General features: G+C 40.9%; 3 protein-coding genes and 1 long non-coding RNA gene across 11 annotated transcripts; 3 read left to right on the top strand and 1 right to left on the bottom strand.

The window, feature by feature from the left end:
• Positions 1-76059: 76059 nt before the first annotated feature.
• LOC117777349 lies at positions 76060-76533 on the top strand. Its single transcript, XR_004616583.1, has 3 exons — positions 76060-76137; positions 76249-76312; positions 76423-76533. It is a non-coding gene; the product is annotated as an uncharacterized LOC117777349 (long non-coding RNA).
• Positions 76534-76822: 289 nt separating this feature from the next.
• LOC117776452 (serine/threonine-protein kinase 36-like) lies at positions 76823-78188 on the top strand (the record flags this gene model as incomplete). The annotated part of the gene is made up of 4 exons (XM_034610377.1): positions 76823-76877; positions 76981-77107; positions 77199-77382; positions 77589-78188. Coding segments are annotated over 4 exons (966 nt in total), but the record flags the coding sequence as incomplete, so codon positions are not given.
• Positions 78189-109401: 31213 nt separating this feature from the next.
• adgrb1a (adhesion G protein-coupled receptor B1a) lies at positions 109402-266934 on the bottom strand. 8 transcript variants are annotated; one of them, XM_034610911.1, is made up of 32 exons: positions 266363-266934; positions 217068-218016; positions 186047-186205; positions 185211-185315; positions 182422-182589; positions 181820-181999; positions 181029-181193; positions 180124-180288; positions 179903-180004; positions 179668-179774; positions 178421-178615; positions 178033-178101; positions 175685-175793; positions 170202-170345; positions 163366-163441; positions 156255-156357; positions 156083-156126; positions 147182-147308; positions 135633-135736; positions 134319-134421; positions 133653-133803; positions 133493-133562; positions 133136-133202; positions 130843-130928; positions 128815-128874; positions 119044-119215; positions 117437-117532; positions 117268-117307; positions 115809-116464; positions 114067-114102; positions 113686-113844; positions 109402-111470 (listed from the first exon to the last, which is right to left on the bottom strand). In XM_034610911.1, exons 2-32 carry the CDS (start codon positions 217801-217803, stop codon positions 111276-111278), a joined length of 4749 nt encoding a protein of 1582 aa, XP_034466802.1. In that variant the 5' UTR covers positions 217804-218016; positions 266363-266934; the 3' UTR covers positions 109402-111275. The 8 variants fall into 8 exon arrangements, with proteins under 8 accessions (XP_034466802.1, XP_034466799.1, XP_034466801.1 ...); XM_034610908.1 differs by lacking the exon at positions 128815-128874 and adding an exon at positions 122818-122916; XM_034610910.1 differs by lacking the exon at positions 128815-128874 and adding an exon at positions 122818-122916 and having other exon boundaries at positions 181820-181984.
• LOC117776451 (dynein regulatory complex subunit 2-like) lies at positions 263222-264637 on the top strand. The gene has a single exon (XM_034610376.1). It carries the CDS (start codon positions 263222-263224, stop codon positions 264611-264613), a length of 1392 nt encoding a protein of 463 aa, XP_034466267.1. The 3' UTR covers positions 264614-264637.
• Positions 266935-288358: the final 21424 nt, after the last annotated feature.

Genomic DNA, 288358 nt, shown 5'->3' with positions numbered 1-288358 from the left:
CACCACAAGCAACACTGGAATGAAAGAAGGATTCATTTTTAAGGTCAGTTTATGAATCTTTTTGGCCTTTACACCTTTCACTTTGCTTTAAATTGCAGCAACACTCACGTGTATTAGGATGCCGGTACACTGTTCAATATTTGTAGACATGTTATAAATTGATGGCTTGAGTAGCGAGATTATAGATTTTCATGTTTTCGCCTTAACTAAAAGTGTAAATGTTGGCTAATGTTTTGAGGTGCTGAGCAGAAGGAGATAGGATCTTCTGTTGTGGGACTGAAAATATTATGTGACAGGCTCAGGATAAAGAGCGAGGCAGCAGTGGAGGAGGGAATTGTGTGAAGACAGATGAGGATGGAGCAGGTGGAGTGGGGGTGTGTGGAGATGAGGGTTTGGGCGGTGTGTGGGGGGGGTGGAGATGAGGTGGCGACACCATTTATGACACACACCATTAAGCTGCCAATGAGGCAGCAGATCTCAGGCTTTTGGGATTCTCTCCCCAGACTCATCTCTTCTTGTTTCACACACCCTCTCTCTTTTCACGGCGGTCTGTTTCTCTGGTTTTCCCTCACAGTGTTCCCATCGGAGCAGGTTTTCAGCGTGTGCTAGCTGGCAACACATTCCTCTGTGTCTGTTGTGGGCTAATGAATCGAACACAAGAATTCACAGTGCTGGGGTTTCATGATATCAGCTGAGAGCTCATGATAAAAACATGTTGCTCTGATACAGACTTTTACATTTTTTCACTTTTTGTGTTGAGATGATCATTGTGCATTTCTGTGTATGATACCACACCGAGTCTCAAACTGTGATCTCACTGATGGGTTTGAGATGAAGTGCAGTACCAAAATAATATTGTGGTGTAATATATCAGTGATTGCTTGAACTTGCTGAGGAGGCCAAGAATGCTCATAGCTGCAATCTAAGCATCTCCCTATCTCTGGATAATGGGATGAGTAGATGCAGGAAGCAGTAATTGAAAACATTTTGTTTTGATAATGAGGCAATTGACCCATTGTCACAAGAAAACCTCTTTGTTATCCCAGGATACTTTGATAATTAACTTGTGATCGCGAGACAATAGGGTTATTGCCTACCACATTAACATACATTAATTACTGCAAAACTTCGCACAAAGCGTTGGATTGGAAAGCGATGTCATTTCGGTCAATAATGTTTCGATATCAAAGCATGGTTAATTTGAAAATGAAAGCTTTGACATTCTTAATTCCTTATCACTGATTGGTCAAAAGTTGCGAATGAGGATTGCTAATCAATGACAAATTGTTCCCATCAGTGATCATGTTGTCTCAATTTAGGGGCTACATGCTCAGAAGGATGAGGTCTACGTGGCCCACAACGACCGCTCTCTGCATGTGGTGCGCAGAAGGCTGAATCAAAATTAGACGGCCTGGTCTACGGCGGCTTTCCGTGATCACCAGCGTGTCCCACCCTTATATCTGTTGTTTAGAAACAGAGGTTAAGTTGGACTCCACAAGAAAGTTTGAATGCCCCTAATGTTAAAAAAGCTTTGGACGTGTTGTTGCTTGCAGTGACCATCACCTCTTTGTGCTTCAGTGACAAACTGTTTTTCAATGAATCCTGGGATAGGTTGGGCCGGCAAAGATCCACCTGTTGGAGCCTTTGTTTCATAGGGACAGAAGGACCCATTTGTCGGGCCCTTATGAGGCCTCGAAATGTGTCTGCTTTGTCAGGCCGCTGTGAAGCAATTGGTCTCCACATAAAGGCTGCAGCCCCTGAATTGATACACAGCTATTGTAAACAAACTTAAAAGGTTTATTCACTGTACGGCAGCCATTGTAAACACCCACGGTTGTGGTTGTGTTAGCGCATTGGCAATCAGGTAAGCACAAACAGTTTATACCTCTCACTCTGCTTTAATTTCTGCTGTATTTTGTTATTTCATCGCCAGCCACAGCTGGATCTATGCTAATCTAAGCTTGTTGTTTGTCAATGTGTGCTCAAACATAAACAAGAAGGTTATAGTGGCAAAGCTCTGTAGGTATGCTAATGTTGCACTGTTAAACTAACACAGTTCAGCCATAGTGTTGGAATAACTGACCAATTAGGGAAGGACCAAGTTCAGACTACATAGTTTGCTGTTGTGTAATCAGTCTTGAAGTTGTTTGTTCACCATATGACTGACTGACAACATGGGGTCACACACTCAATGATCTTCCACCAGGTGAAAAAACCCAGACTAGTGTGTCTGGTCTCCAAACTGCGTTCGATCAGAAAAACACTGCATGAGACCGGACGTGTGTCCTGAATACACATGATATCTTATTGAGATAATGAACCCTTTTAGAGCGATACACATTTCATATGTCAGGATCTTCGACTCACACAAAGGGATTCAAAACTCTACACCCCAGCCATTGTTTACATTATCATCAAAAATACAAAAAGGAGATCAGATTTGTTGTGTAAAAAGTTTGAACTTTACTCTTCACTACTTCCATCAGGCCAATGTGTGATTTTTTTAATGCCACAATCCAGACAAAAACTAATTCCCCAGGTTTCATCTCCAGTGTCATCTGTGGTGTCACATTTGGCATTTAAATTATGCCCTTTAAATATTCTGTAGTTCTTTCATCAGCGCAAAATTTCAAAGTTGAAACAGTGAGAAACATCTCACTAACAAATCATTTAAATGCTGCTATGTGATGTATCACCTGCAGTATCACAGTTGACAGACAGATAACAGACATACTGAGCATTTATTTTGATGAAACCCTCACATCCACGAGGCTTTTTTTTTACAGCAAAATTCATTGTGGATGTTACACTCGCAGATTGACGATCTCAACAAAGATGGGAAATGGGGACAAAAGAGAGGTGGGGAGAAAACTAACTTCAGAAAGGCTTACTAAGGAATGTACAGTATATTATGCTTGACTGGTTGATGGTGAAGATAAGTGGAAGTGAAGAAACAGGGTAGTTTATGTTCTGGTATTTAGATTAAGCTCCTATTAAGTGTATTCGAGGAAGGAAAAATGTAGTTTCAGGACCCTGAGCACCATTCACTTCCACACCGCACAAGCACAGGGCTAGGAGAATAACAGTGGACATTTAGGCTAAAAACATTGAGTAAATGATGCCGTTTCGAGTCGAATTAGAATGTCGGGGCTTACGGACACTTGGATGATACCACATGAGCAGTCTGGAGGCCAATACAACCAAGTCGATGGCTTTCTGAAATATACAAGCAACATTAACCTAATGTCACCATTTTTCTTAACCTTTAAGTCATGTGACTTCTGTGTGTCATCATTGCTCATTGCTTCAACCCAGTTGAATATTTTTACATCAGCAATTAATAATATGCAGATTGTATTAACAGGTTTATACCATATATCGCTAATAAACGGTTGTTAAAGGAATGGTACAAAGGTCTACTTTAAATCTACTACACACATGCAAAGTTTAAAGTTGATTGGATGGGCGGTTGTTGGACACATTTAAGGACAGACAGAACAATAGAGATTCCAGCATTTATAGTTGAGACGTGAGACTACATCTGTTTTTTTGTTAAGATCATTATGCAATGTTTTCTGTATTTCTAATGTGGCTTCCATGCATCAATAATAGAGGTAATACAAATTATTCATGAAATGCATTTGTAAAAGGAGCCAGTAGAACCAAAGTGCAGTTGGAAGTATTGCCCTTACAATTCTCTTGCCCCCCCATGGTGACAGCAGCATATGGGATTCTGTCAACAAAACAATATGTCAGTATGGAATCAGGGTGAGAACTGTACTTTAGTCATCAAGGAAAATACACTGACGGCACAGTCGTCACTCATGATATAACAGGACTTACTGTGCTGTTGGTTGAAAACTGCATTTCAACTTTTTGCCTGAACATTGTAGAGCCTGTCTGAATCTGGTCCAAAGCCTCTGACAAAGCCAATCAAGGACACTATACAAATATTATGTGAAACGATCTGGAAAATTTAAATATATTGCAGGTGACAGGAGCTGAGAGCAGTAGGTTGTGATAAGATAGGAAAAACTGTACACTATATACAGTACCTCACCCACCTGTCAGTGGGAGATGCTGCAGCGCCCTCAACATTACTCCTTCCTGTGGCTGTTTTTAAAGAGTGATGTCTCGGTGTGGAGTCCCCCTCTAGTCCACCTTGCCTTAAATGCATGGTGCATCATTCAGTGGTCAGTGAACATCTCCTCAGTTCTTTCTATGTATTTTCATACACTGCAGTGAATGCACCAATTGCTATTCAGTGGCATATACAGTATATATAGTCATAGGGATTGTTTGTCCATAATGTCCACAACACTGACTCCTTAGTTCTCTGCAATGTCGTGTCCTGCAGCAGCAAAAGTCTTTACCAATTCTGCTGATGTTTAGTGACTTCTGCAGATGAACTACTGCGCCGCCTCAGGGAGGAGAGAGCGCATCAGTCAGCCTTTGGCGTTAAGAAACACAGATGTAAACAGCAAGGTGACTTATCAGAGTTAACTCCCAGATTAATTTGCATTTGAAAAACATAATGTTGGGGTCAAAGTGTGTTTGCATGAACCAGGTTCAAATGCTGAGGAAACGCAGAACGTTGCTGTGTGGTGTAACAGGGGGCTTAAAATAACTCCCATCAAAAGAGACCAATGGCGATAAGAATAGGCGGTGGACTACAGCATCATGTATTTTATCAAAACACTTTCCTGTGAAAAATGCTTATATACAGTATATTACAGATGGAAAAGCCTCCACACTCCTGACAATTTAATGGAAAAATTATGAAGCTATAGTACCAATAGGTGATAAGCTTAGTTAACAGGGATAGTTCACTGAAAAATTTTAATTCACTCATTATCTACTCACCACTACGCCGATGGAGGGGAGGGTGAAGTGTTTGAGTCCATAAAACACTTCTGGAGTCCCAGGGGTAAACTTTGTTGAAGCAGATCCCGATACAATTAAAGTCAATGGTGACCTCCACTTCCGACGTAATAAAACTGAAAAAACCTTACATGCCTCCATACCTAGTCAACTGTTGCAAACCAAGAAATAGATACATCATGCGTATTTCCATTTGTGTATAGATTGAACAAACGAGGTACACTGGAGAAGTCAGTGTGTATTTTCTTTTCACTTTGATGAACAAAGCTGCTTCCTCCTGTTTCCAGTCTTTGTGCTGATAGAGACAAATTACCTCCTGGCTCTTGTTCTGTACTAAATGCTGCTTTAATCAATATTTAATATAAACACTGGCTCAAATCTACAGTAAGATGTATAACCACAGAAAATTTGCACCTGTATCAGTGCTTCCTATTAAAGTTTTGCAGTATCTTTTTTTAAGCAAACGTTCCAGTTTTGAGCAAGACTACACCAATAAGCATTGTTTTCAGCAGCAGACAGCATCTGATTAACCCACAGTACTTTCAACCATACAGACAGATGGACAAAGGCCTAGTCCACACTATTCTAAAGGCTCAAAAAAGCATGCCAGGCCAGAAGACAGTTGTTGTGAGTAGGGTTGAGCTCGGATGAAACGAGTATCCGGTATGGATTATGTACTTTTTCGGAGCACAAGTAGCATCCGAGTAAAAAGTGTCAATATCCGTACTCGTGATGAATGATGATCCTCACTGGATAGCTGTGTCCACATCATACCTTGATAGGCCAGCCACACACCGAGCTCTTCCCCTACACTGAGCCTATAAAAAGTTTACTGCTGCTGCGCCAGCAGTGCCACACAACAAATTGAAATCTGTTTCGTCACACATCTGATGTATACAAGGCAACAGTTGGCTGTAACCTCATTGTTTCCCTAACACTCTGTTTTACATGTACATGCAGATACAGTTTTTGAAAATCTGCACTTTGGAAGGTATTTGTAAAAATCGTAATTTTAGTGATTTATAATATTGTTTGTGTATAGATGAGAGGCTAAAAGATGAGGGAAAACACAGTTTTGCAAACATCTGCATTACTGTCGTTCTGGATATTTATATGGGCAACTGATCAAATGTTGTAAACAGATTGTTGCACTGCCACCCCATTTTTTCTCATTTAACTCTTAGTCAAAGATATACTTCTGCTGGGCCATTGTATTATTATATGTATATGTGCAAAAGATATGTGAGGAATTCATTTACTTGTTTTTACCGTGGCAAACTTCATCACTATGTCTCCTTCCTCGTCATTGAATGACATCATTGTTGCTTCTCTGTCTCATTCCAGACCAACCTCTCTGTTAATCAAGCCTCCCTGCCTCTTGAACTCTGTCATCCTCGCACCACTGACAATCTGTCACCATGCTCTGTGCTCGCTGCCCCCTCCTTAATTCATGTGTGATACACCACTTCCAATGGCTTGTTTAAAATTGTAGGGCTCTCTTCCGCCTGACGTTACCCAACCCAGCTTTACCATCAAGTCACACAAATGTCCGTGTTTGCACTCGAAACACAATGCTTGTTTTCTTGACCGAGCATGGACACACAGAATTATATCAGATGGGACATGTTTTGTTTTTTTGTGCCCATATTCTTGTTTGTGTGGCATACTGATGTGGTTGTAAGAGCGGAAGACATTTCTTTCTTCCTGTCATTTTCTGCTCCTTCATTTCCTTCCACAGCCGCTCATTTAATGCTCCCAAATCTGCAAAGAATTGTGTTTTGTGGGTAAAACCTTTTGTTGAAAGACACAGTGGCAGTGGATACAGGGGACATCTCTGCCATATCCTCACACACTGTCAAAAATGTAACTAAGCATGACCTCTATTTACCTCTGGTCTATGAATGTGACCTATCTCTGCTGTTGGGGCCATTACTATTCTCATTTACATAGAAAAGCAAGAATGATACTGCTTTTAATTTGAGGTTAAAACCGGCCCAAGGACAATTTATGCCAAGGAGTCCTGAGGATGTCTTTAGTCTGCTGGTTTTAGACTTTGTTCCATATTAGTATTCATATCCTCAAAGGACCATTTCCATCAAGTTAAAACACCTTAATGCAAAACTCTTTATTAAAATATTGGGCTTATTTTTGTAGTTATTGAATTTACCAATTTAACTGCTGAGAGATGAATAAGAAGATGGCGACATTGTTACAAAAACAGTTAGATGATGAGACAGGTTTTGAACAAACGTCTGGTATAAGCAAACAGCAAAATTATTATCCAGGCAGTTGACAATTGAAATACACAACGTTCCCACAGGTTTACCTCCAAATAAAGTGACTTAGATAATCTTATCACAATCCTCTTTCATCATTGTTTGTCTCCCTGTGAACTTGACCGTGATCTTCCCGCATGTGAATAAAGTTATCAAGACTGATAGAAATGTTGGACCAAAAGAAATAAAAGAGTAGTCCAGGAGTACTCACTGACCCTGGCTCCCTTCCGTGGTGGCAGGTTGGCCCGTACTTTGGAAGGTGCAGAGGATAGGGAGGTGAAAACACCACCTGTAATAGTGGTCAGATTTGCTGTAACCACCGGAGACAGACATGAGCGCATGTGTGAACTTTTCCAACTACAGATATATATATATATATATATATGTTTTTTTATGAGCCACATGCTTTTCCTCTGGCTCCAGCCTCAGCACACATTTAACAGTCCTCGCCCCACCAATGATAAAACTGTGAGAAAAGCAAAATCATCAGTAAGCTGCTCTTTTCCTCGAAACACATTTGTATGAGAGAGACAATGAGCATTATCTTAATGGAGCCATCTCATGGAGATTTAACAGTTGTTATCAGTATGAATTATTCACAGTTATTCACTGTTATTCACAGTACGGTATTCAGACCCCGGCGTGTCAGAGGCTGTCGAAGATAATGAAGAGCGAAAGGTGAATATGCAGCATAATGCAGAAAAGATACAATGCAATACATCACTTCCTTGATGAGATTTTGGCTCGGCTTGTTTGGCAATGCAAAGTGTTTTTATTGACTCATCAAAGACGTATCCCAGGCTCTGTGAGAAAGCTATTAGGCTGGTCAACAATGGCAGCCTGTACTGAAAGCTGAGGGCTGAATAAGAATGAGAGCGAGGCTGTATGAATGCCAGCTGAACGTCTGAGTCGCAGCAACCTCATTCACAGTGTGAACCCCTGAACGGCCCACTCCTGCCAGTATTCAATACTTGTGTGAGGCAACGTGTGCTAGCGCCTCACAGCCACCAGCCCTTCAGCCCCGAAGGCACGGACCCAGTTCCAACAGAGATGATGACTTTGGCCCTCTCGAGCAAACACACACGAACAGAATGGAAAGTCAAAGTACACCACTAACCTAAGTGAAGAGCTACGGAGAGGCTGAGGTTGATGAACAGAAAGAAAACGGGGAAATGAGCACAATGAGAAAAGCATCAGACCCTGTGTGCCGTATAATAAGTATAATAATGCAATTTCTTGACTACATGGTGATGTCATTCAGTCCATATGATATTGAATGTTTAGTTAATCTAAATAAGCTTCAAATCATATCTGAAATCGTAATTAGTTGCAAGATTTTATGCATTACTATACTATATGACATAACTTTAGGACTTTCATCGTGATGTCATGATAATGATCGTTGAACTCGTAGTTCCGACAAAGCAAGGGTGACCACACAGAGACTGACCGTGGAACACAAACTATATTTATTAACTAATAGCACAGATTTACATATTTTATTTTTGTGTATAGTTTTCAGTAGTGTATGGAAGGTGTGTGGATGTGTGTAACCTAAAATAATAACTTTATTTGTATAGTACTTATCTAAACAAGGTTACAAAGTCCTTCAAAAAAGAATTCATGGCACAAAGAACTATAATAAAAGGTGTTCAGTTCAGTTAAATTTTAAGAGCCAAATCATAACATAATACTGTGAAAAATGTGCTTTCTCCCCCTTCTTCACTAGGCCCTGTCTCCCTATATTAAAACATTTTGTCATTTGATTATTATTTGAATTTGGATTATCAATTAGATTATGTAGATAATCTGGTTTTGAGTTGTGTTTTGTATTATTTTACAGCAAGTACAGTATGTGTTGACAGTTTATTCTGTTATGTCTGTGATGTTGCTCTGTTTGTTGTTTTTCCAGATATGTGCATGGGGTCAGATCAGCAGGTCGATCAGGGAGAGTGAGAGCAGGTATATAGGATCAGGTCTCTGAGACAGGAGGGGCTGGGCAGACTCAAGGTGACAGACAATGGGTGCAGTGTGCTGCATTAGATCACATGTTAGTCAACCTATTGCATTTATCTGCTGCATTTGTGCAGATAGATTGCACAGGTGGTAGGTTCCAAGCAGGTGAGGCTATAAAGCAAAATGCCAAACAGTAGTGAGGGGGGGGAGTTGGCAGCTTGTGGTGAGGCTGCAGAGTTTTCTAGTTTTGTGCTCTTTTTCGTTCTCTAGTATGATTTCGGTTTTTTTTGCATTTCACAGGGATATTTTTGTCTTTCTGTTCTAGTACCTTTTGCGACTCTTGCTTCTTCAGTATTGCTCTTTTTTCAAGTTTTCAGTGCCAGATAGCCCCCTCCACCCCTATCTGGGGGTTACGGCGCTACAAATACATTCAAGACCTTAAAATGTATAGAGAAACCCAACAGTTTCCAGGAACAAAGATAAAGACGAAGCAACCAAAACACAATCAAACCAAACCCCTGTTAGCTGGAATGAGAGCGAGACAGAACTTTGAGCTCTCTTAGAGGCCGTCAGGAAGAGCAACAGGGATGTTGGGCGTCTGGTGTGGTTCATCATTTGGTCCCACCTCTGATTGCCTCCTGAACAGGAACAAACACAGGTCAACCTCACGTGCCACAGGGTCACATAATAAATTATTTTTTAGAACTTAGAGCTTAAAGTTGAGTCCACTGTCCCATATAATGCAGAGGTAGGTCTTTCTTTTTTTTTTTACTATGCATAACATAATCTTTTGAATTTCCTGATCAATAAAAGCTTTGTCTATCATTTGCAAAGATCTCTTGTTAAATGTATTTTTCGGGCCATTGTTGTTCCATTGTTGATCTTGACCTTTTGACCGAGCTCCAAAAGTCAATCGTCCTCATCTGGAGATACCCTCCCCAGTAATAATCCAACATTTGGAATTAGAAACATCCCCAAACTTAGCCCAGCGCTAATCAAACCCTTTTTGATTATCCCCATGAACACAGGAATACAAGGTTTTACCAGGAGGTAAGAAGGATTTGCACAAAAATTGTCAAAATGTAAAACTCTGCAATGAATAAAATGAATATTAGTCCACAGTGTGGGCCCAGCTGTTACGAACACTGGAATGTGACACAGAGTTAGAGGTGGAAGGTTTTGAAGGGTTTATTAACAATATGCTACTGAATACGGATGGAGGGACCTGGAGCAGACTGGGTGAGGCGATAAAGTGAAGTAGACGGCGGAGAGTCGTGGCGTGGGCAGGTGGAAGAGCGGTGGAGTGAGCAGATTGGATCAGCAGGAGGGCAACAGTCCAGAGGCATGAGGAAGAAACAGTGATAAGTCAAGGAGCAAAAAAAGGCACAAGGAATGATTAAAAACCAGTAAGAATGAAATCACAAGGAGCCGATACAGCCAAGGTTTTACACTGGAGTTAATGAGTAATGGAAGGTAGGTGTGCAGACTGGAGGTGGAGCGACGAGCCAATGACCAACAGGTGAGTGAGAGTGCAGCTGCAGGGGAGAGACCACACACACAAACACAGAGGGTGCATTCGCAAAGACCAAATAATCTCCTTTCCTGACCACTATTGATGTAAAGGAGAGGCTGTTAGGAGTTAGGAACCACGGTGCAGAGACAATCCCACTCAATCTATCAAATTGTATTTGTATAGCCCATATTTACAATCACAACTGGTCTCATAGGGCTTAACAAGGTGTGACATCCTCTGTTTATAATGTGAGAAAAAAACTACAGAAAACAATGTAGAGATCTCAGAGAGAGCCACATGTGAGGGATCCTCTCCCAGGACGGCCAGAAGTGCAATAGATGCTGCGTGTAACTGAACGCATCAACAAAATTACAATGTTAACAACATTGTACATACATAAGAAAAAGTCTGATAGAGATGAAGGGAGCAGCAATGACAGATGAACTAAGAAGTTATTGTCAGTAACAGTAGAATACATGTGTCGTAGGTGTGTTGTATATTAAGCAGTCTTGTTTTAATCATAGTCTACAATGAGATACCGTCAAGATCTGTGATCCACCACCACCACTATCAGGATCCACCATTATAATCCATGATCCGCCATCACGGTCTCTGATTCTCGATCCACCATCCCACTCTATGGTCCATGATAACAATCTGCAGCCACTATCCTGGAGGTGCAAACGATAAAGCACGAGGTGTTTGTCGTAGCTTCGTCTGTAAAAAGTTGAAACTCTTTAAATAAGTGAAAGGCAACATAGACTCTCATGAAGTGTGTGGGGAGGAACGCTTTGCTGTGAGCATTAAACACAGGTTAGCTCAGTGATTGAGTCAGTGCTGTTGAAGGACACATAGAAGTCGGGGTCCAGGTTGCCCACTGCATTTCACCTCCCACTTGCTTTCCTGATGGGACTTAAGAAGTCATTTCAGTGTGCAATTCATGTTTGATGACTTTATTGATTTTCCTTTCTCCTGTCCTCTCTGCCTCTCTTTCCATCCCTCACTTTTCATCTCTCTCTCCTCCTTTTCTCCTCTCCAGTGTGCCGTTCCCTATAAGTGCACCTAAAGTTGCACAACCCCCCCCCCCCTACTTTCTGCCATTCCTCCAACCCTTCCCCTCTCCTCGTTGCTACTGGCTACCGTTTTTCAACGCTGCAAATGAAATTGTCGAGAATTGGAGACCTTCTCTTTTCATTACTATTTATCAAAGCACTCATTGTGTAAAATGTGCTGCTTGTATTTGACCATGCAGCAAAAAATGGACCTCCACAATCTAAAGGGCAAGATCACAATGTACCAATGTACCTCTGCTTATTAGATCACTTGATTTTCTCTTCTATGTGTGGCGATGTTTTTCTTTATTCTGAGAGGTTTGTGGTATATAACATTATATGACTCACTACTAAGTCAAGGTAAAAAAGGGACACTCATAAACTACCTCATCTAGTCAACTTAAGCGTGTGTGTGTGTGTTAGAGAGCGATCATGTGGATTCAAATTATTTAATTGACAAAAGCTTTTTATGAAGCCTTGATTCATTTTGTTACCTTGTGTGTAATAAAGGATACAAAGGAAAGTGTCTTGTTTGTGGAAAATCGAATATGAGCCATTCATGAATCAATGACACATGAGTAATACTTTCATAACTGTATAAGTCAGAGTATAAATCTGTCTATAACAGCAGTAAAAATACATATGTAATGATTCCATATTTTGCAACATAATAATAGATGAAAGTTTGTCCCTCCAGTATCACACACTCACATCACACTCTGTAGAGTAATTTAATAGGCAGCCAAATCCTTAGTAAACAACCCATGGCCATTAAAATGTTGTGGTTTATTGTTAGAAAGGATGAAACTAGACAGAGAAGATAGAAATCAAATCCCAAACCCTTCCTTACTTCTCCAGTTTTCACATTTTACACAATGTGGAGCCATCATATAAAAAATGCATGGAAACAGTCTTTTTAGAGGCACAGAATTAAAGTTTCTCTAATGGAGAAGAAGCTGGGCTCAGCTCCTGATGTTTAACAGTCCACCCAACGTCCTTGGTAACAAAGTGTTACCACAGAGCAGCAAAATAAAAAGATAAATCAATTACCGGGGATGTTAGACAGAAGGAACATGAATTAAAACTCAATAAAAAAAGTAAAATCTCAAATAATATAAGGATAGGCTCTCTGATAAAATTGTCTGAAGAAGGGATTTAAAAGATACACTGACTGTGAAATGGACGGTGATGTTCTCGGGAAGATGATTCCAGAGCCTTGAGGCTCCTGACTGTCCACCTCAGGTTTTATTCCCCTCTCAGATGTAAGACCTCTGTCTAAGGATTTCAAACTGTGGACTGACCAGCCTATGGTGCTCAACTATCATATATGTAACTGGAAGAAAGGCCACAAAGATAAAATATTTTAAAACAAGTTCTACAACACATGTGGTTTGGCCAAAAAATGGGGTGGAGGGATATGGTTATTCTCTTGGTTGTAGAAGTATTGCGGCCTGGCCAATAATAATAAAAAAAAAAATATATATATATATATATTAAAGTTTTAAACCAGTGACATAAAGTTATAATCTGTCTGCACTATGTTCGTGTAATAAACTTTTGCCTTTGTACATGTAGCATTTGTGGTTGCAGAGCAGTTGCACTGAAAACAACTGCTGCTGCTTACCCAACTAGTGGTTGGTGGGCCCTCATGTAACAGTTGGTATCTAGTCTATGGACACAGCCGTTGTGTCTCTGATGTCCTAGGAATTTAGCTTCAAACATAGCACTTCACCCGCATGAAGGTTCATAAATGTGAATAAGAGATGGTGTGCTAAGGTTTGTACTTGATAAGTTTGAATTCTAATTTGACTTTGTAATAGCGAGATCACAAAGTTGTGGGTAGGATTAGAGTGGGTGATTCCATGGTTATTATATAGCATACAGTGAAGTCACAATGCTGGCTATATACATACTCAGGAGAAAAAGTGAACATAGCCTTTCTGATAACCTTTATAATGTGAAACACTGTACTAACATGATGAACTATAAGTGATAGGCAGACATGTGTTATGATAAACAGGCTCCTGTGGGAGACTGTGTACTCTGCCCCCTGGTGTATTAAGCCACATTCTCTGAATGTAATTGGAGCGTGATACTGTAGTTGAAATATTCTTCAAACAAATCATCTATTTGGATAGAGGACACTGAAAGCTCTGCGTGCCAAAGGTGTGAGTCTTGTTTTGAGAGGGACAGAAAAAAATCCCCGGCGCTGATGACGGTGAATGTGTTTTAGTGTGAGTCATACCACCCACCTCGAGTTGGAGATGAAGAGACAAAGGAGCAGAGGAGTGCCCTGACCCTGGAAAGCCATCAAAACACTGAAACACACTGAGCTCACTTGGTCTGAATTGAAGTTGAGGACACTTTGAACTGCAGCCAGAGGCAACTGATACCCACTGGGCTGATGGACAAAATCTCATTTTTCGGGGGACAGAGTGTCAGTAAGTAGGTGTGAATAGCAGCTAAATTGTACAAAGAGCACACGTATGATGCTGCAAAAATGAAGAAAGCTGTGCTTGAGAACCAACAGTTCAAATTGCGTGGTGTATATCAAAAAGAGAGAAGACACCGGGCTGCACTGGTTTCATCACATTTTGACACGGCTGGGAACTGAGGGTGTTTGGCTAATGGTTTGTTTCAGGGTAAGTTGTAGGTCTGGAGCATAGACTGTATATAAAGATGGACGACATGATATCTTCCCAAACAAGCACGGCAGAGCGAGGGTGGGCTATAGCCATGTCACAAATCAATGCAGCCCCACTCAAGCCCCTTTTAGTAGGTTATATTTTATTTAATAATAAATATATAAATAATAAAGACTACTTAAAGTTATTATTTTATGATTATACCAAATGACGTGTGTGTTTAATGCCCTTCTAATGCACTGTTAAAAGCGTGCACGCACAGTTGTGGCTGCACATTGGATATTCTTGATTCAATTTCTGCTTTTGTGATAGCCTTTTTTCCCTTAATCATTTTTGCAATTGCAATTGTTTGTAATGTGAATTGTGACTGCATCGGTGCTGTCAAGTGCTGAAAGGTCTTTTTGTCATTTCCTTATTGTCACTAATAGTTTGTTGAATATTCTTTGGCCAAATTTAATTGAAAACTATCTATATAGAATGTCCTGTGAGCCATTTGTGATTTTATAGTAAAAAAAAGAACTTCCTTTTAAAGTAACTCTGAAAATGATTATTTTCTTATGCCCTGCATATAGCTACCCCATAGCACAGGTAGAGAAAAAACCCTGGCACCAGCAATGTTCCCAAATGTTAATCCAAGTCATCAGGATTTCCCCCTGGTGGCTGGCTACAGACCAGGTCATATATCCTGCCTCCTCCATGTAAACAGATCGGACATGGACGAATTTAAAAAGTCACACTGAAATAACATCTTTCTGTCATTTTAGGTAGTTCTTACAACACTGATGTTTGTTTAAGTGTGTGGTACGTTTGGTTTTGATTTGTTATTTGATGCTATAGAAACAAGGAAACATGTGATAGTTGACAGTTGAGACTAACTTGAGATTGGCAGAGCGGGTGTATCACCTGGACCTGCGGACCCACAAATCGGACTGAGTGGAAACACTTAAAAATATCCTGTAGTGGGTGATGCAACAATATTTTCAAATTTTGAGGTGTGTGCGTGTTTACGAGAATAGAGAAGAATATCTGTTTAGATTCCCACTGTGTTTGTGATGTAACCCAATTTCAAATCTGGCTTGGGTTTTGAAAACCCCTGTAGTGTGAGCCCAGCTATGTGCTTTATTAGCTTCTCTGGTGGTCTTTCTTAAAGTTCAGTTAGACCAGCATTTTAAGCCCAAAAATGTCAGCATGTTCAACACACTCCAATGGAATGGCTGAAACTTGTGGGTTACTTGCAGTAAATGTTTGCATCGAGTGATATTTGACCAAGAGCAAGTCATCTTGATTGCCTTGACCTTTGAGAATGAGAAACCCAACATGGTGGAAGCCATCGTTCCTCATTAGCTGTGTTCTACCAGTGTTATTTTTAACTGAAACTCATGGTTGCTGTGTGTTCTCAATTGACAAGGTGGGTGGTGATAGTGAGTCACTCCTTAGTTTGCAAGCCACCAAGAAACATACGACGAACAAAAATTAATGTGACAACAATGAGCGTATCAGAGTGGAATGGAAAATACAGCACCAACCATAGAGTTGGGTCACCAATACTAAGAAATAAGTAAGAGAAAAGGAGTCACGAATAAATGGTTGTTTTCAGGCCAAAACAATCCTGTTAATTCTAATCCAACTAGTTTGGCTCTTTGAATGGAGGCTGATGTCTCATTTGTTAATCCTGGAGTAAATTATCTTGAATAATCATCCACTCATATTTTGAAATCAATACAAAATTCCCAATGGTGGGACTGATAAAGGATTATCTTTTTTATCTTGAATAATTAACGGGAATCATCGGACTATGATCATTACTATAAAATATTATAGTAAGTAGTATTAGTAATTAGGGCTCTATAATATGTCATAATAATGATCATGTGATGGCAATTTAATGACATAGGTGCGTTGCAAACCTTCCCAACATGCACTGGAGCAATACATTCATTGGCACAAGTCTCATTATGTGCGTATCGAAGCAATATTACTAACATCATAGTCTAAAAGTGTTTGCACCATTTCCACCTTCATCGCTGTTAAACATTATAAATTAATATTATTCGACTGTGTGTGTAATGTTGGTCCATGATTGGTGAGGTCCTCCCCAATGGAAATTCAAAAGACCTCTGTGATTATCACAAGCCTGCCGTTCAAATAAAATGTTACTAGTGCCAAACAGACTTTTTTTTCTCCATTTTCGCTGCCCTGATGTATATTTTAACAGCCGCAGCAGCCAGAAAAAAATGTCTTTCCCATAATGTAGCAGTTAGAGGTATTATTATAATATGACTTACCATAAGGGCCTATATTCTTAAACTTACTATGAAAAGGCATTTTAGACATTCTCTTGTAAGACATTTGGAAAATATTTACATATTCAGAGAGGACAGTACAGTACATTGTAGGGATGCCATTATTATTATGATTGTTGTTATTATCCATTTTAATCTTATGCAAACAACATCTTCAGTTGTAAGGAAGTCCACAGTTTTGGCAAAGATGCGAAAAATGACTGAAACGCACCCTTCCGGGCAGGTCGGCAGCACCGTCATCTGATGCCAGTCACAGTCCGTGGAAGTCAAACTGCTTGATTGGACTTCTGTCTGTGTTGTTTGAATAAAACTTAACACTGCGAAACATCATCCCTCATTTTGTCTCTATTTGGCAAACGTATGCAAGAAACTGCTCAATGATTGTCATCTTCATTGAGCAGGAGAAAGAGTAAAGTCTGTGCTGGGAACAAAAATAAAAAACATTGATTACAACATTGATGCTTTTGGTTTTCTTTCCGCACAAACTGGCAGAGGGTATTATTGTACAGTCTCTTATGTTATCTTGTTATAAAGCAGTGAAAGCCTGTAATGGTCTCATCAGTTATTCCATCAGTATATTCGTCCTGCAATGAATTCCAGGTTAATTTGAATCATAAAACAGTTTTTCCTGTGTGTTTTGAAAGATCAGATCCACTGTAGCAAAACGTAGCCGTCACCTGCCTCGGCGGGAGCGTAAAGGTTTAACTTTTAGCGTCGCTCCTCACTCATCCTGTTTTCTCTCTTCCTCTGTGTTCTTTGAGAAATGTTCTTTTTTCATCCTCAGCTTATAGAAACAAACAAGCTGTCGAGGGTTGAATCTTCAGCTCTAATACGTGTGATCAAAGCAGTGTGTGCTTCAGGGAGCTGGGATCTGCCAGTCGGAGCTTTAGGCAGACCGACAGGTATGTCACGCACACAGACAGTGAGCAGTGTCATGAAGGAGAGCAGGGAACAGATTACACTGACATGCGACACACTCAGAAGTAGGCTATACTTAATATACTTTTCACTTCTACATCCAGTGGGTTATAGCTAAATAAATATACTCTTTACACAGTACTGTGTGTCGTTTATGTCACACTGAACAAATAGGAATATTTGGCCATTATTGCCACTGTCATAACATTTTAATATTTTTTCTGTTACATTATCTGCAATTAGTGCCACTGTCGTATTACAAAAACAAAAGAGATGGAGACAGAAAGGCAACATAAAATCTAATACACACATAGACATTTGCAATGAAACACATTATAATGGACACAAATGTCATTTCATTTGGGTTTTACAACATACTTTTTGGCAATGTCAATCGGTGGTTGGTAGACAAAAATAGGATTTCCATGAAATTTGCATGTTTTGAATGTTGGTTGTCCGCATAAATTGAAAAACAATCCCATTATATACTTATGCTGCTGCACCACTAGCTTGCCAATGTTTTCACATCTTTTGTGAAATATATTAACATCTAGGTGATGGGTAATTATGTTCCTATTCCCTTACGTGATCTCTCCTCTAGTGCCGTCGGCAAACATTTTTTGCTTGTTGAAATATCTCCATGAGAACTTGACAGAATTACATGAAATTCTGTATAGCCATATTAATGGATGGGGCGGCATGGTCGACCAGTGGATAACACTTTTGCCCTCCAGCAAGAAGGTTCTCCAGCTTCCTTTCATTGTTTTGTGTTAACTTGAGACTTGAGAAATTTGACCGAAGGTGGGAATGTGAGTGTGGATGGTTGTTTGTCTTTGCATGTTGGCCCTGCGATACACTGGTGACCTGTTCAGCATTTACCCAATGTCTGCAGGGATTGTCTCCAGCCCCCCCCCCCCCGGCGACCCTTCAAAGGATAAGCCTTGTATAAAATGGATGGATGAATGGATAATTGTCAATTTCTATCAAATGAATAACAGACAATTAGGGTCCCGGAAGAAGAATTTAGGATTATCTCACATCCTCGAGTGTCATCACTTAAATTTGTCCAATACCTGCAAATCTAATGCCATTTTAATCTGCCTCAATTGTGCTAACTGCTAATTAGTGATGAGCTAAGATGCTAACAAGCTTAACTAAAATGCTGAACAAATGTTCATTCTATGCCTGCTTAGCCTTAGCATGTTAGCATTGTCATCGTGAGCATGTTGTGATGCATTTGGTACAAAGTCCTGCTGTCTATAACCTGACTGAGCTGCTAGCATGATGGCAGACTCTTTTTTCTTTGAATAGCGTGAGCGCCACAACTCAAATTATATTACTTGTACAGAAAGTGCAGTGACAGATATGTCAAGGTTACAGAATATAATACATAGCGTTGGACGGATCTTTTAATTTAATTTAAGTATATTGTAATGTTTAATTTGTATTTTTACATTTGACATTAATGTTCACACAATTAACCTGCGTTTATCTTATAAGATGACCCAGGATGGTTAGAGCCAGTCTTGTTTTTTTCACAGTAAGTAAACTGACAAAATACATTTATTTTAATCAGCTGAGCGACAGAGGTGGCCACCTCATGCTTTATTGCAATATTATTAGATTTGGATTCAGTTCTCTTTGACTGGCTTTTACTTTTGTCCATAAGAATTTGTCTGTTTTATTTACATATATCATTTTAACATCACTCAGATGAGACAGAAAATAACAGTCTCTCTGTAATGTTCTGCTGTGAACGTAAGTCACAGCCAAACTGCAGCACATGTCAAATTTATCCCGCTTCAACATACACTCACCGAGCTCTTTCTTAGAAACACCATACCGATAATGGGTAGCACCTCCCTTTGCAAGGATCCTACAAGATGTTTTAGCATCCCTTTGAGATTCGGCTCCATGTTGACGTGACTGCATCACATTATTTCTGCAGATCAGTCAGCTGCACATTCATGCTGCCGTTCTGCCAGATCACAAAGATTCTACTGGATTCACATCTGGTGACTGGGAAGGTCAATGAAGTTCATGTTGATGAAACCAGTTTGCGATTTTTACTTTCTGACATGGAGTATTATTCCCCTTTAGAAGATGGTAAACTGTGGCAATAAAGGAATGAACATGGTCATCAACTATAGTCACATAAAGTGCCATTTAAATCATGATTGATTGGTGATGAGGGGCCAAAAATGTGTCAAGGAAATATTCCCCAAACCATCACACCACCAGCAGCCTGGACTGTTGGCCCAAAGCAGGTTGGGTTCAGGGATTCATGCTGTTGACTCCAGATTGTGACTCCACCATCTGCAGCCTCAGCAGAAACCCACATTCATCAGACCCGGTTATGTTGTCCAGTGTTCAACTGTCCAGTGTTGGTGAGTCTGTGTCACTGCAGCATCACGTTTCTGTTCCTGACTGACAGGAGTGAAACCTGATGTTCTCTATTGTTCTACAACCATCCACTTCAAGGTTGGATGTGTTGTTCATGCTGAGATTCTTATCAGCTAACCACAATTGTAGAGTGGGTATCCGTGGTTAAACAAAATGACAAGAATAATATTAATTAAAAATAAAAAAAATTCAATTATAAAAACGGACCTTACCTTATTTTATCCCAAGATTATTCATAGTTTGGGTTGTTGGCCTTGGAAACTGCTGATTTACGAGAAAGAAGTGAATTTAGCCTTAGCCTTCCATGGCAATTTGAACTTCATCTATTGAGGACGACCGTGTGATGTGGCTGGAAGAAAGAGAAACCTAGTTAGTTAACCTTGAATCTTGTCAAACCATATATCTGCTGTAATATTGATCCATAATGTACACTAGTATGATTCAGCACTAGAATATTGTTTCACAGTTCATTCCATGCTGGGCTGCTCAGGTGGTCTGGCCGTTTGAAGTGCCGACTATGAACCACAGCTTCCCAGTCCCAGTCTGGAATTCAAGTCAGTTTAAACAGTGGTGGTCATGTGATTACAACAAACACAATGTCTCTGTGGAGGTTTCCGATCAGAGGACTCAGCCCTGTGTGAGGCGTGTGCAGGATGAGCTCAGTGAGTCCTCTCTCTGCAGTAGCACTTCACTGACTACTGGTGGCAGTCATGTGCTTCTGGAGCTTCATAGGGAGGCTGTCATATGGATATACAGCAACGACACAGCCCCCCCCCCCCCCTCACACACACACACACACATACTCCTACACACACGTATATGCATACATACACATGCATGTACAATTACGCACACTAACGTGCACTCTCGTGCAGATCATCACACTGTGCGGTTGTACACCACGCTCTATGTTTCCTTTTAACCCAATCCCCGGTCTTTTCCAAAGCCCCGGCCTCTCCAGCTGGCTGTATCCAAGCAGCCGTGACACTGCAGAGATTTAGGGGATTGTGGGCAAAGAGATGGACACAAGGCTCATTGAACGAGGAAGATTGGTTCCAATTGGGAGGAGGTGGTCCGAGGTATCCCTGCAAACACTTGGAGGGACTGTTTACCCGAAGAATCCCCAGGCCATGATAAAGCAGCGACTAACAATGTGCTTTTATATCCACTCTACTCCTACAGAGAGAGGATACGTTTATGTGTTGCACACACAACCACAGAAACTGTAATGTCAATACGCAGGTTAATGAACGTGTGAAGAGCAGAGGAAGGTTTTTATCGCCACAAAAAAGGAGTCAACCACCTTTTAGCTTAAGATAAATCCTATCTGGATGCGAAATAGTTCTCAGTTTCATTGAAAACACACACCAAAAAAACACCGAACACCATTATACGGCAGCATTTGCTTAGTTATGTTTAGGTAACAGGTAGACTAGCATAAATGTAAATTATATTAAATTAAATTAGTTCAGTCAGACAACTCACGTTCAAACGTTTATTGCAACAGTAGAACAGGTCAGTGTTTGGCGTCTAGGCTCCGACTTAATCACTCCCCCATATGATTACATAGATATGATGGGAGTGATGAGCAAAAACTTGTAACCCCCCCCCCGTCAGAGCCTAGAGGTGGATGCTGGGGTGGTGGAGGGGCTGAAGCAACTGGCAGCAGTACTGACGCAACAGCGGGGCAAGCAAATGGAGGGATGGGAAATTTTGTCTGCTTAAATAGACGGCCTAATAAGGTGGGTGTGTATTATAGATGATTGTGGAGAGTGACGTATGTCATGTGATGTATGTCACATGATTGGAGCAGCGCAGCTCGAGTTGGCTGCCTGGACTAGCTCGCATGCGTCGCTCCATTAGTCGGTGATGGACATGATGAAATGTATTAACATATTAATCAGTATCGTACATAAAGGGGAATCCCACTGTGTTCAGTTTTGATTTGTTAAAATACATTTGCACTAATGATTAGACATGTTTTGTGCTCCTGCTGCAGAAAGTACTGAGTGCTAAATAAGCCTAGTCGAAGAATGAGTCGTATTCATATAAATAAATGTATTTTCAGTGTTTCACCATTAGACCTTTAGATGTAATCCACGCAATGTTAAAAACATCTGTTTATGACTGAATCACATATGTTGACCGCTGATATACTCTACTGAAAAATATTGAGTTAGGGTTGTCCTTCCTTCCTTTATCGTGGACCCAAAGACACAGATATCCACAGTACTATGAAACTGAAGGGCCCTTTAGCAGTTTAAAATCTTTAAACCCAGTGAAGCTTTGTGCTCATTGATTTGTGTTAATCTTGAACAATGTGGGCCCCTAATGTATAAGCAGAAATACATGATGCGAATTAGGGATCGGATCAAGAGACACTGTGTCATCTCTATTTTGTCCAGAGAAAAAGTTCCCTTTTTTTACCAATAAAAAACAGAACTTAAAATAGAAAAAAGAAAAATATTGAATTGTTAGTATGCACACAAACCTTTGGGGTCATTTTACATCAATTTCTATATAATTCACATACTCATAATTCACGGAAGCAGAAATCAATGTAGTTTGTAACTACTGACATCATTTTTTAAAGTAACAATTGGGTTGTGAATTTACTATCTAATAATACTATCTAATCTAATACTAATTCAATATCTGTAATTTTACAGAGTTCTGAATAAAAGTAATATTATTTCAAAATTTCTTTTACATCAAACAATGGACCTATTTTGTATTCATCTTTTATCTCTAAGATGAAGAGACTGAGTGAAAAAGACAGAGAGCAGGTGATGAGAGAGGAAGAGCAGATAGGACAGGATACTGTTTGAGACACGTGAAACATTTCCAGACTGTGCTGAGGATCATTCATTTCAACATCTCACCCGTATCTGTGTTTCTTCTTGACATCTTCAAAGTTATTGTTAAATAGTTTTCATCTTCTGAATGTCTTTAAATACACAAATGCAGATCAGAAAAAAAAAAAACCCTGCTAACTCAGGTCGAGGACTGAGGTGTTTCTAAAATCCTGAAGCTGTTAAGAGCTGTCATGTGGTGCTTAATGTGGTTTAAGGTAAACGTACCGCAAATCACACTCTGGTTGAACAGGACTGTTAGTTTGAGATCCCTGGCTACGTGAGGTAGAGTTGCTAAGTGGAAGGAGTTATTTATGGCATCCAGGGTAATTCACGTTCTTTCTCCATATGCACAATGCTGGTGACAGATCGAGCTCGTCAAGACCTGGATAGACCTCTCCCAGTTGAATCGTCAATACGAAAGATGAGCAACTGTGTTTGAAAATATCCAGTTCTCTATCGAAGGTCCACGCTCGCCTGAGGCAGATGAAATCACTGGCACAATCAATTCTGGGGGTGTCGTGTTGGTGTTATTGACAAAAGTCAGTGAGACGTGTAAAAGCTGAAGGACTCGGCTGGATTGCAGCCACTGTCCATGTATCATGTACACTGGTGTTAGAATCACAGGATTTAGTCTTATTTATCTCCTCGGTGAGATCTTTCAGTGGCTCATTTCACACTGTGACCGAGTGTGACCGAGTGACATGGCAAGAATATTCCTAACTGATCACATGTGTGTAACGTTTAAAGTGAGACATTTTGTTAATTGGTGTGTGTGCTTGCAATTAGCTGCACTTTTTGACATGTTACACGAAGACACTACATTGATCACATATATTTACTTGTCAAAGACAGTAACAGTACTCACAACAAACTTGTTCTTTTCACTTTTTGTAGTTTGATAGTGATGACAGGTAATGAGGAGGATGTGTCAGCACCTTGTCCCCATTGACTACCAGGGAGCACCAGCATAGGAAGAGCTAGCCTTCACATGGAATCATGTTGTGTAGTTGCTGTTCATCAAGTTCACAATAAGTCTAATAAACTACAGTTTAGTGTGATGAATGGATATATTCAGTGTTGGTTCTGATCTTTTCAGTTAACTTGATCACACAAAGAAAACTCAGCCCAATAGTCCCCTGAAATTATATCAAGCGGCACCAAAGTGCACATTTATCAGTCCCATAAATATCCCTTAAAAACCTGCAATGTTAAAGAAAGTCATGACAAATTCCCTGAACTGCCCCCTGACCACACCCCATCCTTCCACCAAGTTTCCTGGTCATCCGTCCAGTACTTATTACATAATCTTGCTAACAAACAAAAACATGACCTGCTTTGCGGACGTACAGACAGAATTTCATCAATCATATATTTCACATTTTTGTTGCTTGCTCCCCTCCGCCTGTGCGGCTGTGTAAAAAGTGTGTTACTCACTGTTTGCATTCTAATGTGACCCAAATGCAGCACCTGTAATTTCATGGTGCCCATGTTAATTTCATGTGTTGAAGGATGTCAGCATGCGGTTGAATTAGGTGGTGCTGCCACAGGGCTTGCGACAGTGTATGCATTCATCGTCAAACCGCAGAAGCTGCATGTGCACCACCCTTCAAACAAACTGCTTACCTTTGAACAAACAGGCCCCCACCTGCACCCCCAACCCTGGCCTTAAATCCCATTACGTTTCAGGAAGGACAGGGAGAGGAGGACATTGAATATAGGAGGATTTTAAGGTTAGGAGCAGCTGTGTGCTTCCCTCTTCATGGAGACTCGGAGACAGAGAGGGAGAGAGACAGACAACACAGGGACATGGTGGGGGAGGAAGGCGAGAAGGTTACTGCAGACGATTAGCATATTGCTACAGGGACTAAGTTGCTCGTTCTCACCCTGTGTTCTGGTTTCACTCTACAAAGAGCCTGTGTGCTTTGTTATTCATACATTGGGTTCAGGGAAACACACTCGTTATGAAGATTTAAAAATAACTACTTGCAGTGACATTGTATGGTTATGGAAATGAGCTCCGGGTTATCATCTGTATGAGAAGGGCTTCTAAAAAACACCAGCAGGCCAGGACCCACAGTTGAAAACAGTTAAACAAACTCGGCTCCAATACAGCGTTTTACTGATGCAAATCAATATTACATTTCTTGCCACCTCTTTATTGCCGTATAAATTAAACCTAATGTGGTTTAGAGCACCGCACTATGAATTAACAGAGTATTTACATAAACACAGGACCGGCAGAGTGTAAATAGTTTATCGAAGCAAACATGTTTATGACACAATTTGTACTGCAGTATACAAAGTGGAGGCCTCAGGGGAATGAGGCATTTTCAGATCTTTTGCCAGAACAACTGGTGGACTTAGGTCAACATTTAAATTGCATAATGTTTTTTAGTTTGACAACAACTCTAGATGAAACCTTTGGGGATTGAAGAAAATTAACCATGAATGTGTCTTTAACAGTAACAGTTGTTTCATTAAAAGGGACGATGAAGAAATCACGACTCAAACAAAGTCATTAGAATACATCTTCTGGGAATCACCAACATTCATGCAAAGCATCAATGAGGTATTTTACTGGATAAGTTCAATCTTGGTCCTTCTGGTGGTGCCAGTCAGTTAATTAGTTAGTTAGTTAGTTTGGATTTATAGTAAAGCAACCATGCATATGTAATTATATATTCAATAGTTAACGTCACAGGATCATTACAGCCACTAGGAGTCATTTTCTGGAGACTATGACAAACCATGGTATGGTTATTAATATTTCTCAGTCTAAATCACACTGCCATTGACATTGACCCATACTTCCAGCGTATTTGGCCAGTATATGAAATCTACTGACACATTCTGTGAACGTTTTACTACATAAATTATGGATGTAGCAAATTCGCATGGGATTAACAAAGCAAACAATAACTTAAGAATGCCTCTGCCGTTATTAAAACTCAGAGGAGCAGCAGTTAATATTAGTCTTGAGTGGGAAAGGATATATTCTCCAAAGACAGAATAATGGCGAGCGGCTTCCTATCTCTAGTATCTGTATTCATGGCCCTCGGGGAAACTTTGTCTACGTCTCCTCTCTTGATAAAAGGCAGAACAATTCAGAGCAGAGTCCTGTTTTTTATCATGTTAGTGATAGAAAACACAGAGCAATGACAGACTGAAGCCGGAGAAAAAACCTCCATGCTTCCGACACAGCAAGAAGTCACTCATTTTCGTTGAGTAATAGAGCGATCGAGCTGATTTAATTCCAGCAAAAGCAGATCACATTTGGGCGAGGAAATGAATATTCCCTGTTGCCTGGTGCTCTCGCATATTCTTCTCCTCGCCTCGTACAGCGTGCCCCGCTGAGACAGGGCCTTTGGAAAAACATTGTTCCTGAACGAGCCACTGGAGAACATTCCCCCAGCTAATACCAGCGCTGATCTATCACGTTTTTGTCCACACATGACCAACTGCATTTGTCAATATGTGCAGTGAAAGCAGTTTTGTAGAATGACATTTTGATAGACTGATGTTATTTGCTAGCCGGGTTTCACTCATCATTTTTCTTTTATCAGCATTGATTTCCTTCCTGGCTGAGTCCCTCAGCTCCTGCGGGGGTCAAAGGTCAAAGAGGAATACACTCTTTCTTATCAGTCCGAATAATGCCGTTGTACGCAGATGATATAAAGGACAACTATTAGGGTGCAAATGAAAAGGGTAATGAAAGTAAAGCAGGTTTAACTGGCTTCAGTCATGAGAGTGGAAATGGAGGATTCTGCTTTTTCCCATGTGAATTCCACATTTCTATCATCACACGTACTGTGAAAGGTTGTTGCTCTCACTTCTGAGGCTGATTTCACTGATGCTGTTATAGAAATACCTACATGAGATCCACATATCCCCATAGAAACCTGAACAACATGCGATATATAAAAGTCTGAGCTCACCCCCCCCCCCCAAAAAAAAAAAAAAATATATATATATATATATATATATATATATAGAGAGAGATAAATATATATGGTTTCTGAGTAAATAGAACTAATGACACACTGCAGATTGCTTGCCCCTACCACCACCCCACCGCTCCTCTGGCTGTCATGGTCCTCCCTGGGATTGGCAGTTTAATTAACTTCATATCTCTGTGTGCTGCAGGAGCAGCTACTTCTCTCCGCACAAGAGGATGTATGTGTGGGTGTTGTGAGCGTCACGTCTGTTACATGAAGACTTCCTGGGCCTGTGTAGATTTAATGTGGCCTCATAGAGTTGGTTTAAGATGGAGAAGATCGGGAGCTGTAAACACGGATTGGTCACAAACCTCAGTGCTGAGCATTCATGCCCAAGCAGGTGTGGTTTGCAGACGATTGTAAAGGAGTGCGGTATTAAAATGAACAATGAATTATGTGGGATATTTCAAATTTATGTTAAAGTGGTTTGTCTTTAGTTAGGTTGGACTTGAAATATGAAAATGTATGGTAAGCAAAATGATGTATTTCTGGAGATCAATACCCAGGTTACATGGAAGACCTTGGTGTCTGGTGCCCGTGTTAACAGGTTAGAGAATCCTCACTGTCGGGTCGCTGCTGCAGAGCATCTTTAGAGTTCCAGTGTTGCAGAGCAAGAATAGACATGGAAAAGATCGAGTGTCACGTTGACATCATAAGATAACATAAAAGTGACAACTTTCAAGGGCAGCATGGTGTTGCACAGGTTGCCGGTTTGAAGGTTCGTGATGGGTTCATTCTGCCTGGAGTTACATGTTCTCCCTGTGTCTCCGTGGGTTTTCCCCGGGTACTCCTCCCACAGTCCAAAGACTTTGCAGATTGCGGTTGAGGTTAATTGCCGTATAGGTGTGAATTTGAACTTGAATGGTTTGTTTGTCTCTGTATTGTGTCCCTGCGATGCACTGGTGACCCTGCCGCTCGCCCAATGAAAGGGGGATATTTATGATGGATGGATGGATGACACCTTTCAGTATACTTTCAATGTGTAGGCTGAAGAGCAGTAGTTGTGCTCACTTTCTCTGATTGCTTTTTAGTTCAAACTCTACACTCAGACTGCTCATCAAAAACAGATAATTAGCATGATTGACAGCCATTATCAACACACAACGCAGGCTGTGTGTCCTGGTGTGTGACTCATACTGAGGTTTAAAAGTCAGGTTATCTCAATCTCTGTTGCTTTAATTTGACATTTTTGAAAACGTGTCTCATAACATTGTAGATGTGAAACACACTCGTCCCTTAATATTCAACAGATGGATAGAAAGGCAACTGCAGCTGAATCCTGATGTTGCTTTGTGTCTCCTATAAAGCTTTTACCATAATAACTTGATGAGATCAGATGGTGTGCTTTCAGTACGTGGTTTAAAGTTTGTTCTGACATTTTAGCCATCACACAGAATGAAATTCAATAGGAAGATGTAATTCTTCCCAGATGATAAAACTTCATCTTTTGACACTTTATATTATTTTTTTCCTTGCACCACCATCTGGTAATGTTTCTTCAACTTTGTATAAAAACGACTTAATAATCATAACAATTAAAGTGATGAAGAAATGTAAAGGTTTAAGTGTTGTTTAACCAAACAGACAGCAGCTCCCCTATTTACTGATATGTATTTGCAGGCCAGTCTTGCCGGTTCCAATGGGACAATGTTAATCACCATCCAGCAGCCATTGCAGAATTTATGTAATTTTACTGTCACCACAATTAAGCCTTTCCAATGGAATAGAAAAATGTATCTCTGGTCGACATTGTTGAAATATAGCTATCATATACCTCGGCTTGATTTCTGTGTTTTGATTGATTTTAACGTGTCAGTGAAAATTGGACTGAACAACTATTCAATTAGTTATTTAATGGTCATTTTTAACAAATTTTCCTCACAATGTGTTAAGTATTTCACTTTATTTCTGTACATTTTAAATCTAAAATATATATATACCTTTTTTTGGAAATTGTATTCATAAGAAAATGTATATACTTTTTTTGAATAGCATTTTTCATAATAGAGAGATCAGAACTGACCTGTGAAAATATTTATTCAACATTCAGAGGCATTCCTCTATTTTAGCAGGTACATTTTTTCTGGGCAGCAAGACTGAAGGGAGGGAGAGAGAGAGACAGAGTGTGCGTGTGTGTGTTTGTGTGTGCGCATGTGAGAGAGAGCGAGAGGGAGAGAGAGAGGGAAGGCAGAGGCACAAAGAAAAATCTCCGTAATTAAACTACACTGGCTCTTAATTAAATATTGTGTGGTTTAATTAGGGAAAATTATCACTGAAGCTAAATCCATCTTTACAGATGTTCCATCAGAGGCTTTGTGGAGGGTGGGTGGTGGTGGGAGGGTGTAGGGGTTTGCAGGGGAGGAGGGGCCGGGCTAAAAAGCCAGCCATCCATTGCTCAAATGTAATTTCCCCCCATTGTCCAGCACAGCCATTTTCATTAAGGTGAATTGAAAATATGAGGCAATTAGACGACACGTTTTTTCTTCAGCTGACCGTCTGACAGGAGAGGTGAGAGACTGAAGAGGAGATGGAAGCTAGGAGGGAGTGAGGGATGGACACGGACAAGTTGAGCTCACCACTATCGCATATAGCAACTGGAAAAGGACCTTAGGTCAATAATACCTGTAAGTCAATCTGTTGGTTTGACATCCAGAGTAAAATGTGAAATATACACTTAAGATGAGCCAGATGTCTCTGGAACTTGCTGAGGACATAGGTTAAGATTTGAGGGGCCCTCACAGACAGACAAAATGTTTGTGCGGAAGAGAAAGCCTCTCTATAGCCCCTTCTCCTAATCACTATGACCAGCTAACATCTGGCTTGTGTCCATCTCAATGGGGATGGATATAATCTGGATTCTCTCCCGGGTCAAATGCCTCTGCAGTAGACACAGGTTTTAATCGGCTCCGACTCAAACCGGCAGTCGTGGAAACAAGACACCCGGGTAGATGCATTCATTTGGCAAGACAGTATGGTGAGAGACATTGAACATGATGCACCAGGGAAAGCAAACAGAAAGGCAAGGTTTTAGTGTGTTTACAATACCTGCAATTACCTGCTAGTTTGGTGTAGAAGAGGTATATTTTAGACACACTCAGGTCAACTTTGCAGTACTTTTTTCATAGTTAATTGATAATTGAAATCAGTCAATAATAATGAGAAATAAGTTCAGACGGAACTTAAAGATTGCAATGTGTATTTTATAGAATTGTCCACTATCAATGATGATAGTTCTTAATATTAATTACTACCATTTTATAAATAGTTTTTTCTACGATATATATTTACATTGTAGCTACAGGACACAACATTTATGTTGAAGGCTTGTTGCTTTTGTGCACAGTTACAGAACACCCCTGCAACCCTCAAAGGATGTGTTACAGTTAATGGATAGACTGAGGGAAAAATACATTGTATACTGTGTATACAATCTGTACAGGAATAACGTACGTCTTTTTGAATGAAAGATAAACAATGAAAAACCTTTTACGATTACTGTCGTATAATCATTTGACGTATTCTTATTGTAGAACTACTCTTGCCATGGTAAAGTCGAGGTAAGATTGGTCTGTGTTGGCCGAGGAACCAACCTTATACAACGGACCTCTGTAACACATAATTCTATATAATGTCTCTTCAGTCATTTCCTGTTGTTTCTACACAGTGAACTCTCGAATAAAAGCATAAAATGTCCAACATTAACACAAACAGAAGGATATTCAAGGTGCAGATGCTGAAATGTTCCAATCCTGTGAGTGAATGGGATAAAATTGCTGGTAGCTGCATCAACCTATAGTGATTTTGTGTTTAGGAAAACATAGAAAACCACTGGTGTTGCTGTTTTGACACCAGTCATATGCTGCTGGTGCAGGTTGCCCTTTACTTTTTAGCTTGCTACAGAAATGTTACTTTAATTCATGTTAGGCCCTGAATACTAACTATGGATATAATACATACAGAATTGTAGAATGGGTTAAAAAATATGGACATCCAGATGTGGAGCACAGATTTTAAAAGGATGTGACACGAGGACCACAACCCCAAACCTTTGGCGTCTATTCCAGTGTCCGCACAACATGTCAAATGCATTTCTACAGTTTCTTCACCGCATGCTGGGTGTGAAATACGGGGGATCACGGGGGTCACAGACTCCTTGATTGACACGTGAGACCCCCTGAAAGCCTCAACAGCAAGATTCTGGTGGGGCTCTGGAAATAATATTAAAACAAATATTTGACACTGATAACTGTCATCATAATGTCTTTTAAAAGCGCACTTTGTCCAGTTTTAGGTAGGCAAAGTTTCTGCTATCTTTATTTTGCAGCAGAGGTTTGTTGCTGCTTCAGGATTGGGGCAGACACACATTAAAGGTCCAGTATCTGAAATACCCTGCAGCATGTCCTTCCTCCTCACTCCCCCACTGACCTGCCCTAACTTTACACTTTAACAATAAACACAAACACCAACACTAACCAGAAGTTATTAAGACCTGAACAGTACTTAAGTTTACTTTGGGTTTGATTTGCTCAAGAGTTTATGAGTCACATATTTAAACATATTTAAACACGTATTTAAACACATAGAAAAAGTCCAACATTTTGCAGTGAAACTGCTACACAACACGAGACATGACGGGCACAGATAGGACATCAGGGTTCAAGTGACCGGAACCATCTGGATTCTGGATCCAACATCATCGATTAATAACTAAATAGATGTAATGGTCAGTTTGTGTGAAGAGCGACTGAGAAGAGCACACACACACACACACACACACACACACACACACACACACACACACACACACACACACACACGTACTCCTGCAGAGAGTAGAGAAGTTCTTCCTACCATTATGACCCAACGCAGTGTTTTAACTTTGTTGTTGCTGAAGAAGCGACACCCTGTTTATCCAGGAACATAAATATGAGTTTAGCAGGTTTTTATAAACATCAGTTCTAAGTGTGAGGGATTAGAAAAGAGGGGAGGAGCAGAGTCACTTGTTAACCAGCGGGGGCCACCCAGTTACTGTAAAAGCTATAATCAGAGTCTCTCACCACACAAGCCTAAGTGCATTCATGTGGAGATTGTCACAATATATTCATCACTATTGATTATATTATTTTGTTCATTTATTTATTTAATGCGGGGGGGTGTTCAGATTATGATCAGGGAGGTGTACTTCAGAGTAACATTGGAGCACTAGGTAGGGGGGGGGGGCCCGATTGCCACTGGGTATTTAAAATACTGACCACATGTTAATATTCAGGTCAAAACGTACATTGTAGCACCACATCCTCCACTATAATATATGTAGTTAACCAGCATTCACTTACTGTTTTGTAAAACAATGACTTGACAAGATGAGATAAAGACAAATATTGCCTCAAAATTGATCCTAAACTCATTGATATTGCGAGAGCACATAAGGAAATACGATCCCAGGAGACCCAGGATCAATAGTGCTGGAGCTCCTCCAATTCAAGGACAGATAGGGACATCTTTTATCAATACAGACCTCTGATACTGTCAGATGAAAAAGAAAGGATCTGTGACCCCGTAGAGCTGAACATTCTAGAACAAAACTGATAATTGCACTCTGTGTATTTTGGACTTCTTTCAGGTTCCTGGGCTTGAATGTGGGAGTTTGCTGTGTCCCAATTTGGTCACTTATGCCACGCCCCCATAGCAAAATTGTTTTGGTCCAGATTTGCCTACACCCACGTCTGGCCTACATGGCGAGTGGAATGACGGCCGCTCTGCCTCTGTTTGCCAGATCCATGCCACAAGTAAGCCATAGCAATTTAGCATGTCAACCAAAGGTGGCCCAAATTTGTTTTGGGATATTTGGGCCATATTTGCTATTGTACAAGTGGGCCACTTTAGGCTCACATCCACTTTGTCCAGGCCACAAGAATGCCAGAAGTGCCTCATCATTGCAGGAGATGGCCCACATCTGAATGCTATCTGGGACACAATGTGTGCAGCTGGCAGGACATGGTCTCCCGCTCCTTCTCCCCCTGCACAGCTGAATCAACCTGTCTCAGTATATACGCATCTTCTTGAACACCATTGCATTACATTACATTTCATTTAGCTGACGCTTTTATCCAAAGTGACTTACAATAAGTGCATTCAACCATGAGGGTACAAACCCAGAACAACAAGAATCAAGTAAGAATAATTTGCTTCAAGAAAGCATATAGTATAGTATTATATATATATATATATATATATATATGATATATATTTTTTTTTTTTACACTGGCAAGAGCATCGTCTTGCTTTGTGTTACTCATGCTTTGGCCAAACCCTGCCTCATTTGATACCTTTATTTGTTAATTTGTGTTAATATTCACTACATCTGTGTGGCGCCTTTGAGTCCTGAATTTAAACCATAACAGGGAACATTTGAAGTTGGTTGTTCGCCCACTTCACCATATGCTCTGCATCTTATGCATCCATTTTTAATTTGTGTAGTTGGTCAATTTAGACATTGAACATTTTTTTAATTAATGGATTCTCCCAACATGAATAAAAATACTGGTGAGTCTGAGCCTTGTGAGACATATTAACTTTTACCTCTAAGACATGTGTCACCTGTTGGGTTGAAATAGAAATCCTGTGACAGCTGTTACAGATGTTATCATGGCAACAGATACTGTGGTGGGAAGAAATGTGAAGTATGAAGTAATCATGACTGTCCATGAAAGGAATGATGTGTATTACCTGTAATAATAGTTCAGTGCAGAATGTTAAGTTAAAGGAAAAGTTTGTGTAATGAAGCCTTCAGAAATAATGAGTTGCTGAGTGTGATAACTAATGTGAGGAGTATGTCTTTGAGGGGGAGATGTAATAATTGGAATTTCCTACAGCAATTGTACATTAAAGGCACCGGCACACATGTGGTGATGTTTGTCACGACAATATATAGTGCAGCGAAAGACAGGAGGCAGTAGGGGCTTATTTCTGGCTATTACCTAATTTATGTGTTTTAAAAAAAAACTGATATGGCAACATTTGAATGACAACAAACTAAAAAAAAACTAATAATAATATTACAGTCATACTGCTGGGTTCTGTGGGCTCAGAGTCTTGTGCAAATGGTTTAACTTAAATGCTGCAAGCTGCTGGTACCAGTGATTTAACAAGTCATGATGTAGTAATAGTCGCCAATTTGTGTGTTTCTCTGAGGGAAGTCTGTCTCTTCTATACTTACATAACAGTTCACTTAACCCACGCACTAACAACAAAGCCGGACAAAGAGCTTAGTGCATCCTGCAATTCGTCACGGTCTGCAAAGCATAAGTTAACTTTTGCTTTGAATCAACTGAACTAATTATCAAAGTTTAACCGAGTGTATTTGGAAACTTATTATACTGTCGCTGTTACCGCACACACACACACACACATTATACAAGTAGATGCTTCACTTGAAATTTAAATAATTTTTAAAACTTATATAAAAGTGCCTTCCTGCGCTTATTTCATCCAATCGATTTTCCACATATTTTTAGTTCAGCTTTCAAATCTGCCCAGTTGTAATTTATTTCAGAGTCCACCTTTGCCCTTGTGTTCTCTCAAAACAGTCTGTTCATTTCTCTCAGCAGTCATGAAAAGAAGTCTCCCCTCCTCTGGTGTCTCCAAACACAATCAGTTTTACAACACAGTGTTAATTCAGGGCCCTGATGTTTTTCTTTTGATTAAAATATGTAGTTTAAGTCATGATTTGGTTCATTTGTATGTTTTTCTTTCAAAGTATTAACTAGTTTGTGGTGGTTGATGAAAGATTGAGTACATTTCATTATAGTTAGATTTGATTTTTTTAAATGTTTGCCTCATTTGGTTTTAAGGAATTGTTTATTGTATCATTGTATGTATCATTTTAATGTCCCCTGACTGAATCAACACTGTCAAAACAAACACAATGATCACCACACGTCCAGACAACCGAAGGGAACAAATTCTGAATCTACCACCAGTAGAGTTTTTACAGGTCTGTGGGCACGAGACTGTAAACCAACTATAGTGACTCTTGACCGCGACTCGCAGTTGGTAAATACACATATATGAAGGAGAAAGCAATTATTTCTAATGATTTCATCTCTTATCATTCTCTATTTGTATCCACTGGGGAAAACGTATCCTGTTCACTCCAAACATGTGCAACAGAAGGTCACACACAGGGTGACTCACTTCCATAAATTATAAATCACCCCAGCATTATATAGCACAGTTAATAGGCTACAGTAGAAGTTTGCTCTTCCTCTACCATCTCATATATAAATATCTTCTTTCCCCATTTGCAATTAATATAAAGTATAAAAATGTGATTCCCCCCAGAGGTGAGACCTTGAGTAGTGCATGTAATCCCTGGCTGTTTATGGCCGTGCTCCTATTAAAACAGCTAAAGTGCAATGCTGTAGAATATTCTAGGGAAATAGAAGAATGCAAAAAGTGAACTGTAGGACAGTCACTCAAACGGAAAGAGATGTGAATTAAGACTTTCCAAAAGTAATTACAAAGTAAGTATTAACATTATAGATAGGTGATTTGGGCTTATTCAAGAAAATGAAACAAAAACATACAGTACATATGGTCAGCATATAAACGGTAAATTACTTTTTTTGATTGTCCTAGACAAATCCCAGAGTGAATAATGTCCTTTCTATGCTTCCTAAATTCTGATACCGTTCTGCTTAAGACGCTAATTTAAATTCTGATTGGGGGAAAGTTTGCTGCCTGTCCTGCACCAGATGAGCAGAGTGAAGCAAATTGCAGTGGATTCAATCCATCTATTTTTATAAGCTGCAAATGGATGCAAACAAGATAATTATGGTCCACAAATCAAGTCTCTTTAAAATGCTGCAAAACTGCGGAGCAGCCTGATGAAGTCGTTAATGCAGACACACCTGAATCAGTGTGTTGGTTCCTTGGAAATGTAGGTATGTGTATTCTCTTTCCTCCATCCCTTCATGTACCCTGCCTGGCATGCTGCTGCAGCAGTACTGATCTTTTGAACAATGTTGTCTAAACAATGCGCTATTCATCGTCATGAAAGCCTTATCCTCACTGCGGCGCATCTGAAATCCCAATAGGTTACCTCTGAAAAGCTGACCCACCATGGATTTTTCTCAGTCCCCTGTTTGTTACTTAAAAGCAGCCTTTCTTTTACACCTCACCATCAAAGGTGAATGAGATGGGAGAGGACAAAAATTAAAGCCAGCACAGCCGAACTGTCTCACCTACATCTATGGGTCAGACCTTGTAAAGTTGCCGATTCGTTGTCCTGATGACCGACAGGACTCTGCCTGAGCTTGTTGGACTCTGTCCTCAAAGCAACAGATGAGAACCAACGGCAGTGTGTCTGCATGAAGACAGAGCAGTTAATCACAACTTCTACACATGAAGCTTTAATCAGTAATTTCTGTAATTGCTTTTAATGACATCTTTGTCTGAATTTAAATAGACTATTTAGTATTAAGACAATACACGTCACCAAATAATAAGCTGCAGTTATCCTCACAGTTAAATGTGCATCCATCAAAAGGAACTGCCCGTGTTGGGGGTTGCCACTGTGGATCACCATATGCATACTTGATTTGGCATAGACAGGGGCAGACCTACAGGGGGGCGTGGGGTGGCAGCTACCCCCGCTGAAAAATACCTTTTGGACAATCTAATTCAAAAACACATAAGTTAGAAGTTTTGGCTTGTTAGAAATTTACAGAAACAAAACTTGGATATCTGAGAGGAAGTGGATGAGCAAAGAGAAGATGGTCCCCACAGTCTCATGAATTCTACCCCTCTGCAAACAGTGTCAATTCTACGGGAGTCAACAACGGACAGTTTCTCAGGGTTTCTGTTCAGCCCCTCCTGCTCCCAGCTCCACAACGACTATGAATGTATGTGCTACAAATTTTAGTTTGACCAGTACAAAGGGTGGTGTCAATTCAGACAAGCTGCTATCCTACTACACCATATCAACACAATGGAGTATTTTTGTGATCTGAATGGAAATAAAGCAGAACTGATATAAAGCTGCAGTGGAAGGAAGACTCTTTCTAGAGAAGTTAGGTCCATTATAATGAGGTTTGTTCTGGTCAACCTGCACAACACACAGCCAAAGTATGTATGTTGTTTTTTTTTGTACACAGATTAATAGATATAATTGAAGTCATATCTACTCTATTAACATTGTTGAATTCCACAGTGCTGATGCCATTTGTGTGGACGAGCGAAGGATCTGAACGAAGATAAAGTTTTATCAGATTATTTTTGATGTCATTATCAAAACAGTGGGTGAAGCTCTGTGCTTGATTAAAAAACAGCCGATACAACAGACACATTAAGTTGCTTGTGATAAGTAAAATTGTTCAAAACCCCCCAATAAGGATACTGTTTGGAAGCCATTGGTTTTAAGAAAATGTTACGATATGTTATTATTATTGTTATTAAGTTATTGTCTTTTCTTTAACTAAAGCTAATATATGTTGTTTACAATGAGACTCCCACTGTTCACTTTCTACAGGCGTTTATAGAGTTTGGAAATATTCAACACATCCAAGAGGAGAAAAGCCACAGAAGGGTCAATGCATTATTTTTAATGTATCCCAATATCTAACTTGAAAACCTTTTTAATATGTTTGTGGCAATTTTTACCATCAGTGTGCCTTTGTTGTGCTGCTGTGGGAGTCGTGTAAGTTCTTAATGCAAGGATTTAACCTTTATAAAAGGTAGCCATGTCCAATGTTGAATATAACCTAACCTTTAAGAGTCGTTTCACCATCGGCTTTCTTCCCTTGCAAGTTTCTTCTATACTCACTGTGACATTTTCAAAAAAGTAACAACAGTGATAATATGCTCTCGTATCTATTCCAAACTTGCACCTCCTACTCAACACATTTCTCATTTTAGTTCAGTGGCTTCAGTTCCAAAGTCAACAGTTCTTTCAATATATTCCATTAAAATGAGTTGTGATTGCCAGCGGGGAAATGTCCCTGTCCCTGGGAGTTGCTTACTGCATCCACATCTCATTATTTCTCCAGACGTTTTTTTTTTTACATATGATATACATGCCTGATAAGAGTTATAATGTGTTATAGGATGATATTTTTTATTAGAAATGTAATTGGTGTGTACAGGCAATGGCAGGTTTCTTTGACCAGGGTTTACATTGGGTAAAAGGTTCAAACTGGATCTGCTGGAGTTCCGAGCTGGATTCCAGGCAGAGCATGGAGCAAGGCAGGGTTCTGTTTGATGGTTCATTGGAGTGCAGGTCGGGTACATGGTTTAGCAGGTGAAGAATTCAAACAAGCAAACCAAGACCTGGCTAGATATGGACAGAGGCAGGAAAATGAGCTGCAGGTACACAAGGATTACAATGAGACAACCACTAACTGGCACAGCGACCAGTTAGTTTCAGGGTAGCGTTACCACACTGAATGTCTGAATGATTTGATGGAGACAGGAGAGAGGGACCCAGATGGAACAGAATTTCTGTTCCAAGTTTTGGAATAAAGTAAACCCACCTGAAAGCTGTTGGATCAATTCTATTTATACCTGGGAAATGTGTATTTATTTCATATTGTGTTATTGCTAACCGTTTTTTTTTCAAGTCACAGTAAGACTTTGCTTCCATTGCACCAGGGAGGATTTCATACAATTATTATAGCGGCCTCACTAGATGCTCATAACCCAGCAATACTGTAAACTAAACCCATGAACTAACAACGAGCCATGCAGATCGGCTGCCACTTTATTGCTTTGTAAGATAGTAAAATGAGAACTTTATAACCTTATACAATTTTATTTTTAAGAGAACTTTAGAATGACATGTAATTCTTTATACACATTCAACTGCCTCCATTAAACATGGAAGCAGGCAAGACATTTAGTTCCAAAGACACTAATGAACATTAATCTTTTAGCACTGCTTGCACACCACGGCTATTCGTTTTATTCATTTGTTGGTTTGTGTTTTTTGTAACAGGAAAGAGAACTGCAATACTGCTTCATCTCATCATCCACTCTGTCACTATTTCCCAAATTAAGTCTTGTCCAAAAGTAACACAAATGTTAATAATATGATGCTATTACTAATATCACTGTAGATTATAATGTACAGTATTTATGTATTCATGAACAGTTTTCAAACCAGTAAACGGAAGCTCAAAGTATCCTTTGATTTGACTAGTGCTTCTCAGAAAAAACTAGGACTGATGGACATCTCTTCATTGCTTCATTTGCCAGAGCCTGAACACTCTTTATCATAAAGTATGTTGTGCCAACTCTTTGTCAGTGGAAGTCTGTGTTTCTGTACTTCATTACTTTCTGTCAAATGACTTAAAGTGCCACTCTTATCCACCTATCTGGGAAGGCTCCTTTTTTTTCTTCATTTATGTATATTTCTTTGCTCCCATTGGCTTCTTTATCAGCAAATGATTATCAGACTGACTCATCTAAAATGAATTTTAAGAATGAGTGGCACATTCAAGAGTTGTAATGGGATTTCCACTGTGAGACACTCTGCAATCTTAAATATGGGTGAATTAATTAAACTAACTGCATTCATGTACATAAAAGAATTCAAATCTTCCCAATGTCATAAGGGGCAGTGCAAAATATAGTCACATTGCATGAGCAGAAATATAATGAGCACATTGTTGTAGAGGCTGCATCACTGAGCACCAAGTCTGTGTCCTTATCACAGTGCTGACTCATCGTCATAGGGCGTTTTTTAAACAAACATCTTAAAATATGTTAAATTATGTTGTATCACCTGGGACTGCAGATGGAAATTAGTCAAAGAGACTAACTCTGGTACATTTATTATGAACCATTGTGCTCATAATAATTAACCTACACTGTTCCTTTGAAATAAATCAAAGCTAAAAAAAAAGCCCTCTACAAAGTTGGGGAGAGTCAGTTAGACTGTAGAGTGTGATATTGTGGTGTATCAAAACGTATCAGTGCTCCTATTAGACCTGGTGGTCAAAATACTATCAAATAAGATTTGTAGCAGTTTTTTCACGACAGGAATTGATTCTGCTAATTTAATTGAGCTCAAGGTGTTGTTCTACCACTAAGTATAGGTCCCTGCCTCATGTAGTCCTTGTTTACTTGCAGATCATTGGCTGATGAACCTAAATGATGGAACTTATGATGGAACTAGCACCATGCTACTCTGGCTACTCTGATGAATTGACTGACTAATGCAAGTACAGGATCTGGTAGTGCCTGTTGAAAAGTGAAGTAACACAAGCTGTCTTTGGCTTGTTGAAGACGAAGACTGACTAATGCAAGTACAGGATCTGGTAGTGCCTGTTGAAAAGTGAAGTAACACAAGCTGTCTTTGGCTTGTTGAAGACGAAGTACTCCTCCCAAAGGCACAACCTAACATGGTGAATGGGTTTGTATGTCTCTGTGATCCTGGGAGCTGTGTTGTTGGGGGCATTAGCCTCTGGTAGGGTCTTTCGAAACAAATTGGGCCCAGGAGAGAAACCAGACTAAGAGTGATTCACAACAACAGGATTAAGGGCACTTTTGGAGACTGTCTCACCTCGCCTGTATTGGGGATACAGGGGCACCCTCTCGGAGCCAGACCTGGGAGGGAAGCTTGCCCAAATGGGGCTAGCAACAGGTCCTTGGTCAATGGCGTCTAGTCAGGCACAGTCGGAAAAATGATATTGAGCCATCATCCTGTGGGCCCACCATCTGCTGGAAAGGATATTGGGTAAAAGTGTGCTCATCAAATGCTTTATGAATAATCCTTTGGGGACCATGAATATTGATAATAAATTTGAATTGTTATTCTTGCTTGTAGTTGCTAAGACATCTTCTCAGGATAAACTTTGGATAAGCTGACAGATCATCCAACAGGCCCTGCAGTGTTTGACACAGATATTGTTAATGTACTTATGTTTACTTATCTTGCCAGCGCTGTTGTATCAGTGTGTTTTGAAAACACATATTCTGCAGCATCTAACTTTGAAGTCAAGAACAGTTCAACTGTGAAGCCATGACAAATCTGTGAAATTAAATGAATGCCTGGTTTTCTTTTGTCGGGAGAAATGACGCTGCGTGCAGCAACATTTCTCAAAGCCACTGAGGAGGAATAAGTGCTGTATGGAGCCTGATTACAGCCTGCCATGCTTAAACAGGAGGTGAAATGTTTTCCAAATTGCTCTTCATTGCTGTTTTTTGGCAGTTCATTTGGCTTCATCTGACTCTCCTTGACTCATGCAGATGTTCCTCGCAATATTTTAATTTGTGGTAATGAGTCAGGAAGAGGGACTGTGCTTGGTAAAGTGACTGCTGGAAACCTCAATATTATTTTATCCTTTGTTCAAGCCTTCATGTGGAGAAAAGGCGAGAGAAGAGAAGACATGAGAATAGGGATCCCTCACATATAATCTTCTCATGATCACATTTAAAGATTAGTTTTTTAAGAATTATTGTAATCACAAGAAAATAAACCGTGTAATATTATAATGTTTTAATGCTGTTTTAACAGGTGCACCAGCTGTTGAGTTCAAGCATGATTCTCAAGCATCGCTGTTTGCTGGCGTCATTACCTCTTTGAAAAAACAAGTTTGTCACTGAAGCGCAATGAATCCTGGGATAAGTCATAGCAGCATGACGAGGCGGCCCCATTTCAATCGGTCTTCAAATGTAGACTCCTCAGGATGCAGCCCCTGAATTGAGACAAAGCTGGCATGTTAGTGGTCGATGAACATAAAAATAAAACACCAATGTATATGAAGCTAATGCATATAGATTTACTCTTGTTAATTATTCTGCTCAAAAAATATTTAGATTAAAGTTGTGTGAACAGTATTGATCTAGATTCAGAAACTTAATTTAATACATATGATTGTTCCTTTAGCTAATACCTAAGTGAACTGTCCAATGAGGCTGAGCATTGCAAAGCTGAAAAACTCTGCAAGCTGCAGTAATGTGATGCTGTATCACCAGCTTGTAATAACAGACATCACTTGTGCTTTCAAGGTTTTCTGTCAGTCCTTCAAATCTCTACTGTAACATTATGAGTTTTTATTACCCTCACTGACTTGCATAAAAAAAAAAGAAAAGTTAACCTTATGGCCAATGCCATGCATATTTTGTTTAGTTCACATGAATCCAGACACCTTAAAGTTTAATTGGGAATTTTATGTCACTTGCAGGTGACAGGAGACTTATTATTCTTCTTCCAACACCTGTCGTCCACCAAGGTCACCCTCAATAAGGCCCTGCACACAGGATAAGAGGGCTACCTGATTTGCATGCATAATATGACATTTCTATGTTAAATGCCTTGTCAAAGGGGAACACTTTCTTCAGAAGACAAAAAATGCCTTCAGCGTCAATGACACAGTAATGTTGCATATATGCTGTAAGCTTTTCCACAGGGTGGCACCTCCTGGTTTGTTTTTATGTCAGCACGAGCAGCGACAGCCTTTTCCATGGCAGTAAGGGATGGCTAGAAGCTGGCATCTGAATATTAATAAAGCACTAAACTTTGAACAATATACTTGAAATATTAAAAGACCGCTGTTCCAAATATTAAAATGAAAGCACTGTTTGCTCCAGGCAGTATATGGGCAACACAGTCTGGTCACTGTGGTGGAGGAGTGCAGGGAATGAAATGCCATTTTAGCCCATTGAACGTGACACTTTTTCTTCCATCTACCTCCCCGCACTTCTCAGAGAGGAAGTCAGAGGCCTGACCTTTTCTAGTTTCCTTGAGGCTTTGCTGGAGCAAAATGCCCTTCGATATTTTGCTGCGTATCTGAGCTAATTGAATCTAAAAGATTGCGTGCGAACCCAGGGCTGTGGTAATGAGAGCAGAGCTGCCTGAACACAAAAGGTCTGTAAATTGATAGAAAAGGTGGGCGATCCCTCTGACAATATGCCTCAGACAGAGCCTCCAAAGGGCAATCTCCCACTCTGCCTGATCCTCAGCGGAGCCAAAAGGGCACAGAGGGACGAGTGTTGAGTTACAGCCTCTAACCTGCCAATCCACCCGTCTACTTCATGAGTCTGACGTCATTTTGATCATTCCTAGCTCGCTCACTCACTCACTGGAGTCAGGACACTAACCCTGGCACATGCGTGCTTATAATCAAGTTCACACTTTACAAGTTAAAACAATGGTTTTAAAAAAAATTGGGGTTGCTAGACTCATTCCCCCGGCAAAAGGGATGAAAAATGATGAACCTACTTTCATTTGGCTTTTCACCTGTATTGTTTTAGAGACAGTGAAGGGAGACAGGGAACGTAAGTGACAGTGTGAGCAAATGCAATAAATGGATTGACCTGCTGGGACTGGAGCAGGAGACCTGCTGCTCAGGGCATGTGTGTCTTAACCAATCGGGTTGCAGTGGCCTCCTTTTTCCTTGCAGCTAACGTTACTGAAATTTACATCCAGGTAAACTGTGTGGCAAAAGCATTTGTCCATCGGTCTTTCACGTTACTGTATGTCAAAGAATATTTTATATATATTTTCTTATTTTTCATCATGGGTCAACAATAATTTTGTCCATTTTTTTTGCTGCTGAGACAATGAATGGGCAATCTGCAAACCACCGGGCACACACACACACACACTCACTATATCAGTAATACTCGCTTTTAGAGAGTAGAATTTCATGTTGCATATTGTTATTTGCAGAAAACTGTCATTATAAATGCATTAAACACTCACAGATAAATACTGATGTCTTCACACAAAACGCACACACACATGGAGGGGTGGAGAGAGTACATGGAGGCTTAATTATACCAGACTGCAGCAGGCAGGTAGTCCATTCATATTTTAACAGTAATAACAGTAGCAATTACTGCAACTCTCTCTCTCTCTCTCTCTCTCTCTCTCTCTCTCAACCTGTAAAACTGACAGCACCACTGATACTTTCCCTACGTTAATAAACTTTGGTTTGACACTGACACCACATTCAGTTTGAAACACAAACTACAACCACTTTCCACAAACTGTTTTAGTGGCAGAGAGGACAAGGTTATGATACAGTATGGAGGAACATCTGTCCCCGTGGTGTAGTAGATGAGTCATGAACTGACTTTGGAGAAGCACAACACACTCTTGAATAGAGGCATAAAACTCCCATTAAAAGCTGAATGCACTAACATACAATAAGGCCTGAAATCATTGAGCTCCATCCACACCCCCAACCTCCTTCGCCGTCAGCAGAGCTCTGAATGCTGAACCTTTGGCCTTTATTGCACACGGATAGAAAAAAAAAACTCTAGATCTGGATAATGCATTGGGCAGGATCTTTTCATTTCCGTTGAGTTTGGCAGCAGTTATATCAGTCACCTGTTGTAAAACCTCGGTCCAGACAGCATGTGCATTAGTTTGGGAAGTAGTGAAAAAAAGACACACATGTAGTGAGTTCAGGACACACACCAAGAAAACACCACAACACTTCAGCTCTCTTTGGATTGTTTTTAATGATATAACATGAAACAAGGACTGCAACAATACCAAGTCACTCAATATATAGGCGCTTAAAGTTGGTTTGAATATGAAACCACACCATTACATTCAGCTGTTTGCAGGATGTAAAGTGATGAGGTGGAGCGCTGGTTAGCCTTTAGCCTAGCGCGTAGCTCGGCTCGCTCCCCCCACTTCTGTTTCCTCTCCCTACACGTAAACATAGGCTTTTCCAGTCTGACTGCCATCAAATGTTACTCTGACCTCTCGGGTAATCCTTCCTTGTGATAGACATTGAGAATAGTTTATAGAAAAAGACAATTTTCTCCCTGATTGTCTCATTTGCTGTTGTATGCCATAAAGAGGCAACGATATTAAAACAAGACCGTTTCATAACCAGTTAAAAACTATTTGTAGGGGCTTTGAACTTTGATGTCAACATTTTTGACAGGCAGCCTGGAATGGCAGGAAAGTTCTGGCTCTGAAAACAATCTGGTAGAGATTTGACCCGTGGTTTGTGTGGTTAGTGTCAATTAGGTGAACAATTTGCAAGATATGAGTTCTACACCCACATAGCAAAATTATTTTGGTCCTGATTTGGCCAACTTCCCTCATCCCATATTCAGCCCACATGCCACATGGAATGCTGGCACATGGACGGTCTGCTCCTGTCTGCCTTATCTGGGCCACAAGTAAGCCATAGCAATACTGCATATTAAGCAAAGGTGTCAAAGGTGGCCCAAAGTTGTTTTGGGCCATATTCACCATTTACCCCTTTAGGTTCACATCCAGATTTCACTTTGTTGTGAGCACCACATGTTTGCCAAAAGTGGGCCATATTTACTATTTTACAACTTTAGGTTCATATGCATTTTTTCCAGGCCACAAGAAAGGCCGGGAGTGTTGCATCATTGCCTGAAGTGGCCCAACTATGTGTGTCATCTAGGAAAGACAGACAGACAGACATGTGTGGAATTAGTAGGTAGATAAATCCTAATCTAGTTGTAATATATACAGCTGATACATTTTGTTTGCTACAAATTGCAGCTACTTCACCAAATTGGTTTTCATACCACAATAGGATAAATGGAAGCTAATAGTTGCCAGGTAAAAGGGCTAAAAAAAAGCAAAGCCATTATAAAGATCTTTTAATCGTCCGCCCTCTGAGTTCATACCTGCAGCTGGCTCAAACAAGGGGAGCACTTCCTCACCTCACCCACCCACATGCAGCCATACACTCAGGGACAATAAAAGCAAACTGCCTTGGCCCTGCTGCTGTGTGGACCAGCCCAGAGAAAGACATTTCAGAGCAGCTCAGTGCTTGTAACCTGCAGCTATGTGAGCAGGCAGCAGTGATTAAAATGACATCAGCACCATGGAAACTGTGCATCGTGCCATTCCCTCAAGGAAAATCACAGGCCTGTTTCCAGCTTTATTTCACTCCAGATAATTCAGGGAGAATTTTAGTGCCACAATTAAGAGCTGAAATGTGTCCTGCCGAGGAGCAAAGGAGAGCTTTTATAGAAAAATTACGACAAAACAGAAGAAAGGGGACCACAGGTGGAGCTTCTGGGCAGCATTTTCTGTTGCAGTCATTGCAATCAGCTCCGACCATCACCGACTGACCGGAAAATTGAACCTAACGAACCATTCAGAGTTAGGTCTGTAACATAGAAGCTCATAGCTGGGTGTAATGTTTGAAATGTGTACGGATCTATTGGAATTAATATTTGCCTAACTTTAGCATTTCGATTGTGTTGAAATTAGCTAGTAGCTAAATCTGGTAGAATACATCTTTGTCTTTGTATAAGATAAATGTTTTTTTTCTATACATTGCGATTTATTACTACAAACAAGTAAATTGAACAATGTAGAATATTTTGGTCAAAGCATAAACCTCCAATTTACTGCTTCCTGTAAAAGTCTGTAAACCTGCGACTATTGTTGGGGGATTTTCTCCCATTGCTTCCACTATTTAGACTTGCTATACCAGCTTATTGGATTACATTTCATTATTTTATCATTATTTTGCTGTGACATGAAGCTTTTATTCTGCTTAAAAGCTGTATTGTCTGAAGCAGGTTGTTGTGTTATTTTGACTCCAGAGCTGCAGAATTTTTTTTTTTCATGTAGACATGTCAGACATGTAGCCAAAAACACGGTACAATTTAATTTCTTTAACAGGAGGAAAACAATACATTACTGCTTCAACTAAATGTTACATCTTTGAATGTGACTCTCACCAAATAAAACCCACTGGTTTTAATGCTGTGGCTGTGGTGTAGTATAAAAGTGTGAAACATTATCACTGGGAGCAGTTACACAGTGTTTTGATCATATAGAGACTTTACAGGCCTAGAAGGAGCCACAGTGTCAGCCTCACTGCACTTTACTAGTGGACGTTCTACTGAAGCAGTCACACTGGGTAGGTAACATGTAAATCTTTTAAAGATTTATAGTCAACTGAGTAATGGAGCTTCAGAGATGTGACCCAAATCACATTATATTACTATTGTATGTAATGCATCTCTTAATAATATAAAGAACAGTGATGCCGCAGTAATTTAAGAAGACAGTTCAATATGCCGCAAACTCAAATTAAGCACAGTAATAAACTGGTGTTGAATCTGTTGTGTAGCTGTATGCCTTTTATTATAGATGACTGAAAGATGAGCTGTATGCATGGATGAATCTGTGGTTGGCTACACCACTGCATCGGTCCCTCCACCTCCATTGTGACAGATGGTGTATGAATCTGATGTTTTCTACACATCTACTGTCTTTGTATACTTTAGTTGAACATTTTGTATTTAGTCGAGCATCAGTTTACCAATAGTTGCTCACATCAACGACAAAATATTCTTGTCTGTAAACGCTCTCACTAAAAATTAAATCAACATTTCAATATTACATGAAATCACAAAATGCAACAGTTATCGAAAAAGAAAGGCATTCAATTCCATTAAGTCTTGCTTCTGACGGAAAATGTGATTGTGATCAGACTGAGCACAAAACTAATTTCACATTAAATGTGCAAACGTGTGTCTGTGAGCATATTTCTGCAACATTTTGCAATGGAAATGATCTTAGAACTCGATGGGAAATTCAGTTTTTATTGTTGTTTTTATTCCTATTTTCAGTGTAAAGCTTATCAGAATTTAAACAGTCTCATCTCAGGAACCGTTTATACCTGGCATTACCATGGGTCTTGGATGATCTGATCACAGGTGGATGGCTCCACATGTGATGGGATGTTAATGGCAGGTATGAGCAACGCGTTTGTGACCCACACAGAATAAAGCCGGGGGGGGGGGGTTGTTGTCCGCACCAGCGTTGGCTCCAATGGCACCAATGCTGATGAACCAACAGCTGCTGATCCAGTGACACTTGAACCTTGGTACTGCATGTGGCTTGAGTGAAGGGCTCACGAATAAAGAGGCGAGGTGAGGGTGGGGCTCACAAACCTAAAGGATAAACCCAGAGTGACAAACAGCAACAAACACAATGTCATCCAGAAGATGTAATTGATCCACACTTTTGAGAGGAAGCTCCATCAGCAGACAGGTGGTGATGCTTTTGAATAAACATATCTTTACTTAGGAATCGACATCATGCGGAATGGCCCTTTTATACACGTATAGTGCTGGGCTCTAGTGCTGGGCCTTAGCTTTGATTACAGGTGTGAATGTCTTGCCCTCTCCTGTTTCTTTGGACAAATCCAACCTGAACGCTCCAGTCTTGACAGAGCAGGAAGTGGTTTGGATTCAGCTCAGTTATGTCACTGAACAATTCACATCGTCCCTGCTGACCTGTCATCGTATTTCCCATCCCTGTCACTTCTATTCAGACTGTTAGAAAGCATCTTGTCCCTGCTGTCAGCTACACCTTACTGTGATTTCTAAAAGCTCTGCTTAGCATTGTGACTGTTACTTTATGTTTAATGTTTGGAGCCAAGCAATGAGGAACTGTCCTCAGGGGAAATTATAGTCTTCGATATTGATACAGTGCAAGTCATTGATCTCTGCGTCGGTGTGCGGTCGTGGCTGTGACTTTATCTCTCCTCTGAGGCCCGCAGTGATGCACCGACACAGACTGACCAGGAGGCAGAAAGACTCATTACTTCACTTTACAGCTCGTCACAACACTAACTGCCCCAGGGATCATCCCTGACATGGTTGTACAAAGAGGGGAGCATGTAAGTAGTTTCATAAAAACAAGATTATACCTGTCAGATTTAGTTTTGGGTGACAGTTCAAAGTTTATAGCAGAAACAGACATTACATTCACGGTTTGGCACCTTATCACATGGCAATTACAGACGATTTCAAAAATGACATTGCCCAGGAAAGAAAGAGTGTTAGTTGTGATACTGGCTGGATAGCTTTATGATCTTGCTGTGCCTGTGTGAAAAGCGGAGTGATTATTCTGGAGGAGAGAAGCATGAAAGTCAGTGAAATACCAATCTGAAGGTCACAACCTTTTGCTGATCTGAGCAGATGGACTGGTTTATGATGTGAACCTTTCAAATGGAGGGTCGATGAGGCTGAGTGATGCCGCGCCGCTGGTCCAGACGGGGGCAATTCAAAGACGGGAAATGTTCCTCATATGAAAACAACTGAGCAACAAATGAGTCTCATTATCCCATGATACAGCTGAACCTATTAGGAGACCAGTTGACCGATGCTGCCAAGTCAGACTGCAGTGAAACCTTTCAAACACGCACTTTTGTTTCAAATAGCAGAACAAGTTTCGTGAGGTTTAAATATCTGCGACTGAGTTGTTTAACTTCTCGTGCTGCTCCGGTGAAGCTTCACATATGGTACAGTGTCTTCACAATGAAGATAAGATCATTAGTCACATAATGGGGACATTTGCTGTGTTACAACAGCATAAGGGACAGTAAAAATAAGAAACAATTAAAAAAAGGGAAAATGAAATATAAGGAAATATTAATATTGTAATAATACACACAATATGAACAGGATTCATATGAATTAAATAGGACTACACATGGGAAGATATTGAGATTGCACAGAAAATACTATTCAAATTTCACTCACGATGGAAGGACAAAATTAAATTGGAACCAAATTATTAAAACAAGGTGTATAGAAAATCTTGAGCAGGAGTTTAGTACGTATATGTATAGGATTAAATTGATGGAAGCAATATGTAATGAAGATTACCCAGGTAATCCTCCTAATAAATCCAGAAATCTCTCTCTGTCTGTTCATCCTTAGATTTTCTCCACAGCGGCTCGACCAATAGACTTCAAACCGGGGGGGGTATTACTGAGGAGCCAGTGTCGTAGTGAGGTGGTTTGAATGAGTGTTTGTCCGGACAAACCCAGGAGCACAGATAAGGATTACTGAATCATGGGACTGAAAATGTTAGTATATGGAAATTTGTTTTTGTTTAGTTTTTTGGTATAAATATACAACAATTAGAAAATTAAATCTGAAAAGTTCCTAATAGTGAAGCTGTCCGAATTTATTCCTATATAACAATTACAATTATAACAAAGAAATCAATAGTGGGGTGGCATAAGGGCGCAGCGTGGCTCAGTAAGTGGCTGTGTAGGAATCACAGCGTCCCTATCTGGTTCAGTCCCCTGCTCCTCCAAAGAGAGTTGAAGTGTCCTCATCTGCTCCTGATGCTGCGTCATCATGTGTGTATGAATGTGTGCGTTAACGGCTGAATGAGACCTACATTAAGTGGTCGATAGACTATTAAAGTGCTCTATAAATGCAGGCCATTTACAATTTACCATCTATTCTGTTCTATTCATGAATAGATTTAGAGTGTCTAGTGGTGCGCTGCCTGTTATATTTATTACACTGCAGTTTTTTTCTACTGGCATCCTTATTTGTTTATTCGATCATCCTGGGGAGGGGATTATCAACTGTGATGGTTACTGTGCAGCTCTGCAGAGACTCAGTCAGTCAGAAACAAGATGAAAAACATATTACTCAGTTTGACTGACATTATGCACATTTTATGGTGAAATTGGCTAAATGCTTGTCATTGGAAGTAAAATAAATAAATGGATCAGTCTCCAAAAACAACAGATTAAATTGTGTTGGAAAGAATTTAAAAAAATGAAAAACATATACATGTACGTATTCATTTAAGTAAATAGGTATTGGTTGATTTAGATGTATAGCCTAGTTATAAATTTAACTGATACGAAGAGCTATTGTTATTCTCATTTAATATACTGGTTATCTTCTAATGAAAGTATTTGATCACTTACAGCTCTGATTGTAAAGTGCAATCAAAGCTGAATGCATTAAATCATCATAAAACGCGTGAGCATTTGTCTGATCCAAAGCATCCAAACATGATCTATAGGTGCCATGTCTCAAATTACCACCAATACAAAGCCCTCTGTTCCTTGAGTGTATATAACTGTCTACCAATATCATTATGAATCATTTAGTCTTCAATAAACCATCAATCGTTAAGGCCTCAGTTATTACTGGAGCGTTATACTAAAGTTGTCAATTTTACTTTTTGTACTTGGATCTGACTTCCAATTTGAAAATTGATAAAAAACACTGTAACCACAGTTAAAAATGCCTCCTAGACGCTCTTAGACAGCACCTTTGTTTGACCCACCACATGTTATGTTGCTCTACAATGTGGTGTACAGGAGTTCGGGCTACATGTGCTGCTTGCAGTAAATTCGATACCTATAACAAGTCTCATTTGTACATTTTTTCTTTTAAGTGACAGCGCTAAATAAACATATTATAGATATTCCTAAAAGTCGGATTTTCAGATCAAATCAGCAGCTTCTTAAATGTGAGGATTTTCTGCAGGAAGGAAAATAATATTTCTTTGGATGAATCCTGTAGTGTGGCAACCAGGCTGAATAAGCTTCCTTTTCTTCTTTTTTCCACCTCACTGTTTAGAGTCGCTGGTAAAGTCGATTCAAGGTTGCAGTAAATAGTGGTGATGTGTTGTGTTGCATTACAGTAAACAGGCCAACAAACTGAAGCCAACAAAATCTCTGAACTACCCTTCTCCACTGATGGAGTCAACCCAGTGGATCTCATTTCAGCCCGTACCATTACATGCTGTCACAGCTTTGATAAAACTTTTAATTGCATTCCCCCGAGCTTTTCTCTGATGCCTGAGACAAATTGACTTTGGGCTAAAAGTCAGATGGTATCAGAGATTTTTACTGCAGTCTCCAGCAAATAATCCTTTGTAAATTTGATCTGCGCCCCACAAATAGCAAGTGGCACACACAGATGAGCAGATCCAGTCCGCCTGCAGCTCTTTATTTATACCTATTTATGTGGTAGAGAGAGGACTCCGGGCACTGCAGCTGAAAAACAGGCACTGCATTCAGTGAAAAGCTGCAGATAACTGAAATGCAAGCACATGGAGAAATGCATGTACCGAGCTGAAAGCGCATGCATGGCAAACAGAGCAGTGGTGTTTCAAGGGCAGCATTGCAAGTGATAAACCTGCACAGATGTGTGTAATTTAAGAAGTCAACTGGTCATAAATGAACACGAGCTTAACATGTTTAATTTGTTTGAGCAGTTGGATTGCACAGATTTCATATTACGATGTATGGTTGTACACAAAGAAAGTGAGAGCACTGTAATTTCTTTATCAGTTTTAAGCACCAGAAGTGGGGAGATGTTGTGTGAAATAGCAGCCTGAACAACACTATCAGTAACTTCTCTGTCAGTGCTTTTAGATTAAAACACTGTAAAAACTAATATCTACTATTTCATCATAAAACATGTAACAATTTGTAATTGTTGACATTGAATAATCTTTTTCAACTTCTTGTCACTTCTTTTTTGCGGGAAGATCCTGCTTTCGTTATCTCATCTTATAGCAACTACAATATTTAACACTCCTCTTATTATTAAAGCTGCAGGCAGTAATGATCAGGCCCCCACACGTTTCAGTATAAAACATGTTATTCCCTGTGTCCACTAGGTGGTGCTTTAATTCCGACTGAATATTGTTACTTCTTAAGGCGAGGACTCTTATCAAACAGGTGAAGGCTGTGGCAGATCTTCCCCTGTCATCAAAATTACAGGCTCAATCCAAACACATCACATTTGAGGCAACGCCACAGCCACTGACGTAAAACTATGTGTTTTAATAAGTCATCATCACAGAGGTCTCTTGAGTGGACACACCCTATTGAAGTTTTAATTCTGTAGGAGGAGTTTGTTCAAGTCAAATGTCTTTAAATTCCCAAAAGTGACCACAAAATTCAAAATGGTATTTCAGTTTGATGCAATTCACACAATTGATGCAATGCAATAATAAACATCTCTTCCGACTACACGTTGGTTAAGAAGATGATGGCCAATAACCATTGTCAACTGACTATGTTGATATTTATAAAAAAAAAAGGAAAAAAAAGAAGTTTAGTTGCACTTATACATGGCATTACATGTAGCACTTGTAGTTTGGCTTTTTTGAAGAATAATTGTCCTTACATGATTCTTGCTGTTTTGCACCCAATGGTTAAAAGCACTTATGGGAAGTAGCTTTGGATAAAAGCATCAGCTAAATGATATGTAATGTAATTTCCTGCATTTCAGTTGGTCCTTCGCACTTGTTGCTTTACTTATACAGTAACTTTTAAATCAAAAATAAAAAGTGTTTTACATGACAAAATCAACGTTAAATTTATTCAGCTTTTAATTGTCATAATCTTCTTTTAAACTACAGAGAATAAAAAAAAAAGATTCTAATACAAAATGATGAAAATAATAAGATGAAAATTCAGACAAAAACGAAATTGAGATTTGAAAACCAAATTGCCCTTGATTTGACTAAGGCCCCAGATCAAGTTTGTAGGTTTTATTTCAACATCAATTTGATTTAACCACAGGAGAAAAAACATTTTCTTTGATGCTGGATCAGGAGTTGACTTGGTGTTAGCTGACAATGTGAAGGAGTGGGCAGTGATTACCTGTAAGGATTTAGCCTAATTTGCCTCATCTAAACACACAATAAACATTTTATACCACTTTAATATTCCACATCCTTGTTGTAGAGTCTTGTTGCCAAAACCAAAGTCTGTCCACTGCAGGTAGTTTCACCTCCTGTAATATGAACCTGTCCATTAGGGCAGCAGATTTATCAGACCAACTGACATCAGACCGTTTGCAATTTCGTTTTGATTCTAAATTTAGATTTTTCTAGATCATTAAGTGCCACACAGCTGCTGAATTGAGAAAATGAAATGAAATGAAACTCAAGATATTATTGGGCTGATGTTCTCAGTAGACTTCCAGATTGTGTATCATGACAGGTTTGTGGGTGTGAAAGACACTTTTCTCTTTTCAGCGGGAACAGGATTTAATTGCAGGAGCATGATTAATCTTGCAGTAGTGACGGCTCACCACCTTGCCACCGTGAAATTCAGATTTAAGTATCACATCCTCGGGGACCTCTGGATTAAAACTAGGGTGGCATTAGCAAGTCTTCCACACCTGACCACATAACAATAAACACCTAGGGGATACATTACAAAAACACATCACAGTTTTTTTCCCTTCGCATTGGACTAATTATCTCTTCTGAGCATAAAAATATCTGAAATTTCTATTCACAATCTACAATCCCAAAGAAAACTCGAGAAGTATTGGTTTGAATGGAAGAGCAGGATGTAGAATTTATATTTAAGCAATTAAAGTCAATGGCTCACATAATGCCTGGAAACGTCCTCCTACCATCCAGTTAAACACAGAGAAATGTTCTCATTTACAAGTGTCTGAGAAGCTGTTGTGACAGTTAATGTCAAATTGTCCTCTCAAATTACCACGCAGCATCTAAAAAGCTGTTCAATTAATCAGTGAGCTGACTGACTGTCATTGAACGCGCCTAAAACAGAAAGTCTGCTGCAGTTTTAAGATCCACACTGTATAACTGAATGTACAATCTTTACAGCAGAAAACAGGTGAAACATCACTCAGCCATCTGTAAAGATTGTTTTTTTTTTACAGTATACTTTATACTTTAATCATGCTTGAATCTTGATATTAATAAAATTCCTAACATAATACTGCAAATCAGGCAGTTTGCACAAACATGAGATGAGCAAGCTGTAGCATTGGTTGCCAGTTAAAGGATGGTTGTGAAGCAAAGTGGTGTAAATCTGGGCCGTTAAAAAAAATATATATATATATTTCATTTGCTGAGCATGTTTTTAAACACACGGGGAGCTGACCTCTGGATTTAAACCATCTGTGAGCAGCAAACACAAACACGAAAATTAAAAAAGAAATCTCCCTCTGAGGGCTGAACCATCCACTGGATATTCACTAGATCAGTGACCAGTCATCAACTGGTAGCCCGCAGGACATATTCAACCTGTCAAAGCTTCCCATCGCAAGAAGGCTTGACGCTCTCTTTTTTCCCCCAAGGAGAACATGTCTAAGTTGGAAAATATAAGGTTGCATAAATAACGCAATTAATACTTATAAAATGATTCATGATGGAATGAAAATTGTAATAAATTGACACATGGAGACATTTATTCGAGTTAATCTGAAACACCTTATTTTCTATGATCTCCTTAAAGTGTGAACTACTGATATGAGATGAAGGAAAGTTCATGAACATTGTTGTTACAGAGTGGCACTTTTTCTCTGACAAGAAGTGACAATGTTGTACAGCGAGCGTATAAGCTGACAGCAGCCAAAGTTAATTTGTCATGGTTGATGTGACGACGCACTGCCACAAAAATGTTTGTTAAATGAATCTGCGGCGTTCAGAAACAGATATAAATGAGAATATTTGCTGCTTTAATGTTTTTACTCTTAATCGATAATACTTAATTGCATTGGAGGTAAGAGAACCTGCAAATCTTTCCAACTCCAGTATCTGAACTCAGTCAAATACTGCTGAGATCAGAACATATTTCACATTTATACTGAGTTTATACTGCGCGACATTCTGCTGTAGAGTATAAATGGAATGAACCTCTATAATAAAGTGGTTCTTGGTTGTTAATACCCTCAAATGTCTGCTCAGCATGTTTAGACACCGAGGGCGTCACTGGTCCAGCAGCTTGTGTAAACAGGTCAGAAGAGCTCAGCCAGTGGTCACTGTGAAATCATGTTATGTTTTATTAAAAGTCATTTGCATTTGTTTTAGTGAATACATTTTTCAGTTCATACACAAATATTTCTAGTCATAAATATGAGTAAAACGCTCTTAATGGTGATTCCTGCTCTTCTTTCACAGACTTTCAATGAATTCAGAAAATGTTAGCAGGTAAATTATGAGTTCTGGTATTTAGGAGAGCTAGCACTGTTTTTCCTAGTGTTTCCCATACATTGATTTATTTGACTGCACTGACCCGCACAAGAGGGTTTTCCTTTTTTCTTTTGTAGTTCAACTGAGAACAATCATATTTCGCCATAGATTGGGCCAAAGGTTACGGCCCTGAGTCGGTGCAAAGAGCAGAGGTGTCAGCAGAATAGAAAGTTGCACGGTTGAGGGAAAGCTGACAAAAAGAATATATTTTTAGAAAAGAATGATCCATTTAATATCCCCATTCGTATGATTCAATTCCATTAACTTCTAAAGTCGCCAGCTGAGTGAGAAATAGTAAGGCAAAGGATAACAATTATGAAACTGAGAAGTTTAAATTTCCACGGTTTTAGTTTAAACAGGGAAGGCATTAATTGAAATAATTACATTTTCCTCCTCATTTTTCAAGCCAGTGCAGCAGTATGACAGAAACGGTGAGGATACCCAATGTTCTACAGTATATATTATTATCCATATTATATTTGAAAGTGCGCAGCTGTGTTCAACATTCAAAGGTCAATCGCCTCACTTCACTAGTTTCCTGTGTTATATTTAAGTCAACATGGACGTATTAAGATCGCATCACATTGAGTACATACAGAGAAAGTCATGGCGAGTGCAACATGTGACTCCCGACTCGAAAGAACAACGATATTGCAGACAAAACTGCACACCTTTCTAGTAGGACGTCCGTAACGGACTTGAACGCAGCCTGCCTTTTGGCCTGAGCTGTACTCGGATCAGGGTCGACTCCCCGGTTCATCATCCTTCGTTGTCCGGCTCATCTTCATACCAGCTCCAGGTCATGGTATTAATGATAACGCAGGACAAAAAGCCCTGTCATCATATTGCAGGAGGCTGCAGGTCAGAGAGTGCTCTGTCCGGCTGGGGTGGAGATGAGAAGGTGTCCAGCTGCAAACTTCTCTCAGTAGCTAGGATATAAAGCTGGTGGTGTCTTTACCGTTTTCTCATCCTTCCCATATATGTATTATCTATAATCTTGGTCCTCCAGTTTTGATGCTGCAAGATTTTAATCGTACAACAAGATGATCAACGTTTCTGCTGATGTTGAGTGGCTGTGGAAAGTTAAATATTTTTGATGTAGTGTGTCTACTCAGGAGCGGAGGGGTTTAATATGAGTGAATGAGTTTGGCTTCATCCTCCTTAAGATGAACTCTTTGGTCAGCTCTGACATTAGCAGGGTCATGTAGAGGTTTACAGGGATGGTGATTTCAGGAGACTTGTGGAAACAACTTAGTCATGAGCTCACTTCTAACCCTTAAATTTGCTATGAACTGGTGTATTCAAGCTTTATTGACTATATGGGCTTCTTCGCTCAAAATCATTTGTTCAAGAAGAACCTTGCGCTTTTCTTTTCCTCTGTGGCAGCGAGAACTGTGTCTTCATTGGGGACATGCATTGTGATCCTGATGGTATTTATTTTTCATTTCCTTTGATTTATAAGTTTATCATAAGTAAGTAAAAAGACTTAATTTTTTAACAACTTTAGTGATCAGAGGCCATTTTGTGTCCAGGTCTCAGCACAGATGACAAACCCTTTTTTCCCCAAATTTCAATCAATCAAGCATCTACATTCAAAAAGGGATGTGATCAGGTCATTGTTGGTGCATTTCTATTCTAAGTGGAAATCGATTGTGACTTTGACCAACAAAGAGTCAGTGGTCCACTATTACAATGTTATTTTTAAGGATGCAGTGCCAGGATTGCAACCTTAGCAGGATAGCAGCTTTCATGCATGCACTGAACTCCGGATAATCTCATGAAATTATCCAGACAGGCTGTATGTGAGAACCTAATGTCGGAGACAGTTGTGGCGGACATCCTCCATCGGTTCTTCTGCCAGCCCCCCCAGTAAAAACCTCAGATAATGTCAGAGTCATTCCATGTAAGAATACAGCAGTAGATTATCTGGAGGATTCACCCAAGAGCAAATGGGCGAGTTGATGACTGTTCAAAACACAGAACGGACGCAAAACTGAAAATTCTAAAACAAAACTGTCTGAACTGAAGTCTCCTGCTGCGTTCTTCATATATTAAAGGCAAACTCCAAACAAAGTCTGGACCCCATTGTGCAGTAATTATCTGTAACTCAGGCCTGAAAACTGCTTAATATACACATACATAGGTCAGTGCACAATGTCTGTTACACACACACACACATAGATGATTTGCTCTTGAGTGAGGCAACAATATTTCCTCTGTAGAAAAGCACTCTGTCTGGGAATGGGAGATAGAACTACAACTGGTTATGTTAATGGTATGCTCAAAACACACCTATGAATAATTAAGAGTTCAACCCTTCTGAATCAGGTGTCTGATGCAGTGACCCCATTTTTTGGCTGCTAAACTGGCAAAGGTGCAATTGGGCACGTGCTAAAAGCAGCTAAATGTGCCACGTGCTTTAGACCACAAGCTCAGATTGTTGCAGCCTGGCGGAGTGGCGCCTTTTAATTTTGCAGCTACTTGCAATTCCAGTTGAAGGTGATTTTTGTGGAAGAGACTTGAGCGATATGCAAACTGACAGGCTGAGGTTTTTAGACTTTTAAAGATGCAACAAACGGCCACACGTGTGTGATTCATTGTCGTTGCTCTCCCAAGTAGAGATGCTTCGCTTTGTACTCCACATACTGCCGATGTATTATTCAGCACTTCATGGCGAGTGGTTGCTCTCTGAATGGCACTGGGAGGTCAATGGCTCATGGAGCACCATTAGCATCTCAACCCAGTGCTGACTGTGTGTGCATATGTCTGACAGAGAGAGAGAGAGAGAGAGAGAAATGTAAACATGTTCCAGCTTTCCTCTGGGAGGCTTATTCCATTTCTTCAATTCCACCTGTATCTACAGTGGGACTTACTGAAGGACCACTCTATTTCCCATATGTGAAAACAAATACACAAGGTGAAATCAACATTCTCTGGGGCACACAAACAAAACCAAGGCTCTCAAACCACAACATCAGCCCCTAGAGTATGCAAGGTTCACTGCATCAGTGTTGGACAAAACTGACAACAAAACGACAATATTAGCTTTACATGTATAAATCTTTCATTTTTGTGGAGAATGGATATGGTCACCATATTCTGTAGCAAACTGCCAGTGATAGAATTAGATATATTGTGTAGAATGTTAAAATCTTAGATCAAAGGGTGGCACTAAAAAAAGGTCATGGTAAATTAAAAATACAAAGGATTTGAATGTGCTCACTATATCTCATGGTGATTGCTTTTGATATTAATTTCCTACAGTGCTTTATCTCATTGGAACCCAAAACCTATTTGAAACTGGAGAATTGTTATGTAACAAAGTTAGCCAGCTGAGATTCTGCACTGAGGCTTTCTGGATTTATTATTTTGGTTCCACTTGAAGCAATTTGGGCAATTCTGAATTTTGAAATACATATTTTATTTCTGGCACTGGACAGAATTGCTAGGATATGTAGCTCAAACAGTGTCAGAAACACGGTCAGCGACTGACACGTCCACGTTTTATGTTGTGAGCTCAGAGTGAAGGATTGAAGCCCTTAATCTTGATGAATTAAAAACCCTTGCTGATTAGTCTCCATTGACTTGCATTAATGTATTTCTTCTGGTCCAAGGAAACAGACTCTGCAAATGATTGTCATATAATCTCCACTCCTCCAGAGTAATGATGAAGAATAGTTTACCATACACTTGTGATATACTGCAATATCCACGGCAGGTTAGTCTGGCATTAAAGGTTACAATAAGCCTTCTGAAGACAATGATTTAACAATCACTTGTATAGACTTCAGTGAACTCTACCACACACTTTCAACGAGAGTTTTATAAATGAATCGGAGTCATCCAGTTTGAAAGCTGGCCCTGAGAATGGGTAGATAATAGGTATCAAAGGAATCGTTTGTTAGACTAATCCCAACATTTGACCCAGCATGACATTGAAGAAGAGTTACAAAGTGGCAGGTGGAGAAGGGATTTGTTTCCCAATAGCTCCAATGGGAGTTGTGTCTGGTCGAGCCAAAATTAATACCCAATAATTTTTTTGTGACAAAGATAGCAAGACATTTTCTTCTCCTTGAATTAATCCAATTTATGCCATTTGGTCGTTATGAAGCCACAGTCAAGATAATTAATGGGAAACACTGGACCTGAATCAATGACAATAAAATAAAATGTATTTTTTGTTCCTTATTGTTATTATCAAATGCTGCTTTAGCCTTCAAGCAACGTATGCCATCACAACTAATGCTCAATCTTTAAAAAAACAACCCATGAAAGCAACACAGTGTAGTTTTTATCTTAAAATATCAGCTTCAAGATGATTTTGATGGTACACAAACTTATAACAGGGAAAAAGGCATGTCTGTTATTGCAACAGCGCCCCCTGTAGGCCTGGAACAGCACTGTTTTAGTCTGGGGTCACGTGTTGGAACATTAAGGTACCTGCTTTAAGGTATGCATCATACACCAACAACCAAAGCCCGGTATAGCAGCTAGCTATAAGAGACAACTATAGCTTGCCATTCTCAGTGTGGACATCATGACATAGCCACCGAAGAAACCCAAGAGGATCTTGTTGAAGGAAAAGAGAAAGTGACCGAGTAAGAAACTGAGCAAGAGTGAATATACAAGCTTATCTTACTCGTTGTTGAGAGCTAAATGGGCCAAAGGATGCAGGACAGATGCTGACCTATGTCTTGTAATGTTCTGTTTGCTTGACATACAACATGTGCCAAAGCCAAAACTCCAGCAACATTGTATTTTATTCCACACATACTACACATTCAACCACGTTGCAACCAAACAGTGAATGGTGCATGAGGTACCTCAGCTAAAACATTGTCGTTCTTATCTCATTCTATTTATTATGTTAGTTTAATTTCCAATATCACAACAAATAAAATGAGCCCCGTCATTTTTGTGTAGAATCTCTACCTGGTCAGTCGATATGGTTCTTTGGCTTCTGAGGTTGTTGGTTTCTTTGCTGTGAGCTGGTCAACAATGTGTGGCACTGTGTCTCAGTGGCTTCAGTGGATATACATTGATTTACATACATTTAGAGACTTATTTTTACCTTAATCATAACGACTACTTCCTTTATACTAACCTCAACACATTACTTCACCTTAAAATTGTATGATTTAAATTATGGAAGAGAATCATGGGACTGTGTTTCCGATCTGTCCTCCCAACATGAGTAATGGCTAGACCACACAGACACACACACACACACACACACCCCATGGGGGGAACTGAAAGATTATCTCCTCTACCAACCACCCACATCAGTACTGACCTCTACAGAGTCCCTGAGGGACTTGTCATTGATCTTCCAACACACACACAATGGGTTTGATTGCAGGTTAGGGGAGGGGACTCAAAATCAATACACTACAGTTATCTGCAGCACACTGATACCAGAGCTAACCGCGTGTTGGGAATCACAATGTTTGGTCTAATTGTTTCAAGAAAGTTGCTGCAAAATTAAGTCTGACCTGCTTTTCCTCCAATAATCTATTCAAGTTACTGTAGTCTGGAACATCTATAAAGGGCGCTTTGCACTACACTTCACATTTACCCATTCACACACACACACACACACATATTCATACAGCCTTTCTTTATGCAGAGGCCACAGACATGACAGACATCTAATCTCAAATGTCAGACTTCCTAGTTGTTTGATTACCAGAATGTCTAACATCCCTGACTGTTGTGTCATGGAGCCAATTAAGTTTTCTTTTCTCTCACTGTTTTTCTTACATATGCACAGTTGTTAACAGTGATGGAGAAAGAAGTAAGAGGTGGTATTACCCCTACTTCTTGCTCACAATATGACCACTTCCATACGAAGGCAAACCAGCACAGGCACAGTTGCCCGCACGATTAACTTGTTAGCCTGTGCAGCACCCGATGTCCACTGCTTCAGCCCGGCTTGTACAGGAAGAGGGGGTTTGACCCTAACACTGACCTCTCAATAGTACAGACACAAAACTACAGACATTTAACTTTTAACAAACATTAGGGACTACAGTACCTGTTCTGAACCTGCCTGTTTGAAATGGTCCCTTGGTCTGTGGTGTTGCTTGAGAAAAGCACTGAAATGATTGACAGACTGTAACAACAGTTTGAACTGTTTTCTTGCCATACAGGACCATTAAAGAAACAGAAAATATGAAATGCTCCAATGACAATGTTAGGTGATGTGTGGTATAATGGTGCATTACCATAACAGCATGAGTGCGGCAATATAAATGGGGCCTATAGGGAATCATTTAAAAGATCAGTTATTAACAGAAGCATGTTTGCATGGTAAAATGATTTAGCAGAACTCATGGTGCTGCTTGACAAAGCGCTTCGCTGCTTTAACTTCAAGTGCTTGTGCAGAGCAGTTGTTCAGCTGTGATAAGGAATTCTCAAAGTGCAGAGCTAACAGAGCAACACATTAGTGGGCACTTTAAATGATGGAGGGTGATTTTTTAATTTTTTTATCTGGACCCATGGATGTAGCGTTCTGGACTGGGCACAGACATTTTTGAGTCCCATGATGTCGTGAACATGGCATTGTTGTGATTTAACACGTGATTTAGCATCAACGAGTCCCAGCCATCGCTGCTACAGAGTTCTGCTTCCATGTTTATTTCAAATGTATTAATGTCGAATGTGTTGCGTATCCAAATGGCACATAATCTGCCACTGCCCCCCCCCCAAAACCCTGGCAAGTTTGAAGTGCATGAAATGAACAGGTCTTGAAATAGGCAAAGTAAACACAGATTCCTCGTATTAGAGTAAGACATATGCCTGGTTAAAAATAATAAATACACATCTGAAATACCAATGTGAGCATGTAGCTAGTGATGCAGTAAAGTCTCCATCCTAAATTAATCATCAGCAAGTAAACAGCTACTGCCTACATTCATAATACAGATACAAATACAAAGAGCTATTCATTAACATCACGTGACTGTGGATAGCACTCTCACACACAAACACACACACACACACACACACACACAGTTTGCCTTTAGTGTCTCCATTAAGACTAATGACGGTCCGGGCTGTGATCATTTGTAACTTCTACAGCCGGTTGCCTGCAATTAAAAATTATGGCATGCTGCAGGAGTTAATAGACATTAAATATCTAATGTGTGTGACTTTAATGTATTATGGCTCAGTTTAGGCCATATTACTCAGTAAGACCTCTGTGTTCTCAGAATCTATTACCTGTCGTATTTCTTATTGCGGGTAACTACAAGCAATTAATAAAGATGGCATGTCTGATGGTGATTAATTCATATCAATGATGGGAATTATATTTTGTGGGGGGGAAACAATCTATCAGAAGTCCCTGAGACACTTCGACTCATAAGGGAACATGAGAGGAGAGGAGAACACAAGAAAAAGAGCAAACTAACATTTCCATTTTCTACCATTTCCAAAATAAACATTCTTTCGGACTTTGAATTTATCACAGTTGAGCCTCAGCACAAGTAAATGGCAGTCTAATATTAGGCTGTCTTAGCCAGAAGAAACAAATATTAGGTTGTCCATCCAAAACAACGATGCAAACCTTTCAGCTGCAAGGTTTGCATCAATGTTTTTCAAATGGCAAAGACACAACTGAACACGAACCCAAACAGCACAGAAGGTATATTGCATGATACAGCATATATCAGACAGAAATTGCACATATGCCGTATCGATGCTGCATTAATTACTGCCATTGTTGCTTCAATACTATGATTTCAAAAGTTTAATTTTAATCAGAAGTTTATATCACTTTCAACAGAATCTTCACACATACAACAGACAATAGCATGGCCACAACTGTCAATAACAGAAACATGAACTTCTCACACCAACCTTGTCATTTTCTTGTTTAGCCTGTTGACTGTCTACCAATCTTTCCCTTTAAAGGGGACATAGCATGCAAATTCCACTTTGTTAGTGCTTCTACAGGTTAATGTGGGTATCTGGCATGTCTACCAACCCAAAAACTCTGGGAAAAAAAACACTTGCGCGTTTTGTTATGGTTCCTCTAAGTCAGAAACGTCATGCTTGAGCGACTCGATTGAGCTTCCTGTGTTTTGTGTCGTAACAAGGAACTGGAAGTCTCCCTACATGGCCTTGGCCCACCCCCGCCCCCCCACACTCATTACGCCGGGTTTACACCGGAGCAGCGCAGCGCCGTTCCCAAGCGCGCAGCCGCCTGGCTGTTCACACGGGACGAGCATTTCTCCGCTGGTCAGCCCGCGATTCACTCACATGTGGCATTTGTCTGGATCATTGGGACTGGGAGGCTGCTGCAGCTGCTCGGGCGCGACCGCTCGCTCTCCCATGCGTGAGCTGGAATTTGTGTCACACAGCCAGCAGTGTGGAAGACTTCCGCAGTGTTCAGCACTACTGTAACACTGGCACAAACACACAGAGCCCCCCCACTCGTTACGCCGCGTTTACACCGGACACGGAAGCGCCGCTGCGAGGCAGCGCAGCGCCGTTCTCCAGCACGCAGCCGCCTGGCTGTTCACACGGGACGAGCATTTCTCCGCGCTGGTCAGCCCCATAGACTGTATATATAAGGTCAGCCCGCGATTCTGCTTTCTCCGCTTGTTGTTGTACCCGTTGAATGTCGGGGTTCGGGTAAATGATGGTCTTCATAGCCCCCCCCCACCCCTCTTTCTCTCTCTGTCTATCTGCTTGTGTGCTTGCAGTGGATGGGCAGAGGGGGACATTTAATTATGTGATTGGGAAAATTAAAACTCCAGGACAACAGAAGGGGAATACAAAGTATGGGATGCATATTTGATAATTTATATCATATAAAATATGTAATTTATATCGTTTAAAATCATGGGGGGAGAGGGGGAGCTGGCTCATTAGCATTTAAAGGAACAGGCACTCAAAACAGGTCACTCTGTGGAGGGCTGTTTTATACAGGGTAAAAAGGGTGCTGTTTTAAATGATCCTTGTGGTATTTTGACCAAAGTATGTTACAGACATTTCATTAAGACCCCAAGGAACCATATCAACTTGTGGTAAAATGGGCATGCTATGTCCCCTTTAACTTGTGAGGCTAAGCTCTCTGGTTAGTGGTGGTTATTTTTATTAACTTCCTTTTTGTTCCTCTTTGTGTTTTATGTTCATTCACTTTTGCCATCAATTTCTAGAGTGTTTGGAGGTAGGTCTTTGCTTTCATAAACTGTCTCAGCCAGCACACCCACTAAATTGTCTTATCTGGCCATTTTAGAAAAGATAGAATTTAGCAGCCAAAATAAAAGGAATAGTAGATTTTTTACAATATTGTTATTGTTGGGAATATTAACTTTGTTCTTCATTGGAAAAAATGCAATTTTTTGCATTTAATTGTTACAGAGTGTGAAAGTCAAATAATAGTTTCTAGATTTTGTTGTGCAGCTTTACAAAACAGACTCCAAGATTTACTGTACGATTCCTTATGCATCAGATGTATGATTAATGACTCTGTACTAAAGGATTCAGCTGGCTCAGGGGTTCTCTCCCACTATGTTGTGATGTGTCAGGACAAAAAGACTGGACTTGGATTTATTGATCCTTACTGAAGGGTTTTCAATGTAGGCACAAAACTCTGTCTGCCACCGGGTGTGTGTTCTAAATAATACCCATTATTAAATCAGAAATACACAAGACATATAAACCCATATCCTAATAAGTGAATAACATTAGATGTGCAACTTGAAGGCTAAACCATTTCCATTTAGCTTATGTATTATATTCCTGAGCTGAACACCAAATTCAGATATTCCTGAGGTGTGATGCACCGGCATCTCCCCCTGAATTGAAACGGCTGAGACTATTTTCCACAACCATAAATTTGTTGTGAGGCTATTTGCCGCTCTGACCAGAAACCAAACAGCTGGGGTGTACATTTAAAGACAATAAAAGACCTCTTGGAGGAGGCTGAAGATAAGACTGACTGCTAATGGCCTGAATGGCCTTGAGATATATGCAGGCCCCTGTAGCAGCAGGGAGGCTGCTGCCTTGTTGTGGTCTAAAACTTTCTGTGGAGCTACATATAGAATATCATCAAGATACGATTAAAGGGAAAGGAACTGATCACTGCTCCACTGGCAGAACCAAGAGGGGAACTGACTTAGTTTACATGAACACATAACAGCCAGTTCAGACCTCACATTAACACCTGTCTCGGATAATCTGATCACATGTGGACATTTTGGAGACATAGGAAATTAGTCTTCAGATCTCACCTCCCAAATGACAAATTATGTTTTATAGCCAGTCTCCTATGTCAGACAGGTCTGTTGTCAATGTGTTGTGTATGTGTCAGTATGTTTGAGAGAGAGAGAGGGCAGGGCAGGAGGTGCTGAGTGAATCAATTCACTATGTACAGCTCTATTATAAAATAAATAAATCAGTATATAGAAGACAAATGCTTCATTATGAAACTGTAGCGAGTCAGAGGACGTCAGCTGAGTTGGTGGTCCTTCAATGTGGCCCAGGATGAATTTGTGTCCACACAACATATAGAATGAGGCCACATATGTCCCACCTCCTAATGTGGTCTAGGTGATTGTATCTTAAATGTGTCCTCAATGGGTCTTGGGTGTGTTCACACCTTTACTTAGGTGTCCATCTATGATCAGATCACTAGAGATTGATGTTAGCTCCAGGTGTGAAAAGCACCAACTGCTCATTCGCGGATTCTCCCCTGGACATTGTGATATCTCCGCTTCCACATTGTCTCTCTCCTCTTCTCCAAACAAAGAAACTCTCTTCAAAAGACACATCTCTGCTCCTAAAATGCTGCTATTGCTGACTTTAGGTATGAATTGGGACAGCATTTGACATCACACGAGTCTTGATGGTGAGCAGGGTTGTAGTGTCACTTATCTGTCTTTGTTTCTCACTTTTACAAAAACAGGAAATTTCCTCCCTCTGCTGTTGGATCTTATTTTCCAAAAAAATTGTTTCAAAATCACATTAGCATGTATTAAAAAGTCAAATATTCATTCTCTCCCTAGTTCTAACCCCTTCTAAAGTGACCCTGTCACGTTTTGCACTTTATGTCTCAGGTAAAATTTCAGAAAAAAGTAAGTACTATTTTTGTGACTCAGACTCAATCTCTGTCATTTACAAAATGACTCAGATACATAATTAAATTCTTTGTATAAAGCCCCTTAAGTAGCAATTATAACTTCTCTTCTTGGTTTAGTTCATTATTTTCTTCCTGGCTGATCCTTTCGAGGTCCATCAGACTGGATGGGAAGTCTCTGTGATCAGGTCTCCCCCCAGATGTTCTATGGGGATTGAGGGATGGTATTTCCCTACCCAGGTGTTGAGCAGTGCTTTGTGTTTGCCAGCCAGTGTTAAGAATTCTGTCCAGATGGTTTAATTTTTGTCTCATCAGACCCGAGAGAGTTTTTCCTAACGGTCTCGGAGTCAAATGCCGTTTGAGAAACGACATATGGCAGCTTGCCGGGAGTTTGCCAAACCATACAGCTGTGGTTGATGCTGAGATGGATGTTCTCCCATCTCTGCAGAGGATTGCTGAAGCTCTATTAAAAGTGACTGTTGTGTTCTTGGTCACCTCCATGAACAAAGGCTTTCTTTCCCAGTTACTCATTTTGGTTGGACGGCCAACTCTGCAAAGAGTCCTGATGGTTTCAAACTACTTCACAGATACTGAGGCAGCTCCTGGACAAAATGAAAGCTTGGAAAAAAATGTTTTATAACATGTGCCCTTTATCTCAGTTGTCTGCAGAGAATTCCTTGGAGTCAATAGATTGGTTTAAGCCCTGGCAAACAATGTGAACTGTGGAACCTTGTATACTCATGTACAGGGGTGCACAACAGGGTAGGCATAGCAGGCATTGTATATGTCCACAGCAACAACAATTTATCTATTGTATGCACAGTATGTACTTTGTTTATAATTTTGATAATAAAAGAATTGTGTGAAGATTGGGATGATGGTATCATGTGTGTTTCTTTGGATTGGCAGGGGAATCGGTTTTGTTCAGTCAAGGGCCCCAGCCCCCTTTCCTTGGGGCCACTAAATCCACTTGAAATGCTCTCGCTGGACTCCTAGTGTAGACACATCAAGGATAATTAAAGCAAACAGTCCACGGCAAAGAGTCTGATCCTTAAGTCAATGAGAGATTTATGTTTTATTTGATATGTAATTTATTGAGATATGAATAAATAAAATTAACTTTTGGTTTTATCCTGGGGTTCCATCCTGTCAGGTAGACAGTATCACAGCAGTTAGACACCTGGTCAGGGGGATTTCCAATACCTTAGACACTGGTCAGTTGAATTTTCCACTACAATTCGACTCCTGCTCTTGGACCCATTGTGTTTTTCTAAACATGATGAAAAATGAAAGCTTTACTGTATGGGAGCACTCATGTTCATGGGTTTGAGACCTCAGCCTGAGAAAACCACTGATCACTGGAAATAGCCAGGGGTCGTTTGGATCTCATTATAAAGAAACAAGAGTCATCTTCACTCAGCCAGCACGGAAGCCCACTGAATCATATCATTTCTGTGATTTCTAATCAGCATTATTACTATGAAAGCTTTTCTGGCACAGATTATTCTCCAAGGCTGAACCCTCCTTTAAACCCTCCAGTGAAGACATACATCAGTATTGGCGGCAAAATGCTCCATGTGGAGCCAGGACAGGTAATTAGTGGCTTTGCTCTTTTTGTAACACAGGCCACTTGGAAGCGGAGCATTCGGCCTCTGTATAAGTAATGACCAAAAAGCGAGTTTGTATGAATTGTAATTAATCTTTGATGGAATCAATTGCAAACCATTTATGAAGGTTAAAAAAACCCATGGACTGATGTTTATGAGTGGGACATTTGGTGCAGATCCCAATAAAAATGTGCATCTATTGAGTTGTAAATGTGGTTTCATCAGGGGCCTGTTGGGGAGGTATTTGCTCTACTGAGAGACATTCTAGTTGGGCCTACATCCGTCCCTACATGCTTACGAGAAGTGTAAATTAACTTTTGGATGGAAAAGAAAATGATAGCATGCTGATTCAAACAATAGTTTTATTGTCTGCTCAACATTCTGATGTCTAATGGTATTTTGTGAGTAGATGTCAGTTGCAGTGGAGCTGGAGACTCAAACAGGATGATAGCATCAAGTTAGACAATTATACTTATTATTATATTAATGAATGTTTCATCTAGTTTTCAGGTTGTTTTGAACAAAGCGTATTTTATTGACTGAACGAAGTCAGCCGCATGCTTTGTTTTCAGTTGCCAGGGAAGCACGCAGCGGTTGCTAGGGCTAGTGACCCTTGCTTTGGGCTGTCCACAGAAAAGCCAGCCTCCGAATTTAGTTTTTCGTTGTAAATAAATATGTAAAAAAATAAAATAAAATAAAAAAGCGATTGAACTTCTACGCATACAAAGTTTGACTATATACCTGCGTTTAGTCAAACTCTGAAGAGTGTTTTATTTTTATTTTTTTAAATTGTGGCAGCGACAGCTCGTAGAGGCAACTTCCGGTCGCAACAAAACTGCCACTGATTTGTAAAGGCAGCTGCCGCGATTTGAGGCAGCTGTCAGTTGCCCACAGCAGATCCCGTCCTAAGAGAAACATTTGGGCCAAATGCAACTTATGATAGTAAATAAAACTGTAAATGGTTTATATACAATTGTAAACTCAAATTTTGTGAGTCTCTCTTTGCCGTCTTGTAACACAAAAACACTGAATACATTTATTCAGCCTAGAGAGAATAAATATAAATTGAGAGTGTGCGTTACTTTACTACAAACTTTGTCCCTTTGTAGTACTTCCATCTTCTTTGGTACAGTTGTAGTCAATAAATTCCTACATGAGCAGTGGCATCTCTGTGCATTTCTGTGCATCATTGCCATCATGGGGATATTCACCGTCTTATGTAGAATTTAAGGTGTCAGTCACACTGTAGCTCATGTTTCAACAGTAGCTGATACTGGGAATACAGTCTTTCGATTCTTATCTATCCATAGACACCAAGATCATATCATTCTTTTTTAATCTTATGTAAAGTGTCTGAGCATTGTTAAAATCGCTATACAAATAAAATTAGTAGTAGCATTATTATTTTTTGTTAATATTATTATTATTACTAGACTTAACATAGTTTCCACATTAACCTTTTGTTCCCCCTTCCTTCCTTCTCAGGTGCGTGAGATCGCCTGCCAGCTGGTCTCAGCCCTGTATTATTTACACTCCCATCGCATTCTTCATCGTGACATGAAACCACAAAACATACTCTTGGGGAAAGGTGGGGTGGTGAAACTGTGTGACTTTGGGTAGGTACAGTACATTTATTATTTTTTGAGGCAAAGGTAGCTGTATTAACTCTTTCCACACAGGATAACAATATGTGTTGCAATCTTCCTGTAGGTTTGCCAGGTTGCCATGATGGCGCTTAAACTTCAGCAAGCGGCAGCGAAGACTGTACCGACTTCTGGACGTAATGGATTACTGCGGAATTACTGGGAGCAGAGGGACAACAGTGGCCGAGAGAAACCAGTAGATTGTGCTAAAGCTGAAGTGAGAAGGCAGTTCATTTTCCTTCATTGAATTAGTCCCATTGAAATCCATGGAGGAGCTATAAACTGTTCTGTGTACATTATTAGGTTAAAAAGCATGGACTGGGAAATAAAAGGGTCGACTCCGCAAAAGCAACAAAGCTCCGCAGAGCCACGCCCCACCCCAGTGATGATTCTGTAACCTCAGGTGATTCTGTCAGAGCTAAATCCGAAGCTGCCAATCAAGTCCTCAACCAAAAGACTCAAGCCTGCGTGAGGTCAAAACCCAGGTATTTATGGAAGTTAGAAATAAAGATACAATATATAACCAGAGCAGGCTTAAGTGTGTGTTCACCGTTATGGGTATTTCCTCTGCAGGGGTCAGATCAGCATAGACTACGAAAAGGAATTTCTGTCTGTGAAGGTCGGCCCACGACTGCTGAGTAGACGCAATGACAACAAACAGACCAGTCATAACCCGCAGGTCAGTGTTGGTGTTTTTTTTCCTGGTGATATAAAGACATTTCGTATTTAGTGTCTTGTTCCATTATATATGTATATATTCTCTTGCACTAGCAAATGTCCCCTTGTAACAAATAAAGTGTTTGCTGTCTTGTCTCGCCCTTTCAGAATGTTGACAGTGTGGAGTACTGGGAAAAACTGGCCCAAGAATCAGATCAGAGCAAACAGCAGGGAGAGCAGTTTAACTACAATACCATTATACCTCAACTTAAAGCCAAGATTCTTTTTTTTTTTTTCTGGTAATTAGGTAAAATTTTCAACTGTGCATAAATCAACACTTCCTCAGGGAGGATTTTAAATGTAATCTCTTCTTTATTATTGTTTGGTTAGTTAACAGGTGGCGCTGTTGAAGAAGCATGGCAGATTCACCAACTGCTGAAGGTCTTGTGCAACCTGCTACAGACCCCTGACCTTAAGAAGTCCAACTACATTGGCCAGGAACTGGGACTACCCCATGTCCTCTTGGACGTTGTCCACGTTACTGTAGAAAACTCAGACTACGTCCCGGTTAAATATATATCACTTACTCATTAATGCATGGTCAGGTATCAGTCAACAATATTCCTGACCTTTCTGGTATGTGTCTTTCCTGCTCAGCGACCGTGGAGTGTGTCAGTGTAGCATCCCCGGCTGAATGATGGTCTGATTCTTTGACTGATGGTTCACATCCTTTTATTTCCATTTCCATACATGTTGTGATATATGAACACACCGTAAGAACTAGGAGGAAAACAAAACAAATATGACTTCCTTATAAACTCCATATCATATTATCATAAGCATAACGACAAATTACTAGTTTGAATGATTCAGTTTCAGTTTGAGCATACTTTGCCCCACATTGTAAATTTAACACACACACACACACGTGTCCTTACACTTCTTACAAAGACGTTTAGATTTAAACCTATATAATAACAATAAACGAAATAATTACAAACCTTGTGCCTTTCTCAGCCAGGTGCTTAACAAATAATGGGAATACTTTTTCATGAAAGAACGAGGCACACCTGCCATTTAGCGATCTTTTCCGTTTTTCCAGGAACTACCTTTTCAAAATAAAGTATAATATTTCTCCTTCCGTCTAAACCATTTCAAAATAAATGTATCCAAACCAATAGGGCATTAATAGGTCATTTACACTCCCACCAAATCACGAGTGAATTTCAGAACAATATGGGATGCAAACACGAATGATTTACTAAATAATGACTTCAATACTATGAAGGATACGGGTGTGGCGTGAAGAGGATGGTTAAACAGTCTCTAGTAGCAGGATCAGCTTCTGAACTGGGCGTTCGACGATAGAGGGCTTGCCAGAACGCTGTCCTTCCCTTTCCCCTTTCTGCTCTCCAAGACGAATCTTCACTCTTCTTACCAGTCCATCTGTATCAGTCACTGTCTCTACAACTTTGGCCAATCTCCACTCGTTGCGTGGCATACCATCTGCCTTCTCCATGACTATGTCGCCAACCAACAGGTTTCTTCTCGGAGCATGCCAGCGTTGTCTTGTGGCAATGTTAGAGAGGTACTCTCTTTTCCAACGGCTCCAGAATTGCTCTGCAAGATACTGAACGTGACGCCACCTCTTGCGAGCATACATGTCCTCTCTGATAAAGCTGCCAGGAGGTGGTAAGGCTACAACAGATTTTAAGGTGAGCAGGTGATTGGGCGTTAATGGTTCGGGACTGTTTGGATCACTCAGATTGTCCACTGTGAGCGGACGACTGTTTACAATAGCCATTGCCTCATAGAAGAACGTGCGCAGAGAGGCATCATCCAGCCTACCTGATGAGGATGAGAGAGTTGGATTATTTGTCAGATCTGGGCCCGATAGTAGGTGGTCATTAAGGCTACTTCCCCTGAACCTTGCTGAACAGTCAAAAACGACACAGAGCTTTTCTGGCCTTTTGGAGTGATATACTCCGTGGTGAGGGATGTACCATTTTTCTCCTTCCTTCCCCTCATGCTGAACAACCTCTGCATCACCCTTTTCAATGACCTCGTTCATGAACTTCATGTAATGCCCCTTATATTTCTCATCCTTCAAAAGCTTTTTCTTAAGATGACCAAGCCGGACAATGGCTAGTTGCTTATTGTTAGGAAGGTGTGGTCTCTCCTTAAAAGGGAGTGGCCTCTCACAATGGTCATGAGCATTTCTTTGAATTCCATCCTTTAACATATTCAGGAAGAGAATGTCATCTTGAGACACAGCCTTGGCCTCCTTACTCACGTCCTTGAAGTCAGACTCTAAGACCCGGATACCGTCTGATGGAGTAACTGGAGGAAGTTCTCTGATGACAACTCTGTGACACATGTTAGCGATAAGTGGTAACTCAAGATTAGGTGATGAACATCCCACGATACTCCAACCTAGATCTGTGCGCACTGCATAAGGTTCATTATCTCCTCCCAAGATTACTTGCTTTGGTGCCAGTGCCCTTGAGCAGTTGTAGCCTATTAAGAGACCAACTTCACACTCCAGTTGTGGTGGAATTTCATCTGCTATAGTGCTGAGATGATTCCAGTGCCTTGCCGTTTCACAGGTAGGAATGTGTTTTCGATTCACTGGTATGCAATCCTTGGTGTAGGCCGGAGGAAGATCAATGAGGATTGTCGAGTCATAGCCACGCACTCTGAGGCCTGAAACTCTTTCACTGTGCATTAAGGCATCCTTTCCAATCATGGTTGTTAGTTTCAGCCTCACAGGTTGTGCTTTGGTTTGTAAGCCTTGGCTAACGTCCTGGTCAACGAAGACTGTGTCACTCTGTGTATCCAGCAGGGCATAAACAAGCTTCTCCAAACCTGGATTGCTGATAGAGGAGACCCAGACTGGCACAATCATGGAGGTGTTGGCAGACGGGTCCTTGGTATCCACACTGAGAGACAATGTAGTTGCTGACTCATCTATGTTGACGTGTTTGGCTTTAGTGTGGTTGTCATCATGGAGACAGGTTGGATGTCTTCCCTTACAAGTGTCACATAGGTGTCTGTGACGGCAGTCTTTGGCACTATGGCCTGGCTTTAAGCAGCCATAGCAGAGTCTCTTTTCCATCACAAATTTCCGTTTATCATCCAGTGACCTCCCTATGAACTGAGGACAGCCGTGCAGACGGTGGTTACTGTCTTTACAGAGCATACATGGTGGTTTTAAACTTGGCCTTGATTGCACTTCGTTTTCGGTCTCTGTAACTGTTTGAGTATGGAGAACACTAGATTTAGTGTTCAGCTTTTCATTGACGTAACGCTTCTCTCTAGGTGATTCTGTAGAGTGAAGAGCGTAAAATGACGTTATAGGATTACAGGCGACCTCTGCTTCCATCACCATGAAGGCAACAAATTCTTTAAAGTTTGGGAATTCCTGCCTGTCTCTCATAACTTGGGTGACTTGACGGTTCCACCGTGATGCTGCCCAGTCTGGCAGCTTTAGAACCAATTTCTGATTTTCCTCACAGTCATTCAAAATGTCAAGGCCTTTAACGTGAGATATGGCTTCTTGACATGCATGCAGGAAATCAGCAAATGTCCTGAATCCCTCAGCATCTTTTGGCTGGATCCTTGGCCAGTTTGTCAACCTTTCTCTGAAGGCTCTCTGTATAACAAAGGGCTGACCGTACCTGTGGTTGAGACGGTTCCATGCATCCATATAGGCTTCATCATCATTTCTATAAAATATGCCATCAAGTATTTTCCGAGCTGGACCTCCGATGTACTTTCTCAAATAATGCAGCTTGTCTGCTGAAGAGATGTTCCTTCTGTCTATCAGTGATATGAATGAAGCTTTCCACTCAATGAACTGGATGGGGTCACCAGTGAATACAGATGGCTCTGGCATTGGGAGCCTGTTCAGGGATATAGAATCTTGGACTGCTTGAGCAAGACATGACACATCTGTTTGTGAAGGTAATGCAGTTTGTGGGACATCAGCGGACTGCTGAATGGGAGTTGAAGACACAGTTTGCTGTGGAGACGCATGCTGCTGTCTCTTAGTGTTGTGATCAGAATACACACTGGCCTCCTGCATCACTTCCTGATTGTAAATCACTAATCTGGCTCGTGCAGCTCTAATATCCTTCTCTGCCTTCAGTCTTTCCAGCTCACGTTTCTGAGCTTCCAGATCTTTCCTCTGCTGTTCCTCTAGGAGCTGAATCCTTTCCTTTTGTCTTTCCTCTTTCAATAACATCTCATACTCTGCTTCCTTAGCTGCTAACTCTGCTGCAGCATCAGCTCTTTTAGCTGCTACGATGGAGCTCACAGAGTGGTGGCTGGATTTGCTACTAAAGTGTTGACTTGAAGGTGAGGCTGTGGATCCATAGATGGAGCGAGCATAGTCTCTGTTAAGCAGCTCACGGAGACGCTGTGTTACTGCATCACTGTCAAATTCTCCATCTATGCCTGATATCCGTTCATATGCAATTCTTACAATGTCCTTTGTGACTGCATCACAGGCATCAACACGACGCCTTGTCTCTCTGGATGGAGTGATGTGATCTCTAATTTCCACATATATGCTGGTAACATCATCCCTTCCTTTCTCCAGGGTGTCTATAAGAGTTGCGATTTGGCTCTCAGGAATGTCCAACTTTAACTGTTCTCTTACTTCGCGTGCCTGAGTTTTCCATTGTTCATAAAGGTGGACAAGCCTTTTCTCCTTTCTGTGAGCCTCCTCTCCCTGAAATGCAAGCATCCTTTCCGTGGGATTCCGTAATCGACCAGAGCGGCGGAGTTTCTCCTCTTCACTAGGCTGACAAACATCCGTTGTCTGGTCTGAGTCTATGTTGTCCAAAAGTGATTCCTCAGATGCTTCCATTTTGTGAGAGAGTGTCACAACCTTAGACCATCACATCAAGTCCCTCTGCTGTAATCACGGGTGTTGATCAGGAGCTTGGGGGGACTGATGAGGTGAAGTTCTTACTGTAGCATCCCCGGCTGAATGATGGTCTGATTCTTTGACTGATGGTTCACATCCTTTTATTTCCATTTCCATACATGTTGTGATATATGAACACACCGTAAGAACTAGGAGGAAAACAAAACAAATATGACTTCCTTATAAACTCCATATCATATTATCATAAGCATAACGACAAATTACTAGTTTGAATGATTCAGTTTCAGTTTGAGCATACTTTGCCCCACATTGTAAATTTAACACACACACACACACACACACACACACGTGTCCTTACACTTCTTACAAAGACGTTTAGATTTAAACCTATATAATAACAATAAACGAAATAATTACAAACCTTGTGCCTTTCTCAGCCAGGTGCTTAACAAATAATGGGAATACTTTTTCATGAAAGAACGAGGCACACCTGCCATTTAGCGATCTTTTCCGTTTTTCCAGGAACTACCTTTTCAAAATAAAGTATAATATTTCTCCTTCCGTCTAAACCATTTCAAAATAAATGTATCCAAACCAATAGGGCATTAATAGGTCATTTACAGTCAGCACTTGGAGAAATTATCGCAGTCGTCATGATCTACTGGGATAAACATCCCGACTGGATAGAAGAAGATCACAGGTTTGTTTTGGTCTTCACTGAAGCTATTTCTGTTCATGTGTTGAATACTGTTTGTATCATACATCACAGTCCCTCATCTAATGCAGCTCATCAACTGTTCTCTTACTCTAGACTGGAAGAGTTCACCAAGCCCTTTCTCGCAATTCTTAGTCAACCAGACTTCTTTCCTTTGTCAGTAAGTACCCACTCAAGTTAGTCCAAAGCAGCTGTCAACCATGTTCACATATCATTTACTATGACTCTCGCCAGTTTTTCTGATAAACTGTAACCGTTTCTCTTTTTTAGCCTTTGGCTGCGTCTGTTTTGTGTCTGTTTACACAACATAACGTCGATGTCAAAGCTGATGTGAACAGTCTAACCTCCCTGCTGCAAAACCTGCTTTTGGACTCATATGAGGTCAGTGTTGGGATGTAGCAAAGTACATTTACATTACTTCAGTACATTTTACATGTGTCTGTACTTGGGTAGATTTGATTTCAGGGACTATTTTAATCCACCACATATATCAGCAAACATCTGTACTCTACTGCATTTTCACAATATGATGTGTTACATGTTCATATTGTTTTATATACTTTTAAGAGTAATAAATAGCAAGAGGGGATTTGTTGCACTGATCCAGTCAAAGCAGACAATTAGACCCCGCCTCCAGCAGCAGCATCACTGGTGAAGAAGAAACCCCTGAAATGGCACTTCACTAGCAAAGACAACAGCAGTCACAGACTTCTGTTCGGCAAATGGTAAATATATTCTTCATATGAGGTCCAACCAATTAGAACAACAGACTGTACATTAAGATGGTTACATACATGATACATTTTTGTTGTTTTCTCTTTCCCTCAGGGCTGTTTTCCTTTCTGTCCACTGCTTTCTTCCTCTTCACTGAGGATCCACACTTGTGCATCCCTCTGTTTTCTGAGAGTGGATCGAAATGCGTATACACTCTTGGTCGGCTGCTGGGCACTGACTGGTAAATTAGTTAGTCTACTGTTTCATGTAAATGTTCGAGCTGCACAGCCACTCCACTTGGAGCTAGCAACAACCCTTTTTAGACCCTACAGTCTTCATTTGTTTGCTGAAGATTGCAATCCCAGGAGATTGGAAGTGGATCTGAGTCACCACAGCATGACCACATTGAGCTGCCACTTGCTGTGTTTTCCATTTGCCCTGGACCTGCCTTCGCACACTATGTCCAACATATTCCAGCTGTATGACAGTTGTGGTATTGTCGAAAGCCTCGCCCAGGTTCGAGCCTTCCCATTCCTCTAATAAAGACCTAGCTGACAAACTGATTCTCTGATGCAACACAGCACAAATCTTGCTCACATCAGACACACACTACTGTACATCTAAATGCCTCTGTACTTTTGTGAGAGGATTGTCTTGTTTGTTGTCGGCTGTTTGATGTGACAACTTGTCAGGGTGTTTATTTTTTTTTCATGCTTTGGCAGGTTATTCAAACTCTTCCTCCTCTGCTGTTGGAGCTGCCTCTCTCCCTGCTGAGCCGTTTGCTCCTGTGTGACCCCGAACGCTCCGTCCCCCGCCTCAGAAAAGCTGCCTGTGGTCTGTTCTCACCACCCAGGGACCAACAGCTGACTGCCTCCAAACACCAAACTCTGCTAACCAGAACTGCCAGCTCTCTGCTCTTTGACTTGTTGCAGCAGGATGAGCTGTGGGACTCTGCAGTGGAGCTCTTAACTCTATTGTCCCAAGTAGCCCGTTGTTCCGCTCGGCCTGCCAGCCTTCAGCTTCATCTGGACGCCTCGGTGCTGCACCAGGCGCTGGCTCACCCTCATGACGGCGTCAGGGCCACCACCTGCATACTTTTGGGCAATCTGGATCCGTTCAGGCCTCATACCCTGCCGCCTGACATTTTCAAAAGCATGATAGGCTGTCTTGATGATTCCTGCTTGCCTGTGCAACGAATGGCTTGCAGGACAGTTAGCAACTGGTTGGGATATATTGCAGCAAGGCCAGGGTTTAAAATGGACATGGACAACAAGGTGGAGCAACGAAAGGAAACAAAACAGACACAAATATTCAGACAGTGAGCCAGCAGGCCGCGAGACAAGACGAGCGAGACGCTCCAGACAAATTGGCGCCCGTGCGAGAGGTCTGGGACGCATGGGTGGCGCGGCTGCCGCGCCTCTACAACCCAGGGCCCGAAGTGACCGTGGACGAGCAACTGGTTCCGTTCAGAGGTTATTCGTTTTTTTCATATTATTATTATGTTATGTTATGATGTTATGTAGCTATAGCTAGCTAGCGGCTGCTAGTCCTCGTCCTCATCTCCTCTCCTCTCATCTCTTCTACTGTCAACATTCGCATCTCCTCTCCTCTCCTCCTCTTCTTCTTCTTCTCCCCAGGCCAGTGTCCTTTCCGACAGTACATGCCCAGCAAGCCGGCAAAATACGGGATCAAGTTGTGGGTGGCCTGCGACGCCAAATCCAGCTACGCTTGGAAGATGCAAGTCTACACCGGAAAGCAAGTCTACACCGGACACCCGGAGAGGAACCAGGGACTGCGTGGTCGCAACGTCACGTGCGACAATTATTTCACCTCCTACGAACTCGCGAGGAAGATCACCGTGGTCGGCACGGTTCGGAAGAACAAGCCCAAGCTCCCGACCGGGCTGCTCGCGGTCAAGGGAAGAGAGGTGTTCTCCTCCAGGTTCGCCTTCATGCCCACCGCCACTCTGGTGTCCTACATCCCAAAGAAAAACAAGAACGTGGTGCTCCTGAGCACGCGGCACGCGGAGGCCGACGTCAGCGACCACGAGGATGGCAAACCGTCATCGTTCTGGACTACAACCGCAACAAAGGAGGCGTGGACAACCTAGACAAGGTGATCGGAACGTACAGCTGCAGGAGGATGACCGCGCGCTGGCCCCTGGTCGTCTTTCACAACATTCTCGACGTCTCTTCCTACAACGCCTTCGTGATATGGAGAGAGATCAACCCAGACTGGATGCCGGGCAAGCGAAACAATTGGAGGGTGTTCCTCGAGCAGCTGGGAAAGGCTCTCGTGACTCCGTTCATCGCACGAAGGGAGCGCATCCCCCGCACGGAAGCGTCCGCTGCGGTTGTGATGACGACGACGTCCCTCTAGCCCTAGCCCTACAGCAACCTGTGCGTCCGGCCGGCCCTCTAGCCCTAGCCCTACAACAACCCGAGCGTCCGGCCTCCTCCCTAGCCCTAGTCGCCGCCGCAGCAGCCCCACTCAGGGCGAGTAAGAGGAAGAGGTGTCAGATATGCCCCACGAAAAAGGACTGTAAAACTCACACCGTGTGCAGCGGGTGTAACAAATACATCTGCAAGGGCTGCTCACTTGTCTATTGCCCTACGTGTGCGTGCTAATATGTGGTGGGCTATGTGAGGGGGGAGGGGGGGGGGGGGGGTTAGGGTCCACAGTCCAAGCAGGAGGAGGAGGAGGAGGAGTGGGGACAACACAACAAGGGTTAGTTAAATCAGTACCCAAACGCTCACAGCCAACAGCCGGGGGAAGCAGGGACAACACAAGGGTTAAGGCTTGAAGAACTTCTCAGGACTGGTAGTACAGTGTGGTCTGACTGCAATCAATTTAATGTAATTTCTTAAAAGTGACCCACATAGAGGAATCTAAATTCGTGATGACTGTAACATGCTTTTTTGTTTGGTAAACTTAGCGATTTCTCTGCAGCCATCGTGTCTCGAATGAACACGCAGCTGATGGCTGAGTTATTATGATTGTAGAGCTGAGCAGTATTGTTCATTTATTTTTAATGAGTTTTTCAATTATGCAAACAATAATACCCATTAGAAGTTATTTAGGAGAACCGGCTGTGGAGCGGGCCTGCGCTGTACAACTTCAGCCCTCAGCTGCAACACCCACTCTTGGGCTGCACTGTCAGACAAGGAGTCTTAACTCAAAGAAAAGAAAGGGTTCATGTGTGGATAAAGCAAAGATCTGCTATTAGCATAACATTTTCTTTGTTGTTATTAAAAGAAAAAAAATTCAATTTTTTTTTGCAGGAATGCAACCAAAGCAAAGCTGTGGGTTTGTGGATGTGTATGTGTGCTTGTGTCACTTGATTCCTGACAGGCACATTAATCACTGACTGTGGGCAGACACAGATCAATGTGGAAGGTTTGCGTCCAGCGCCTGCTGGGAACATTCCTCAGTCAGAGTGTTGGAGTGACAGGCTGTGAATCAGGGTTTGTTTGTCAGATCAGTGGCAGCTTTAGCGGCTGTTGATGGCGGCTCATGTCATAAACATGTGAAAGCTGTGGGGGGGGGGGGGGGGGGGGGGGTTGACTTTTAATGTTGCTGCTGCAATGGCGGCTGCAGCGATGGTACCCAGGCTGGTAAATTCAACAGCACATCAATGATATTCTTTACACTGCTCTGTGGGCTAAGATGATTAATATAAATACACACACATCCAGCTGAATGTTGCAGCCTTTCAACTACACAGGTGAGGAAAGAAATAGCAATGAAAGGCATCGAAGGGGCAATGTGATTTATACCATATGATGACAAATGATTGGCTAATCTAAATAAACTGTAGATTGTGTCTCTAATCTTGATGGTTGCAAACGTTAATGCATTATTCTACAATATGACCTTAATTGTCTGTACAATTATAAATTATTTTTTCAATCTATATAAGCCTAAGGTTGTGTCTATAGTGCTAAAAGATGGTGCGATGGCTGGCAAAAAAGATCTTTGAACCATGAAGTCTTAATAGTCACTTCTTCATTTAATAAATTACATGATGGGGACTTTTTTTTTTACTGCTGCAAGCTGTAGATTGTCTCTATTATTCGTTGTGATATCTTGGAAAATGTGTTTTTGTTGACCTTTGAACTTTGATAAATCCACTCGAAAATCATCTGGAGGTAATATTCCCACCAAGTTGGGTGAGAATATGTCCCTGCATTGTTAAATTATTGTGTTCACACACACACACACACACAGGTGAAATACAAATATCAAGAGAATTTCACGATATCTCATATAAAACAGGGACTGCGCTGGATACATGATGATCATCTTTTTTGGACACTGCATTTCAGTGATTTGGTTGAAGTTTGTCATGGTGTGGTGAGAAGGTTGACCCAAATGCAAGAGTGAGGCAGATCCCAGCAGAAAAATAAAAAAATTATTGAAAAAATAAAAACAAAATGAGGGGCAGACACTGCACAAACAGACAAACATGTGAAAATCAAACAGTTCAGGGAAAACCAAAGCAGGATCAGGCAGAGACAATGATGCCGCTGACGACTTGTCAACAACTGAACTGAGGAGTTGACTTAAATACAAACTTAACCAACAACAAACAGGTGACACAGGACAAGCAGGTCAAACACATAGAGGGGGGAAAACAATCAAAACTGGAGGGAGACACACAAAGGCAGGAAGTAAAGTGAACTGAGACACATGAGGAAGAACAGAACTGCAAAATAAAAAAAACCAATGAGTTCTATTGAACATGATTAACACAGTATCAAAATTCACAAAAATATTAAAAACAACACGCTACAGTTAACATGTTAAATGTTTCATATAAGGCCGCTGCTGTCATACAGTAAACATGTATTTGTGTTGAATTTCTTTAAAAAAAAAGCTGCAGTCTTAAAATAGACTTAAGATTTGATCCACAACCTGGTTAACTGATCTGTATTTTTTATCCACCATGTCTGATAACCAAAACAAAAAGTCATGTAAATTAGATAAACTATATCGTCTATTAAAACACAGTATAGCTGATCACAGAGAGGGGAAAAGCTGAGGGTTAACAGCTGGGTACCACCACAGCAAAGCATCTTGGGAATGACATTTAGAGCCACAATTAAATCACGATGCTATTTCTTCCTCGTTCAGCAGTCTGACAACAGACAGAAATGCAAATGAGAACAACTATATTGTGAATTCTCTTCAGACATGCTCTTGATGACCAGAGAAGCCACGAGGCATGGAGGGATTAAAAGGCTGATGCTTGTTAGAGAACTTTCAGCCAGGAAGTCTTTATGCAAATGAATGACACAGAGGACTGAGTTTGTGCGCACCACATAAAGGTGCGTCGAAACAGAAATTAAATGGTATCTCTCCACACTGCGCTGCATTTTGATTCAAGTTCAACATTCTGCCAATGTGTGATTGAAATGAAACACACTGATGGTATAGTTTCAAATGTTAAAATGTGTTCTTTTTAATAACGCATGTCATGATTCTGCCGTCGTTGCTCTGAACGTTTTATGTATGAAAAACTATTTTGGTTCTGTTTCATGGACTCTTTGCTTTATTGAATTTTACCTGGGTTTCCTTGTGTTTAGGTTAGTTTTCAGTTGTTTGCGCTGAATTCTCCGCTTCCTGTTTTATTTTGAAATTGTGCTCCTTGTGTGTCTGCAGGATAACTTCCTGTCCTTGTCCTGTTTCCCTCCCTTGTGATAGTCTGCACCTGTTCCTCATGTGTTTCACCTGTGTTCAATCATCCTGCCTCCCTGTGTATATAAGTCTCTGTGCTTCCCTTTGTCTGTTTGTTGTCTTTCACTGTCATGTTTCCTGTGTCATCTTGTTCCCAGTGTTTCTATATTTTTTCAGTCTTATTTTGTTTCTTTTAACCTATAGTTTGTGGACCGTGCTTGCTTTTGCATCCTGTTCTTGTTTGAGTGTTATTTTTGCCTTATTAAAAGGACACCTTCTGTTATTTTACTGGCTCCTGTGTTTGGGTCCTGCTTTCCCAAATTCCTTACAATGCCAGCAGGAGGGACCGAGAACTTAGCTCCTCCAGACTGTTCAAAAACTGATATAATGCTAATGTCAACTGATGATTATGTCCAGTCATTGTCATCTGTTAAATATATAAACTGGTGAAAATCAGGAGTGATGGCTGAAGTCTCTCTAAACACTGTCCGTGATGCCAACAGGTTTTTAAGACGGATGAATATTTAGCCTTTGAAACATGTAGGAATAATCCTTCACTCCTTTACCCCCCAATACTAAAACAGACTGACAATAAAAACTATACATACACTAATACACTTAATCTCTGTTTTAATCCTCTACTGCATGTTTAAAAAATCTACCAAAAATAGTCTTTCTCCAGTAATCTGTAAAATATCTCCTCGGTTTAAATGTGTTAATTCACTTTCAATTTGTATGAAGTGATTACTCTGTCAACATTTGATACTGATGATGAATGATTTTCACCGGAACAGAATCAGGCTGTAATTCTGAGATGCCGGATAAAGTCCATCTGGGTGGAAGTTTTCATTGTGAGAGGTTTTTATTTTTAGCTGTAGCGTGGGGTATTTTGGTGCTGGGTGTCTTCTCTGCCTGGGAGGTTCGCACTGATGAGCCATTTAGTAGAACAATGGGATACTTTCTCTCAGTTTGATGGGTCGGACACAAACGGGTCACTTACACTCTCGTCACTCATTTAAATGTCAATTACGCCAATTTGACAGCATGGCTGCTGTCACTTACTGCTGCTCTAATCACATACATGAAGAAGTAATTCTGCATGTGTTCACAATGCTCACACATGACTCGGATGGAGACACACACACAACCTGTGAAACCAAGCATTAGGCATGTGGAGGGTGAACATACAGGGCTTTGTCAGAGTCCACAGCTCACTCTGCAGGATTGGCAGATGGAAAAGGTGGCACAAAAAGGTTTATTTGCATAAATTAAGGAGCAGAGTCACTCAGGCTGCTCATAGGCATTTGTTTCTTCAAATGTAGATAATGAATCTAATCACTGGTCGGCACTTTGCTGTGTACAGCACATGCACTTTAGTCAATCCTTTGATACATCTCATTTTGCCCGGATTACATTTCCCATTAACGTAGTGAGGATATGTTAATATTTTTTTTTGTATGTGGCAAGTTGCAAGTATGAACATATCAGAAAGATGTTCAGAGACAACGATGCATTTGCTTTCTACCAAAATATCTTGCAGAACAATATTTATTTTTAGTAGGACAGCATAGCTCTTATAAATCATACTTTGATATTACATTATGTGAGGAATGCTTGAATGTGGAGCTAATGTACTATATGGTGGTTCATCTATGACTATAAATCATATTTAATGAGCTGATCATATATTTTTATGTGTAAATTCTTCCTCTGGAATAAGAGCCTTGGTTTTGGAAGTGGCACTTGTGGATAGGAAGATGCATTTGTCCGTATTCTCAGATCGTGTTATATATTTTACAATCTTGATTTATTGACCTATTGAGAATTCACATTTCTCACCAGTTCTCTTTATGCAGACAAACACTTAATATGTCCACAGTTTTAACAAACTGCTCATTTAAAAAATTTCTGGTTAAATTATGTACTTACACAAAAAACATGGCAGGATATTTATATTAGGTATAAGTGTATTTTGTACATGTTGATCAGTTAGAGTTGGATGATGAAACGGACACCTACAGGAAATATAAGTGGCATACCATAAGGCATGATGAAACAATGATGTGAGCTTCTTTGTAGTCAGTGTATCTCTAAATTTTATTCAATGTATGTGTTTTTTATTTGCACACTGAGTCTAAATACATAGATAAATAATAATAAAATGGGCCTAGTAAAAAAGAAAATTATCCAACCATTATCCAAAGGCTAGACAACTGAGACCTACTTAGCAGAAGGAAAAACAAAAGCACAAAAAACCAAGGCAGTTCTATGGTCTTTCAAAACTTATCTGACAGCTCAGCACTGAATAAAGTCTTAAACCAAGAAGCTGAGAGGACAACTAAACTGTATTGGGGGATTACTCTGGGTTTTGCTGAAAGTGGAGCTCTAGTGCTATCACTCAGTGGTCCATATGGTCACAGTTAAAGCAAACACTGTATCCACACTAACACAGCATTTCACTATTCTCAAAAACCTATAGGTTTTCCTCCAACCTTTCCAGATTGGATTAATTAGAACAAAACAATGAGTGCTGTTTTTGTTATGCTGTAGTAATGTTGATTTAGTTAAATTAACTGATTTACAGGAACATTTATTTCAGTTCATTGTGGAAGTTAAGATTTGATTCCTTTTTTATTCTGTTGTGTGTCTGGCACTAACAGTTTAGTCTGCACACACATCCTGGACATATACTTGCCTCTGTACCTAGGCCAGGTTGTGTTTGATGGGCTACATGTATGGTATGTGAGTCTTGTGTTTTTAATTTCTGTTGAAACACTGCAATGTCCCTCCCGGGATAAATAAAGTATCCTTCCAACGCTATCAAATGTGCTCCCTGTACATTTTCTCTGCCCCCAAATGTGGTTTCCTGATGGTAGCAGGTCATGGTCAAGCATTTACAACATGCCGTCTCAGCAGCATGACTTTTGTTATGGCACACTGTTCATTTTAGACCGCTAGGTAAACAGCTGACAACATTAATGTTGGTGATGCAACAATAGCAACACATATAGATAACACCTAATGCGCTACCATATATAAGACCAGAGCAAACAGGTCACCTATACGTGGGCTCTTTGGAGGATATAAGTGACATTTTTACAGAACTTGTCAATGAAAAGCTTGGACTTGCAATTAAATGACTAAACGCCAATTCTGTAATTTTGAATGCAAACTGCAATTTGGTGTGTGTGTGTGTGTGTGGTATTTTATTGGAAATTGTTCTAAAAGCCATATGCTACATGCACTGACTTGTTCCTTGGTGGTAGCGTTCCTGCAAACCTTTTAAACCCTGTTTTTAGGACATCCTCTAATCTAAAGCACAGACGGGATAAAAAAACAACCTCCTCAGCAGAGAGGACATCATAATATACCAGGTCTCTCTCTACCTGATGAAGAATTTCTTTCAATGTGTTCCTTTTTTTCATGCAACACCATTTTGAACAGTCCGATTCTTGAGCATAGATCGGCTGGATGTTAAGGATGAAATCGATGTTCACATAATACTGGAAATGTGCAATCCTTTTTTGCCGACAAAACACAGACCATCGCTCTCTCAGGCTCTGACACTTTGCACATTTGCAGGTTGGGAGACCCGTTGGGACTGGCTAGTGCAAATATGTGGCTTGCTGGTAAATTGTACAGTATTGGTGGTTCGGTTGTAAGCTAAGTAGTTCACCAACCATCCCTGAGAGCAGTCACCACCTCAGCCCTCTTTTTTGCTGTGTCAATTTGTGGAGGGCTTTGCAAGAGGGGGGAAGGTTCAGGAACTTTTCTGCAACTTTATTTTATTTCTTGACTGTAAAAGTCATCTGAAACCTTTTTTATAAGAAAATACAAGTTGTCTGACTTCGATGCATCTCTTTACCTCTTATAGCCCAGATGTGTCGTGAAATTTATAGGCGATGCTAATCGGTTACGGCATATGGAGGTCGCACAGAGCCTACCCATGCTGCCTCCAATAAACAAATATAAACCTTTTTTGTAAAGGGCAAAGAAACAGATATAATGAATAAAAAGGTTCTTGCTGACGTTATCTGGTTTTCCCTGAGTTCTCAATGTCCACTTTTACCAGAGACCCTTCACATCACCAACACTTGTGGAGATATCAGTTTAATGAGTTTAACTATGAATGTTGTTCTACACATCCAAGATACAGATGCTGCATTGTTGTAATAAAGGTAGATCATACAGGACTGTTTCCTCTCTGTCTTTATAGCAGCTCAACCTGGGGCTAATCTCTCTGCCTCTCTTCATCCCTCCACAACAAATATTTTTTGATTTCTCATTATTTTCTTTGTTTGAATCTAGATGATGGTCGAGGACCGTCACCAAGATCTACACACACAGACATTGCTATTTTCAGCTTATTGATTCTGTTTGTTTAACATGCATGTGAGTCCTGCACATGATTACGCCTGGGGAGAAATGCACACAGATATATGGGGAGAAACAGAGCGAGAGACTATAGCACATATGTCCATTCATTTACAATCAGACGTGTAGCACAGAAGAAACACGCTGAGCCTTTATTTATGTCTAATTGGTGATATAGGCGTCTCCTGCAGATTAGATTTACAGTAATTAGCCTTCGCATGTGGAGTGAACGCAGCCAGCATCTCCAAATTGCATTATTAAGCCTCCCTCATATCAACACTGGTAAACCACAACAAAAACACCAACATGCTCTCCTCACCAGCAACACTGCTCAGCATTATTAGGAGGCAGTGAAATCTCAAGCTACAGGTATACGGTGTGTTTGGGGATTGGAGTAGCTGGTGTAGAGGAAATAAAAGCTAGACAATGGCAGCAGGTCTACTACTAGTTTGAGCTGTTCTGTCATTGGAAGTGTAGTTGTAGAGATAAGCTCATGGCTATTGCAGCACAGGCCAGTAGCTCCCTGTCTGACTGCCTTATCTGCTACTGCTATAATAACCCAGCAACACCATCAGCCTGGACGTGTGTGTGTGTGTGTGTGTGTGTGTGTGTGTGTGTGTGTGTGTGTGTGTGTGTGTGTGTGTGTGTGTGTGTGTGTGTGTGTGTGTGTGTGTGTGTGTGTGTGTGTGTGTGTGTGTGTGTGTGTGTGAACTCCTAGAGAACAGTAGAAAATCTAACACACAGTCATCTTACATAGGTCTTGGAAACATTGCTTTTAAGTCTTGACAAATGCAGGGAACACGGAATGTGTGTGTCACATCTAGTGAAAATGGAATGGCCTTAATTACAATCAAGCTGCACATAGTTTATCAACAAATGTTGGATAATATCTTGTCTCATGATGTTAAAGAAAGTGAAATAACTATTCCTGGATCCAGAGAAAAATATTATCGGTTCCCTGATACAATATCCTACGAGTTTCGTGAAAAACTGTCCTGTAGCTTTTCCGGACAGGGCTGAGAACATAACCTTCTTGGTGGAGGTATATAAATTATTTATTCCATTATCCTTCCAAAATCCAAAGCTGCAACTAGCATAAATGATAAAATAGCATATCAAAATGTTTTATCATATCTTACTGTGCTAAAAAAACAGCCAGACCTGCTGTCCAAACTGGAGGCTATAGGTGTGTTGTGCATATGATACCTTAGGTGTGAAACCATTAAATGGTGTGCCTTTGGGCATTCAATAAATTTGGTTATCTGAAACTATTGAATAATATTAAATAAGTTTAATTGATTAAAGTTACCTCGGGGCACCACCCTTCAAAAGGAAGGGAAAATATAGCCAATTTATTGATTAAGTCTCATGAAAGTACTGTCTACAAATTTGGAACTCTGATTAGTAATTAAATTAATAACTATAACCAAAATTACCACATACACTACCGTTCAAAAGTTTGGGGTCACTTAGAAATGTCCTTATTTTTCAAAGAAAAGCACTGTTTTTTTCAATGAAGATAACATTAAATTAATCAGAAATACACTCTATACATTGTTAATGTGGTAAATGACTATTCTAGGTGGAAACGTCTGGTTTTTAATGAAATATCTACATAGGTGTATAGAAGCCCATTTCCAGCAACTATCACTCCAGTGTTCTAATGGTACATTGTGTTTGCTAATCGCCTTAGAAGACTAATGGATGATTAGAAAACCCTTGAAAACCCTTGTGCAATTATGTTAGCACAGCTGAAAACTGTTTTGCTGGTGAGAGAAGCTATAAAACTGGCCTTCCTTTGAGCTAGTTGAGTATCTGGAGCATCACATGTGTGGGTTCGATTATACTCTCAAAATGGCCAGAAAAAGAGAACTTTCATGTGAAACTCGCCAGTCTATTCTTGTTCTTAGAAATGAAGGCTATTCCATGCGAGAAATTGCGAAGAAACTGAAAATTTCCTACAACGGTGTGTACTACTCTCTTCAGAGAACAGCACAAACGGGCTCTAACCAGAGTAGAAAGAGAAGTGGGAGGCCCCGGTGCACAACTCAGCAAGAAGACAAGTATATTAGAGTCTCTAGTTTGAGAAATAGACGCCTCACAGGTCCTCAATTGGCAGCTTCTTTAAATGGTACCCGCAAAACGCCAGTGTCAACGTCTACAGTGAAGAGGCGACTCCGGGATGCTGGCCTTCTAGGCAGAGTGGCAAAGAAAAAGCCATATCTGAGACTGGCCAATAAAAAGAAAAGATTGATATGGGCAAAAGAACACAGACATTGGACAGAGGAAGATTGGAAAAAAGTGTTATGGACAGACGAATCAAAGTTTGAGGTGTTTGGATCACACAGAAGAACATTTGTGAGACGCAGAACAGGTGAAAAGATGCTGGAAGAGTGCCTGACGCCATCTGTCAAGCATGGTGGAGGTAATGTGATGGTCTGGGGCTGCTTTGGTGCTGGTAAAGTGGGAGATTTGTACAAGGTAAAAGGGATTTTAAATAAGGAAGGCTATCACTCCATTTTGCAACGCCATGCCATACCCTGTGGACAGCGCTTGATTGGAGCCAATTTCCTCCTACAACAGGACAACGACCCAAAGCACACCTCCAAATTATGCAAGAACTATTTAGAGAAGAAGCAGGCAGCTGGTATGCTGTCTGTAATGGAGTGGCCAGCGCAGTCACCAGATCTCAACCCCATTGAGCTGTTGTGGGAGCAGCTTGGCCGTATGGTACGCAAGAAGTGCCCATCAAGCCAATCCAACTTGTGGGAGGTGCTTCAGGAAGCGTGGGGTGAAATTTCTACAGATTACCTCAACAAATTAACAGCTAGAATGCCAAAGGTCTGCAATGCTGTGATTGCTGCAAATGGAGCATTCTTTGACGAAAGCAAAGTTTGAAGAACAAGATTAATATTTCAAATAAAAATCATTATTTGTAACCTTGTCAATGTCTTGACAATATATTTTCTATTCATTTTGCAACTCATTTGATAAATGTGAGTTTTCATGGAAAACACAATTGTCTGGGTGACCCCAAACTTTTGAACGGTAGTGTAGGTAGTTAGCAAAGTTGAAGGATATGAAGTTTTTGACAGTGTAGAGGTTGGCAAAATTCACACATTAATGAAGACATTTGTTAAGATAGTATTAAAAGTTTAAAAACACAAACTACTAAAGGTGTACTTACTATATAAAGATGAGTGTGTCTGTGAGTAAGTGTGCTTTCAAAATGGCGGCTTGCCACTATGAAGACGAAAGATCCCCTGGAGTGTTTACACCATGTGGTTGAGGTCATATGTATGTGTTAAGTTTGGGGAGGTGTGTGTGTTGGTGTCAGGATGAACAAAGGGGCAAATTCTCATCTGTGGCATGAAATTAGGGAGGCCCAAGAGGAGGTCTCCCAAACCCAGGAGGAGATTGACCAAAGGCTGCAGGAGTGTGAAGCTTCAAGTTGATCAACCGAAAATGGAGGATACAGGGGACAGTCAGGGAAGTTTGGTCTCACCCGCGCTGAAGTCCCTGGGTACAGGACCAGGAGCTGACTTCATCACTGGGGTAAGCGGTGAAACTCCGAACCTGGTAGACCCGAATGACCGGCTGCGATCACAGCTGTGTGCATCTCAGGGTGAGAGGTAGCCCTGCTCCAGAAACTTCAAGATGCATAGCAGACTGTCACTCCGACCAATTCAGGCACAGTGACCCTGGACCACTATCGGGCGGCTTTGGAGTCATTGATGATCAAAATAACATTGTTCCAGATTATGTTGGCAGTTATTGTTTTTGAGTAGGCATCAAAATCAACAAGAGTACTCTCATAAAGCACGTTAAGGAATGGCGTCGTACTAGTATTGGATTTGTTGTTTGATTGTAGTTACTGTGCTAGTTCAAGTACAACTTTGGCATTTATTTAATCCCATAAACAATCTAATCACCTGGGCATTACAGTTCTAGCTGGACAAAAATTTGTTTTTCTCCTCCGTAATGAAAGTTATATTGTGTAAATGTAGTTTTGCAGCAAAGCATAAGTTGTCAGGATGGGGGAAGCAGTTGGACCCAGGATGCAGAGTTTTAAACAAAAGGTGTCCTTTTAATAGGTGAAAGTCTTTAACAGAAAAAACAACTAAAAGCACACAGGGGAAAACACTGGAGGCTTACACGAAGAGATGCAGAAAAAACTTCTGTCCTGTAAACTTGTTTTCTTTCTCTCCTTGTTCTTGAAGTGAAGCCGCAGGACTCCTCTGCACCTGAATGGCCCTGCTGTGAAAGCAGACATTCTGAAATCAGCAAGTTTCCAAAATCCACCCTGAAACACATTCATAGACCCAGGACAGATATAATACAGAGTTTGATGACATCAAATAACCCTGAGGGAGTTGAGTGAATACAAAGAACTCCTGCCAGAGAGGATTTACAATGCAAAGCAGCCAGAACACTGGAAAGAAGAGTTATCATGTTGACTCCTTTGAATTATTTTCTGATGTCGAATATTTCTTCCAGGCATTGCTGCTGTTTTTGGTTGAGATCAGGAAACACACAACATGCTGGGGCTGAGTTGGTGCTCGGGCCTAGAAGAACTGGATCTGAGACATGTGGTGCAAATTGTGTCTCCATGAACACATCCATGTTGTAAAGATGAACACTGGATACCTGAAGGCAGGCTTCAATATCCAGTGGGGTTACATTGTCAGAATGGTTGTTATAATGAAAATAATTAATAGATAATAGCAGTATAATAATAATGATAATACTATTTTTAATAATACTCATTTATTGTTGTTCTCTTTTCATATGATCTACATATTGGATGGAATTAGATGTTGTTTGCATCTTTGCCTTTTTGCATAAAGAAACAGAACACAGTATTGTCAGTAGAAGAGGAGGAGCTGGTGTTTGCACGAGAACTGGTTCACAACTTGTGTGTGAGTATTTGTCTACACAACTGATTCAGCTGCATGTTTCCTAATGTAATGATGCTGGGATTGATATAATCATAAAATAATCTGGGATTTCAGTTTAAACACCGCAAAAAAAACTAAGAAAACATGGTATTTTAATTTTTTCGTTTTAAACTAAAACCTAATTGGAAAAATAATCGTCTTTCGGTTTTTGTGGTCAAGAAGGACTGGATCTGAGGGATGTGGTGCAAATTGTGTCTCCATGAACACATCCATGTTGTAAAGATGAACACTGGATACCTGAAGGCAGGCTTCAATATCCAGGGGGGTTACAGCCTGAGGATGTGCAATGAGTTAATTAAATTAAATTTGTTTAGCACCAAATCATGAAATAGATTATCTCAAGGCACTTTACTATGTAAAGTTGAGACCTTGTAAAATTATAGAGAAACCCAACAGTTCCCACAACGAGCAGCACTGACGACTGTGGAGAGAAAAAAATATATATTTTATAATAATATTAATAATACTCTTCTTTTTCATCCTTATTTTCATCTGATCTACATATTGGATGGAATTAGAAGTGATCACAACATTAATAGATAAACATTTTAAACATCCCTGTCACAGAGGTATCATTGGATCCACGGTGTGAGCAAGACAAACAGACATTCATTCACTCACCACCTTCACAGGGGTGGAGGCAGAGACGATCAGAACTATCTGCATAGTGAGATGCCTCCAGAGATAAACGAGAACAATTTTTGCATAAAGAATTCAACAGAACACTGACTGTCAGTAGAAGAGGAGGAGCTGGTGTTACATTTCCATAAAGCTGCACTACAACTAGTTCAGTTTGGTGTTAGTGGTGAACACTGGCACAGACAGTCCACAGAGCAGCATCGTGATGGAAGGGATCTTCATTGGTGTCTTGTGTCTCTCAGGTCAGTGAATTTCACTGTTTGTATGATGTCTAACAGGAAATCTGAATATAGAGATTAATTTGAGTCCTCATACATAACAAAAATAACTGGTTTCATCCTCAGGGTGCCTCACCTTCTCCACCTACCACTTTGTGCCTGATGCAATGAATTGGACTGAAGCTCAGAGCTACTGCAGAGAGACGTACACAGACCTGGCCACTATTGAAAACACTGAAAAAATGAAGAAATTTAACGACACAGTTTCTGCCGCTGGTAACAGCTCTGAGGTTTGGATTGGCCTGTACAGTCATATTGACTGGAAGTGGTCAGATGGGTTCAACGAGAGAGGAGCTGAATATAGGAGGTGGGGTCCTCTTGACCCAAACAATTTTAAAGCTAATGAGCTTTGTGTGGTCCAGACAATGTATGCAACATTGTTTGATGTTGAATGCCATGAACAGCGTCCATTTGTCTGCTACAGAGGTAATGATGTGCTTTACATTGATCTTTACTATAAAACATAATGTATAAGATATGATTTTACAAAACATTGTGTGATCTCAACAATCCCGCTTTTGTTCTCAAACTTAACTGCAGGAACATTAGACGATTCTGACTTTGTGCTCATGAATACATTCAAGAATTGGTCTGAGGCTCAGAGGCACTGCAGAGAACACTTCACAGATCTGGTCACTGTGAGGAATGACGCTGACAGAGACGAGTTAAAGAAGTGGATAAAATACCCTCTCGAATTGGCATGGATCGGTTTGTACAGAGATCCTCAGATTTACTGGTCCGACGGGTGTAACTACTCATTCAGCTCCTGGGATGAGGCTGTAAACGAACTTTGCTCGAGGAAAGTCCTATGTGGTGTTGCAGATTTGAAGAAGGGAGGAAAATGGAGGTTATTTTTCTGTGAAGAAAGAAAACCATTTGTCTGCTACAGCGTCCCAAGTGAGAATCTTTTTTGTATTTCTGAGTTACTTGCTTTTATATTTGAGAGTTTTCTGACAGGCCTGATCAAACTGTCTTGTAGGCAACATGCAGCCCAGAGACCAGAGGTTCCTCACTCTGTGTTTTAAACCAAAGATCTGAGTAGTTCTATCACCACGTGTGTTTTGTTTCGCTCCTCGTTATTTGTCTAAGCTGCAGTAAAGACGTTGGTGAAGGTGAGGTTGGAGCTACAGGACTCCTCTGTGGACCTGAATGACCCTGCTGTAAAAGAACAGATTCTGAAAGAGGCAAGTCTCCAAAATCCACCCTGAAACATTAACTCATTCATAGACCCTGGACAGATGTATTACAGAGTTTGACATCATCAAATAACCATGAAGGAGACGAGTGCATGTAAAAAACTCCAGTCACAGATGTTCTACAATGCAAAGCAGCCACACCAATGGAAAGAAGAGTTATAATCATGTGATTGTTTTTGACAGATTATTCGTCCAGGTATTGCTAATGTAGATCTGCAGTTTTTTATTTGAGACCAGGAAACATAAATCCTGATTTTGGCATGATTGCTATGTGACGATCACAAAATACAAATATCTTGGTAGCTGAGCAGTTACAGCTCCTGCCACGAAAGAGCAGTGTCCATGTAAATATCATCTTTCCAATAAAGACCAAAAATGCCTCAAAAGAAAATGTTACTTTGGGACCTGATGCTGTTTGTGTCCAGAGCTGCAGGATTCAGACAAACAACATTTTTTATTCTAAATCTTCTCCTTTTAATTATTATATGAATTATTAGTGCTGTCATTAATAACATCTTTATATAAATAATTATCACTCTTATTGTTTTTATTATAACAACTAATGTGTCTTATCTGAAACCTGATGGTGCACAACTGTTCCTGGTCTCTCTCTCTCCTCTCTATCCCCCACTCCTCCAATCTCTCTCTCTTCTCTTCCCTCTTTTACACTCCCCTCTCCTTCTTGCCCACATTGAGTCTGGTTCTAGAGGTTTCTTCATGTTGATGAGGGAGTTTTTCTCCAGAGTGCTGCTCATTGTGGGAACTGTTGGGTTTCTCTATACATTTTAAAGTCTTGACTTTCTATGTAAAGTTCCTTGAGATGTATATTATGATATATATGCAATATAAAGAGAATTGAATTGACTAAAAACACATAACTCTGTCTTAGAGAGCAAAGGAATCTGTTAAAAGTATTTCAAATAGCTGCCATTTCTGTTTTTCAGCTCCAGGAAAGATTGGAGAAAGGACTGAGTGGCGTCACCTTGAAGTGGAAAGAAAAGGCTGATGGGAAAGTTTTCCACAAGGAGGAAAAAGGTTCCGACAAGAAAAAAGACTGAGCTTTAATATTTGAATTCAACTTTTATTGTATGCTCTAATGTTTCCGGTCTGCACACCACTATCACTGTACGCAGTTAAACCATACCAATGAATGCTGTTGTAGAAAAACTTGCTTATATGCTTAAACTGTGCATCTGTATATAAAGAGCATCAGGAACTTAATGCTGCCCGGGAAGAATGTCTAATTAACAACAGACACAGTGAGTCTCCATCTGAAGGAAAATGTAATTAGTTGCTAGGCAGGTTAATAATGTTACAGCTGATTATGTCTTATACTAAGGGAATGACAAAGACCCAAAGCACAGGTCAAGCTCATGCAAAACAGATTACTGGCTACAACTGTACGCTTTCACCAGACAGCACCATATATCCAGCATAAAGAAATGTAATGTATGCGCCCTTACTAGAATGATTGTTTTTTTTGAACCTATATTAAGTGTGAAAATGTAATTATTTAAAAAAATGGAGATAAACATCGCCCGGATCTAATGGAGTCTGGAGACAGGAACTTCTAAATCGAGTAAGGCCTGAAACAGGCCTCCAAAATTCCAAGATTTATAATGGTGTCAAAGTTGGACCAACAACCACTACTTTAATACACCATTAGAATCGACCCCTGGCGTAACTGTAGGGGGAGACAAAGTCAACTTGGGAAAGTATGACACCATTCGGTTCGGGTCAAATCAGAAGTTTTGAACCAATCAGGAGGTGGAGAGATTCACCTCCTGATTGGTTGAACGGGCAACAGCAGAGACGAGGATGAGCATATAAGCAGAGGGTTTGAAGCTCAGTCTTCAGTTGGGTTCACATCTTGTAGAAAAAGAAAAAAAAACTCTACTGCATTGAACTCTGACCATCTCCAGTGAATTCTTTTGACCAACTATTGAGACTCCAGTAATAGCAAAGTATACGTGTGGGAAAAGAAGTCTAGACTCAGCATCTGGTCCAGTATTAGACTTTTTATCTCCAACAATGCATCCTGTAGAAGAGTCTGACCCTCATCATTAAAACTGTTATTTACACTTTACAAACAATTCCTTTGTTTTCTTACTCACAGGTTTGCAAAGGGGCAACAAATAACCACAGGTTTTTAAATGATTTCTGAATCATGTCTAAAGAATTAGACTCACATTTAAACCCAGAAATCCAACCAGGCAGGTAAGATTAGACCACGCCTCCTGCAGCAGTAGCACTTGTGGGGGAAGACGCATGTAAAATGGATTTGGAAGAGGCCACCACTAAGACTCAGTCGTGAAATAAACCCCGTCCATGACTGCATTTCAAAGAGATGACAGTGTGGACTAGCATTGTGTTAAACAATATACAGTAGACAGAGCAGAGAATGGGCTGCACTTTACCTTTAATACTTTAAGTAGATTTACTTAGTTTTACTGTCACCATAGTGCTTGTTCATTTTGGAAATTGTTGGGTTTCTCTGTTATATTCCAGGTCTGGACCTTAATACGTAAAGTGCCTTGAGATAATGTATGTTGTGATTTGGCGCCATACAAAACACATAATAGAATTGAATGATGTACTGGACTGTATTAGACTGAAGAGATGTTTGTATTCTGCTCCCACATGTGTTGAAGAAACGATCAAACAGCTTCCAATAGTGTAGTGTGCTACAACACAGCAGCAGCCACAACAGCAGTAATGAACTCAGCTCCAACAGTGTCAACACAAACTGAATTCATGAAAGAGCTTAAACACAAAAATAACATGTTACTTTTTACTGCTATGGTGAAATAACGCATTGGATTTGTGATGTATACTGTATATAAATGACACAAACAGCAGCATGTACTGTACATGTAGTTCTCATAGTTTGTAAAAGTGTTGGCAGTGTTCAGGTTGCTGTGCCTTTCTACTGCAGTGATGGGACGTGACGTGGGTCGATCCACCTCCACCACACACTGAGATGCAGTAGCTGACAAAGCAATTAAGTTGAATTATATCCACGTTTAACAGACAGAGACAGTGCGCAGGGCAGAGGTGATACTGATGACGATTGGTTGCACAGTACTCTGCTGGTGGGGTTGTTTTCATTTCCATTAGTTGGCACTGTAGACCAGATTATTACAATGGCTTGTGAATAATAATGAACTAGAACAATGCAAACTAAAGTGTGTTAAAATACAGAACTAGTTAAAGGACTTAAGTGGAAATGGTTGGGTCAGTCCCTTTGGACCCTGGGGCCTCCACACCCCCCATATCGCTCTCCTTGTGTTACGTGCCAGGCAGTGGACATAGTGCTGTGTGTGTGTTGGTCTTTCCCTTCCTGCTGTCTCTGCTTCTCCCCCTGTTTTCTCTACAGATGGGAGTGGTTCCTTCCTCCACTTTTAACAGCTTGTCCAACCAGCAGTGAGGGGGATCTACAAAAGGAGCACACCTCAGTCTCGTTCTCTTTTGTTCTCTCTGACGTCAGCCTGTGTGCAGCACCCTGAGCATCTTTGTATTGGTATTAGAGCAAACTTGTTAAAATACAATGATAGATGTGGTGGGAAGGAAGGAAGGACTAGGTAAGTTGAGTATCCTATACACTCACTCACATAGGACACTTGTCAGTTTGGTTGTTGACACCTTTTGTATTTACTTCAGTGAAGCCCTTTTTTTTAGATAATCAGCTTTGGCCTTTTGTTTCTGGTTTTGTTTAAGAAGTAGTGAATAGTCAGGCCTAGTTTTGTTATATTTATTTCATTTCTTTGGCCACTTCCTTTGTTCCCTCTTCCCCCACATTATGTGAGTATGTTAGCAATTGACTTTAATTTAAAATAAGACACCTTTATTTGTCACATCCGCTCTGACTGCATCAATTTATTGGTTGTTGTGTGTTACCGTCCATCTTTACTCCTAGTTCCTCCCAGGGGACATAGTGTTGTACATTTGTATGATGTGTCACCATGTTTTATATTTCATTCTAAAACACAAATTGATGTGAATATGCCAACAAGGGAAATGATCAATCCACAGCCGAGGTTAAAACTAAACTGTACAATTTGTTTAAAAAAAAAAATCGGTCCTCTTGGACCCTGGGACTTCCACACCCCCATATCGATCATCTTTTTCCTTGTGTTCATGTTGGTGTTGTACATTTTTAGGCAGTTGTGTCACCATTTTGTTATACAGTATATTTCATTCTTAAGCTAAACTAGTGTTCTGACCACCTGGCTTTCCCCAACTCCTGAGAGACCCCAAAAAACTACCATTACACCCAACATTCTGATTTGTCCATATTCCGAGTTACTTATCTATGTTTTCATTTCCAACATGAAGAGCCATAAACTATCTCATAACCTTCAAACTGCCTGGGTGTGGTGGCCTTTTATTAGAATTTCTTCTGTGCCACTGTAACAGGGCTCCCCTTCTTGACTCACATTAAGACAGTCCAAATCGTCGATTCTGTTGGCTTTGGGTAAATGTATTCTTGTGTAAAGCAAAACGAACAAACATGTCTAATTCCAGAGTGAGGTCAAAGACTGTCCTGATGCCCCGTTGTACAAACATTTCCTCCAGCTATTCTGAGAGGAAAACGAGTCTCGGTCCCCTCCCTCTGACGGTTCTGTACAAAGCTGGGACTCAGTTGCAAAAGGAAGCACGGGAGACAAAAAATAAAGTACGAAATAAAACTTTACTTTAGCGATTCAGAGGTCATACACGGGTAGGCAGTCAGAAGCAAACAAGTCCATTCAGGGAAAAGGTGCAGAGTCCAAAACCAGGTAAGCAAACACACGGAACTTAATGCTGGAGAGCATGTACACACGAAGGAGACAATGACAATCTGGCAGGGGGTGAGGGGAAACACAAGGTATAAATAGGGAAAGCTTAATGACAAACAAGGTACAGGTGTGTGGGGAAACCAACAGGAAGTAGAACTACACACAAGAACCCAGACAACAAAATTAAAACAGGAAGTGAATACAAACAGACAGACTGAACAGTTTATTACAGGGACGGCTCCAGAAGTCCCTGGTTGGTCTGGGTGACGCCGGTGGAAATCCTTAATCAAGGTTTTAGCATAAATGTTCCTAGAAGGCTCCCAGGACCTCTCCTCGGGCCCATAACCCTCCCAGTCCACGAGGTACTGAAGCCCACGGCCCCTGCGGCGGACTGCCAGAAGGCGCCTAACTGAGTATGTTGGTCCCCCATCAATGACCTGGGGGGGTGGAGGGGGTCTGGAGGACGGAGCCAGCGGACTCGTCCTGACGGGCTTGACCTTGGAAACATGGAATGTCGGATGGATGGGGCTGGAGGGTTGAGGAAGTTCTTCAGCCTGTCCTGCACCGCCACAAGGTGCGGGACAAAATGGCTCACCCTAGGACGGTCCTTCAGCCATGCCTGAAGAACTGAGATCTCTTTCAGGGTCTCAGCTTGGTGCTGGTTGCCCAGTGAACAAAGCTGATAAACCAGGGCATCCAAAGAAAAAACCTGTTTACAAAAAAAATGAATCTCTGCTGGGTCCATATTCTTGGTCGGATTGTTCTGTCAGGATTAGGTGACCCAGATGCAGAGTTTAAACTTAAAGAGTATTTTTTTAATGAAAGAATAACACAGGAATCTCAAAGTAAAACTGAACAAAAAAAACACAGGAGGCTTACACAGGTGAACAGGACTGGAGCTCAGGAGACACGGGATACAGGACATTTAGACAACGACGATAGACATCAATCCGACAAGGACAAAGGAAAGCACAGAGGCTTAAATACAGACACAGGGAAGGCAGGGGCAATGGGACACAGGTGTAACACATGAGGACTGGTGCAGACAATCACAGACAGGAAGTAAAACTAGACACGAGACACAAGAACCCAGACTACAAAATAAAACCGGAAACAGAACCCGGAGTGTGAAACATGAAACACCTCTTCAAAAAGAGGTGGAACCCAAACCCTTACACCCTCCTTCCTTCTATCACAGATGATCATCATCTGATTCATTACAAGAAACAATTAATCTTGTAAAAGTACATTTCATAATAAACACATTGAATTGGCTCCAACATTCAAGCCCCTAATTGCTTAGAATATATCAATTATTAGAAACAAAACTAATAAATAGAGCCAATCATATTCCATTTTTACAGTAAACATCAGAGTCCATACACTAAGGAAAACTGGTTGTTCACAAGTGCTCTGGAGAACCTTTGAGTGCTCTGGGGAAACTGCTGTTTATGGTTCTTTGGGGAACTGAATTCAAAAGAAGAGTTCTTCAAAACACACTGAACTCCACTTTTGGTTCTCTGAAGAACCTTTTCATGTTAAATCTTTTTTGGAGAGAAGAATTATTTAACGTCGCCATTTTGTGTGTTTCCCGCCCTCTGGTCTGGAGTCTTGGTTAACTGTGATAAAATTTCACACAGAAACACACTTTTACTTGATTGTAATGTTTTTTGTCTCACATCGTTCGATTAAAGAGCGAACTATGCATGAGCTTGCTATTTAGCAATAGCCACGTTAGTGTAGCCGGAGGCGCGCTCCCTCCCTGGAGCTGCGGGGCGCTTAACCTGCTTTCATGGTGCGCTGGTTGCTAGGCGACATCATGCGCCCCCGTATTTAAGGAAGTGGCCGTGCATAGCTCGTCTCTTGTGGCAGAGTCTTTGGTAAATACTGCAACTGCTGAACTTTGTGACCTTCCTCGTTTCTTGTTGCACAACATGAGCCAATGTGTAACACATGTTTTCTGTATCCTGTTTTATTTTGTAGTCTCTGTTCCTAGTGTTTTCTTTTCTGTCTGGAGGGGGGAAGCAGATGGACCCAGGATGCAGAGTTTAAAACAAGTGTCCTTTTAATAGGAAAAAAAACAACTAAAAGCACACAGGGGAAAACACTGGAGGCTTACACGAGGAGATGCAGAGGACGGGAGCTCAGGAGACAAAAAACACAGGGGATCACGACAAACATTGACAGGCATTTAGACAACGAACCGACAAGTGGAAGCACAGAGACTTATATACACACACACACACAGGGAAGGCAGGGGCAATTGGACACAGGTGGAACACATGAGGACTGGTGCAGACAATCACAGAGACAGGAAGTGAAGAAAGAAAACACAACAGGAAACATGCAACACTGAAACAACACACATACAAACAAACACGAGGTAATAATAAAACAGAAAACACTCTTAATAAAGACGCAAAAAAACACAAAACCATGACAAAGAGGCCACTTGCACGAGCCAGTGTGGTATCTAAAGTCCTGGAGATTTTTTTAAAGTTTATGTAAACAGGCGAGAATCAGTTTCGCGTCAAGACAAAGCAAAATACTGACTTATCTATGTCTCAAAAGAAGCAGTCGGAATTTTTAGAAAGCAAAAAACCTTTTCTTCTAATCGGTTTTATTGATGCCTCTAAAACTACAGGGTTGATCAAAGTTGTTTCTGAAATAAAATCATTTATTATAATGCAATTTCTCATAATACGATTTGTTTGTAATGTCTGATTGCATTATCAGAATCCTGGCATATCTATGCTCCCTGTGGTGTTGATAATGGATCATGACAGTGGTTGCTACTTTACATTCCAACTTCCCTGATCTTCATCTATCAGGACAAGTACTTTGTGCTTGCATTAAAACAACATATCTGGGGCACTTCATTACAGATCAAATGTCCGATGATGATGACAAGTATAGGCAAGAAAGTTATACATGGGTGCAGACCATGTAAAGATAAGTGCAGCTGTGGTGGACCCAAAAGTGCAGAAGCAAAGTAAATAACAAAGTGTCCTTTTAAACAAAGGGTACTTACAAAAAAAAAAAAAAGTCCTAAAATTCACAAACAGAAAGACACTGGAACCAGATAAGATTGCAAAAGGCTAAGCTGAAAAAAAATTGCAAACACTAGGAACTGAGACACTGGAAATATTGAAATATACACTAAAAACATGAAAGCGAAGACCATGAAGAACCAAGGACGATGACGGGTGAAAGACGACCAACATCAAACCAACTACGACAAGGGAAGCACTGATATACACAAGGGAAGCAGTGATGATTGAACACAGGTGAAACACATGAGGAACAGGGGTGGGAAACAGGACAAAGACAGGAAGTTAAGCTACAGACACACGATGAGTAAAAACTTCTAAATAAAACAGGAAGCTGAAATGTCAGGGAGAAACAACTAAACACAAGTAAAAGTCCATAAACCAACGATTCCATAAAAAAAAGAACCGAAATACTCTTCATCTCAGAGTTTAGAGTCATGACAGTAAGTCTCTTAGGAGCATGTTGATCTTGTTTCCTATACTACCCCCTTCTAGTCAAATTTAAACAGTCAAGCATGAATAAGCTTCAGGTTTACCATGACTGTATTTGGTCAGTGCATACAAGCTTACACCCTGCCCCTACATACAGAGCCTGGTTAATGACATGGAAATCATCAAGCGAAAGTTAATAATTGAATAACTGGCCACGCGCCTGTGTCGACGACATACTGACTTAGCTGTACAACCTGTGACTGCAACACAAAATACTTTGGGTTCTGACAGTCAGAAACCATGATAAGAGCTTTTAATTCTTAAATTTCATTCAAAACATCTTAGTATGTGTTAGTAGCAGGGATTTGCACTCACTCACCTCAAAGTTACCTGAACACTTTCAGTGTAGCCAGCTAAAGGTGAAACAATTCATTTGAGCAAAATACTAAATCAACATGCTCACATTGGCAATGCTAATATTCCGATGTTAAGTCGGAGTGTTAGCATAGCAGAACAAAACAAAGTACAGTGGCGGCTGATGAGAGTAATATTAGTTTTGTATGTATTTAGTCATACACCAAAGCTTGGCACAAAAGAAACCTGTTAGATAAATCTTCACAGGATCATCATAATTAATCCTCAGGGGAATGTGGATGTTTGAACAAGATTTCATTACAACCCGTCCAATAACTTTAGATATTTTACTAAAAACCACAATACCTCATGGTTTATTAAAACCCCCTCTGTGGAATCAGGTATGTTTGCAAAAAAAAACAAATTCATCCAGGCTAATGTCGTGGAAGGAGAGACTTTGACATCCATTCGACCCAAAAACAACAACACTATTGCAAACTATTCAGATTCTACATTTCAACTGCACTGAGTGTAAATATTACTTTGTTTTTGTCAATCATTAAGTGGTCATACAGATATGTACAAAAAAAGGTATAACCTGATTATGAATCATGGCTATCTATGTATTCACAGTCCATAGATCCTTTCTTATAGCGCCACTGCTCTTATCGTACAATGTGCATTTCATCAGGCAGTTGAATGCTGAAGCACTAGCTGGCTGTAAACCTTTGGTTTTGCAGTTAATAGCGAAAGGCCAACATACGACAGCATGTGTCCCTGCTGTGTTCGTACTTCCTCATCTTGAGTTTCAGAAGTCCTGTCTAATCAGTTTGCAGCAGGAGATGCTCATAACTGCCGAACATGGGACTCATAAAATGGAAGCTGCAAAAACAGATGTCCTCATGAATTAGTGAGGCACCCATGAAAAATTAACGGATGACCTAGGACATAAAGCCAGGGGGCATATGCTCATTTAATTCTTCCTTCGACATGCATAATAATGCCTCCAGTCATTGTTTTCAGTGTCTGCCCCTGTCCAGCTGCAGCAGGGCTGTTTTTAAATGTGGCAAATTTATAGTGACAGAAAAATGTGTCCATCAAATAAACAACAGGCTCTTGGACAAGTGGCTCCATCAGATTTACAGCTAGATGTCTGAAAATTGGTTTAAAATGTTTTGGAAAATGATACGTTTGAAATCCATGGCCACTGTGAGCTCCAGATATGTCTCAACAGTTTACCTGAAGCAGACGTTCCCTGTTGAGCACCAGTGACAGATTTGAGTATGGGCGCAGGGGCGGCTGCTGTGGGCGCAGCATGAGAATGGTGATATTTGAGTAAAGTTTTTTTTTATAATTTCATTCATACAACACTTGAATGATATCATGTCACCATGTTATGTTAATTAAGAGAGCAGCTTTAAATTTGGTGACACATTTACCTCTGCCCTTGATGTTGATCTGAGGGGAGGTTTGCTTTGTTGCATTGCCACAATTTAGGAAAGATAAGGAGACTTAAAAGACAGGCTTGCATTCACAGGTGCTGATTTCTGTCATGGCAACAACATTTATGGAATCACTTCTAATTTGGCAAGTTGTCATCAAAGTAAAAGCCCAATGTTGGTTTTATTGCTTCAGATCGAGCTGAATTACGGAGCTTTTACTTTCAAAAGTTGTGAACTTAGTTCAGAAGATTGTCGATTACTTAACAGACCTTGGAAGAGGACAACATGCAATAACTAAATCACTGCATATATATATATAAAATTCTGTTTCATTTAATGAAAAACCGGGGAGGATAATCACAAAGTTTTCCAACTTCACTCTGCACCATAGACTGTTGATAAAAAGCTCTGCACAAACCGTCCAGCACACAAACAATAAAAAGTGACGGTATATTGTAGAACTGTTTGAGGAGGAATCATTCATGACAAGGAATAATTCAGAAGTAGCTCCAAAGCATTAACACATGCAGGCCAACAGGCAAATTACAAAGGGCAGTGCACTCATGCATTGCATTCTCCAGAGTGAACCTAAAGTTGAAATAGTGGTGGTTCCTGCTACATGAGGTGTTGCCAGGACCACATTTCGCCATGATGACACACACAGAAACACACACACACACACACAGAGACTCAGAAGGTGAAAACAATGCCAACCCTGCTGTCATGGCTGGTAAACAACATCTCTCTGAAACACATTCAACTGGGGATGATGTGTCCACATGCTGCACTCATTAGCCCAGAGCTCAAACAGGGCTAATTCTAACGATGCTCCAGCTGTGTGGCTTTGAAGAGAGTGATATAAAATAAGAAAGTTCACCCTCACCTTTAGAAAACAAAACCCCAAAAAACCTATGCCCTGGGTACACAGTGAGACTCCTGACTACAAATGCAACTTAATGATTTGCACAAATTCATGTTTTATAATGTGTGTGTGTGTAAATGGACTGTCGGCACAGTGGTACGGAGCAATTTGGGGTTCACTAACTTGACCAAGGGCACTTCGGAAAGCAGAGAAATTGGGGATTTAACCACTTTCTGACTTTCTGCTGTGGACGACCCTCCCTACCTCCTGAACCACAGCGGCCCTGTGTATGAGTATGTGTGTCAGTGTCTATATAAATTGAATAAGAAACAAAAGCGGCGTAAACTGACAACTTTGAGCATCAACTTCAGACATGTTTGGACCCATGCAGCTCTCAACCAAATAAAATAAACAATGGCATGAAAATAGCTGGGACTAAACACATCTCAGATTTTTTTTTTACGTCATACTTCATCATCATGTCATCATGCATCTGTGACTCTGCTGGAAAAGAAGCCAGAGACCTTTACAGATTTTGCAGCACTTTGTTTGGAATAGTAATGCCCGTCATGACGGCTGTGTCAAACACCCCCGTATTCTCTTACCACTCATGAACTCCTGACTCATGGTGTAATCACTGCATGAACTGCAGTGACTTCACTTGAGTTTCCTCACCTCAGAGGCTCATTCTGGGCAGCGGTGCCGTCACTGCTGTGGTGATGTAGCGTGATGAGAGATTGGCCTGTAACATTATTACTTTCCATCCAAACACATTAACCTCATGTCGTTAATTAGACCATTAACAGGCATTAGCCTCACTGGTGCCATGTCGTACCAAGGCCTGACAATAGCCATTAATGGACTGCTACTGCGATTACATTCGCTGACACTTGTCTCTGATCTTTTCAGCTGCTCATCGGACTCGGGTGTGTTTCGGCAGCTGCAGGCGATGGAGGAGGACGAGCTGGATGCTGATGACCAGCAGCTGCTGTGCAGTCCTCCGACCTGAACCTCCACACAGGCTGCCACCATCCAAATGCCAAATGAGCTCTTAAAGGGACATAAAGTGCCCTGTGTCTTCATCAGGACAGGAACAGTCTTTATGTAGTGTATTATATATATGTATTTTATATATATATATGCTTTGGTAATTTAATGTACATTTATAGCTACATTTAAACAGTGTATACATGAATTTCTATTGCCCGCCACTTCCTTCTGCTCCTCCATAATTCACAGAAAATACTTTTTTAGTATTTATTCAAAAACAAACTGCCCAATTTTTCCTCAGCTGGGAAATTATTCTGCTCCAATTGCACTGCTCCAAAAACATAAACCAAGAAAACAATTTTACAATATACTTTTTATGTGTATAGTCTACAGCAGCCTAGTTCCTCCAACTCTATGCCACAAGCACTTTGTTTGTTTTAAAAAATGGGCTAGAGTTTGTACAATGCACCACGTTATTGGCAAAGCAAGTTGTGTTCACTGCAACTTTAAAATAACACAATGGCTCATGAGATTGTTTCATAATTCAAACCTGCTCAAAACTGTGAGAACCAATTTGGTAACTGAGTCACTCAATCACTCAACAGCCAATGGTGCACTAATTGCAATGGCTGATCATGGTGGTGGATCATGCTCATGGTGGCAGCTGATCATGGACTATGATTACCACAACACTGCTTATAAACAATACACCTACTCACATATTCTCTCATTACTGTCAATAACTCCTTGAATCGTTTGTCATTGCTGCTCCCGTCATCTCTATCAAACATGTTCTCATGTATAACTACTTTAAATATTGACACACATCTCCATTATGTTAAAAACTGTTTCTTCTTATCAATGTTGTAAATAGTGTAATGTTGTTCATGCGCTAAGCTACACACAGCATCTATGATGACTTAATGTAACAGTTTATATCAACACATTATCCAGGAAAATGACATCCAAGAACTCACTGACTTCATACAACTTAGTTATATCAAATAATTTCAGACGTATTGCATTGCAGTGTATTACATTACTTGAATCAAATATAATTGTTAAAAAAATTAGCAACACATTAACAAATATCTCCTGTGGTAATAGTAACATGATCTTTATGTGTATTGGTCTGTGATTATGTTCCTATATTGTGGTGAATGGTGCTGCGTGGCGTTGAGTTATAATTAACTGGTGCCAGGACCCAAGATGCGGAACTGAACCGGTAAATTTTATGGTAAAAAAAGTGAGTAACAAAAACTGAAGGTGGATTTAAACAGGCAAACAAAAACTGCAGATGACCAAAAAGCCGAGTCCTCTAAGACTGGAATGAAGCACTGTGGTTTATAAGCAGAAGGAATCAGGTTTGGTAAAAATCCAGATCATCTCAGCTCTGCTTGATAATGAGGAGGGAAGACCCAGGATGGGGGATGGGGGAGGGTGACCGGACAGCCGCGCCCTGGAAAACAACTCAGAATAAACAGGGAAGGGGGAAACAAACAGCCAGGAGAAGGGAGAGAGACAAACGTCCAGATCCTAACACATTGTTGTCTTTCAGTTGTCTGACTGTATGAGACACAATACATTTCTGGAAGGACAAAATACACATCTGTCTATCAGTGCCACCATCAGTGCCACCACTCTGGCAGGACCACCTTATTTGCCAGATATTATATTTTTGTCAACAGCTCCTTGCTGAGCTACCAAATCTTACCAGAATAAGACAATCACAAGTTTTTTTTTTGATTAAATAAATTTATTAATGATTGTCATTGTAGTGTTGCTTGTGAAAACTAAAGCTCTTTGTGATCCATTATTAAAATCTGGCGTTATTCCCTGAACAATGCTGCTGACTCTCACCACCTTTTTTTCCAGGGCGTGAGACCAAATAGATTTTCAATTAAGGGGTGTGTGTAGTTTGGCTATTCACACTTACAGACACTCATTTCTAATTATACAGTCGTCATGTAAGTTTTACTCCTATTTGTATTTCAGCTGCAGTCTTGCAACAGAGGAAAAGCTCGGACCTGGGACATCACAGCCCTGCTGCTAAGCCTCCGGCGTCCATGTCGCGACTAATGACTACTGGCTCAACATGCGTTGTCATAAGAGAGACAGACAATTTAAAAAAAGACCCACTGTGTTGATCTCTTGCCAGACTTCCTCCTGTGTAATGGCAGAATCAGTGTGTAGGAGTTGTGCATGTGTACATAACTGGACCTTTACCAGTTACCATGGCCTGGAGGACTTAGAATCTTCACACATCACACGGTTTAGTATTTTGGGTGTTTTGCTCACCTTTGCTCTGCTTATTTTATCAATAATGAATAAAATGCAACAAACAGATGTCATTACAAACATAGTTAAATTGTAAGAATTAAACAAGTGAATGTTATTCTAGTTTTAATCTCACCAGTTTTCCCTTTTCAAAATTTAATGGTGTGTTAACTAATTCAGAATTTAGTTAAATCATCACCTAATGAATAATTAATGCCAAAAGAGAACTCCAGTGAAGTTAAAGAAGATAAATATACAATCCTGTTCTACATCTATAATGCATACACCCTCAGCAGAGCAGTGTCAGACCTACAATAAAACCACAGAATTAGCTGTATTACGAACCAGTGCTGCTGACCACCAGGTTAATTCTCGATGAGGCTCATTTGTCATCAGTAGAATTCAAAACAATGCCTGTCACACAGTTACTGACTTCATTTGTTATTATTTGGACAATATGGCTGAGCGGCTTTCAACAAATTTGCCGTTTATATCCATGGCTGTCTCAACAGGCCATTTCAGTGATGTTGTTGTATTTCCCTACAATGAACCTTCGATAAAAGCTGAACCTGAAGCTCTTAACTTAAAGTGCAGGATGATAAGACTCAGCACTGGTTTAAAAGTCTCAGTATGGCCTCAAGTTAAGGTCTTTTCACTGAATAGATGTAACACAAACATAAATGTTGAAGAAACAGTTATTTTAGAGTAATAAACTTGTTTTTTGAGAGATGGGAGAACTGATTGATATCAGCAGACACAGTCATTCTGCTTCTCATGTTGGAGTTATGTGTTAGAATCACGTCATGGCAACCAGTGAGCTGCAGTGACGTCTAGAGCTTGTGATGTTGGGCTGGCAAAGCTCACAGGTCCAGTGCACAAGTTTCCGAGCACTCACCCACGTTTTCTGCTGGCACGATCGTCATAACCAAAACCAATCCCAGTTTGGGGACACACAACATAGCTGGCTTTCGTGCTCGTGCCACGCTATAAGGAAATAATATGCTTAACCAGTTTGATGTCAAACATGACTTGAATTTGCATTAACGTGACCTTCACTTGTCTATTTGATTGAAATGCAGTTTGATTGGCTGGTGCCTGAGCTGCCAGTAGAGAGGTTGAGGTTTTCTCAACTTTTCTACCACAACTGAACCGAAAAGCAGTGGGTGTGAGTAAAACCAGAGTTGATCATGTTTGTATTTCACTTGAGAAAACAAGAGGACGGATGCTTTATTATATAGATATGTTTTTTTATTAGAAATAAGACACATTCATTTTGTGCTCTGAAAACTGTACATTAACAAAGAGTCAACCCCAGGAAAATAAAAAGGGGAGTGAGGGGAGGTGGGGCTATGTGTGGCAAGGTGGGTCACACATCAGGGGGTCTGAGGTTGGCGGTCGGGGGTCGGTGGTCAGGGTTTTTTTCCGACAAATACAGATCTGAGGGAGTGACTGGCGGTGATATCAAAACACACAGTTACATTGCGATACAGAACACTCCTATAGTCCAGTAACCTGAAGGGACGGGGGGGATGAGAGGATCAGTATCAGAATAATTATGTTCATATTTATAATAATGATAACAACTATCCCCAAGCACAGTAAGAAAGATATTTATAGGCTAAAATCCATTCTGTAGAACTCTGAAATAATTACAATGCTGTACATCAGGACTCCAAATGAGCCTTGTGCTTTCTCTGTGTGCAACCACCATCCCTCTCATAAACTCTGCCTTGTATTAAGCATCACTTTTAATCATCAAACCATAAATATTTATAGATCTATGGATCATTTACAGACGGGTGACAAATTTAAGGAAGAAATCTGAAAAATGAGTTGACGACAATTGCCCCGACCTCAGGGTGGGCGGGGTCAATATGGCCTTGACAATGACCAGATCTCAGGGTGTTAGAGAGCACCCTCCACCACCATCCACACCAAATGAGGGACTATTCTTTGGAAGAGTGGTGTTCCATCCCTGCAATGCAGTTTGAGAAACTTCCAGAGACAGAATCTACGTCGACTTATCCTTTAATTTGGCCCCGTCTGTACCTTCTATTACTCAACATACATATACACACTCGCACGCAAGCACCTTTTTCCTTAGCATCTTGGAAACACTGTCCTATTTTGCACTACTGTACCAAGCCTGCTTATACATCAAGAAACAGGATGCACTGATGTCCATGTTGTCCCTCCGTGTGTGGCTGAGGTTGAGGTTGACGTTGAGGGCCGCTTAGAGCGCAGGGCCCAGCGGCCCGCTCACTGGCGTCTCTGAGGTCTCTGTTGATGAGGAGGAAACCTGCCAATTCTACTCAAGTCGATGTCTTCGATTTTTTTTTTTTTCTCCATCCTCCCCTCTGCCTGTTGCTGCAGGGCCAACCTTGCCCCGCAGGGATCGGGGGGGGGGGGATAAAGTCTTGGAGCCAAAAGAATTGGCGAGAGCTGTAGGAGGGGAGGCGACAGCATTGAGGGGCACATGGATGTATGTTTGGCAGTCTGCCTCCTCAAACCCCTGTTCAATTTTCCCTTTTGAGATCGATGACAAAGAAATAGATCCAGAGGCATCTCGAGCCAAGTACAACTTAAGCGTTCATCAGGAGAAAGAGAGAGCGGAAACAGCAATACTCTCAACAGTGGAAAAAAAGAGACATAATCATGATTATTACACTGTAACCATTTAATGCAGGGGTAAACATTGCATGATTACCTTTGCTGTGCTGTTTATTACATGATGCAGATACAGCAGCTGAATCAGCGGCTTTGGCAACCTGTCTCCCATGTAAGCCAGCATGGTATCTGAGACCATATACAAGAAGATGACGAGTATTGTTTTGACAGAAACACAGTCCAAACGTCAAATGAAACGATAGAGAAAGACACTGTGTTCCCATTCTCTCTTTTTAATTGGTTGAATTGATTTTTCGGATATTGTGATGCTTCTCTCTCCTCCTCACCCTTCTTCCCCCTCACGCTCCTCGCAGTGGGCTTCATCCAGCCTTTGAGTATAAGTACAGAGCAGGGCAGTGTATGTGGTGTGTCTGCTTGTTTGTCGGAGAGCCGTGGAAAAAAAAAAAGAGTCGTACGTATGAGGCCATTATCAGGGTCACACCTCTGTCTGCAGGTCCATGATCTCCTGACCCACCAGAGGAATGGTGGCGCTGGTCTTCTCCCACTCCACCGTCTGCAGCTCCAGAGGAGAGGCTGCCACTGTCTCCAGGTCCTTCCTCACCCAGGATGGGGGGGAGTGGGTCTTCCTGATGCCCTCCCACGCCCTCTTACTTGGGGTCTGCTGCTTGTCCTGATGAGAGGAGGATATAGTGAAAAGGCTTGTTTGTCTTAGATCAAATCTGTGATGTATTTCAGTTGTTTTGGTGGAACTACTTTACCTCATGCTGCCTTAAGAGGAAACAAATTTCAGTTTCTTGCCAAGAACGATAAAATCGCTGCCACTCTCTGTGTTGAGCACGGATCTGTAGCCTAGCTTAGTATAAAGCATGGAAGCTAACCTCTGTCTAAAGTCCAAATAATGCATCTACCAGGACTTTAAAAGTGCACAATTTAATAGGTTTAATTTGGATACCAATTGAAATGTACAAAACAAGTTTTTTTTCTCGTGAATTTTTAGGCAGCAAATTTTCTTCAATTTGTGGTGATCAACACGACTTTTCGGTTCCAGCTGTTGAGCTAACTCTTGGCAAGAAAGTGGAAACAAATATTTTGTACTGTTAAACAGTTTGACAAACCCAAATAATATAACGTAAAACTGGTTCAGTCTATAAAATTGAATATGCAAAAAGCTAGCATGCCAATAAAGATTGGGATAAAAATATGATTGTGGTTGATGAGCTCATTTTCAAAACACATCTTGTACCCAGAGTGGAGAAGATGATCTCTCTGCCTCTTGTATTATTATTACATTCAATGTTCATATATCTATATATAGATATATCTATTGGATATATAGATATAGAGAGAGAGGTAGAACCTATCTGACTGTGTACTGTGTGTCAAATTCCTGTAGCCTTGATATGTTGGACGTAAGGTTGACCTTAAGCCAGAGAATACCCTGACTCCAAAGCTGTGAAACAAACGGAGATCGAGGGATTTTTGCAGCAGGAGGAAATGGGAACTGCTGCCTTGGGATAACTGCAGCTACAAAGCCAACATGTGATTTCCTGCTGTTGATAACTAGTATCTAACAAATCAAGTCTCAGCCAAGTTTCCCCTTGTTTATAGTGGAAAAAAGAAAACTGCACGAATCATCTTTTAGCAAGAAATCACCTCAGCCATGTTGCATATTTTGAATCTTAGTGGGAGGGGATAGTCTCGTTCAATCCTGCAACAATGCCAGCTGAGTGGCATTCGGTGCTTTTTGGTTTGGACAGGATTAAAACTCACTAGTAAAATAAGTAACAAAATCGATTGTTTCATTCTTTGACATTTCTATTGCAAAATGATTGAGGATGTTGGCTAGTGTAATATATATCTTCAGCCATTCATAATTTCAACGTACATTTAAAAAATAAAACATTAGCTATTGCCTCATCACGTTGTGTAGATTAATTATAATATTATAATATATTACATAATGCTATAATATTATATTATAGACGGCCCTGTGCTGGCAATGCTGGTTCACTTGTGTGGCAACCAGACTTGGGTTGAGTAACCTCTTCTGGCCTGATGGTTTTGGGCCATCATTGGGCAAAACCACCTTGGCTACCTGGGTAACCACATTGTTTGTTTTTAAAGGAGGTAATCCTTCTGAACTCACTCAAATAGAAAAGTCCCAACATTGAAAACTAAAGTGTAAGTGAAAGTATAACACTCATCTTTGCCTATGCACAAGATATGTTATACAATCTTAAAGGACAAGAAAGCCATGCTGTCCTTGACCACTGGTTCTCATGAGTCTATGTTCATGTAAAATGGCATCATGAGCCTGTTCGGCATCTAAATAGAAAATATATCAATAACATGCTCAACTTATTCGCTCAAACTTAACATAGGCTCATGTTGATGGTTAATGAAGCATGATTGGCTGGAAGAATATGTGAAAAGATATGCCTAAATGCAGATGTAGGAGCCATATTTTACGACCCTGATTATGTTAGGCAGTGAAATACCCTTGACTGATTAAAACTACTCATTCTGTGTCGCAAAATCATCATACATTATGAGATATTGTTGATCATACCTTGCAAAGTGGGCAAAATTATAAACAAGTAGGATAATTATTGTACACCTGGCAATGCTGATTCCAAGTGATGCGGTTTGTTTGGCTTAGTTTGGAATTGCAGTTTGTATGACTAACCACAGTTAAGCCTCTAGATTCTCCCCACATCTAATTTCTTCTAGCACTGGCATTGTAAGCATATGCAATTTTCAAAATGGCTGCATCTATTTAACAACCTACTCAAGTGTTGTGATTTGTGCTAAGTAAAAAAGGGGAACAATATTCGAAATAGGGGAGGGGGGGGGGGGGCAGAACAGAATAAAGTCAAACTAGTTACACTCATGTTGGTCTTGTCACTGCTGGCAGAGGACACACTCCATCTTTTGGCAGCTTTGGCGTCAACAGGTGGAGATTCTCTATCCTTGTCTGCACTGTGAATCTTCCTGTTCAGGTCCTGAAACATGTCCTGGTGGCGTTTCCGGGTGTGCATTATTTTCTACACAGGGACATTGCACGTTACGCACAAGGCAAACAGCACAGCCTACCATCAATCCTACTTTACCCCCTTCACATGAAATGTCTTTAATCTCAACACTACAGTCCCGCCCAAAATTTTTGAGTCATGAATATATGCAAACATCTAGAGGTCTGAATAGCTTAGAGACATCAGCTTTTTGGTCTAAAAAAGCTCTGTAGGAATCAAGAAGACTAAAATTACCTCAAAGTCAAGCTCTGCATAGCGTGATTTTCGTCTCTGGGGGGAGATGAGACAGAGAGATTAAAGATGTGTCTTGAGTTCCTTATTTTTTTTAAGTGTTTCATTGTGTATCCCCACATCAGCCAGTCAAGAAATGGTGTTTCTGGGACTCAGAGAAGAGGAGTGAGTCATATGGGTGGAAACAAGGTTTGCTGCTGGTCATTCTGACCCTGTTGGCACAAGTTTGCAGTTAACAGATTGTGACCGAATGACCTTTAAGTCCTCCGTCACAGAGTGATGAAAGAAAACCTGACCTTCAGGCTGCTCGGTAGCTGTGTCAGCTGCCGCCTCACACGGCATTATGGGATTGTGTTTTGCCCCGAAGTGAAAAGACACCAGCAGGCAGATGTCCAGGCTGCTGTGTGCTGATCACTGAGTCATCTCAACTTGCCATTGCTGTCTGAGCGAGGAGCTGAGTGAAAACTAACCTTTTTAAAGATGCTGTCCTTACATGGGGCCAGAAAATGCTGGGATGCTTTTCATGATCTAGCCTTTGCCATGAATGTAATAAGTTGGCTTGTGTTTAGCATCAGAGAGGGGATGACCTCGGCATACAAGAAAAGTCGGACAGCAGTTCCCTGAGGAGACCTATCTCACATAACGGACAACTATTCAGTTTATCTGTGGCTCAGTTGATCAACTCTGATCAGACTTAAGCCCGTGGCTCCATACATGCCACATATATGATTGTAGAGCACGGTTTTAGAATCTTACTATGTTCGCTAATGTTTATTGTATGGATGGCTGTAGTCCATGCAAACTAATAGATGATGAACAAAAAAAGATTGATGTCCCTGTATTGAGAGAATGATGAGAAGAAAGTGATGTTTACCAACGTGATGCTACTGTAAATTCTCAAACAAAAGCAAGTTAAAAAATCACATGGAATTATCTGAAATATATCTTGCATAGTAAATTCAGCATAGCATCATTCCATACAGCACGAATTCCATCAGTAGGACAACACAGTCTTGAGACACTTACTTGCTGTTAGTGTTAAAAAGAAAAACCTTTTTTTTCTTTCACTAATTTATTACAATCAGTTTCACCTTTACAGCCACTACCTGTGGAACTCAACACTTCCTGCAGATGCTTCACTTGAAAAGCCTTCCAGTAAAGCATCATGTCTGTTACTAAAAGCTTCGCAGCTCTAGAAACAAGAGACATCAAGAGAGGACGTATCTCCCTGCCACATCCAAAATATCAAAAGGCAACACCTTACTAACTTATTAAGTTTCACAAGAACTTCTTTCTTACATTATGAATAAAATTGCTACTCACAAGAGATTGCAATACATTAGTGAAAAAAAGGTACGTGTTAAAAGAGAACAGCAGAGTGGTCAGTGGGGCCTGTTGTTGTACCGATGGGATTGGTGCATTGAAAATTCATATTATCTTAAATCTAGGCATTGTCAGCAAAAAGTATTAATATATAATTTCTACAACAACAGATCAGAGAACAGGGAGATGTCTCACTAGAATTTATTAAATAAATATCCTCATAATATGGGAAATTACAAATTAAAAACCAAGTAAAGGCCTGGTTCTGAATACAGCTGTGATCGAAATATTTGAGAATTTATGGTAAGTAGTAGCAGTACAAAGCAAAACTGTACATGCATGTCACATTTTAAATAATAGGTATGAGGCTGACGATGCATTACTGTGACAACAATATGCAAATTACTTTAGTGGTGTCTTACCTCCAGTGAGCTCATGGACAGCGTGGAGACGGTTTCACTCTTAGACATCACACCAGAGTTTCCGGAGTCTCCCCCATCACACATGATGTTCGCCACATGGGAGTCTCTGGGCTGCAGGTTGTGTGCAGGTGAGTCTCTGTCAGAGCATGACACACTGACCTGGTCGGCAGGCAGGGTCTTCAGCCCAAAGCCAGGCACTGGCTCCCCGCTGGCAGAGTTGGCCAGGTGGATGAGCCTGGTCTGAGGCAGCTGCTCAATGCCGATGTTATACTTGGCCGCCTGCTCCTCTTTCCCCTTGGCTGCCTTCAGAGTGCCCGTGTTGTTGGTCGGTAGAATGACGTATCCCGGACCTTTGCCAGTGCCCTCAGAGCTGCTGCCCTCGCCGTTCCCCCGAGGCAGCTCTCCGTCCAGCTGCTTGAAGAGTTCGCCGTCGCAGATGTAGATGGATTTGGCGCCTGGTAGCTCTGTGCTGATCCCCTTAGCCGCGCCTTTCTCCCTGCGCAGCGTCAGAGTGTGACAGTTGTAGTCGGCCACGTTCTGGAGGTGAACCTTAGCCATGCTGGCTGGCATGGTGTTGAAGTTAGAACCCTTCTGAAGGGTGAGGGTCCCAGCCGAGGCTTTCTCCTCCCCCTGGAGAGACGAGCGCTTCATAGTGCCTGGTGGCAACAGAATGACAGAAAACCAATCTGAGATGAACTGTTGGACCGTGGCTGGACACCTGCTTGAGGGTATGAGTGTCTGTGAAATTAGATGTGGTTCCCTACTGACCCCAGTCCTTTTCTAACTGTGATTTATACTGTATCATTTCAGTCAATTCAACACATTTATACAGTAATATGCACTATGCAAAACTAGATTTTGAAAAAGGTCTTCTAAACAAAACAGGGCCTCATCATATGCATGCTGCTGGTGCCCCATCCTCCACATAAACAATCTCTTTTTTTCCCTGCCTTTTCTCAATCGGGCCTGTCTGTGTCTCAATAGCTTTTCTTCTCCAGATGCTTTTCTTGATATCCTATCTCGAGAGATAATCAGATTTTCACTCCCAGCAGATATCAGAGCCGAGCCAGTATCTGATGTGGCACTGTCGGGTGGGACTTAATTATACAGCTGCAGTGTAGGAGACTCTGACAGCCCTATTTATCTGCTTATAACTGCTCAGCACATGCTCATCCCTCTCCCATCAGCCTGGACTAAACTGTGTTGTGCAGCAGTAATGTGCTGTATCTCTTGTCAAAACAACTCCTTGGTGAAAGGAGGCTGCTGTGATGCTGACTGTAAGACACAAGTGCAGAATTGAGGGAGAACATGTCTCACATCTGTTACGACAGCGCTGGCGAATTTGAAGTGGTGAAAAGAGGCACAAAGAGGCATCTGTAGCTTTTTAAACAGCGGTCCCCGAAGTCGGATCAAATCCACACACAAACACAGAATCAAACTCACTCAACCCACAGCTTACCTGATCTGCAAGCCATATCCACGTCTTTCTCAAAGTCAGTCTGAGGACAGAAAACAGTAATTATTGTGTCAACTGCACACATCCTCTCAATAATTAATAATAGTGGTGCTAGCAATTTATCAATTAAAAGCTGAAAATAACCACAAAAAAAGCATATCCACATCCTTACCATGAGCTGAGCATGGCCATTCTGGAAAGATCCTCCTGAGTCTCCGTTTGCGTCCTCCTGCCGGTCCACTACACGACACTTCACCGCCTCCTGAACCTGCAACAAACCATGACATCTTAGTACAGGCTGGCAAATGAAATCCTGATGTGACTTCTTTAATAAATACGTCAGTTTGCAAACACTGACTGAGGCGCTAAATGTATTAGATCGATCAAACTAATTTATAGTTTTGGGGCCTTGGACTTAAATGTCCTGGTGGAGGTCAAAGTCCTGCAGAACTACAATGGTCATGGACAACAGATTATATATATCATTAAAGTCATAAGGGTTTTCCACATTGGGAGTTGTCATAGTCATCTGCCCCCACAGCATTCCCATTCAATACATTTTGACATCACATACTTCACAGACCACAATCATGACCCTGTCGCTTTAAGGGGAAATTGGAGCAAATCCTTAAGAATCATTCTACAATTTGATGCAGTTTTACTTTGCTGTTCTGTTGTTTAAAGTTGCAATTCAAAGATGTTTCACATCCACCAGTTCAGGGTGATATTGTTCCAGGAGGAGCGAGGTACAGGCAAAGAAAAACTGCTAAATAGACAGGAATAAATAAGTGAATGATAACAGCAGGGTGATAAAGAGGACATGACTATTTTACTAATGTAGGAATTTTTATCAACGTGTGTATATATAGACTTTGCCAGCACAAGACAAAGCCTCACGAGGATAAAAGTGCTGATGGCAGCACTACAGATAAAAACAAGGGTCTTGAGGATCATTAAACTAAAATTAGTTCATCTTATTAGGAGCCTGAATGCTAAAGGAATGTCACAGCCATTCAAACCTTCAATGATCTTGTGGGCAGAATTCACATTTTAGCATGTGTAGGTGGTGCCGGAGTTCACTGACATGTGCTTGCTATATGTGTCCTGATATTTCATGATCCAGTGAGTTTAATGGCTAAATAGACTTTTGGCTGCGAGGGATTAATCAATAAAACAAACACTAGGATGCACTTTTTAGGGCTAAGGACACTCTGGACAATGGCACATCATGACCATATTGATTAAGGGATCATTTGAGCTGTTGGTAAAGCCAGAGGCAAGGTCTAGGATTTATCAAAATCCTTAGTAATCATCCCTTCAGGATCCTACCCCATCTTCAAATTCCAGCTGTCAAGATATCTTGTTCTAGACGAAGGTAATGTTGGGTGAGAGGCGGGGTACACCTCAGACAGGTTGACAGGGCTAATATTACGGATACAAACAACCACCCACCCTAACATTTACATCTACAGGAAAATTAATCTACAACTCAGATTCCGCTCCAGAGTCAGAATCAATAACCTTCACACAGAAAATCCCCGGTCTGTCGGCAGGTTCGGACCCGGAACCTTCTTGGAGTGACGTGAGAAATTTGACTTTGCAGACAAAACAACTATTCAAATGCTGCCTGACTAATTAAACGTAGAAGTGACCTGCACTAGTTTTTATGGAAACTTCAACAAAATACCATCATTACACAAAAGAAAGCATTTACAGTCCCAAACTAAATCAAGAAGAAGTGAATTCATAGGGCATAGGGTCAGTGGTGCAGTGAGGTACCTCTCTGCGCAGGATGCAGTGCACCATGACAATGACAAAGCCTTCCAGTGAATCAAAGACGGCAAAAAGGATCTGGAAGAGAGCAGAGCGCCGATCGGTGATCGCGAGGACAGCCGACATCCAAGTGAGGGCCAGGAGGGGCAAAACCACACAGGAGCTCCACAATGACGCCCTGCAGGAGGGGAAGGGAATTACAGTCAAGGACAGCAGTAGTAAATCTTTGATAACATGACACAGGGAAAAACCAAAATGTTTCCTAACAAGTATGCTGAAAAAACATCCATTAGCTATGATTAGTATTTTTTCTAACATTCTATGGCAGTCTTCAACAAAATTCCTGTCCATAAACTGGATTTTTTTTTTGTTAATCAAAAAATGCTTTACAAAATCTCAAACCAACATCCTACGTACCCTTATATAACTGTCCACACTATTAGCATGTGTTAGCAGCCTAACCATGCATAAATACATAACATCACAACAAGTAATTATGTTACTCTCACATACAAAAACATACATCCATTATCTGCAGATATATGCTCATAATTCACATATATTACATGCATGTATGTTTAAGATGGTTCAGTCAAACCATAGAGGGTCTAGTGCCACAGAAAAGAGAGGAGGAGCGAGGGTGAGCAGTGGGGGAAAAAAAAAAAAACGAGTGTAATGAGGCTGAAACAGAATACAAAGACAAACAGAGGAGGCAGAGCAGAGAGGGACAGAGAGAGAGAGAGAGAGAGAGTCTGGAGAAGTGTCGTTCCCCCTGCCCATGTTGTTGGTCTCACTTTGCTGCTCTGACAATTTTTTCTCAAAATAACCACTCAGATTCTCTCATCAAGCCTTTTCAACAGGGGCTAAATAGATTTTCAGAGGTGGAAGAAGTACAGAGGACTTTTACTCAAGTTTAATTGTGTGGCACATGCAACAATAAAGCAATACTTCCTTATAAGCAATTGGTTTTACTTTGTCTTGTAAGTGTGAAGTAGCTGTCAATGAAACTTACTGGAAGGAAGTTAATGGCTCGTGAGCTGCCACAGTGTTAAAAATCCACGGGTCATGTTGTTTGCCTCACACTTTACACAGAATGTAAAACTGAAGACAAAGACCGAAGGAAAGTGTTGTTCTGTTTTTAAAGTAAGAGCATGTTACTGACTGACATTAAGTGACTGCTGCGGAGTGTATATTAATGTGAAGGTCAAAGGGAATCATCAATAATATTCCTCAGATTCGAACAAAGGCCTGGTTCCTTCATAACACATCATTTGACCTTTGATAAAAACACCATGATGTGGCTGATCTAACAACAGGTGCTTCACGCTTCAAAAGGGAGAGATGAGATGCTTACGACATTTGTTTTTGTTAAAACATTGTTTTTTTTTACTTAAACTGTTAAGTTTGTTAAGAGATCAGTATATTATTGTTGCTAAAATGACAGGATATGTTTGAAGCTTATTTACTACAATTTGAATGCTTCAAAGAAAAAATATCATTGCTATTAAAGTCTATTTGTCAGTTTTATTCAAATGCTACTTTGCATAATACACTTCATGTTCTAATGCAAATGTAGTTTGTATTGATGAATTAGTCTGCAAAGTAAAATGTAAAAACGATACATTTAAGTAAAAGAAAAAGCGAAATAAAATGAAAACGAGGAACAAAGTATCAGCATTAAAAACTATCAAGTTACTTTCCACCTCTGGTATTAAATTGGGCTATTGTAGCATTGAATGGGTTTGCTGATGCTGGCCACCGTTTCTTCACCCTGCCCACAGTGGCACTCAGTACCACGACAATTGCTTTGTTTCGGTATGAAATTGATCACGGATAAAGAGGCTGGAAATTGTCAAAACAAATCAGTTAAAAGAGCAATTCCACTTATTTTCAGTCTGGACCTTGTTTCTGAAATACGTCATTCGTCACAGCACTGTTCTCTCAAATAATCACCTTCTGTCAGCAGTAATGAGAATATTACTGACTCCACTATTTTCCCACGACATTACAAATTTGAGATCTCCATGCAAGCGTGACACCAGTCATGACATGTAGCATGTGTTCCACTGATGTTGGCCAGTAGAAAAAAAAAATCTATACAATACGGATTTAAAGCCTGTATTCAGAGGCTGACATTAAAAAAGTCATGACCCCTGATGAGAGCAGAATAAACACTATTATTCAAAAGGTACGACTGCTGTATTGAGACCAACGAATTATATTTAAGAAGAGATTCAAGGTTGGTAAAAATGTAAGGGCCATGGTGGGGCCACAGGAATGTTTTATATCTTTTTTTATTTGAATGTTTAATAGTGCTGGCTTTTGTGTTTTGCTATACTGATCTACATTTAAGGGAATCTCATCATTGGAAATAGGTAGGTCACAGGGGGCCCAAAGAAACGTAGTCACAGGATGAGGTTGGTGCCAACACAAGTCATGGACACGAGATGGAAGCAGAAGAAACATTATTGGAACATTTTAAAATGTTGCCTGGTGTTTTTAGATCTGCCAATAATCATCCAGACTGCACTAGAAAATGTATATTATCCCCAAAACATTAAAACTAAATATGGACCAAAGTGGCAGAATCAGGTAAGACTTTAGATATAGTCTACGTACAGTATACATCCTTGTGCAATCATTCTACACAACTGCACTGAACTCAAGTAGGTTTCTATACAAACAATATTTCTGCAGTGAATTTCTATTGCGTTTTTTTAAATTCTCTTATCAATCATTCTGACTGTCTGATGCTCTTATCTTATCTTAACTTAGACCTTGGAGATTGTATTTAGATTATCATTTAAAATAATGTAGATACTACACAGGAGTGAAACAGTTTGTAGAGTAAAGTTTACAGGGACTGAAATAAAGAGATTTTTATATTTAATAGTGTTTACTATTATATTTAGATCTAGCCATCTCGTTTAGAAAGAAACCTTAGTCATCATAGAAATAAATACGCATGTGTATAACAGGATTAGGACTAAAGGTGATGGGGCTACATACACAGTACTGCCATACCCAACCAACATGTGAAATATTTACTGCAGTGCTATGTAGCTGATGCAGTTTTTAATACACGTTTCTGTATATTTCTGTGTATACGGCCTTCATGAGCTATGGAGTACTCACCGATGTGTGTGCAGTGCATCACCAAAGTCAAATAACAGAGTGTGAAGTGAAATGATGTGTATTCTCTGTTAAGTCAAAGCTTTGCAAAACATGAAGTAGCTATTTAGATGTTGTAGATTGCAGCAGAGCAACACTCTAGAGGTAAAAACGGGCACAATTAACCTCTTTCTCTACGATCAGATTCTATCAGCGCTATAGTTAGAAGTAGAAAATGAAGGCCCAGGCTGAAAATAACAGAACTAATCAATCTAGGCACTCAGATCACAGCAACACGCACACGCACACATACACACACAGTGCTTGATGTCCTCTCTGCACACATAGCCAATGCCTACTCAACATCTGTTCTACTGAGCTCTGTCACTCTGATGATCTCTTCAGAGAAACACGCGCACACAAACTTCTATCATCAACCACATTTGCATTATTAATTACATATATACAGTTAACACAGTTTCTTTAGAGGAGAAGCACATAAGCTTCAGGCGTCTCTCATACTGAATGAAGTACCCCCTGTCAGGGCATCAGGGAGAACAAAAAAAATGACAAGAGGAATAAATCAAGAAAGGGAGAAGAAGGGAGGCGTACAGCAGAGGAGAGAATAGAGGTAAGAAGAGTTAAGGAAAAATAATTAGCGGGACTAACATGGCGTTACTGGTAGCTGTGGTGGAAACGTCAGCCGAAGAGATAACTCCGCACTTGGCACATTTGAGCGTCATATTGTACAGTGGCACTGTCATCTGACTGCAAAGTCAAATTAACACGCTGTAACATACACAAACAGATACAAATGCACCTATACACAGACTCGCAGAGATGCGCGTGCGCAGACGAGCACGCACAAACAGTCACGCAAACAGTGTGTCACAGTGGTCTCGCACAATCTCTCTCTCAGGGCTACCGTCCAGCTGGGAGTTCGGTGTGTGTGGTCTTGGGTTTGGGTGAGTGTGATTCAGGGCACAGGGTAGATAAGGCTAAGATGATGTGTGACTCTGGGACTAGAAGATTTCATCCATTCAACCTTTTATCTGCTTGTGATAAGAAAAGATTTCACGCCAATGCCTAATTTCATCTATTTCATGAGCCTGATGAGGATTTACAACTCTGCTGCCCTGATTATAATGATGTGCCAGATGTGCCCCACCCTTGGTCATGTATATCTATGCTACCTGCTCATTGTAAGTTATGCGAAGCTCAAATGCAAAGATTTACATACACACATTTTTCTTTTATTTATATATAGCTCTGAGGACACACCTTTACACCAATGCGTTCCCTATTCCCTTACCATAACCTAACCATCACAAGAAAACTATGTCTGTCACCAAACCTTACTCTTACCTAACTTAAATCTATCTGTAACCTGAAACTTGTACACACACACACACACACACACACACACACACACACCAGGCCATATCAGCCATAGCAGTCAGCGTTTACTATCTATCTGTAACCTGAAACTTGTACACACACACACACACACACACACACACCAGGCCATATCAGCCATAGCAGTCAGCGTTTACTAAGGAAAACAACCTTCAGTTCTGATGAATGTGTTACATAACATCAGTACATTCGGTGCTAAGTAAACCATCTTCCCTCAACCAGCCTCTCCCATAGAGCTGCAAAGTTATTACAGAATCCTTTTTAGATTAAAACATTTAATCATTGAGCTTAGTATTCAGTACTGAGCACTGCTAACAATGAGTGCAAGGAAAAGATTACACTTTCATTATCTCACAATAACCCTCCGGACTCTGACTGAATTCAGCAACTATGGTGTAGAGTTTTGTTTCCAACTGTGACAAAGTATTTGGAATTTTTTCCAGCTGTGATTTACAAGTGTGGCTGACATGTTCTCTTCCAAAGGGGAACCTGCAGTAGGGAGAAATGCTGCTGGAACTGGTTGTTCCCCAACATGATAACTATTCAATTCTAAGATCCTTCTGCTAACTCTCTTCATCTAGATCCATCTGCTATGTCGCTTGAATAACAGTCGGTATGTGGTCGGTATATGGGACTGACACCAAAAACTGATGTTTACTATTGATTTTCTAGAACACTGAAGCATATCAGTTTCAAAATTCCATTATAGCTGCAGTGCTCGCAATATCTCAGCATGACGCCCCCAAAGTCTGCCCCTGGTCTGTTATTCTCACAAATGACAATAAGCTGCAAAATGGACCTAATGATGACGACTGAAAGCTGTTGGCTAAATTAGGGTTTTAATGAGTTCTCTGTAGATTATGATAGTAACTTTCTTTATGCATTTTACAATAATTATACAAATGTAGAAAAATGTAGATAATACCATGTATGCCCCAACACCACTTCAGTTGTCCTTATGTCAATTATTTTCCTTTCCAACGCCCAATCATCCAAAAGTCCATCCTTCAACCCTCCCCACACCATCAGGGTTCCATTTATAGCTTTATGTACTTGTTTGTCTTTGTCATGTGTTGCTTGACTAAGACTGACTACGACGCTGGAGTTATTGACAAGTAATAAACTAATCTGTTACGGTATGGCCTCCTGCTGAACAGCAAATAAAGCTGAAGAGAAGAAGGAATCAATTTTTGTAGCCTCTGGACGCCTGGATTAAAAAAAAAAATCACATGATGGAAGAAATTCAATTTCAAGTAAAAGGGCAATACAACTGCTAAATGTACACCGTAGGCAGTGATATTAAAAAGCAATCAACGGTTCTGAAATACAACACCATTTCCTCGGACCTAAGTATCAGGAGGCAAAAGGTGGGTGGTTGGTGGGGAGGGGAGAGATGCATTACGCTTAATAAATAAAGATCTATAATGGACTAGCATCATATTGGTATAATCTAGTCCTTAAGTCAAACATCAACCTTCTGTTCATGTTACAAGATGTTCTGCAGCACATGGAATGCAAGGAACAACCCATCTCATCTAAAAGCTTAATGTCTGATTAACCTACTGCTGCAACCTGTAAATACACAGGCGTGATGATTGAAATAATTTAAAAGTTTATTAAGGAGGAAACAAACGCCAGCATGAATTGGAATTAGGTCTCTCTTGGCGGTTCTAATTTTCTTTGTGTATTAGCCTCTAAATGTGGGGGTAAAGGAGACTGCAACAAGGGGGAGACCCAGCAGTGAGCCCTGTCTCAGGGGTGAGAGCTGACCTGCCTGGTGCAGATGCTGCCGCATTCTAAATTAGGTGTTGCATAAATTAATTAGCTACATTAAACATGTTTTGCATTTGAAACACAGAGAAGTGAATGGGCGGATGGTGTTGGCTCATCTTCAAAAGGGAAACAAGTCATTCTTATTTATTTTCTGGTCAATCTCAGAGACAAAAACAGCTACATCACCACAGGGTCGGCACAAATCACATGAGACCTCATTTCAAACCAGTGATATCACGTTTAGATTACAAACTATCGACAAGCCAGAGCAGCCACAACATATTGCATCTGCAAGTTGGATTTGCATTCTTAACTTGACATGACCCCTAAAAAAGCTTGAGAGAGATTGCGACTGCATACTGTGAGCAGTAAGTGGAGGGAAAGACACGATCCAAGGTCATTTGGCCTCATTCACCAACCATTCTTAAGAAACTTACAAAGTTTACAATGTTTTCTTATCTGGGATTTGTTCTTATACATAAGAACAAAATCTACGCACACTGAAGAGCACTCTTCCGCAAACTTGACAACTGAAATGCTTGAGTAAAATCATCAGTTATTGTCCGTTCCTGATGGGTCGGTCAGGCTCAGGTCGAGTATCCACAGATGCTCATTTGAGGGTTCACCTGCACTGCTGTGTTTCCAATGCTGCGCTGCTCCAGATCTGATAACTTTGTGCACTTTCCTTTTATCTTCCCTTCCCCCTCTCTCTTCTGTGTTTCACAATATTTATTTTGAACCCGAATCTGAGATCTAACTTATTTATTACTAGGGTTAGGGTTCAATTATGCAAATTTCTACAGATACATGGACTGCAGCGACATTGTTGGTGAAAGCTGTATCGTTGTTTGTGGTATTTTATGTCAACTGCTGACACTACAAAATATGACAACTTTTTTTACAGTTTGAGTCCGATACGCTGCCATCTTTTTATTTTTCGTTGAATCACTCCCGGGTTCTTTGATGTTCCTCTCAGTTTCTGGGATTTCTGAGTTCACACAGCACTGCAGTCTCATGCCCTTTTATGAACATCGGCGGGGCACTTCCCTATGCTAATTTGGAAAAACAGACACGCGCTTTCAACTTACAAACACATGACATTCAGTGTTGTTGTTGTTAAAGACAAAAAGTTTGAAAATGTAGAAACAATTAATCTGACATTTAGATGCGTTAGTGGCTAATTTAGTCTCGAAAAGTCTTCTCTTTAATTCTAAACTCCCAGAGTGAGTTTCAGCGGTTCCGTTGCATTGTGGGTAATGAAGGTTTTGATCCTTCCATTTCTAAACTGTGCACCGTCATGGCAGTGCAATCTTATTTCCTCTGCAGGGGAAGCCCACATGGTGGTGGCCCCATGTTGTTTGTGGCTGATAATGACCAGACCCCATGGGCCCTGCCAGCAGGCGCTTATCTGGCATATCTGCGGCAGTTCTGGCCCTCATTTCCTCAAATGCTTTTTGCCTTGGGGGACCCAACCAGTACATATTTCCCCAAAAATGCCACTTGATGCAGCAGGCTCACCATCAGAGAAAAGTTGAGGAGCTCAGATACAGTATCTGAGAGGAAACTAGGGTAGAACAGCTACATGAGGTGGTTGAGCATCTAATCAAGATTCTCAGTGTGGACAAACAAGCCCAGCAGAAGAGACACAGGAGGGCAGAATACACTGAGTGGTCTACGTGGCCTGTGTGCCTTGGTATCCTCCTGGGACAGGATGTAGTTGATAAAAGTGGCAGAACATGGTTACATGAATATACACCTGGCAATGTATCACTTATTACACCTGATAAAAAGACCCATTGGAGTATTCTCTACTTCACTTATTTTGTACAATGGCCAGGATTGTTGTAGCCACTAGTCATTCTGTTTCAATGACGTACTGTAGCAGCCACATTCACAGCTGAAGAGGTGACAGCTGAAGTCCAGCTCTGAAACAGACAAGAGACGAGCAGATGATGGAGGGTTTGTGTCAATCTTAAATCAAAATGTGTGAGAAAAACATTCTCAACTCAAGGTCCACTTGGCTGTTTTCTCACTATTACACTGCCAGCGTTTACACCTCATGAACACAACAATTACTATCAGTAGCATCAGGCCCATTCAAACTGGCTCCTTCAGATTTTCTTGTATGCATTTATTATTATTAAATATTATTTAAACTGTAGCCCGGCTGCCTTTACTGAGAGATGTGCACCCATATTGCCCAGTATGGCAAGCTAATCATCATATTGCATTCAATATTTTATCACGAGTCAATGTCAATCCACTATACTGTAATATATAATAAGTTGGCTTTACTATTAAAAAAAAGTATGGAAAATCATTGCCTTAGATATTTTAAGTAAATTTAAGTTAAATGAAGTTGCTGAGTTGAAATAAGATTTTATTTAGGCCAACTTATTATATATTTTACAGTGTACTGTCCATCTTTCATTAGTTGTAACTAAAGACAAGATAATAATTGTCTTGTTATCACATGATGTGAGGTTATGATATCACGCCCTGACGTTGAGACCTAGACAGTCAAAGCGACGCAATTTCCATCAAGGTTAGTGAAAAGGTAGACTAGGGACAGATGCACCTCAACTTAACAGGACTGTTATTTTACGACATCAAGGAGAGAACGCAAGTTTACTTCTTATCCGCAATTAATTGACTTCATTCACTTCAGATGAAGGGAACCAGGACTCTTTTTCTCAGTAATTTGTGAAGGCCATGAAATCTATGTTGTATGCCTTAGAAAAGACGCGGGCCACACCGGCTTTTCAGAGTGAGCGTCTCTGTTGCCAGGTTCACAGTGTCTATCCTTTTACCTTCCAATGGTTAGAAATCTGTCATAGTGACTGGAAACATTATTCCATACGAATGGCTTCTCTGGCTGTCCACCATGAACCTTGTACTCAGATTACTTTGTCACACACACTGTTCTCGGGGTCAAGAACTGGTTTCTAGGCTCCAGTCCAAAATCAAGCTGTTTAAGTTGAAATGTAAGAAGGAATTATCTCTTTAACACCACCATCCCATTTCAAATTCACTTGAAAGAAAGGCAAATTAATCCACGCAACAACAATCTCACCAGTGCTTATTGTCAGACAATCTGACATAAGTATGAGTTACTGCATTAGTAGCAGAGTACACACAATATTGACTACCCACTAACCTCACACACACACACACACATTTCCACACCATTCAAAAGATCTGAAAATATTAATATTACTGCAACTAGCATTTGTTATTATTAAAAAACTCGCAGTTGTATTAAAAGCGTACCAGAAAGGGTCAGAATCTGAGGCACTAATGTGTTATGTCTATCCAGCTAACAGGAGGTATTGGTCAATAGTGAAACAGTGAGGTAAATAAGCAGGGGAAAAAAGTAAGCCAATCAGAGTTGCTTGCTAGAGGATTCAGCGGTTTTGGTGATGGGCAGGGCTGGTAGCCATACGTTAAGAAGAGGGTGGGATGGGCAGGTATTTTTACCCAATCACTGATGACATGGGAGGGGGCTTCTGAGACTGAAGTTTTCCTGATTGGAGAGCCCTGAGTGAGAGAGAGGGGATTCTGTGCAAACTCAAACATGACATTTCAGACAGCAAAAACAAATACAGTAGAACAGAGAAATCATTGGAGAAAGCAAACATTTTTTCAGAGAGAGAAAGAAAATAACATTTGAATGCACCAACAATGCCAATGGAGACAAAACAGCCTGCGGGGTAAAGGGAAGCAGGGTGCAGGTGTGCTCTGTGCTCTGTGCTCACTATTTCTGAAAGCTGATACTGACAAGCCAATGACATTTTTAGGCTCATGTCACCAGTAGCCAGTGGCATGCCAAAAATGTTCTTTGCCTAAAATCAAACTTCAATAAAGTGCAAAGGAAAGTTATCAAAGCATTAATTATTAACTGAGAACATTTACAGGTGCATTGAAATTGTTTGTCATCTTGTTTAAGCAAAGGTCAGATGAGCCCATTCAGTGTTTAGAAGAGCGTAAAGTGGCAGACAGCCAGTGAAAACAGCCTTACTCAAAGGCGTAGTGTTAGCAAGCAAGCTAGTCAAATGTGTTCCAGGGTTTTCTAATGTTAGAGGTAGAACAGGTTTAAAACCTGGTAAAACCACAGGTATGAGAGTATTTTTAAGCTGCTGTGTTGAGCCAGAGGTTGTTGGTCAAGAAATAACAACACAAACTGCTGCAAAGATATTTTACAACATTACATTATTTAACACACTAGCCCTCAAATTTTCAATGGGTGTGAGTAGCTCACATACACTGGCCCTGGCTTTCACGTGTTGCCTACTTGACAACGGACTACTTCACTAAAGCGATCCTTTTGGGTGTTAAACCTGCATGGTGGTTGCCCCACATTCTTGTTTTGGCCCCTCTGGACACATGGCTGCTGTTACAGCTTACCGACACCTCCCCTACCAGGTCTAGCAACACTTTTTTCCAATTTCAGTTCCTGTCAACAGTTTAGCCTGGGTTTGATTTGCCCTGGCCGATCCTATCAACAATGTTATCAACAAAACAACTGAACACACTCTCCAGCAATAATGTGCATTTTGTGGAGGTATAGGGGAAAGGTATTTAACACTAAATGCAATATAGTTGGACTACGTTTTGCAAGTTTTTGTGCATCACCTGCTCACAACTGAAGCTTAATGTGCACACTCTCCAATGTCTGACTTGCTTTGAAACAAAGGAGGCTTTGTCAGGATAACTCTGACTTTATCTCTTTAACTTCGCCGATCTCTGAATGAGTTATAAGACAGTAGATCAGCAACCAAAAAAGATTTTTAATGGAAAACTATGGTTTATTACATCTTGGGGTTCAGAACTATAGCTCTGGTCATTGGATCCATTATTTCTGATAACATTATCTTACAGCTTTATCACTGCAGTCTGCAATCTCAGCAGCAACTGTGTAGAGAACAGTGCTATCATAACCAACAGATAAATAGGATGGTTTTCCTTGTTCTTTCTTGAATCTTACCCTGCTTCCCTTTACTAGAAACAACCAAAGAAGAGAAAAAAGACATGGATGGATTTACAGAGCTTTACATCGATAGCAACACCTGCAAAGAGCAGCTGGAGGAAAATGCAACACGTTTGAAACTTAAAGGAAAGCAATGAGATGAGTCATTATCTTGCTCAGTCTGTGGAGGACCAATAACCAGACTCCCTCCCCCCCACATATTCTCTCTACCCTCAATTTATCTCTAACTCAGGAGCATCGATCATAGTCTTGGCTATATGAGAAAACACATTGTCTTTTGCTCTTTTATCTTATTTTTGATTAATTCAGTCACATTTCTCTTATCTTCTTTCTTTTCTCCTCATTCTGCTGGTGATACAAATTAAGTGTCATCTTCAGCCAATTTGGCAAAGTCTACAATAATGCCCTAGGATAGTTTCAGGTAAAAAGCCAATCGCTTTGCTTGTCCCTCCCACTAGCTGAGCCGTCAGACTGGTTATAGGTCACTGTGTATGATGGATGTGTGGTATAAGGCATACCCCGCCCTCTCCTTTAGTTTCATATCAGTAATGCCGTCTTTGGACACCAGTTTGTTAAAAACGAGAATCCCAATAACCATGTTAACCTGCCAAAGAGAAGAGGCACAGGATTAAAGCAGGGCAAAGACAGTTTCATCACTTCACAACATGCAGCAGTACTCTGAGGATGATGATGATGATGCTGATGATGATGACAACATACACACACACACACACACACACACACACTGTACTTACTGTAGGTTCTGCATTGTAAATACAAGGAATGTATCATCTTAAATGTTAGTCAAAAACTATCAGGCACGCGATGAAGCATGAGAAGTAAAGAATAGTTGACAAGATGAGATGCGAACATGTAAATTAATTTTTCAATATAGACAGCGTGCTGAAAAAAAGGGATCATACATTAAATATGAGCTGTGTGAAATCAAAGGCAGGGGGAGGGGGGAAACTCCTGACTGTAGTAATTCCGACAATTTTAGTTCTTTGAGCATCTATTTAAATCTCTTGTGCAAGACACTCTGATGCTTTTTAGAGTGAGCTGGGCCTCCAGTATGGCTGCCAATTGGAGCAGTAGCTTTTTATTAGAGGAGCAGCTTGTGTAAACACAACATCCAAACCAAGCTGTTCCGTTGTAGGTGGGAACACAGCGCTGGGAAGTGCATCACTGAAACTGTATCGAATGGATTTGATTAGAGGAACAAGGACATAGTGTCATTGCACAGTGTATTCTGCCAGCGTTCACACATGTGCTTTACCTCTGATGGAGGCTGTACATGAGGGAGCTGAGGTAAAGAATATACCGTTGAAGGCAAAGGTTCTGGAATATTATGTTATTTGATGATTTTTTTAACCAAAGGGAAGATATTAGAACTCCTGCTGCAAACAGGCATTAGTAATAAACTTTAAAAGTTAATACTCTGCTACATTTAATTCCAGGAACATAAAAAAATATTAAACAACGATTTTGCGGACAGTCAGTTTGCATACGACTGTATATGAATTTATCCCAAAACAATTGTTATGGTTAAGACTGTTCTTGTTCTAATTTAAATAGCCGCTGTGAAAAAGTTTGACCCTGGATGTGGAAAACATAAATTACATGTATATATTCTGCAAACTGCTGCAGAGTCCAGTGGGTGTTGTATTGCTACATCTTGGGAGTAAATTATCAAACGTGCCATACCATCTTCCGCTACCTTTTATTATAGCTTGAATAAGGGTTTGGAACAGTGATAAAAACCTGCTTTATTTATGTTGTATTTCCTTAATAGTTATGCTTTGGAAAGACGAATAGTGGTTGTGTGTTGTAAACAGGAAACGCCCAGTGCTTAAGTTACTTATTATTTCTATACTTTAACACCTAAGGCTGCAGCTAACTCGTGCTTTTAGCTGTTTTTAGCAGGTGGCCACAAGCAAACACAACCTGACATGCTAGAAATGCTAAATAATGAAGTATAAACAATAATTAGATGTGAGGCAGAGAGGATGGGAAGAAAAAAGGAGATTAAAAAAAGAAGCGGGAAGGGGAGGCAGGAAAGAAAATAAAGTTTACTGAATAGGAAGTAAATAGGAAAAAAAACAGGGAGTAAAATTTGAGATAAATAAGGAAAAGGAAGAATTAGGGATGGAAAAAGAAAAGGATATAATATGGACTCTTAAAAAGGCAGGCCAGAGGAAAAGGAAGTAAATAAGGAAAGGAGGGCGAGGCCGAATTGGGGAAGGAAAATTTAGATTAAAAAAATTGGAAAGGAATCAGTGAAGCAACAAAAGAGCAAATGAGGAAAGGAGACAGGAAAGAGGAGGGAGTATTGGTAAAGGAAAACAAGAGTTAAAAGAGCAGCAAAGGAAAGGAGCCAGTGAACAAGGAAAGGAGAGGTAAGGAAATGAAAAGAACAAAATAGAAAAGGGAAAACAACGACCATGTGGGCAATTAGTTTTGTAATGGACCTATTTTTTTCACATTGTGAAGGAACCTATGGAAGACAACATATTTTTAAGAATTGATTTAACAGTGCCTAATATCTGACGTGTCTTTATCTGATACTGTGATTTATTTAACAAGGTTTTTATTTATCATTGCTTATTTTTATTGAAGTTGTTACCAACATTATACTAACGTTGATAACATGATATTATAAGTTAAGAAAATCTCTGTATATTTAGAGTCTGGTATATGCAGACGAGATGTGCTGTAAAAGCTGTTACATGAGCTTGTGGCCTTATTGGATTCAGTGTGGAGGTGTTAAAAACAAACCATGACGAACGGACTAAAGACGAAAAAGGGAAATACCAAGACAACAGCTGCAGCAGGTCCAACAAATGCATAAAGAAGACCTCCTTCCAGAGACAGCCAGCAGCTACGAGAGAGGAGCAGGGAAATACAGGCGTATGAAGAAATTAAGATGATGGAGAGAAAAGGTAGAGGAGGGGGGGAGGACCGTGGAGGGATTTAAAGAGGGAGTATAGAATGAGGTGAAAGGTAGAGGACCATATGCATGACATAAATGGGGATGGTAAAAGATAGATGAGACAAAGAAAGAGAGAGGTTAATCATCCTGCAAAACCCCCGACCATACGTAATATCCCTGCATTAATACTTAAAGAGAAGGAGGAACAAAATGGTAGATTTATAGAAATGCGTGCTTACTAGCTTGGTGTTCCATATCCCTTTGCCTTTGTGAATCCAACTGAGATCGCCACTACTAGTGCAGGGAGACCTGGGGGGAGAATAAAAATGGACCTCAATGCAGGGCAAACGAGAGAGAGCATATCTGAGCCACACAGCCAACAGCACACAGAACGCTCACCCCAGCCGAGACACAGGAATCGCTTGCGTATGATGCGATTCCTGAGGCGACCCGTCACCGCCATGTACGACTGCCACGCCTCTGTCAGAACCCAGCAGAACGAGGACAGGAAGAAGAAATGAAGGAAGGCGGCTATCAGGGTGCATAACACCTGAAACAACAGAGGAAGAGAAGAGGGGAACGACTTTACTGATGATATAATCAGGAAACGTGCATCACTACGGTGAAACATCCAAGATTATAGCTGCTCTTAGACATGCACTGAGCTACGGAGATCCTCCGAACATTGTCCATGTGTGAATGCAAATATCTGAATGAGAGCCTCCAGACTTTCTGCTGACTTTCTACGGCCAGTGTCCTGCAAAAAGTCAACAGACAGTCTGGAGGAGCTGATGCGAGCAGCAAGGGATCCTCCGCAGGATTCACCACAAGTGAGTGGGTTTGTTGATGATGGTTCTAACACGCAGCGGACGCAAAAATGAAGAAGACAAAAAGTAAACAAATATCTAAGGGTGAAAAAGTTGGGCCCTACACGTAGAAGACACCAACTAAGATGTCTAGAGAGCTTTCAGTGATAAGAGCTGACGCCGGTGTCGATGTTCTGACCCAATTCTCCGGACATCCTCCAGAGGTCATGCCTGAAAACAGCTTCGGACTGGTTCTTACCTTATTCCGTGTCTGCGTCTGTCCAATGAGAATAAGGGCATTGGAGGATATGATGGAGAGGCAGAAGTTGATGAGTATGACTGAGCGCTCAGACCGGATGTACCTGCAGGAAAACCAAACACAAGAGAGAACGCTTACTATGACTGAATTTAGCAGAACATTAAGCTTTCACTTAAAATCTTTTTTTCTGTGCGAGATCAATGCTTTGATGATAGAAAACGATGTGTTTTACATTTTAACATGTATTTAGACTTAACATGACTTAACTTTATATTTACATGTTGCAGGCTAGATTAGAGGCAGCTATCATTCAACTGGGACACAAACACTGGTCTGATAATCACGCTGAACCGTTTCGCTACACTTCCTACATCCAGCCTGTCTGTGTGTCCCTGTTAGCCAAGTTTTAGCTGCATGTTTCCAGCTGTAATGATGCTCGAAATTTTCATCACTGAGAGCCTGTCCTCACATTATTCACACTGGCCTGTCTTTTAACATTAAAAAATATCTTTTGTCAATTGGAAAGAGCAACACTCTGCCTCTCTTTTCTTGAGAGCCACACATATGTTTGTCAGCGAAGACGTACATGTGTGTTTTCTTCACCCTGACAGACATACAGCCACACCACCCTGAAGGACATCCACCATTTTTATCGCTAAAAAATGTAATTGCTGTCATGACTTTTTTATTTTATTTTTATGGATCGTGTACAGCCTGGAGGGGGAAGGCGTTGCAGGTTTTTTATTGTTTGCTCAACTGTTTTGCACATGTAGACCTAAATGTATATACAGTACTTGTATGTGTAGATGTGTTGTTTTGCACTTTCCAAGGAAAAATAAAATCCTCAGTTCACAGTTTTATAACCAGGAAATGTGGTGAAAAATGCCGCCTATAATGTGCACTTTACTCACTTGTCTAACTTAAAAAAATATGTTGCTTTACACAACATTGTTTTATAACTGTATCACAATAAAGTAGAACTAAAACAACTAATTTCAGAATCAAACTTGTTCACACAAAGAGTCCACACGAATGAGTAGCCTTCACAATTTTTTCATTGTTCAGAATTGCAGCTGAAATGCAGAGGAAAACAAAATCACTCATTGTTGCAAAGAGGATTTGTTTGATTTAAGTGTGTTATCGACAGTTAAACTACTTCAGCAGCGGCGCAATTGTTTTGTATTGAAGCTTCTTGCTTTCCTGGAGCACAATAATGTTCTCTTGTCCATTTTCACTTTCAGTCTGTCAATTCATGCTGATGTAGAGCTTTGTCTTGCTTTCCCCACAGTGTGATGCAGGCTGCTATTGTCTCACCTCCACACAGACACATAGATGATGATGAGCAGCAGCAACGTGAGCGAAGACACTCCACAGCCCACAATCAGCGTCACGGACGGGAGGTGTGTCTTATCCATGTTCTGAAAAACACAGAGCGAGAACACAAAGGATAAACACGTTTTCAGAGGTTAAACGTCATGGCACAATCAGGATTGTTCTGGCTGATCCCATTTGATCAACTAACTGCACACAGAGAGCAAAAGGTCCATGTCTACATTTTCATGGAAATACACCCTGTGAGGAAAAAATGTGAAAATGATCACAACAAAACAAAGTCAGAGATGAACAATGGAGTCTCACAGATCCGTGACATGAGCTGTCAACAGAAGAATGCAATTCCAGTAGAAGTCCCTGGTGTTTGCTGAGGGCTCACCTCCTTACTGGGTCATTGGTGCAGTGGACTATTTGTTCCCATTACACCTCTTCAGTCTCTAAGGCCATTTGAGTTGGGTCCGGACTTTCTGCAGAGGTTACCTTTCACACATGAATGAGGCGGCAGGAGATTCTCCGCTCAGATGCATTCACAACAACACAAACCTCCAGAGCGTTCAGGTATGTGTATGGCACAACTTTTTCATCCAGAGATTTTAGTTTTTTTCATATCTGTGCCTTCTGCATGTTAGAAACATTATCAACACCCCCACTTGCTCACTGCGAATCCTGCGGAGGATCTCCTGCTATTTCTTCCAGACTTTCTGCAGACTTAATACTAGGGTTTGGCCCGGACACTCTACAGAAACTGTTGAGGCTTTCACTCTGACACTCACTCACACATACAGCCCCTCCGGAGAATTTCCAGAGGATCCGCAGATCTCCCCTCACTCGAGGTGAATCCAGCAGGGGATCAACTTCTCCTGGATTTCTACCGACTTTATACAGGGAGGCCAGGCAGAGAAAGTCCATTGAAACTGTGGAGCGTCTCACTCTCACATTTGCGTTCACACATGCATCTCCTCCGGAGAGAAAACGTAGGAACTGCAGAGTCCAGGGATCGTCTGAAAGCAGCTTAAGTTACTTCATGTCCATCAGATACTTCCATGCCGTCTGTGTCTAAATATCTTAACTGGATCAATAAATACTGTAGTGTAGGTGCCTTGCATTAAAAGTGCACGTCAAACCAAATTTTCTGAATTTCAAATTTGTTGGTACATTTCCTCCAAAACTCCACGTATAAGCCGTTTCTGATGTGATGCCACTATATCGTCAGCACAAGTTTGCCTTGTCCAGAACAGTTTGTGCATGGCTACGCCTAAGGCTTTGTTAGGGTTAGGCAAAACAAAGACTCGGCTAGGGGGAGAGAAAGATGGTGGATTGAGACAAAGCAAATGCCAGTTGTACAGTTGTGGTTTAAAGAAAAAAATTGTGATGCTGCCATTTTTCTATGGAGAACGGTTTTAACAGTTGTAGTTTCTAAGTCAAATGTCAAAGTTTGTGTGTGGGTGTATAACACGAGTAGATTGGGATGGTTACCGCACCAGGCTGTTGTGGAGAGTGTGATGCATGTAGTATTTTTCATAAAAGTATAGTTTTTAAACTGTGGATATAACAGCATGAACTACTCACATATAATATAAGAAGTTGAGAATATTTCATTTCTAAGAAGAGCCCATTGAACAGCAGAGTCTGTGTGCTGAATCTTTGCGGACACACAATACATACACAATATGCCAACTCACTTATACTACCATTATTGGAAATAACTCCTCCATTACAAATGCCATTACTGCTCCCTTCATCTCTGTGAGACTTTATCTTTGTATGAATACTTTACACATTGATACATCTCTCCATGTATTGTTAGACTCTGTATTTTCTCATAAATGTTGTAAATAGTGTTATTTTGTTGACATGCCCTATTACAAGCAACATCTATAGCACTTCTATCCGTCCTTGTGACCAGTTAAAAGGTTTCTAAGCGGTCATTTCTTCTCACTCTTGTTGAGGGTCAAGGGCAGAGGATGTCGCACCTTGTTAGGACCTATTCTGTAAATTGTGATAGGCTATACAAATACAATTTGATTGATTTGATTTAGTGTTATTTCTTCTTACTGACACCCAGGCACAATGAGGGCAGCAATGGTGTTTATAACCAGATGTAAGGCCATGTGATATTAATCTATTGTATATGTATCCAGCCACAGATCCTTAGTTGATACCAGGTGGAGAAAAGTCATAGAAGTCATGTGTCTGCCGGAGTAACTTAACACCACCATGAAAACACTGTGATTCACTGGCCTGTCTGCTCTGCTTCCAATGTGCCGCACATCCGACCACAGCCATCACTGATAAGTGTGGGTGGGGATAGTCAGAGGTGTGATCAGTTGCACCTGAAACCAGACTCAGCAGTGATGTCATGGTGAACTGATTCCTGACTCCTTCCAGTTCACGTCTGTGTCCCTGCAGCAAAGTGAGCAGTAACCCAAGAGCAATTAAGGCGTAAAAAAAAATGTCCACAACACATGATTAACAGTGTGAGGAAAGCTCTCTGCAGACAAAGAGCCGTTCAGCAAGCATAATACAGACTTGTTGCTCATAATGTCTCGTCCATGTCAGCGTTCATTTCATCATGGACATGAGCTTTTCACAATTCAACTTGATTCAACTGATGGTCTGACAAGAAACTCACAGATAGATGATTGGAGACATGGGTCGCCCCAGCTGTCTCGACTACAAGCGTCTAGAAGAGTGTTTGTTGTCAGTGTGTGTGTTAGAAAGAGCAAGTGTAAAGGTCAGCAGGTCAGCAGGACGACTCCATACACACACCAGAGGAGGCACAGCACAAGCTGGGAAGAAATTCACTGGGGTAGCTTTCAGTAGAGAAAGATGCTAAGAATAAAAATTATGTGAAGAATACACACACACACACACACACACACACACACACACACACACACACACACACACGTATCTGGAATGGAATGTCGACATTGACAGGCCGGCTGTTGGACTCCGTTGTAAAGCAAGGTGACTTCAAGGTGATTCATGAATAAACCACAATACCTCAAATCGGTGTCAACACACACACACATATACACAAACACACACATGCTGACTTGTGCCGAGTCAATTTCCTGACATGAACATGCACATGATATAAGACGGACTTGCTTTCCCATCCTGACAAGTGACAGCCAAACACCATCCCCATCCATGCAGCAGCAGACATTGTCTTGGTTGTCATGGCAACACTGTATTATGGCATCAGCAGCTGCAGCAGGGAGCACGGTTGTGATATTTCAGTGTGCCAGTACTGGTCTTTAAATACAGGGGGAAAACAAATTTCATAAAATTTCATATCAGCCTTTATCCTTTCTGCAGATCTTATCAAGATACACTCGCTGGCAGTTTAAGTAACGCAGTAGTCAACAATATAAAAGGAGGGCGACACAATGATGAAACCATTCAAAGAGCCTACTGGAGAATTTTGACAAAGTGCATGACCTTGCCATGATTGTCTGACATTACTTACTCATAGAGGCCTTTGATACAAACAACAGCATCGCATGAGCAGATACAGGCTCCTCATTCTGCACAGCACAACAGAGCCGCTGCAACAGAAGCCTCCAGTAATGTTGTCACAAAACTCCATCCTAGCTCTGCATTATCTATTAATCACGGGCCAGTCTAATACATTCATCTGTACATGCAGCGCATATGTTTACATTCTTAACCATCACACAAGACCATGAAGGGGAAGGATTTGTTCCAAATTGATTTTGGAGCTTGACAATGACCTCGAAAACCAGCCAGATTCATACAGAACTACCATATCCTCAGTAACAAGAAGAACAGGGAGCCCTGCAACAGATGATGTGGCCCTCACAAAGCTCAGATCTCAACATGACCCAGTCAGTGTGGGATCACATGAAGAGACACTGGGACACACTGGATCTGCAGAAGAACAGTGGCAAGTTCTACAAGATGCTTGGAAAAACCTCTGTACCTGACAGGTACTATGAAAACTGTGTTCAGGTGCAACCAGAAGGATTTTAGCTTTTTAAGAACAAAAGGGTGGGTACACCAAATATAGATATGATTCAGGTTTTCTTTGTTACACGTAACCCCTTAAGGATCACTATGTGCACGATGTGAATTTTAAAACCGTTCAGAGCTCATACAAAGCTGTGTGTGAAAATGCATTGTTTGATTTCTTATTCTTTTCTTACTCCTAGTGTTCTCAAAGTTAAGTCGGTGAGATTTTCAACACACAAAAAGATATTTTCAAGATTTCTTGTTCTACTTGACTGCCACTCACATTCTGTCCATTAACACGTCTATAATGTGTTTTCAAAAATTTAAAAGGGACGGACAGGACATTAGAGTACATATGCACATATTAGTTTCATCATATATCCTTAAATCACGTCTGTATTCGCAGCCAAAATGACCATTGTTTCCATATGGACTCTGATTATTATACCTGTCCACAACACTGGCTTATGTACTGTACGTACATGGTTATAAAGACAGTTTTATTGGTTCCTATAAAAGGTTTCACCCACAGACACACTACTGGATGAATGTAGCTATCAATAAAACCCATCCGTGTGTGATGGTGTATTTTTAAAGTAGGCTGATTTCTATAAATAGTACCAAAGGTCTGCCGTTTTTGGTCAAAGGTAGATTCTCATTGGTTTCTTGTGCTCCTGGTAGTAAACATTATTGGTTTCATCATTTGTCTATCCCTCGACTTTGTCTGCACTGTATGTAAGATGCTAGCTGCTTTCTCCTGCAATATAAAGACTTGTATATGTCGTAAATCATATCAAAAATGCTTAGTGCAGATTCCATGATTTCAAATTAGGTATTACATGAATATATATTTAAAGTAGCTTGTTTTATCCTGTTCAGCAGATAAGAAAAGCCACTAACTACGGAAGCAAAGCAGGTGACTAAAAACAAACTGTATTTTATGTCATCACACGTAAACTAGCTAATATATCATACTATATACTCTATCAAAACTCGAAGACTAATCATAAACCATAATAACGCATCAAAAAAAATTCTTGGAAGCGACTCACCTGCACGGTTACATTTCTACGTTTCTGTAACAAAGTCAACCAGACAGTTCTCACCTCAGGCGAATGCAGCATAGACCCACTCCTCATGTCTCCAGCAAATAACAGAAATACCAATAATAGAGCTGTGAGAAAACTTTCTTTGACATTTAGACATGCTTCGTATTGAGCTGCACTAACTTCCCTGCCATGACAACAGTAAATAAGGAACTTCCACTCGCTTTAAAAAAAAAAAAAGTTAGCCTCTATTTTACCTTCTACTAACGAGTGTGATGCAACACTCCAAAATGGACAAAATCCTCACCTCATGCTAGCATGTTCACAGTAAGCTATAATGTTGATGTTTTAACATGCAAACTGTGTATAAATAGCAGGTTCACCACTTGTCAGTAATGCCACTAAAAAGTATCCTCTGGGGACCATTAATATGTGCCACACGTTTCATGACAGTCCAGAAACGCCATTCCTAATCTCAAATGTCAATGTCATGATAGCACAAGAGGAGGAGTCACTTGGTCACCAAAGTCAGGCGTGTTTATCATCTGGGGACCAGGAAACACTGTGCCAAACTTCATGGCTGAAGATGAGAAGTTTCAGTCTGGACCCTACACAACCGTTCACCCTTGATGCTGGTGTGTGGTGTCACGGACATATGAAGACAGTTTAGGTGTGGAGAAGGGACGGGAAGAAATCAGCTCTGCAGTTGGTTTAGGTGAAAGGTTGGTGGACACGAGGGTCCCCTCCCTCCCTCCCTCTCCGCAGGAGATAATTGGCTGAGTTTATAGCCTGTCTTGTCTCCAGGTTTGATGTGTGCCGGGGCCAAGTTAATTAAATCCCTCTGATTAATCTGCACTGCAGCAAGTTCCTTCTCTTAAAGCGAAGGGGGAGGAAAAAAAGAAAAGATTAGGAGGGCAGTGGAATGGAAAGGCGTCTGCTGAGACAGACACATTTTTACTTCCTCCTCATCCAATGACAAAGCTCCACTGTTAGTCTCACGCAGTGTCCAATCCAAAACACTACCATCCAAAATAAAGTGACCAGGCTGCATTATTCCACATGAGTAGAGGCAGCAGCAATGCTTCAGGTACCACCACAGTGGAGCAGCATGGGAGGTAACCTCCTCCAGCTATCACAAGAAGCTTCTGCCAGTATTACCAGCAAACAAACAGGACTGCAAGCTGCACTGGTATCAGCTATACAGCAAAATAAGTATGAATATAAAGGTTGAATTGGACGATAAAACTACCACTGTAAACACTAATCAGTGGAATATCATTTGTGTTTCCACAGTCAAATTATGTAGGAATGATAAATGGGAATAAAAAGAGGAAATACGTGAATCTCTTTTGATATCTGGGACTAACTGGTTATTGATAATTTATATACAGAAAGTTAACTGATGATCGAGATGAAATCATTAATCAACAAATTGGTTGCTTATGAATCTACAGTATGTAATTGTTTGACATGTGTCAAACAAAACTGCCAAACATTCACTGACAGATGTAAACTTAAACATCCCATTGGGCTCTGTACAATTGTGATTGTGATTTTTTTTGTTGTTGTGATTTGTGTTCACACATACAGCTCATCTGGAGAATGACTGCAGACACTCCAGAGTTCAGTGCATGTCTGAAAGTAGCTTTAGTTACATGCAGGACGTGTTTCCTCACCAGGGGAAGAGTGACAGTGCACAAATTCCTGGAACTCTGAGAAATCACTGCCCCTGGGACAGAAGCAGACCTGCACCTGACCCCCATAAATAACACAACTTGATGTTTTTTACACTTGATGCAGATTGAATCAAGGAAATAGAACATGCTAACTAGTGAGCCTTAGAGCTTAGTGCTGGCCAGTGATTTTCTTTGGAGCCAGGCCTCACGTTTTCCCCTGTTTCCACTCTTGGTGCTAAGCTAAGCTCTACAGCTCACACAGACAAGACAGAGACTGTTCCTTGAAGTTGGCCGTATTAAATTTCCAATATGGCCCAGTGTTGCTTTCTGATAAGACTTTTTCAGAAAAGGTAGATGAAGTTTATGTGAATAGCTTTCAGGTTACATAAGCTTCTCTTCTACAGAGCATAAGGCTTTGCAGTTGAAAATTACAAAAAAACTCAAATATTATAACACATACATTTTTGAATTCCATTGTATCATATATCCGTGTTTGGTTCCCCTTCAAGGGTGGAGCACAGATGACTTATACATTGGGGGATCTTAGTGTGCTGACACCCAAGCCACCTGAAACCCTGCAGACTGCAGTGTTTATGTATTTGTGTCTGTCACAATGTGGACTAATTGACCGAAAAAGCCTCGTCACTGCATCTACAGGCTCCTGACGCCACATTCAAACTGAGGTGAAGCCTTACGCAGTCTTACACCAGCAAAATGATCCAAACACAGGCATTTTCTTTCATCCACCTTCCCTCCAACACACAGGTCGAGCAGTGGCAGTCTACCGGGCTCAGGCTTTGGTGTGTGTGTGGTGCCTTTGGCTGCCGTGCAATTTTTCTCTGTTTTTCCTTCTAAAAGCCTGCAGCAGAGTTGGACTGAGCAAAATGGACACGAGAGGTGGCAGTGAGGGAGTAAATGATGTAGTAAGCACAGGGAGAGAGGGAGAGCTAAAATATAATGCGGTCTCCGAGCATGAAAAAATGGTGTGATGAAATGACTGAAATAGAGAACAGAGAGAGAGAAGGAGGAGAGGAGTGATGGGGGAAGATGGAGAGGAAAAGAGAGGTTGGGGTGTTTGTCATGCTGGGGCTGTAGGAGGCTAGCTGCAGACAGAGCGGCTGGGCCATTTAGAAGCTACTGTTTGTTGCAGTAGGCGTAATTAGCATGGTAGCCATGGCTGTCTCACAAAATAATAGAATGTGGGGGAAGGGATGGCAGCGTGAGGAGGGGAGAATAGCCTTTTCCTCCATTTCTGGCAAAAGAAGCCGTCACAATTTAGCTTCCCTCAGGGTGCACGGAGACCCCAGGCTGCAGCAGAGCTGTGAACAGGCTGTCGTCTGCACAGGTGGAGGCTTGGCGACAAGGAGGACAGCAAACCGAGGCAGCCGCATTATTGGTTCAGCAGCCATGCTCCAGGCTCTGTGACACTTTACTACAGTTGGCAAAGCATTGCTTTAAGCTAAATGCTAATGCAAGCATGGCAACATGCTCACAATGACAATTTCATCTCCTATTTACCATCAGTGTTTCTACATAGATTTGTGCTGATCTAAGGAGCCCCTCTGGTGATATTTGGGGGGGGGGGAGTATTGCCTGGCCAATAATAATGCTTGGGAACAAGATAGTAAGTCGTGGCCGTGCATGGGAAGGAGATAAAAAGCTGTGGCCACAAGATAAATAAGTCATTAACAGTAACAACTTTGACCTGTTAGTGGCCCTAGATGAAAACTTGGGGGACAAACAAAGTCATTAACAGTCAACCTCACTATGGATATAAATGTGTTTCATATTTCATGACAATCCATCCAATAGCTGTCCAGACATGTCAGTAATTACACAGTCTACGTGCTGCACACAGTCTACGTGCTGCACACAGTCTACGTGCTGCACACAGTCTACGTGCTGCACACAGTCTATGTGCTGGTGTCCAGTGGCTGGTTTATGAAAAGGAATCTGAAGATGAACATGTTTCACCAAATAATTAAGCATTAAAATAATATGAAGCTTAAAAGATGACAAAAATAATCATTACAGACAAAAATTATCTTTAGTCTCAACCTCATGCACAACATCCAATGGAAGGACCAGAGCATTAAAGCTGGGCCTGTACATCCTGTATATCTGTTGTCTACCTGTGGCATCATACATTCATTTAACTTAACAGATCATCCATTATCCTTCATTACTTAATCTACCCAATGATAATAAGTTATATGAAATGTCAGAGAAAAGAAGTCAAGGAGGCTTATGTTCAAAATAGTTTCCTAGATTCCAAGGTGATGTCATCACATCCCTTGGATTGTCTGACCAACAGTATATTAAAACTGCTGTGTCTTGTTTTGTTGTTGATCAACTAATCAATGAATCAGCTAATATCAATAATGTAACCTAATTCTGTAAATGTGAACCAATGCATTTTTAAATAGAAAACAACTGTATTTTGTGATACATATTTCAGCAAATATATATCAGAAAATGACAATGAAACACTTTTCATCGTGGATTATCAGTGTGATGTTCTGCTGCCTGTGCACCAGGCACATATGCTTTGCTCCATAGTCGCCGTATTTGTTGTTTCTGCTGCTGTGACTGATGCTGGTGAAGCTGCTCAGTGTGTCAGCTTTCAGCTTGTCAAGGTGTGACCCCTCTGCCACCCTCTGCCAAGGCCCTGCCCAGATAAGTGACCTGAACAGGTCAGCCACCAAGGACTGTTTTCATTTTTGATTGATGTACGAATGAATTTTACAATAATACGATAAATCATGAAGCCAACAAAATATAAAAAAAACAATGGCAAACCGCCACCACACATTGGAACTACAGCAGTGTCCTTAAAGTCCTGTGGTAGATTTGGCCATCCAGCATTAAACACATCAGAAGTAATAATTCATTGACCCCTTTCTAAAAAACTGAAGGGAGGAGGAAGCAGCTAACGCACCAGCCAACACGTCTACAGCTCAGACAGAACCAGACGGAAGCTAAAGACCTGAATGTCAAACAGAAATGTTTCAACAGTTATCTGTGGTTTCAGGAGCTGTTGCATTATGGAACCACAGCCAGACACAGTGAAAGTGTGCAACTTCACATGCGACAACATGACAGCCAACAAAAAACACAGCCAAAACATCTGGATGCCCCTGGTGGTTGGCTGCAGTACAGGTCATAAACCCTGCCTTCTCCTTGTTAGCAGATGGGACATGGATCAAACAAAAAATATCAAAGTTGATGCAATATAAATCATGATTTATGTCATTTTAGTTATGATCCCACTGGTGTATGATCAAGTATTTGGTTTTAGTTAGTTATTCGATGCTATACAAATGTGATGAATAATCATGATTGACAGCTGAGACTGACCCGGTTAGTCAAGTGCATGTATCAGTGGGACTTTGATACTGCGGCGCAACCCCTCCATCACTACTGCACAAAATGACGTCACCAGCACAAGATGGCAGCGCCCATATCAAAGCAATTCTAGCTTCATTCTTGCACAATAGAAGGAAGTGGTCTATGATTGCCAGCAAATACAGTAACTCCAAATTGACATGATTAGCTACGTGTTAATCAATGAACTGTAGATGTCTGTCTCCACAAAAGGCTTGTGCTTAAGACATAATTCACAAAAAGGCTGAGCTATACCTTTAAATTGCAATTGACTAATTCGCTGTCGGTCATCTAATTAACCAATGAACAATTGGACGACAAAGCACAAATGGAACACACCACTGCAGCATCTCAACATGAGGACTGCCTTGGCCAAAGCCAACACACTGTACAGTACCTTGACTTAAATAAACACACATCCTGAGCATGAAGAATCAAATGTGGCAGACTCACGGTGGCGAAGCCGAAACCTTTTTCTCGGTGCAATCCACAGCTTCCCCTGGCATAGCCTTCCTTCTAGGCCGCGCAGGATGAACAGCACGCTGCCTCCTATGTCTTTAAGAGAGCCTCGGTGCCCATGCTGTTACCAGGGCAACTAGTGAACAAATTGCTTCCGAGGCAATTTCCAGTCTAATAATAACTAATCGCACAGAATGAAAATTTCCCGCAAAGACACTGCCCTTTCCCCAAAGAAACTGGGACATGTTTGAGTCACTGGGGTTCTGCTGCGATTTAAAAAAAAAAAAATTCCATTATCTCTCACACACACACGTTGCTGGCTCGCTGTGTCCAGCTGCAGCAGCCACCATGTAAGGGAAGTGTGTGTTAAGCCTCATTAAAACATGTCTCCTTTTTTTTTTTTGTTGTGCCCATTGTTGAATCTTCATTCGGCATGTTCTCTGTGGGGCCTGGTAACCATGGAGACACCGGTGACAGTCTAATATGATAAAATATGCTAATATGGACATGGATTGTTGGTGTTTCGTGTGAAATATGAAACGTGGTGGTGGGGAGGGGAGGGGGGGGGGGTGCATGCAGGTGATCATCAGCTTGAAGGTAACATTAAATCCCACTCACCATGTATGAACATTAGCAGCTTACATCTGACAGCTTAATGCACAGGTTAGCACCGTCTCCCTCTAGGTGCAAACTGGACATGTGTATATATAGGCTATATATAATCTATAGCGCCTGTAATAAATCTATAAAGCCTATAATAACCTCTTTCAGGACGGTTTTGGCATGTGGAGACAGGGAGGAGGAGGAGGGAGAGGAAGAGAGGAGAGGGAGGATCTGTTGATATGTAATGACAATGACGCCCTATGGAAAAAAAAAAAAAAACAGCTGATGCATTCACACACAAAAAAAAAGCCTCACGGAGAAAAAAAAAAACACGGTATTCGACACCTTTAACACCAAGGAAGTGAAGGGAGGTAGTGGGACTTACCATGTCGGGATTGAGCCGTGCTAAAATGGCGAAGGTGGACTGTCTGTCACACACGCATTTGGTTCTGAATGAGTCGAGTAGCACGGTTTTGCAGCCCCTGGCAGACCAGGATCCCAGCAGAGAGGAGCTGCACGGGAGAAACACACACACACACACACACACACACACACACACACACACACGCGCGCGCATACACACACACACACACACAGGCGACCACAGACACACAGAGAAGCGTTGCGGTGAATACAGAGACAGTCCCCCGCAAAAAAAAAAAATACAAATAAGAACAGCGGTTGAAATCCCAGCGCGTCCCACCGTCTGGTTCACCCACTGTCCACCTCCGCCGGGCGCAGGCGAAGGCGCACGGAGCGACGTGAAGGCGGTGATGAGGAGGCTGTGAGGCGGCGTGCTGCAGCTCTCTGCCTGGATACGTTACACCGGGCAGCCCCCTGCTATCACCAACATCATCCCCATCCAGCCGTACATTATTATACATTTTATTTGTATTATAATACTAATCATTTCTTAATATTATTGGCATTTTAACTATTATTGTTAAATTAATTTTTCGTATTATTGTAAAATATTAGTAAACAATCAATATGCTACCAAATATAATCCCTACACCAAATTTCTTAATTATGAATTGATTATTATCAGTTTTGTTTTATACATCCATTTTTATATATATATATATAGTTTGCAATTTTTGTCTTTTTATTAGAAGGCTACACTCCAGTTTATGGCGTAGCACAGCTGAATTCTGGGAAGTCGTCCTACATTGACAAACATTTTTTTTTTTCTTTTTTCCTGCAAGGACGAGTCAAAACCCGTGTGCGGGGCAAAGAGAGGCCAGTCAGGGAGAGATCTTCATTTGAAGAAATAGATAATCAGCTGTTAAAAATAGTTTGTCCATGACCTCTGCTCCGATGTGACATGGGTGCTGATGAGGTTATGTGGAGGCTCATTACTGACACAAACTCAGGATGAAAAGTTGAGAATAATAAAATGTTTACTTTTAGTTATGGCTAATTTTCCTTTACTGTTTCAGTGACGATCAGATATGACTTTGTAACTTTGCACTAAGAAGCAAAGTAAAATTATATGACCTTCCCACTGTCCGTATTTAGTTATATATTTCCCCTTTCCACATGTGTGTGTGTGTGTTGTTGGGCGTGGCTCCGTTCTCCTGTTCCTAACACTATTATGGCTTTAATCCAGTTTCTGAGACTACTGCCAGTAACTGCTTCCTGTTTGTCTGCACCTCAGGTTCAACATCCAGCTCCTGTCAGTTACCTGCCTCATCCAGCTCCGTCCTCGTCCCCTGGTTGGGTTGCACCTGCCTGACCTGCTCTTCAGCTTACCTGTTACCAGAACCTCAGTCTGTGCACCACCGGTCTTCTCTGCTCTTTGGAATCCTGTCTTCGTCTCAAAACCTATACACTCTTTACCTTGTTTAACAATAAAACTCCTAAACCTGTCTCTGATTCTGTTACTCCAGTCCAAACAATGCCCAGCGCCTTACTTTCAAATTTAGACTTTAGGTAGAACTGGGGATAGATGATGCTAGTACTGTATGTAACATATCAACTTGTAATTGACATTGACTTAATCACGATAATATGCAGTTCATCATGATTTATGCTCACTTGTACACTGAACACCAGCCTTCCAGAGGTGTTTTTTTTATGTTTCATTGGTGACTCAAAGCAGTGGCCTATAACACATTGTTCCTGTAGGATTTGCTAATTTGACACCGCTGGCAATTAGACAGCAAAACTCCATTTGACTACGCTGCTGACACGGGCTGGCCATGCATTAATCTGCTTCAGCGCACAGAGAAATTAAGCAAATAAGTCAAATTGATGAAAAAGCAGCCGGCTGTTATGAATTAACAACAGGCAGCACCAGGCGACAGACTCTAATTCTCCTCGCACACATTTACATCAACTTGATTGACCTGAATTTACATCGACTTGATTGAGCAGCGTGCACGTTTTGACTCAAACTTGTACTCTGGCCATGGAATCCAAATGAATTTGTCAGGCACTGACAATAGCAGCCACTTGAAATGTCAATCACGCTGCTCTTTGAAAGTGGCTCAGATAAATATATAGACCCAAATAAAGGATAAGCCATCAGGAAATGATTTATGTATGTGTTTAAACATTGATGTATGAGTCTGATGAATATAATTCAGTTGCAATGTGTGAGTTTAACTTGAAACAAATTAGAAAAGAGAAACTGGCTTCCTATGCATGTGTCAGGTGAAAAGATGAATCTGCATTGATTATATCATAATCTCTGTGATGATAATACATCCTTGACACAGGACTTGCTGGAGCTTGATTTTTCATAATGGGGCAGTTTGTGATTAGCTTGATGACTAATGAACATGTGGTTTATGAAATTGTCAGTCAAGCTTTGACAGGAGTGATGCAAGCTGTGTCCCAATTCAGGCGCCCATTGGATCCTTCATTGACTGGGAATGGAAGGACAGATTTCCAAGGTGTAGAACCTTTGAAATGGTACAGCCGTGCATTCTTCAAATGCAGCCTCCAAATGATACAGCCCCTGAATTGGGACACAGCAGACTCACTATTCTACACATGTTATACATCACCAAGTCCAATTTAACCCCAAAGTTCACTGGACACAGCTGCATCACTTTCCATCTCCATTGTGATTTGCCAGAGACGCTCTGTTGTCATTCCAGTCAGTGCCAGAAGCATGAGCGGATATCAAACCCGAGGCTTTTAGCTTTGCTCCCCTGTCTTCTCACTCCAGGTCCTTGTTTCCAAAAGCATCTAATGGCTAAGATGAGCCATTAATGGATCATCATTATTGTAATTGAAGACACTTAGAAAATGATTGTTAATTAATGGGTTCTTCCCACCCATTGTAGGAGGCTGAGAGCCCCTTAACAATGGTAAAGCTAAATTAATCAAAGTTGACTTTCTTAAAGTGACTGAACTATAAAGGGCAGCAAGCAGAACTTCCTCGTTTACTGCAGTGTGTGTGTGTGTGTGTGTGTGTGTTAGCCCCGGGAGGTGACTCAGTGTTGACATTAGCACATCACCTTTAACAGAAATCCAATATATTAGGACTCAGTGCAGTTTCTCTGTATGGCTGACGTGATTAGGCCTCTCTGTGAGCCACACATTGGCCTCCAGACAGCCTTGCCTCACCGTCTAATTGGATAATTTAGGTGCTGGTGTAGCAGCGCTGCATGGAAGAATGTCCTTTGCCAAGAACAGGCCACATGGATGAAAAGCAGTCTGCCAGCACAGAGGAAATATACAGTGGGGTCCACTTTTTATCAGAGCATTGAAAGTGCAAAGAGGTGGATGTAAATCCACCTTCTGTCAGCCTCCTCTGCTCCTGTTTTAACTGCTCTTTTTTTATATCTGTCTTGCACGTCCCTCACCTTCACAGAAGTGCTACCACAACACAGAAGCACCCCTTTAAATATAGATTCTCCAATTTTAACATTACAAGAATATAGAGTTCCTTAATCATGTTAATCATGGTCCTATAATCACCATTCTTTAATTTGACTTAATTTAAAACTTCCCTAACACGTCTGTAGCCAGCAGCTACAAGGTTAAGATTATTAGAATATTCATCCTCAAACAGCTGGTGAGTTGGCTGGTTAGACTGTTCGAGTTACAATGGATTAACATGCTCTGAATATAAATACAGTGGACTGTGTGCAGCCTGTAATGCCGCCTCTGTCTGTTCATATGAACTTGTAAACAAACATGACCCCTGCACACTCACCTTCACCCGCTCTCCTATAATGGTAATATAGAAATTGATTAGTCCGCAGAGGTCCGCTCCAACACTTTGGATGAACTGAGGCATCTTAACATAAACTAGACAGCAAGATTGATCTGTATATGATCCAAAGCAAGGCTGTTAGTGGCTGCAGTCTGAAAACACAAATGTGGAACCTACATAAAAACAACTCTCTCCTCTAAAAGGACCTGCAACAGTATCCTGCCCTGTACTGACTGTTTGAAGTCATGCAAGTATATGGAATGTTTCCTGTTATAAACATCAACCAACCAAAATCTGATTTTAGTTTTTTGCTTAGGTAACTGGCCTGCTTTGACCTGCAGCCCTAGAGGGCCACTCCATGCATACAGCACTCAAATCGGACATGGACAATGTCAAGTAATATTTATAATAATAATAATGAAGTGACTTTAATTATTTGGTCAAAAACATTGATAACCAAAAAGCCAAGTCTTCAACCGTTACACGAAGAGATGAAATTGACTTTTAAAAATGTTGATACCCAACCATTTCTGTGTCACTACGTTGGTTTAGCTAGAAGAGGAGATCTGTGAAACAATATTTGTTAACATCCGAGGCAAATGAGTGTTGTTGATTTAATTTTTTGTACGTGATAGTATGATTTCAAGTAAGAAATGAGGGAAATATCAATGGGATTTGGCAGATGTTTGTCGAATTGGTCAAATTTGTTTCATGATGACATGAATACAAACTAGTTCCCAGGTTTTCTGCTCTCGCAGTCACACATTTCCACCTGGTTTAACATGTGATATGGACCATGAGTCATAATCTGGCCAATGACTTGTGATCATGGACCTTTGGTTTTAATAATCATTCTCATCTGTGCCTGCACTGTGATCGGATCTCACTGTAAAAATGATTAGATAAACAGAGCTGGTGAACATTGTGTGGTATCTTCATCAACCACTATGTACATGACAATGAGATAACCAAGGACACTTTATTGTGGCCTTGTGTAATGTTACCTATGTTGTAAGAAAGTCATCAGAGCTTAGTCTCAGTAAATAGTGTTAATGATGCAGTCATTTGAGCAGATGTTGAGATTATACCCAAGCAGGATAATTAAAAGTCAAAAAGAAGACTTATGTTTTCATTACAACATGTTATGATTTGATCATGTGCCTGGAAATGTATGGACAAACAAAACGTATATAGTGTTATTATTAAACATCATAATGCCCTTTACATTCGTTGTCTGTGCAGTAAGGCTTTCAATGTATAGTCAACCTACGAGTATTGGGAAAAATGGGAAAAAGTAAATACCGGCTCTGTAATTATCTTTAAAAAAACTCACAGTGCATAATGGCAGCAGTCGGCGCATTGGTGAAATTCACAGCCACTGATGTATTGCATGCTCGATTAATCAGTAAACCAAGTTATTGTTCCCTTTGTTGAGGGGAAATATTGAAAAAGCAGCAAGCTGTGCTGCATGAATAATCATGCCACTGAGCCCTCTGAGAAGTAATTAGTGGCATTTTGATTTCAACACCAAGGATGACAAAAAAAAAACGTACGACTTTATGAAATACAAATGACTAAGTTTGATCACCATAACTTCAAATTACCATTCACTTTAGACAGAGGTAGTGTAACTGAGTGAAGCTGTGCTAGTTCTCCAAATGTTGTCGTTCCTGCATAATGGGACATTGCGGTACCGTCTCTTATCCTGCGCCACCTTTAATTTATGTAAAAACTGAATATTTAAATCTGTCATCCAATGTTATTGTGAAGGGTCACTTTCAAGGAACATCTCCAGGTCACGTACGGCGGGGGACCTGCATTTGCATGTTGTTCCCCATCTGTCTCCCCTCTCATTTCCTGTCGACTCTCTAATAAAGGCATTCAACGCTGCTGGAACTATGATGGAGATTCTTTATAATGAACTTCCACAAAGACAAATCGATTGCATTCATATGAGTGTGTCAGTATTGTCAGATGTTCTCTTGCCGTGTCAGGAAGCAGACTGATGCCAAATCGCATTAAGTTCAAGTATTTATAGTACATCAGTTAAGACGGACTGTAAACAAAACTAAGTAACACTGTCACAGTGAGTGAGGCTGAAAGAGACGTTGCTGATGGTCGTGTTATTGATTTCAGGAGATTGAAGCGTGGGGCGAGTGAAGGCCCAGGCTGCCTCACAGCTCTTATCAACGCGACAAGGACGCCTCCTCCGATAACAATTTCTCCCCCAAATATTAACTCATTAATCATAGCTGCCGTCCAAGATGGATTTTAATTTTGCATAGAACATGTCTCCCTGCAGCCCCCAACCCCCAACCTCAATATGCCAGATTAAATTCTTTGTCCTTGCTACGTTTCTGTCATTGTCTCTCCTGCTGCGTTGGGTCTCATGTTTGTGGAAGGTGGATGTCTGGGAAGTGGCCAAGGTCAACATTGTTCAAATATCATGGTAATAATTCTTGATTAAAACTGCTTAAAATTCATTAAATTGAAATGTATTATTCAAAAAAGATTTCAATAACATAGCATAAAGAAATATAGGCTGCTGGATGATAAAGGAAGTGGAAAAACTCCACGGAGGGAGCGAACTGTGTGAACGATAAATAACAGATTTCATCAGTACGACAAGAGCCATGTCATACTCATCACTCCTCTGCTGCTCGGAATTTTAGTTTTTAATATTCTTCTCAGTCACTAATGAGTTGTTGTCACGTCTACGTTGCCATTTTTAATTTTGCATTTCTGATTCTCATGAATATTGTGCTCCAGTGGAGGAGTTTCAAAATAAAAGCCCATAGTAGCAAAGGAAGGGATCGCACCGGGGTCTTTGATGTCAAATATTGGTACAGGATTTGTTGAGTTTAGTGGTTTTAAAGGGAAAAAAACCCCACTATATATTTCAAAGAATAGAAATGTGATCAGCATCTTATCCTGAATTTATCGACTTTGGATAAATATGGAAAAGGTTCTATGGTTACAGGTCAGGAAGTAAGGAGTTCTCTTACCAAATGTTGACAAAACATTTTCATAGAAATGTGGAATTAGATGGAAGATTGTGCCTTTGCTATAAAGGCCTGGTTCTTCTGCGGTTGAGGTGAATCGAGCCTCCATTCAAGAGCTTCAGGGTTTTTTGAATGTCACGTAACGCTGTAAGTAGCAATTATGTGTGAATGTGGATGTCTCAACTGTCTTGTTGAAGCCATGTGTAATCTTTTATTATTAAGGCAGGCTGTCGTCCTAAAATCTATTCAGTTACTAAATATTTATCCACTTTTCCCTCGTAATCATTTCTGTCTCTTTGTTTGGCTTGTTGTCTTGCTACAGGTCTATATGTGCCAAGCCGAACTTCTGTTAATCCCTTGACTGAGACGATGAATGTTCTGCTCTCCGTCTCTTTAACACAAGTGTATGCACCCATCTAAATGCAAATGTCCAAGCCTGCACTGCAGAAAGGCTGCAAAATGTCCCCCTCGCTTACTGCTCACGCTCTAACTGCTCACACAGTTTTCTTGTGTTAAACAAATAGGACACTTAAAAACAAGGAGCAAAATGAGAAGTGCTTTGAATCTGGCCACAGAAGCAGTAAAATTGAATATGTATATCTCTCTTTCTTCACCCTGCATGCTCACTGCCCACTCCCTCTGTCTGGCTCAGACAAGTGCGAACTGCTCTCTGTCGTACGCGTCGATGTGTGTGCGTGGGCTGGGAGAGGGAGGAAAGCTGTGAGCGACACTTTTAATTTTCCACATGCTGCATCAGTGTCGTAGCAATGATAGTGTGGGGTTAGCGTTGTCCCAGACAAGAGCTGCCAAGCTGTCCAACACACTCTGCGGCGCACTGACTTTGTCAAGATTAAAAACACTGCGGCCGGCCGTGGAACTTTCAGTGGGAACATGGTGTCTCTAAAACGCCCACATGAAGCACAGGGGACTCCCGCAAGTGCTGTTCACCACATGTGGGTTTCCCGGTGTTTATGCCATTGTTACTGGAGTAATTATATCTGCCTAGGAGGTTATGTTTGTCATTGCAGTCTGTCTATTAGCAGCATTATGCAAAACTCTTGGAACTAAGGACTATGAGGCAAGGAAGAACCCATTAACGTTTTTTCAATATTCACTGATTTGTCAGGGAATGTTTCATTGATATTGATGAAAAAAATCTATTTCTATTAAGGAGACTGAAATAGCTGATCACTGCTCATTTTTGTGCCATAAAAGAGTTCAACATGTGTCTGAGCTTACTGGCTCTTAAAGATAGAAATATTTCGCTTTATTACATTAAAGATGTTTCAAGAATCATGACAAAGAAAAATGTTGATCATTGCCATTTAATTCTATCATTTAAAAACAACAAACAATGAGTAGTGTAAATTCTCCTGTCAGGGTTGGCTGCTAATAAACTATTGCAGCAGAGGGCATCTCTCCAGTGAGGTGGAGGCTTCAGTGAATATTTTAGTCCCCTGCTTCATGTCCATCATGACTGTTCTCACTGACTTGTGTCACATTTCCATTAGACTTTTCACAACGTTTGCACCTCAGCCAAGCTTGAAAACTGGTTTGCAATATTCCAGCAGTGGCTGAGACATTTACCACTAGAAGGGATATTGTTAAAGTTAATGTTTGTTTTAAAAATGGACTGTGGGAAGCCAAGGTCTCTGTCTTCTGGGTCATCTGAGGAGCAGGAGAGCACATTTCATGGCAATCTGCCACCTAAACTTTGATATTCCCTGAGTACAAGTGGGACCTTAGTGGTATTAAAAGATTCAATGATGGAGTTACTAAATGTATTAAGTTTCATCCTCTGGGAAGGATGGATGCACTTTTCTTAAAAATCTGACCAGCAGTTTCTTCCAGTATATTGGTTTGGCCTGAGGTTTTGGTGTAGTGCAACTCCATTAGAGATTTACAAAAGGAAAGAGTGCAGCAGGGGCTGAAATATCCTGACACAGAGCTGGAACAAACTCAGAAAATGCTGGATTGCACATTTTCCATCACAATCACCACAATTAATAGTTTCATGGATCCATTTTTGAAGAGCTATAACAATCCAGTTTGCCATATTAGCAAGTTAGGGTGTGTGCATGGTCACATGTCAAATTAAGAATATCGCGGATCTTACCTTTCGCTCTCGTCCCAGGAAATACAGGTCTGGTTAGTGGTCCCCTAAAAGATGGAGCATCGAGAAAAACAAATGGTCACCACCAATCAGAACATTCCTAGTAGTAGAGCATCATATCACATAAGCATAACATTTAGAATTTCTTAAATACAACATTTTATCAGTCACTTACGTTGTACAGGTGAGAGAATTCGACAACTACCGGAGCAGAGAGGGAAGCAGGCGTGGGCTTGATAGTCACTGACAAAACCTTGGAGTTGAGGACTGTGCTGTTCCTAGAAATGAAGAAGAGAAACCTCAGCATCGTAATATGTCTTTTAAGGGCCCTATAAAAACCTGATGCTAAGGGCACAGAGTGTAGTCAAATTCAGGAGTGTACCAAGTACACTTTGTTATTGTCAAGGTCAGTTGTGCCTGGTGCACCAGCAGCACAACTGGAAACAGGGTGGAACCAGAAAGATTAAATCTTCTGAGTGGGCGTATTAGAGGTTGTAACAATCGTGGAAAGTCATATTCACGACTGTCATCCACTTGAAACTCAGAACTCATCCTGTCATGACGAGCTGGCTGTTTAGGAATCCTGTGGAGTTGTTTTCATAGGAAACATATTGTTGTCTAGAAGGTACAGAGCCTGAAAATTGGAATCTAGCTCTATATCTAGGAAAATTGCTGGCAATCAGGTAATATTAGTAAGTGAGTTATTACTGAATAGGTACGTTTGTCTGATTATTTTGCAACACTGTGGTGCTAGTTTTTTAAACAATGGATCTGTCATGAATAATTGGTGTTTGACTAGAAACTGTTAATAGAAAAGTCACCTGCTGCATTCAGATGACTGTAAAGAGATCCAGTATAGAAAAGGCCATTAAAAACACATCCTATTAACTGTCATTGATTAAACACCGCTGGTAAGAATCACTGATTACTTTTTATTTTGTCAGTCATTACTCTTTAACCAGCCCAGCAAGCAACCATCAGTCCATGCACACACGAGGCCTGGCTGCCATGCGAGGACTGCCTGGTGCTCGCTGGGCTGGTTGACGCTTTGCAATCTGTGCTGGATGTGCTGAAAAGGTTCCTCTCTAGTGAAGATGCAGCCGCCTGTGATTCCACCATCTCCAGGCTAAATGGATTATATCTGTTGTCTACCCACACCCTAGCAAGTCAGCAACAACCAGGGGTCTGATGTTGCACTGCTCCATTCTCCACCTGCGCCACCTCCCCCTTCTAAACTCTGCATGGGGAACATTACATTAAGGCGTTTAATGTGTCTGACCCCTTCAGCCAAATGCTGCAGGGTGCCTACCCGGATGACGCTGATAGGAATCAACCTGCTCTCATCAAAAAGAGTGCTGTGGTTAAAGTTGGTGATGTTTCAGCTCATTTGGGAACCGAGGTATAAAGGGAACAGTTTTGTTCACATACTCAGTCTCTACGAGCACTCAAACTCAACATTCTCCTGTCTGGCTCAGAATTTCAGCCCCATATATATTCTGGACTCTTGGTTATGTAGACTACCAGTCAAGAATTCGATAACGCCTCCATTTACCATCTGTTATTTAAAATTACATAATTCGATATGAATCCTTTAGTCACGGGTTGTCTGTGGTTTGTTCTGTGCTCTCACATCCTTTACACCAACTCTATTGGCCACTTTCACAAGGCTTTCACAACTGCATCTAAAAATTATGATAACAAAAAAAATATGTCTACAGACAAGCTATTGGATGAAAGTGACATATTTGACAAAAACCAGGAAAGTTAAATGGACTCATAAGCACGCCTTGTCTAAATAACACCAGAGAAATAAAGAGAACGTGCAGACAAGCAGAACATAAATGCTAAAAAGAAAGACTGTTCCACATATCATGAAGCAGTAAAAGATGGCAGGTCCTCATATTTCTCCAACATCCCTGTAACAAACCAAAAAAAGCTGCCATGACCCTTGATTTTAATCGCTATTGACCCATCTTCAAATTACCATTTCTATCAAAAGTTTTAGAGACGATTAGAGTCGAGTAAGCTTTATGAATAATCATTAAATCCTATAAAATTTTTCATCAGATTTCCACTAACATCATAGCTCTGGAACTGCCCTCATAAAAGTTCCTAATCTTTTATTTTTTGTCTTTAATTCTTTTAAATCTCAGCTCCGCTCAGATGCTCACTCTATTCAGATTGACTGGATCAAATAATACTTTGCAAACATGTTGTGGTCCATTCTTGGCCCCTTCCTCTTCTGTATATGTTCCTGCTGTCAGATATAATACGCATATTATTTAATACCATGGATATCAAAGAAAGAATCAGGAATATCAGTTTGGTCCTGCAAAGTAAAAACAGACTTTACAAAAACATCTCGGCTTCCCGTCTGCAAATGCAAAAACTGCAACCTGAAATCTGGCTGTAATATTTGACAGCAGCCCCGTGTTGGGAAGCCAGTTCCAGGAGTCACCGAGTCATGTTTTTAAATCAACCGAGGAGCATCTCAAAGATCAGGTGTTCACACACAGTCACGCTGTCTCACTTCAAGTTCTGTAATTCAAAGTTGAGTCGAAAAAACCAACGTAGGCCCTTCAGCTTGTACAAAACATCTTCTTTGCTTTTAACGAATACTAGAAGAAAATATAATTTCACCCCTGTTTGAGCCTCTCTTTGATTTTAGAATATACTTTACTGACTCCCTCAAAAATAACTTAATGGACTTTGCTCCAGTTATAGTGCTGACTTATTTCTCTTGAATATACCCCAGCACTGCCTCAGCTCTTCTGTCTGACTTAAGATGACCGGACCTTTGCAGTCAAGGCCCCTCAGCTCTGAAACTCCCTGTCTGAGGATTTGTAGAATCAGTGACATCTCTTTTTATTTCTTTGTTTACTTAGCACCCTGTTTTTTTAATAGTTTATTTTGCTAATATTTTAGTGCTTGGTTTATTGTTTTAGTTTATGAAAGTGTTTTGGTTTTGTTTATTAATTCTGTTGAAAACCAGGTGAAGTACTTTATAACTTTGTTTTTACTACTATTATGAAGCTAGCAGCTCTGGGGTTTTGTATTTTGTGTACCACATTGCCTGGAGCTTTGAGTTAAATGCTCACAATAAACATCAGCCCACAATCACAGTTCATGTTCAGATGGCAAAGTCTTTGCAAAATTCGCCTAAGTTTGCTAATGAGCAATATCCCGATGTATTGGATGATGATTTTCAATTTTAAACTGATGATGCTGCAGGATCATCATACAAAATACAACTGCTAATGTGTGCTCCACATTACCGATCTGTTTAGTAGATGGAGAATCACCAGTATTATCATGATTCCCTCTTGGGGGATCTCAGTGTTAATTTTCATTGCTATCCATCAAACAGCTGAGAGAACATTTCATTTTAAGTAAAAACTGTTAAACACACGGGAGACACAGGAGGTTTAAATACATAATGGGATGAACTATGATTGAGGTATTTTAAAGCTAAAGTATAATCTTTGAATTGGTTGTGGTGCTGGATGAAATGTCAGAAATCATAAATTTGTCGCTGTGACTCATCCTTTGGGAAACATGAATGGCTGTAACAAATTTTATCACAATCAATGCAATAGTCATGAAGCCATTGCAGTCAAAACCAAACATGTCAACTTCATGGTTCAACTACAGGAGAACCACTATAAGATTTGCCCAACTGGGACCACGAATACAAGAAATTCACTGCAACTCATCCACTAACTGTGAGCTGCAAGTGGAGAACCAAAATGGCGGACCATGTGGTCCAAAATTGCGAATAAATTCTGAATATTAGGCTGAGGAATACCCTGAGTGAAAACTGTGACATCCATCGAAATACTATCAAAGGCAACAGGTCCCGTAAGCTTTTAAAAGGCGTGTTGACATTTTAGACATTTTCTAGTCTAGAAAAGGTCACACAGCTGCCACACAATACTAAAGCATTTCATCAAATCCACTTTGAACAGTGAAAGGCTATGTTGTGTCTGGTGGGATCAAAACCACATAAGCCATCATTGCTAAGCAAAACATGCAACAGTTTGCTGACTCAGCCGTGTCTGGTTGCCAGAATCAGAGCAAACATACATATAATCCTAACTGCTAAGTGAACCCCAAAGAGTCTAAGGATTTTTCTGAAGTGGTCCACATTTTATTTCAATACCTATATCTTATACCATTTATGTGCCTTTTTATTTTACATTTGTCCTTGCTGCTTAGTATGTATTGCAATTTCTGCATTTTATAGGTACTATCAATCATGTGGAAAGAGACAATCAGTAAAAAGTGAATTGCTACTGGAAGTACTGACACCGAAAGCTTCCAGTCAGCCCAACATGTTCAACAGCCCATGCTCCGGTTTCCAGCTCCTCTCATCATCACCATATCCTCTATGCACAATCACACCCTCACCATTCCAAAACACAATCAGTCAACTTAAACTTTTGTGTCATCTAGTCTCTTGCCTCAAACTCATCTCATTTTCCTTGAGACGGGACTCAAATGCAGAAAAAGAGATGAGACAAGGATGTAAAGGAAAGAGACCCCCCCCAAAAAAAATAAGAAAAAAGAAAGAAAGAAGAAAAATGAGCGGCAGCGATCAAGAGATTCTGAACTAAGTGGGAGGACTGGAGCGAGAGAGAGAGGCTCTGCCACATTTCCCTGTTCCCATATGCCACCACTTCATTATGTGCTTTAACAACATTATCATAACACAGAGCTTCTCACCACAGCCGTGGATAACAGACTGTTTCTCACAGCGGCCTGCATTCATTCTGTATAAACATACACACATAGGCACATAAATATATATAATTACACAGGGCTGCACGTACACTGCTCTGTTGAAATAAATGTTGATCATCAGGACAGCAACAGCAGCAAGTTGTGCGAAGAAATCCCTTTACTCACGGAGATAAAAGACATACACGGGGCCACCCACCAACAGTGCCGCTGTTTCTGCATCTAATCCTTGTTTCCATTTAGCTGCAAACATTCACTGCAGCGCTGATGTAAAATGGCCAGACTGGGCTGTGACGATCCATTAAAACCCTCTGTGTACTAGATCCTGACGCACGGTTCAACGCTTTCAGCAACAAGTGCCTACATTTCAATTCGAAGCTGGTTCAATAAAGGGATTTGTAAACATTGCGATTTTACATAATCATTGTTGTCAACTGATCTATGTGACTGAAACTCTTTCTACTTATTTGATGTTTTTTGTCTTTTAAATATCACAAAAGTTGTTATTGTTACAGTAACTTGGAGTAATTTCATGGTCATGGTCTTTTGATAGTTTTCTAAAATAACAATGGATACAATAAATTTAAACGATGATAAATTGAACCTGATCGATCCCTTTTTTCCTATTCTATCTTTGCCTCATGCAGTCTTTTCTTTCCTTAAGTGTCTTTTCTTTAGTAGCATACCACGTGGGCGTGTACCCCTTGAGGAGCAGTTCACTATCTTAAGGTTTATAAGGAGGTTCATCAATCTATGGGTCAGTATGGTTGGTTTCTTTGGGTTTATGAATGACCATTCTATCTGTGAACTCCAAATACTGCACTACGTTTGTATGCCCCCACCAACCAGTGCAGTTTCTGTCAACATAAGGTCAGATTTCAGTGGTTGGAGGTCACTGTGACCTTTGACCTTCAACCACTGAAATCTAATCACTTTATCTTTGAGTCCAAGTTGTTTTACCAAACTTGAAGAAATGTCCTCAAGGCATTCTTGAGACATCACGTTCAAGAGACGAATGGATGATTGAACAGATGGACGGGCGAATGGACAGACAACCCGGCACTGAGGCATGAAAATGTGAAATCTATGTTGTTCAGCTTGATCTTTACCATGATCTGTGCCTGACGCTGTAGTCTGCGTAATTCCTTAACCCTACTGGACCTTCACCGAAGCTGCCGCAGATGAAAACGCACTAATGATAATGACCGTATTTGTTATGAGAATATAATAGCACTGAAACTTTTTAAACAGGCTGTTTTGGTTGTTATTGTGTTCATACATCTACCTGTCTGTCTCTACCTGTCTGCTTCTCAAGTCTTTTGGCCCTTACTTGTTCTCAATCATGGCACATCAACAATAAGATAGAGCTGAGTTTGTGAGAGGAATCTGCATGAGTTCAGCATCTGATTCACTCAGACAGTGGCTCATTACACAGTCAGCTCCTGGACTGCACGTGGTACGGAACCTTCAAGACGTACCTTCCTCTGAAGGACAGGTCATAGGTCACTTCAGAGAGGGAGCGAGACAGAGACAGGGACAGAGCAGGTGTTGATGTGGATCTTGAGGTAAATGCTCTTGCCTAAATGTTTTGACTTAACAAAGAAAGTCTAGTTGTACACTAATGATTTGATATCACTGATGGTCAATTAAGCTCAAATCCAGATTCAATGAACACACACCACAATCACATACTATGTTCATTAATAACACAAATATATTACTTCATGTAAATATATTTCTGCCAATTACTTTCTGTTAATGCCTCCATTTCAGAGGTGCGCAATTTCCCGTGCAAAATTGACAGTTGCAAGTAGCTAGACCTTAGTTAACTCAGCACAATGCAAAATCATTCCGTTCACATGTCTCCTATTATTTGCATGACACTCCTATGATTGTGCAATTAAGACTGACACATACACTGCTGACCCTTACACAAACGTATTTCATGGTACTCTGTCCAATTAATGTTCTTTCAGTCTGGACCGAAATTGGTGGACTGAACAACACCCATAGCGCACAGCAGCTAACATGGCGACCCCCATTAGGACATATTGAGACTGTAAAACTAAATTAATCTGACCATATCATACAGCACAGCCCCATACAGATGTGGAAAGGGTTCCACAAAACACTGGACCATTGTCGAAAAGTACAGTTCGGTGTATTTCAAGTGACCACTGAAGTAAAAATGCTTCAATGACCCTAAATCAAGATCCACTCTGGAGGAGTGAACCGATGAAGACCATGAAGTGCAGCTGAAAGCTCCATTAAAAAGCTGGTAGGTAGACCTTAATGTTTTCTTTTATTAAAGCTGTACAATTAAGTATATTTAGCACTATTTCTTTTAAATTTTACAAATGACATCTTATATTCTATTGATCAGCAACAAAATGATAAATCCACTCTGTTAGATTTACCGAAAATACTCCTTTGCTATGACTTATAGTTTGGTTACATTCGTGTTAGCTCTATTATCACATTCCCAGTCTGTGAGCCTGGGTTCACAATCAATCATTCAGTTGAGGTTGCAAAGCAGTCAGCAGTCTTACCTCTGCAGAGTCAGAATACTGCCAAGGTTTCTGTACAGAACGATGCCGGTTACAAATGTCGAGGAGTCGTCTGTATCTGCAGAAGGGAAGAAACAGAGGTACACACACTGAGCACAGATGTCAAAGTCAGGAAAGACAGGAGTGTGTGTGTGTGGAGACCGAATGGTTCAGTGTCTGTGAGTAGAGCGGCCTGCTATACAGGAGAATGCAGGTCAGCCATGCTGCCTCCACTCCTCCCGCCCCTAGAGCTGCAGAGCTCTTTACACTGGAGCTGGCCTACATGACTAGTCAGCTATAAACACTGTCTCTCACACTGCTTTAAAGTCACACACACACACACACACACACAACTGCACACTCACAACTTCATTCAGGCAGGCACTGACAGTAACACAGACAGATATCAAAAGTTAAAAGCAAAGACTTGCTTTTTGAACACATACACACACAGACACACACACCATAACCATCCGTGCATACACACAGCATTGTTTATCTTTTTCTATCTGATATGACACTGCTAATTTCCATAATAATGTCAGATAGAGGCAGCAGAGCCTGACACTGTCCTCACCCTGGGGAAAAAAAAGAGCAATGTTGACAAAATTTCACTTCGGCAGTGAAGCAGTAAAGAAACACGAGCCTGGCTGAAAAGTGTCTGAGCATCTACACTGAAGTGCTCGTCAAACTATGGTCCAACATCCTCCCAATTTTTTTCTTTTGTATCTTGTCGTACGAGCCCTGACATCTCATGGCTTTTTCACACCATTTGTGTATATATATATATATATATAATTAGCCTGTGTTTTTGTCTGGTTGATTAATCAATCTTACTAATCAAGCCCACAATTTTCTAAAACCCCTAATTAACCTTATTAAATGTAAAATCCTAATGATTTCAGTTTTGGTTGATCACCAGTGGTTGCCAGTGGAAACAGTAAGTGCATTTAGGAAGCACAGGTCTCAGTCCTATTTCTCCTTGACACCATATTTGTATCAACGTAGCCAAACATCATAGGGTTTCCATCCACATAGAGACAAAGTAAACCCATAAATGATGTTCCGGGAGGAAGAAAACCTCATTTAAAAGCCCTCTCTTTTGTAGATGTGCCAATATTTATAATCATTCTGCTCAAGATAAAGCCTTGGATCAGAGCTTTTCTCAAAATCTTGCTATGCATTTCATGTCATGTGATTACATGAAGGTTTTTGAAAAAACCCTATAATATTAGTGTTGATTTAACATTCATGGTTAAAGCAGGGATATTCACCATCTTGTCCTACATTCTACAAAATGACAAACACTATTTCCCATAATCCCTTGACTGTTGTGGGCTGGACATTGGGGCCTGACAAGGCAAATCCATGTCTGTAATAACTGCAGGACAGAGAGGACTGAACAATGTAGATGATTTTAGACAGTAACAGAGATTACAACTGAAGAGTAGGAAAAACATGACTCCAGAAGAGCGTTGGTGAGTTTTATGGATATGGACAAAACCAAGTTATGATGGGATAAGTTGGGAGCTGTATTTTTTTTTCTTTCTGTGCTTACATAGTTGTTATTCTAATTCACTACATAATCTGCATTCTTTGTGATGTGTGGCATAATGTCCAGAATGTGCATGCATCATGTTCTGTGAATCCCTTGTGGTTGTGTAGGCTCTACTACAGTCCACCAGTATCAGTGATAGGTTCTGCAACAAAAGGCAGTTACAGAATGGTGATACAATGACGGTTTAATGATGAAAAAATTATCCAATCAATTGGATGTCCCCTTTTATGTCCCCAAAGACATAAAAGGCAACAAGAAATCCAGTAAAAGACAAATACACTGCTCTGGATGGAATTGAAACTGCAACTCAGTAAACATCGTCCCCACATGTTGGACCTGTGAAGACGTGCAGTTGACACAGTGTAAAAGTAGTTCTCCACCACTGTCTGACTCAACACTGTGCTGACATTGTGCAACCCAGATTCACATTTTAAGTTTGCAGTATTTGCCTGGGGGCCTTACCCTCGGGTCAGCTAACAATGAGGCTGCCATAGTTACCTGAGTGACACCTGAGCTCATACACATTGACCCAGTTTGGAAGCCCTCCACTGAAGCGGTGATAAGCCAATCATAGAACCTACGTAACTGAGAGTAGGACATCTATTGGATGGTATTGATCCATGCACGTGGCTACAGCTGCAGTCAGGGGACAACAATGTTCCAGTACGGGAATACATTTGTCAAAATTTGACTGCTGGGATAGATAGAGGCACATGCAGGCCTGGGGCGAGGAGAGGCCTTCTCTTTTCGGGCTAAAGTGTCAAAGGCAAAAAAAAAAAAAAAAAAACATCTGCGGGGCCATCTGAAGACATCCAGCTCTTCTGCTCCAGCACACCACATGGCTGCCTGAGAGTATGCAGCAGTGTGCCAGGCAGCAGGCAGAGGCTGTAGCTCCCAGGCAACAGCTGAGCTCCCATGGGCATCGGGGGGCAACCAAGGAGGATATGTGCATGTGTGTATGTGTGTGTGTGAGGGTGATGAAGTATTATGTATCCTGTTCATCAACCCTTTGGCTGGCCCATCCAATATGCTCAGCCAGATTCAGTCTGTGCCCAATCACAGTAGCCTGCAGGGACTTTAACCAGTGACTCAATAACTTATGTCTGTGTGCGAGAGCTGAAACCGTTAGTAGCCAAGTTTCCGTCTATATAGATTAGTTTTTACAATGTATGTGCTGATGATTTGTTTGCATATGTTGGGGTGTGAGTATTAATTTTAGTCATGCAGAAGATTTCCCTACTCACATTGCTTCAAATGTAAACTGAAAAGACACAAGCATGAACTCCGGAACTCATTATGGCTCAGTCTAATTCCTGCTTCTGTCCCGGCACTCTACCTGCACATTGTGTGCACATTGAGAGCACTCTTCAACCAGTTAACAGTGGGAGCAAGTGGACTAGAAAACTCACTTTAGCAGAGAGTGTGCACTTGCACTTACCCAATATTACCCCATTACCTCTTAACAGAAGCACACATTAAGAGCGAAGTAAACATCATACAAATTTAACGTCCATCTTGCTGCTTTGTCAGGTCTGATTCTGTTCATGAACATGAAGCTTTGCTGTATTTTGCTCAAGTTAAAGCTAAAAATGAGGAAAATATCCCTTTGTTTCTAATTTCATTTTATTTGTATTATTACTTGTGAAATGTGAGATTAAGTTTTCTGTTATCATTTGAAGGGACATTCTTTGTTATGTGCTAGCACACGATGTAATGCGACATCTGGGTGAGACAGATGTTGAGTGGCTTTCAAAAGAAAAAACACATTCTTATTTAATTAACAACACTAGTAATGTTAGAGTCTTGTTGTGTATAGTAGCTAATGTTATCTACACAGCAGCATCAGTTAAATGTGGGCGCACATTAGCTCACATTTAGTTAAAATTCCCTGGAGCAAGAACTAAAGATTTTGAGTTCTGAGATCAGTCAGTCTGAGCTGAGAACACACAGAAGCTGTGTCCTAGCTCAGCGTCTGCATCATTCACATCCAGTCTTTAGAGACTGCAAAGGCCAAAGATGTTCTCGTGTACGGAGGATTTCCTGTTTGCATCACCAGCTTATCCCACCCATACTGTTGCATCTTTAGCTACTTTGAGCTGCTGCACTTACTGGAGCTCTGCTGCCCACTGTCATTGTCAACATTGTCAGGGGTACACAATGCATTCTGGGATAGGTTATCCTGAAAAGGATCTTCCCACAGGATCCTTTGTTGCTCGATAATGGAAGGAAACATTTGTCGGCCACGTTTATTTGCACTGCTGTGACGCCATCAGTCTTCAAATGCAGCCTCTAAGGGATGCAGCCCCTGAAATGGGTCAGCTTTAGATTGCTAGCAAGCTATAGCCTACATCTGTACAGATGTTACCTTGGCTGTGGATGAATAACCACTGATTAAACCAGTGACTGAAAAAAGCTTTACACAACATTTTAGCTCATTATAGATACCAGTAAGACAACAAACAGACACATCATATAAGATATGTGAGTTGTTACCTGCTTGTGGTCTGATTCAGCTCTCAGGCAAGTCATCTAATGATGATGTCATACAGCAAATTACTTTAAAAAGGGTCAGTGGTCAAGTGTGCCTGATTTGTTGTTAAGGGGCTAATATTTGCACCAGTATGGTTATGGTTTAGATTTTTTATTGCTATTTTAACCATAATTGTAGGTGATTGTGGTTGTTTGCACAGTGTAAAGTGGAAGCAAATCAAATTCTGCTTGTACAAAACACGTATTTACTAATGCACAAAATACATTGTCTCCGTTGTTATGGAGGCCACCGCTTCTACTTTTCATTTGAAAGGAACGGCTTATTTCAGAACATTTCCAGAGATGTGAAAAAGGGCGATCCATCAGTGTAAACAAGACATCACAGAGGCTTTTTAATCTGTGTGAGCAGGTCCAGGCTGTGTGCATAAAGAGGGCTGGCTGCTGGTGTGACATTACCACCGTGGAGACCTATCTCCCAGCTGGGGAGGAAATTGTTTCTAATTGCTCCTGATTGGCTCCTGTTGACTCCTGATTAGGAGTGACAGCCTCATTAGCATGCGAGCAGTACACGGCTCTCTTTAATGGTGGAAAACATCCCGGCTGACAAATAACCCCACTGCTTCTTAAGAACTGTGGTCGTGGCACCTGCCTGCCGACAGCGGTGAGGCTCGGCTGGTGCCATTTTTCATGTTTACAACTGGTGATGCACACATTTGCCTCCCAAACCATTACAATGATGAGGGAAAAGTCCCAGATTGTATTAAGTATGAATGTTTCCTATTTGTTCAACATTACTGAGGAATAGCAAATAAAATAGCCAAATATAAGGCGGCCACAGCACTAATCAGCGGTTTTCAGACATGAATTCAGGGGCATGTCGGCACAATTGGGTCCAGACTTTCACACACGAACAATGCAGCAGGAGATTTTCCACTCCGACACATTCACAACAACACAGAAAGGAGGGAGGACACTATGTTTAAATTCCACTGCAGAGATCCTGTGTTTTTGTTGACAGCACATCGACACTGGTGTCAGCGCTTATCACCTCAAACTGTCTACGTCGGCTTCTTCTACATGTATGGCACCGCTTTTTCAACCAGAGAGATATGTGGTCTTTGGCTCTTTCCTGCTGTGTTCTCACATCGGCTCATTCAGACAATCCACAGGGTTTTTACTTGGGGGGCTGGCAGGAAAAACCTGGAGTCCAGAGCGAGTCTCTCACTCTGAAATTTTGCGTGTGAATGTCAGGGGATTATCCGGAGTTCAGAGCATGTCTGAAAGCAGCTGTAGTAAAATATAGTAATGAGCCCTGTCTCCATCAGTACATTCATGAAGTCATTATGCACCGAGCCACCAGCCTCCTCGGTCGAGCCTCCACTCATATCACACTGCTGTCATTTGAACGGAGCTGCCCGGTATTATCAGATCTCTTCAGGGAACAACCAAAGCACAAAAGCTACGTTGTCAGCTCTACTGATGTGTAGCGTGGCTTTCAGATAGACTCCTGAGGTTTCAGCCCTCACTCCAGTGCAAATGAATACATATGGAATTTGAGTGCGGTGCTCAAAGAAGTGAGGATGGACTGGAAAAGACATCCTGAGTTTAATGACGCTGCATTGTAATGTTCAGTGGTGATTAATTAATCAAGTCTAAAATCTTGAAAACAAACAGTAGAGCTAATCAGATGTGACTAAAGGCAGAAATGTATTAATTTAAGTTATTTAGCCTCAATTAACAATGTGTTGAAATTGAGGAAAGCAGCCAATCCTCACATTTAAACTTTCACAAGCACATTATGGCTCTTTTATCATTGTTTAATCAAGGACTGCAGAGTTGTATTATTCCTCATGTCTATAAACAAATAAGTATGTAAATGCTAGTGTTTGGGATTCAGGGCCATCAAGTTGTTATGGCAGATGGGCTTTGTATTAACATTTCATGAAACTTATTCTGGCCTTATTGAAGACAACGTGCCTCTTTTGTTGTACAGCTGCTGAACAGCGGGTGACGTTAAATCATTTTGTTATCCTGCATGTTTTATTTGCAACATCAGATTAAAACATGTCTGTGTGGGCTTGTCTAAGCTGATTGCGTTGCTTTGCAGATCAATGGTTGTAAACACTGTTGTATTCTTAGGCCTGGTGCAAACTAGAGGATTTTCCACTCTTGACTGATTTTTAAAACATGAGAGACCAAAGACATAATGACAGATTTAACCGTTTTTTATCTTATAATTGTCACAACACTAACACTAGGCGTTTCGGCCGGAACGTCAGACCACACCCTTGCCTATTGTAGGAAACAATTTCACAGTGGGGATTACAGAGACTTGGGATCTCACAGAAACGTGCGTGTTTCTTCTTCTTCCTAAATGGCAGTTGAAAAAACAACCCTTCGGTGCATGACTGCTGCCTTCTGAACTGGAGTGTGGAGAACAAGCGTGTGTTGTGTGTGACTTCAGAAAAAAACAAACATGGAGGACAACCGACGTCCTGTGTTCTGTTATGAAGCGAAAAACACGAAAAGAGGGGAAAAAATGTGGATGAAATCAAGGCTTAGAAGGCGGAGTTGGCTTAAACATTTTGCAGCACTAGCTGGAGGTGAGTTGTATTGTTGTTTTAGTCATAGGTGTAAAAATACACAACATCCTGTTGGTGACGCTTACTGGTCAGCTCGGTCTCATTGGCTAGTATGTGTTTCGGTCTGAGCCCATTATCGTATATAATAAATGTTTTATAATCAGCCTGCTTATCCTCTACTGTGCAGCAGCCCTGTGTTAAGCTCTCACCTGGCTTTCCAGTGGACAGGATGTTTTTGGAGATGGTGACTCTGTCCTCAGAGCTGCGGGCCCAGTCCACCATGCCCCTCCAGCCCTTCATTGGGAAGTTGATGTCTGCATGGCCCGCCACTGGACGCTTGTGGATGCTCAAAACTGCGACAGAAAACAAAAGAAACTCCTTAATACATTACAGTTAACATCACTGCTCATCAAGCACTTTATTCGGAATGCCTGTAAATATGCAACTATTCATGCAAATTACCAGCAGTGCAAAAAATCAAACAGGTGTTCAGTTAATGGAGCGACTCTTGCGAGCTAGTTCAGGCAGGCTCACTCTCCACAGACCTCTATAATACACACTATCCCAATTTGGCGACCTGTTTAAGCTGCAAAGATTTCCTGTCTCACTTTGCTTGTCAATGCCTCTGCTGCCCTGCGTTAGTTTTGCTGCCTGTTGATCCACCTCCTCCACCACCCCAGCATCCACCTGTGTGATGTGGGGCTCAAGATATTTGCTCATCACTCCACATTGTAATAGTGCAGTCTTGACTGGGGAAGTGATGAAGTCGGAGGCACGACGCCAAACTCTGACTATGTTCTGCTGCTGCAATAAAAGTTTCAAATGAGAGTTGTCCGACTGAAATGTCCTCCTCATCATCATTAATGGAGAAGAGTGGTGATCTGTGACTGTGGCAGATTGTTGATGCCTTTTGGTTTGAGGGTTTCTGAGAAATCTGAGGCTGCAGTGGCCACAGGGTCACCAACACTGGGCAGTTGAAGACTGGATCTCTGCTCTGGCTGCAGATGGTGAGGTCGGAATGTGGCACCAACAGCATGAATCCATGAAGCCAGCACTGCCAGTAACAGACCGGGCTGGTGGTGTTGGTGTAATAGTAGGGGAGGAGGGAAATGTTTCCTTGCCATGCTTTGGGCCCCTTCAAACAATGATGGTTTGAATGAATGTCACTGTCTATCTGAATATGGCTGCTGATGATGTTCATCACTTTATAGCCACAGTTTACCATTTTCTAAATCCAGCAGGATAATGCTGACAAAGTAAAAAACTAGTTTCATGAATATGTGACTTCAGTGAATATATCAATGTCCCCTTTCACCAGATTCTTGATTGGGCTCTAACTCACCCATTGTTCACTTACTGGAAAGCACAATCCCTCAATTGTTCGTGGCACCAAATCACTACAGACTATTCATTTAAACCAATAAATACACAGATGTCTTACATTTAACCACAGTGTGATTTGATGGAAAGAAAAATGTTTACAGGGAAGTATAGGGTAAACCACTGCAGCAGCTTCAGTCATTTCCACAACTTTTCAAATAGGTTGGTTGGATCCTCCCTGTCGTGTGAGCTTACTCATGCACTCGACATAGTTTGTAATGGGGTGTAAATATGGACGAACGTGAAATGAGACATGCTGCCGATCTGAATCCAGTAGAATGCCTTTGGGATGTAGTAGAGGGGGAAATTGGCAGCGTGAAATGTGCAGCTGACAAATGTGCAGCAGGGCTGTGATGCAGTCGTGTCAACATGGAGCAGGAATGTGTCCAACATGTTCTGGAATTCATGAAGAGCCGAGGCTGTTTGCAGAGAAAAGGCTCTTTAACACACATTAGTAGGATTAGTATGGCGTACCTAATAAAGCACTTGTTAAGTGTACGTAATGATCATGTTATATCTATTTACATAGCTACAAGCTACAATGCACAATTACATAAACATGAATATTTAACTCTTACATGTAAGTGTGACAGATTTAGTCATGCAGGCTCGTTTTTCTATGCAGCCTCTTGTTATGTAATTTATTTGCTAAATACGAGTGAGGTTTAGATATTAAAATCTGTAACCAAGTGTATTGTTTATGTTTTTCTTATCTGAAATGAGGATTAGTGCCAAAAGCCCTGAGAACACATTTGTGGTTTTGGCCTCTTTAAATGGAATTGCACCCCAGCCCGTCCACTCCGCTCTGCATCGGCCAATCGGCTTGCTGCTCCCTCTCTGCGAGGGACACCTAGCCACTCAACAAAATCACGACTGTTTGCTGTCCTGGCTCCCAAATGGTGGAACGAGCTCCCCATTGACATCAGGACAGCAGAAAGTCTACATATGTCCCGCTGCAGGCTAAAGACACATCTCTTCTGACTATACCCAATATCTAATAAACCACAGTCAATTCTGTTGTTTATATAAAAAAAATAAAATAAGTGTAGTTGCACATATATATTGTTTAGTATATTTGTTAAGTTCAGTTGCACATATGTCACTGACATGTAGCACTTGTGGTTTGGCTTCTTTGAAGCTCATGTACTTACATGATTCTTGTTGTTCTGGGTTTGAACCCTCACGGTTGAATGCACTTATTGTAGGTCGCTTTGGATAAAAGCGTCAGCTAAATGACATGTGATGTAATGTAATGCAATTAAACCTGACTAGACTTAACCTATGGTCCTTTAGATGAACTCATATGGAAGGCAACTTTCCGAGTAAAGCAGTGCAGCATACTTTTATCTCAAATGTGTACCTCGTATAACGTCAGCATGCTCAAATTAACCTACTAGGTGGCCCCGCTGCAAAGATGAGCTGCTGGGCCCCTATTAACCTCGAGCAGTAGTGGGACTAAACAGGGATATGCAGACTATGTGTGCAAAATGGAAATAATAAAGGTCTGAAAGCTCTTTAACACAGGACCTCAAAGTCAGGCAATGACGCAGGTTGACTTTCTGCTTCGAGAGCCCATACACCAATACAGAACTTAAAGTTTCTTTTCTTTCTAACTGTGCTATACTTCCAGTATCAGTGCAGTTTTAATCATGTTGTCATTGCACACACAATCTGTATTTATTATTAGAGTAGTTTTATATTAGTACTATTGCTTCTTATTTTTACAATCACTAACATGTATTAGTTTCCCAATATGGGAATAATAATGGATCTTTCTTTCTTTGTTTCTTTCTGTCCACTTCGAAGAGTTCAGTTCGGGTGATTTCCCACCTCCTATGTAACTTGACTATTTGATGAGTTTGGAGGAAGAAACTCTGATCAGACTATATGTTGGCAGATGGATGAGCGCTTCTGTGCGTGGCGCTGCTGATGTTTGAGGTGTGGGAGGAGCGAGGAGGTCAGATACGCCAGAGGAGGTACGCTGTTGGTGTGGGCGGCTATTTGGCACCAGACAGCGAGGTGGCAGCGCTATAAACAGGACCTCTCAGCTGGCCTCAATTCCCACATATTCTCTCTTGACTCAACTCAAACTCTGCCTTGTTTTTATCTGGAGGTCATAGACAGCAGCAGAGGCGCTGTGATGACTACAATACATTGATTTCCCCTGTTTGAGGAAAAACACAGCATTTACAGTTCCTAGGCAGTGGAGGGAGGCAGTAAGTTGTTTTGAATGTGGATTTAGAATCCCGAGAGACACATCTAAAGACCTGCTGCCCTGGAGGAGGACAATATTCACCATGGGTTGTTCTGTTGATGTAAATACAAGGGAACAGAAACAGAATGCAGCAGAGAGAGAGATTATGCATCAATATATTATCATTCAGAATTTGTCGATAGAGAGGATTTTCAAATTCCCCAAAAAATAAAACATATACCAATAAGAGTCAGTCAAGGTCATGAGTTCAGACTCCCGTGGTTTACTTGGCTGGGCTTGCTGGTGTAACAATTATTAGTGATAATGAATTTTAGGGTATAGTCACATTAGCTATATAATTAAAAGGATCTACTGTATTTCTAACCTGAAAAAGGCATAGCAAATATATAGTAAGTATTTTATTTATTTAATGAATCTGTATTTGTTCACGTTGTTTATTGAAAAATGTCTCTAGGTGGGTATTGTCCTCTGCGCACAGATAAATTGAATTGTCTTCCATGCACAATTACAAATGACTGTAGATGGATGTGCTCTCATTGTTCGATAGCACAGGCAAACGGTAACGCTGTCGATTCGATAATATGCAACATGAACAACTGCAGATGAATAATTCTTCCTGCACAGACTGACTCCAAACCAAAACAATGTGCAGGTGTTTGTGAATGTGTAGGTGTTATAAATCATGTGTAAATCCATTTTTAAAAAGTATTGAAACCTGCTCCTCCTTTCATGCAGGTCACTTTGAAGTAGGCATTTTGCATTTTTGGGTTGATTACAGATATTAATGTTTGATGGTTTAATGAGTTAACTCTTATTAGAGAGTTATGGTATTCACATATTTTGTAAATGTATCGTATTACCTGTTTTTACATTTGTATTTTTTCTTTGATTTCCCAAAACGTTATCAAGATCAATAGTGTTGGCTATTAACATGTTACACAAAATGTATAATTGCACTGTGTGGTTAATGTGTGTTGCTGTAAACTGCGTTCCATGGCCTCATGTAGCAGCAGATGGTCATTGGCTATTGAAGTGTTGCATCAATGTTTTCCTGCTTCCTGTCTTGCGCCTGCTGATTTTGTTGCTGCTGTTGTCAACACTCTGCCGTCCCGCAGAACGTTTGGATTTCTTAATTTGTCGCTCCATTGGTTTTAGAACATCTTGTCACAGGACTGCACTGTTATAAATTATCTAACTGACTCACACTGACACTTTTACAGGCACGTTCAGTAACGTGCAGTGTCCGTATAAATAAAGTAATTAAATCAAAAGGTCTGATAACCATATATGAAATTTGATGAGTGTCCTAAAGTCTTCTTGCATATCTTGTGCCCAAGGTAGTTTTCTTTTAACTGAACGATATAATTTAAACATTAAAAATTAAACGTAAATGAAACAACACATAAAACAAAACTATGTAAACTTGACATGAAAATAATTAAACTAATCTTAATGTTTCAGTTTGTGAGAATAGTTGTAGAAATGTCCTCTCCTGATTCCATCAGTGGACTTTAATTTTAACACAATTTTTGCATTGCACACTGGAGGTTTGGAGCTTTACAGATGTGTGTTAGCCAGGCAGGGGGTGATGCACGCTATTGACTCGCTTCTCGGGCAGCGTAGGATTTGATGCACACTGGGGACTCAAGTTCATGATATCTCCACCTCTTCTGCTTCGATTCTGACTATTCTCTAAATAAAATTAGCCTTTGGGCAAGATCTTATTCATATTCCATGTTCATACATTAAACAAATATCTGATATTCATCGTAGCCTGTGACTACTTCATGTGGGTTTTATCATTTATTTTAAATCTTATCCTTATAGTTAAAGTAAAGAAAAGCTTTTTCTAAATCGGGTTAGCAGCGCTGAATTTTTTTGAAATTCTTGTTGCCTACTGACATACACACCAATACCGATATACCTTTTGAAAACATCAGGACATAAGACTCTCTGAATGTAACAACACTCGCTGTCGCTAAAAGTGAAACTATTGTACTTCAATCTTCAGAGAGAGAAAAGCCGAGATGGCAGGGTTTTGTTTTTCTGACGAGCAGAGATAGCCTTGGAGATGTCGTGGATGGAGATAAGACTGACCTAGGTTATCAGTGACTTCATACATGTCTTGAAAGTCTTTCATCCTCAGGCCGATGACATCCACAAAGTCCTCGACCAGACGGAACAGCTCTTTGACGTTCGGTCCCAGCTGAGAAAACAGAGACACATGAAAGTAGACTGAAAGAAAGGGATTACGGATTTGGTGAAGATTCTGGACAGCTGTGCAAACAAAAGAAAAGTTTGTGGCGCATATTGTCGCACTACTTCTCAATGGTTTAGTGCTGCCACTTAATACTAATAATAATTAATAATAATACACATTTCGATGCAATGCACTCTACAGGTTCGTGGTCTCAGTTGTTTTAAATGGGGATAACATGTTCTCTGGAAACTAATCATGTCAAGCCTGGGGTTCTTTCTCCAATACGACAGGATTGTTCAACTACAATGAGAACTTTTTTTTGTATTATTCCGTTGATTGATTCTGTTCACTTTAGTGGCAGATGCCTTTTTTCAGAGAATATGCAATTTTTACCTCCGCCTAGGCAATTAGTTTTAATCGCTGTTTTTTTGTTAGTGTCTGTCTGTCTATCAACATGATTACTTAAAAAAAAAATACCTAACCGATTTCCATTAAATTTTGTGGAAGGGTGAGTCATGACCCACAAAAGAACCCTCTCAATTTTGGAGCAGATCTGGAAAAATGTGCTGATTAAAAAATAATTTCTTTCACTTTATTAAACACGGCAAAATAAGAGTTAGTGTTGGCTGAGGTTTATCCTCCCTTTCTCTGTAAAAAGAAATCACCAAAAGCATTACTCACCAAAGTACACAGTAAACACTGTTTAGTAGTAATCTAGTAATAATACTGCTATACTTTACTTAAGCAATTCTGGCAACACTGCTTTCCGAGTAGAGTATAGGTGTTATATGTGAAGAGTGTGTGTTCAAGCTAAAACATGATGTTAAGTTCCTCTTTAAAGATTTGTAAGAGTTATGTTGTAGATCACTGAAGCTATCGTTCAACCATCCAGGCTCCAACCTCGCACACTTTCTTCAGATATCAGAAGCATCACAGCGAAGCATCATGCCTGCTTCTGGTTTCCTCATCCTTTCTGTATTATTATTATTTCTGTGTCATTACTAGTATTATCATTATTGTTGTTCTTTACGATTATTGTCACCATATAATTACATTTTAACTCTTAACACTTATTCTCTATTTGCTCAGATTACACTTTACCCTAAAACCCATTAAGGAGGCCTAGTACCCCAAGGACCCCAGTCTCTTTTCATTGTGGATGTATTAGACACAATTTTATTTGGTAAAGTTCCAAATATAAGCCCAATATGAGACAAATGTAAAAGTCTTAGGACTAAGTTCAAACTGGGTCCTCATTATTAACTTTGAACTCAGGTGTTCCCTGTAAGCCCCCTATCATGTCAGTTTATAGTCTGTTGCAGTTGTACATGTTTTTAACATGTGAAATTATTAGATGACCACTGACTGTTTTACTATCCACATGGTAAAGCTGGAGTCGTTGGTGCCCCCATGGTTTCTCAACCATCTTTGATCCTGATAAATAGACTGTGAAACTTTGGTTTTCTAAAATAAATATCTCTCTCAAACTTAACTTTAAAAGCCGATATGGTGTCCATTGTGATAAATCCCCTAACACAACCTTCGAGTGACTGCAAGTTACTATTGATTTTACCATCGAGTAAATAAAGGGACACCTCTGGCTGCTCACAAAGCTGGGACATACACATTCAATGAAACAACATATTGCAGGCACACTGAAAATGACAAACAGTGCTGTCAAGTCTGCTTTAACACTGAAATGACCCGATTTCTGAGATTTTTGTCATGAATAATTAAGTAAAAATAAACTATAATAATAAAATCAGTGTTTATTGGCATGGAGATACCTTGGCACTGAGATACCACAGTATATGTTATATAAATAACAGCTAATCCTTTCATGGTGGGGGAACAAATGTCTCACTTCTTATTTTATATAAGTCTGATGAGACAAGGGTGGTTTATTTAAAGTCATTGCGATGCCTGCTCGCTGACACTCCTGAGAACAGGACGAGCGGCTGGATGGATGGTTGGAAGTGCAGCAGATGGGTGAGTAGGTGTTTGCGCTGACTTGGTAACTCATTAGCTCTCGCTATTTCTGTACTTCAGCAGCTCTCCTTCCCATCTACCTCTGTCAGTCTGAAAAGACACAGGTGGGCTGGTTGTCCACCTGCGTCTTTGTCCCAGTACATGACTCATCGTAGCTTCAGGCTTGTTATTATTATTTGTATTATTATTATTATGCACTGACAAAAGATGTGATTACAGTTGTGGCTGGTTTAAGAAAAGACGGCGTGACACTTACCAGTTGTGCTTCCTCCCATCTCTCCCTGTTCTCTTCTATCAACAGATTGCTGACAGACTGCACAAAGTTCTGAAAGAAGAGTCACACAATGTCACATTAGCATCTTTAAATTAGACTATGTTATTTACAGGATAAAGCTGGTTATAGTATGTATTTTTACTTGTGATGTGAAAAGACCCACAGCATCAATAAATGAATCAAACTAACAAGTTTCATGTGTATCCCACGCTTCATATATCCTATTTTTCTTTTTTTGTATGAGCTCTGTTGCTGTCGAAAAAAATTGAAAAACTCTTAAGTGAGTCACACTGTTGCACTGGGTGACATGCATGGGCAGATAACACCCTCAAACAGCACTGCAGTAAATCCAGAGAGTATATCCACTCACCCTCATATCTATACTGCTGGGGCTGTAGTACGCCCTCCTGAAGATCTCCGTCATATTCTTCAGCACATCCACGATGGCCAGCAGATCACCGCTGTAGCTGGTCCCATCACTGGACGTCACTCTCAGCTTGGTCATCACATCAGAAACTCCATCTCCCACAAGGCCGCGTTGCGCTTTGGACAAATGTTCCCGTGTCTAAGAGAGAAGTGGAAGGGAAATAGCTTCTCTTAACTTAACACATCTCTGTTAATGGTAACAGCTTGGGGTACAAAGTGTTGTTTCAACAGAATCATAATTCCAACCAGATTGCTGTTTTTATTTCCATAATGATGATATGTTAATATTGATTTTTGGAACGGTTGCAATATGTCACATGGTGTAGAATGCTTTATTTTTCCAGTATTTGAAATTGAAATTCTAACGATCAAGCCTAGTAAGTAAACTTAAATGGTACAAAGTAGAGCTAAATGGCCCATTGTTGAAAAAATAAAGTAAAATAAAAAAATGTTCATCCTAAAATGATTTCTGAGATTAAGAACTTGAACAACAGCAAGATAATGGTAATTATCTTGTTGTTTACAAACACTGGAAGAACACAACTAGACTGTGGCTTCACAGGACAGTCTCCAGAATTAGAGCCTCATAAAGCTGAGCTGATGAACCAGACAGAAGGTGAAAACAAAGCAAAATGTTACATAAAATTAAATTAAGCAAGATGATTCCATAGTTATATGAGTTTAAACAGTTTCAAAACTAGAAATACTGCATGGCAGTTGTATGCCTCTGCAAACCAGCACAGTTTCCGTCTACATACTTCACCGTGACCTTAACTTTGATCTCTAAAATCGAATCAGTTTATCTTTGAGTCCAAGTGACAACTGGTCAAAATGTGAAGGAATTCCAACAAGACAGACTTGAGATATCAAAGTCATCAGAGTCCAAGTGAATGTGTGTGCCAAATGTGAGGAAATTCCATTCAGGCTGTCTTGAGATATTTCGTTCACAACAACGGGACAGACAAGCCGAAAAACAGAATGTCTCCGGCCACAGGCTGTAGAGAGCGCGGAGGCATAACAATGAAGGTGCTCTCAAACTGCATTTGTTGTCTTAACCTAACCACCCATGGGACTCGAGGTGAACTCCAGTCTCTGGTGCACTTCAACACCCCTCACCACCTCCTGGAGACTGTGCTGCCATTAACAAAACAAAATACATCAAGCATTGAACCAGTTTAATTCGATTCTCACCAGAGTTTGTATGCTGCGATAGTCATTGGAGATGCACTTCATATAGGTGGGATTCTCCCAGTAGGCGACGCCCTCTTCATCCAGGCTGCAGCGGCGTAGGATTAGCCCTGTATAGGACACATGCAAGAGTTCTATATTAGCTAAATGTTTATCTAATCCCACTACTAAAAGTGCCGATGGACATTTGAGTCGTGTGCATGGTATATGTGTAAAGGTATATATTGTGTGAGCTCACCCATGGCATTAGGAGGACAGCGTACTGCCGCTGTGTCCCCAGCTGGAGTCATCTTCCATATGACGTTGGAGAAGTTGTCCTCGCCACATATTTCATGAGGTTCTGTTCACAGAGGAAGTGCACAGGAAATTAGCTTCAACTCTTACATAAGAAAACTGTGCTTCCAGTAGGGAATGAAGTAATTTTGCAGATAAAGCAAGCACTTTTTTCCATGCACTCACCCGGACATCTCTTTTCATTGCAGAGCCGGACCTCCTCTTGTTCTCCAGGACAAATCTGCCCCGCAAAAAAGGGCCCATAACAAATCCTGTTTCTCTGCTGGCTCCCCCCTCCACAGGTTTTAGAACAGCCCGACCACAAAGACCATGGCTGCCACTTGCCATCCACTGTCATAATGAATGCAACAATTACTCCATCAAGTTCAGTGAAACACACACACACACCAGTCATACAGACCATACCAGTATTTTAGTTGTATTCTATTCAATAGAAAATATTTATACAAAAACACAATACATGGCATGATGTATTCTTCACAGTATTGCAGATCACTTTTGAAAACACAGTGTAGCTTTTTGGATAAAAAAAAATAGAAAAGAAATAGTGAATAAGCTTTACAATAATATACATACTAAAACTTGTTGATGCCGTTATACCTGCATTGTTCTCCTGTCTTGATGCTCTGTGGCTTCTAAATCTTAATTTATTTTGTATTTGTATCTGTGTATCCCCTGTTTGTATGCCTTGTAAGTATAAGGGTGTCACTCTGCTCCTTTTAAGACAAAAGGTTTCCACACCACTGGATGTGATACATGCACAAAACTCAGGTATGGTCCATTGAAGTGACGGGGAACATAAATAAGACATTGCATTCATACCACTAACACTGCACCAATATTATATTCAAAGTTTATAATAATAATGATTATGCATTCTCACACTCAGGTATTTAGTTTTGAACTGAGGATCCACATGATACAATTGACACAGTTAAAACTTCAATATCTACTTATTTTTTGGTAACTCATTATCTTCCTAATAGATCTCAAGTGGAATAGAATGAAATTATTGATTAGACCATGGTAAATATTTTTGATATACATGTAGCTTTGGCCCTTTCTCATACCCGGACACTCCCCAAGGAAGCAGTCGACAGTCTCCAGCCACTCTCCCCTGCACTCCGAGCCTCCGTACGAAGGGCCGTTACACTCCCTGGTTCTCTGCGTGGTCCCATTTGAACAGGAGGCAGAGCAGGAGCTCCAGTTGGACCACTCATTCCACACTCCATCCACTGAGGATACCCAGGGTCCCCAGGAGCAAACAGGGAGAAAAGACAGTTATTGTTCTTTTCGGATGCATCGAGTCTGTCTGCATTCCTTGTGTTTCTGTAATACTGTAATACTGAGTGACAAATCATTCACTACAATATGTCCATAGCTGATACATTTATTATCTACATTACCCACTACATTGTTGAGATAATCCTTGAATTAAATTAGATTAAATTAAACTGTAAGAGTTCAGCTCAAACAAACTAGATAATAGCAAGTTAAAGGCAAAGGTGTCTATGGCTTTTCCAAGTGACCGTGCTGGAAGGCAAAGCATACAAAGGAACAAAAAGGCAATTCATAATTTCAAAGGTAATAAACAATGGTGTGTTTGTTTGATTGTAGGTTTCTTGAATGTTACAACAATTGTTGTACAAAGCCCCCCCCAATACAATGGTGGGGTATGGGGGGCTTCAAGGTCCTGAAATACACCAAACACCACTGAAAAGTACTGATTCCTTAAAAAAAGAAATTGCTTGTTAGTGTACAGGCACTGAGCCAGCAACTTTCGATAGTCTGGTACAGTCTTCAATCTTTTTGTTTGAAACTAAGGTGAGTCCCCTTACGATTAGGCTACTGTGTTCCTTACCTGGACAGACAGCTATGTTGCAGAATTTGGTCTGCTTCTCTGGGCCGTCACAGGGATCTCCCCCAAACTGAGGGGGAGCGCAGCTCCGTGTTCGAGACCTGTAACCTCGGCCACAGGTTGACGAACATAAACTCCACGGTGACCACTCGTCCCAAGCACCGTGCACTGCAATCAGAGCAGCTAGGGTATAATTTAAAGACAGATAAACACAGGCCACCTTAACACACCAAATTAAGAAAACTTCACTGAGACACTGAACTGTATCCACAATTATCAGTTACTCTGTTGGTTTTTACTGCCATCATCTATACTGATCCATTGTCCTGTAGTATTATTGTTTCTAAGGTGAGGAGTCTCCCTTCCTGTCTGGATGAAGAAGAGCCTGAGAACGCCATTACATCTCTCATGATACTGGGAATCAGTCTAGACTGCAGGCAAATTCCTTCCTGTAAGGTGAGGGTAGAAAATAATCCCAAGGGCCAAAGGTTTGCCAAGTAACTGAGGAAAGGAGTCAGGTGGGTCTTGTATGGGTGAGGCAGGGTCCAGGAAAGGGCTGGGCGAGTGCAGGATGGTGGCACTAGAGGGGGAATGAGGGGGCTTACCTGGACACACAGCAGAGTTGTTGCAAGGTCTCTGCTCTCGCAGTGGCCCACTACACTGGGTGCTGTAAGAGGAGTACACGCAGAAACGAGTGCGACTCTGCCAGCCCTCCCCACAAGTGGCAGAACACACACTCCACGCTGACCACTCCTCACCTGAAGCTGAGTCTACTGAGGAGGAAGGGGTGGGGGAAGGATTGGTGGACAGGGAAAGAAAGAGGAGGAGGAAAAGGGAAGGAGAGGGCCATAACTAATTATCATGCAGGACGCAGCCTCTGTGGGCAAAAGAGGAAGGGTGTGATAAAGGGTAGATTTTAGCTGTGCCACATTTTAGGGGCCGCCTCCTTTAGAGACTGAACAGGTGCATAACGCTGTCCGGTTCCAAAGCATCTCCCAAATGTGGCTGATAAATTGAGGCTTCTTTTGCAGACACAATGTGGTCATTGATGACCCTCAGGATTCCAAACCATTGCACTCTGGTCAGTCCAAAAGACAATGACGGGAACTTGCAAGAAGGCCGAAATCCTCTGCAGACCATTTCTTTTTTTAGAAAGGAGACAGGTCCAGCCTTCTGAAGTTCTGTCCAATGTCACACACTGTGTCCTTCAGAGAAGGCGGCCCCTAAAATGGACCCCAGCTTCTGTTCTACATCTACGGGGCTCTGCTGTCATATCCTCTGCATTGACTTCCAGGGGAAGTCAATGCCACTGGCTTAGGATATGTCAGTCATCGTTTCAATGGTCATGACTCCTAAGTCAGTTGACCAATAAGGGAACAAAGGTAGTCAGAAGAATAAGGGAGAAAACTAAACAGGGTGTGAGAAATCAATTAGCAAATTAAAGTAATACTTCACCCAAAGATAATGTCGTATCGAACGTTCATCCCCTGTAAGCTTTACAAGTTTGTACTTCTTTTTAAGGGCAATTGGCTCCACTCTCTTTAGATTCATATCAGTTAGAATGTTTTCCAAAAGAGAAACATTCATCAGAAACTACAACACATCAGAAACTACTGCAACGTGATCCTCTTCTCCTGTGTCCATCCATGTTCACTTTGTTACATATGGCAAAATACTGACTAGTGTTAACCTCATTAACAAAAACTATTAAGATATAAGTCCGTCAACGACTCTTTTCCCCATGCCTAAGACGAGACAATGATAAGACGTAATAAAACATTAACTGAGATTATATTATCATACAATATTGTTGAATAAAAAACCCAGGACTAAAATATAATCTCCAGATTTTAATTTGCACAGTCTAAATGTCCCTTTTTGAATGGCTGTGCTGCATGTTTTATATATCTATATATCACTGTGAACTTTTACTGGACCCCCTTTTTTCTTCTTGTGAACCGAAAAGCACTGCACTTCTGTTATGCAACGTAAAACTTTAATGAAAAGATTTTGACTTAAGAAAGAAAAGAACATGACGGTAACAAAGCAGGCTGACATGTGGACCCACTTTAAATACAACTCTAGAGAGAAAAAGTGAGAGTGTAGAATCGTTGGGAGAGAAGCTCTGAAGCTACCGAATCACTGAGGAGAAAACCACAAACCTCAAGAAACAGCTTGAGCCTCAAAGAAACTGAGGTAACCTCACATTAAGATAACATTACCACTAAAGTAGGGTAACATCTGTTAGCATCACAACGGGACACTGCAACACTGTTTGACTTTTAGAGAGAATAAACCTTCATTTGCAGTTATTAACATAAAATTATCTTTCTAGCACAGTCCTCACAAAACTGGACACAAAAATGTCGGATTCTTTGGCGTTATTGCAAGAGTTAGGTTGTCATTTTTCCAGTCCAAAGTGATAAATCTGTAGGATGAAATTATTTGAAATTATTTACCAAATGTTGTCTGAAAGGAAAAAAAAAGGTACAATGTGTATCATTAAATATACTGGAAACCATCTTTTTTACAACAGCTGACAAAATGAACACTGGCATGAATCCAAGCTGATCACAGCCTTTGTCAAGAAATACACAACGATTTCACAGCCACCCTAGAAAGTAAATATTCAACTTTTTGGGGAATGGGCTTATTCACTTTTTTTCCAAGAGTAAAATTCAAGAAGATCCATACCTATCCTCTGTTTGTGGATTTATGGAGCTGGAGCCAGGCGGTGATTAGACCAGCTAGCTCACATATTGAACCAACTTCATGGCGAACACCACTCGGGCGTAGTGACTTGCTGGAGCTTTGCGAGGTTGCCATGTTTGTTATCTTCGGACAGAGTCCGCTTCTAAAACTATCAAGCAACCCAGCACAGAAGAATCAACATATTGTCTTCAAATTCCCCTTCCATGCTTGTATTTATTATTGTTAAGTTAGGCTAAACACATCTTGTCACTGGTTCCATAATCACCACACAGACATGAGACTGGTATCGAACTCTTGGAAACATCAGAGTAGTGAATAAACACTGTGCCAATTTGTTGAACAATTTCTTTGAGCTTACAAGGGGTTGAGCGCTTGCTACTCTTGATTCTGGGCGGAGTATCAGTTTAACAGAGAGGGAGGACTCCGTTTCATATGGTGTTTTACACACAGGGCACAGTGTCCTGTTATGACCTCACATAAAATACAACTTCACTATGTTCAGTCAGGGTCCATGTTGGAATTAGTCCATTTCGGACGAGGCACTACATTGGGAGATTTTGATAGATGTGTATGTTACAAGTGAGTTTGTTATTTTGTATGTATGTCCTGCACAGTGTGTAGTGGTCACCCAAGCTGTTGATGTGACTGATGCATGGGATCCCTCTGCGTCCTGTTGTCTTACCTGTCTGAGGGCTCTGCTGTCCACTGCGGGGCTTGTCTACGTCATCACGTTTGCGGCTGTCCACGGAGCGAAGCGATTGGCTGCGAGAGAGATGGCGACCTTTGCCTAAATGGGGTGAGGCAAGGCCGGGGTGGGGGTTGGGGGTGGGGGGTGGGGTGGGGTTGGGGGTTTGGGTTAGCAACCAAAGCTCCTTAATTAATGGCTTATATTTGGGACACAACCGTGACGTGATTGGTCACCCAAAACAGCATCAGCCAAACTTGGGACTTCTGTTGTGCTGCTGGTGTCGATGTAATGTAAATGTGTGCAGCTCTTATTGGATGTTTTCTGCAGTTGTGCTGCTGATAATGTTTATCTGACCAACCGAAAAAAACACACATCCAAAGATTGTCTGCGGTTTTGAGCTATTCGAGGAACAGAAATGTAAAAACGCAGTTGTTTACAAACATAAAAAGCTTTATCCTGTCTACAGTCTCTTCATGTTAGTGCTCAGATGTTGATTTCCTGTGTCCCTTTAGCCATTTGTGGGTGTAATGATTTCTGTGCATGCATGGTCTTGAAAACAGCAGACCATGTCATTGTTATTTCTCATCAATCAAAGTCCCCTTTCCAACATGCACTCCTTAAGTCAGAACACTGACTTACAGAAGATGGTTTCACGAGTAAATGAACAAGATGCCAGAAAGGAAATGTTTAAAAAGATTGCTGTAAACACACAGTTTGAAAAAGACCACACAATCATATTGAACGACAAAGGGCACACACCAACAGAAATGGATGTATCGTACACACAAATGCACAAAAACCCACACACACCCACAGAGTGAGCAGCTCACCGGTGCAGGACTGCGAGTTGCACGGCCGGCCCTCCTCCACCACACCCTCACACAGGTATGACTCCTCCGGGGGTGACTGGCAGGTCCTGGTCCGGGTTTGAATCCCACCGCCGCACTCGCTGCTGCACTGCGCCCACACACCCCACACACTCCAGCCACCTATGGACACACACAGTAGTGATCATTTATAAAACACTGCTTAATTATCCATTGCCGATCAGAGTGCTGAGTTATGGACTGAAGAGTCTCGGCAGATCAGTCCAAGAAATCAGGCGAAAGGCTCAAAGTGGCAAATTTTAAGTTCCTTTTACAGCAGCTAAGACAATATATTTTCCAAATGCACTACCATGTATTTTTGAGATCATATGATGAAGCTGTGAAAGAGGGTTACCTTGTGAAAACACAACTTTAGCTTCAACTAAAATCTTCTTTGCACTTTATACTGATTCAAAACACCACAACTTTTCACTTGGAAGCTCATGACGACATACGAGAAATTCTATACACAATACATCACCGGGTTAAGGAAGCCAGGAAATGTGCGATTACATGGCTGTGTAGTATGTCATCATTAATGACAATAGCCACACACGAAGAATACACATGGTTAACATCCATACTAATGATAAAGACTTGTGTGTAAAAGAAGGCAAAGGTGAATATTCTCGGATGCAGTGTTAAGCAGGTAAATTCAGTGTAAACCTGCAACACAACACTCCTGCATTGAATAACAGGCTGAGGGTATCTGAGAGAGAGAGAGAGAGAGAGAGAGAGAGAGAGAGAGAGAGAGAGAGAGGATGCGGGGGGGAGATTTGTCCTTTAAAACAGGTGTGATGAATGCCACTGTCACCGCGAAATTCCCTGTTTGACCATTCTGATTTAATGCGCTCCATTAAGATGTGTGCTGATATGGAGGAGGAGCGGGTAAAGAGCCGCTGAATGGCTCTTTCTCTCGGCATCCTGCACGCTCATGAATGTTTAATGGCACAGACAGATGCCTTTCAGCCCCTACAGGCAACGACAAATATGTATTAATCTGCATGAATAGAACATGAAGTTGGCCAACATCCAGACACACACACGTTGTTAATTACTCCCAAATCAATTTCCTCTGGGGTGAGGGCCCAGATGAGGGAGGCCGCTGACAAGAGGAGTTCACTTAAACTTACCAATCCACTAAGCACAGTGTGTTTACGGCCTCTCTGTCGAGTGTTAACTACGACCTTTTGTAGCCTGCCCCTTTTTCTCCTTTATTCCTTTTCCAGTTTTAATCTAATGAGGTTGCTCTTGTGGCCGACAGCGAAAAGTCCTATTGCTCGTTTTCTGCTCACCCCAACCGGTCGAGGCCGATGGCACATTGACTCTGATTCTGTTGGACATTTCCTCCTGGCAGATTTTACTCTCCACAGTGTTTGCTCATTGTGGGACTTCTTGGTCTCAGGTCCTTAGTATGTCAAATGCTTTGAGACATGTAGATTGTGGTTTAGCGCTCTAGAAATACAATTGAATTGATCATTTTACACTGCCTAGTATATATTACTGAAAACTGGGAACACATATCACATGGGGACCACAAGACCTGACAACACAATATATGACACAGATATCCATTTAAGAAATTTATGTAGTTCAGCATTAATTTGTAAACAAATAGCTCCAGCGGCTCACTGAGTGTTGTCGCAGCAACTTGATGATTCTATGGTTAAAAGAAGTATCAAGATATTTAATGCTAACTTAGCCTGCTACACATTCATAAGCATTTGTCACATTCAGACTGTGTGTTATAGTGTAACTATATTAAGGCTTCACTTATACTGTTTGGGAAAAAGTCAACACTCGTACTGTTTTGATATCTTAGGCCATTTTCAGACATGGGTCCAGAGGAAGTCCAGAGAATTGGGTCCGGACTTTCTCCGGGGTTTTCCTTTCACATGAACAACACAGAGGGACATTCTCCGCCCAGACTTGGTCACAACAACACAGAAGACTCATTCAGGTGAGGGGGGGTCCAGCAGGCAGAGGCAGGGAGGAACATATTAATTCTGCTGCAGAGATCAGAGATGTTTTTGTTTACAGCACATCAACACCAGCATTGGCCCTTATCACCGCAAACTATCCTGACACCGTCCTCTGTTTCTTCCACCTGTAGCATTACTTTTTCATCTGGAGATATTGGTTTCCTTTTAGTTAATTTATTTTTTATTTTTGCATCTGTTGTGTGTTAGAAAAATCCTCAACACCCCCCCTCTCACATCCGCTCCTCCAGACTTTCTGCAGACATTTTACTAATGGACTGGGCGTACAAAGTCTGGAGGCTCTTACTTGGACATTTGTGTTCACACATACAGCCCCTCCATTCTGTCTGAAAGCAGCTTTACTGTTATAAACATAACAAATACAAATTAGCACTCATAATGTCCTTAAATATAAACACTATATTCATTACTCTTGATGTTTATCAGACTGCTGATGAAGAAAGACTCATCTTCCTCCAGCTCTGTCTGTCATCCATGCTGTGTTATAATACACGATATTTGATAAAATGCAGACGGCGTGGTGATCACAGGAAGACGATCTACAATCTACTATCTACCCAATGTGACACATTCTAACACCAGCGCAGACAGGAAATTAAAAGACAAAATAACAGGGTCAGACCGTGTCCTTGTTTCTGGAATACGTAAGGTCAACAGTGTTCAGGGCGGGAATTAGTTTTGCTGCTTGAAAAGGTCATTGCACTGTCCCTCTATCTGGTTTTGCATACATGTTTATTCCTCCTATACTTTGAAATGATCTCTTTCTAATAGTTTAGAGAGTTTGCACTATCATAGATGACAAAACAATGACGAGACTATATTTTATTGGGTGTCAGAAAAATGATCTGAGGAGTGATATGTGGCTGGGATGGGTTGAGTGAATTTGAACAGAGTTGAATTTGAAAATGTCCCAGTGGATCTGTTAAAGGACAGTGACATACTCCTCAGCTGTCAATCAACAAAGCCCTTTTCTTTATGAGTAAAAAGAGCCATCGTGCATTGTTGTCATGTCTCTTTGTACTGTGCGATGTTGTCCAAGCAAAATGGTTTGGTTGTGTCCAACGTGGGGGAAGAAGCTGTGGTTGCTCATGTTAATAACTGGTTATGATGCTTTGTATCATGAGTCTAGTGTTTGTTACCAAAGCCTCAATGCTCTGTGCCATAAAGCTCCATTGTTGTCCAAAAGCATGTAAAGTAGCTACACTATGTATTTCATTTTTACCAGACTCAAGTGTATTTCGACTCATTCCCACATAAACTGTCCTGTTGCCTGGCATACACAGACTAGTCCCCAACATAGGGATGCCTGTGGCTCCTCTAACCATAAGGTCGGAGGTTCAATCCCAGTCTCCCCCATTCCGCATGCCGAGGTGTCTTTAGGCAAGGTACCGAACCCCAGATTGCCCCTGACATCTGTGTGTGTGAGTGATTGACTGACTGTGACAGTTTTTGTGAATGGGTGAATGTTGTAAAGCACAATACTACAAAAGCGCTTTATATAAATACAGACAATGTTACAAATGAAATGCATTTCCACCTGTTGGATTAAGGTTTGCAGAAGGCGCGCAGCTGATCTGGAAAATTACTACTCGCTATTTGAAAAGAAAGAAAAAACATCTATAGGCCTATAAAGATATATCACATACATACAGTATATTTGAATTATTTTGTCTTTTGGTTTTCACCTGCTCTTGTTGACCACTGTTTCATCTGAATAAGTTCATAGTTGGGTTAATTGTCAAAAGTGTAACTTAAAATTGGCACAAAAAGGCACATTTATGGCTTATACTTTAACTAAACTTTGATTTAATTAGCTCGTACAAAGGAATAATGAACACAATTATTTCCCTCACCACTTGTCCCTTGTATGTTTATCTTACACATCACACCACATTCTTTTCTACTTGTCAACTTTACTTTAAGTGAAGATTGCTATTGGGACATAGCATCACTTAGTCCTAGTTTGTGCTACAGTTCACATCAGAGCACATGAGTGGATTGAAGTAAACACACAGACACAAGTTAGGTTCAGATATATGTCATGTTTCAGGTTTGAACCCATATACAGTCTATGGTTTGAACATGTGCTCTTAGAAATGTAAATGAGCTTGTGAAGGAGTCCACCAATGTGGATCTCTTTGTGTTGAGATCATTGTGGAGGTCAAACAGCTTTGTTATGGGTCTGGCTGAAGCAGTGAAGAAGTGAATTAAACTTTTCCAATAAGGAGTTGGATTATTTCGATTGACGTGAGGCCATGCCACTATTTGTTTGATTTGCCTGAGTTGTTTCCCTAATTTATGTTTCTTTTGTTATTTTGCCTGAGTTCGACGTGTTAGTGAGAGCTCTGTGAATAAAATATTCACCCCTGAGAAATCAATATGTCTGCTAAGTACCCACCTACCATTTTCCTGACCTTCAAGCAGCGCGATTCATTCCAGTGTGAACCTGAACGCATCTCTCTCTGCATAGACCCTGTTTTGGGGACTGAAGTGAACCTGAGCCAGCAGAATAACCTTCAGCCACGACTCTGAATCATTCAGGGTTTATTGTGAACAAATATGCTTTATGAATACAGAGGGAGATTAACTGAGGTTTGGAGCAAAGGGCAGAAGCGCCTGTCAAATGAAGGCTTTGGCAAGGCAAAAAATGAAAACGAGGGGGGAGGGTCCATTTAAAGATAAGATTCATTCTTCTAAAGGGAAAATAAAAGAAGAGATGATAGAACTGAACTCTTTTTTTTCTTCCTTTCCTGCCCAATCATCAGACTCAGGCAGGAGGAGTGAAATGGGAGGAGTGTGCCACAGTGTTGTCTTTCTGTCTCTCCAAGGACATTTCATTATGTTCTCAATAATTCAGAGGGGGGTCTTTTGTCAGAGCACCCCTGGTAGCAGGCCGGAGCTGCTGCAGAGTTACCTCAGTAATCCTTAAACTCATCCTCTCTCCTTCACCTTCCAAAATCCCCTTTTCACACTGACCTTCAGTCTTCTCCAAAACACACACACACACACACACACACACACACACACACACACACACACACAATCCCCTACAATTACTCTGTGCACTTAGCAGCTCATTCTATGCATGCATGTGAATTATACAATTTTTTGCGTGTGTGTGTGTGTGTGTGTGTGTGTGTGTGTGTGTGTGTGTGTGTGTGTGTGTGTGTGTGTGTGTGTGTGTGTGTGTGTGTGTGTGTGTGTGTGTGTGTGTGTGTGTGTGTATAATGAACTTCCTGAAAGTCACCTTTGCCTCCTATTTGGAGCAGTGGGATGAGTGGATGGGAATCTCCCATTACAACTCCACTCTCACTCTCTGCCATCCCCCTCACCCCCCACAGCTAAACCACACACACACACACATGCACACAACACAGTTATAGATAGGGTTACTGCAGAATTATTGATGAAGTATGTGTGTGAGTGTGTGTGTGTATGCCTGTGTGTGTGTAATAGGGAGAGGATCGGTGAAATGAAGTACTATTGTGTGGAAGAACTGCAACAAGCAGGCGGCTGGGGGGGGAGCGGTGCGGAGGGTTGCAGTGTGGGGGGATAAATGTAAAGAAAGACAGTAACAAGGGAAGAAGAGAATCATCATGGAAACATGAAATACAGGCAGAAAACTGGGTGATTGGTTCACACAAAGCTGCATGTGGCTGAATGAAGGATAAGGCGAGTGCTGACACCCAGAGGACAGAAGCAGTCAACTGCATGGTGGAGATAACAGGCGGTGAAAGGAGGAGGAAAGTAGGGGGGAGGACAGAGGGAGATGAAGGGAGACAGGAACAGAAAGAGGGGGAAAAAAATGTTGGGTCAGATAAGAAGAGAGGGGAAAATGAAAAGAGGGGGAAAAAAACATATAGGCTTATGCCAAAGTGAAGCGACGATAGAATTGCACATCAATGAAAATGCTCACATATTCATTCATGAAAGAGAGAATTACATTTGGTTTTATATTTTTAATTTCTTTTCATTTCCAATTGTCAAAGATAATACTCACTGTGGGATATTTCTTTGAATGTGCTGATTGTTCTTTTAAAAGGATTGGACATGTTTCATGTGACTCGCAGTAGTAAGAAACCCACGGCCAATTTACTTATGAAAGTATACCTAATTATATATTTAACAGTTTTACTCAGACCTGATATGTTCCCAGTGGGATCTATTCTGTTCCCTAGAATAAAAAACAACAAAAAACATAAAATAAATACATTTGAAAAGACGGCACATCACCACAGCTGCACCCCATCGATCAATCTCTTCCGGTAGCGGGAAGCTTAACCTGTGGGTGAACCCACCACGGAACACCCAGCACCCAATCAGCTCCCCTGCCAGGCCGTCTCTGACATTAAGCAAAAGCATTCACCAACATTAACCTTCCATCAGTCTGTCTCTGGGTGTACCCCCTGTTCCCCACAGAGATTCTATTTGACCTAACCCTGTTTCTTAAAGCAGGACAAATTATTCTTAATTAAAGATGCAAAATTTCCAATCACAGAAAATGTAAAATATTAGAGTAAATGATAAGCCTTATCCTGGTGGGTTTATTCCATGTATTTTATTCTTTAGTCTTTGTCAACAAATCCTGTGAAAAACACCAAAACCTCCCAACGTTGTGTGTGGTTCTTAACCCTGAGTGCATTGGTTCTACTAACGAGGTTCCTATTGTACAGATACAGTGGAAACCGCATACAGTGATCATGTATGTCCCGGCCAAATTGATCAATATAAGCGGTTGATTACTTTAATCAAATTGCGTAGCTTCTGTATGATAGTCCCTGAACTTGAGGGAAAGGTTACAGCGTTTTTTAAGATAAGGGCGATATCACATTGTGCACTCGGTTATGCATGCGTACACGGACACACACACACACACACACACACTTACTTCTCTCTCTCCCTCTCTCCCTCCCTCAGACACAGAGAAAGACACACCGATACCAACACGTCTCTGACCCGCTACAGTTAAAACGTCAATGTGTTTGAAATGACGCCACAATATCAACACTGATCATCACACAATGGTCGATACCTTCCTTCAATTAGTCAAACCTTTCTACATAGCTGCACATTCATTTATTCATTCAGCTTGACACACAGACACACACACACACACACACACACACACACACACGCTCTCACACACACCAACACTGTCATCGGACACATGTGCAAACTCAGACTGGGTAAAAACAACTGAATTTGTAAACTTAGTCAATATATGGAGAGCCGGAGGAGATGGCGGGGTGCGCTTGGTTCGGCTTTATTCAGTTGGCAGTGCACAGAGCGAATTATGGAGACACAGAGAGGAGAAGTAAAGTACTAACAGAGCTGGTAAAACATTGTTCCAGTCCAAACATGTATGAAAACAAATAAACACTGTAATTGGAGTCTTGATCACTATAACCAAATTATTTAAACAGCATTTCAATGGTAACCATTCTGTCCCAAACTTTTTGATCCATATAAAAAATGGTTGATGACTATATCTGTGATCATTACATTACATTTTATTTAGCTGATGCTTTTATCCAAAGCGACTTACAATAAGTGCATTCAAGCATGAGGGTACAAACCCAGAACAACAAGAATCAAGAAAGTACAATTTTCTTCAAGAAAGCAATAGCATCACTATATCCGCTTTCCGCTGTATAAAGTTTCATTTCCCAAAAGGCTCACTAATTGCCTACATCAGTAGATCTGTAGTTCTTTGGACAAACTGCAAAAGACAAAGAACACATTCAGAGGGGACTATTTTCACAAGCGAATCGAAACCCATATGCTGCTCAAGTGAGTATTTCTAGCAGTGAGAAAGTGTGTCAGATAGAATCAAAATGTTCCCAAAGGTTTCTGAAACCTTAATTGTTGAAATCCTCTGTAAGCACGTAGCCATCAATAGATAGAGTAGTCTAAAAAAAAAAAGGTCGGTGACTTCAGCCCTTGATGGACTGTAATAAATACGATTGAAGGAAATGGTTGGCCGGCGTAGCTGTCAGTAACTAAATGACCTGCCAGCGAGCGAGCACCCGGCCCCGCGCTCTCACTGCACATGACCGCAGTCTTCTTAAGCCAGTGAAACACGAACAGCTGAAGCAGAGACGATAGTCAGAAGTAAGAAAGCGGAAGTAAAAGTCGTCTTCTCGCATTTGTCACTCACTGCACATTGATATGTTTGGGGGGCGGAGCTTCGTAGAGCGGGCCGAAGGGAGGGGGTGGGACGTATCCGTTGCAACACAGTTTAGATGATAAATTCTGTGGAGGTTTTTGATGGTCATTTATCATGTTTACTGTTTTTCCTGTTGCGCTTGAATTCTCATACTTGATGTAATTAGTTTGTTAAAGGGCTCGATGAAAACATGACCAAAGCAACACAAAACCCTCAATAAAACCCATTTTCTTGGTTCACATCCAACCCTAGTCTTTGTTCCATCTTTTTTCTCCTCCTCCTTCTCCACACTGAGTAGAAATCATAGCAAGTTCCCACTATAGTTCCTCCGCTCTTTTATTCTTGAAAGGGAGAAAGAGCTGGTTGTGAGACAGCATTTAGAGCATCACGAGACTCTCAATCTCTCCATTGAAAGCTGTAATTCTTTCAGGCAAGTTGAGCGTTCCTTCAGGCAGGATGAGGCTGCTTTCACTGCAGCTTTTTACACAATGTCTTCCCACCGCACTGGAATCGTTTCTTTGGTTGGAGATATCTGAGCGAAATCAAAACCCAGTCTAATCCAGAAAGAACATTGGCTATTATTTCCATAATCTGTTGATTATTTGTTTAAATGAATTGTTTGCAATGTGCATTATTGCAAATCAGTACAAATTTGAATATCCTGGAGATATTAAATCTTTGTATCGCCAACTAAATGTCCAAATCTATGGAGATATTCAATTTGCTGTCATAAAAAAAGGATCAGATACAGTCTCACACTTGGGAAGCTTGAACCATAAAATGTTTTGTTGTATATTGACTTGACCAATGACCTAAAGATCAATTAAATAATTGATTAATTGACTCAGTGTTGCTGCTTTAGACAAAATATAAAATTATTCTGCCATTTCTAAACTAAACAGTATTTGTTTACATTCAGTGTGGAATAATCTAAAAACCATTCAGAGAACAGATCCAAAGGCGACCAATGTAAGCCTTGCATCGCCTACAAGTATTTAAATAGATTACCATGCATATACACCATTACGTCCAATTAGCCCAGTGCTTGTACTGGTCGAGGTTCTTTCCCTGTGTCTGATACATGTACCTGAAATAAAGCCCGGCTAAATAAAGAATTATATTGTCAAAGAAGAAGGCCAGTGCTAATAAAATTGTCAATGCTTGAGGCATTTTTCCTTGTGGATGATATATTTTCTAACGTTTTGCACATCTTTACCAAGGATGATGATGGGGTATATGACCCTTGAACAGTCAGCCACTACATCACTAGTGTGTTCCCTCACGAGAAATGTGAAGGTTCTTTTATCAAATGACTACAATCAGCAAGCTGCTTACTGGACCTTGGGAGTATGCTTTTACAGTTTATTTATGTTGGATTTAAGTTGGATATTTATGCTATAAGCAGTTGAGTGTGATGGTTTGATGATGGTTAAACAAAAAAAAATCCTCAACATTTTGAGGCTGATTATATTTATATTATATATCTACCAGGGCCCAACAGTTCCTTTTTAATCCCATCAAGCTGCAACAAATTACACACACTCATAGATATATATGTGCCTGATCTAAATCCATGAAAATTGTTGAAAACATAAAAACAATTTTAATATCAATATCAATATCTACTAATATTAAAGAAAGTGAAAAAATATTAAAGAAAATGGAAAACAATGGATCCGCACCAAAATTAAATGGGCTCTTTCCCGACTCATGCCACATACCTTCCACCACGTTTCCCTATAATCTGTCGGACCCAAACCGTCAATCGAACTGCTAATCTCCCACACGCCAGCCCATCCTTGAATCGACGTAACGCTGTGCCATCTTTTTAACCCCATCAGACATGGAGCACAAACCATTACCCCCCTCTCCTTCCACAGCAGCGCCATCTCTGAAAGCCCCTGCCCAAACCTATTGTCTATAAATACATATCATGTGGGCAGCTCCTTGGTTTCAGGTGCAGGTCAGCCAACTAGACATTTCAATTCCGAAGATGGATGCCCCATTTCAGAGGGAACGATAAGAAAAGACTTGAAAGGTCTTTCACCGCAGGAATCACATGTTTTTCTTACTTTTTCTCCAGCCTGACTGACAGCTCACAGAAATAAGGTATTTTTTTTCTGGTCTTTGTCCTACTTGACACACATCCATCTTTGGCGGTGCCGACTGTTGATAAAGCCGTACGTGAGCAGACAGCAATAGCATGTGCTCCATGTGCCGGTTTCATCGTTAAACGATTCAGTGCAGTTATTCTGAAAGTCTCACCAGATGGGATTTCAGTTGTATTTTGTTGTTGTTGTTCTCCACAGCAGCTAAAGAGCTTCGGAGAGCCGCTGAGAAGTACTTTAACTTCAGCTGGATTTTGTTTACAGGTTGTCTTCCTCCCGGTGCCCCTGATGCGCTGGGCATCGCGTTCCTATGGGAACTGCCAGAGCCACTGTGTCTATTTTCTCCATGGACTTGAGTGGATTCCCCACCCCCTCAACCTTCCCCCTCATTGCGATTAAGACAGAAAATCGCCCCCGCTGTGCTCTGGCGTGTCCTTAGCTCTCCGCCGCTTCTTCTTTCACTCCACAGCCGATGAATGCGTCATTGTTTTTCTCCTCAGTGTTTCTCTAAGTTACTCAGGGAGTGCATTTAACAGCTCCATTTAAACCCATACGGCACGCTACGTATATGAAATATATTCACAGGCACCCAGGGATCGCTAACCCTTCAGCCTCGGATCCACTGACACGCATAGGAAAAGAAGCGGACATACACACACACACACACACACATATCTCTGAGCAATGCAGTTTACTCTTCCCACGCTTTATAACACTCTCATACATCAGAAGCCCTTGTCTCCCCACACAGTGTGGGATGGTGACTGCATTGTGACTCAGAGACAGAGACGCAGAGTGAGAGAACCGGAGAGAGAGGGAGAGAAGGATGCGGAGGTGGCAGGGGGCTGCTCGTGCTCGGCCCATGAAGGGAGAGCCTGACAGGTCTTTGCGGATGGATTACATACAAGGTGTGGAGATCAAGGTTCTTAGATCCCACTTCCACTCTGGTGGGCCCAACTATGTTCTACACTCTTGAAGACAATAGCTCCACGTGTTATTTACACATGTCACATATGACAAGACGCAGACCTGTCCGTGCAGCAAGGTTTGGGCTTGGCCCTTTTCTTCCAAATCAGCAATTTCTTAGCGCTGATTTGGAAGAAAACCCCCTGACCCTAACCTCTCCTTCTTCCATCAGTTTGCTAAAATGTCATGTTCCATGTCCGATTCAGCAACTCGCTTGTCGGAACACACTTCAAGTAACTTTTGTTCACTTGATTGAAGGCACCCGTTCACGATTAGATGCATTTTTGAGAAGAGTTTAACTTTTCAAGTTTATATAAATTTTCAGGTATGTAACAAAGTGTTGACAGGACATAAAACACAATACAAAGACAATTCAACACTACATGAAGCTGAACAAAACAATAAACAAAATTAAAAATGCTGCCAGACACTAGATTACATACATGGTTTTTCAGAAATGCTCTCGCAATACAGTCATCTCAGAAGTAAGGCCAGTAAGTAACATGGACAAGTGAAATGAGTAATATACTGATGTGGCCGGCTCAGAGTCACTGTGGACGTAGGGTGATATGACACTGTGCCAAAACAGGTCCCCATGTTCACTGGAATCTTTTCTGCGTGTTGCCTTTGTGCAGATGCAGATTTCCCATTTGAATAACAGTCACCATCTCCTTGAGCCAATGTGTAAAGCAGGGTGGAGTGGAAGACTTCCAAGTCGGAAGCATAAGTTTCTTAGCAACCACAATTCTACGGTGCAGAGCAATCTGCACATCATATGGAAGCTTACGAGTCTCCGCAGAGCATCCAAGGGTGGCCAGATTGTGGTTTGGCTGCATGTCTCTAGATTAGGTTTTTGAGAGTCACTTTAAAATTGTAGTCCAAAAGTTATACAGAGTAGGGCAAAACCAAAGAAGGTGCACCAGTGAGTCACACTTATCATATTAAGAAGAGACTGATGGGAAAATGAGGTTCAGTTTTGTTTTTGAGGTCCACTTTGTACTGGATTAAATTAATCTATCCTTGAACTTTACTGTCTTTTTTTAGACAAATCCATAGTGGCAAATCCAACACTGGATGTTTTTTGTGATTATTTATCCATCTCTCCAGATATTGTTGTTGTCTTAATAGAACAACAATGAACCGAGTCATTGCCACTTCCCAGAGCTCCGCTGATGTCTGAGTTCAAGTCCCTAGCCCAGGCCTCCCTAAGGGGGTCAGAAGAAACTGGACCAGCCAGACATTCTACACATTTTGATATTAGGGAGTTGAAGTCCTGAGGGAGCGAGAGATTTTCCAGGAAAGGGTGAGTGGCGTTGGGGGACTTAAAGTCTTGGCACTCGTCCTATATGAAATGCCTAGCATTAAGATATCTAAAAAAAAAAGTGAATTTGGAAGATTAAATTTAGAACCTAATTAACTAAATGAAGCAAATTGGCAATCAATACACAAATCTAGTTGTCCAGGCTTGAATGTGGGATTCTGGCATATTGGTAAAGTTTGACATTTTGTAATTGATGCTTCCAACAAGGCACCTTGTCCTGGTCCATTTGTGGGTAAGAAATGTTACAAAAAAGTGAAAAGAAAAACTGCACACTGATGAAAACAGACACACGCGTGGTGGTAGAGACTCAAAATATCCAAGCATGTTACTGCTGGTGTCCAAGCTGTGGTATGAGTGTGATGACAGGAATGGATCACAGATAACATTTCATTACAGATGATGTTACACTGCTGAATAAAGGAGAATCTCCTCCATGTGTTCAAACTTTGAGGCAGTTGCTGAGTGGAAGAACCTCCCTATAATTACATTTATTATTAAATATATATATATTTGTGTGCTGTGATGTGTTTTGTGTATGAGCCGCCGGGGCATTTTCCTGATACCTGTATCATGGTAATTAAACATGAATCACTATGCTATGCTAAGGCTCTGGAACTCAGTGAGACACCAAAGTTAAGCCAATTGGAAGCAAATTAAAATTAATTTGTACATTTTAGCAGAGTGAAATCTGAAGTTTTCATTTTGCCAACAATAGAATTTGTGCAGGAAAACAAAAATACAAAGTGGCCTTTTGAGTGTTTGTATTTGATTTCAGATTTTTATTATCTTTTTTCAATGTGTAAAATAAAATGCCAAAAAATGGAAAGTGAAAAGCCAGCACAGAATCCTCAGTTTTGCGACAGGATATCAACACTGAATACTTTTGCATCGGACAGTTCAAGCTAAAATTACCAGGTTGCCTTTCATACATAAATGTTGAAAACGAAGGAAATGCTGAACATTAAAGTGTCCTTTATGCTGATAGGTAAGTTTGGAAATGCTTATAGTGAATGTGTTGGAGACACCACACAGCAGGAGAGCTGTTTTATTTCTGCGCTCCTGTTTGTATTGTCTGATCAGCACACGATCTTTTCACTGCTGTGGAGCCCCTGAGCCACAGGGGCATTAAACGCCCCAGGTTATCTGCGGAAAAATTAGTTTTGGTTAAATGGATGCATTTCAAATTTGTTTGATTACACCCCGTGAACCGGTAAAGCACTATATAAACTCAAATGCAGCAAGCCTTAAGGCAACATTTGTATTAATACTGTATGCTGAGGCTTCATTTGTCATGTGGCTATGAACAAAAATATTGTATTAAACATTTTATTGTTTCAGTTTTCGCTGCGCTTAAATTGTTCACACTCCTAAAATAAATTTGTTTTTAATCAGGTGATCGCTCACAAAGAGATGCAATCCTCAAATGGGAACTTCAGTTGATTTTTGCCCCCGGGGACTGTTTATGTGCGCTCACACTTGCAGACTCAGACTACATCTTACAAATATAGATTTTTTTATTCATGTCAAACCCTAATCATTAACATGACAAAGAAGCGTAACGATTTTGTCGGCTGTAGCATACACAGTATATATCTGCTCTGTAAATCACTTGGTCCCCTCGGAGCAAAAAAGTCAGATGCCAACTTTATATTTTCATTTTGTATTTTTCAGTGGCCTTGGGATACTGCCCTGTATTTTTTATATTAATACCACAGACGACTGTTAGCTCTCTGTCTATGTAGATAAAGAACTTGTTTCCAAACAGCCAATCACATTGCTCCATTCTAAAACATTTGCTTAAAGCGATAACTGCAGCATTCTAGATGGTCACACTGACAAACAGCCAGACAGCAGCCAGCTGCGCAGCACTAGAGCCACACACTCGGAACAACATCTCACATTAACTTTACTGCTACACTCTCTTTCTTATCTAACTGAAAAATGCCAACAAACTTTGTCCTGCACCTTAGTTTTAAAGTGAAAGCCACCAAATAAACCAATGTAAAGTCATTAGCTGCGTTAAAAAAGCCTGTAACGTCGATGCACCTGCAAATGTTACGGGCCTGAATAGATGCTGCTGTGCTCCTTGCTCTTCAATAGCACTCACGGCTCTCTTCTTTTAATAGTGAAAAAAGATGGCTAACTGTGTTGGTCTTTTTGATAATAATTTGAACACTTGCAGCAACTTCTTAAACAGTGTTAAAAACCCCAATGTGACCGTCTTCTTCTAAATCAAATATAATAATATTCTGCTCAAGCTCCTCCAACCAAAGCCATCAAACAGGTTTGTTGCTCTCACCCTCTGACCGGACCCGTCCCAGTGATTTCTGAATTCGGGCCCCACCAGCGTCAGGAAACGGCTTTGTTGTCACCAATGCAATGATAAACACGTGGTCAAGGTTATGGAGCAGTTATACATTTATTTGCTTAGTTTCTGCATAGTGATGTCACCCTTCATAATTACCACTGACATGGATGGATAAGAATGTATAAGAGCTCTATAAGCCCCTCCATCAGCTAAAAACACTGATGCTGCCTCAGACGACCGATAGATGTCAATAAAACAAATCTATGGGCTGTAACAAGCTGTTAGCACAAACATTTGTATGAGAGAATAGTTGTGTTCCTTTCTATTAACGGCTCGGTCTGTTCCTGTTATTTCATTTCTCAGTGTAACTGTTAACACGGCATTGCTTTAAATGAGCATCAGCAAATCCACACTGTATAAATTAAGCAGGACACATGAAGGTGAGCTGAACGGATATAAAACGAAGTATGACTCTGCAACTTTGCAAAGCTGATTTTAGTCGAAGTAGGATACATGACAGTGATGATGCCATAATTATTCATATCTTTGAAGTAAAACCCAATAATGGCTCTTTAAGTGATGTGTTTATCAACTCAGATGTGGGAAATGTTCATGACTTAGACATCAATCATCTGTTTTATAGAAACAAGCAGTTAAACTCTGATTTACTGGCCAAGTGGACCAGTGGAGAAAAGTGCAAACTCTTTATACTGCCAAATAATATAAATAGTTATGTGACGACGAAAAAATAAAACGGAAATTGAATCTCACAGAAATTCACTCAAATAACACAGAGAACAATAATGGTTTGGCTTTTGAAAATTGTTTCCCCAAGTTTTGGTAATCAGGAGAGAGAAAAAAACCCAAAAAACATTCTAACCAACACACATTCAAAATGATTAACATTTTTTCCCATTTTGATTTATAACAAACAGTTGTGCCATGCGTCAAAGCACTTTCTATCTGCAATGAGACAGTGGGCCACGTTCCACTAGTACAATAATTACTGGAGAGATGGATAAACAATCACAGAAAAACATCCAGTGTTGGATTTATGTCTCCAAAAAGACAGTAAAGTTCAAGCCTGGATTTTAAACGTTCTGAAAGAGATATGATCACCACAGAGCCCTTATTGAAACGCATTAAATGCCAGTCTCTAGCACGCATCGTTCCCGGGATATTTAATCTTTCATGTACTATGTCCTTTGATGTCAACACAACATTGTCGACTTGTGAGGGTTAAATATTGATGGAATTACGGCCACTGACTCACTGGTATGCGATGTTGCACTGGTCACTTCCTGTCCTCCGGGAGATAAGACCAATATAAGTTTGATATTTATATAGGCCAGTGAATGGCCCCATCTGAATCTGACACTGTCAGGCAAAGTGCAAGTGGAAGTGGATTGGACAAAATGTATTATTCACTATTCACACATTTAGAGACACTTATAAACTTGACCTGCTTGTCTTTGGACTGTGGAAGGAAACCGGTGTTCCTGGGGGAAAGCCACGCAGGCACAGGGACAACATGCAGCACCGACAAGCTGCCCCAACCCAAAAAATCAAAACACCAAAAGACAGATGAAGACAATTTGTCAGTGATGTTTCTGCCGCACAATGCTGAAAGAAGACAAAAGCTACGATTGGGAGTGGGAGAATTTGATGTAGCCAAAGCCAAAAGAAAAGATTTACTCACACTTGAGCCTCTGGGAATCGGAGCTGCTTTTTGGATTCCCAAAAAATAATTAACTGTAATTTTTTGTTTGAAATAAGATTGGGCAATACAATCTATAGCAGATATGAAAGCAGTGACAAGATAAGAATCCTATTAAGCACATGAATGAGAAACTGTGAAAGGGCATATCCTAATCATGTTGTGATGCTCAGATTAGAAGTAAATGAGAGTAAATAAATCAGTCTCATCTGGGGAGAAGTAGAGAGCAGCAGCTCCTCTATGTTTAGTATTAAATCAGTGCATTACACAGAGATTTGAGATATGTCTTCCTCGTATTTAAGATTTCGTTTGACAGATGTACAGCTGAGGTGAATGTAAAGATAATAATTATTGGGGGTGCAGTGGGAAAGTGATTCAGACACCAAGGTAGCAGTGACAGGTTCCCCTGTAGAATCGTGTTGAGAGAACTTGTTTCGGTGGCACATTCGCTTATAGGGAGGGTCCCCAAAGAAAACAACCAAAACTAATTCTTTATCCTAATCTTCATTAAATCCTGCCATTTTCTGCACGTATCTTCCCAGCTCACAGGTTGTTTTGGTTTTCTGTACTGAAGGAGATCTTGCAAACAGCAATGGCAGGCTCGTCACCTCCAGTGAGTCAGAGTATTGCTGCATTCATGTAATCCTCAAATGGTCAAATTTCCAGGGAAGTTATTCTTCCGACTTCACTGTTCTTCCAATTATGAATTTGGAAACAACACAGACACTGTTTTTGCAAAGCAGTCAAATAACTTTTTTTTGCACTAGCAATGTAACTTTCTGTTTTTAAGCATTTTCATCAGCCTTAAAAAGGCTCTACATTTATGTGTGTGAACTATTGTGCAGTCTGTCTACCAGCAGCCACGGCAGGTATTGACAATATTAGATTTTTTCTTTCCTCATCTCCTTGTTCATCACCTGTAGACACTATGAATACAAATGAACACCAAGCTTAGCCTCCTACAACTCAAAGAGAACAATGACAACAGACGTTTAAAGGAGTAAAATATAGTATTTGCAAAGGGTAAAACCCAGAGCTTAACTTAAATTGTATTGCAACAGTAACAGTAAAGGAAAAGCAATCCCACCTTTTGTACTGAATTCTGGATAATCTCCTGAAATGATCTGGAGGGGCTGTATGTGAGAACGCAAATGTTCGAGTCAGTTTCTCCTGCCAGCCCCTTTCTATTTATGCAGAGGATTCACCACGATGCGTTTCTAATTAAAATAATACAAATATCACAGAATGACAAAGAAGAGCCATACAAGTAGGAGACGCCAACAAAGATGTAATCCTGGAAAGAATACGAGACTTGAGAGCTTGACCTGCCTGTCGTTGGACTTTGCCATTCACAAACATGGTTGACGCAGGATTTATGACCCAAACAGCAGCCAGCCACCAGGGGGCGATCAAGATGATTTGGCATCACTTTTCAGAACTGTAATGTCATCTATCTTTGTATATCATCTTGTTATACATCTAGAATTTCGATGAAGCTCTGAGAACAGTGAATTTCAACAATTGCCAGTTTGCCATGTTTTGAATGGAGATGCACACGTCCGCATGTTGAGATTAGTTTAAGGACATTTTCCTGGACTCCTATAAGACTTTGAGTGGCTTTGTGACATTGTCATCTCCTTAAATGGATTCATATTTCATGTTCACAGGAAGTTATAGAATAATTATAAGTCTTTTGGCAATATCCGAACAAAGTGGCCGATCCATCAGCGTGTACCTGCATTCCCTCCAGGAAAACTTCCATATGTTCAGCAAGCAACCCAATTCAATGCAGAGTCCATTTTCCCACATTTCCTCACTTTCAACATACCAATTTGACGAAAAAGGTATTGGTGTCTTTTGCAACCACTATTTGTGTAAAACAGTATTTCCAGCACATGCAGCTACAAGACAAAGAACAGGACTAAACCGCTGTACGACAAATTCCACCGTCAGATTTAGTGTGTTACAGGTGATGCAACGTCACTCGAGATGAACTGTTTGCAGGTGGTTTCACAGAGAGTGGAGTAAATCTTGTGCCGTTATGGACGTGTGAAAGAGAGTATATTGTTTTGTCCTGATTCAATATTCAAATGCTAGTTTCTGTCTGTTTTCTGTCCTCATGTTTATATCAGGTTGGATATTTTGAACTTTGATATTGAAGTATTTTGTTATCTAGTGTCAAACATCCAGAATACAGGCTCAACAATTCACTTTGTATTTTCCTTTACAAATTGTTTTGTGTATAGGGGTGGATTATTATTTTGAACTGCATTGCTGTAGGCCCATATAAATTGTTCTGTTTATGAAATAATAACAAATGTACAGGAAAATCCTTCATCATAGTCTTTTCTATTGATCAGAGTTGTGATGAAAGGTTTGGCTGGGCCACACAACATTTTTAGATTTCAAATTGGGCTGCAGCATTCTTGGAATGTCTGCATTGTTTGTAATTTGTCATAATCTAAAGAGGAAGGGGTAAACACAGCAACATGCAAGTCTGCATATTGTATTTTGGGCAGTGTGAAGACTAAAATTGAGATTTAATTTTGTTCTAATTTTGAATACATTTGCAGAAATTAATAAAAACCTCATTACCATCTTTGTCGTTTTGGATTATTAAGTGTGGATTGATTGCTGAAAATGTCATTTTAATCAATTTGAAATTAAATCTACAGCAAGACCTAAAAAAAGTGAAGTGGTATGAAGCTTTCTAGAACCCACTGTAACCCGAGGCCTTATGACAGGGGTACAGGGAACCGAATGAGATGTTAGCACCATGCTCACATTACGCTGTTGAAGGCTGACACTTTTACAGGCTGGACAGATAACATCTGCTCCTGAAACATTAGTTTGACTTTCTTAAGTACTTTTTTCGTTCTGCATCATATTTTGTCGATAGGAATACATGATAACTGAGCTGTCGTGTGTGACCGACAATAAAGGGATAAAACACTCAAGCATCGTATCAGACTTCAACTAAGCAGTTATGTACTCGTCAGTGTTGATCAAAGAGCTTTATAATTCTGTAATTGTAGTTTCAAGCACTGAGTTACTTAATGTTAAATATGCTTGGAATAAGTGAAATGCTTCACAATAAATATGACTGTAAAAAAGAAATACATCACACAAGAAAAAACAAGTACATGTATATATGGCCTGGATTTAAGATTCTACTTGGATTCAACAAGTCCCAGTTGTGACTCTATTGATCTGTGAAACATTTTAGTTGAGTTTCTTTACTCTCAATAATGGTTCTCTTTCAGTGTACAAACCTTTATTTTAGTTTTATATTTCATCAATTATAATTATAGCTGACAAAAGAAATAATTATGATTCCCATGTAAAAAAATATCTACATTATTCCATTAGAACTTCTAATTTGACTTGTGTCCAATCTTTGTTAACCTTTGTTAGATAGTTCTTTAATTCACTTATGAATATGAGATGAGTCAGACCGTGACCACAGACAGAACAGACTACACACACACACACACACACACACACACACACACACACACACACACACACACACACAAACAAAGCCTCTACTATTGGGTACAGCTAACCTCTGTACAGCTGTTGCCCTAGATGTTTTGGGCTAATAAACAGGTTGAAAAGAAAATCCATTTGTACAAAAAAAGAAAAGCACAAAAAAACCAGACGACCATTTGCTTCAGTCTGAGAAATCTGATTCTTATAAAACCCTTCAGTTTACAGGACCTTACACCTCAAACCAACATCTGCTGATGTTCTGGGTAGAAGACAATCTAATTTATTATTTTTTTCTTTCCATTGTAGCTGCGTAAGAAATACATCTGTATAGCAGAAATTATTGTGGCTAACTCCAAATGTAGCAATCAAGACTAAGGTCTGCAATATACAACACCAGAGATGTCGTACAGTGTTCATGGGATTCAAGGTGTTCTAGCTTCAGCAGTGATCACTCCTTTTCCTGATGGGTTAGCTTTACGGTCGACCGACACATTTTCTAATTGTGTCTGTGTGCTGTCAAAAAGAAAAACATGGGTCATGTCATCACTAATGACTTATTTTCTTGGACCTGGCAGTCTGTGGCCAAGATCTGCTGAGCTTCTTGTGGGTGTGTATCAGAGTGTGTGTGTGTTCCTGTTTCCAGTGAGGGTGTGTGTTTTGACAGGGTGTCACCTCTGGGTGTCATTCCAGGTGATACCGCCGAGGAGAGCAGCCTTTACAGCCGTCCCACAGAGCTGCCTCCTGCTCTTAACAAGGACACAGAGGCATGCAGATGCAACAACACACACACAAACACACGCACACACATAAAGGGCTTGATCTAGCGCACAGCAGCAGTAAACTCGTACATTACAGTCTAATCCGAGGTAATTCATCTTCATTGTCCAAGTCATCAAATCTGGAAAACGACGGTGAGACAGCCAGACTAGCATCGAATGTCCTCACAGCAGAGGAGACTGGCAACATGAACACACACTCTAATTCCCTATTTTCTCCCTCGCTTGCACAATTTCACCCTTCAAAGACACAACGCAGTCTGTCAGTAATAGAGCACTTTTTCTCTGAGGAGAAATAGGGTTTCAAGACTCAACCGGATTCCTCCAAAATAATAATACAAAAATAAGTGTCTGAGGGCGTGATGGACTGAAGGGACGTAAAATGGAGAAGACAAAAGAGAGAAAGAGCGGCAGGGAACAGGTGAGCGGTGACGAGCTGCCTGTCAGACAACAGAGGAATCCCAATAGCATCTTAGCATCACCTATTCTCCTGCAGTCACACATGAGTGATGAGGCCGGGAAGAAAAGTTCAACTTGTCTTTCCTCTAATTCTCACACTTTTCTTTATGGCATTAAATTAATGACTTTTACACACACACACACACACACACACACACACACACACACACACACACACACACACACACGTATACACCCACATTTGTCTGCTCGCTCATCCTGGAGCACTGCTTTTATCATCACCTGGTAAGTAGCAGCAGTAAAATTGCTTAATTAAAGCATGAATGTTTAATAAACCCTCAGGCTGCGTGAGGAGGGACCTGAGATAGGCCTTCCATTTACGGGCAGCCTCTGGGAAGGAGACAGACAATTCCTCAACTTGCTTCTCACTGACTTTAAGTTCAAGTGAGTCCTCTGACAGAGAACAGGTGGAGCTGATAAAGGCCAGACACTTCACTGGCGGGAGGGGGGGGGGGGGGGTCACTGCCTTGAACTTTGTTGAAATGCTAAGTTTTTAATTTCTTTAGTAGCTGGGAGTGTCAGCGTCTGATCGGATACCGTGACCTTAACCCCATGCCGGGCTAATTTTGCTTGATTCTGCCTCTATACAGGCTTAGTCACTACATGTCTTAGCGAGGCCGACCACAGGTTGTCATTTTCTTTAGAATATTTAACTACAAATGCCATCAAATTCCTCTGATCAGGCAGTTACATGAGTCAGGACTCATTTGTGGTGGATCAGGCATCTGATTAGGATGCTTTTCATGACAGGTTTTTCAGGCACATTCAACTGGCAGGAGGCCGAGTGTAGGCCCTGAATATGCCGGAGGGATTATAGCCCCCAACTGGCCTGGGAACGTATCAGGATCCTCCAGGAGAAGCTGGAAAATGATGATGGGTGAAGGACAACTGGACTACAAACTGAGCCTCTATAAGCAGAATAAAAGGGATGGATAGATGAATGGATGGGTGGATGAAAAACTAGTCTAGTGGATGACCAAATTAAAATTAAATATCTCCCATTTCATTTAAAACCCCTAATATCAATGTGAGGATCACCAAAGACAGTTGAATTTATTGACTGTAAACCATGACTGTAAAAAATAATGTGGAAGATGTTGCGATACTTCAGAAGACAAGTGAAACCTTTGACCTGCGGGTTGTGCTTCATGAAAAGCAAGTCGTGGTAAATGGAATGCATTTACACAACACTTTTCTAGTCTTAACAACCACTTAAAGTGCTTTACACTACAGGTCACACTCACCCATTCATACAGCTCGTCTATATGCAGCACTTTTCTATCACACATCATTCACACTCTGAGGGCGCAGCTGTCAGGTGCAGGTTTAGGGTCTTGCCCAAGGACACATCGGCATGAAGGACGTGTAATCCTTTGTAAATGCTTCATTGAGATGTTTCATTGTGTTTGAAGTACATAAGCTATGAAGAGAATCACACCATCAAGACCTGGTAATGACAGACACATCAATAATACTTAATGTTAACAGTGACTGCAAAAATACAGCTTTGAACAGATATCGTCCAATTTCTTACCCATATTAGCATATATTCTAAAATCTATTGGATATATTGACAAAGTGAAAGATCATCTGATGTCTGTGTTCTGGTTTCATTGACAATTCTTGATGTAAAGGGCGACCAATGAGAGAAAAATGGAAAAAAAAGAGGTCCCTCAGATTGTTTTTCCCTTTAGGATAGTTGTCATCTTTATTTCAATTCAGCTTCTTCTTATTGTCCTTTTTCTGTACAGGGGCAGAGACGTTTGATGAGTCATTAATATCCGCTATTGCAGAACTTATTCACAAAACGTGACTTAATTTTTTTTTTCAAAACTTACTGTGATGGTTTAGAAATACACAATAATTAATTCGTAGAAATGTGGCGTATGTACGATCTAAGGTGGTAAGGACAATAATGAACATTGTTCAATAGAAAATATCTAAACAGCCTTTTTCATGAAACCCACCAGCCAAGACGGGTGCTGCCATATGACCCTGGCAAAATCATTGTAAAAAATCATAACCGTAAAAAATCATTTCTGAAAAAAAGTGAAGAACTAAACCGTTTATGATGTAATAATGCTACGGTGAAGGTTTGGTTAGGTTACAACACAGATAAAAACCTGGTTAGTTTCAGGGAAACATTGTGGTTTACATTAAAACAGCGATTATACTAAGAGGATCTTTGTCATCATTCATTACAATAATTAACATGCGGTCAAGGTCACACAATGATTGTGGTCATGTAGATAAACAACATTTAATGGTTTGAAACAGGTACGATACAGGGGCCAGTGTTATGTCCATCCATTCACCGTGACCTCCCTACACAGATAAACTCTGATGCTCAATAAAACATTTATTAGACTTCCTCCTTCGCCCCATCATAATAAGGCTGACGCTTTGCATAACCTTCTGAAGTTCATTTTTTTTTCTTTTTAAATCCATGTCAAATTATACAACAGGTGAGGGAGCCTGAATACTTTCTAAAGCAAGTGCATGTCTTTAATCGTGGTGTCTGACCCCACACTTGTGTCTATAGAGCCCCCCTCATGCTTTTTGATGTATGTCAATCAGGCAGTTCCTTTAACAAAAAGCGCAGCAGTGAAGCAGTAATGATGCCAAATGTCCATTTTTAAAACGTTTTACTAATGATGCAGTTCTGGACTTTAATCATTAATTATTTAACCCTCAAAATTAACCAATTGAATTTATTGATGACAACTCATTTGCATTAATTTGAACAGTAATAACTGTAGTCACTTCTATGAGGGAGATAAACCATTCACAAGTAAGAGCGTGTGTGTGTGTGTGTGTGTGTGTGTGTGTGTGTGTGTGTGTGTGTGTGTGTGTGTGTGTGTGTGTGTGTGTGTGACTCCAACCTAAGAGAAAACGCTCCGCATGAAAACCTCCCAAACAGACTGCTGGGCTCCCTGCAGGCGGAGCGACCTCTACACCAGCATGGAGCTTCTCACTGCTATCTCTCTTTCAGTGTATTCCAGCTCACACGCGCCCCCTGTGGTGAACACCACACCTCACTATCCCCACACCAACACACACACACACATACACACACACAAAATCAGCTTTAATCTTTCTCTCAGTCAGCCACCCACATTCAGTCACGCGGGACCAGTGCGTGGTTGCACCGGCGTACGTGCCATTTTCTGCTGTGACATTTCACCACATGTGCACGAGAGACGCATACAGTGTGTGTGCGTGTGCGTCCGTCCACGCATGATAGTGATAAAAGTGTATCTAATGCATTAGCCTCCTTTAGGATTCCTCAGTGCTCCGAGTTGAGGTAGGTTGGAAATCCCTTAGTTTAGCAACAATGTGGTCCAGCCACGCCGAGGCGTGCAGGGAGACACTGCACTCACATTCATCTTCCTCATCTGCAGCCGGCTGCCAGCAGCAAGAGAGAAAACTGCAAGTCAGGAGGGTTTACAAGTACTGCTTCTTTTTTCTTATTGTTTCGGACTGTGGGCGGGTCTGGTCCTTTGTATCTTTACCCTCCCTTCACATTCAATATGTGAGACAGGTTTGATCAGAGTGTGATCAAAGTAATGAAATAACGTATGACAACACTTTTCTGGGAGTCCCTGGTGGTCAGTGGAGGCAGTATTGTTAAAGCTCAAAGCAAAAACGTCCACAGATACATTTTTGGAGTCACACATGGCAAAAAAGTAGAGGCCTTTAGAGAGCCATGCTGGTGGAGCCTAATAATGACTGACAACACTCATCAATCTACTCAGAAATTGCTTTGGTAGTGACTCTCTGATCATCAAATCCACACACTTTCTCACTCTCTTAACTGAGTCCACAGTAAAGGCTGCGATACAGGGAGTCACATGAGGTCCACAAATAACATGAATTCTGTTTCTTGCTACAATAGGTGCAACAAAAGATCAAGCAGAGGAAACCAATCCCAGCTGACATTGGGTGAGAGGCGGGGTGCATCCTGGACAGGTCGCCAACAAATCACAGGGCTGACATATACAGACAACAAGCCAACCATGCTCACATTTACACCTACAGGAAATGTAGAGTCTCCAATTAACCTAAGCTGCATATCTTTGCACTGTGGGATGAAGCAGGAGAAAGCTACTCAGATAAAACCCAGACCAGCAAATTCAATCCCAGAACCTTCTTATTGTGAACTAGTAGTGCTAACCACTGCACCACCATGCCATCTAGACGTATACTTGTCAGATACAAATGTATGATGTTCAAGGGTTTTGTTCTAATTTAATAGCATGAGTTTGGCTTTGATCATTTCATTAAAGGACCAAGGTGTACAAGCCTTCCCAAGTATTTAAGAGAAACACCTAAAGGTCCTCTCAAGAGCCAGTGTTTAGTTTATCCCTTCTGGACTACTGTACCTGCTCCACATATAGATATGAAGCGCTCATTTTAAGCTAAATAAACACTAATGAAAACATAATATTAAAGAATATATTCATTTCTGCCAATAGATCTCCCTAAATGCTAAACCCGTGTACGATAAATGTGAAATGTGTCACGCTTCACATGTTTTGACAGTATCCCTGACGTGTTTGACTCAGAAGTGAAAACACAGACAAAATAAAAGATTTGTTGTTGACAGCTGCATTGGTGCCACTACTCTGAGTGTAGTGTGATGCTCCACTTTCATCCAAGAATCAGGATTTGAGAAAACTGGAAGCTGCAAAATAAAACTGAGGATAAAAAAACAATAAACACAATTTCACAAAAGTGAAAGAGAAAAATAAAATGAAATATGTGTTCAGTAAGGTGGGTTGGGAGTTGTTGTCAAAAGTGGATATGACAAGATCATCTTTGTTTCCTCAAGCACCTGTAACTATGACAGTCAAGAGATACATGGTGGGCCAAACCGACAGAAAGTACATTTCTCTCCAACCATCCGTATTCTAAAGCCACTTATCCTTTGTCCTATCCCAGCATGAACTGGGTCAGGGGAAAGGACCGTCCTATACAGCCCCATGACTGAGTGCTAAGACAAAGCCTTTATAATGATGGATTCATTTAGATACAAGAATGGCACTCGGTGAAGCACAGACCTCCACCAAGGCTAAACAGTTCCCTTAAATTCAATCAAGCAGCACCAAATTTCACACACTCATAGACAATCTGTTCCCTAAAGATACAAGGTTTATTTTCATCAAGAATCGTGAATTATTCCCAGGGACAATGGGGAAAGTGTTTGAAAAACTGACCGGTGCACTGTAGATCATATAGGGGAAAGATGGCTGTGTAAGATATAGCAGTCATAATCAGAAAATAAATGCAAACCTCTCAAGATTTTCCAACGAAATTGGGATAAACCGTCGTACATGTACATTTGCACATATGGCTGATGTGGGTTTTCAATTAATTCGGTTCATATGTTGCATACATACACGTAAGGAACATGCTAATTCCACATAATGACTCCCCATAACAGTCAAATCGATTTCTTATCCAGGTCTGCTGTCTGCTGTCTGCTGTGAGGCGTCACTGCTTACGGCCGAGGCTCCTCTCTGTGTCTTGGAGTGCTTTCAAGTCCGTGACACTGTGTCCTTGTTTGGTTATTTTCAAAGCTTTTCTGCTTTATTACATATTTCACGCTTGAAAATGACTGAAAAGCTGAAAGTGAGTTTGCATAATATGCCACCAAGGTCACGACCCAGATAATCCGATGGCACGGTGGGCGAGTTTATCTCCTCTCCTTCACCTCAGGTTTACTCTGCTGGTCACTTCTGCTGCTTTTTTTTAAAGCTATCACAATCGTGTCTCTTTTGTTCAGATTGAGTCATGAGCCTTCTCATCTCCTCACATCCCTCTGATCCACCCTTTAATCACTCACTGCCTCCCCTGCTGTCCACCGAGGGCCAACAAATGAATACTACCCCGCTCTGCCCTGCGCGTCATGACACATTTCCCCACACCCACATAGATGCACCAACATATTCTGCCACAATGGATTTTCATGGACAGCATTTTCTGGACTGAAGCTACCAACAGCCAATCATTTGTTCAAAACCTTTGACCGTGGCCATTTCAATGTCGGAGCATTCCAAACATAGCCCTTACGTCATCAGTCCTCTCATCTTAAGGTTATGATATTAACAATGAAGTTTATTTACACAGCACTTTTCTTAACAATGTCACAAAGTGAAGAAATAAAACCAGACAGGCAAATAAAATGAGAATAAGACAAACGGCCATGAGCAGAGGAAAATAGAACAATAAAAGAGATGAGATCATGAATAGGATTAGTCAGTGTAAATAAGCCAATGTCATTTGTAAAAGCTTTCGCGAAGTTTAAAGAAGGATTTAAAAGATAGTAGACACTTAGTCTATGTGTAATGATTAGAAAGTTCCACAACATGGGGACTGTGATGGCAACAGACCTGTCACACTTTGTTATTAGGCGAAAGCTGTTAGTGACAAGCAGGACTGAAGGTCATATAAATAGATTTAAAACATGAAGGCAGCAACAAAGTGGAGTAATGATGGCAAGAGGAGAGAGTGAAGTGACTCCCTCCTCTGTGTTGGTTGTGATCCGAGCGACTCCTTGGTTTGGAGGATGGTGTGGGTGTGCTGTTAGTGCATGTTAGTGCATGTGTGCCCTCAGGACATTTATGAAGTGAAGTGGCTCTAAATCTTATCATCAGTGATTTAAGTGAAACACGTGGGTGAACATGCTAATTCTCGCCCTTGTCTCTGCTGTGGCGTGTAGCTGGATTGTTTTTTGTCTGACCTGCACACAGGGTAACTTTGTTCAGTTGTGTGTTCAGGGTCCAGCACCTATATCCTGTTTAATGGCCGAGTGTGGCCGATGGAGCATTTGTTTTGGTTCGATATGGTGGTGGTTAGTGCGACATCTAATGGCGTTGAATATCTAATATGCCTTCAACGATTTCTCACACAGCGCAGGGGTGAACACAGTGAGCCGTAATAATGTTAAACAAAGCTGTGGTCTCTAATACACAATGTATTAACTTACTGAAACCGTTTCCTGCTAATATTTATAATTCAATAACCTTTCCGGATTATTTGTTTTTATTTTCCCAGATTCCTGCTATTCCGAGACACTTCATTGAAACCAGAGTAATATTAATACATTTTGTGTGATGCATTATTTCATCATTTAAACGTGAAAAGGTCACTTTCAGAATCAATGCAGGGGCTTCGTATTGATGAACCTATTGACATTGCAAAGCCGACAAGCAAGCTGCATCATCTCTGTCATGCCAGAGATCACCTGGACAATGTCCCATTTAGTATCACTTAATAAAAGTTGATAATGACCCCCACCTGCACACAGGGCTTCCCCTACTGATGGAGAAGATGCAGAGATACTGCCACGCCATCATTGCACATTGTCAGCTCGTATCTTTTTGTGAGCTGGAACCTAACGGGAACAATTCACAATGACAAATAGTGAAGTCACTTTGTAAAACAGGTAACCTTTGTGAATACAACATCTTCCTCAGTTGAAGAAACTGTGGAGAAGTCAGAGCTTCATAGGCGGGATTAAGAGTTGAGACGTCATCTTCCCAGCCAGCCACCTGGCTACATCCATGAAAAATAGAGGCAGAAACATTGCTGCAACTCAAGCTCAAAAACATGGATAGAACTGTTGCATCCAAACCACCTGAGTGCCAGTGAGGATGATTCACATCAAGATATTAAATCTGAAAAATGTCATTGCGGCAAGTCTGGCGGTGTTTTTATTTTGCCTCCTGTCACTGTTTATTCCACTTGAGTCATGTAATCATACGCAGCTACACTGGCCTGACGTGTTTGATTGGCTTTTGAAAAGTAACTGACATACTGAGTGAATGACATCATTCAAATTCATTTTAGACATTACGCACCTGACACCCCTGTACTTTTATACTTTAGGTTGAGGAAAGACAAGGGAGTTCTCTCATACCACAGACAAGGAAACTCCCCATCTAGTCCCACCAGCTTGACATGATCCAGAGTTCCAGTGCTCCTGGACGTTGTCCTAGCCTTTCCTTGCTGCCGGGCTGTACCCTCAATCCCTCTGCAGAGAGGGAGTGAAACGGTCCAGCTGTTTCTTGCCTGAAACAAGCAACAACCATCTATCCTCATCAAGATGGTCCCACATCAGACAACTCAGCTCTCTCAGCTCTTATTAGCCTCTTCACTCTCCTTTATTCTCGTCTGCCAGTCTCTGTATCTGCTGGATTCCCCTCATTCATCACTCACAACTATCACCCGTCTCTGCACCGCACAGCAGGCCATAACCACCCGGCTCTCCAACCTATTTCCACACAGAATCTATTACATCTCCCCAGCCTCTCTTTTTTCTTCATCCACCAATTCAATCCATCCAGTCATCCATCCGGCCAAATATTCACCGACTGCCTGCCTCGTCCATTTGAGCTCATCATGGGGTTCCACAGCCACTCGATCACTCTGAACCCAGGATTATCATCGAGGAGACACTTTGCCCATGTGACTTTAAGTACACGGAGGGAGAAGAATAAGCTATAATGCATCGTTCAGTGGATGGTATAATTCTTATTTTTTTCACACCTTAAGGCAGAACCAGTCCACACCCACTGTTGAGTTACATAAGTGCAATAACTAGAGGAGAGGAGGCTCGGGCAGTGAGGGGATATCAGTCGCTCTGGAGACTGGAGGAGGATCAGGCAGGAGATACCCACCGCAACGTGCCTGCTTGGCTGGCTTCCCACGACTGGCTCAGTATCAGCCCACTATCAGCCTGGGGAGGGAAAGATGGGGAGGCAGCGATGGTGGCTAAGAAGAGGAGGAGGAGGACCGAGAGAATAGGACCAGAGGCTGATTATGGGAAGCGACTGACAGAAGCAGAGGAACAAGGAAGAGATAGATGGTGGAAAGGTTAGGGGGAGAAAGGGGAGCCGAGTAATGTTCCATCCCTCTGGCCATAGTCCTGACGGAGCCAGGATAGAGATGTCAGGCCACATCCTGTCTGCCGAGGGAAGGAGAACCGGGATCCAGCAGCAGACAATTAGACATCAAGCCACAGGCCCTTATCCCATCTTATTTCTGCCTCTCTCCTCCTATCTTCCTCTATTGTCTCCCCTTACCTCATCACCCCCCCCTGCTCTGAGAATCCCCAAAGCTATCAAATATCAGCACTTGATTCTCCTTTGTTTCGACTGGCTTCCCGGATTCCGATCGAGTGTCCCTCCCTGGACGGCAGATGGGCAGAATATGGTGCCGACCTTGCAAGGTCACAGAGCTTGCTTTCATTTGCTGAAATCCTACACCTTCCATTTCCCTCTCCGTCCCTTTTCCCCCTCTACTCCAGCCAAAGCACACCACTTGCTTTTGCAGCAATTTCACACAACTATCCTCACTTTTTTACAAATCACAAACATTTTTACCCCTAATTGCTGCTGAAGATGCTATTTCTCTTTCGTTTTTTTTCTTGGCACATGCAAAACTCCGAGGTGACCTTGAGGTCAGACAAAACAAAAAGATAAATCTGTTTTACCCATTGGAAGCATGACTTGTCTTTGCCTGTAGCTTTACAGTGAACCAGAGATAATTGTTTAACTTTGCAGTTGATGTATGAACAGCGAATTAATCCTCTTACGAAGAAAAACATTTTTTTTTAGTTAAACAAATGGAAAAAGCGTTTCAACTCACCATTTATCTCGGCATCTTTTCCACTCTCTTTCACGCTGGGTAAACAGTTTTCCAGGTAAACTCCATTGTGATAACAGCTATCCCCCTCACTGAGCTGCGGTGGTGGCTCCCAGCACAAACATGGGGTCTGCATGATGCCACAGGGCCTGTTAGATGTGCTGGAGGCCAGACAGTCCTCCAGCCACTGGCACAGCATCTGACAGGCTGCCATGCTGGGGTTGCGCTTGCCCACTACCAGGTATTCTGTTTTGAAATCCCTGTCACCGGCAGAAATGGCTGTGGCCACCTTGAGAGGTCCCTTCCTCATTTGGAGGAACTGCTTTCCGGCCTCCAGGAAGGCCACTGGAGCAGAGGAATCACAAAGCTTCACCACCTCGTCAAAGCTCTCCATGCCCAGGTAAGTGCGCGTGGTTTCTAGGAAGGAGTCGTACTGGAAGGTGCGTAGCTGTGATGGCACGCAGTCCCCTGTAGGTTTGGTCACCTTAATGAAGATTGTGTAGCGCCTCGGATCAGGGTTCTGCAGGGTCCAGGAGCAAGGCATGCTGGGGAACACTGACGATGACAGGAAGAAACCGAAGAAACGGTTCTGGACTAAGGTGGAACATGAGTCTGACTCTGGGCCAGAGGGAGCTGCATGACACCAACCATCCATCAGCAACAGAGGGGCAAAATACAGGAGTATCACTGGGAGAGGCCATCTTGCTTGGCCACAAATCTGAGAGAGAATTCTTGCCATGGTTTGCAGGTAAAGGGAAGGAGAACGTACGATAGGTTGATGCCTGTTTTCAGCAGTGCTCAACTAAAAGCTGTGTAGTGCAAAAAAAGGCAGGGGAGGGGGAGAGGGAAGAAGAAAGGGACGCGGTGGAGGAGGAAGGAGACAACAGTTGCTCTCAAAGATCCAGCGATCGGCCCATGGCTGCATCAGTCGACCTCGAGATTCTGAACGAACCTGTGAAATGGAAGAGACAAGATATGAATTACACTTTGTATCTGATCAGACAACGGAATGGGATTACACTGATTCTGTTTATCTCCACAATGAGAAATCTCTTTCAACTGTTATTGTTGGTGCTGTAAGCTGAGAGCTACTGCAGTGACTCGAGCCCCGGAGAAGAACAGCAACTCTAATAGAAGCAGATAGAGAGAGGGAGCCGGTGATTTAGTCAAGTTAGTTTTTCTTCATTACACGAGTTCAGATTGGTCTCTCCCTGAGAGACCACTGCTTTCAGCACTCGACTGCTTGCATATTTTATCTGCCAGTTCATTAATTTGTCCAATTATAAGACTATTATTTACAAAAAAGGAAACACCTGCAGTCATTCATTACGGCACTTTATTAGAGCCATGGACAGTGGTTCCAGGTACATCAGTCCTGTCCAAAAATTAATTAGCTGATGTGATGTGTTCAAATACAAAATAAAAAGCTGATAAATGCATATTTCACTTTTTGGCAAATTGCTTCTATGACACTTCACCTTCCTTGAGTAGCTTTGACGTTTTAAATTATTTAAATCAATTTGACTTTATTTGAAAATTTGTGATGTGGAAAATAGTTTCTGGATGGTAAACAAGCTCATTCGTATACAGTGCACTCGTTATATTTGCCTCTTGAAGTGATATTTGTATGGTTGCAGATGAGCACATTGACTAAAGCAAGTGCAGTTTAGGGAGATTGTCGTACATTGTTAACGTCATTGAATGAAAGACAAAAGGTGTTAAGTCCGCCGCACTAAGAATGACAATATTGAAGTCGCACTGAATAGTAACAGAATTTATTGAGAAGCAGAATGTCCCATTACTTTCAGTCGTACACAATACGGCGTTAAACTGACAGAAGCTCTGGGAAACAAATACATTTGTTGTATATTACTGATCAAAATGAAAAGATGTGGCTTATAATGATGTGCTTGCAGAGATTTGAGTTAATATGAGAAGAAAAATGACTTTAGAATGATGTGTGATTTGTTTCCTATATAGAATATAATTTCAAATAGAATAGAACAGTGGTTTTCTCAAAGTGGGAGGGACTCCAACCGATGGGACACCAAATGCTTTCAGGGGAGGCTCAGTGAATGGTAATGAAATAATATTACATTTGTTATTAAATAATTCTTCAAAAGAAGATTACGTGGAACAGTCTCAAAGTGTGTGATGTGGTTAAAGAATAAAGTAGAATAAAGAAATATCACATGAAAGGAGCCCAAACCAAGCTAAAAATTGAAATCACATATGTGGTTCGAAACATATCTCCAAATGATTGTTACATTTTTCTCCATGTCCACCATTTTCATTTGAAACGGATGTAAGTGTTGAGGTTAGTGCCCAAAGACATCACTGACTTCCTGAGGCTTTTGATATTTAAATTAATGTCGATACAAAGACAGTCTTTGATTCAGGTTTCCAGACTGAGACACACCTGGACACAAATTCTAGTGGCAACAAGACAAATGTGGCCTTAACTCTGACAAAAGGGACCAGCTGATCCAGTTCTGTGACATAGATTTCTGATGGAGAAACCCAGTTGTCAAGGCCTGTCAGTGTGTGTGGGTGTTGGGAGACTGAAGTAAAATATATATTGGCAGAAACCAATAAAATAAGCCTTCAGAACCAATAAAACAACTTAAACAAAGGTGTGCTGCACTGCTGCACAACAGAATGAAGTTTCCTTTCTAAACAAACTTGACAAAGCAAACTTTAATCAACATGAGAAAGCTTCAATCCCTCACAGCCCACAGAGGACCACACAACAGGTACATTGTGATTAGCCTGGCATCGCAGAGCAAACCCCAAACATTAGGGCGGGGCAATTAACCGAAAATGTATCGGAAACGACCTAATTTTGCTCATGTCACTTAATTTGGTAAATATTTCCCCCAATACGTGCATGCACGAGCTGTCAGTTTCCGCTACGTTCAGTGCCAGTTTACCCTGCTGCATGTCCTCCCTCCTCACTCCCCCTATGACCTGCACTCACATCACATGTTAACAATAAACACCGGTTTGTTTTAAGCTGACACTGAGCCACTCATTTGTAGTGTTTTTCCCCCCAGTTCGCACTGTTTGACTGTCTCTGAGCCAAGTTTACTTCAAGTCGAATCCCAACATACATTATCTCAAGACACAAAAGGGCTGATGTTGGACAGTGACTTGATCTGAATGTAAATTATGAGAATCTACAAACACTCCTGTTTTACATGAACTGGATGTAAATAACAGACAATGGATGTCGGATACGTACATGGTTCAGACCTGGTTCTCTATCAAGTGCGACACTGGTTGTTTGAATGCATGGACCTGTGATTCATTTATTCTGCATGACCATAAAATACATTTTCGCATGAACCATAGATTCTCAAGGCCATAGTAAATTTGGGACTGCAAAACATCAGCTGTATATACCCGTGATCTGTACATTTCTAAGTTTATGGTTAAATATCATGTAGGAAGCACTGAGTAAATGTTTTAAAGATTAATTTGCAATTTTCAGTCCTAAACTTCAGTACTGTACAAAAGTTGAATAAATCAGTTATTGAATTGACATGTTGATAATGGCCAACCTGCCCCCAGTGTCCAGTCAAGGCTCCAGGGGAATGTGGAAAAGACATTTTCCTTAAAACAACGAAACGCCCCGTTTGTGAGGCCAAAAATAACCCCTGGTTTGATTCAACTGTGACAATTCTCAAAACCAACTTAATATAATTTGCCACCACAAGGCTTTTCTCTTATGGCACAGCGATTCGTTTTGTCTCGTATTATCTCAGCATGGATCATATCTCACTCCGCCTCATCCTGGCAGCTTGTAACTTCACCTCGTACCAAACAGCGTCCAGGGAAAACTACCCAGGCCTCTTTCACCAGACAAGTCTGACAGTAATGAAAGGAATAGAGCTTTAACAGAGGATAAACGGCTGCCCTTTATTGACAGCTTCGCCTCATCTATCACACACACACACACAGACACAGACAGACACACACAATCAACCAACCCCACCCTCCTCCTCCTAACCTGCCGTGAGGTAGTCTGATCAGCCTGCACGCAGCGCTCTGCTGGAGCTTCCTGTTCATGGCAAGCCTCCCCTCATTATTAACACAGAGCACCGGTCCCTACCTCCAACCCCGAAACACACACACACACACACATCCCCACAGTCCTCTATCGATCTTTGTGTTTGAGGGGCTAACAGACAGAGAGCAGCTATTAAAACACTTTCATCTACTTTGCAGCACAGGAGAATAGGATATGGCAGTGAAAGAAGAGATTTGAGCCACAGCTGCACAGCGTAGTAAAATCCGACCTGAAGATTAAACTTGATGTTCTTTGACGATTAATCAATGCACCTCTTTGAATCTTCCTGACACATGTTGCATCGAGGGTTTCCAAAGGCTTTTAAGAGCCAAGGGCTACAGGATTTTATCGTTTGGTCTTTTCTAAGTAGTGCAGGGGGGTGCCAGGGACGGCATACGTAAACGCAAATACGTGTAAAATTTGAATCTGAATTATATGAAAGCGTATTTCCTTTTTTTTATCGTTGAAAGAAGTCTGTTCAGGGTTTGTGTTTGTTTTGTCAGTATAGCTGTCCAGCCATTTTCGTATTGTCTGAGTATTTCCTCTCGTGTGACCTCTGCCTGTTGGCTTTTTTTAACTTTGAAGTGCATTTGTGATCTTGAGTTTTGACACAGAAAGTTTTTTGTTCATCTCGTCATTTGTGGCAAGTAAACTTTGGAACTTTGGAACTGAATATCTTTCATTGTATTGTGAGATATTTGCTACCGAATCAGATTCTGTGTTTTGGTCATCACAATTTCTCTCCGATTGATGTAATACAGAATGTAGGTGTGTATATATCCACATAGGTTATTTGTCACTACCCCATATGAGGGCACCAGTGGCAAGTGTGCCAGATCTTCATCATCATCATTAAGAGAAGTCTACCAGAGGCAGAGGTAATGCAACTTTACCATCATGCTAACGATAGCTAAACTATGGTTTGCATTGAAATAAGTATTTCCTTAAGTTACAAGTCATTCAACATCATGGTTACAATAATAAACAATAAAATGGTTAAAGTTGTTTCACAGTCAGAGTCAAAACAGGGAAACACTGAGCAGCAGTTTCACACAGGAACAGAAGTCTCCTGAACATGCTGAGTTTTGTCTCATGGTCAATTAATTAATCTGGCCGACCTTTGGCGTTTTAATATGATCGTTCATTATCTCGGTGCCTGCACTCACAAGGCCCCCGAACAGGAAAAACCCTCAGCGAATGAACACTGTGGATTGAACTGAGTTTCTCCCCTTGTGTCATTTTCACTATAAAGATACTTTGAACATAGAACGGGCAGATGTCAGTGGGTGCTGTGAAATAGGTAAAACTGTACCTCAGAGAATATTGTGAGACTTAAAAATATTAGCTTTCAAAGCTCACTATATTATTTTTTTTGTGCCACTCTTAGTGGTATATTCATTGTTTACATTCTGTAAAAGCTAAATTATTCTGCAGGTCCAGTTGGGAACAGTTGAAAGTCTTGAAAAAGCTGAACTAGCCTAGTCCCCACACACCTGAGGTTTGTTATTTGGGATGGTTTATGTTTGACAGATAGTTCATATGGCCTTTTATTGAGCCTATGGTCTGTCTTTATTAAGCATGTTACAAAAAATTCATACTCATACAGTATATGTGAATGTTTGCCAGCAGTAACAGCCAGCTGGCCAAACCATTCCTAAACAGAGTGAAGCTCCTGTCACACAGTTGTTGTTACCATGGTCATAGCTTGCCTGGGCACCTAAATGATCATCAAAGGATTCATTTAAAAAAAAAAATTTTCCCACAATGATCAAGCACTCTGGCGACTGTGGAGAGGAAATGATCATATGTTTGCATTGGCTATTGGATATATTTATCCAATGTCGTCATTTTACATATACAGTAGGCAACAGTTACGTGAAGCTATGTGCCTGCCTGGTATTTGGCTGACTTTCTTAAACATGCTAAATTAATTTCTACTGATGCAAAAGGGTCCACTCCTTTTTGCCAGATCTAGGCCACTAGTAATTTATAGCAATATCAAATGTCAACTTAAGGGGCCAAAGGAGGCCTTGTGCTATTTAGGCCATATTCACCATTTACCACACGGGCCACTTTAGGTTCACATCCGATTACACCTTTCTAAGAGCACCGCATGTTCGCCTAAAAAGGCCCACATTTATTTAAGGGTATTTTTGCGACATTTGCTATTTTACAAGTGGGCAACTTTAGGCTCACATCCATTTTGTTTGGGCCACAAGAAGACCAGAAGTGCCTCATCGTTGCCTGAAGTGGCCCCACATCGGTATGCCGTCTGAGTAGAGACCAGACATGGACCATCAGACTCAAAGGCGGTCTTCAGATATAGATGAAATATCAACAGGAATGGAGGGAGGATTTCATACAGCCCACTGCCTCAGTGAGGTCATGGCAGGAAAATGGCTGAGAAAGAGGACAAAATGTATGAGTGGAGTAGAAGTGTGGGGGGGGGGGGGGGGGGGGGTAATGCCAGCCATGAGATTATAATCAAATTATAAGACAGGCACACCAGGAGGTGCAGGAGTGACGACTTTATTAGCTCTAGTTCGGAACGGGCCTTTGGGGTTGTGTTTACTGGTGGAAAATAAGATCATCTTTAATCATGTTGTTAAGCCCAGTTAAAAGGTGCTTGTAATAAAACCAGTGAACATGAAGCCCAGTGGATTACAGCAGTCACTCTGCCCTCCGACATTTACACTGGAAACAACAAATAGATTCATTTAACCACATGAATGAGTTAATGATGAATTGGCGGAGGGGGTAAATGGCATTTTAATAGGAGCCACTTTATCCAAAATGGCGGAGCAATGTGAGTTAAAAGATTGAACAACACAATCTCCGTGTGCATCAGAAGACAGCGGCGCCGCGGAAAACCTTTCAGCGGTGAGGTGATTAAAGATGTGAGCGCACTAAACATTTGCCGGGTAGAGGATCAATGGCGGCTCTTCAAAACAAATGGAGACTATATTTAAACCATGTTTTAATTTGTATCTCTTAATGTATGAGGGACCAGACTCTGTGCAATGTTATTATGGAGGGTAATGTTGACTTAACTCATTTCAGATATGAAAGGATCCACGACAAAATGTTATTTCGACAATATCCTCACATGCTCCTCTTGTACCGCACTGTTTCTTACTTTCTTCCAATATCAGCTCGCAGGCAATCAGATCATTGTTTGCTCATATTGCTGCTGCAGGATTGTAGCTGAAGTGGCATCACCTGAGTTTAAAATCAATTGGCAATATCAGCTCAATATAATACACATGGTTTCATTTGTTTTTTTTCTTGATTATTTTCATGATTTGTGTCTTTTTTACATAACATTTATATTAACTTTATCACAAAAAATAACCAAGACTTTAGCAATTTAGTAAATGTGATCTAGCAGAGGTGAAATGCAAACATGAGCCATATTTGTGATGTTTGTTGCTGCTGCTGGTGGAGCGCAGTGTTGGCTCACAGCGAGAAGGTTCCTGGTTTGAATCCTGATTTGGCTGGTGCCTGCATGTGTGGAGTGTGATACCCGTGTCTGCGTGGGCTCTCTCCGGATACTCCGAAGACTAAAGACATGCAGATTGAGGATTAGATTCAGTGGAATCTCTAGATTGTCTGTAGGTGTAAAATGTGAATGGTTGTTTGTGTCTGAATGTAACACTGTGATACAGGGTATACCCTGCCTCTCGCCCAATGTTTGCTAGAATTGGCTCCAGCTCCCCCCAACAAGGATTAGCAGTATAGATGATGGACGGATGGGGGATTGATGATGTATGTTGTTTTAAAATCGGCTTCTCAAAGTGAATATAATAATAAATGGTTAACTAAATTAATTTGTTAACATTTTAATTGATTTTAGTATTATTTTAAATTAAAATAATACATTTTGCCAGATGAGATTTTCACATGGCAGCAGCTCCACTTTCATCAAGTGTTGAACTGCTCTCATGTGGAAAGCCTTGTTCACATGACATCTTAGGCATACAGCATGCCGCCTGGGCACATTTTGTATTCAGAGTAAGAAGTTCTTCACTGAGTGGAAATTTTAGTATTCTGTAGCTGTGGAATTATTCATTCCTTTCAGCCTGTGGCTGGAACAGCAAGCAATTAAAAGAACAAAGGTGTTGCATTAGCCAGCAGCCCAGAAGCATGAATCCATGTAAACATGCCCAACAGGCTGGCTCTGCAAGTGAGTCAGAACAATGGGCCAATCAAAGAGAAGCAACAGTCCCTCAGACAGCCATGTAGAGGAAGCTGGAGAGAAAGAGGCACAGACAAAGAGGGCACTGATGAGAAAATGATAGAGTCGCATGGAGCATCGTCTTCTCACATCGGCAGCACAGGAATTACAGGCTGATTAACAGAGTAACACAGGGAGCTGCTGCGTAAACGAGGAGCCAAAAAGCCACGGGACTGTGAGACACACACAGATTTCCTCTTCTCTGAACTACAAATTGTGTAGAATTGCTCCTCTGCGACTTCCAATTCTTTCTCATGCAAACTAGTTTGGCAGGGACATCAGTTACAGCAGTTTGTGTCAGTGGATATTGATCATGGAGACGGATCTCTCCACGTATATAGAATCAGGTGAGAAAGTAGGAACACAGGACAAGAGATGGAAGAGACACAATGATGGAAGATGAGAAGGAATCTATTATATTTGCATGTTTATATGAAGCTCAGCGTAAGTTCAGTCAGGAGGACTTTCAATCAATCTCTCTCTCGCTCTCTCTCTATACTTATTGATCAGCTGATTGTGGGCGTTTCTAAAGGGCCAATCAGATTATGCCATAGTCTCTTCCAGCCAATCATGCGGCTGCTGTCAAACTTTAAATCCCTTCTCCTCTCTTCCGCAGTCAGCCGTCATTCAGTGACACGCGTAACCCACCTCCACCCCAATCTCCTCCAGTCTTCAGCAGAATCATCATTACCTTATCTGGATCCTCAACCACCACCAGTGTCTAGACCCTGGGGGGGGGGGGATTCCTGTACTACGTTCTGCTTAACCCCCTCCTAATCCTGATGACATCCCAAAGGGGTCTAAAACGCCTATAACATTCACATCACTTTCTGTGCGCATGTCAATAAATGTTGTTAAAACATCGAATCAAAGTCCCTCCTGATTGAAATATATATATAGTAAATCATCACTTTCCACAATGATCACAGGACCAATGTTATACAATCTCCTAGAATCATTAATAACACTAAAGCAGAAGCTACTTCAGGGGTGATGAAGGGCAAGTCTGGGGTTCTATTCCTGGCTCCTTCAGTCGGCATGTGATTGTGTTCACACACATATATATGTATGTTTCCAGCCACACCAAGCTTCTAAGTCAAAGTAGAAGAATTACAATAAAAGCCAAACGTTTACAGTCTCAAACATGGTTTCTATTTCATGTTTCTCTGCTCCAGAGAGATAAAGTTTCAAGTAAACTCCGAGCTTTTCAGAACCCTCTGAGGTTTTAAGAGGTTGTTCTAAAACAACGCTGACGTTTTTACAATGCTTCTGTAAAGGGCTTCTCAGGTCGTAATGGGTTAGGATTTGAAGATCACCTCCTTACACAAATATTTACTGAAATAATGTCAGAATTCTTTACTTCAATTCATATCAAAACTCAATTCAGCACATGTAGGGTTGAAAGGTAGCTCTGAAAGTGCGTAGCATAAGCAGTGCATTTAGCTGTGTTGAAAACATATAGATTTTCTGCTCAGTATTCAATATTATATCTTTTTCAAGGGTTAGGGATTATGTCCAATGCAGTCCTGCATGGCAATATTCTATTGCAAGAAAATTGACTTCAATTCCATCAGTACCACACGTTTACAAATTATGTGAATGGATTTCTAAGTTGCTCTGAGCGAAGACAAACTGCTGCGGCTTCACTACACCTCCGCCCTGGTGACAGCAACGACAAAAATCTGCAACGTCTCAGCAGGCTGCAAAATTAAACAGATAATCATCTGTCTCTGCTGATAAATGTGTTTACTGTGGTAAATGTCAGAGCCTTTCTAATAAGCAGAGGGAAGGCATTTCTTACGCCTGCACACACACGCTCACACACACACACACACACACACACACACACACACACACACACACACACACACACACACACACACACACACACGCACACACATAAAAACCTATTCACATAAACATTACATTTCAATGGAAACTACTCCAGTAAAAGGGAGGAATGTTTAATAATAAGAAATGACTTAGGATATAGTAATAAACTGTAGATGTGAATTCAAAAAATAACCCACGATACATATAAATAAATTTAGTTTAACGTCAAATTATAAATCTATTCCCACATGTACAGTTTATGTTCTTTGTCTGCGTGTGCGTTTGTTGTCAGTCTAATAAATCAGCTAGTGTGTCCGACAAGATCATTATAGAAAACAATATTAAAAAGTCAAGGTAAAAGATACTTAAACACATCCCTGCCCTCTGCAAAGGATTGTGACGCAACCTACAAACACTGACTCACACTCACTGACCCCAATCTCACCCCACACACACACACAGAAACCTTCCTGGCTCAGGGGGCTGACATGTGTGAGTTATAGGTACAGACAGGATCAGTCTGGCTGCACTGTCACTCACCTACTGGACATGGCAACTGTTCGGATGGTTATTTAGAGAACTTGTAAAAGCATTTGTCTTTTAGATTTTGTTTTACAAACCAATCAGTTGGATATAAACTAAGAGCTGTAAATCCTGCTTTTAAATGAATACATGATTAATAGAAATCTTCCCATTAGATTTACAGTATTTTGACCTGAGGAAGGTGCAGGACATATGTTGAAGGGGTCACCAAAGTCATCAGTAATATGACCCCGAGGAGCATGAATATCCACAGTAGATGTCATGGCAATCAGTTCATTAGTGTGTTGTCAAGAGATCCTGCTCCAGACTAAAGTGTTGGACAGACAGCAGCCGGCAGACTGAGGCTGTCATCCTCAAGCTGGGCTGCTAGTGGAGCAGGCAAATAGCGATGCTGTCAGCCTGAATCAGTCAAAGCCCCCAGTGCCGGGCGTGGACAGCAGTCAGACGTCGGCGTTGTTTACAACACTGTTACACTTGAGCCACTAAAGCAACATGAGTGTAATTGAACATGTCTATTATTAGTTTTACTGTATAGTAAACTGTCAGTGCGACTCCAGCTGCACGGGGCTCTGTCCTTGAGTGTGAAACGGAAAAAAAAGAATCGGAGACATGGAGAGCAATTATTTCATACACAACAGGCCACAGCTGTGCTGAAGTAGATCCAGAGTTAAATACAGCTTTAATTGGATTTAACTGAGAGGAGATTTTATGACATGTGTAACCCCAGATTACAGTCTTGCCAGATATGGAACAAACAACACAAGGGGTTTTACAAACACACTTATGAGCTGATAACGATAAACAGATCCTCGGCTTTGTTGAATTCTCACTTCAGACACTCATGGTTGCAGTCGCAGTGGTGCTATGTCCAGTGCCAGGAGAGAAAGTGAAGAGTCATAATGCATGTGCCCCTCTCTGTGTGTGTGTGTGTGTGTGTGTGTGTGTGTGTGTGTGTCTGTGTGTGTGTGAGAATGTAAGTCTAAGGTGACCTATGACAATGTACATCTGTGTGTGTGCGTATCTCTCCTTCCTAATACCCATATCCCTCAGTAGGGATGTTGCTGATGGCGATGTGATGGTCCTCTTTGCCCCACCAGCACCATAAGTCTCTGCATAATGACGTCTTTGTTTTATGACGTAATCGCATTGATATGAAAGGCAATTGCTCTGGAAACCAAATCAAATCAAGCCAGATCACATTCAGATGAAAATGAGTTCATCAGAAAAAGCTATGTGTTTGCACAAAGGGAAGGGGATTACGACTGAAAGAGGACATCACACGCCACAAAGCTTTAACATGCTACTCCTGCTCCTTCCAACTGTAAAATACATTTTACACAAACCTTTGAAAGTCTGGAAAATGTGAACTCAAAGTGCTAGAGTCAGCTGGAATACAAGCAGTTCCTTTATTTCTCCTCCTAATGTTAAAAATATGCATCCGCGAGGGACCCTGAAATCATATTTGAAGAATTTGATTAGGACTGATTTTTATTACAGCCCAGCGCAAATCTGTTTTTCTAACCAGCCTGCTCCCACAGTCCATTATATTAAATCTGCCACAGAGTGCAATCTATTGCCAGTTCTCATTCCTCATTAGAGCTCACTGAAGAATTTATTAGTTTTGATTACAAACCTCTCTGAAAAATGCTCTAATTATTGATACACCTGAATCTCCCAGTACCGTGATGACCTACTGCAGTTATTTCAGACACAGGGAGAGTTTTCTAGGTAATTCAACCATATCCTGTGTGGAGATATATTAATCAGTACAGAAACATAAAAAGTGGAGGTTGATAAATTCTGTAACTTTTGGAGGAACAGAACTCTCTACCACCATCTTCATGAGGAATAATACTAATCATCCCTCAAATAAAGTTCCACAATTTGAGGGATTCTGAACCCTCCCGGCTCAAGGTTTAATGACGGAAGAAGACCATAGCAAATTAAAATATTTTAACATGAGTTATCTGAAAGAGGGAATAAATATGAACAAGATAAAAAGAATATGTTCTTCTAGTGACATAGATTGACATTTCACAGGTCGGCTGCTCAACTAAAAGACGGATAGTGAAGGTTAGCCCATCACCGAACCTGGTCTTGGGATAAATATTTTGCAGTTGTTCACCTTCAGAACAGAACAGACACAAACAGAAAAAGCAAATGCTGGTTGAAATGAATGGATCCTTCATACCAACAAAAGCACGAGAGAAGGACATAGCTGAGTCATTTAGCACTAGATGAATTGGGTTAGAATTGCTATTTTGTAGACAAAGACAGGTTGGTTGTTGGCAATCCTCAAAAGGGGATCTCCAGGCAAAAAAAGCTCATGTCCAACATGTCCTTGGAAACCACAGTGCAAATGGTTAGGCAAGCTGAGGATGTAACACAGCGGATAAACCAAGAGGATTAACAGGCAGCTCTCAATGTGCGGAATGTCAAACATTGCTGGGCATGACACATGGCATTACTAATTACATGAGTTTACCAAAACTGACAACAGCAGCTGGTCTTTCCTATGATCTGCTGAAATCACCTGGACATGCGATCAAACCCAGCAATAAGCATTTCAGCAACTCAAAGAATCCGTCGTCACCTCATCCTGCTTGGCTCACTATGACCCACAAAGACCTGTTCCACCAGAGGCCAGCAGGTACGGGACAGGGGACACCCCTTCACACCTTCATGGTGAAAGCTACAAGCCAGTTGCATGTCGTATAAGTGGACAGACAGTGGCACAAACCAGGGTATAGAAAAATTGACAAGGAATGTTGAGCAGTGTCTGCCTATGAGAGAAAAGTACGATGGGCAGATTCTGACTTATCACATATCATAAGCCTCTGGTGCCACTGATAAATAATTTGGTTGCAGTGACAGTGAGATGTGAAGCGACTGATGACACTGGTCATTGCTGACGCCTCGTCAAGGACAGAGACAACACCACAGAGACAGATGTAGCTTGTCATGAAACTGCTGTCAGTCACAGTCAATCAATATCACAGCACAAACTAGACTACAGATAATGTCTGTTGCACAGAGGAAAGACCAGTGGCAAAGAGCACAGACGCATGAACAGTTTAAAGAGCTACTATAAACCAAATTTAACTGGCCAACTACTGTACTACAGTAAACCAGGGTTGATAAGTCAATTCGCATTTGCAAGACTTTGCATTACTGATTGGATTGTCAGTTGTAGACAGTATGGCATGGTGCATCAAGTCCCATCAAGTTACATCAAGTCCCTGCATCCTTCAAGACAATGACCCACTATTAGCATCACTGTGCTGCAAGGCACCAACAATGACCTCGACCACTTTACGCCCAGCCAAACTACTCATGGGATGGAAATATGAGAAGCTCACTCTCTTCACTCAAAGGAATCTGATTCCTCACTGGTCTGGTTGAACCCTCATCACACTCAGAGATGGTGAGGCTAAGCAACAACAGGCCTTGTACTTCAACTGGAGACTCAAGTAATGGACTTTCAACTTTTAAAACCAGAAGATCAAGTTATGGAAAGGACATGGAAGGACCAGTATCTGCTATCTGAGAAAACTGTAATCATAGTCTCAGATTTCTTACAGAAGGGAGGAGAGGTGAGAAGGAACAGTCTTAAAAGTAACAGACTTAATAGAAACACATCAGAGGGTCAGATAGTTACAGAGAATTGTAAAATGTATAAACCTGCAGTAAGACTGGATACACAAGAGAAATATCATCCTAAAGACATGGAGATTAAAAGGGGAAGTAGAAATGTTATCCTGACAAAAGGTTGTTAAGCTTTTGATTACTGGACTGTCAGTTTGAGTTAACAAATGTTATATGTATAATGCATTAAAGGGGACATAGCATGCCCATTTTACCACAAGTTGATATGGTTCCTTGGGGTCTTAATGAAATGTCTGTAACATACTTTGGTCAAAATACCACAAGGATCATATAAAACAGCACCCTTTTTACCCTGTATAAAACAGCCCTCCACAGAGTGACCTGTTTTGAGTGCCTGTTCCTTTAAATGCTAATGAGCCAGCTCCCCCCTCCCCCCTCTCCCCCCATGATTTTAAACGATATAAATTACATATTTTATATGATATAAATTATCAAATATGCATCCCATACTTTGTATTCCCCTTGTTGTCCTGGAGTTTTAATTTTCCCAATCACATAATTAAATGTACCCCTCTGCCCATCCACTACAAGCACACAAGCAGATAGACAGAGAGAGAAAGAGAGGGGTGGGGGGGGCTATGAAGACCATCATTTACCCCCGAACCCCGACATTCAACGGGTACAACAACAAGCGGAGAAAGCAGAATCGCGGGCTGACCTTATATATACAGTCTATGGGGCTGATCAGCGGAGAAATGCTCATCCCGTGTGAACAGCCAGGCGGCTGCGCGCTTGAGAACGGCGCTGCGCTGCCTCGCAGCGGCGCTTCCGCGTCCGGTGTACCCCGGCGTAACTACTGTACCCCGGCGGAACTACTGTAACCCGGCGGAACTACTGTAACCCGGCGTACAGTAGAGCTGAACACTGCGGAAGTCTTCCACACAGCTGGCAGTGTGGAAGACCGCTGCGAGGCAGCGCAGCGCCGTTCTCAAGCACGCAGCCGCCTGGCTGTTCACACGGGACGAGCATTTCTCCGCGCTGGTCAGCCCCATAGACTGTATATATAAGGTCAGCCCGCGATTCTGCTTTGTTGTTGTTGTACCCGTTGAATGTCGGGGTTCGGGGGTTACAGTAGCGCTGAACACTGCGGAAGTCTTCCACACTGCTGGCTGTGTGGCGCTGACACAAATTCCAGCTCACGCACGGGAGAGCGAGCGGTCACTCCCGAGCAGCTGCTGCAGCCTCCCAGTCCCAACGATCCAGACAAATGCCACATGTGAGTGAATCGCGGGCTGACCAGCGGAGAAATGCTCGTCCCGTGTAAACAGCCCGGCTGCGTGCTTGGGAACGGCGCTGCGCTGCCTCGCAGCCTCGCTGCCTCCAGTGTAAACCCGGCGTAGCGAGTGTGGGGGGACGGGGGGGTGGGCCAAGACCATGTAGGGAGACTTCCAGTTCCTTGTTACGACACAAAACCCAGGAAGCGCAATCGAGTCGCTCAAGCATGACGTTTCTGACTTAGAGGAACTATAACAAAACGCACGAGTGTTTTTTCCCCAGAGTTTTTGGGTTGGTAGACATGCCAGATACCCACATTAACCTGTAGAAGCACTAACAAAGTGGAATTTGCATGCTATGTCCCCTTTAAGATGTGAGCGCTAAAAGAAGCAAATTCATTTTCAGGATGTCACAAGTCAAGACAGAGTTATTGTTTGCTTGTATCCAGTAGGTGATATGTAGGGGGATAAGGGGGGGACGCCATTCCATTTAAAAATCGAAATGACCAAAAATCCATCCCCCTTGACAACCTGTCAAAGCCCTCTCAGCCACCCACCATCCACTATGAAAGTGCTGCGTACGCAGATAGAGAACTTGTGTGTGCAGATGAGCATCCCTTTGTAAAAATGGCTAAATAAATCACGGGATCAGCAGTTTACTGAGTTATAAAGTTGAAACCAAATGACATTGAAAAGAACAGGAGGACTCTGTGCCTCTCTCTCTCTTTCTCTCTCTGCCACACAAACACACTGACTGTCTGTCAGAGTCACGACTGGCCATCAGCTGCACCTGGAGACATCCTACATGTGTTCGGGAGAATAACGTGAGGGGGAGCTGCCGAGGATTTGCGTACACAGTCTAGAGCAGTGGTCGCCAACCCGTTGACTTTCACTGTTGATCCCCCGTAACGCATTGGACTCATTTTTTTTATAAAAAGGGATTTTATTGTGAAATAATTGCAGAAGCGGAAGACGCACGGCTTCATATAGTGCTCGTATTTATTTGAGTACACAGGACTACGTACACTTCATACAAGGAAATATTCATATTTATAGTCATATTCATGCAAAAACATTGTGCTGCAGCAGCAGCTCCTCTGCAGAACATATTGTTGAACTGAGAAGCTAATTATTTTTCGAAATTAATTGATATTAATGTGAGTATTGTGCATTGAATAGATAAAGTTGCATTACTCCCTTTCTTTGTGTATATATGCTCGTACATTGAGCCTTTAACAGAAATTGCAATAATAATAAATATGACCCTCCTAAGTGGGTTTTTTGTAAGATATCCGGTTGGTAGATCTCGGCTTGCGTTTGGAATTAAAAAGTGTTCTTGGGCTTGAAAAGGTTGGTGACCACTAGTCTAGCGGTAGGGGGCGCTAGAGACAGAATAAAGTCAGAATAAAGATGTTTTTTTATGACCACAAAGATTACTCTCCTCTACCTCATCCCCATTAAACTATCATTTGGGACAAGAAGCAAGAATAGACCTATTTTTGCCAAAACAAGCTTTTAGCATGTCAGAGAGATTTACGACAGAAGCCTGGTCAATTAAAACACACAAAGTTTTACAGCAATTAGGCCTCATCTCTGTTAAATATGTGACTATAACTTCCTTTTAGAAAAAAGTACACTAAAGGACTGTAATTATCACTAAGGTGTGAATTGTTCCTCTACAACAAACTCACAGACAAAAAAAGAAACTGCACCCCCCACCTACCTTTCCTCACCCCTTAAAAGGGTAATTGCAGATCATTGATGCCTGTTTTAGATTACACAACATTGGAAGTCCTGTGTCATCTGGCTAACACCAGTTTCTCCCTTCAGCTTAGTTTACTGTAGATGGCGCTATGATTGGGATTTTAGTGGATAACATTTATAAAAAATTACAATTTGGCAAAATGTTATATGTTTGAGTGTAAAAATTCCAAGGTGCTGAAAAACTAAACGAAAGATTTGTGCCATGCTGCCTAATGTAATTTTTAATTGGTTAAGATGGATTTTACAAAATAAAATGCTTTTGGTGCTGGTATCAAGACTTTTTAACTGATACCCATCCAGAGGCTAAGCATCAACTCCCTAGTTTGACAAGTTATCATTGAATTCGTCACCCATCTGTATTTTATGCTCAACAGTTACTCATAATCCAACCTTATTTCTGAGTTAGTTTTTTTATGTAATCAGTAGCAAAATTTGCAATTCATGTCCCAAACTTAGACTAACTGTCTACCAATGGCTTCATTTCCATGAAACACAAGTTGTGATGCAGTGGCCCATTGTTTGAACTGATGACTCATTCAGGAGAATTTCATGCCCATCTAACAGTTAGAAATGCTCCAATGGGCTGTCAAGTTAAGTTGGGAAAAATGAACAGCAGCTCTTTCCGCCTGTTACAACCCTGCCAGCTTCTATATCACTATTTTAATTTTAGAATACCTTAAAAGAAAAAGATTTTCCACTTAAGCCGAAAGCCTCTCTATGCTTAAGAGATTTTTTTTAGCAACATTTGCTGTTTCTATTCAGCTTTTCTAATTTAGTTGAACAGCCATTCAGTTTGAGAACCACCTGGCTACAATGTCATAGAGAATGTGTCTCTTTCATGGCTGCTTCCACATCAATAGGGAGCAGAATCCTGATCAGCTGCAGGTTAAGTGCTGTCGAGTGATTGAGCAGCATGAAGATGATTCTATCTGTTACACCATCATTAACGATGTATGGGACTAGACACCGGCACATTGAGGCTGTTTGTGCCAGTGCACACATATGCACATTAAACACACTCGGAAAGACACAAAGATACACATTTTCATCTCCATACTATTTGACACACACACGGACACACATGCATACAAAGGGCAGCAATGACTCAGTATAATAGCCATTTGTGAGAACGCCCTTTGGGGATGACGTGGCCACACATCATCTGCACGACATCACAGTCTGAGAAACACTTGCACAGACGCCCCTATAACACTAACGACATCACAGCACGTCAACGCTCACTTCAGCATCGGTGTTATCAATGGAAGAGAATCCTTCCATAAGGTTGTTTGAGTTTATCTATGCATTTATTCTATGATTATAACCCTTTAATTTCATAGTCTATATGCTATTAACTAAGGAATCCTGATACTTGTTTATCATTCACTGACCAGTGATGTCAAACATGCTTTGGTTGGAGTTTCATCGAATGTCGTCGATTTGAACATTTGAGGATTTCACCTTACACATTTCTCCTTTCTTATAAGTTTCTGCTGAGTTTTCCTCATTTGAAAACTTATCAACAATTTGCAACAATAACCAGCCCTATGGATACTAAGGATTTGCTATGAAGCAAAGCAAAGCATCCTGCAGGCCTACTAAACATGTTTACATCCATGTGGCTTGCTAGCATGTGCTCTTCATCTGAGCTCTTGGCGCTGCATTGACACATTTCTTGGCATCTTACGACAGTGACATAGCACGAAACTGTGAAACCAACTGGGTAAAAGTCTCACCTATAACCCGTCTGAATGCACAGCCCACAATCCCAACATGTTACATTAGTATTGAGTAATACTACTGGGAGGAGTGTGCCCTTTATATGGCCAAGTGAGAGGGTCCGGGTGGTAGATGGGCTCGTGGTGCATCTGGCATTTATGCTGGCAACTCTGAAAAATTACTCAGTTTTTTTATAAAACTACACTGCAACAGTAAAATATTTTTTGGGGAAACTATTGCAACTACGTCAAAAGATTGGGATATGGTGTTAATTTACATATATGGGAAATCATGAATACAATGAATACATTTGCTTGTGCAGCATTACCACCGTTCTTTTATGCTTATGTTTTGACACTTTGAGCAATTGGTCAAGGTTTAATACGGGAAAAAATGCTGTTCATTCATTCCAAAAATACGTAACCTCTGTCCAGCAGTGATGATGTTTCATATAAAATGTATTTGCTGTTGCAGTTTAGTTGTATAGAGACATCATTTCTAGGAGACATGGTTGTTGTGGGAAACTTCAGTTCACATCTTGTTATAATGTGAGAGATTTCATTTTTAGACAATGTGGCATGGTGCTAGGAATGGCAAATTTAGCTTTTAGCATTTAGCTATTTGATGGAGGGCATACTAGGGCATACATGCATTCACACACACACACACACACACACACACACACACACACACACACACACACATACACATACACATACACACACAGTACATACATGGTACCCAGAGGAATCATTTTATTGAATTTAGTGATCCGCTGATTTTTTTTGCTAGCAACAACAGGTTGACATTTAAGTTATCTTTATTCAAAATCTTGACTACATAATGATTTAGACACATTCATGGTCCCCAGAGGATAAATTGTAATAACTTTGATCCCCTGACTGTTCATCCCGTGATAACATTGAGTCAAAGTTTCATGGTCTAATATTTTGGCTTGTGACCAAATACCATTCCCCACCGCCTCAGCTGTGCATTGTGTTTAGTGCAATTAGGCAAGTGTCATGCTAACATGCTAAAATAAATTTGTGAATATGGTAAACTTAATTGTTGCTAAAAAAAACAATATGCTAGCCTTGTCACAATAAAAATGTTAGCATCCTGCTGTTAATGTTTAGCTCAAGGCCTCCGTCAGAATGAGTCCTGGGCTCAGTCTAATGGAAAAGTATCGTGTTACATGTAATGATTAAAATATTGGAGACGTGATATATGTGCTGTTCACACCCCAATCACACAAAGCACATTTTCTCATATTGTAACAATGTCATTTCATATTATCATCTTCATCATGTAATTTATACCATGATTACAGATAATTGGTAAATCTTCCTGGTTGCACAGGTTAATACATTCTTAAAGTATATAACATCATTTTCGGAAAGCTTTAGGTTGTGTCTATATTCGTATAGGATGCAGAGATACCTGGAAAAATATATTTTTGAATTATGCATGACGTCATTTTCTGACTTCAGTGCAACTTCTTTGTGATGTCACTTGTCAAGTGATATCATATGATGGGGAATCATGCATTAAACTAAATACATCTTAGATTGTATTTCTTATTATTTGTAGAAATATTTTCATAAACGTTTTTTTGACCTTGGACCTTTGACCAATCAACTTCAATCTGGAGATCAAGTTTGATGAAATTCCATTCATGTGTTGTTTGGTTATTTTGCAAACACACACACACACACAAGGTTGAAAACAATACCCTGATTCCGTGGCTATATGTTGTTGTGCAGGGTAGTAATGTAAAGAATAATTTTAAATAAATAAATGTAATATTTATAGTACATAAATTATTCAAAATAAATTACTCACTTTGAGTAATGCCTTACAAATAACATTGAAGTATTCTGTAATTATTATTAACTCTACCAACACTGATCACAAATCGTGATATAAAATCATCAGATCATCAAATCATCATCAAAATCCATTTACTAAGTCTATGTATTATAAACCTAAAGACAAAGAGAGTGCTAGATAAATGTAAACTGTGTGTGTGTGTGTGTGTGTGTGTGTGTGTGTGTGTGTGTGTGTGTGTGAGAGAGAGAGAGAGATTCTTTGTGAGAGTGTGACATTCAAAATGTTCCTTCACAACATTATGCGTCAAAACAAACACAGCAGATAGAGCTCGTGAGAAAGTGTGAGTGCAGCGACACCAGGACTAAATTCCCCCTTAGACTATTTCGGGCACTGAGATCAGATTTAACAGGTGGTGTTCCCAGGTTTCCAAACACTGCTGCTTGTTTGAGGTTGCAGATGAACCACTCTAATTCACTGACACACGATGGAGGAAGCCTCTCGCACACAATCAGCTCCTAATCAAGCTGAGAATCTAAATTGGGTGATGATTTTTCATTAAAATCTTCACCCAGACTGTCACATTGCACTTGCTAAATAAAATAGGACTGACGTTTGACAAAAGAATTGGCAGTAGATGCTGAAGTTGTGTTCAGCTATATCCATTTGTTACTTTTTTTATAAGTAAACTGGGTTTATTGAACTCAACTCATTCTCATATTTCAAAGCTGTGAAGATATGTCACTATCTCCAGTATTTAATTTTATATTATATTCTTATTACATTAATGTAGCTGATATTCTTTAAATAACAATATCGCCAAAATATTATTTGATATTAAAGAGACTTTTAATACTGAAGGAGTACTAGTAGTAACAATTTAGTGCTGCATGTCAGTCAAGCCAGAAGACTCACAAGAGATAGAGATTCTTTATTTTTCTTGTTAAAAAATCTCACAAAAAGACCAACACCAAATGTTTAAAATGTCTTACAGTAGTTAGCTTAGTGTTTGTTGTGAACGCATCGTAAGACTTCCTGTCTTTGCAGCACTTCAGTATGTGCAAAGTTCTAAAAAGTACTGATCCTACACTTCCCAAGATGAAAAGTCATACTCCTGGCTTGTAAGTCTTTAAACCACATACTCCCAGATACTCCCAGTTTGTAACGCCAGCTTTCTATTTGAACTTTTCAGACTGAATGATACTGGTGATCAAACAGTTGGTAATTCTAAAGTATATTTCAAATTTAAAGCTATTTTAAGATTCTACCTCTAACCTCTCACCCTGCCGTAAATGAGACCTTTAAGGTGAGGAAAGAAAGTGTGTGTGTATGTGTGTGTGTGTGTGTGTGTCCTCACGCTGAGGAACAGCACTAACCTATTCGCTCAAGCACAGCAATAAGGACTGTCAATTCAGGCTATTACTTTGAGGCCAAACACAAAAACCCAAGCAGAGAGTGTGTGTGTGTGTGTGTGCGTGTGCGCGTGTGTGTGCGTGTGTGTGTGCGCGTGTGTGTGTGGAATTTAAGAAAAGGACTGCACTGATCATCAGTGACGCGGTCGTGAGACTTGCAGTGCTGTGGCGAACCCTGCTGCTGAGGTTCAAACCAGGCTCCTGAACCAGTGGCAAAACAAAGCAGAGCAACAAAGCTCGAAAGATAAAGCTCTGAAATTCTAAGAAAGAGGACAAATGGAAATGAAGTGGGACACTTATCTTTAGTTTGTTTTGTGTCAGTCAGTTCAGCGGAAATGTCTTTGTTTTCAGTGGCGGTTTATGTGGAAAACAAGCAATTTGCTGCTCAGAGTCTTCAGAACAATGCGTTCATTGCTCGCAGTATGCATCGTACATGATACTCGTACCAACTACGTTATGCTCACAGTGGCGGGGGGGGCGGGTCTACTGTAGCTCATCGTTTTTTCTGCACTCCAGGGCAGTCTCTGAACGCATTTTACTACACTGTTGTAATATGGAAGGTTGCACAGTGTCGTGTATAAACCTGAGAGCCATGATATGATATGGAGTAATGTGAATCTGGAGCATTAAAAAGGTGATTGACTAGGGTGGACATCAGAGAAATGATGGTGACGACAATGTTTTTTCTGTTGAAAGTTGAAATCACCGCAGCTGGAGCAACGCTGACGCACTAAAACAATTACATTATGCCATGATGCTCCCTGATGAGACGACAAAGACGGTGAAGTCATATGCATTTGTATTATCTGCATTTGTTGTCTTATCATATTCTGCTGTTACACTTTACTCTCCTGGCCCCTGTCACCTATAATATCCTCCCTAGATACTGCGGGCAGCTCAAGTTGCTTTCCTGTAATGCTTTGTATGGAGTCCTGTAATAATTCGTCTTAGCTCTATTGATCCGTGTCAGAAAGGTTTGGATGGGATTCAGACAGCCTCTCCACCTTTAACAAAATAAAGAGTAAATCCAGTTTTAACAGCAGCTTTTGTCATGAAGACACCTTGATGTCTTTTTGTCCTCATTTGTCATTTGCAGGTTCATTTCAGTGTGGTGTTGTGTGTATATATACTGATGTGTAATCTCTCTAGATCGCAGTAAAACCTCACACACGTCTTCATTCTCCAAAGCTGCAGATCCTTGGACTGTAGGAAGAAGCTGCAGAAAGTCTACAAACACTGGCAGAACATGCACACTCCACACTGAACAGCTCTGGTCAAGCAGCAGGTTCAACAACAGCAAATGCAATAAAAGCAGCAAACTGAGGAAGGTGACTGAGACATGGCACCGTTCAAAGCTGAGAACAAAGTGGGATTTAAGGCTCTGATGCACAGTTTAGATAAATCCTACGATCTGCCGGAGTCTTTAATGCAATATGTGTTTTAAAATTGAGCAAACCGATAAATCCATAGGCTGGTTTGAGTCCCGATATTCTACAAGGATGACTTTTCAAGACTGAAAGGAAAGATCTCCCACCCTTAGTGGAGCCTGACTATGGGAATAAAGAGAGAAGCCAGCGAGGCAGTACAGACCGTCACTGTCCTGTGTGTGTGTGTGTGTGTGTGTGTGTGTGTGTGTGTGTGTGTGTGGAGGTTTCCCAGGGTTGAAGGGCTCCATTGAAACAGGCTCTCCTCCTTTCCTCTCATTGCCATGCAAAGGGGACCAGCTGCCTACACTCGGCCATGACGGCTGAAATATTTACCACTCTGTTTACCGGGGACGTCCTGACTGACACCCCCACCCCCAACCCCCCGGTCCTCCACCCCGGCGTCTCCTTCGTTTTCCCTAAAACTTTATCTCTTCCCCCCTCCTCCATTGGTCCCTCTGTTATAGCTTCCTGCCAGCTCCGAGCGTCTTACACTGCTCGTGTCGATAATAGACTCTTTGAGTGACAGATTTTAATCCTGTCCCATTCTAATGATATTTGCTCTCCCCCCCTAGTGTGTCACCCGCTATCAAAATGTCACAGGCAGATTTACAAGTGCATGAGCTGCCAAACAAAGCTTATTTTAGTCTGAGGCTTTAGGGTGGAAAAAAAAAATCCATATACTACAAATCATTGGGGGGAAATTTATGGCCGGCACCTGTGGACTTAAGATTGCGGACGGCTCGCACACACACAAAAGAATAAATGACTGCGATGGATTTGATGTTTGCACGTGTGTGTGTGTGTGTTCTCTCCATTTTATATTTGTAGTTTGTCATACGTGCAGAAAAGAGACGTCACCTCAGTGCTAATTTGAAAGCAGTGTGATTAACTGGCACAAACTACAGCCGACAAAGCTCTCTGTTTATGTTGACGTAGCGTTTTAATTGTGTTTTAATTTGACATGATAGTTTCTCATAGTCGTGTGCGGCTGCATAGAGTTTTAGTTTATTTATGTTTTAATACACAGTTGATTCCCACTCATCATCGTATAAGAACCCTGGTCATCCCTCCACTAGTCACCAGATCATACTGGCTGACTACGTATCCCAGTAAAGGCTCAGAACTTTTTGTATCCTCATGTCGCTGTTTTTTTTCCTGTTTGCCTATATCCTGTGTTTTTCATCTGCCTCAGGTACCAACAGCCATCTGGTTTGTCCGCCCTGCTGTCATCATGTCTGATCATCGTTTGCCCTACCGACCTTGTAATCGGCGATCCTGCACCAACACCACACTGTACCCGCCCAAGCCGCACTGCACGTCTCGGCGAAATCAGCAGCCACTCTGGAAGACTCCGGGTCCAGGGCCAGCACCTTTATCATTATTGAACTCTTCAATAAAAACTTTTATCACATATCTTGTTTGTCGTCTAACTCGTGCTTGCAGGTCCAGGCTCTGATCCATAGTTTTAATAATAATAATTGAATATAATGTGAAATAAACTTCAAAATTATTATACTGACAGATATTATATTATACTTCTAAAAAAAAGAACTTGAAAATAATAATAATTTAGTCCTACCTTCAAGCGATGAGGTTTAAAAAGACCACAGTCAACAGAGAGTCGCCTACTAACAAACACTGGTCTGAATTTCCAACACAGTTTTTATACAGTTCTCCTCGGGCGTCAGTTTGTTTCTTGGCTGTGCATTTGCCCTGTTTGATAACTTCATGGCACCAACTGATTATTGCGTCGCTGATGCTGTGTTTATACTAAGAAGAAAGTGTGGTGCAATTCTAGTGCTCTTTTTTGCACAAAACACAATTTGTTGCCAATGTGTATTTATTTAGCCCATATATATTTCATAGTTTCACATTGTTTTCGTTATTTATGGTCACTTTAACTCTTGCTCTTGGAACACAATCATAGTAACAGCTCTCTGCAGTAGCTCCTTTTATTGTCACCATTCATTTTACACTGGTTTGATTTGAAGTTCTGCATGTGTGAAGCTTCTGTGAGCACCGGAGGTGCTGACGGAAGTAGCTGAGGAGTGAGCCGTCTCGCTCCCTTCCTATCTCTGAAAGTCGCGCATCTGCAATGGTGACAAAACATGGACCAATGGCGGCATCCGTTGCAACACCATCGCGTACCAGAAAGTCAAAAGTATGGGAGAACTTCACCCTTAACATAGCGAGAAAAAAAACTACCTGCAATATTTGTAAGGCGGACCTTGCTTTCCATGGAAGCAGGACACGAGCATTTGAAGAGGAAGCACGTTTGACATCGTAACGTAGACGATGCAGACTCGCCTCGGTAAGATAGTCTGTTATCTAGCTTGCTATATAAACAGAGTTGTCTTGGCAACTCCCTCAATACCTGTGTGCAGGATTCTAGAATCCATTACAAAAATATGGTTTGAATATATATATTTTGTAAACCGTTTTTTAAACAAGTTTAAAAGCGTAATGTTATCCTATTGCCTGACAAACGTATTTTTTAATCACAATTATGCAGTCCGAAGAAGACTGTAGTTTTGTTTGTTGATGTTTTTATTACTGCTACTTTCCCTGTCCTTTTGTTTACAGAAACAATGGATACTTGATTTTTAATTTACTTTTAGTATCGGCACTTGGCCTGTTCTTGGTTCACAGGAAAAAGGGAAACTTGAATTTAAATTTATTTTTTATATTAGCACTTTGCCTGTCCTTGGTTTTAAATGGACAAAGACTTGATTTTTCTTTGTTTTTGTATCAATAGTAGCCTAATATGCAGCAAAGTTTATTAAAAGACATTTTTGAATGAAGTATCGATCTTTATTGTCTTTATTTTCAGTCATCACATGCCGCGAACAACCTCAAGCTAAATTTAAAAGCTGATGGCTTAATAAGAGCAATTGAGAATTTGTGTGATTCATAATCCGAATAGTCGATTAATCGTTTCAATAATCGAAAGATTAATCGACTATCAGAATAGTCGTTAGTTGCAGCCCTAATGTGAGTAAAAGCAACAACTGGGAGCACTGGAAAACATCTGGAAAACGTGGTTAAAATAATCATTTTCACACATGTAACAATTAGTCTGCAGATTGAGAAAGATAATATCCCCCCACATGAGATTATATTAATGTGGTGACCCGGGGTCCTTTAGAAATGTCAATGCTGCCCGTTAATGTGATGCAAGACCTGCCACAACATTGTCCACAGTTAACATCTGTATTTGTCTCCAGTCTGATCTGATAGAAGCTGTGACAATGACAACAGCACAGCATAATGACTTCAAAATGATTGTAATCTCAGGACATTTTGTCAGTCAAATCCATTTTTTTTCTGTCATGTGAAAAGGATAATTACAATTAGCCATCCATCATGACACTCGCAGTTTAAAATATCCATTTAATCAGTAACACTGCATCAATCAGTCCTGAAAGCCAGAAAACAAACCCCTGATCCTGTTTTGCTTCAATATCAAATGTGTTTTTCCCTGACCCATACCACATCCTTGGAGTTTCATGGATATCCACTAAATAGTTTTTTGTGTAATCTTACAAACAAACCTAACTATGAATAAACAGGGACGAAAACATAACTTCCTTGGGAAATGTTAAAAATGTTAGGTTACGAACCAGTGCACACATCTCCAAGGCAGGACCATGCATGTGTCAAGTTTTCAGACCTGCACTCATTCTGGACTATTAAAGCTCAGCTTGATGTAACATCTGACCCATAATTCAACTCGTGTGAAGAGCCGCTCGAGAGCCACAAACCCAACATGATGTCCGTTGTATCTGCACCGATCCATCACAGGGTTGATATAACCTCATTAATTATTTACATATGTTTTTATGAGACAACAGAATGTAATGTTAACAAACGTGCGTTTTCTAAATACGTACAAACATTTTTTTTCGAGTTCTTTGTTCCACTGGGTAAATGAGGACAGATATTTAGCAAATATATGCTGTATTTAAATTAAATTAGGAGTTTAAATTAATTTCCCTGTAACTTAATTATTTGCACAGCTATAACCAAACATGCAGCTGCTGCACACGGATACCTCAGCTGTTAATTCTACCTATCACAACACGTTTGGGGCAATGTGTGTATTCATTTCTGAGGTGTTGTGTATTCCTTTGAAACTTCATAAAAACAAATTCTTTCTTCCTCTCTTGCTGCTTTTAAAAGGGATGAGAGGAGCTTTTGTGATTGGTCACTACTGAGGCTCGCCCAAGGTCCCCCTGCTGATTCCTTCCAATAATCTTCTTTAGGTGAAAGCAACTCCGAGCTTCTCACACCTGACAGCTGCACAGTCATTGCTCAGAGAGATTTTAACTGTCAAACTAAAAACCTGTAGAAGTGAAAGGGGTTAAAATGAGGATTTTGAAAAGTGTGGGGAACATGCGCCCAAGTCCATCAGGTTTCATAAAACCAAGGAGATCAGAGTCCTACTTGTAATTACCACTAGGAGGCTGAATGAGGGCTTTTCATCAGTTTAAAATTCCACTGCAGACACGAGTCCCAATATCTTTTTTCCTTTCTGTCTTTGTTATCTTCCTCTCATCCCTCTGCCCCCCCCCCCCCCTGTTGAAGTCTATGCTGCACTTGTTTTAAATGCCCGTGGGGTTGTTGGTGTGATTCCTCTACACAAAAGTGAAAACAAAAAAAACATGACATGCCTTCAGGGCACAATTACCCAACGCCAGCCACTATTACTGTGGTTCCTCTACAATCAATCCCTGAGGGAAGGGGCCACAGAGCCTGCACAGCACCTCTCTACCCCCCTGAGCAATGGATTTATGATATCCCCGCTCTCCATATGGACCCATCGGCCACATATACATAAACAATCACACACACCCTGAGAACATTTCACTTCACTGTAGCCATATGCTCATAAGTCTCCCTGACTCATTCAACCAATTGTGTCCTAAAGCGTGTACGCGTTTTCCTATATGTGGCCATGAACCGAGCTTTTACACCTTAGCCTGTGAGGACTGAAACTGACGGAGAGAGAGAAAAACAATCTTCTCAAAGAAAGAATCTTCATTGTTACACTGGCACACATCAGTGTATGAGATCTAAAGTCAACTGTGTCACACAGGTGGCATGGTAACTGTTATTTAACCTATATCCCATAGTTAGCTTATGTGATTGTGTTCTGGGAAATATCGCTATAGTTTCTGACCCCCAGGGGCCAGCATACCGAGTGCATACTGGTCCACCAGGAACCAGGGTTCACATCCATCTCTCAGAGTCCAACCTCTGGTTAGGGTCTTAATAGAGAGTCTATATCTGACCAAGTATATTAAAAACTTTATTACAACTGGACATTCTACTGCAAGATGAGATAAGGATATTTTGGTGGCAAACAAATGTGTTGTCTGTCATCATCTTACCGATGTCTTTCATATTCATCTATTGGTGACTCGACATGTACAATAACAGAATATACTTATGATGTCAACAAAACAAAGCTCTAATCTAATCTAGTTATAATCACAGGGTTGCCATGATCCTTGAGCAAACCTTGTTCACTCATGAGAACTACACGGTAAATCAGTCACATCTAAATGAAATATCTGGAAATGTTATTCACAGGATTTCTTTTGTCAGAGCATTATTTGCTTAATTTTTCCCTCTTGTGTATGAAAAGACAAGTGGCTGCAACACAAGACACATTATTCATATAAAAACTTGACTGTATGCACCTGGAAGAAGGTGTCCTAAGTTCCTATTTAGTTGAGAACGCAGTAGTGGGGAACCATTTTCTTCACAAAAGCCAGTTTTTATAAAATGCTTCAATGGTCGTTTCTGAACACACGGCTGGCACTGCCCCTCTTTGGTGAGACGTCTGATGTCAGATGGTAGGGATGATGATGTTACTCACAGCTGGTTTTCCAGTTATTAAGCAGAAGGTTGTCCAAAACAGACTTCAGTGCACGTTAATAAAGAATGGGAAAATCCTTCAGTTTTATACACTTTGAGATTAGTGTTTCTTTGTAGACCAATGATATCCAGGAGGTTCCACATTAAAAACATTTAATTACCATTTCCTGAGACCTCTCACCATATGCCTTCAAGAGATTTGCAAATTCGCCAGTGTACTTATTGTATATGTCATAGCAGGCCTCTGTCCTTTGAAAAGTATAAATGCAGTTTGCACATTGTACAGTGTTACAGCAGCGTCAGAGTGGCAACAAGGCTTGTTCACAAATTATCCTTCTGAATGAGAATTCAGCTTCTAAGCTACCAGCTTGCTCATCACAAAACTTGCATGCATAACATATTCTCTGTCAGAATGTAGTTTTGTAAAACCTGCTTCTCTGACAACAAACTCTGAAGAGCTTTAACTTCATCCAAGAGCACTTGTCCACGCAACTCATCAATCTTAGCATGTTTCCAGTGGTAATGACGCTTGAGATTGGGCTTTTCCATCACTGCCCACAGGCTTGCCTTTTACTTAAAAAAACAACAACACTTTTTCCTCCATTTCTCTTAGTAAGCGCAGCATTACTTATCTACTTTCTGTTCTTGACAGTCGCCCTGATGCTTGTCAGCGATGACACATAACATCTGCGTTTGTTTCCTCCACTGTGACTTTGACCTGACAGACATTCATCCAGAAGGGGCCACCCTGAAGGATATAGATATCTTTTTTTTCTTATGTTATTTTCTGATTGTAATTGCTGTCATGAGACATTTAATTTGTATTTGTCTCATGGCCTGGATCAAAAAATCTTGATGACCTTATACGGCCAAAAGGCCAGAGGTTCCTTTCCCCGAGATATCAGCCAAAGTTTTTCTTCTCTACACATTTGTTTTGTCACAGTCTGCTCCTTGTTTCACATCCTGATGAGCTGCTACCTCTGTCCATGTGTTCATTTTCCTCTTATGGATGCCAAGAAATATTTAGTAGGACACAAACAACAAACATGTGCAGGACACTATCAAGCACTGTGTAGTTAACCACACTCTTATTTAGTGAGATATCATCAGCATGGTGATTTTTTCAGCACTATCCTGACCATAAAACAAGGTATTTTATAGGCTCTGAAGGGGGCGTTAGAGTTGGGACTTTGGTATTTCTATACCTCTGGCAGTAAGCCTGGTCCTATGTGTGCTTTGGTTAATGGCTGTGTCTTAAAATAAACTGTACACACACTCATAAAGCAGCACGCTGAATATCCTTAGTGAATAGCCGGATCATGAGTGAGAAATGAATGAGCTTGTGAGTATAATTTTGAGTGACAGAAGGAGTGTGTGTGTCCTTGGTGGCTGGCCACAGTGTGCACGGCTGATTACACACATTGAAGGACCTGTTTCATCACTGTACACTGCGTCTATGGCAGCTACCTGCTCCTCTAAGTCGCTACAGCGAGCTTCATGTATTCACCGCTTCTCCCAAACTTACTGTTCTGTATTCTAACATACAGGTATTTTGCTATAATCTGGATTTCCACTGACGCCGATAATCAGTTGGTATACGACACTGAGAAAATATGGTCTACTAGGTCCACTTCTATTGCATGTTGATACAGTTACGGTCATTAAATGTCAATGGTGCGGTCTCATCATTGACAATGGTCATTGACAAACATAATTAGTTATCATTTTCCTGAAAGAAAGTAACACTAGCTGGTTGATATTAGACCAGATGTTAGCTGGATTTCATCGCTAACTCATGCACATGTCTCCTGCAAGCTAAGCTTCAGCAGTGGCATCTCTATTTATGTTTGTTTGTTTTTATTGAAGCTGCTGTTATGAAATGGGATTAATCTGCTACAGTCATACAGCTGCAGGTCATCTCAAGCATGCCCCCAGGAGAGAGGGGGGTGTAGAAATACAGCTTGGTGTGCTTTACATGTGTAACACAATTAATATATTGTGCATTAATATGTTAACTTTTTACACTTCTTTTCTATATCTATCTTTAATAATCAATCTCACAAAATAAGCAACAGAGGCCAATGTATTTTTAGTCTTTGGAGTTATTGGAGGGTAACACTTTGACATCACTGTTCTCCCCTGCTGCCTGATGAGGTAACTTCTACTTTCTGTGTTTAGAAGGTTACCTTCATGGTCGATCAATCAAACTGGGATCTGGGGACCCAACAAAAAAACATATAAATTCTTCAGCATTATTCCAAATTGGAAAACGTATTAGAATGGCTGATGTCCCTGGGGTCACTCTCTCCCTGTTATTTCCTCATGTAAAGAGTTCCACAACCAAACACTGATTCGACAGCAATTATCTGTCAATGCCTTGCTGGGACAAAATCTAGAGCTCAAATATGTGTGTATCTGCAAGTTCATGATGTGAGCCGCCCCCCCCACTGCTCTTTATGCTTGTGACTTATAAATGTTGGACCTAAGAGTTTCATGTGCCTGATGACTGACAGCTTATGAAAATAGGTTCAGAGAACTGCCACCCAAAATAGCATAGCCAAAAGCTTTCATTAAAATGTTGTATGGATGTCCCAAAAAAAACTGTCTTTTATACGTTTTTGACATCAATACAAAGTTCAGTAAAAAAAAACTTTCATTGTGGCTACCCCGAGGACACCTTGTGACGCCTTTTGACATGATTTAGATGACTTTTTGCTCACTGGGTTTGGAAAGTTAACTGAAAGGTCAACCACAAAAATCACTTTATTCATCATGTTTAGCCTCTTCATTACACACCAGGGATGGAGGAGACACTTGATTTGTTATTTGCCTTGCCTCTCTCTTTGACTCGGAGCCAAAGCGAAACAATGGCTCTGTATCAGTCTGACTCCCGACTGGAAGCCGACAGAAAGTCACAGTGTCTAAACTTCTGCTTCTCCGCTGCCTGGGGAGGTAATAGACCTGACTTTAGCTGAGGTTAACAGCTTGCTGACACTGTCTGTGTCAGCATAACCTCCTAAACCTTTATGGTGCTGCTCGCAAGTGAAGGATTCTTTCAACGAAGCCATTAGCACTTTTCACCTGTATGTTTGCAGAAAATGTCACAGAGCTAACACAAGAAACAAAATTGCTAGCTAATCAGTGGTCTTGCTAACAACATGAGCAATTTTACCACATGCAGGAGTATTCCAGGGCATCACTCAAACTGACATCCACGATGAAAACCCTTTTCAGCCTCTTTTAGGTCATTGTTTCGGTTTTCAGTCCTGCTCTCAGCAGCTTTGTCTCTAGCAGATTATATTTTCAGATTATATTGTCAACACATTTGTAATTATTTTATGATTTTTCAGTGTCACCTCACATACCCTGCTGGCTGGCAAACATCTGGCCTCACCCCAGCTAGAGAGGCAAGGTGCTGAGTCAAAGTCAGCATGACCTTCTTGCTCCATTGCTGAGAGTAGTTTGAAATTGCTCACGTACTGTAGTTTGGGAGGAGGATAAAAATACAGGTTTCTCTCATTTCATTAACAACTTTAGGACATTTTAAGACCATGGTTAGTAGCACTGGGTCATTAAACACAGCATCCGTTTTTGTTTCTGTGAGTTTAGGTTTGGGGATGCCATTGCAGTTCCAGTAAATACAATGTGATGCGGCAAAAAAAGATCATAGGTGGATCCTGATCATTCATGATCATGGTGGCAGCTGATCACAGATTATGATTACAAGTCTGCTTGATATACAACACGCCTGCTCACATATTCTACAATTACTGACAATAACGCCTCCATTTAAGTTGTCATTGCTACTACCGTCATCTCTTATGGGAACAACCTCGGTGAATAAATCATAACTTAGCATCATAGCATATATTGAATCTTCTGGCAACAAAATTAGGAAACACATATAACATTTTCCTCATCCCTTTCCACATTTAAGGTTTGACTGATTTTAATTCCGTCATCCCGCTGCGTCTTGTTCCTCTGAAGTGGTTTGGTGCCACCAAAGGGAGAATTAGCACCAGCAGCTGTTTATATTTAAGCACTCAACATTAGATATTCACAAAACAGTAGAGCTTGAAGTCATTTTCTTTTGCCAATTACCTTTTCAAAGTATTAACATCATGTCTGTGCCATGTTCAAGTCTTCAAACTCATGAATATATTCATCAAACTGGATCTTCTTGTCTCTATTATATTCCATTATCCCACCCTCACTTGTATCAACACACCAACCTCAATAAAAACTCAATGCTTGAAGAGCGTTTTATTTTGTATTTGTTTTTCTCTCAACAGTGTTACATAGTATTAACAGTGGAGTCTAATTTATAACTTTTATTATTCTGATATTATTTTATTTTAGTTACACAAACAAATCCTAATAATAATTAGGGATGGTGTGAAAGTTTGGTCGGATATTTTCAGCTTTGCCATGATAATAGCATTTAAATCAATATTTAAGTGCTTTGTTTTAATTATATATATAATTATATACATTACCACAAAAATTAAAAATATTTATTTGTTAAGTAGTATTCTCAAACATGACATTTCATCTTATTGATAGTGAATAGATATGTTACAAACACATGCAAGTTTTAATTTAATTCACTAAATGTATATATATGTATGTTTTTATTTTCTTTAATTCTCATTTGTTTCCTAAAAGTATATTTCAATGAAATCATAATACCACACAGTGGATAAAGACTGGGTTTATGGTTTGAAAGTGGTGAATAGTTTCAGGAGAAGTGTGGTGAAAAGTAGTTTTCCAAGCGGCTACTAAGAGAGTCCAAGTCCTTAAGCACTGGCTGTACCCTTCATCAGAATCCAACCTCCTGTTGCTTCAGGATGGGAGCGAGCCAGTGACTGAAAAACTCCTCGCCCACTTCCACCACACACTTGAGTCAATGACCTGAGAAGACTGTCGATAAAGTTGGGGTGGAGGAGAGAGATAACGCTAACAGCTTCAGACTCTGAACAGTGACCAGAGGCTATCACTGTCAGAGGCTGCACACTGACCCACACCATCCATCACATGGAGAGGATAGGGGGGGGGAGTGCAGAGCAGAGCTGGAAGATGATGAAAGGGCAGAAGAGGATGGGAGAGCACAGTTAAAATGCTGGAGCTTAGAAGAAGAAAAGAGTCCAGAAGAGGAAATTTAAGAAGAGGCCACATGAGAAGATGAGAGGAGGCAGATGATGAAAGTGAGGGAGCGCTTGGTCGAGAAGAACAGATCGGAGAGGAAAACAGGAAAGACTGGGAATGAGAAAGACGAGGGTGGAAGTGTGACAACGGAAAATACAAGAGAGGAGAAGAGAACAGAGGAAGAAGGGTGAGACCTTTGTGAGGGGGTTTTAATAAGTGTCTGTTAAAACCCTTAAATTCAATCAAGCTCTAAATATTCCGTATTTATTACATAATGATCCACGCTTTATTTCCTGGGAAATGTTCCAGTGAAAGTGTCTAAAAACACAGCATTAGAGAAAGCGTTAGAAAATTATTGGACCCTCACCAAGATGTAACAGATTCTTCCCTGATCCTCACCACGTCCTTCCACCTATTTTCATGATAATCTTTCCAGTAGTTTTTGCCGTAATCTTGTTTATGAAAAATTCTAACTAATAAACGAATGGACGTGACTGGTTGACAGTGTCACCTTTACTAGACTGAGTTACCCACTATGAAGACTTAAAATGTCCGACACACGTTTTTTTATCTGTAAAACTGAAACTATGGTGTTGCCTCTGACCATATCACCTCTTCTGCTTCGCTGTTGATTGCCTTAGCTTACCATTAAAGAACATGGGGCTGGAGGAGATATCAAAATTACATTCAAACATCAAAACAAAAGTATTTTTACTGTTATTTTAAGGGTGGACTATCAAGATAGGCAGGTGAACAATACACAGGTCAAACACAGATGGTCTGGTTGCACACGTTCCTTTTACACACAAGATCTGATTCCTCTACAGAGAAGCCTTCTCTCTCACTAGCTGGGTTAACCACCATTGGGATTATAAGAAGCTTTTAAAGGGAACGGACACACATCTAATATGACTCCAAAGGCACATGCAGACTTATCAATGAAGTAAAAGTAAACAGGCTAAAGGCTTAAAGAAAACATTGGAGCTGGTTAACATCTCTGCATGTGAGTCTGCCACACAACTGGAGCCAGTACAGGTGGAGGAATCTACTCCTCTGAGGCTTTGGGGCCTTGCTGCCTCTGGGCCTGGACAGCTCAACATCCAGGGGTCACAAGGTATATTAGAGGATAATATGCAGATTCACTACATTATAATGTAAGACTGGTTGTTCGCCAGTTGAAGCTAGGTAGAAGCCGGGTGGGTCCATGATCCTAGACTGAGTTAATCTATTACTAAATCTATGACGGAATGATTTTAGAGAAAGAAAGTCTTCCTGCTGGAGTCGTCCAGTCCAGACCTCCACCCAATAGAGATGACATGGAATGAGCTCACAGAGCTGTTCACAACAGACAATCACATCATAAGATGTCTGTAGGAAGAATGGTCCAAAACTCCTGAACGTTATGTAGGTCTGATCCACCGCTAACGGGAGAGTTTGTCTGAGAGAGCAAGTTATTGCTGCCGGTTCCACCAACACTGTGAACGTTTAATGCTTGTGTTGAATTAAGACTTGAAGGACTGAAATTATGTCATGAACTTAAGCATATTCCAAAGTGTTTGTCCTTTTTCTTGCTGAATGCTCTGGTAGCACCACGCAAAGGCTTAGTCAGAGCTGGTATATTCACAGCGTACAAAGCAGCAAATGATTCAATGGCCAGATCTGAGAAATCTCAGACAGACCAGCGATGACTTTGCTCTTTATTCAACAGAAATTGCCTCCCCTACACCAATTCCAGTGTTTGTTTGTTTTTTAACCCCTTGCTGTCATATCCGAAAGTAGATGAAAATGTTTTTGAGCTACATAAGGTACCACTGCCACCTATCAAGCAGTGAATGTTACCTATTAAACATATAAATAGGTATTGGATGTTGCAGATGTTTCGGGGGGGATTTAAAATACCAGTGTGATAAACCATAAAAGTAAACGAAATAGACACCCTCATGTCCCAGATAATATCTAGAGCCTTCCATCCTAAAATATCAATCTATGACATTTACACTCTTTAAGTATCAACAAGGATTTGATAGAGGCGAGTGAAAAGGAAGATCTTTCAAATCGCAGTTGCTCATTTTCCTAATTTTCTTTTTTTGTCCACCATTAGCGCCACATGAAAGAGCATAACAGCAGATTAACAAGTGCTCAAGTAGACAAAATATGCTGAGCGCAGTATCCAGCTGCAGTGTCCTCTAAGTGGAGAAAACAACACTGTAGATGTAATGAGGTGGAACATGGAGGGGTCACAAATAAATGCTTCACTTCAGCAGAGCTGTTGTACAACATAGCTGACAATGGCAGACTGGGAAGTCAGCGCTTTAGGACCACATGGCTTCTTTTTGGGGAGATAAAAAAGTTTCCCAAGATGTTTATCTGATGGAAGACAAATTGCCAGCGAATGCGCTCTGGATATATGGAACTCTGTTGAGGAGACTGAGTCTGAGTCTGACCTTCTTTTAGCGCTGACAGCCACGCCCTGATAAACATCTGTTTTGGGAGAGTCTGACTGCAAGAGAAGCTCAGTGAACATGGCTAAAATGTGCATTAGATCAACACAGATCACAGAGCATCACACATTTTTACATTCCACCATGACTCTTGAGCTGTGGATTGTTTATTCCAAAAAACTAAGTCTGACTGACACATGGCTATTTGTTGGTTTTCTACTCTGAGTCAGAGATTTAGATTTGAGACTTGGACTCACAAAATAAGGACTTGGCTGCTGTGTGACTTCACTAACATGAGACCAAACTTGAAATACACTGAGAGACTAAAATATACTAATAATATATAACTTGATACTTTGATGGATGTGAGAAACATGAACCACAAGTACCAGAGACTTGAGATGAATCTTGCTCTGACTTGAGACAAATTAAATTTTAAACTTCAGACATCTGCTTAAAGACCCATAACCCTCAAATATTTCAGAATTGAAATGGAGCTACCATAAAGAACCCAAACCCAAAGTTTAATGTGTACTTTGAAAGATTCCACTTCCAGCCCTCCAAGCAAGAACCAACCATTTTCCATCCATCCATCCATACCACTTATCTTTTAAGAGGCGTGGGGAAACCGGAGCCATTAACAACTGACATCGGATGAGAGGCGGTGACACCCTGGGCAGGTTGCCAGTGTAATGCAGGGCCAACATAAAGAGACAAACAACCTTTCACGCTCACATTCACACCAACAGACAATTTAGAGTCTCCAAATCGACCAAACTCCAATCTGCATGTCTTTGGACTGTGGGAAGATGTCGGTTTACCTGGAGAAAACCCATGCAGTCACCAGGAAGCATGCAAACTCCACACAGAAAAACCCTGGTCGAGCTAGGATTTGAAACAGGAACCCTCTTGAGACATTTTCTTCTTCTTCTTCTTCGTCTTATATTATTATTATTATTATTATTATTATTATTAGAAGTAGTAGTAGTAGTAGTAGTATTGAGAGCAGGCTTTATTATAGGTAAATTTACACAGCAAGTTAAAACATAGAGATAAAAAATGTCATATAATAAAATATATATACTTTAGAAATTGTGTTTATGAAAATTATAGTTTCAGCCAAATGCATCAGCAGAGATATAAAAAATATACTGTGCAGCATCAACATGGAGCACAAATGCAGCACCGACGCAAGTCCCACATCTGGAGAAGTGTGCCGTTTAGTGGGGAGAGTGGTAATAACCCTGATTAGTTCCAGTGATGACGGAAGCTTATGGAGCTTCCAGGGGAGAGTTGAAAAGAGATGGAAATCAGGGCTCAGCCACGGATGATTATCTAGCCACTCCAGATCAAAGATTTCCCCTAGTCTCATCACAGAGAATAAAGAAAAGATCATTTCAACCTGCACTCTGAAAGCACCTGAGTCTGTTTTATTGACGCACTCTGAAAAAGAGCAGCAGAGTTGTCAGCATTTCAGCAAACAGGCATCAAACGGAGGCAGCGTGAATCTAAGTGCAAATTGATGCACATATGCTTATTATTTTATATGTGGCTACAAACTCAACAGCAGAGATGATATATAAAGCAGACATCTTCTGAAAATGGTCATTAGACTATACACGGTGCTGTAATTATTCAAAGAAATAATTAAAGTGCCAGTTTTAAAAAACTGCAAAAACTTGCAGCATAATGTGTTAGTAAGAACTCTTTTTCAGCCAAAAGGAGGGTCACGACATCACTGAGAAGGCTGTGGAGGAAGCAGAGGGAACCATCTGTGATTTCTCCAGCAAGGTGTCTACGTGCAGTATGTGCGTGGGGGAAATGCCACGAACATGCCTACGTAGGTGTGACTAATTTCTGTGGCATTTCTTCAACTCCCCGCATGTCAGAAGGAAGGAGTTGGTGTGGTTGTGAGGAGGAATTGGGCTCCATTGGACATTTTAGTCTTTGCTTTTAAACCTAGTATGCTCCTCCTTTGAGGAGAGGAAATACCTGTAGTTCGTTGGCAGCAGAAGTTTCTTAGATGTTCTTATTTGATCAAACCAGACTTGATTTAGGGTCTCGGCATGGTAGCGAAAACAAATACCAGACATTTAAAACGGCGCTGCATATATCTGAATTCAACACTAATTGGGTGTAAAACTAAAGCTATAACCAAGTTTAACAGAGTTTTAAAAGCATACAAATTCCCAGATAAAGAACAGGGACAAATGACATTTAAAGTAAAGGCCTGAAATGTAGGGCTGACATTTAAATAAAGGGCCTGAAATTTAGATTAATTTAGTGCAGTGCCCAGGACATTAAATTTAGTGCAGTGTTCAGGTCAAAATGTGCCCATCAGTAGAGGCTGACAGCTATTCCAGCTTTCAGCTTTCTTCTGAGGAAGTTACTGAAACATACCGAATGTCCACAGGTGCACCACGGAGCACGGCTGGTAAACAATGATCAGTCTATAAGCCGTGCTCTCAGATACATGGTCCGTGTCAATGGTGCCCTCGGACCATGTAAAGAAATGACTTAATTTGCAGATGACAAGCATAGAAAATAAAGTAAAAATGTTAAAGGGGTGAAATGTTCAATGCCAACATATGTAGCACAAACGCTTTTATTAAATCTGTTAAATAAAGAATACAGTCAATACAGCCGTAGACTATGAAAGCAAACCCTGCCATGTGCACACTGTTAATTGTGCGAGTGCTGCACTGCCCTCGTAGTGTAGTTCAGTCTTTTTCTTCACGTCAATTATCATGTAGAAAAGAGATAATTGCTGCTTTGTCGAGAATTGCTCATCCATAACACTTCACACTCGACACTGCAGTCCCGCACCCACCGAGTTAGAAGTCACTTGGATGAGCAGTTGTCAGAGAATCTAAACAGGGACAGAGGTTCCTCCGTTTAAAGTTAGATTTTAAATATTTTCAGGTCTTTACAGGTCTGTCATATTTTCAATCGCACTCATGACTGGTGCGACAGAAAAGCTGGAAAAGAATCTGATCCCACAGTGTTTCACAATTTATTTTTGCAAGAAGCTTGTGAACCCTGTCATCTAGGAATTACCTTCATGTACAACCATACTGCAAAAGCAGATATGTTTTGTAGAAAAATGTATTTACAACCAGATCACATTTTCTATTCCACTTAAAACGTCACGGCAAATGTTGATATGTAACGTATCAGTGAAATGTCTCAAACAGATCCATCATTGTGTGGAATAAGTGTTGTGGAAGTAAAGCTCCGCTTGTGAAAATTCATCTATGACGAGCGACGAGTTCAGCAGACAAATCTGTCAGTGAGTTTGCTAAATGCGCTTTGATCTTTGCCCTGTCATATTTGGCTTTACACGGGATGTATGAATCCATAAACAGACATCATTCTCATGCTTTAATCCATTGGCTGCTGGGTCTTATGTGATTCTAGGCTTCCAGAGGAGCAGACTGAGGTGTGAAGGTGCTTCATCTGCTTCTCTCACACGCTCGCTGACATGAAGATAAAAATAGCAAACAGACGAGAGAATCCTGCTAATTGAGGACCTTGATTCACAGCAACGCAGCTCTGGTTCTAACTTGTAAATGTAACTGCTACTACCCAAAGGGTTCCACCAGTGTGGGAACCCCTGCCTCACATAAATAAATAAAATATGCACTGTATATGTATTTAATATATATGACATTATTAAATTAAATGAATAATTAATCTAACTATACAATTATAATTATGTTGTAATTTATCATATACTACATATAATCTAATTATATACAGTATAATATGATATACATAATACATAACTATTTTATTCATTGTATAATTAATAAATTATAGGTGATAATATTATGTGATTAGGTAAATAAAGACACAGACAACTGACATTGTATAGCACATAAGGCTTTAAAAGGCTAACATTAGAGTAAATTAACAATTGGTCTGAATAAACTGCCACAGATACTAAATAATAAAATCAAAATTAAAATCCCTCCTGATTTTACATATTTATGTGTTTTGGGCCAGAGACGCTGCCTGGGAGTCGACTGGGTTTGTCACCTTTGCAGAGTTTAAACAGAGTAAGGCCTTAAAACATGACAGATCCACTCAGACTCCAGAGGTGAGACATTCTTACAAAAGCAAGATGAACATGCAGTGTCAAATCCATCACTTTACTTACAATAATTCTGAAGATTTCAAATACTTATGAAAAGCAAGTGTCAATAATATGGATACACAATAGAAAATAGACATATCAATTAAATGCTCAATAACCTAACAAAGGACGGATGTTACAAACTGCCTGTTATGCAGAAGTTGGTTTGTGTTTCCTTAGAGCAGGTTTTAGTTTCTTCTGTCAGGATTCAAGAACTGTCTGATGTTTACTTAACTCAGACTGAACCCTTTCAAAATCTAATAGTAGCTGCCTCTACATCCGTCTAATTAAAGCTAAGCAGTGCATTTGTACAATTTTATAAATATTCAAAATAAATTTAAGAGCCATGTACAGATCCCTGTGGTACACCTTCAGCACAATATCCATTCAATGTATGGGCAGATAAAGGGCTTATATACTAAAATCAGCTATCTGCTAGTGCTGGAATGAAGGTTGATGAGAGAAACAAGAGTTCTGTTTCACATCCCTAAATATTTCAGCTAAAAGATTCTAAAGAAATAATCACCAATACATCACCATGTGCAGATGTATTATTTCACAAAAATATTGATCAGTGCAGTTTTAAGAAATCATTGTAACATTGGTGACACTTATTTGTAATTAATAAACAATGTGATCAGGTCAGAAACTACTGAGAGGAGTCATTGTTAACTGCAGTTAGAAAGGACATATTTTGTTGTTTTATTTAATGGATCTTGTGGAATATAATATAACTTATTCCTGGCCTCTTTATACGAACTGTTTTACTAGATAGTGACAGAAAATGTTTGGCGAGAGGAGGCAACCTAATGCAACAAAGGTCTTAAACAGACTTTGCAGGGGAGGTGTAGACCATTTGGGCAACAAGAACGGCCCGGAAAACCCACATCTCATAAAAAATTGTGTTACTTGGTATCGCTGTTGCTGTGGCACTTGTCACATCTGGTCGTGTTATGGGAAACATCAAGTACTGTCATGCATTGTGATTGGATTCAGGGTGAAAATTGCCACTTGCAAGGAATTTCAAAAACATTCATTCTAAACAGTTAAAATTATTCATTTAACCTCTGTTTATTTCTCTGCTCAGTCATGAATGAAATGACAGCACTCTTGTGAGAGCCAGCAGTGTGGAACAAACTGTGTGACCACTTAATCATTCCTGTTGCTCAGCTATAAACGCAGGGCGAGGTGCTACATGGTGCCTTTAGTCTGGAGACAACTGTCAAGAATGCAGCCAAGCATAAACTGAGCTTAACATCGACAAACGTATTTATATGCGTTAAAATACAAATCTTATATAGACTTAATACTCTAGATTAGACATAAAATTGGGTTTGTGTCAAATACCCATTTATTTGGTCAAGATTAAGCAATGGTCAAGTTTAAGTTAAAAAGAATTGAAACTTTTGGTCAATGTAACAATGACTGTTAAAAGTCAAACCCTTTATGTATCCACTCACCTTCCTCAACCTCCTCCTTAGTAAGTTGTGAGGCTAATATCTTGTATTTGTGGTCAGTTATTCAAAATTGAAAAAAGGGCTGCTACAGATACGACTACAACACATGCTGTCATCTTTTTCTTGGGGAGAACAATCCTACTTTAGAGTGAAGCTATCAAGAGAAAACCACTGGCTGAAACTGACATTGTAGGTGAATCATTTTTGTTGAGGAACTCCTCACCATAGGCACGTTGCATTTCTGCTTCAACACCTTCATCAGCTCACACTGTCACCAGACAAGCCTTGATATGAATAATACGAAATAGCCATCAGAACCAAGCATGAGGGCTGAGGCGTGAATGCAGCCATTGTGGCGTGTTGTGGTAAAGCTTTGTAGCTGTTACATGGTTGTCAGCCTAATTTCCTGTCCTAACTGGACAAGCCTCATTAAGCACCTTTTCCCAAGCTCCTTGTTTAGTCTCTAATTAGGGGAGCCAATGGTTTTGTCGAATCTGGTCAACCTCCAAGTTGCTCCGAGCAAAGATGCTTTTTCCCCAAGGTGCTGCTGAAAAGCCATTAGGAACTTCCAGGACATGATAATGGCATGTTCACCTTTAAAGAGCCCGTGTTTCAAAAGTGTGTGCATGTGTGTGTGTGACAAGCCTGCCTGTCCTGACTGATTGCTGTGGATTTACTCCAAAGCACGGTGGGTGTCACACACAAAGCGTCTCAGAGGCAGCAGAAAAGCTCTGTCTGACTATGTCACACAGCCCTGTCTACAGTCCCTCTCTATCTCGCCTTAATCCATCTTCTATCGTACCACTGGCTGTGTCCTCATCACCCATCTATTCATCTCCGTTCTTTCAATGACTGCCTCTGTCCCCCCCACCACCCCCCTCACTGTCTCCTCTTCGTCCCTGTGATGTCACAAATTCAGATATGAGGTTCTCTGATAGCACACAGCCTCGGACACTACGGCCTTGTTTGGACCAGAGTGATCAGAGGATGAGAAGTTGGAAGGAAGGGGAGTGAGCCGACGGCGCGGGTATTTTCCAAAGCAGCGGGAGGATGTAAGACGCAGAAACAAAGGAGGACATCTAGGTTAAAAAAAACATGCATGAATGCCTCTGAAAAGGCCTGTGTTGTGTTGCTGGCTTGTCTCATCCCTGTGACTGCAAGCCAGCCGTGCCTGTCAGGGCACTACATTTGAGTCTATTTCTGTTATCTGTTCTCTTTCTTGCGGATAAAATAGCTGACTGCTAATATCCATACCTGGGGGTGAGTAGGGCATCTCAGACCCTAAACCTCGCCCAGAAGACAATGACGTACATTTGACTCCCATTACCGTCGCATGGCAGGCTGTATGTGGATATTAGTGGCAATGTAACAAAATTATACTTTCATGTAGGTTTCATGTTGTCAGTGTAATGTGCAGGCTGTTGATGTGGGACTAATCATGTGCAGAGCCTAGACTTGAGAAATGAGTGTAAACCACTGGAACTACAACTCTCTGGGGAACGCTTTTCAACCAGCAACACAAGCCGCAGTGACATGGGTCAAAGGTAATGCGGCGGCTGTGTCGTACTGCTTTTTTTATTTCTATATCTTAATTAGCATGCAACCCTGAAACTTTAGAGTGGCTTACCTAAACTATTTTTATCAATATTGGTTCCAGTAGTTGCGTGATAAAAAAAAAAAAGTGAACTACTGATACTGACTACTGAGACTGTCAGATGTGGAGAGTTTAACCGAACGTCACCTGTTGAGATCCACAGTGTGTGTGATTCCTGTGTGTGTAGCTGTGTAAGTGTGTTGGGGAGCAACAAGGGGGAGTGGTTAGAATCAAATGTGACATATTGATAACAAAGAAGTATAACAATCCATTCTAGAGGTTCTCAGCATCCTAATTTTCCTGATATTGAACAGGTGGAAGAATGCTGTCCTTGAGACTTGTTTTATTTGTGGGTCAAATGACATGTCCTGTCAAACATTACTCCAAGGTTCTTTCATAAGAACAAATCCCAAATCAAATAATATTGGTGAATGTCAGAATCTAAATAAAAACTTCATAAGTGGGTTTTAAGAAGACATTTCTTCTTAAGAACGGTTGCTAAATGAGGCCCAATAACTTAATTTGTTTCTGAATTTAGAAGTAAAAGGCCTTAATGTTCTGGAGACGTTCCTGAAGTTTAACTAATTGATGAGATTCATCATAGATAAGTACAGCTGTGTGTCATCTGCATAGCAATAGAAGTGAATGTGGTACTTTCTGATGATGTTGCCAAAAGGAAACATGTACAAAGTGAAATGTATTGGTCCAAGGACAGAACCTTGTGGAACTCCATTACTAACGTTTGTGTGCATGGAGGAGTCATTGTTAACGTTAACAAATTGGAGTCTATCTGGAAAGTATGACTTAAACCAGCCTAATGCTGTTCCTTTTGACCCTACATGTTGTTCCAGTCTCTGTTTCAGAATCTCATGATCTATGGTGTCAGTTTAAAGTCTTACAGTAAACCATTACTTTCACATAATCGCATAACCACATACCTACACAACTTCAAATAGTGGCATAAAATACACCCCAGTTTCTCCCCGGTATTAGTTACACATTGTCCATAATCAGTTTTTGTATGTCTTCCCTCCTCATATCTCTCCTGTCGAGTGTCTTGTTATTGTTATTTCTTCCCAAAAACAAAAACAAATAAAAGGAAGACAGTGAGTAAGTGACGACTTCCTCTCTTCTGAGTGTAAATCACTGGATTTACACTCAGAAGAGAGGAAGTCGTGCTCTGCCTTCTATCTCAATAAACAAGAACTGCCACATGCTGGTTAGTCACAGTATTTCACAAGTGCTACATTGAAATTAGCAGCGAGACTGAATAATATTTAAGCACATGTACATAATTAGCTATAAATTGAATTCAATATCCATGTATGTTTGTATGTACTTTATGTATGTATTTATTTGTGACATTTTTGTGACATAATCTGGCCTATAAAATATTTTTCTTTGATTTTATTAATTGTCCTCTAATGCATTCCTAAACATATAATGTCCTTCACTTCATAGCCACTGTCATTACTTTGATGTCCTTTACATCTTATGGTAAAATAGCTTAATGCACCTTGATATTGGTTGCCACCCAGCAATAGATTGGACAAATAGGAAGAAGAAGTAAATTATTTAATTATAATACGTATTATAATTGATCGTTTTTTCGTTCGATAGAGTAAGATTCAAGGTTTCTCTCTTATTTTGTTGTTTTCAAAAAGCATACAACTGTCTGAGCAGACTCTTTCTTTCAAAAGTGAGTGAACTTTTCCAAGTGTTTTTTTGAACTTCACAGAAATCCAAATTTCACCGAAAGATAAAGAGCATTGACGTACAAGTCAGATATTAAACATCATGCCTAAGAAAGCAAAGCGAGGTGTAGGAGGTAAACATGGTGAGAAGGTTGAGCAGACGCCCAAGGAGAAAGAGGAGATCCTGAAGGACAAGTTGCAGACGGAGGAGAAAAACACAACAGTGAACCTTCTGAAGATCAGCGAAGGCTGGAGGTTGGTTCTGCGTCAGAGTAGGGCCTCCGAGCTTCATAAAGACATCGACATCCTCAAGCAGACGTTTGAGAGGCAGCTGGAGGACAAGGGCAATGTCATCAAGGGTCTGCAGCGCGACCTGAAAGGGGCGGAGCATCAGTGGGCTCAAGTGCGTCGGCTTCACCTGCAGAATATCGAGTATCTGAGGGCTCTGCATGAAAAACAGCTAATGCTTCTGAAGCAGCAGTGGGAGGACGGACTGCAGCGCACGAACTCCAGTGTCAAATCTGATAGGAAGCAGATGCTGGCACACTCTCAGATGAAGAGTGCTGATCTGGAAGATGCAAAGCTCACTGTGGAGCAACGACATCAAAAAGTGATCAATGAAATCCACAGACTGTACAGCGAAAGCATTGCATCTACCGAGAGCGCTCAAGTGGACCGGAGGGCTGCTCTGGTCCTGGAGGGTGTGATAGCGGTGAATGAGAAGTATCGACTCAAGCAGGACATTCTGGAGCTCCAGCACATAGAAGCCAAAGAACTTGACAAACTTGTCCTGAAAACCAAGCAATGCATTCAGACGACTGACAAAACCAAGAGGAGGGTCCAAAAGCTGCAGGACTGTGTGTTTCAGCTGAGGATGAAGCTCCATTCTAATAAGACAGAAAAGGAGTATGTGGAGCGAGATCTGCCAGCCGCCAGAAACAAGGAGAAGGAAGTGACTTACAAGCTTCGCGATCACCTGACCCAGAGTCAATTGGTGGCGAGGAAACAGCTTATTGACCTCACCGTGCAGAGCAACAACGCCACCAAGAAACTGCAGGCTGTCATTGTCGAGGGCGACAGGGTTTTGCGTGTCGCTGAAATGTGCCAGAAGCTGGAGGGCAAGCAGAAGAACGTCTTCATGGCACCGTCTTCAGCTGAAGATCGTCACAGATCCATGACGGAGGAGGAAGAAGCAAAGGAGTCGAGTGAGTTTCCAGAGTTGTGGCGTGTGATGCGACACAATTATGCCACTCTGGTGCACCGAGACGCTCTGAAGAAATACAATAATGACCTGAGCAGAGAGAACCAGCAGCTGAGGCTTCTGCTGTGTCAGCACACGGGTGCCATGACGGCCAGAGACCCCGCCCTAGGCGGACGCCATCCTCCGCTCACTGTGCAACAAGCCCCGACCTCCATGGACCTATCAGACACCACCAGACGCCAGAATGTCATTGGGGCCGTTAACGTCGCCACACAACACGATGACGTGCAGTAAAGATCTGATAAGGTTAAAATATCACGTCTTTAAACACCTGTTAAATAATACGTGATTAATAAAAACACTAAATTAAAAAACAAAGAGGTTCACACTGTTTCATGAAACCATACAGTACGACGCTGCATCTTTAGCTCCATCCAGGACGCCAACACAATGAATCCACACCGATCGGTTTGTGCAGAAGCTAATGGAAATTGAACCTGTCTTACCCATAGACTGTATATCAACTGTATCTTACCCAAGGGATGGGGTTGTGTGTTTTTATAGCGCCCCCATTTGTTTGAGTAGGGAACTTGAAAATGCCTGGTTGGAACAAATTGTTAGACAGCAAATAACCACACCAAGGAAATACACATAAAAGTTGATACTTTCCCTTATAGGTAATCCACAAAAAAATGCTGTTTTGAAAGTTAAAAACTAAACGCAGTCTGCCATGTCTGCATCCTTTTTCGTCATGGTGTGCGCGCACATGCGGGATCCCACAGATTGGACATTAGTCTCACTGCAGCACAAGGAGAGCTGTGGGAGGCTCCTTGCGCCAGAAGGAGACGGCGAACGACAAACCCATTTTGTGGCGGAGTGTTGGCCATCAATGAGTGATGCCAGGCTGAGTGAGAGTGCGCCACAGTAATGGGCTCGGAGCGCTCATCTGCCTTTTCCACTGCCAAAGGAATCAGCGACGTGCCTCTGCTTTCTCCCTCAAGTGTCGCCGGCCATGATTTCACCAAGACGACACTGGAGCACAATCCTCGTGCGTTTGAAAAGGACATGCTGGGTTTCTTTAGAGGTGACCTATTGAGCTTCAGAGTTATTGTGGCATCAAAGAGGGGCTTAAAAGGCGCACAATGATATCCTGTTATCTTTGTCTTCCTTCACAATTCAAAACCATTATCACACTGTGTTACTGAAATAATAAAACGTGTAAATACATATCTACACTTTAGTTCCTCGAAACAACACATTCAAAACAAACTATTACCAAAAATGTGCATTTAAATGTCAAAGCAAGGCGCGAGTTGACTGTCAGCCTCTATTTTCTAAAAATGGAATCCCTTATGACGACTAAGACAACTATATTTGGACAGCTTCAGCGATGCTTGTATGGCAGGGATTAAAAAGTCAGATACAAGCTATATTAACTATATTAACTGGAACAAATTCGGATGGGCGTGTTTTTTTTTATTTTTTGTGCCGTTTCAAGGAGTTGCGCTCACTCGTTCTCCGAACGTCTCAAATCACGTTATTTTTTTCGTATTCAAGCTTTGTGAATGAGCAGAGCGTTGAATTGCACGATAGCTGGCTGGAGTCGGGCGGCTCTGTGTCCCCCAGAGAACCGGCTCTCCCTCCGCGCTCACGGGCTGAGTCAGTGGTCCAGACGGTGACTGTCCACCAGCGGTGCGCCTCCCGGAGCGCACACCAGCTGGGTGTGAGACACTTGGAAATGATATATCCCCCCCCCCCCCCTCCCTCCATTTATACCGCTGACTAAGATCCGAGCACTTTATCAGAGGGACGATAAGGGAATGAATGAATCTAGATATGTTGCTGACCTGGTGTCACCCTCTGTCTTTGCCAATTGTGCCACAAACCACCCAAAAGCTGCCACATTGCACTGACCCCTCGCCAAAACAGGACAGAGAGGAAACCCAAGACGAGCAGTGTTGATAACATGTGTGAACTTGAGGGTGAGTGTGAGGAAAAGCTAAATGAGAGCGAAAATAATTATTTTAAAAAGAAGAATTTTACCTTGAGTGAGTTACCAGTCCCTTTGATGCATCCTGTGGTCACAACTCGGTGCGTTCACGGGGTATTCACCAATTCCAAAAGCCTGGGGAGGGCCTATAATAAGTCCACGAAACGCATTATTATAGAGGGAAACTTCGACTGACACTGAGCAAAAATAAACGTGTTAAAGAAGAGGTGGAAACTCAAAGAGGGGTTCTGACTGTCCGTTAGTTCCGTTAGGGATTCCAGTCCGCGAAATAGCTTCAGAAAATCCCGAATGTGTTCAGAGTCTTATTTGTTGAGGCTACATTGTTCCAAAATTAAACCTTCTCGACTCCTCTTTCATTTGTGAAGTAAGGAAAAATCAAATAGTTGCTGTGTTATTTATTCCAGAGATGTTGAGGTATGTCTGAAAAAAAGTTATCCTCCAAATCTAGGGTCCTCCCCGCTCCCGGGTCACTGTCCTGCAGGTGAAGGTGGAAGGTTTCAGGGAGAGACGGATCACGGAGGGTTGGCGATGCGCTCTGGAACAAACGTCTCCAGCTCGCGGCTCCGGTGCGTCCTCCTCTGTCTGTGTGTCCGCGCGCAGCAACAGCCGGATTCCTTATTTGGAAGCCCGGGGCTCGTGCCACTGTCAAGAGAGTCAAATTACACCGAAATGACTTCCAGCCACGTCCTTCAAAATAAAAAGCCAAATTGGGGGGGGGAGAGCTGCAACACCTACATCAAGGATGTTTTTATTTATTTATTTTTTACAATAGCAGCACTGTACGAAGGAATGCTTCTAAACGAATAATGCATTAACAGTTGATATGATTAAATAATAAAAACGAATGCTTTTGTTTTCATATTACCTGTTTATTTTTACATAGTTTTACACACACACATTTATTTCATGATTTCTGAAAATTAAAAGAGCATGTGTATAATTGAAGCTTAATAACAAAGATTCATATCGTACTAGACTTACACATATGTTATAAGGTTCATAAGCTACACATTTAACCGAGTTCGTACTCTGAACCTACTCTGCTTGGATACCACTTCAAAAAAGCCACAACTATTCAGTTTGCATTTTAAGTTTTTAAATGTAAATACTTACTTTGACACAGCATTTTTTTCTGTGTTACGTCCCAATGCTACTTAAAAATCATCAATAATGAAAATAAATATATAACAGTGAATTCCCCTTGGGAATGCTTTTATTTTGAAGGCAAAATCGTCTAATTTCCTTTCAGAGTCCGCCTTTGTGTTCAAAGCTGAGGGGTTTCCTCTCAATAGAAAATTCACCCATCAGCCCCCTCTTCTGGAGTCAAACCTGAGTCAAACAGTGTCAACTGGAGGTTGTGCCGGGTGTGTCTTAAGGACTTCATTTGCCACACTGAGCCAAAGTGTGAGGAATACAGATCTGCAACACAGGATATTTAACTTTTAAAAAATAATTCAGGAAATGTAGCAAATTCTGTGACATATCAGTTTATTTGAGAGAGCATGAGCCAATTACAAAAAAAGAAAAAAAACATACAGGTGACACATTGTTATACATACATTTAGAATAAAGTCCTTTGCTTTGAGTGTGTGTGTGTGTGTGTGTGTGTGTGTGTGTGTGTTTGTCATTGTTCCTTAAATCATGGCTGTGACATCAGCAAATGGGGGCTTCTGGGCAAATATAAATTCCGGTGTCTATCAATTAACGGATTCCTCCAACTTTGCATTATATGTACCCATGTTGGCCTCAAATGCCAAAAGCACAGCCATTATATATTCAGTCCACTGATGAAATGACAACTTTAGAAATGGTTATACAGACACATGGACTTATGATGGCACAGTTTAGGGAATCAAAGAAGGCGAGTCAGTATCAAGTCGGACAGAAATGTCAGCGGCGTCCAGTGTGTGGCAATCACAAGGGGTCGATTTACACAGGTCTGCCTCGATTCTAAAGAATTTGCTTTGGCCTGTCAAGCAGGGAAAACATGGGTGTATTTGACAATAAAAATTATGCATTCTATTTTGGTGTGCTAGTTCCAGGGTGCTGATGTTGTACCACGGTGCCCCACCATCATGGAGCACTGGTACACATGGTTTATTTCTGGTTTCGTGCAAGTTAAAATCTCTGATGTGAAGTCATCGATATGATGAGAGTTGGAGTTTAAGCCAGTCACCACATTCTGTCATAGTACAAAAGGAAATATTCTCTTAAAAGAGTTATTTCCACTATTTTTACAAATGCATGATTACTTCAAACTTTTTACATGCAATAATAATCTATAATGTTAATTATTCACTTCGTATTTCTAGAGTAATAATAATAGATTGCACTGTCCTTTAATTTGATATTTTTCATTCTTTTTTTTTCATTTTACTTTTCATTTCAAGGGATTTCTTATTGTATTCATGCTACTATATTCTAAGGAGGTGTTTGTACTGATTGTCATTGTCATCGTCTCAGTTATGACAGTGTGAGAAGTGACCTGAATCATTTGTATGATTTCATTGTCACACAGTTGCCAACATTTAGTTTGAAAACTGTGGAACTAACTGTGATATAAATGTGTGTTCAATAGACTTGCATTACTGATATCAACCTGTTGATGGCTGTATATTTTCCCCACTGGTATCCAAAATCCTCTATTGTAAAGAAGCCATTACACCCTACTCAATAGATGGACTAAAATATTTCATCTTACTTTGAACATAAGTATGATTACTGTCATAAAAGACACTCATTGCTATCACATCATGCAGCTCGTGTAAATGGAGACAGCGCATCACTCTGCTGTGTTCCTCAAAAGAAAGATTTCTGCTCACAAAATGACAAAATAACAAATAATATTCGGTTAAGGAGGAGACAGGAAGCCGAGTGGGCTTCATCAAAGCCTCTACCTTAAAATGTCAATACAATTAGAAAATGTTTGAGTGTGTGTGTTGAAAGGGGGGGTATTGATTTATACCCGTGTTTTGACACCTGAGCAATAGTCATAACACAATGCGTGCAACAAATAAAACATATATACAAAGACAACAGTACATGGAGAAAAACAGCAGTTATATGGTAATTTAAGCATCTTTTGTAACATGCTATGGAAGAACAATTCTTTGCCTTTGAACTATCCCTTTAAGTAAAATAGACCTTTGATTTCACTTTGAAGTAAGTCTTGAACTTCACTGAAATAGTCCCTTCAATTGAATGTATCTTGAGAGTGAAATATATATTTAAAAGATATTAACGTCATAAATGGTAAAAATCTGTAGTTTCTTAAATAGAGGATCAGATGAGATGTGTGACTCTGATCTGGTTACAAACAAATGTTGTATCCACAAAATAATAATGAGGAGACTTTTTGCTGTAGGAACTTATCCAAACTATATTACAATGTAAAGGTTATAGATAAATCAGATTATAAAACAGAGTAGTGACACGGTTTGATGTAAAAAGATGATGAACCCTCTTTATTATACCAATACATTTATTTATTTTTCTGCTAACTTTTATGTAAACATGACCCTCTTTGAATGAAATCAAAATGATTTGGGGTCTCTGGCAATGAAGGAAAATATGTTGCAGGGTGCTGTTTGTTGATCGATCACACAGGTTGACTGCTATGATAGGAAAAGCTGTGATCCCCTTTTTTTGATTTTGATCATAAACTGGCACCTTTCCTTGTTTCACTAAAGGTCCCGCCAGACACCAACGACTCACTGTTCACTGAACGTTGCTGTGTAGCCATGTTATAATGACAGCAAGGATGCAACAGTTCTTCATTCCATGTAGGAGAGACATCCATGCTCTTTCTGTCACTCCCCAGAAGATTCTAGCAGAAGCAATCAACTTGATTTGCCTTCCATGCTGATAATGTTTGTATATACCATTGCAATACCTTATGGAAATAAACCACAACTAAAGTTAGAGCCATAAGACTGTTGACACACTTGTTAAATTAAATAACTACACATTACAGCCAATCGAACCTAAACATCTCTTTGCAAGCTTTCCACTTCTGGTTACCGTTCTACTGATGTGAACAGACAGGAGAGACAAGCCAGCGCAGGTCCACAACTACTGACAAGCAGACGATCAGCACCATGGATAGTTCACCGGTGTGCAGTCCTCTGCCTGAGATGGGTAATTCATCACAGTGAACTTTAAGTCATCTAATGTTATCATTGTGCGGCCCGACAACTGAACAAGCCAGAGGTGTTTCAACTCTAGCTCCTGTAGATGTTGTACAGAATCTCAATGCAGCCGTTGTCAAAATATAGAAGTATGAAGAATTTATTGTATTAACAATTGAGTAAAACCTAAAAATCATTATACATTAACTAAAAACTAGAAAAATCCAGTTTTTATAAAATATCAAATGGATATTATATATATTAAAAGTTATAGTTACTTTATATTAAAAGTATCAAAAGTCTATGCTTTACTGACCTTGGAATAAGTTGAATCTTAACCTGGCTTACGAATCTCCTTCAGAGATTTAGTCCATATCTTACTGTCTTCATCAGGAGATGGAATACAAGTTGATCAAGGAATACTTATTAATTCATCATTTTAGATTTTATGTTTGAAAACTCAATTGAATGAGGGAAAACAATGCATTAAATGTGAAGGCGTTAGTGTGTTTAACAGAGGCCTCACACTGCAGATGTTGTTCCAATTGAGTATTTCAGTACTATATTATTTCCTGTTTTTGAGGCATGTGGACAGGGTTGATATTGCATTTGACTTCACATGTATCCATGTGTATCTAAATATTTGGCTGATTGACCAATCAGTGATTGTTTGTTGTCTTCCAAAATCATACAACACAAGTTATTCTGTCCGTGTGACTTTGTTTCCAATCTTTGTGTAAATTCTGACTTCTGTGTCCATTGTCTTACACCAGTCGTTACTGTCTAAATTGTCACTGTCTTATTGTTTGTCATTTATTTTTTCCAATTACAATTCCAGACGTTAAGAATGACTCAGTATCAGCTGGCTCTTAATTTTTTTTGAATGTCTACTTGTACAACACTACCTTCCCTGTCAGTTCAAATACAGCCAGCCTCCCCTGTCCTGCAGTAACCCCAGGTCCCCCACCCTTCCTCACACTAACTCACAAACCCCTTTGCACAGCCGCGTCCTACTCTCTCACCAGCCCAGTGGTATTTAAACCTGCCCATTTCCCTTCACGCTCGTTCAGGTTGTCTTGCGGAGTCATTTCAACAAACCAGACAGGAAGCTGATAACAGGTCATGCTATCTTCAACGGGGCTTGATGAATGCCACCTATGAGCATGTGCGTGTACATGCATAAGGATAGCAAATTAGCATAATTAGAGCACAAATAACACAGGCCCTTCTGCCCCATGTGTCAGGAAGCGTTCATTCATGAGAATGACGGTTGCCAGCTGACTAGAGGTGACATGAGCTGGGAGTTTAGACATAACATCAATAACATGGAGAAACTTGTGAGTTGTTATTAATATTATTATGTAGAATTGCCTCAAACTAATGAAATAAATAATCAACTAGTGATTTGAAAAACAGCAAAACAATTTCATATGTATTCTCGTAAATTCAAAATACAAGAAAATTGGTGAATGCAGCACATTCACCTAAATCAATTGTACACACCACTTTACGTCAGAGTAGTTCTTGCGTGAGGCCCATTGTGATCATGTTACCATGATGATGTTAGCATTTTGCCTCAGTGCATCACCATGCCTGAGTGCCGTCCCCCAGAGCCTGTAGCATGGCCGCAATGTCTCCGTCTTGTCGATGTAAAGCAGCAAATGGCTGATTTCTCACAGTGAACAGATCCAATCCTCATGGACCAACAGCAAAGACTTTCAGTCTGCATCTGTCTCACGCTCTCTTTCCTCAAACTGCTCATGATATATATAAGGACACACACACACTTTAACTTTGCCACAGGGCATGCCACACAGCTGGGAAACCCTTCTGATATGAAGATCTCAGAGACTTCTAGAGGTGAGGGCACAAACAAATGTGTCTGCCATTGACTCCACTTCAATCAAAACTTGTAGTATACATAAGGACATATACACACACAAAGTAATTAATCTCAAGAACACTTGGCAAACGCAGTTGCCAGCGTATGTATGAGCAAGGTGCTTCGCATATTAATATTTCATGTTGGCTAACGGAAGCACTGACATTTCCAAGGCCTTTTCTTTGCTTTTGCGATGTCTGATTATGTTTGCTAAATTTATCAACACAAGTATTTTAGGTAATTTTCTCTTCAGCTGCAGAGTACACCTCTGTATTTCCTGAAAGGTCTGCCAGCATCCAGTCTTTTTGGCTGCGACCATGAAGCAATCAAATTCCTGCCACAATCAAAGTCTCATGCAGCCTCGTCATGAATTGCTTTTACAGGAGGCTGATGGTGCATTTTCTGAGGCCTTTTGTGTTGGAATTATGTTCAGCTCGAGTCCAGGAGCACACAAGAGCATGGGGATGAGTGTGAGGGGAAAGCAGCTGTGTTAGCAGCTGAACTAATAAAAGAGCGTTTAAAAAGAAACACGCCGTCTCCTAATGCCTCACACTGACACGGAGGAATTAACGGTTGCTACGTTTCCAGGAATTCATTAATGCTTGGCATGAATGAATATGGCCATTCAGCATAATTTAAAATAGTACAAAAGCCTGGATTTAAATGTTTCCCATCTTCCTATTTTTGCAGAGAATAGGAAGCTGTAATTTTGGGCACATTGGCTTTAATTGCCAACATGCCTCATGTTGTGACATGCTTTTATGACCTCATTGTCGGGATGCAGTGATGTTTTTGTGCCACTTTGATTTGTACTGTGTTGTGGTATCCCTTTGAACAAGACCAGATTACCACCCAGGCACCCCAGGGGTCCTAAAAGCACTAGATTTGCTACATGGCAGTAGATTATTGAGCAGTTTGGACTACTAAAGTGCACTGTCACTTAAGATAAAGCATTAAACATGATGTGTGTTTGGGGGGAGGGAATAGTTTGCCCTCATATTTGTCTGGTCAGTAGAGGAGGGAATTCTGTCACATGTTCACCTACTTCCAAGGTTGATATAGAAGGGAAAAATTCTTAAAGTGTCAACAAAATAAACTCCACTAACACTTGGAGCAACAAAAAACAACACATTTCAAATTACCAAAAATTTGAATAGGTTATGATTATAAATATGATAACACATTTCTTGATCTCTTCCTTCAATTAAGACCCTAAATAAATTAGTGGATCATCCCTACCCAAACCCAACTGATTTATTTTACTGCAGATCACGACGGCTCACTGAGCTGTTTGAGTTCACTGTCACCAAATCTGTGACCTACGGGACACAAGTGACTGGTCAGATGGCGTTCTCCACCACCAACTCCATTGCACATTTGGGTTTAGGATCAGTGGTGTTGCACATGTTTAAACAACACCATTGGTTTTCTGTTACTGCAAACAGCATCTCAGGCGTCCCATCTAACCAGCCACTAGAGCCTGGTTACACTCACTTGGAGCACATTTGTTGCCCTTGAACTGCTTGAATGTGCTTTTAATTGCTCTTAGTTAAGAGGTATACCACTAGGTTGAGCATGTAGCTGTCAGGGGCCACATTTAAGTAGTCAGGGCTGAAGCAGATTTGGAGAGACAATGTGTAAGAACTGCTATTGGTCAGTTTGGAGATTATTGAGAGAGGAGACACTGCAAAGCAAGGTGCAACAAACACACTGATGAAATTGATATTGGTTCCCTTTGGTGACCAGGTTTTCAAGCAAACAAGCACATTTCCTTTGAATGCAGCTAGAGGCTTTAATGTTTAGTTCCGGCCATTTCCATTACAAAAATGACCACACTGAACTTCTCTTCTCTGTTCGCTAATGTGGACAAGCAGGTTGCGCTGCAGGGCTCTGGATACTGCAGAGCCCTGTCATCTGCATTGCACGCCATTATCAGACATGACTAATTCAGCACATGGCCAAAAGACTCTAAATGTATAATTAAATATTTAGCAAGGCCACAGACTTACCACCTCACACTAGCCATTTTTGTGCAGCCTTAATGCAGAAAGGAATTGAAAGCTCAGGCCATCTACCTTACCTGAATGCACTGAGGGCTGGCTCCCGGCACTGTGTGCCCCTGGTTGAAGTGTCATCTGGGATTTAATATATGCATGTGAACTTTATACAGAGAAATGCCACAATGTGAGCCATTGCAGCCCATCATCCTCTGTGCACACCAGCGGTCTTATTTTTTCTGCTGCTGTTTTGACTTAATTGTTTGTTTTGTGTGAACTCTAGCTGCTATCTAATCTCTGGATGCAGCCCCATGTCATTTGGATTTGTACAGCGCATGCTGGATAACAATGTCAGGGACATTAAATCCTAATTTGAGTGTGACCTTTTTAGCTGCTTTTATCTGAACTACTCTGGGAAAGGCAGCCTCTCTTGTTGTGAATATTTGAGTCTGCTCAGTAGCTATTCATAAATTAGCTTTTCTCCCTGTCTAATATATGCCAACTTGTCCAAACCTTACACGCCTAATAACCTTTTATATTTAGATGCAGGTACATACCCTGTGTCTTTATATACGACACCGAGCTATTTTCAACGTGTAGACATTTGTACAAGACTTATTTTAAATGATACATTGATTCGCTGTCCCTGGATACATTCCGATCTTGTCGAGTATGCTGAGCTTGGATCTGGCCCTGGTCCAGTTCCACTGTGGCTCGGGTGTTAACTGTGCGGCGGAAGCTGGGGCCATCCAAGCAAGAGAAATCATTGCTGCTAACATCACTTTCCCCCGCCATGTTTCTACTGGGAGAGGAAGAGAGGGGCGCCAGAGATGTGAATATGTGTCAGCTTATAGAGCATGCAGTGAATAATGTAATTGTACCATTGTATGAGTGTGAGGCAAAACTGCCCTGAATGAGGGCAGGCCTATTCATAGATACAACTGCAAAGATGTATTGGCTGCTGCCTCTCGGTCATTCCTACAATGAACAGAAAGTAGAGAAGGTAACTCTATAAGTTAATAACTGTTACATGAATCAAAACCATGGCTTCAACTAAAATGAAAGTAGAAGATATTTGTTAGGCTGTTTTCTTTCAAAAGGTTTTTTCCAGGTTTTATGCTGTGGACGAACATGCTCTGTTTTATGATGTGATCGTTTCATCAGATCTGTCTTGGACATCTGGTGATGAGAGGGCAGAGCTATCATTGATCACCAGCTTGATTGGATGTATTGGGTTGACCTGGAGAAACACAAGGTGTAGTGAGGGTGAAGTGGGAATGTCTGGTGGAGGCCCCTGTTTTGTGAAGTCTTCAACTTCTACCTCTGGAAGATTTTCCTGTGCATCCTGAGTGAGGTTGAGAACATGGAACCCAACTAGGCCATCAGATATCCATTAATTCTCCAGGACATCCACACTGTCTATCTACTTGACTGAGTTAGTGGCTACATGCTCTGAGCCTACCCTGGAGCAACCTGTCCTGGTCTGTTTCAACATAACAAGAAAGCATTGTACTCCCCCGACAAAGCCAGTATCCAATTGAAAACCTCCCAGACACTCGTTCCCTCCGGTTCTATCTAACTCTGAGTGTCGTCCTCCTAACCTCAAGCCATCCCCCCTTCCCAACAGTGCACTGGACACTGTGGCTAGGAGTGACATTGTTGGCACAGATTAAACTACTTCATTCAACTCACCTGTCCCAGAAGCTGCCCAGGTACCTCTCCCATCTAAACCAGATAGCATACAGATGTGGACCACATATGCTATGGCTTACTTGTGGCCCAGATCTGGCAAACAGGAGCGGGCCGCCCGTGCCATCATTACACGCGGTATGTGGAAACAATTTTTCCTATGTGGGAAGGATTCAGGTTAGGATATCTGAAATTCTTACAATTGGTGACTTCATGATTGGATTCATAATTCCCAGGTGCTATCATTTAATATGGTGGTGTAACAGAGACATTTGTAGTCATGACAACTACAAATCTCTCTCTTAATATCAATATTAAACCTTTTTTTCAAAGTTTTGAAATGTCATGGTTTTATTTTCAAATGCCAGCTGCTGATATTGTGTGAAATCATTCTTGTCAAGATATTTCGAAAGGTGCTACCTATATAGTTTATTATAAGCTCTTAGAGTCATTTAATCTTAAATTGTTCAACTAATAAAATGGTACATGCCCTTGATCTTGTCCTTTTTTCATACTTTGCTTCTGCCTCTTGCCCATTGGTCATCTACTGTCATCTGATCCCTGTCTTTTTTTTCTAAATCAGCCAGCAGTCTCTGTGATGATTCTCAGCCTCCTCTGCTTGCAATAGCCCTAATCACAATGATCTCTCCGTTAATAACTTATTGGACACATTTAATAGTACATGTCAGTCTATCCGTGATGACATTGCCCCATACAAAATGAAACATGTAACACCCTACCCTGATGGCTACACAAGGGATCTAAAGTGGCCATGCAGGACAGCCGAGAGAAAATAGAAGATAAAACGCACAATATTGCTGTTACTAAAAGTACGATTTTGCTCTACCAGCAGGTGGAGAAAGAGACAAGGTATTCAGTTATTAGAAATGTGATACAAGCAACCACCATAACCCCAGGGTTTATTCTAAGCAATACATTTGTAAGTTAATCCTCCTCCGAGCTAGCATCTAAAGCATCCAAATGACACGTGAGCAGCTTCTCCATCATTTAATCAATAACATAGATGCTATCGGGCTCCATATGGCACCTGTGACCAGAACGCTCCTCATCTGCACACAACCCTTCCGCTATTTTGTCTCAGTTATCTACTTGTCAGTTAGAGATTAACCCAACTAGATTTCCATAAGCAGCACTTCTCTGTTTGCCGGCTCGCTTTAATGAAATGCTCAGTGACCATTAGCAACCGTTCCATCTGATATTAAACATGAAGTGGTTCAAAATCTCTTGGACAACTCAATCCTTGACCCTTTTTTAGTTTTAGACTAACTTCAAATGGAATTTTTTAAAAGCTTGTTGCCTCTCAATTGATCTCACATGTAGATAATATTCATTTTGGGGGAATTTTCAATCAGGACTCCGTGCCCAGGCACAGTATAGACACAGCTCTTGATAAAATAATTACCTGCTGAAAGCCTCTGATTCTGGAGCTGGTTCCATTAAAATTTTTCTTCATGTGAATTTGATACTGCCAACCTCAATGTACCTCATTCACCACCCCTCTCTCATGTGGTGTGCCACAAGGGTCAATTGTTGCTCCAGGAGCGTTTGTGCTTTTACGTTCCCATTGGTCGAGATAAACCGTAACCATAATGTTAATTTACTCTATTATACAGATGGCATTCAGCTTTATGTCCTTCTGACTGGTTGTGAGGAATTTCCCCTAAGTGATGGCTTGATGATACAAATGACCTGAAAAAAACTATTTTATTTTATTTATGTCTCTTTTGTTTTTTACCCTGCTATTTTTATTTGTTGTGACTGTGTATTTTATCTTCTTATTCTTCTTTAATCTACTCTGTCTTTGTTTTGAAAAATGCATTGAAATCAAGGTTTTTATTTTTTACATATTTCATGTATTTCTTTATTAATCCCGAACCTGAATACATCCGTCGTGACACAATTTAGTGTATTGTATTGGCAGAATCACATCTAACCAAGGTGATTAATCTTGGCCAGTACATGAACTTTGCTATTCACTACAATGACTGCTGGGTCCCACCAGGTGGACTGTTTATGTTCTCAAGAGATTTTTCTCTCTTCTCTCTGACGGTGGACTAGTGGTAGAAAAGACGGACATCAGACTGGAAGGTCACTGTTTCGAGGCCATGGACTGACAAAACATATCTGGATATGACCCAGACCTCTTCAAGTCCAAGAGGACTCTCCCTAGCCCCACTGTCTAAGTGCCCCTGAGCAAGGCACCTTACTCCCCCTACTCACCCTTGCTCCCCGGGCGCGGTCCATGGCTGCCTACTGCTCTGTGTGTTCACTGTGCGTGCTGTGTTCACACGGATGGGTCAAAAGCAGAGGACAAATTCCCCCCCACTGCATGTAGTGTGCATGTGTGTGGGACCAATAAAGGAATCTTAATCTACTGTAACAATATTATTTGATTTAGTCAGTGTGCTTCCACTCTGAAAAGTAAACATCAGGTATAATTCATAATATTCATCCAATTATCAATGGGAATGGTTATTTACTGAGCACAACCCTCGTACCAGAGAACAAAAATTAAACAATTGATGCTGTCTCAAATGGGTGTTCAACTGGAAATGTCAAAGTCATGATATTAAGAAGATATTAACATCCAGCTGTTCCTACAGGAAGTATGCACAAACAATCAATACGACTACAACTAATCTCAATTAACAAACATCTGCTGTCCAACTACAGCAACAACAGAATGCAACTATGAGCACAAGCAGCTATACAGAAAACCAACAGAGGCATTACATTTCATGTGTGTGGATGGACAAGTGTGTGTTACATGACGTAGTACACCTTGGCATTGTGGGACAGAGAACTGACGTTGTTTTTAACGGAGATGACAATTGTGTGACGCTGATATGTGTAGAGAGTACCTGCAGGCTAATAACGCGAAGTACACCCCCCACATACCTAACAGTGGTAACTGTCGTAAAACACATCCTTGACACAGTTCATGCTGAAGTAGTCAGGCAGTGTTTACGCACCTGTATGTTGCTGTTGCTGTTGTGGAGGGCAAATAAAGTGGCTGCGTTCAGATGGCAGCGTTCGGAGGTAACGCTAACGCTAACCATGGACTAAAGAGACATGGTAATTCAGTGAGCCCATATACCAGCACAAATTCATTACTGGTGGATTTAAAAGAGACTGCTTGAGCTTATATGTACGGACATCTTTAACCAGACAAATGTTGGATAAGCCGGACATGGCGACAGCACTAACCCCTTCATGACTAGCATAGAGCTAACGTTAGCTTCACCTGGAGCTGCGGGCCACGCTGGCAAACACAGCATCACCGGCGCAAAAATGTCTCCTCATGCTTCATCAGCGGAATGGTCTGGACGGCTGGTTAAAGGCCAGACAACAAGCCAAACTTCATATAAACTACCAGTGATCACACGGGCAAAGACAAGTTCAAGATGGTGGGCTCAACCGCAAGACAAAAATGTGATTTGACTCTGCAAAATTTGTTTTGCAACCAAGCTAACCGTGCATCAAGGGTGTCTTTAAATGCATGCTAATGCTAATATGAGACATGGCTTAGCAAAAAGGACATAGGGAGATTGCAAAGCGAAGTATGAGACTACATTTAAATCCACAGTGAACAAGTGTATAAATAAATACTCTATAGTATTTCCCTATTATCATTCATTATTTATGACATTCAGTATCCACACTTGGTTTGACCCAATAGATCTATCCACTAATAGCAGAATTGATGTCACATGATTTCAATGTTACCAATTGTGAAGCCCTGATGGATAAAATACATGTTCCTCCTCATTGTGAATATGTTTTCTTCATCATCTTCATCGTCATCATCTTGGTATAGAAATCTGATCAGATCAATCAATCATTCTTGGACACCTTTGGTCACCTTTTAAGATAAAGGCACAAAAAACATCGATACAAAATGTCACATACAGAATCAAAATCTAAAGAAATCACATTGGTCAAAGCTTTGGTATTTTGGCTTAAAAGGCCGGAGCTATAGACGTACAGGGTTTCAGAGTCTTAAGTACTGCTATTGCCTTTCAGTGCTCAATTTTAGGAGACAGCAGCTGAGGGCAAACTAAGTAAGTATAAGTTGAGCTGTGGAAATCTCATTTTCCTATATCTGTGTGGATAGAGAGCACTCAGAGGTCAGCATTCACTGCAGAGTGGAAGTTGTTTACTCCCCCCCCCCCTTGTCATATGTTGAATTTGTCAGTTTCTCCAGCTGTGCCCAATTTGCTTTCCTCCCTGTTGATTGAAAGAGCAGACTTGAACATGGATCTACTCTAAATTACCTCCCATCCCCACCCCCAGCTGCGAAGGTCTAAGCACGCAAAACCAGACATGTGCTCCATGTGTTTAAGTCAGGATGCCTGGAGGTAACGCTCACTCTGAGATAACACGCCGGAAAAATGACCCACATTCAGTGGAACACACAGATGCCCTGTTGAGCTCATAGGACTTGTAACCATCCAGCATTTGGCTCAGGAGGTGGAGCAGCAGTCTAGTGATCAGAAGGTTCCTCAAGAGTGTGTCAAATTGTCCTGGAGCAAGTCACTGAACCCCTAATTGATCCAGATGCTGCTGCAACAGTGTATGCATGTGTGGGTGAATCACATGTACATAGTAGAAAAAATATAAATGCCTTCCATTTACCATCCCTTTCTATAATTGGCACGCCCTAGATCTGATGAGGGGTGGTAGGAGTCCTTGGTGTCATGGGGTGGGCACCCTTCTTCAATTACATTACATTATATTACATTACATTACATTTAGCTGACTCTTTTATCCAAAGTGATTTACAATAAGTACATTCAACCATGAGGGTACAAACCCAGAACAACAAGAATCAAGCAAGTACAATTTTCTTCAAGAAAGCCAAACAAGTGCCATAAAAGTGCAATTGTTTTATTGATCATCCCGTACCACCAAATCTCAATGACAACATCTTGGCTTTTGCAGCCGAAGCCAGTGTCTACACTCTGTTACCTCCAGCAGTGACCTAGTGGCCTGCCAAAAAGCTCAACCTCATACTTCCGACCCAGAGGGTTATATGGCCACAAAGTTTCCGAAATCCACCAGCACAAATCATCCTCATGCTCTTGAGCCCAAAGACTCATTCGAGCTGCTATGCGTGCACATTTCAACCTTTTCTGTGTGTATGCTTTGGTGTGAGAAAGGTCACAATACCAAGTCTGGCCTCAGATCTGCTCTAATGAACATTTGTTGGAACAAGGTGGTGGTGTTAGATAAGCCAGTTGTTTTGGGGGGGAGGGTGATGGTAAATTTGAAAAGAACCTGATTGTCTCTCAAGGTATAGCCACCTTGGTTTTGAAGCACAGATGTGCCTTAGAGTTGCTGACTTTTGCAGATTAGATATGATGGATTGTCTCCACTGGTTTAAGGTCTTCAGAGTGGGAAATTCTTATTAAAAATAAGTCAATTCGTCCATCACAAACAGATCTTTTGAGGTGGGTTTGCAGTGCCACAGGTTTTACTATATTGTCAATTGAACCTGGGGTGAGTGACAGTACTAGTCACTAGACCAAAATCTCTTCTACGGGCTCAGTTCATTTTCTCTCACTCTACTTTGTGGCAGTTGCTCATATTTCTGTGTCTTGAGACAAAGCCCGGGTTCAGCGCCATCATGGAGCACTTACATTCTTCAGTGAGACTAGAGTCAGGCATTTTCCAATCCCCTTACAAGCTGATACTGATGAAGCACTGTGGTCTTGAGTCCAAGCCACTTCTTTATATATCCAAGGATGATTGCAACACACAATTATGACAAGCTGTTCTGTCCCATAAAAGATAAATCATGCTTGTCAAGCTCCTCTTAACCCGTTATTGCACAGATTATTATAGACATGCACAGACGTGTGGAAACTATAGTTGCACAATAGAACAATACTTCATAAGCATTTTCTCCAAAGTGTTAAGGGGCAGCAGTAGCAAGTAAACAAGCTAATTACACTGTGATTTGTCATCTCATTTTTGGATAAATTGTCTCTTAATCACCTTGATCAATTGGCTTTTATAAGGAAAGCCTTCACAGATAAGATGGAAACTTTTGTGAGGGTACAACTAACAGACTACACCAGGCACAGGTTAACACAATCAGCGTGTGTGCCCGGACAAGTTTTATTCTCAAATGAGAAAAGTGTCTGGAACATTACATTTTTCACTGACTTAGGAAATGTACATGACTTAGTTATATCAAATATACCGATGACAACAAGATGATAAGTTATTGTGTAATTTACCACTCCACTCACTCATTCTACCCATAGGAGGAAGTAACTAATTTTGTGTGACTGTCACACACTCATTTGCCTTACGTCTTGGAGATAGCCTCATTACTAACACTGCTTCCATGCCTGGTCTTCTCTTTCCACTGCCCTGGCCCACCTCACAATTATAAGACAAACGGGTATATTTAAGCTTAATCAAACAACCGTAATGTTTCATGAATACTGAATTTGCATGAGCCAAACATTTTAATTCTGTTCTGCTTTGTGGTTATCTAGTAATCTTGATCTCTCTGCTATTCAAGATGCACGATTCTCTGTGCAACATCTGAAGAATGTTTGGGCCAGTGTATTGAAGCAGAAAAAAGGCAGGATGCTGCATTGTCCCTTGGGTGTCATTGTCAGTTAATGGTAAATATTTGAAGACTATCTTGGAATTTTATATATGTATTTTATCTCCACACCGCACATTTTGAAATGTTTACTGACATTTCAAATAAATAATACTGATCCGTCTTCTTTGAGCCCAAATACTTTGTCCCTTTTTTCCTCTTGGGCTCTGGGGTTTTCTGCAGCTTGTCTATGTGTAAAAGTCACCGCATGCCATGATTGTTTGTCATGTTTTTGTCATGAATTGACAAAAGCATACAAAAGTTGGACTGTTTATCAAACAGAAAAACCTGCAAATAAGTGACAATATCTGCACATGAAAGTCATCCTCAAGGTAGTGATTTTAAACACAAACGATCATCATCATTCCTAACCTTAACCATAGTGATCTCACATCGTAAATCTCATGAGACTATGATGACCTGAATAAGATTTTTACCCAAATCTAAATATTTCCCTACAACGTACCAACTTGGGTTTTGACATTAGCCCAACCAGGGCTTAGTCTCAGCATTGCCACACCATTGTGTGACATCAACCTGCTCATGCAGTAACATTAGCATTCATTTGGAATCATATTTTCTGACCACCTGATAACTCCAAAGAAAATGTCTGGTTCTTCATATTCTATTTTTCAATATTTTCATCATTTAAAGTAGAAATTACAAATGGAAATCTTAAAAAAAATATATTCATGATGACAAAAGGTATGTTTGTACAGTTTGGTGTAGATTGGGAGTAAACACATTCTTGTTCCTTTTTTTTTCCTATTATACAACAGATACATAGACAGACATGATAAGTGGTTTGAGATAAGTATGCACCTTTTTAACAGGATCATTACTACAAGCAACCGCCTTCATATCGTCATACTGTTGTCACAATGTAATTTGATACACAATTATCATAAAAACATCAACCACTTAAAATAAAAATGAGTCAAAGTCATGATTAGGTCACACACAGAGTATGCTGTATCACCAGATGCTGGTGGACACTTTACGCCCATATGTAATTGTTAAAAACCACGTGCTGCTATAATAGCCTCCACTCTTCGGCTTTAGGCGCTACACCAAATGTGGAGCCTGGCTGCAATGGTTTGGTCCCATTAATACGTCCGAGCATTAGTGAGGTCCAGCGCTGATGATGGGTAATAGGGCCTGGCTCGCAGTCAGCGTTCAAGTTCGTCCACGCCATGTGACTGTGCACAGCAATCTCGCTGCTCCGATGTCTAAAGGTAGTTTGGTTACAGCACACCATCTAATATTTGGAAATGTGCGTGTTGATCATGTGTGAAGCTGCTCAGCCTGGAAACCAATGTATCAAAGTAACTGACAGCTTGGTAGTGAAAGTTGAAACCAAACTTTAAACAACAGCAGTGCCATGCTGGAAGTCACCGACCTTATCAGTATGACCTATGCTAGGGAGGTTGCATGTGTAACACCTGATCCCATGTCTTAGTTGTTTAGTGTTTTGTTGAGTTCATTTTGAGTTTTATTTTGTAAACTTTCCTTTTCCTCTCATTTCAGATATACCTCCACTTCCTGCCATTGTTCCTTTCCCACCACTTTGATAACCTGCTCCACCCTCATTACATTCACCTGGGTCTTGGTAGCTCCCTCACCCACAGAGTATTTAGTCTGTGTTCTCCCCTCACTCTCTGCCAGTTCTTCTTGCCAGTGTCCCTGTAAGTGTTCCAGCATTCTCTGTCTCCTGGTAGTTTCCTGGTGTGTGACTCTGCCTGTCTCTGGACCTTTGTTTTTGCTCTGTGTCTTTATCTTTTCTTTGTTCGATTGACTTCCCCTGTACCAAACCTATTCTTCATTGAAGAGCTTTTGAATCTGAATCTGTGTTGAGTCCTTGAGTCCACTTCCTGTCAGTCGTTATAGCGTGTCCATATTGATTTAGCAATGAGTGTGGCTGATGCTGCAATTATATCAAAGTTATCTTCAATCAATATTTCAAATAAGTTTCCTTATCATCATCCATGTCAGATATTCATAATCAATTTAATGCTGTATATCAAACCCATGCAGTTCCTCTTAATATGTACAGACTTATTTCTCTTTCTTTCAACGTTATTGAGAAAATACAGTGTCTAGCATAAGTTTTTTCACTAATATAATATTTGTTCTTAGTGTTTATGACACAAATAAAGGCAATAACCAATCACTGTAGGTTACAGTAGCTTGAGCTATACAACATCTGATCTCAGACAGACCGCCATATGCTGTTTGGGTCAATGGGCTCCTGTAATGGGATTCATTACCCGTCTAAAATCTAATATCGGTCATAAAATGCTTGAATTATATATACTTTATGGTCAGTTAATTTTAAAAATTAGATTGATAATTGGATTCACCTAATATATGATGATTTGCACTGTTTGCACACTAAATTAATTTTAATTTAATAGTCCAGTAATAGTCCAGGACAAAATACATTTGGTGTCTTTGCTTGTAGTGTCGGAAAACCTTCCGAGGACACTTTGGTTTTCCATAAATTGATCTAGACAAGAGGAGACAAGAGGAGGAGGCCTATGATGTTCACTAGCACACACATGAATAAGTGCAGGTCCTCATGATTGCATAAAATATTGTGTAATCAATCGTTTTTAATAGCTACTTATATCAAATAAGTGGAGTACTGAGTTATGAGTCAATTTATGGATTACTGTTGCATTGATCTGGACCTGAAGAGAGCAGGAGCAGCAGGAGACCCCCTCCTTTCCTTTCCTGCATCTTGAAAATTTCTGGGTTTTTTTCCTCATCCGACGGTTCTGAAGTGTTTTTCTTCCTCCCTCTTTTCCCTGTCCCCTTCCTTTTTTATGCACTCCCACTAATCTGCAGGATTAATTTATTCTGCATCTACCTGTATTCTTTGATTATTGCTGAAAGCCTGAGCGCTGAAAACCGGCTGGGATTATCTCCCAGCGGAGTGTTTGATGTTCCCCCCCTAATGAGGCTGGCAGCAGAAAGCCGGCACACTTAAAACCTTCCCTTTTATGTTGACGTAATGTTGCTGCCATCTTAAAAGCAGCGATTACAGAGCCACCGCATTCATTCAGGCATGTCCACTCCTGTATCAATTTAGGGTCACACCCAGGTCAAATGGTGTTTACGCTCAACATCAACACAAATAGTTTTGATAGCTTAAGGCAGAGCTGAATACTATGGAGGCATTTAGAAGCACAAACATCAAGTCAATGCAAGATAACACATCCACACTCCCACAGCTCATATCAGAAACGCTTACTGGATGAGACACGCAGCTTAGTTTATTGACTGATTACAATGTGTGAGTGTGTGGTGTGGGTCTAAAAGACTAAAATTATCATATCAAGGGACCCAAACACTGCAGAATACAACTTGCTCTAATTTGTGATTCCTCCTGAATCCCTTCTGGTTGAAGTTACAGTAAAATCAGGAACCGGCTGCATGCAAACATGCTATTTAGACTGAGGAATGGACAAAATCAGGACAATGAAAAATGTAACACCTTGGATCTTGATAGGATTCATGAATCATTGGGGAACACTGTGGTGCTCTCTTGAAATATAACACATGAAAGATAGTGGAAAACAGTTTTGCTTAATTTTGTCGCAGCTTCATGGACCATAACTAGGAAAGTGAATTTGCCACATTATTGCAGTTGCCACAAACAAATCAAGGTTTGGGCACTTAGAAGAGTAAAAATCCCTTTTTTAACTTCAATATGAAACTGCAGTAGCATAGCAGGCCTGAAACGCAGCTATAAATATATGATTGCTCTGCATCTGCTGAATGGTGGAACTGGATAAAGTGATTACTTGCTTCTGAGTTAAAGGCAATTTGAGAAATTCTGTGGCATCTTGTCTTATTCTTCCTCTTCTGACTCTCTGTTTAAAATCTGGGGAAATTATCTCAGCATTGCTTTTGATGAAAATTCAGGGTTGTGCACAGTATATGAAACAAAATACATTTTTAATATCTAAGTAATAATATCAAATAACCTATTTCAAAAGTGTAAGGATGCGTAAAAGCTTGACAGATTCCCCAAATGGTTTTAGCTGCGAAAGCAGAGAAGGAAAATTCATGGACTAATTTTAGCAGTGTGAAAATCCATGTCTGATATTTTATTCATGATTAAATTGCACGTCAGTGTGTTCTACAGGTGGTGTTCCTCCACCCCCTCCCCAGTACATCTCCCAGTAGAGGAGCAGGGGCCAGTTGGGGACGCCCCCTCCCTGCAACTGTCCGTATTGAGTTGTTGAGCCCCAAAAACTGTCCCTCCTCTATGGCACCGACCAGTAGCTTGACTTCTTAAGTTCTTGCATCCAACTTCTACTGGGTGAATGGTTGTGGTCCAGCCAACACTGCACGCTGCTTCCAGTTCAGGATACATACAGAAGAATTGGTTTTCATTTTAAAACACATCACTTTTGCCTGGCGTCCACATTACTCCAGTTCTTGAACCCCAAAATGGAGGCTTTTCAACCAGAAATTAAGTACACAATGATTTTGATGAGAGTGCAGTTTGCAGGCTGGAGTGACACTGGTACCCCATCCTCGAGCTTGATGATCCTTAGCCAATCAAAGGTGAGGATTTCATCATGGGTTTACCAATACAAGCAAGACTTTTCTGATCAAGCAGTCGTTTGAATAATTCAGTTTTTTATTAGTGCATTTTGTTCTATTCTCACTAAAATGTTTTTGTTTGTCCTGCCGTCATTGATTTATGATGGTTGTTAGATAAAAGGGGTGTAGGAATAATTACATTACCTATATCGATGATGAAATGGTACATTAAAATCATTTGTGGCCTTCATTGCTGCACATATGTTTTAAAAATGATGTCAGTAGCAGAAACTGGAAGCTGCGGATCATCAGACAGCCTGATAGCTTCCTCCACCCTGACAATCCAATCCAAGGAAGCCCAGCTGCTCTGGAGGCGCCAATAAGTCACGGTTCACTAACTGACCCTCCACAGGACCAGTCATGCAAGGCTGAGTGTGTGAAATTAGTTGGCTGGAAGATACCGTACATACGAGCAGAGATCACGCTCACGTTCTTGTTCCTCGCAGTTTACGCTTCATGTCCCCAGTATTGTCTTTACGCTAATGTGGTTTTAAAAAAGGCTTAAACATGAAATATTGTTTTATGACCTGTGACCATATTGATCCAGGACAGCACTTGTTTTTTTTTTTCCCATTCCAGAAACTGTCATTTGTTTTTTTGAAATGCTTCTCTCATCAGATTCTAATGCAAATTTGAGCACTCATCAAATCAGCAATGTTTTCCACTTTAATTACTTAACTGGGAATAAATTATGGCAGCAAGATTCTACTGTTTGATTCATATGTCTGGCCCTGAACAAGTTGGATATCCTTATGGAAAAAAATCCCCCAAACTAAATGAAAAGGAATGAAGGTGAGGACTCTTCCCCCCCAATGGACTGAGCCTTATTGTGGGACTGGGATTGATTTTGTCATGTCTGTTTAGACGGCTAATAAAAGTGCCACTTTATCACCTTTTTCAAAGCTGAATATCAAAACACATGTTGGTTAAAAAAAAAAAAAAAAAAGTGGCTCGGCCCTTTTCATAAAGCCCACGAGTGGCAGGAAATCAATTTCTGTCGCATGCAATTACCAGCATGCTGATTCGGGGAAAACACTCTTGCTTTATATTTCATCAAGGCCAAAGAGGAGCTGAGGTGG

This window comes from Hippoglossus hippoglossus, chromosome 16 (assembly GCF_009819705.1).
Source record: "Hippoglossus hippoglossus isolate fHipHip1 chromosome 16, fHipHip1.pri, whole genome shotgun sequence".
Lineage (NCBI taxonomy): Eukaryota > Metazoa > Chordata > Actinopteri > Pleuronectiformes > Pleuronectidae > Hippoglossus > Hippoglossus hippoglossus.
This window is presented reverse-complemented; position numbering and strand designations above follow the sequence as displayed.

Bases quoted from the DNA above. Each gene is read 5' to 3' on its own strand.
- adgrb1a (XM_034610908.1), bottom strand. From the start codon at position 217,803: ATGGCAAGAATTCTCTCTCAGATTTGTGGCCAAGCAAGATGGCCTCTC. The intron at 122,917-130,842 runs GTATGCCTTATA...TTGACTTTGCAG, and splicing joins AAACTAAAGGAGAGGGCGGG to TCAGATGACAGTGCCACTGT. The intron at 114,103-115,808 runs GTAAGACACCAC...ATCTCCCCCCAG, and splicing joins TGTCCATGAGCTCACTGGAG to AGACGAAAATCACGCTATGC.
- LOC117776451 (XM_034610376.1), top strand. From the start codon at position 263,222: ATGCCTAAGAAAGCAAAGCGAGGTGTAGGAGGTAAACATGGTGAGAAG.